The following is a 241,412-nucleotide window of genomic DNA, read 5'->3' on the forward strand; positions in this document are numbered from 1 at the left end:
TATATAGGAAGTAAAAATAATGGAGACAGAATATTGTGAGGCATGGCTGTAAATCTCAATACAAGACGGCACAGTATGGCAGATACTTGATCAGACATCAGGAATCATTACTTGGTTAATTTGTGTGAAATGAAAGAAGTTATGAATGCAATCTCTTAAACAGCACTCAGCTAAACGGGTTATTTTTCCATTGGTAGCAACATTAACGTGTATCTTTAGTGCATTGCGGGAGGAAATGGCAAAAATGATCACAGTCATCTTCATTTTAATGCTGGAGAAACATGATGAGTGGTGAATGATTCTTAATATCATAACTGTCTATATAAAAGGAGATGAAAGTGTAACTGGATAGCATTGTTCATTTTAATTCTTTCTGAGATCCATCATTCTAGCATGCTGTTTTCTCTTGCCTTCCTAATACTTTCACATTTGATCCTCGAAACATGGAGAAGCGCAACTTCAAATATTTCTGGCATGCAAATAGCTATTTCTTCAAACATCTTGAAAATCAAAGAAAACATTGTGGGCAATTTCAATAAAACAACTTGCTTAATTCAAATGGGTCTAAATATATTTTGTGTTTCCTCTCTTGTATGGTGTAAGCAGGTGTGCAATAAACTACATAAGTGCACCATACAAGTGCATAGAGAAAAGTATGTTGTGGGTGGAACGCACAACTTGATCCATGCAATCACCTAGTATTGAAAAACCACCACATTTTCTGAACAGGCAGGCTTCTTCCATCTGCTGCAGCATTCAGCTGAAAAAGCTGCAGCTGTAGCTAAATCACTCAGGAAAATCTCCATTCTCAGCACCAGGAATGACATATACCATATCTCTGCAGATTGACTGTTGTTGCTTCTGATTTGCTCATTTAGCTGTGTTGATAAGGCAGGTGATAAAACAGAAGTTCAACAAAAATATCAAAAAGCTATTCTATTCACTGATTTTTATTTAATGACCTGGTAACAATTGGTCTGGTATCATGACTAATAGGATGGGCATGGCAGGGAGTGAGCTCGCAAACTGGGAATGCTATTGATACCTGATCTTGCTCTGTGTGATTCAATTCATGTGGCTGCCTACCACATCCCAGAGAAGCTGCTATGATGCATGGAGTTCCCCAGGGGTCAGTCTCACAAAATGGAAGAGTTATATTTGGTGGAGTTACTGGGGGTTGGTTCTTGACACCAGGAAAGCATAGGCATGGCTTAATTTCAGTGGATACCATTTCTTCACATAAAAAGAGGTATATAAGAGGTTCAGTCATTAATTTTCAATCAAAAAATGTTCTTAGCATCCTTTGGAAATAAAAGGGGGACTTCCTGCACTCCATTCTCCCTGGGCTGTATCTGAGTTAGTATATCTGAACCATTGCTGACAGCACCCTGGCTCTCAAGGTCTTCCACTAAGAGTACTCAAGCAACTCAGATTCTGTCTGTTCCCCTCTATCCCTTATGGCTAGGACTCTTTTTCTGTTACTGAAATGAAATATTCTTTGATTCAAACAAAGCTTATGGGTAGTACATAAATCACTCTGGCAATCATTTACATGCTGGAAGGCTACTATCATGTTCACTCCTTCAGTTACTCAACCTCAGAAAACCCAGTTCTTTCAATTTTTCTACAGTGGTCATGTTCTGCAGACCACTTCATTTTATTTTTTTTTAAATTGATCTACTCTAGCTACTCTCTACTCCTTCTTACAAATTTCCTGAAGAATAATGCCTTAATTATAACATGTAAATCTAGCTGAGGACCCCCAGATGATGGAAAGAAAGGAATAATTTCCTTTTGCATCTTACACACAACAGCATATTACAAAATAAGCAGTCCTTTTTTTCCCTTAGCAACATCAGACTGCTGACTCAGGTTTATTTTGACATCAGCTGTAACTCACAAATACTTTTCTGCGTTATTATAGCTTGCTAGTTAGTCCTCTTCATTTCTGTGCTTCCTGCTTCTTCATCAAAATATTTTGCACTTGCTTCTGTTGATTTCTGTCTTTAATTTCAGACCATTGCTTTAATCTATTAAGAATTTTGATCTTCAAGTCATGAAAAGATTCTTCAATATAATTCAACCATTCCAGATTAGTGTTATCCATGAATTCCACTTCTTTAGACCAAGTCATTAAAGAAAATGTTGAATGAAGCAAACTGCAGACACCTATATGGCTTTGTTAAAATAAGCTGTCAGTTAGCAATCCATTAAATTTTGCATTATAGACCAACCAGCTGTGTACACTGTAGTGTTTTATTCTATTCTGTATTTCCCTTTGCTAAAGAGCCTACCAGGCCCAATATTGTGGAAAAGCCTTGCTAACGTCAATATATGTCACACCTGCTGCTTTTCTTTATTCATTTGGCTGGTTACCTCCTCAAAGATATGACCAGATTGGCTTGATGTGATACATTCTTCACAAATCAATGTTGGAAGTATTTAATCATGTTTGTTCCCCTCTAGGTGCTTACAGATTGATTACATAATTATCTGTGGGTTTTTGTTTGTTTGTTTTCTTGTTTTTTTTGTGTGTGTGTTTTTTTTTTTTTTTCATCTTCCGGGTATTAAACTTAACCTGATAAGTCTACAGTTTCTCGGGTCATACTGTTTTTATTTTATTAGTGGTAAGTACTGCATTTGACCTTTTCTAGTCTATAGAGATTTTTCTCTGTCCTTCACAAGTTCTTGAATTTAATAACTAATATTACAGAAAATGATTGGTCTACTCTTGAACTTTTTTAGGACGAATTTCAGAGGTGTCTTTACCTTGGATGCTTTTAAATTACTGTTTATTTCTTTCAGCCTAGTCTTTCTTGTGAACTGTATATTTCTCTCTGTGCTAAAGGTATTTGCACTAGTGGTCACGTCAGTTACCCACCAATAAACTGAAAGCAGAATTAATTCCCAAAGGTCTAATTTAATACTGTGCAGCTAACCTGGGTGTTTATCATCCTTTCATATTTATTTTTAATCCAATGACAGCATGTAGTTAACAGAATGATTTTTGGCACCTCTAGTTTTCTCCAGCTGTTTAAATATGTTGTTGTGGTTTCAGTTTCTTTGAACTGCCTCCTGTGCTACAGATTTGTTTTAACTGATTTTTTTTGTAGAATATTTTTGGTTGGAATTTTCTGCAATAGCTCGTGAACTGTAACCCATTAATAGCTACATTCATCATTATTTAATTAATCATTTCTGATGGTATTTTGTTTGGCCTTCTAGTAAAACAGCTGCATATCTCTAATGTTTGGGGGACAAAATTCTTCAGAAAAAAAAGGATCCTGGGACTAAGAATGAAATTAGATCTTTGGCTGTTTATTGCCTTAATCTTTCAATGCGTGCAGGAGTCAATGTGGCCCAGTGAGAAGCTGTGCAGCATATTTTTTCAAAACAATGTAGGTTTTGTGTGTGTGTTTTTGTTTGTTTATTTCTTTCTTAATGGAGACTGAGACAGAAAGCAACATCCAGATGAAGCATTTTCCCTGTGCAGATGTGTGTCCCCTAGCTGTGTCAGTATAGCAGAAGATTAGGAGTAGTTTCTGCTGATGGCAGAGAACTGCCGGGATCCTGGAGCTGTCTATGTGGTTTGTAATATGTGGAGAAATCAACAGTGAAAGTCCCACCACCCTCCTTGGGGGCAGCATGGAGAAACAAGCAAGAAGGAGGGGACAAGTTGACCAGAGGGGTTGTGGAGTCTCCATCCGTAGAGATATTGAAATCTGACTGGGGAATCTGAACAGCCTCCTGTGCCTGACCCTGCTTCAGCAGGTGGCTGGACCAGATTATCAGCAGATGTCCTTTCCTACCTCAGTGCTTTGATGAAGTAGCACATAGTCCTGTCCTTCTACTCATGTTGCAGAAGAAGCAGCACTGCATCCCTGATGAGGAGCCCACAACAGTTTCCATGATCATACCCTATTTCCTATCACATATACTATGCCCAAACTTTTGCCAATTCCAGGTGAAGTCCACTATGCTGGGTTTCTGGGTCAAAGATGATTCTTTAATTATGATTACTATTGTGTTTTGTAACAGCATGAACAAAACAAAAAATATGTATCAAAGCTATTATCATGACGCGTTAGTTACAGGCATACCCTTTGCCCTGAATACAATATTATACACTTCAGTGTGTGCACTGTTGAGCATTTCTTCTTTCTGTTGCCCTGTTGTAAGCTGAGTGGTTGTTTTAATAAACAAGCAATTACTGGAAAATTATGTTTATCCCCAAACAGTTTCCCTTCAAGAATAATAAATCTTTTCTTAACTTTTTGTTGTATGTTATTCCTCACAAAAGCTGACTTCTTTTTCTTTCATTTATTCCTTTGGACTGGGTCCACTTCAAGCCACATGAAGGAAATAATGAATCAATTGATCAATTAGTTGGATCGATAACTCTGTTTTGACATTCTACATTAAGCAGTAACTAATTGCCCAATTCTAAATGCTTTTAAAAACTTATCTAGGAAATCAATATTACAGTAACTACATTTTAAACAGAAGAAGGAACACAGCTATGCAGGAGGAAATGGGTGGACATAACCATGGTATTTGCCACAGCAGTAGGGTTTTATGCTGTTTTCTTTTTCTTCTTTCTCATGTCCATTCTTTTTTTTTTTTTTTTTTTTTTTTGGTCCTGATAGTCACTTCCATTTGTATAAGGGCAATCAATAGCTGCTCACCCAGATCTTCAGCAAATGGTCACCAGGAAATACTGGCTTTTGTGGGAGCTATCAAGGAACAAATAGTGTTACTTCCTTTTTGTACCGTATGGTCTTCCTGATTCACAGTGAAATGAATGGTCAGGGAACAGGGAGGTATATACAACCTTGGTAACACTTACTGACCCAGCTTACTCTAGCTTCCCCTACATTCAAACTTCATATTTGCCTTCATTCTTCATATTTTTCCACCCCCTGAGGGGTAATTATTCCTACTCCAGTGAAGCAGGGTTTCAGTCTGTTCTATGGCAAAGTTAAACACATTTATCTACCTATCTGTTCTCATTAATGTTTTCTTTCTATCATGTTCTTATCTTTTATTTTCTAATTGACATACTTTATTTTTTTTCATTTATTTTCAGGTGTATTACAGCCATTGAATGGTAACATTCAAAAAGTGTATAATGCTGATATTTTGACTTAAAAAAACAATAATCCCACAGTAGCCAGTTTTTGCATTTAGATACCATAGCTTATGAGATCTGGAACTGTTCCAGCAGATGCTCCCCCAGCTCATAATACTCTTGTAGCAATACCTAAGCTTATATGACATTGCTGTGAACATCTTAGGCCACAGCAGACAAAACTGATACACCATGAAGTGATTTAGTAAGTGGTGATGTTGTCTGGTAAATTAAAATTCCTGTGAAATCCTCATGTATATGAGGATGTTGCTACTGATTTGAATGATGCCAGGATTTATTCTGGCAGGTGTGAAATCTGTAGTGGTTTTTTTTGTTTGTTTGTTTGTTTGTTTGTGTGTTTTGGTTTTTTTTTGGCTGAGAGATATGATGGGGAGGGAGACAGGGTTGTGAGGAGGCTGGAGGTAGGGAAAGAAGTTGGTGAGAAAGTTTAACAAGCAGTCTAAGGACAAACCTCTTGACTGAGAGTTCCAGCACACTTGAGTGTTCATGGATGTCTATGATATCAAATTTTAGTAAGCAAGAGATGCAGGAGGCATGCTACCACACATGAGTAACATGCTAGGTCTGCACCCTTCTTGAAGAGCACTTATCCCAAGAGGTAGTTCTCATAGCTCTGTGTGTAGCATGTGTGTTTTCTCATTTGTGACAGATACCCTCAACAAGTGAGCAATTCAAGGCAATTCTATATAATATGTATCGTCTTCATTTAATTAGCACATCAAGATGATTTCATATGTGTGTACTGTAATAGAAGGTAAATGATCCTTGTCATTTTAGCTTTTTCAAAATCCCTCATATTATACAAAATATGAGAGAGATGGAAATTGCCTATGTAATAGATTTGGACTTGCCTTGAGTAATTTAGGAATATTACATGTTGGGTTGGTTATTGAGCTGTCTGCTGCATGCATACGTATTCATATAGTGAGTTAATTTGATAACTGGATTGTCAGGAGATATGCCCAGGAAGAATGAGAATTGAATCCCTAGAAGATACTTCAGACACAGTACGAGAACTGTTCAATTTGATGCTCTTTGCAACTCCCTGCAGAATTCAAGTTTAGTTATGGGTCCAAGTGTGTAAAGGAGCAAGGAATTTCAGTTAGGCTTAAATGAAGTCCAATATGGAGAAAAGGAAAGCTAATAGTGCAGTATGACAACCCCAGACTTTAGAGAGTACATGAAAATTTAGTCCCCATTTAAATACACATCAAACTGATTTCTTAGGTAAGATAGCTCCTTTGCAATTTTAAAAATCTTTACTTATATATTGTTTGGTTTTTTTGTTGTTTTATGCCTGCTGCTAAAATTAAATATTTATTTTAAGACAGCTGTTTGGCCTACCATATTCTTTCCCCTTGGCCACATTCTCCTGAATGGAAGAACTGTTTACCCTGTCATGTCCAACCTGGGCATCAAATGTGGTTGTGTCTTGGAGTCCAGTCTCTAGAGCTATCTAAAAGGGAGTAACTCCAATACCGTGCTATAAAGAGGACAAAGGTAAAAATGTGGATATAAAGCAAAGTCCAGAGTTGCCATCATAGGCATGACTTTTTCAGGACAGTCAGCTAACAAGAGAAATGGTGTATCAAATGATGAAATGATGAGTATTGTACCAGTTAAACAGCTGAATTTGAGACAGGAAATTTGAGAATTTGAGATAGTAGGAAGATAATGGAAATGACAAGAAGTAAATTAGATAAATACGCCAATAATGTTTTTCAAAGAGGCCACCCCAGCTGAACCTCAGAAAAGACTGTATTAATTTCCCAGAGATATATCATATCACCACATCATCAAAATATCTTTCCTGAATACACAAAAATTTTTAGATCTAATTCTCAAGGACTCTTTGAAAACCACATGCCTATTTTACTAGACCTGTAGATTTCAGTTTAGTCAGTTGCAACCTTCAGTTCTATGTATGTGCAGATAAGCTTGTTGGGATATTTTGCTAAGTATTACAATATCTATGAAGTGTCTTTTACAATGTGGTAAGTGTTGTAGAAGGTACGCTACTGTGAACTGTACAGTAACACATACGGCTCTTCATCTGTGGTGTAGGAGGAAGTCTTCCCATTGCCTACAGCGGTAAACCTCAGAGTGACCTCTACTGATGTTTGAATGTTCTCTCTGTCCTCTAGAAGGCTGAACACTGAAAATGGATGAGGATAACTCCCCACAAATCTTTCTTACCCTAGACAAAACAATGTATGTTGCCTATATTATTTATCATTGCTCTTACAAAGAGTGGAAAAGTCTTGACATAGTGCTAGAAACCTGGATATGAGTTCGCAATGGAAAACATTTTGTGAAATCTGTTCACTCTGATCCAATTTCTTCCTGCTGTGTCTGTCGTCCTCTCATTAACCATGAGCAGCTTCCTGTGCCTGCACAAGAATCTTCATTGGTTTACATGATCCATGTGCTTTCAGGGCTCCAACCACATCATTCAACTATTTGGAATTTGCTTCTGCAGAGTAAGATGGACACAATCACAAGTATTTTATTTTTTTCACTTCTAAGGCAGACTTATGATAGGGGAGCCTGCATGGGAGCCAGATAACACATTTATACTCTAAGGTAATGAATTAGTTAAGAAAAAATCAACTTTAGCTTAAGGATGTTAACATAATAATTTTTCTCCCTGACCATCTTTCCTTGTTGTTCATGAATTCCCTTTTACTATTGACCCTATCATCCATTCCTTTCATCTTAAGAATGCTGCTCGCAGACAGAACTTATCCTCAAAAGATATTTTTCCATGAGAAGTACATTAAAAATGACCATCAGTGAGAGTGGCAAAAATAAGTATTTCAAATTGAAATAACCTGCAGTGGAAGGCTTTTGTTTTACCGTAAAATGCTTTTCCTTTAGGGTTCCCTGATGCTCTTCAAGTTTGTATCTTTCCGCATGGCAGATATATAAAATATGTCCTACAGAAATATGAATCTTTCTGAGCAGTCCATCTAGAGTAGAACTAATTGGCCAGACCATGGTCAACTCCCTCTAACACCATTGACACCAGTAAGCAAACATTTTGGATGAAATCAGCCTGATATTTTTTATATGCACTGTTTCCTGCTGACTTTCTTGAAGGCAGAAATATGAAAAGAGATTCAATATGCTACAGTCTATAGCACCAGGCCCTTGAGACCATCAACGTAATTAAGTAGAAGGCAGGTGCTTCTGATAATCTTGGAATTTTTTTTTCTTCAAAATATTACAAGTCTGATTGATAAAGGCAAACTGATACTTTCTGTGTGGCTAGACATTCTTTAATATACTGTCCTATGCAAGCCAAATGTGTCAATGTTGCATCTTTTCAATGAGTTAATAATTCATACTAAACTTGTGGTCTCTGGTTACAAGTTTTTGTAAGGAGTTTTCATCATTTGGCTAGAGTCTGGAAAGGGTCAATTCCTAGATGCCTGGGGAGAATTGAAGTTATTGCAGATAAAGTTCATAATGACTCAAAGGCTTGGGAAATTATAAGTAACATGAGAGAAGGATATAGGGAAGAGTGCAGTCAAACAAGTCAATCAAATAGAGTCAAATGCAAATCCTACATACTATTGAAAATATATGTTCGTACTTACATGACGGAAGCCTATATTCCAGGAAACAGTTATTCTGTGAAGAAACTCAAGGATACTGTATATAACCAGGCAGCAAAATCTCTTTTCATCAAGAATCAGGTATCTGCTTGAAGAGTCTATTCTACCCCTAACCATTAATCACTGGGATTCATGCAGGAACTATTGAGTGAAATTTTGGGACAGGGAGAGGAGGTCTGATCAGGGAATGACTAGTCCCTTCAGTCTCTAAAAATCTATGATTCTGTTAAAGTAAATACTCTGGTATCAAAATCTAGATTGCTTCAAAATAATGTATCTACTTAGGCAAATCTCTTACAGGAGGAACAACATGAATACAATTACTTCTTCTAAGAGTGTCCAGCTGTGAATTGCTCACTGCAGTAGATGAAAAGAGTCTACCAAAAAACTCTAAACAAACAAAAAAAAATTCAAAACAAAATGAATAAACAAACACACCAACAAATTAAAAACAAAACAAAACAACAAAGCAACAACAACAAAAACAACAAAAAAAGAGAGGTAGTGAAGACAGCTATAACAAAGAAGTTCAATAAATATACTTTAAAAAAAAAGACTTGCATCTCATGTCTGTTAAGACCACTTTCACTGCAGGGTTCATTTGATTCTGCAGAGGCGGAACAGCCAAAGATTAAGCCTTATTCTACAAACTTGGATCACTCAATTTGATTTTAAAAGTCATTTAATCTTTTAATAAGTATTAAACATGTTCAAGTTTAACATGGAGAAATCATAATATTTCAGCATTGTTCTCTCCCCTGGATACGCTCAATTGAAAGGCTGTAACCAAATATTAAAGAAAAAGCCATCACTTTCCTGAAGTCAAATCAAATTGTGTTTTGTGGTAGCAGCACATAATCAAATTGCCATTTATTTCACTGCAGAGCCTATTCTGAATTGATTGGCCAATTAAGCTATCAGTTGCTTTTTTGGCACAAATAACTGCCTTTGACTCATCTGGTTTACTGCTAAGTTCACAAGACTGTGCAAGATGCTGCACATCCTACCCTAGCCTAGATTGAAAAGTAAACTGTTGATTGCCTTAATGGCGAAGCAGAAGCCTTTGAAGTAGATGAGTACAGCTGAGAAGATGACATCCATTCCTTGCTACATCCTTTCAGATCGCTAGGAGGCAACATGTTCAAGATGAGGGTGACTCTCTGAGTACACTTTCCCCACACCCTCCCCTTGTCTCTTGTAGCAGGGCCAGCGGCAGCTAGACCATGTCCCTCCAGGCAGCAGCACTGGTCTGCACAGTGCATCCCTGGTCACTCACTGACCAGTCAGTATTCTCCTCTACACACCCTAATTACTTGTTCTGGAGGGTAGGACATTGCCAAAATGTCGCAGACCCTGGGGTGACTTTTGAGCACTAGGGTACTTGACATCATGTGCTTTTAAAGTGGTGGCATTCCATAGACACTGCTAAGCCACAGAGTTGGGACCTTCGTGGTTTTCTAACTTTCTGTATGGATTTTCTGCATTGCTAAAGGCCAGAATAATCCAGGTCAACTTCCACTTAAATATCCCTTCTTGGTGCTTCCCATCAGCTGAGACTCTCTGAAGGCCTAAGAGCAGCCCATGGGTAAAACTAGATGCAGGGTCATAGATGGCTTTCTGGTGTGAATCTGAGTAACCATCAGTACTTCATGCTCACTCTGCCTTGCTATGTAACTTAGCACATCCAAGGCACAGAAATTTTTTTTGGCACGCAGGTAGTATCACCTTTCGTTAGATACAAGTTTTAGCTGAATTTTATCTCTGCTCCTTTTGAAGATGTAGTTTAACTCACAGTAACCAGCAGCTACATTGAACCTCTGTAAGGTCATTCTACAAGAAAAAAAAAAAAAAAAAAGAAAAACCTAATTGCTTAAATCATCTGTGCAAATGTTTCTTTCATGTGTGTTACTCTAATAACCACATTTTTGGAAGGTTGCAGAGTTCTCTGGTTCTCTGGAGTTTTGGCAGACAGCCTTTAACAGACAAAAAGTGACTGAGAGGGTGGTGCAAAAGAAACAGTATTACCTAGAAATGAAAAGTAGTTTTATCACATATTTTTTCTTGGAAAATGCTCTGTCCTCTAGAAAAATAAATAAATAAATAAATAAATAAATAAATAAACTACAAAAACAAACAAACAAAACCAAAAACTACCAAATAGCCAAGTCAGCTGGCTGTAAAACAAGTTGGGGAGAGAAAAGGAGTTTCTTTACAGCTTCTTGCTGCTATACTTACTAGAAAAGCTCTTAATTATCAGAGGAAGATTCTGAATTTTATCCTTCAGCCAAATTATTTTCTTGCAGCAAGCCTGTAGCAAAGGTAGACTTCTTTACTTGCAGTAACCAGAAGTCAGAGAGACCTTATTGTAGCTGGGAGCATAGCAAATGAGCGTCAGTGGTTCACATTGGAATACAGATTTACAGTTCTTATCAGCCAGTGGACTGAACTAAGAGCTTTGGTCCTGATCCATCTTCTAGGCATGTAGTCAAGATAGCTGATTAGGAAACACATCTGCTGTGTTTTCCTAAATCCCTAAAATCAGAGGAGAAATAGACCCTTAAAATATGCCGTTGGCAATTCAGCCAAAGACAGTTATGCACTCTGGGAGTACAGTACTTCCTGAGTGTGGAGATATCTTCTGGCACCCCAAATTTAGGACCTTCAGATTGGTGCCTAACATAAGGTAGGAGTAATCTTGACCTTCTATCCTGAATCATGCACACTCTGTATCTAGCTCTGTTAAGGAACTGCTGTGTATCCTGACATTAGGTAACTTCTGTCTCAGTTTCTAAAACTGAAAAATGTTGTTCTGTGATAGCATAAGGTCAGAAAATACCAAAGAAAAGAGAGTTACAGGTAGATATGCCAGCACAAATGGAGCTAAATTATGATTTAGTTTTAAACTAATGATTGCATTTCTTATTTTACAAAGTCTGTTTCTGTTTAAAAACATAGTGTTGCTTCTTTTCTTAAAACAAGCTCGCTTAAAATAGAAATATTTTGTTGCCATAGCGATGTTTTTCCCTTTGTAATTCTGTTATTTCGGGTTCACTGCAAACTACTCTGCATACCCAGAATTCAGAGATGGAAAAAAAAAAATGCTTCAGATCATCTCCTCCATCCTTTGGACAGCATATGGTTGGTGTCTACAGCATGTATCAGAGCTGATATTTATTTATTCATGGTGTTATCTAGTGTCATTTGAAGTGACGCAAATTGTGGTGAATTTAATAAAGTGCTAAATAATACAATTAAACGTATTTGTCATTATCCAAGCTCATTTTCAAATTTCTAGTGTTCTCTTTCAGGACAGATAAGAAGTCCGTCCAAAAGAACTCTTTCCCACACCATCATATTGATAGATAGTAAATATTCTAAAACCAGGGTGTATTATGCTGTGACTCTCTCCACCAACGTACAAAATTTATGTGACTGCTCTCAGCGAGTGCTTTCTGCTATCTGCCCCATTTACTTGGCTCTTGCCTCCAGAAGACCAGATTGAAGATCTAAGCACAGCTTTTCATATCAGGGAGCGGCCTTACATTGAATATATTAATACATTTTTTATGCTCAGTGGCATGCAACTAGTGTCAAAATAACAGGGCCAAGACAGACATATACTACCATTACACAGAATAAAAAGATGGAACATTCAATGAACTAATATATAAGTAGCAATGGGTAAGAGTAGCACTGACTGTAGGTATACTGCTTGCAATCATGTACCATTTTGCAATGAATAGTAGGAGTTGTTTCTAATCAAATGCGTTTTTTCCACTTGTATATTCCTAGCCAAAGGCACTACTTTAATATAATGTGATTTACAGTGCTGTGAGAAACCTGAAACATGGCATCACTGTCATTGTAGGAGATGAAACGCACTAAGAGCTTGCTCCTCAGGGGAACAGGAGAGTGCAGCATGCCACTGACAGGCTGACTTGTTTTTCAGTCCTCAGGAGCTCCTCTACCTTATTCTTGCTTCCAAGCTCCCCTTAAAAGCCACCCTACAAAATATACTGTCAAATGCACCAGCAGGGCTATTTCTACCAGGACCGGATGTCTGCATTTGAATTGTAAATCACAACCAAAAATATATCTCGGGGGCCTTGCAATGTTTGCCTCAGTCACTGTTTTCCCTCCTTTGGCTTCAGAAGGAGAGAAAGTTCTAATAATAACCTTATAAACAACTCAGGCTTTAAATGTGTCAGGTAGCTGGGCTGGCAGAACACTGAGCAGCAAGTAGCTTTGTCAACAGTGTGGTACTCACTTCACCTCAGGATTAGATTAGGAGGACTGCTTTTATTACTGGACACTTACATCTCTCTGTTCTTTCTGTTACACCATGCTCTGAGCTACTCTATTTAAAATAACAGTTTACTTTAACTGTTAAATATGATAAATTATGATCACTGAAGCAGCACCATTGTCTTGAAACATTAGAAAATCAGTAGGTGGGCAAGGAATTGCAGATGCCTGACAGTCTGGGTTTGGGGCAGCTGAGCTCGAAGATAAGGATATGGTTCCTGGGATTCTCCCAAACTGATCTTCAAAAGAAGTCATGGGAGAAATTGTAGAAGAATTCACCTGGTACAGACAAATCATGAGGCTTCCTTCGTACACTGCTGAATATAAAGCTTCCATGTTAAAATACTGTCTTTTCTCCTTAAATAAAAATCATCTTTGAATAAGTAAAGCCTGTAAAATGAGTGCAGCTGCTTGTTCCTGATTGTAGCTGTGCTCTGGAACAGCATCATTACCAGCAAGCCTAAGTGACAGCCTCCACCTCTGCAGCAACACAGAAATCACACAGCGGACTCCTTGCTGGCAAAAAGCATGACATACTGTGCCTTCTGCTAGGGCTTTGCAGTCAAAGACTGTAACAGCTTCATCTGCCCCATGAATTCAGCACAGAAAAGGAGTCCAGCCCAACATTTCAGCATGGGTGCTTCAAGGCAGCTTCAGACCTCCCACTTATGGATCTATGGCCAACTCAGTGTCCATCTTGACCCACTACTTTCTTTCCATTACCACAAGGTTTTCCTGTTACCTGTCTCATGGAAGTACAACCATTTCCCCCCCAAAATAAGTCTGAAACTTCTGGTTCATATGAGGAAGCTGTTAAAAGATGGTGATTTCTGAGTGTGAGTAAACCAGCTAGTTCTGAAAATCATTCAAATACAAATCACGAGCTTGAACTGCACCTTCCCTTTTTCTGTGCATGGTGCTTGACTACAAGTTACAATTCCTGGCAGAAGCACACTTCCCAAGGAAAACAAAGGCTTTGCAAAGCAAATATTCCCATGGATTTCTCATAAATATTTAAATCTTGCCTAAAGACTGATTTTCAGAAAAAAAAAATGCAATTGTAGAGATCACTACTATCCTCTCAGTGAAAACATCATCACAAAAATAAGTGGTGTATGCATGAAGCACTCCTACACTGTGTTAAATGAGACAAATTTATTTTACAATATAAATTCATTTTCTGACATACGGGCAAATGGAGAAGGATGCAACCAGACTAAACTCTACTGTGAAAAATGTACATGCAACACCTGCAGAAGTCATACACACTCAATGTGAGAATATAGTTTGCCTTACAGGACAGAGACTTTGACTGGTTGCTTAAAGCTCTTCTGAAATGAGAGAGCAGGAGAGGAAAAAAAATAGTTTATCAGAACAAGGAATGAAGGACAATAACTTTGCAGGTACTCAGCCAACCCAAAAAGGTTAGGTATTCAAGAATGGTGCTGCCTTGAAGAAAAGCAGGAACAGATATAAACTTATACTTTATTATACCTAGGACAATGAAAGTGAAAATGCAAATGAAAGATTCCCTAGTGAAACACAGGCTCCAGTACAAACATTTTTGGAAGGTAAAACATAAATTTTGCTTATGCAAAATGAATTCTCTAGACATCCTTTTGTAGTCTCCCTGAAGTCCAGGAAAATGAGGGCAGACTGCTGCCCTTATGCTGTTTGAAACAACCATTGCAAAAAAGCAGCAAAAACTTCACTCCAGTAGGGCTCTAATTTGGTGTGGCACAAAAAAAAAAAAAAAAAAGTCATTTTTGAACTTCACTTTATAAGCACCCTTTACAAAACTGACTTGTAAGTGTGTATTGAATTTCCAAACACCACTAAAAAAAGAGGGGCAGTAAACTTCTGTTGACTGCTGTGGGTTTCTTTGACAGAGCCTGTTGAGCCACATGTGCTTGCAAAGATAATTCAATCTGCTCTAGGATACTTGGGGTACATAGCAGTACTTGTTAGCATCTGACTGCCCACCTGTGCATGGGAAAGAGCTTTTTTTAGTATGGCTCACAGAACCAAGCAAGTGAGAGCACCTGAATGTACCTTGGAGGGACCTCAGAAGATGTGCTCATCTGGGCTACCTGTGTTCGTATATGTGTGACTCTGGGCTGGTGGCTAACTGTCCCTCCCTGCTGATGAGGTCCACAGTCTGAATATTTTGGGGACCTTAGCCAGAGCAAAAAGGCCTACCGCTTCTTTTTCTTCTTAGCTTGTTCCTTCAGCTCTCTGCTATACTGATTGTTATCATTTGTCCGTCTTGCATTACTACCCATGGATACTGTCCAGCCATTACAGAAATTGTACCACCACACAAAGAAATGATTTCCTTCCCTCCGCACACATATATCCAAGGCCTGACTTAAGTCATAAGACACTAGGCAGCAGATGGGTGCAACAAGCAGATAGGAGGAGCAGAAGGTCTTGGCAAGCCAACACTGATGAGTACAATAAGCACTGGTTACCTCATGCCTGCTGTTTGCTTAGTGCTTGTCCTGAGTTTTGCAGGGGTCATGAAGGAGGATAGTTGTAAGGATGGATTTGCCAAAGGGCAGCATGGAAGAGAGAGGTGTCTTCACAGGGAGCTTACTCCATGCATGAAGAGCCTGGGAGAAGGTGCAGGACGGTCCCTGCTGATGGCTGTGCTTGCATTCTGCTCCCTGGTGGCTTAGTGTGTGGCAGTCAAAAGCATTTTTCAATTGTTTTTGAGAAACAATAGAAGATCATATGTAAAAGAATTTTCTTTGGTTCCTTTCCCCTGCAGAAAACACCTGGGTAATTGAATGTACATACACTAGTGTGCACACATGCCTTCCCCCCTCAAACAGAAAAGACAAGATTACATGGAGAGGTAAAGCACACAAGTCAAGAAATGTCTCGGTGAAGTGCACATGGGCTTGTTCCCTTGAAAACACATAGTGTTTCCTTGAGTTAAGCAGTCACGGGTAACGGCAGCCCTCAAAAAACAGATGGGTCTCCAAAAGGTCAGATTATTTTCAGGCATGTTTCACCTTTAACCAAATAACTAAACCTTTTGAGATTCTTCAGTGCTACTAAATACTTGCCCTTGGTATTTCACTGCATAGGGAATGCTCATTTCCCTTCTAGTGGAAGATGACTGAGATTTTAAGTGCTTGCTTATGGGTTGCACAAAAGAAGCCTGAGGTCTAATGACTCAATATTAAGCAGTAGTTTCAAGATGAATGCTGGAAACTGGAGAAATCCCTCTTAGGTATTTATGTGGTTTAAAGACTAAGTGAACTGCACGTTTCCGTTTAGCAAATCTGTGGTCAACTTGATCACTTTAATATGGCAGCTGAGGTGGCAGGAGGAGGAATTAAAGAGATTTATTGGAAAACCATCAGCTTAAATATGTATCAGACCACAGAAAGTTTCCAAAGTCCCCAAAGGCCAGTTTTGCTTTTTTTGTGGCTATGTCTTTTTTTTTTTTTTTTTTTTGTAACATGTCTAGCTTAAATGGTAAATAATAAGTGATAATAACAACCAGCTGGTTCCCGTAGAATAGAAAGTGACTGACAGAGCAGCTGCCATTCTGCTTTCTCTCATTCCCCTTGTCAGAGCTTCATAGTGTCTGTTTAATGTGGTATATTAACAGCCCTATCATGAGTAGAAATATTAAACCCCAAATCCTCATGAGGAGCTCTGGTGAGCTGAGATTTGATTTCTGTGGATGTGGTTTTCCAGCGGAGCTGCCACCAGAACCACAGAAAATGTTCTCCTGTCAGAAATGCAGGGGGGCATGCTACCCTGAGCAGTATGAAACAGGGCCAGGCTTTTCAGGATAATCTTCTGGAAGGTGGAAGAAATGGAAATGCTCCCTATTGCTTTTACTTGCATTGCATTTGGGGATTAATTTCTCAATAACATGCCACCATCTTCTTGGATGTGCAGGATCTAGGCACTCAGTTTCCACCGGCTTTCCTGGTAACTGTTGAAATCCTGTGCATTGCTGAAAATATAGAGGTTCCCGATAATTTTGGTAGAGGCTTGTTCCTGCCCAACTGACTTTGATGGAGCTTTACTACTATCTGAGATTAGGTTTTAAAGTAGTAGCTATAATTTCCTGGGTAACAGATTCATGTGATTCGACCCATGCTCTGTTCTTAAAATGTTGCATGTTTTTTTTCCCCAAGAGTTTTCTGACTGCTTCAAGAAAATTGTCACTAAACTCATCACCCCTGCAGGCCTCCAAGGCTTTGGGTCCTCTGGGAGGAATGTGACCCAAGAAGGCCCAAGCTGTCCGTGATGGTGTGAGAAATGAGCAAGCAGGTGCAGAGCAGTTAAACATCCCTTACGGCATTGCAGGAGCAGAAATGCGGCCTTGTTTCAGGATTGGCTCTGTAATGTAATGGGCCGGAGAACCAAAGACCAGAAAGGGCTGCAGCATGGAGAATTAGGATGCTCCCCAAGGCTTCCACGCAGAAGAGAGCCAAGAGCCTTCTGTACTTAACAGTAATAACTTACTTATACTTACATCCCCAGAGTGTTGTGAGGCTTAATTAGGTAATGTTTGCAAAGTGCTATGCAGATGCAAAGAGCAATATAAGCACTAAGTATTATTAACTGGTAGAAGATTTCCACGTGAGAGGTCTCTACAGTCTGTCGGAGCTAAATGATTCAGCAGGTTCTCCAAAATTACGGGACAAAGCAGAGAACCCTCCCCCAGAAACACGAGTCCACTTTCACAGCCTGCCTTTCACACCCCAGGGCCTAGGATCCCAAATTGCCTTTGTTACCCTGGCCTTCTCAGCACCACATCCCAAGGGAAAGCAGGAGGAGAAGTTCTCTGAGACCCTCGGCAAGACCAGGACAAGGCTGAGGTGGCCTGAACCGAGCATTGCCTGCTCTCTGCCAGGATAAAGACAGGTTTCTGTTCTGTGACATGGTCGCAGATTGAATTATACCCCAGTACCTCTCCCAGGCTTCTTTTTCCCAGTCAGATAAATGGGAGACCTGCCTCCAAGTGGGCCTGGAGCCCAATTTCCCTGGGATCCCAGTGCCGTCCTCCCGTGTATTGTGGGGGTGAAGGTTTGTGCTATTGCAAAAGACAGAGGCTATGTGAAGGGAGGGATCCTGCACAGCTGTGCGTCTGTAGCACGATAACAGCCCCCAGAGGGGGTGTCAGAGGGGAAGCTTTAAGAAAGGAGAATTTTTAAAAATGCTGGTAATTGGAGTGAAGGTTGAATGAGAGTCCAAATAAATCGCAGACTCTTCTGAAATTCACCCATTCCTAAATGACAGCTTTACTGTCAGCCTGCCTTCCCCCTCTGTGAATATAAGTGCCGTAAGTATGGAGAAAAGGAGCTTACTTGCCCCACCGAGTCCCAGCGGGTCTTCTGGCTGCTGTAGCACCCAGCTGAGCTATCTCAGTGGACAGATAGCAGGGGACAGAGCCTGGGAAACTCCACAGGGAACAGAGGTGGTGGGGAAACGCTGAATTTTTTCCAAGCTTGGCTGCTTGGGGTATATCTTGCCAAGTGGAAAAGCTGCTAGGGTTTGCTATCCCATATTTGCTGGACAACTGCAATTGGCAAAACTGAGCAATAAATTCTTGCGTGACTTACAGAGTGATTGCTATACTTTTATACTTGTACATAAGCTGAACACTATGCACACAATCGACAAGCTGGAAATCTTCAGTTGACACACAAAAACAAACAAAACAACAAAAATGTCTCAGATATGGTTCTCCAGACATGATAGAGAGTAGAAGTCATATGATGTATTGATATTTAGTTCTATTGATGTTTAATTTTTCATTCAATTTCCAGCACAATGAGAATTGCTTGAACAGGAGCTGGTTACAAATGTGCTTCATACAATTATTATTATTCCTGCCTTTTTGTCTTTTTCTTTCGTACTACCTTTCCAGATGGATTGTCCAGTTGGCTATGTACAATAGTATCTCACGTGTTTACACCAGAAGGAAAGTAGATTTTTTGGCATCTGAAAAATACAGTGATATAAAAATGCTACATCCAAATACTTGAGATTTCTTTTCCCATCTTGGAGTCATCATGAATGAGGTGTATATCAGTCACTGTTGCAGTCCCGGTGCAGCTCACCGCAGAGGTTATGCTCGGCCATGCACAAAGGCTGCTGGTGCCAGCTTGTGCCACAGACGCCCTGGCAGCCCCGGGAGGACTCTGGACTTTCACCTCCCTCTGCCCCTTGGTGGCTGTGGGCACTGGTTTGCTTCCTGCTCATCGTGAGTGTCCCCTTGAGGCTCCAGACAGGAGAGAGGTTATCCTCAGATACCTGGGAAGAGAACATGCTAGGAAACAGAGCAAGTGTTGAGCTTTGCCTCCACCAAGAGAGCAACACATATATATATATATATATAAACGTATATATATATACACCAGCACTCCTTACCCAGCTTCTCTCTAGGCATGTATGGCACCAGCACACAGCCTGCCTGCTAAGGCAAGCCCCCCAACACTGCACACGGGTAAGCATGTATGAGTGACCTCAGCCTACCACTGCTCTGTTGATGCGACACTGTGCTCAGTATTGAGCCCCCAATCCACTGAGTGCCCACAAATTAAAAATAAAATAAAGGCAGACCTTAAAAGGCTTTCCTAAAACTATGCTTTCTAATCCAAAGTCTCTAATACTCATATGCATATAGAAAATACCATACTTCTAGGAATTTGATATTAAAAATCTGCTTGCAAGTGTTTGAATAATTGGCCTGAAACAGAAGAAACAATGAAATAACACAAAACAGAATCAAAATTTAAAAGGAATTTCAGCCATGAGAGAATTGCAAAGTGGATATGCATTTTTTCAAGCTTTTCTTTGCTATAATACATAGGAAAAAAAAAGGGGGGGGGGGGGGGGGGAGTGAGCTACTGCTTCCAACAGAATATTTTTTCCTGCCAGCACATCTTAACAGAGGGATGTTCTCTCCTTCCCACAGAATCTGCATTAGCAGTGAAGGCAAAGCTGCTTAATACAGACCCTGAAAACGGCATGTGTAAGATATCTTACCAGGTGGATTTTCTTTTTTTCAAATAGCTGTACACAATTCCTTTGAAAACCTATTTGTTTTAATAGGTCGCCACAAGCTAAACAGCTGCCACATTTCCTGTCAAACACAAAGTTGGCTCTTTGTGGTTTTCTCCATTCCATCTCACTATAGATCAAGTGATGAAGGCTCATCTTATAACCAAAATAAACATAACTGACGTGTACACGTTTTCCATGATACTCTAAGATCATCCGTTATTAACAAGGCTTTTGGTAACAAGCCCTTTTATGATGCATTTATTCAAGGTTCGTCCTTCCTAAAGAGTGGTGAATAGTTAATTTGTTTTCTATGCCATACTTTGTGTAGCTAAATAATTAATCACATTGATATTCTATCAATATATCTTTCTTTAATGGTTAAACATGTGTTAATAATTCAAATATCTATGGGTGACCTCTTTGCACTCCTGTGATTTTCAAAAACCCCAGCGCTCTTTGAAGGCAGTCTATCGTTATCATGTACAGCACAAGTTAAAAGCCTTTTGTTCTTTTCTTTTTCTCTCCTCTTCCACTGGTATGCCCCTTTCTAGGAGAGGTCCTGTGGGCCAGCAGGAACCTGGGGTTAGTTTTAAGTGGAAAAGCAAAGTTCAAGGGTTTTGAGCTGCTGATGCAGTTACAATACTTAAACACAGAACAACCAGCTGGGCAGGCAGACACGTGCTGCACTGCATAAACCTCTTTATACTCATCTGGTGAAGCCTTTCAGTTGTGATTAAATTCATCAACTGAGTCTGAAAACCTCAGAACTGGATACTTGCCCAATTCACGGGTTATGCAATTATGAGTTATTAGAGTCCAGCAGACTAATGATGTTGCCAAGCCCCAAAAGAAGCTGACTGCTCTAAAATACTGTGGGTTAAAAATGCAATTATACAGCCTCTTCTATGAGACTTTTGCACATACTTCCTGCGAAAACAGCAACATTTGCAGGCAAAGTGGTGAAACCTGTATAATAGAGCTCAGACAGTGCAAATACGGAGCCCTTCTCTTACATCCTGTGAGGAGCTAATGGGTACACTTTTCCATAGATTCACTGGGGAGTGGGTATTTTACTGTCCAGTTTTCTGCATGTCACAGGTGAAGAACAGGGCTAACTTTGGAAAACCTACAGTAGAGGATTACAGCAGAGGCCATATATTCCAATAGATAATCTCACATTCAAGTCCGATGCTTTAATATGAAAACGCACTTCCTCCTTAAAGTTAAAATGATGTATGATGAGAATTGTTTATCATCCAGTGACTCCTCGTGTGTACTGTTGCAGTGGTTTCTCCCAAAGGATAGGCCACAAATCTTGTTGATTTAATGTTGCTGATTCACACATTTTGGAAAGAGAAGCTGGTTTCTTAGGGAAAGGCTTAGGGATGAATTCTGGGAATTCTGGAAGTGTGATCTTGGCCAGCAGAGCTGGAGAGCAGTGTTGCCATCTTTTTTTCCTTGTCAGCTCCTGTGGAAAGCAACGGCAGTGACTGGCTTAGTGTGGAAACAGGCTGCAGAGTGGCAGCTGGAGCCGACTTAGTTCTGCTGTGTAGGGAATCAAAATAAAGAAACAAATGTATGGAGAGGTAAGTGGAAAGTATGTTTTTAGCTAACACCTCACCATCTCATAATCAGTCCTATTGGACATATCTTAAGAACATAGTTTTCTTTCTCTGGAAATACCTCTTACTAAAAGCAAGAGGAATAGAATAATCTACAAGGTGACATAAGAACCTTTTTAAAATTCCTTAGATCTTTACATCTGTTTGGACAAAGATGATTCCAGCCATTTGTACAGGGCCTATACCATTTTATAACATTTATTGTACTATATTTACTGAACATAGCAACTATATACTGAAACACTCTGCCATATTTCCTATTTCTGTAAAGCACTGAGAACTTAAGGCTGTTATTCAGAGACCAGTTCAAGAAAATAAGCATGTTCAGGAAAGCTATAAAGCCAACAACTCACCCTTGCGCTTCAGTGACCTTGTCTTACTAAGTGCTTTTCTAAAATATGTCTGGAGCTTAAGGTATGTTTGAATACCAAGGCTGATAGGGTAACCCACAGAGAGTATCCAGAAAGATTTGCCACATGGGGTTCCTCTGAAGGGACTTTGGTGAGTACCAGTAGATTTTACTTGTTAGCACAAACTCTGTGCAAACCAAGAAGAGGTTTTGAAACAACAGGTCAGAGTCAGGTTGAGATCTGTTTGACAGAAAGCCAGACTCACCACGACAAAAATTCAGGATGAACAAAGGCACACACAAACTCCATGTGTTTTTCTTCTGTTTTCTTAAGGCAGTCCACACCTGCTAACCCAAGACAATGACCATGCTCTCAGCTGTCAGTCAGCTCATCACTTCTCCGCAACAGAAATCATCCCAGGAATTCCAGGGCTTTGTTTTTTTTAAAATAACCAAAGACTGTGTCAGAGTCAACGGGAGACCTTTACCAACAGTGTATCATGGGCAAAGCTTTCACAGAATCACTGAATCACAGAATTGAAGGGGTTGGAAGAGACCTTGAAAGATCATCGGGTCCAACACCCCTGCCAAAGCAGGTTCCTTAGAGCAGGCTGCCCAGGTAGGCGTCCAGACGGGCCTTGAATATCTCCAGAGAAGGAGACTCCACAACCTCCCTGGGCAGCCTGTTCCAGTGCTCCGTCACCCTCACCGTGAAGAAGATCTTTCGCATGTTGGTGCGGAACTGCCTGTGCTCCATCTTGTGGCCCTTACCCCTTGTCCTGTCCCCACAAACCACTGAAAAGAGGTTGGCCAAATCCCTCTGTCTCCCACACCTCAGGTATTTATACACATTGATGAGATCCCCTCTCAGTCTTCTTTTCTCCAGGCTGAACAGACCCAGGTCTCTCAGCCTTTCCTCATAGGGAAGATGCTCCAGGCCCCGTATCATCTTTGTGGCCCTCCTTTCCGGGAGATCCATGTCTTTTTTGTACCGGGAAGCCCAGAACTGGACACAGTACTCCACGTGAGGCCTGACCAGGGCAGAGTAGAGGGAGAGGATCACCTCCCTTGACCTGCTGGCCACGCTCCTTTTAATGCACGCCAGGATCCCATTGGCCCTCTTGGCCACGAGGGCACACTGCTGGCTCATGGTCAGCCTGCCGTCCACCAGGACCCCCAGGTCCTTCTCCTCAGAGCTCCTCTCCAGCAGGTGAACAACTGTACTGGGTCTGGCTGGGATGTTAACGTTCCCTGCAGCAGCCCATACAGTGCTGTGCTCTGCACTCGTAGCTAAAACAGCAATGGTATCACACCAGTGTTGTGTCTGCTGCTGAGCAGTGCTGGCACAGCATCAGGACTCCCTCTAACCCTCCTAGGGGGTGGGCAAAAAGGTGAGAAAAGAAACATCACCAGGGCAGCTGACCTAAACCAACCAGAGGGATATTCCATACCATATGATGTCACACTCAGCAATAAAAGGTGGAAAAAGGAGGAAGAGGGGAGGGGTGGGCTCTCGTTGTGAAAACGTCTGTCCTCCCGAACACCGGCTACGTGTGTTGAGGCCCTGCTTCAAGGACGTTGTCAAGCATCGCTCATTTGTGGGAAGTAGAGAGTGATTTCTTTTCTCTGCACTCCCACATAGCCTTACTTGTTTTGTTTAGTTTTCCCTTTCCCCCTCCCTTTTCCCCTTTCCCTTTTTTTCCCCTTTAGTTAAATTATTAAGTTAATTGTTTAGTTAAATTGTTTAGTGAAATTGTTTAGTTAAATTGTTTAGTTAAATTGTTTAATTAATAATAATTTTTCCTTAATAATTATTTCTTTTTTCCTTTAATTAAATTCTTATCTCAACCCATGAGTTGTTCTTTACTTCTTCCCCTCCTCATCTAAGTAGGGGGAGTGAGAGAGCGGTTGTGGTGTTCAGCTGCCTAGCACGGTAAAACCACCACAACAACACACACCCTGTCGTGTGGTCAGATGCCTTGTGGAAACTCTCCTGGTTTTCAATATCAAGAAAAACTCCTATATCTCTGAATCTGCACATGCTGGAGGAATCTATTCCAAAACAAAACATAATTCAAAGTTCAATGTTTTGAATATTTTTTTTATCTGTGCCTGCTTTTATATTTACATCAATCTCCATGGGAAAAATAAAAATAAAAACTAAAGCTCAGTTCTAACATCATGAGAAATATTATGAATGGAAACAAAGCCACACACAACAGCATTGGAGGTCAACATGAAAACAAAATTGGCCACATTCATGCAAGGCTCTGGCCCAACAGTTCAAGCCCTCCCAGATTGTAGTTGACATTAAAGAAGATTCATGCCCAGAAGGACAGCAGAGGCCTTTCATTAGGTGTGAGGGAGAGTTCTCTTATCCATTATTGAAATTCACGTAACACTGGCCATAAATGACATCTCTTCAACTGATTCTTTAATTTCTTTTTGGCTTTGTAAAGCTACTCAGAAGAGTTGGCCATAGATCACGTCTCTGTATTTATAACCTAATGGACAGAAGCCTATCTGTTTGTGTTCCACACTACAATCAATCCACCACTGAAATAGCTTTCAAACATAAATATCAAAACAAAGTCATTTTCCATAATATTAAGCTGTATAAATATATACCCTGCTGGCTATCCCTGATAGTGGTCAACATGTAACTAACATAAAATTTGAATTTGCAAAGCCAAAAGGAGCTGTATCCCTTAGCTAGCAGAAATCTCAGATATTTACATTGCCACTATATCATGCAAATAAGCATATTTTTCTCATTTGTATTTTCTCTAGTTTTTACTATTGTACATATTTAGGCACCCAGTTTTATTCCTCTGATCACTTATTCTGTGTAGACATTGGTGTCCTTCTTTTTTTTACAGATGAACCATCTAAGGCCCTGAAAAATGACTTAGTCAGCTGGAATCTCTGTGCAATGTAGTGAAAGAGCCAAAAATTTAACTAAGCATTTCTGGACCTCCACACTTTTATTCCTTTAGCTGCCCCAGGCTCTTTTTGCAGTAAAAATCTCATTATAAGGATCTGTATGGATCAAGAAAAAGACAGAATGAACCATCTGAGTTCAAATATGAACAATCTGAACCTAAATCTAGTACTTTCACTGGGTTTTCTTTTGTTTTCTGCATGACTTGTACAGGAGCAAATGCACCATCATGTCATTCTTCACTCAGAGGTTGGTGAGGCACTGGCACAGGCTGCCCAGAGAAGCTGTGGATGCCCCATCCCTGGAGGTGTTCAAGGTGGAGTTGGATGAAGCCCTGGGCAACCTGACCTAGTGGGAGGTGTCCCTGCCCATGGCAGGGGATTGAAACTAATTGATCTTTAAGGTCTCTTCCAACCCAAGCTATTCTGTGATTCTATGATCATGATGATCACAGAAAACACTCTTCTGATATTTTTCTTCCAGCCAGAAGCCAGACCTGCTTGTAGCTTCTTCTCTCCAAAGATTGCAGAGCCTTTCCTCTTCACCTTAATACAAGATGTTTCAGGTCCTAACACTGTCCCTTCGCTTCCTGTTATACCTGCAGTGACAGAGACCAGCCAAAGCATTTTTGGTACTTGTCCCCAGACCTGACTATGCCTGCACTACATGGCTGATGAGGGTGGCTTTGCCAGCCTGATGTGCCTTCCTCTCTGATCTGTTGTATGCATGGCAGATATCCACACACAGCTTGCCAGCTTTGTTTAGGTGAATGGGGCTTTGAATAAATAAGAAGAAACTCATCCGAGAAGCAACTTTCCTTAAATTGCCTAAGACAACCTCTCATGACCAATAAACAGCACACATTGTTGGGCCCTGCTATGGAAGTTATCAGTTAGCCCTTGTTTTATCCTCTGACAATATGATGAATATTCGATAGTGATAAACCACCTAATGCCAGGCAAGTTTCTAGGGAGCAGGCCTGCTTGAATTGGCAGTGTGCACACCTCACATCCTTGCAATTGCATGAAGCCAGGGCCAGTTCCGGCCTATGCCACTTGGGTGTGTTTGGGAGATGAATTTGGCAGTTTGGTCCAGCTCAGAGCCAGCAGTTGCTCTGGAAAAAAAAAAAAAAATCACACTAGAGTTGGCACTGGGCTGAAATTGCTGTGTGATATATTCATCCCACATGCAAAAGGTCAGCCTTCGTTGTTGATTTCCAGAACTTCAGCAGACTTTGGAAACTTCTCCGTTTTCAATTTTCTCTGTGCACAACTAGGGCAGGAACAGTGGTGGCTCTACTGTGTGATGCAAAAGATATGTACTTCTCTGTTCTGAGAAGTGCTGAGGAGTTAAAGTCAGCAAAAAGAATGTTTTTAATGAGTTCTGGCAATGACTACTACTTTCCACTGAAACAGTTTCACAGTGAGAATGGGGTCACATAGACATTTTGTATTTTAGGGGAAAGTTCTGATATTTTTTGACTCTGCTAGTAGATGAAATGTTTAAGAAAAAAATCAGTTGAACCAACATATGGAAGTGAAAACTTGTGTTTCAGATTGGTATTTCAACATTTCAGTATGATAAAATATAAAAATGCCAGTACTTCAAAGCAAATCTTTTCATGGCAATTTCCACATGGACTTTCCCAAAAAAATATACATTCTGAAACTTCCTGCTCCATGGAAGAAGAAAGAAAATTGTCTAAACAAATACATTTTGGCATATTAAAATAAATGTTACAATACTACAGTCTCTTGTGGCAGGAAAAATCCCTACTCCAAAGAGCTCCAACATGTATTACTTTTGAATAACAATGTCCTTAATAACACTCATCAGGGATTTTAGCTCTTGGCCTGCCTATGTTTCAGGAAATTCTGTCTTTCCACTGGAAAGAAAAAGTAATTCCTTCTATGAAGACCAGCTTTGCTGATCAATACTCAGCTAACCAAAGTGAATTATCAAAGAAAGATCTGCTTACTTTAGAACTGTGTACGACACAACTGGAGTTGTGCTGCCTCTGTGCAAGTCTGATTTGTGTTTTACTTCTTAGCTTTATCTGAAAAGGACTCAGCTGAAGCACAGCGTAAAGTTACTTAAGCAGCTCTTCCAAGCAAGTATATTTGCAAATTGTGTGTGGTCTTGTTTTTAACAATGCAAAGATCGTGAAGCTGTTAACACTTGTTTGAAAATTTGCAGGCATTGGAACCTCCTATCAGGATGGAGTACTTTGTACTCCATAGTACAGAGTCTATCATGCTGCCTTTCGTCTTGTGCAAGAGAAGGGGATACACTACAAGTACTTCTAAGAAAGTTTGGGTAGCTCACAATAAGTCCTTGCCCTCCAGAATCATATTCTTCCTTGGCAGGATTACTCCAGCACCACGAAATAGACTAGACCTTCAGCAAGCATCACACATCACATGTTTCTGTGGGAATTCATCCCTACCGAGGATGTTGTTCTGTTGGAATATCTAAATGTTTGATAGCAGGGCTCCTAGAGGTAGCCGACCACGAGTGATGTCTTGGTTTTATGACTCTCAGATTATCTTTTACAAAATGCACATAAGAGGGGCCACAACTGTACTGCAACCATTTTCAGAGCACACCTAGCCCAAACCTACCTAGCCCCATTACATTTGGAAATATTTCTGTAAGCTCATCATTGGCTCTGCTGTTAATGAGCATTAAGAAGTTTTTGAGGTAGTGAAATGCTGCCATTTATCTTGAGGCCACCATTACATGCTACTACATATCTGAAGAGAAAGCAAGAGCCCTGAAAAGAAACAAGCTGCTTTCTTTTGCAAACAGCACACATACTGCAGTGATAGTTGTGTTTTTTCTTTCTGTTACTTAGCTTTGTCGGTTTTACTGCCAACCTGGGATTTGCTGAGCAACAATTCTCTTGTTTTGGTTTAAGCTCAGGATTCCTGCAGAGCACAATGCAACATAAAATATGGTCCTACGTGCTGGGAAAGAGTGTTTCGTTTCCCAGACATTCAGATGCAGCCTAGTTGTCTAAAGAACAAAGAAATATTAGCAGGTATACTCCCACATGGTACATGCATCTCATAGTAAGATATGATCCATGCTTATTGCCAGGGACCTTTCTGAACAACAACTAACAGTCTTGTAAATTTTTACTAGTAGTTTGGCATTTTTTCACTTATTCTGAATTCTGCTAAAAGGATTTTGAATAGGAAATCCACAGTCAAAAGTTAGCATGTGAGCAAAGTTTTGCTTGTTGACAGAATTATTTAGAATCATAGAATCATTTAGATTGGAAAAGACCTCTAAGATCATCAAGTCCAACCGTTATGTTAGCTCCCATCAGTCCTGAAGTGGGACAGCCCTCCCAACCTTCCTGGTGTATCTTGAGCTCAGTGAGGCACCACTGGCCATTGCTGCTGGTTTGTTCTGCCTTGATCACTTCTGTAGTAACCAACACAGAGTACATCTTGATGGTACTTAGCACAAAGACAGAGATTCATGAAGTGGCTTTTCTGTTATAGTGCTCACCCTCAAGTGCTTGCTAACTTTCACAAAACAGCTTTCATGGGCTGTTTTGGGGTAAAGAACATGTAAGAATGAGAAGTCTCTGTCAGGGAGTCCTTGCACAGGAATCTTGAACTCTCTCCTTGCCCCAGGTGAAATATATTGCCCAGATAATGCTTATGTAAACCGTTAAAAATCATGAAGATATACTGACTTCCACCAGCTGAAGATCCAAGCCTATATCCTTTTGAAACATTTTGGTATCATCACAGCTTCAGTCCATTTTTGTGTGCAAGTGGAGGCACTTCACTAGGTGCCAGACTAGGTGCCTAGGTGGCCAGACTTCTCTGTAGATTCAGAGGGGATTTGCTAGGAAATTTCAGCTTAAGAAGGGGAGACAGAAGAGAGACAGAAAGACAGACAGACAGAAAGACATACAGAAAGACAGAAAGACAGAAAGAGAAGAAAGAGAAGAAAGAAAGAAGAAAGACAGAGAAGAAAAAAAGAAACAGAGAAAGAAAGAAGAGAAAGAGAGAGAGAAAGAGAGAGAGAGAGAAAGAGAGAAAGAGAGAAAGAGAGAGAGAGAGAAAGAGAAAAAGAGAAAGAGAGAGAGAGAGAGAGAAAGAAAGAAAGAAAAAGAAAGAAAGAAAGAAAGAAAGAAAGAAAGAAAGAAAGAAAGAAAGAAAGAAAGAAAGAAAGAAAGAAAGAAAGAAAGAGAGAAAAGGAAAGAAGACAAAATAATTAATGAGTATAATAAAACACTTCTTCAAGAGTACACTGGAAAGATGCATTCTCAAACGTTGTATTTTCAGGCTAGTATAATCAGATGAGAAGGAGATGTACCACCTTCACCTGCCAGGACTGTCAGTGCCCTGAGGCAGGTGAAAATTCCTTGCCCACCTGTGCTGTCCTACAGCTCTCACTTACAGTGTGGCCTGTACTCGCTCTCAACAGCTGATGTTTTTCCATGTTGCATGCATGTAATCTTTCAGCCAGGGAGGAAGAATATATATGGAGGATTTATACAAGGACCGACATATACCCTGTAGATAGGACACTGCACATCACAGCCTCTGTCTGACTTAGATGTGGAGTTAATGTGAACAAGTGCCACAGGGGAGGTCCCACAGTCTGAGCACTTCCATGAACCATCAAGAAGTGGGGTTGTTACATTTGCTTCCTGAACTGGTGGACTGGAAGAGACCTCAAGGGAGCCTTCTCCTTTATCTTCTCCCACATGCCCATGAATGTTATGATCATGCTGAATTGTCTGTGCCAAAGTCATGTGTGACATGAATTGTACTATGATGTTCTTCTAACACCTCAGTGGTGGGTACTCCATAACCAGGGCATCTACCCTTTGGCTATCCTTACCTTTGGAAAGCTTTTCTCTGAATTTCTTCCTTGGTTGGAGGCTTTTTCTCTCTTTACTGTAACCTTTTAACTATCTGAAATATTTCACCCCTTTCTGAACAAATGATTTTCAATTCAGTCTTTATGATGCATAACTGCAACATGTTGATCAAACACTGTCTTTGGAGACATGGTTTTAACAGCTAGGTCACACAACTACCAGGGTGTTATAACCACCTGGTTTTGGGCTGTTTTTGAAAAGAAATTACAGGAGCTTTGTTATGATATGTAGAAGTCCTAGTATCAAATTTATGGTATCATTTCACCTTTGCAGAAAAATCCATTTAGAAAAATTCACATTTAAAATTCAAGTACGTACCACCTGCACCCCATTCCATTTCAACCCCTGCAGAAAAAACTAGCCCTTTGCTTCCTGGAGTGAAAATGAAATACGCTACTTTGGGTCAATCAGATTTTATGTTCAAGCTCAATTGAAAATGTTTGCATTGTTGTTTCAGGATAAAAATTCCTGTAATCTGTCTGATTCATTGCAGGTTTGGGACACTATCATTCAGTAGCTCAATCAAAAAATGTACAATTTCATAGCTTTGCTTATCATATTCAGACACATTAGCACCTCTGTAGATTTCCTGTACAAAGTCCAAGAAGGAGCTAATTTCAGCTGTGAAAGCTGAAATCATTTTAGTCCTTACTTTACCCATTTTAAAATGTTCTTCAGGAGAAAAATGGCCATGCTACAGCTCATGCCAAAGACATACTCAATTTATAAAAATTGTTAATGATTCCTGAGAATTTGTCAGGATCTTTCCCATGAGCCAGATTTTTCTGAAATATTTTTAAGCCATTAAGAGACTTTTGTTACATACCTGACATGCTAAAGTTCAATCTAAACTGAGCTTAGCATTCCAGGGGAAGATTCAAGATGATGGGCTTATTTTAATCTGATACTTGACATACTACCTTTAAATTTAGAAGAGAGCTTTCTTGAATGTGTCCTGAAAGAGGGATTCAGATATTTTAAACAAGACTTTTTATATACAAGAAGCATCTTTCCCTCCATGAAGATTTGGACCCGTTATGCCAAATGCCAAAGACTTGTCTTGTCTCATTCGGCAATTTTACACTCTGAGCTTGTTTCCTAAACAGTGCTTTGGTTTTCTAGTAGTGCAGCTGGCACCAGAGAAAGGTATACAATGTATTTTCCCAGTGTTTATTATTTTGTCTTCCTAAAGGAGTTTTATTTTTCCTCGTTACCCTTTTCCCATTGCAAATTTTGGTCCAAGTCCAGGTGACTGTGGTTGAGTTCTGTGGGGATTTTTATCCTGGTTCTCTCTCTCCATGCATATTTCATGTGCCCATTACTTTAGGTGCCATAAACACAAATTAAAACCAGCATCATTTCTGTCAGAAAGGACCACATTTCTCTACTCATTCATTATTTATGCTGCTTCCTTAAGTGGTGTTGTTCTTGCTTGTTTGTCTCTAATAGAGGATACAAGTTATTTCACAGTCTTTGTTCGTTACCGAGTTTGGGTGGATCAGGAGGTCCACCTAACAGTAAAAAGTGAAGCTGATCTCTGCTGATAGATAAATCCTTGAATGACATCTTCTGCTGGACAGCCAGCCCTAGCTAGCTATAGAAACCACATTAACCTTGCTTTTTATTGTGGGTTATTTGAAGGAAGATGATTTCTGTGCTTTGGGCCCTGCTGAGCACTGAATGTTTAACCTCTGGACCCAGAATGGACTATGAATTCATGTGATGCATAATGAACCTCCAGGTCTGAGTATATAAAGAGCTGTCCTACGTGACTGAGTCCAGCCTTGTAAGCAGCCTCACCTTCTCAGGAAGAAGTCAAACTACATTTAAAAAATTTTATTTTCTCTTGCCTACTGCTTCTGTGGGGAAGTTTCCATATTCTAATTTTTCAAAGACTTCCCATTTCCATCCTGTACTGACATGGTCAGTTTGGACCCTTTTTTTCCCCATTGGCAACATTATTGTCCTTTGATTACATAGTTCTTTCCACCATGGTATAACATACCTTAAGGGAGTGGCTGCACCATCTCCCACATTTTACTTTGTTAAGCCAAGAATGCATCTATGCTGCTGCAGCAGGGACATCTCTAGTAATTTCATCCACCCTCATTAATGCTTTATGGTGGAAACTCACTCAGCATTGACCATCAGGCATCGTCAAAAATCAGAAGTCAAAAGTGCCTTGCATATTCTTGGACAAAAGGAGGGAACTTCTTTACTGCTCTCAGAGTATTTGTTGTTCACATTGTCACGCTCTTCCATACAACCAGGAAAACCATTCGTTCCCTTGTAAAGAAGATGGGAGATGAGCTTCTTGACATGCCATACGAATTCAGACTGAAGGTTTGAGAAAAGCAGTTAATGCTATGGAATCATAACAAAACTGTGAGTTGACAACACCACATTCCCTTTGTTGTTCTCCAGATAAAAATGTCAGATCATACATTAACTTCTTACATCCTACAGAGGGTTCAGTAGGTCTGTGTTACAACATGCTGCAAGGCTATCCTATAGATAGGTGGTGACAGAGGTGACTTCATCCTAGACAGATGACAGACAACTCTTTGTTACCAGCACACACAGTGAAACGCAATCTTGTTGAAGGAGAGGCAACAGCTCTGGGTGTGGTGCACTCAATCCTCGTAATTTTAGCAAGTCCGATAGGAACCAGAGCTTCTCCAGAGCAGCCTTTGGCTTGTGGTGCTCTTACTGAAAGCTACTCTTGCAATAAGCCCCACCTCCACCAACGTTTGCCCTCTCCTCTTGGAGAGCTCTTGGACAGTCAATGAATTCCTGGCCAACAGGTGTTTGCTGGAGGCTGGTGTGTCTCCTTGTGATGGTTTTCATGTGTGTCACAGATGAGGCTGGGGAAGTCATGGCATTTTCCTTACAGGAGTAAAGCCAGCTGGGAGGGAGGGAGGGAGAGAAGAAGAGTGGAAGGAAGGAGGGAAGGAGGGAAAAAGGGAGGGAGGGAGGGAGGGAGGGAGGGAGGGAGGGAGGGAAGGAAGGAAGGAAGGAAGGAAGGAAGGAAGGAAGGAAGGAAGGAAGGAAGGAAGGAAGGAAGGAAGGAAGGAAGGAAGGAAGGAAGGAAGGAAGGAAGGAAGGAAGGAAGGAAGGAAGGAAGGAAGGAAGGAAGGAAGGAAGGAAGGAAGGAAGGAAGGAAGGAAGGAAGGAAGGAAGGAAGGAAGGGATAGATGGTTCATGAGGGGCAGTGCTGTGCTAGCAGGTATGGCTAACACATCCCATCCCTTTCTCCCCACCATCTACCCTTACTCTCAAGGGACTCTGAATAACAGAGGCTCCCTCTAGGCTGAAATAGAAACATCTTCACCCATTTCCACTGCCTCCTTTCCTCTCTTTCCTTTCAAGGGGGTCCTTCATACAGTAATCAAAGCTATAAAACAGCAGAGCTCCATCACAGCAGAGGAGAAGTATTTAAAATGAATTAAGAACACAATATTAGGCAGATAATGAGCTCCAGGTTGTGCAGAGCCATCTCTCCCCCTCCATCTTCTGCACGCAGCAGCAGTCCAGGGCAGCGGGGCTGCCAGCAGCGCGGGAGAGCACTGCCACCAAGTGCAAAGCCAGCTCCTCCACATCCCCCATGCAGGGAGGATGGCTTTTAAAAGCCAATAATCTCGCCCTCTGCTCAGTCCCTCACCTTAATGAAACTGCCACAAGTCCCGTAGGTGGTCTGTATGGCTTTTGGGGGGCTTTTCAGGCTATAATTTCCCAATCACTTCATCATTTTTACTCTGTGAATTACTATTTCAGCCTGTTCTTTCACCTTCTTTTTAATCATCAGCTTTTTAAGTAGTTCCTCGTAGACAAAAACTGTTAATATAACAGTCATTTTAACAGCTGGTTAAATTAACTATGTGATGGCAAGGCATGCAGCAATTTGTGAAGTGCACAATTCAAGAAGTCTTCCAGCAGCACTGAGAAGAGAAGGTGGAGCATAGCTTCAGGACTTGGAGAACAAAATTAGGTCCTGCCTACATGGGGATGCTGAGGAAAGCTAAGCTGAGCTAATTCGAGGTGTGAATTTAAATTAGATCAGGTAAACCACATTACATTCCAAAGTGAATTAAAAGAAACAGAATTAAAGCCTCCTTCAAATCAAAATGAAAATGTCACCACAGTGAGGTAATGCAATTTAAGCAGTGCATTTTAAAATGAATTTGATTAACTTTCCTGAAGGTCCTGTCCCTGCACAGACAAGACCCAGATCATAGCACAGGCACAAAAAGATGTGGTTGGAAGATGGTGATATTCCCTCCTGTGGTGCTCTCTGGCACTGGGGAGCTGAAATTAGTTTTGTTCTGCCCTGCTGCTCTCTCAGAGAAAGCAGTCCTGGCCTCTGCTTCGGTTACCTGAACGCTAGTTAAATAGGTACACTCTCTGTCTTTGGTTTACTCACCCGCAGAATTGGGACACTACTGTTCTCTAAAAGGGGTAAATTATGAGAAAATGCTCATAAACTAGTACTAAGGGATGCAAGATCCAGGTAAACAGAAGAAAAGATGCTCTGGTGTATAAGTAAGGATAAGTAATTTAGTTCTTTTACTTTTATTTCTTCATTATACTACTAATAACAATATAAATGTTTGTGTTTAGCATTTATATATTTGTACTATCAATGGCATCTGGTAATTCAAGCATAAACCAATGGAGGCTCTCCAGCCACTTGTTTTCCGATTCAGGCAAAATTTGGGATCATGGCTTTGCTCTTCTCTACCACAGTCTCCAAAAACAGTCTGTGCCTGTTTCAGTCCTCTGGATGCCAGCAAAACTGTGCAGAATTGCCACTTAGCAAGGCTAATAACCAGTTCCTTCCTGGCTCCATTTCACATCATGGTTAAAGGTAGGGGAAATAAAACAAAGGAAATGTTAAAGGCTGTTAGTAGATGTTGCAGTTTATTCCCAGCTTCATAAGAGCAGAGTAGATTATATGGTAATACACTATCATCTGTTTCTTGGTGATTGGCTGTACAAAGTCATACTGCTACTTACCTTTAATAAATAAGTTCCCACTAGTGTTCTTTGCGATTTACATATTATACAAATTATATGAATGAAAATAAAAGTTCTGCAAATATTTTCTCTGGCTCTTCTTTCAATTCTCCCTCCCCACATTAGCAAAACTTAAATGTAAAGGCAGAAAACCACTTAGAACATAGACATAGAGCAAGTGCTGGTGAATCACTTACCTAATTGAGAAAGAGTGGCCTGGCTAAGTGGTTACACAGCAAAATGGGCAAAGGAGAAAGGTTCTCATAGGCTTGCTCTAACATGGCCACATGAGACTCTGCCACACATGATCTCTCCAGAATATCTGTGCCTGGCTTAGCGCATGTAAACCACGGCATCAGTCAATTGTGTGAAGGTATTATCAGCATTAATCATGGCCAAGATGTGTCTTGTCTGTTTCAAGTGAAGAGCCTGGGTCAGTCAGTGGCAATTCCTCCCATGTGCCTGGTGATAGGACGAGGGGGAATGGGCTAAAGTTGTGCCAGGGGAGGTTTAGGTTGGATATTAGGAAGAACGTCTTTACCAAAAGGGTTGTTAGGTGTTGGAATTGGCTGCCCAGGGAAGTGGTTGAGTCACCATCCCTGGAGGTCTGTAAAAGACGTTTAGATGTAGGGCTTAGCGATATGGTTTAGTGGAGGACTTTTTAGTGTTAGGTCAGAGGTTGGACTTGGTGATCTTGGAGGTCTCTTCCAACCTAGATGATTCTGTGATTCTGTAATGCTGCTGAGTCTGACTGGGCATCCTGGAGAAACAGGGCTTTCATATTTTAGGTACCCTGCCCCAAGGAGAAATTGCAAAAGCCAAATAGTTTGGGTGTTTTTCAGAGAATATAGGATGGGACAAATACGTGAGGCATGTGCTTTCAGCTGAAGTCTTTAAGAGAGTTTTCAGATTCAGGCATGACCTCCGAGGTAGGAGCTACAAAGATAAAGCAGGAAGAGATGGACAGTGCCTTAAACCACTTTCTGAATAAATCTTGTATGTGTTTTATCTCTAAGCCTGTTGGTGACAGAAAGTGAGGGAGCCTGGCCAGGCTGACAAACTGAGGACAAAGCGCTCTTGAGGCAGCAGTGAAGAACATCCCTGCAAGGGGGAGCTAGGGTTCAAGAACTCATGCCCAATGGGCAGTGCTTCGTGGCCTGCTCCAAAGTAACATAGAAGAGGACAATAATTCTAGATGCTGTCTTGGGGGAAGAGAGGAAAATATAGTGAGGCATGTTGTGCAGATGTAGGGAAAGACCAAATGCCCTTTTCTGTTGCAAAATTAATGAAATCAGGAGAAAGATCCAGATTTAAAAAAGACATATTTTGTTTTTAAATATTCCAAGTCCCAAAAACAATTTGATGCTAAAGCAAAGAAAAAGAGAAAGCCAGGTCACACGGGACACTTACATTAGGCAGGATAAGCCCTTTTAAATGTGCAGTAGGGATTAATTGCACTTTGGCAGTGATGTACTATATGACCTACTGTAACAGTTTTGGAGGTAGCTAACAGCAAGAATAAGTCATCTTGAAAACGCAGTAGGGAAGCATACTGTTGCAAAGATTCACAGGAGAAATGGCCGTGTTCTTCTGCATGATAATAAGAAAAAGCACAAAAGGGTGAATTAAGGATACAGGGTTGGTTTTGCATTTTAATTTCCGTATTTTTGTCAGGTTATATTGTAACTCGAACATTCCTAAAAGGTATGGCAATTCTCCTGATTGTGAAATTTGTACCTGTTTTCTTTTTGCTTTTCTTTCTTTCCTAAGTGGGAGGGGGAAATATCTTACAGCAGATTATTAAATCCCGAATGGCTGATACAGCTTGGCAATATGCATTTTTGCAGTGAAGAATGTATGTTATTAAGTATGTTTGGCATGTGTACTACATATTTATGTCACAACTATTTACTCAGGAAACCACATCTTTTAAATAATAATAATAATAAATCAATCTTTATATAGGTATGATTTATTTATCCTAGAGACTGAAAAAGCTCTCCCAAAATGTATATTTAGACATCTCTAAAAAGTGACTTATTTACCCCCTTCAATACATTAAAGCTGGAGATTAGATGATTCACCTGACAGACTTCAAGGCCTCCCCTGGAACTGTTTCATTCTGATAAGCAAACGTGTATTTCATGCCTGTTTACTGGAGAAAATTTACTATATTTGCACAATATCTGGTAATGACTCTAAAGAGGTGTTTAAACATCACCAGTATTTTCAACCCCCTACATAAAAAATAAACAAACACCAAGACAGTCAATATTTTCTTTATACAATACTGTAGTCAGCCGTGCTGTGGCTTTGATTCAGGTGTGCTCAACATTTACATCTCTGAGATGTCTGCTGTATTCAGACAGGCAGTCATTTTGTCTTCAGTTTGGAGCAGGCAGAGGAGAGCCTACAAAGAAAACATGCTTCTTAAAAATGTAATTGACTCTTTTCTTGTTTAGGGTGTTCTGCTGAAAGCTCATGGCTGCAAATCACGTACAGGAAAACAACCTTTCTACTAAAGACAGAGTTGTTTATGTAGGAAGAATGTTATTGCAAGCTGCCTTTTCAAGGTGGGTAGAAAAAATTATTTGAAGTGCGATAACTGAAAGAAGGGAAAATCAATACCTTTATTTAGCATGGGAAGCTAGATTTACCCTCCAGCCAATGCTTATATTTTTCCCAGATGGTTATTCCCTCAGTGACAAATCCCAAATTAATTTTTTTTCCAGTCCCCTAGAATTTATATGAGAGAAAAAGGAAAAGGAAAAGGAACAGGAACAGGAAAAGGAAAAGGAAAAGGAAAAGGGAAAAAAAGAAAAAAAAAAAAAAAAGGAGTGTCAGGAATACAGAAAAACCATCCTAGTTCTCCTTTTTTCTTTGCCACCACTTCATATGCGAGTGTAGGTAGCATGGATGTCCTGTACCTAGTCCAAGTTTCACCCCATAGACCTAATGCCACCCACCAAGCATTGACTTGCTTTCAAAGTTGGGTCTGAACACTGAACATATCTTCTGACGGACTGAACCACAGGGACATGCCCTGGAGCAGGAAGAGGAGCTTGGTAAGGTCAGTTCCTCCCTGGACAACAGCTCCTAGCCTTTATACACTCAATAGCTGCTCTAGCCAGAATCAAGGTGAACAGCAATGGTTTGGGCATCTGCAGAAGAAAGATCAGCAGTCCCAGGGCGTCTGAGTGGAAGGGCTGAGAGCCTGATTTGTGAGCAGCATGAGATACTTTGGTAAGTAGCAACAAGGTGGCTATTTGCGTAAAAGACTGGTGCTGACACTTTCTGGGAATGGTAAACCATTTTTAGAATTTAAAGTGGAAACTATTCAAATTTTTTGAGCACATTGTGTGATATTCAGAGTACAGGCTAGAAACAGAAAGTAGCATGAGAAAAAGAGAGGACCAAAACCAAAAAACAAAGCAAGGATGCAATGAATACATAGATAACATTTTTTTCACTCAACAGGACTTCTCATGTGGGGCTCCTAATGAGGACCAGGGAGGGGACATCTGACACGCTGAGAAAATTGCAGCAGTGGTATGGGAAAACCCAGATTTTCCAACCAAGTTGAGATAACAATGATAATGGGATAGAAGAAAAAAATATAGTTCCTTTGGGTTTATGGCCACGTTAGGTACAAACTATATTCTGCAAGAGAAGCTCTGAATTATTCCTTTGCTCACACAGACTTAAGTGTGTTTCTGTTCCAGTGCACCTCCTCTCCAAAAAAGGTCTTCCTCCTCTCTGCCTCCATCTCAGTCCATACAACTGATTTGCAATGGCTTTCTGCCAAACTCTTCTCTTTCAGACAATCGTTCCTCTTTCAAACTTTTCAGTGCTAAGGGTTGGAGACTTCAGTTCCAGTCTCACCACCATCATTACTGTGAATGTCCAAACACCAGCTGGGGAAGAGAAAGTAAGTCCTGACACTGAATTACGTTTTCCAGAAGCGTAATCATAGTATTTTGCTGTTGTAAAACATAACACTTCATTCAAAGACCTCTGAGCTCTAATTGATTACTTAATTAAGTCACAGAATGTTCCTGTGATCTAGCTAAGTATTGAAATGGGTGAGTAAACTAGTCGAGATGAGTAAAGTCATTAGTCAAGATGACTAACAGAGATGAGAAATGTGCTAATACAGAGTAGTTTGTGGAAGAGGAAAATGAGCTTCAAATGGGTTAGCAGAGTGATTTTTAGAGAATATTTCTAAACACCTACACTCTTCAGTAGCCAGCAGGAGCTGTGACTGCTTAGGAGCACCTAGAAACCAGACTAGGTATGACTTGCCTAGGGACACTGAGGGGGAAACACATTTGAAACAAAGGTGTGTATGGGGCATGGGAACAGAGTGCTGATAAGACCACCTGGGCTACTGACTCCTCTCGTTCACCAGAATGGACAACCACAGAAACTATATTCAGTCTAGGATTTCCTACAGATCACTCTACTCGTCACGCGGGACCCATCTCCAACATTAGCTGTCATTTTAGCCACTACTGGCCCAGAAGTGTCTCCTGGGAGGGTCTCGCTGTCACCTCTCTTCAGTGGATGATACTGATATTGCCTTCCTCTGCTGGCTATGGATATCTTTACCAAGATTGAGTGGACAGTGTGTGGTTTGACCAAGCCAACCATGGTGTTATTTAGTCAACCCGTGCAGAGTCTTCCTGCGCTCTGTGGCCTACCAGCACCATCTCCAGAAGTAACAGGAGAGAAGAACAGTGAGAGACAGCATCATTTTCCCCCCTGCTGAGTAGTGAGGGTACCAAAGGGCTGATGGATGTAGAGTAATGCTTGGTTAAGATTGACAACTATTTCCTCCTGCTACGTACACATAACCAGCACCCACCTGTTTTCCTCCCACCCAGAGATATTTTTGAAAGATTCTTCTAGCAAATTTCTGCACCAAAATTAAACCTATCTAGCAGTCAGCCTTACTGCCGTGTTCCCACGTCAGCTGTGTGTCATGACAACAGATGATAGAAACGCTGCTATTCAGGCTTCACAGTGCGTGTTTCTTTTCTTTTCTTCTCCCTTTTCTTTTTTTTAATAGCTTTAAAAAGAGCTCTGAACAAAAGTGCTTGCTCCATGATGCAGTGCTGAGCTAAGGCACACAGGGCAGGTATACCTGCCCACATGCCAGCGGGCAAAAATAGGTAGAGTGGGTGAGGTTTCCTGTGGAGCTGCGGGGGCTGAGGGAGAAACGCTTCTAGGAGAAGTAGAGATGGCAAGAGAAAGGAAATCGGAGAGAAAGGAGAGGCAGAAGCAGAGGCGCACCCCCATCCCTGCACTCGCCCGCACGGCTCCCAGGGCCCTGCACCCCCCTCTGCTGGATTTCTGCAGCAGGAGGACCCCATAGCCCACATGTGCGTGTTCTTGACCTGCCCTGTGCCCTACAGCAGGACAGACCTTCTGCCAGCTGGGCTGGAGCCCTGCAGTGAGGCTCCCAGTGCCTCCCTGCCTTGGGACACTGCCCAGCAGATGCCAACCTGAGCTGCCGGCAGGATCCTGCCATGTCGTGTCTGCCTCTTCCTGACACAGGTGCTGCCCCAAGATAGCAGGGAGGATGCAATTTTTGGCATCTTGCAGCTGACCGATGGGGAGGGATCTTGTGCTGTAGAGGACAGGGCTCCATCTCCATCATTGCTTGCTTGAGCTGTGCAACACAATTACCACAAGTCACCCAGGGATGGCAAGTGTTAGTTTAGGACCAGTAAGATCTGGTTTTCATTCCACAGTCCTCCATCCCCGTAAATCTTACTGGGGGCCCAGCAGATCAGAATACCAAAGGATAGATTAAGAGTCTGTTTTGCCAGCATTGTGATCCTGTAAGAAAGGGCTGTCACAGGCAGAAGGAAATAAGATAGCTGATGTAGATTACCAGATTCCTTGTGCTAAAAGTTTCATTTGCTCCAGGATAGGTAAGCAAAAGTATTGATTTCCTTTCTTTGGAACAAAACCTGCTGTGAAAGTTCGATGTCAGCAGTGTAAGGAAGCCTGAAACAGGCAATTTTAAATACTGTCTGCCTTAGGGTCCCTCCCCTCCCTTCTGAAGAAGTGGGAGGGTAGGTATATGTGTAACATCCTTAAGACAAAAAAATCATACCAATTTTTGGCACTTAGAGGTTACAATCTAAATAGCCAAGACAGGCAAAACACACCAAGAGTTAAAAAAAAAGCACTGAGAAGCAAAGTGACTTGCCCAAAATACTCACAGAAAAGCAGTGGCAGAGCTTATATGGGGAGCAGATTTGCAACTCAGTTTGACTGTGCGAAATGCTTTCCCACCTAATCGGCTAACGAGAAAGCATTCCTCTTGAAACACTATGTACTCATTTCCAACAGCCAAATTGCTGAAGATGAATTTCATTTGGAATTCATTTTAAAGTGAGTATTTTTAAACCTTCTTGCATACCAAGTTTCTGTGAAATGTAAAATGCAACCACAAAAAATACCCCACAAACCACTTTATAACACAAGGGACAAAAATTAAAGGACACAATAATCACAAAAAAAAAATATCAAAAACAAAATAGCACGAGATCCCAAAAGAAATCCTCAAGGAGTATCACAATAAGTAGAAGTACCTGATCTTACTCACCCGGTAGAAATCCCTTTGCATGCATCCTGAACAAATGGTCTCAGTGAGTTTTGCTATTGGTTTCAAGGAAGGGGAATTTGGATTTCAAGGCAGGGAAATCTGGCTCTGCAGACGTCAGCTGAGTTATCTATGGGAGTATAGCACTACTGAACGAAAGCCTCCTCCCGAGAAACAGCAATATTCCCCAAGATGTAACTTCTCCCAAGACAGACCTGCAAATACTTGCTTTTCCTCAACAGCCAAACCAAAAATGTGTATGCATAACTTCTTTTCTCTTTTATTTTCTTTTTCTTAGTTTTTTTTTTTTTAATGCATCCCTAGTTCTCCAAATAAGAAAATGAAATAAACCTAGTAAAAGCAGGATCCCAGTTCCTTTGGGCTCAGGCTATTCAAGGGTATTCATAAACTAAGGGAGAAGGGCATCTCCAGCTGAAATTGCTGCAGTTCACATCTCACATCTCGTAATAGCCACAGTTGTTTGTCTCACGGCATCAGAAAAGACCGCAAGCAACCCCTGAGCCAAGCAAGAATTTAAATATGTCTTTGAGGCCTCTCCCATTTAGAAAAACGCTTATGTCTAGTTGATACTAAGGGCTGCTTCTGAATACAAATGCTTCCCTGAATCAGGGCTCCACAAGTATCAGAAGCTTAGATCAAGAAGCTGATCTGTCCAAACGAGACATTAGAGGCATGATGAAATGCTGCAGATCTTCCCTTTAATGAAACTTAGTTTATGAAACCCTTTAATAAAGCTGCAGTGAGTATATTTACATTCCCAGCAGAGAAGAGCTCTCTCTTGAAACAGGAAAAAATTACTGCAATTAATAATATCCTGATATTCTTCATAATGCCAGGAGATTGCATGTTTTTGTTGAGCTGTTCATCATTTTGAATATCCATGCATCTCTTTATTCCACATCCACATCCACACCCGCTGGGGCACTTTAAGGACTAAAATTCATTGCTGTATATTAAAAATAGCAAATGAATCTCATGATTTCTGTTGTATCTCCCCTGTTTATTCAGCATACAAAAGACAAAATCAATGGCATCCTGCCTGAGGAATAGAGTTATTTTTATTTTTGCACTTTTTTATACTGCTGCAGATTTTTGGCTTTACTCTTGAAACTGTGATGTGCTGCACCAATATATTTTCTCTCTATAAGTTTTCAGATCATCTGCATTTCGCTGTGCTAATCCCAGATGTTTAAAATCATGCTAAATAGTATTTATATCCCATTCATCTCTTTCTCCAGCATCTCCTGTGTATCTGCGTGTTTCTTTTCCATTGCCAAGAGTCTGCACTGAGATATTCAGAAAGTATTCTCAGGGGCGCAGATCCAAGTAAGCACTTACACCTAAGCTTACATATTGCTGAAGGTAAGCTTGGGTGTGAGAGGCTGAGGTGCTTCCCTGAGCTAAAAAAGACAAAGGGCAAAGGAGGAATGGCCCTGTGGGCTCTACCTTTTGGGGAGGGCTGGGATCCAGATATGTAGTGTGGCTCTTGCTAGAATTGTACTGCTTTCTTTTTTAGAAAAGCAGTGTCGTATTTCCTTTCCTTCCATCTTTCAGCAGTTCCACAGTTGCCCATGGTTTTCCAACAGCTGTCAGAGGGAGAAAATTATTCAGGAAGCTGTATCTTTAACACCTAAGGATGTGTGTCATCCAGGTTACACATATGTGCCCAGATTTCCCAGATCTTTTTTTTTTCTTTTTTCTTTTTTTTCTAGGTTATTCCCTGTTGCATTTACTGCTTTCTCCACCCACTTTGTCTATCATTTTTGTTCAGATGAATGCACAAATATGTTCAGTGTTTCAACCATGCTAAGTGTCTGTTAATTCAATTTCCATTCCAATTTATTAATTATGGACTTTCTACCAAGTACTGCTACTTCCCCAGTATACTGATAAAATCCTGTCCACTTGTCATCAAGTTATTTCATGGAGGCAATTCGCTTTGCTTTAGCTGTCCTTTTTTATTTTCTGAAGTCATTGACTGCCTAATTACTCTGTCTATATGGGTTCCTTCATTCCCTACTTTGTTGTAGGGGAATAGTTCGGGTTATTTGATTTTGTTATTTGTGATCTTGAATCTTAACACTTAAGTGTAATTTCTTGGATGTTTTTATTATTTGATTTAGTTTTCAGGCAGAAGCGAAAATATAAAGAATATACTTTTTCCTCCTTTCATCTCTTTGGTACCATTTCTTCTGGGACTTTTCCCTGAAATGTGAGCAGGTTTTCCAGTAAAGCAAAGCAGATGTTTTGCAACTGTTTTCACAGTAAGAAGTCCCTGACAAGCTATAGTACACATGTCCTGTACTGTAAGTATTGCATGAATACCTTTGTCTGTAACTAGTCTCACTGAAATTGACAGGAATATTTACCCCTTACCTACTTACTGTGTGGAAGAAAATACTCTTCTTTTCGCATTTTCACATTTATTTCTCCCTTCAGCAAACTGCTTACAAGGAAACTATGCACATACTTACAATATATGTCTTGTGATGTAATTTGCAGAGACTTGGGTTGTTTGTTTTTTTTATTTCTACCTCCTAACTTATGGCTTCGGTAGCTAAGAGATGTGTCTAAACTCTAACTTTAGCTAAACACTTACAAATTTGGGAACAGTTGAGGCCTAATATGAATTTATCTTGAGTTTATCTGAAGTGCACTTCAGATGTCGTACCTGATTGGATCCTACTCAGGGTACTTGAAGAGCAGTCATCCTTGAAAGACAAACTCTTGACTTCTTTCTTCCTTCAGAAAGCACAGAAACGTTCAGTTTGCTTCTGCTCCTTTTTGCTGCCAGTGAAGCAACGTTTGTTCCCTCTATAAAATGGAGCCAAACAAAATGATTACATGAGTCATCAGGAAAAAGCAACAGCGGTAGATGGTCACTGATGATACTCAACTTGAATTGCTTACTGGCCCCCTACTGATCCCTTGCAAACTCTGGCATCTGGAGGAGAACTGTGACTTGCCTAGGGAGTAGTCTTGCTGCTCATGGGGCAATATGCATAACCAGTTTTATCTGAAAGTTAAATTTACATTCCCAAAACATTGCAGGTCTAACATCGCAGGCTATAGCCATAGCTGATTGCAAAACACTGAATGCTAGAAACTGAAAATGGAGATATTCCTTCCTCAGAATAACAGAGAATATTTGCGTACTCAGCTACTTCTATAGATGTTAACTGAGGTATCACATGCTGGTACATAAAAATACAATCTGTTATCCTTATGTTGATAGTTCAATCAACCTGTCACCAGGTTGCAAAAGTACTCTTCCTGCTTCCATCTCATAATGAAAGGAGAAAAAAAAAAAAAAAAGAGCAGGTATGTGTGGTGTTAATTCTCATATTCTATTGACACAAAGGAATAAAATATTATCAGAGCTGCAGTAAAGGAGAAGAGGCAAGGCAAATGATATTTGTTTGAGATTTCACTACAGAGAAAAGCTCCTCTTGTTCACCTGCAGCACTTCGTATCATCACCTGGGTTAAAACTTTCGTCACCCTGCAGTTGGGCACCTGGTAATAGTTGGAATGAAGAGACTTCTAGGCACACGTCACCAACATGTATATGAAAATAAGAAAACCTACACAATCCTAAACAATGCAAAGTAAATTATTAAAAAGAGATTGGGAAAAGTGTTTTCTTTCTTTAGTCGGATGGCAATAAGAAATTCGGCAGACCTCGGCGGTTTAGGCTGGAGGAAAGCCTACAGCTCACTGCCACGGGCAAGCCTCCTTCACTCAGAAGCAAAGCCCGGCGAAGGGGGGCCACGGCGCGGCTCTTGGAGCACCTGAGGAGCCCCGAGGGGCGGCCTCACCCGCCCTGCCCGCCGAGGGGAGAAGGGCCCCGGGCCGGGCTGCCCGGGCCCCGGCCCCGCCGAAAGGCGGCCGCGGAGCACCCCCTAACGGGCACCGGGGAAACGCGCCCGGCCGCCGGGGCCTGCAGCAAGGCGCCGGCCTCGGCGGGCGGCCCCGAGCCCGGGTGGCGGCTGGGCCTCGCAGCCGGCTCCGCGGTCATCCCCAGCGGGCTCCGAGGGGCGAGAGCTGGCCCCGGGCTCGCCCTGCCAGCCCCGGTGTCCGCGGGGCACGGGCCCCGTCCCCCCCGCTGCCCCGTCCCGGCTCGTCCTCGCCCCCTCGGGGTCCTCCTGTGGGTGCCGTGGTTGGGAAATGCGGCTTTCGCCCCGTTTTGCGGGTGCAGACAGAAGGGCCGGTAGAACAAAGGCTGTTATTAATTCCCATCTGCTGAAAGGAGGCTGCAGCTGTTTCGAGAGGTTTTCCTGCAAGCTATGCAGATCTGCTCAGAATTTTAATGGTTGTTTACCAGCCGAAGTGTGCCATTGAAAGAGCAAGAAGTTTCCAAGCAAACAAGGTGTGAACGTCATTTCAGACTGGAAATAAACCTCTTCTTTCTTGCGAATGTTGTTATGGGCGAGCAAAGACATTTTTGTGTTTGACTGTTTTCAGCGGTTCTATTTTAACTCATCCTCTCCCATCTAAGGAGCACACAGAGGAGCAGATTCCTTGAAACAGGTAAAGTATTTTTATGCAGGCAAGAAGGCTTTACAGGGAAAAATAAAAATAAAAATCTGTCTGTGTGGTCTGTAAACACTTGAAAGAAAAGGGTAGCTCCACAAAATCCTGGTCCCCAGTTGAAGTGGTCTGTGCATAAAACTGGTATCTGACCAAAGAGCCTAGGAAGCACTGAAGAAACACACAGGCACAAAAGATCAAAGAATGGAAAAACGAAGACACTGTGTTATGTTCTGGGAAATGATAAGACGTAAGGTAGGCTTTTCATCTTGTATTTTCTGCAGTGGCCATAAACTTCAAGTGAATTGTTATTCCTAAGAAATTAACATGACTTTAGCCAAGCTCTCTAATGCATGTTATTTATGTCATGAATTAAGTCTCTGCAACCATGCCTGTGCTTTATGGCTGTGTATAACTATAAGCTCTCCTTCAGTGATAGTAATATATGCGGTTTCTGTGCAGCCTGTATATCATACGTAGCTGAAAGGAGCACTAGAGAAATGCCTCAAATATAAATGCCTCAGATACAAATAAACAAAGGTTTTTCACGTCAGTGCATTTGCAATTCAAGCTCTTTTTTCTTTATCCCAGTGGATGTAGAACTCTCTGACCTGCAGAGGGTATCTCCAGCTGAAATGACAGTCCCTGGATGCAGTCTAGCATTTCTGGCATCATTGCAACAACTGAGGGATAGGAAAGATCCACTAACATCCACCATTTAGCCAAAAAAAAAGTTATGAGCATCCTGCATTTACTCTGCCTGAGGAACAGAAAACAAAACAGAGTTAAGTAACATAGTAAATGGTGGCCAGGAAATGACCAGGAAATGAATATAACATTGAGGCAGGGGTGAGGAAAGGGCTGGACAGTCTGCTACTATTCCATGGGGTCATGCAACTAAAAATATTAGCAGGAAAATTAAACTATTCATCTTTCACTAAGACAGAAAGGAAAAGTGATCTGGACAGTATGACCTTCTAATCGGAGTTAAGTAAACGTATAAACAATAAAAATGGACTAATATTTCAAGGAATTTCTTTTTAACGACTGCAGTGGTTAAAGTTACCATGAGATATTTTCCTGTAATAGAACAGAATCCCACTAAATGCTTATTATTTGACTGCTGCTAATGGAGACAACAAGACTCTGTACCTTGTGTGTTTCTGTTACAGAAGACCAGGAGTTTCACTAAGCTGCTGAAGATAGCTTTCCCCCATTTAGACATGAGTTTATTCTCTCTTAATAAGTGGTAACCTTAGGCTTTGCATAATGGTGGTGCAAAGTGATTTTCTAGTTTGTGCTCGCTGATTCATGGTAGCTAATTTCTAAGACGCATGTTACTTCAAAGAGCTGTGGACTGCTAAATGAGTTCTTCCTAGAAACGTTATCCCACTTTCACGTTCCTTACAAATACTTCTTCTGCTCTGCAATTCAGCCTACAGTATAGCACAATGGAACAAGTTTTAAAAACAAAACTAACAAGCAAAACAAACAAACAAAACAAACAAGAAAACAACAACAAAAGAAGAATGGGAAATTGGGGAGTGATAAACAAGATGAAGTTACTGGTATAGTTTAGAAAGGCTAGAGATGTCAACTGAGTAAGCCAAGGGGAAAAAATCACCTCTCACTGCCCGGTATTTTCCTTATTAAGACAGTCGATTCTCTCATGTTTTGAAGCAGTAAATAGGATTTAGCTATACACCCAACCACCCCCAAATCTTCTGTGTGCATGCTGACATTCCTGGACATGATCTCAAAGAATCTAGACACTTTGATTTACTACGAGGCACTACAGAAGAAAAAATAAAAAATAAAAAATAAATGAAAATAACCTGATTTAATAGCCCAGGTGGATAAAGAAATGAGTAAATGCTTTCGGTTTTGAAATTAAGTCTCTGGCTGGCAGCCAGTGCTGTTAGACTTCCAGTGCTGTGGGAATGGACACGTAGCAGTGAGTTGGCTGTACGTATTAAGCAAGCACTCAGACCACTAGACAGCATCCTTATCTCCCATTTTGGAACAATATCCTTTCCAGACATAAGAGCTCACTGTTTTATTGTTGCAATGCCCAGGGAAATTCCCTCTCTCTCAGTGCCTATGGCCTTGTTTCCTGTACTTCAAAATGCTGAACACTCACTGAGTGTTCACACCCACATCCTTATGGTCTGTCAAAACCACACCATTTAATATGTGCATGTCACCCAAAGCTGTGCTCGTGCACCTCATCGCAGCAGCCACGTGCAACAAAACAGCCTGCCAGTGTTGGCTGCAGCTGCAGAGCTATGTGGGCACACAATGTGGGTCGTTACATGGAGAAACAGGGGCTTCCAGAAAGAGCTATGGCAATTTTTATGCGAGGACCAGGAGAGCATACCCTGAGTGTAGGAGACTAGCACCCTCTGTGACCAAAGAGAAATTCTCATGCACGCTCCAGGGGTGTTGTGCTCAGTGCATTCACGGCCCCGTGCCTCTGCAGCCAACACAGAAGAGCAGCAACACTCTCTATCACACGAGCTAATACCAATGTATTGGGTTTACGTGGAAAGGTGTGTGTTTTGGGGGGAGAGGGGAGCAGGAAGGGCTGCAGAGGTGGCAGGACCAGGGCTTGCCCCCATGCTGGACACAACTAGTTTCAGCAAGTGCGAAAATGAACCCACCACTGACCAAAGCCGAGCCTGTCAGCCCAGCTGGTGACACTGCTGTGGAAAAGTGAGACAAACAGCCCTGCAGACACCAGGGTCAGTGAAGAAGGATGGAAGGAGGTGCCCCAGGTGCCCAAGCAGTTCTCCTGCAGCCTGTGGAACTGACCATGCAGCAGCAGGTTCTCGCCCTGCAGCCCACGGAGGAGCCCCCGGTGGAGCAGGTGGATGTGGCCTGGAGGAGGCTGCGGCCCATGGAGAGCCCCCGCAGGAGCAGGGACCTGCAGGAACTGCAGCCCATGGGAGCCCTTACGGGAGCAACCTGTACCTGAAGGACTGCACACAGTGGTATGGACTCGCACTGGAACAATTTTTGGAGAACTGCAGTCCATGGGAAGGACCAACATTGAAACAGTTTGTGAAGGACTGCATCCTGTGGGGGACCCACTCTGAGCAGGGGAGGAATGTGAGGAGGAAGGAGCAGCAGAGAGCAAATGTTACAAACTGACCACAACCCCCATTTCCCACTCCCCTGCGCTGCTCAGAGCAGGAGGAGGTACAAGAATCAGGAAAGAAGGAGAGAAATTGAGCCTCGGGGTTGGGGTGGAGGACATTTTATTTTTTGTCTTTGTTCCTCTCTCTACTTTTAATTGGTGATAAAATAATTTTCCTCAAATCAAGTCTGTTTGCGTGCGGTAGTAATTGGTGAACAATCCCTGTGCCCTTATCTCAACCCGCAAGTGTTTTTCCATCGTATTCCCCCCAGCTGTGTCCTCTGGTGGGGGTGGCTGAGGTGGGGGCTGAGGTGGGCTGGGTGGGGGCAATCAGCCAAGGTCAACCCACCACGACCAATAATTATTCCTTGCATCAACCACCAGAAAAGTACTGTTGGTGTTTAGATCCAGGGTTGTTAATGCACCTCCTGATGTGTTTTCTGTTGTTCAGAGCAGGCCATGGATGTCTTCCGATTCTGTTCTTCACAAACACTTCCGAAAAGTGACAGCAAGAAGCAAAGATTCCTAACTTGGCTGGCTAAACCTTCAATGTCCTGGACTCGCCTGTAGCTTTGTGCTACTACACAAAGAGCCAACTATAATAATTTCCTTATTCTTTTTCCTACCTCATTTCCTACTTCTTTTGCTACACTAGAAGTCCAAGACCATATTTCATTGAAACAGTGTTGACTGTATATCATACAATGATGAAAACTGAATGCTTCCATATTGCTACTACTCATCTGAACATTAAAATTTACTGCTGTTCAAACTAGAATAAATTTTATTTTACACATAATAATTAATGCTTTAAAAGAATAGAAGATTTCCTTGCTGGAAGCAAGTTATCCCCAACTTTTCTCAAAGGAGAAGGCACTGAAATTACTACAGCAATATTCTCAGCAAGGGTACAGCCCTACCTGTTCAGCACCAGGCAATGAGTTCATATACTACCTTTCTGTTTCTAGTGCATTTTGCAAGCCCATGTCAATTTATATACATCACTGTAAACATCCAGAAGTTGAACGTAGAGAGACCTCCTGTCTTTCACATTCAGACTCTTACTCACACACCCAGTGACACATGCAGATGCTTATAGGAGTAGCCCAGTTGTGTGGCTGACCACATGGGCTGTGGTTTATTAGATGTCCTTATGGGCCATATTACATGCCCCCTGCTGTTCCTGTGGTCAGATGTCAGTGGGCTGTTCAGCCAACGGGAAGATGACTCCACATCATGAGAACTGAACAGGGCAGGATTCCCAGGGAGTGGCTTGTAACAGTAGGGAAATACATTCTAATTTAATTAAAAGGGAATAAATATTTGTAGTTGTTTGAAGAAATTGGAATATTAGAGAGCCACTTGGGCTAAGCCTATGTGAAACATGCCCATGATAAAACTTAGGAAAACCAAAATATTCGTAATGTAACTCTACACTTTCTGTTATAAAACCTGACCAGCTTCTTTGGCCAAGGGAAAAATATCTATACTTTCTTGTTCATGATTCTGTATTTCAAATGCTATAAACAACAACCATGTCTTGGAAGATAATATTACTTTAAAATTCTAATTAGAGCCAACAAGAGCTGCAAGTGCTCAGCATAGACCTTTTAATTTTAGAGTAGCAAAGTCAACAATTTGAAACAGGAAAAGAACAAATAAATAAGACAAAGTGGAGATGAAAAATTGTCTTTTAGAAATGCCATTTATTTAAAACAGACTAAGCAGAACACCTGGCTCCTTAATATAGAACAGTAGTTGGGGCAGCTCCATTAGGGGAAATTGATTTCAGCAGAGATGGTCTTGGGGAAAAAAAAAAAAAGAAAGAAAAGTAATTTCCAAAAAAGTCATATGGAACCACTTGTTATTCCCTCCTCTTCCTTTTCAAATCTGCTTCAGGGAAAAATCTTTCAGAAGCAAGAGCTTAAACATAGCTTCCTTGGGTCTGCTTCCAACAGAATTTTTCATGCTCTACTTCTGATTAAAGGATCTGTTCTCATCAGGTTTACACAAACACCACATTTCATGGTTTCCAGATTCTAGCCCTAATTCCTTTGGTTCCTATTGCTCTTATTTTTCACCTCCTGTAAAATAGATGACTACCTCACACGAATCACTTATTTAATGTCCAAATGCAGTTAAAAGAATGGCACTAGGAGGAATGAAAAATAAAGATCTCAAAGTCATTGAAAACAAATACTGCTAAAGTCTAGAGCTCCGTTGCTCCTCTTTGTACATAGATATTTCTGTCTATGACAAGGTGGTTTTGCTGTTTTTTAACACATTGAGTCTGATTCTGTAAAGAGCTGGTGAGGACCCTTATCTCATTTGTTCACATCTAGAATTGCATGGGCTTCTTGTAGCAACCTTCAGTAAATCATCACATTTCTCTGTAAATACAAAAGAAACGAAGCTACACTTCCTTCGCCCTTTCTCTGCCTTACCCTCTTGTCTGTCTTGCCTCTGTACATTATATACATCTTAGGAGGGGCAAATCTAATTTGTTTTCTCTGTAAGTTTCACACAGTCACAGAGTGGCTGGGGTTGGGAAGGACCTCTGCAGTTCATCTTGTTCAAACTCCTGCTCTAGCAGGGCCACCTAGAGTTGGTTGTCCAGAACCATGTCCAGACTGAAGATGTGCAAGGGCAGAGAGTCCACCACCACTCCAAACAGCCTGTGCCTATGCTTATGGTCTATAAAAACATAAAAATTGACAAACTTTATATATATGTTTATGCAAAATTTATACACTGCCTTGCCCTATCCTGTCTGGTAAGCGGAATCAAGGAACAAAAGACCACAAGGGTTTGTAAACAAGAGAGTGCTGGGGATCCAGAGTAACAAGCCCTGAGAGCAAAACCATGCCATCAAATCATGTTGTCATATGTGAAGAGTTAAGGTTTTCTTCACTGCATAACACAGTTTGAAGCACTTCGGTTGCTCCTGAAAAAGCATGCAAATAACACTCAGAAAGTGAGTTCATTGCCTGTCTGATGAAGGGCTTGATAATCATTATTCCAATACAGTGCAAGGAAACAGATAAATGACCAATATGAGATGGCATATACCATGTTGTACTGCTATACCATACATGATGCATTGCCTAAGAGACATCCATGTTAGCTCTGAGTCTGGCTTAAATTCAGGGTGCTTTGTGGCCAGGCAGACATCAGCAGGAAGACAACTGTTAGAAGACCTGTGTTTTGCTCCTATCTGCCATGGACAAATCATTTTTTCCTTCTGAGCTTCTTTCCTTCACATTTGCCTATTTGGATTGCAGGTAACCTAGGGCTGAGTTTGTGTCACAGTGAATGTGGTAGCATTCAACAATAATTTTGGCCGTGGTCTCTCTTTTCTGATTCTAATAGATTTTTGAAGTGATGCACAAAACACAAAGCTTTTCCAAAAGACTCAGTCTTTTCTTTCACTGAAACAAAAACAAGAAAACAAGCATCAACAAAAACAAGCATCCTTAATTGGCTGATTGGGGATAACTAGTCTGGGATTAACTTGTCACAGACCCCTACAGTTGTCAGTAATATATACGTGTATATGTGTGTCTCTGTGTGTGTTTGCGTGTGTGTATACAGTTAAACAGCTACAACGAACCAAAGAGTGTCATATTAAATGTTGATCATTTTATTAGTTCACATTCTGCTACCATGCTGGTAATTTGGCTCCAATTCCCATAAGCAGTATAATTAGCATTGCTATTGCAAGTAGTGGGTAAGTTTTGCTGGGCAGTGGATTTTTACCTAAGTGTACCAAAACTTCTGAAAATTCACTTTAAAAGAACATTTGGTTTCTTTAAAAATTTCAATTTAACAACTTGATCATAATCTGCTGAATATAAAACACATGCAATAGATCACATAAAATCACACCCTGTGAACACTTGGGAGGTGTGAACCACTTAGCAGAGTTACAGTGTGCTGGCTCAGTGACTCAGAAACAAACCCTGTCCCTGCAGAGGATTCTTGGTGTCATCACCATTTGCCCACCCAGGCGATACGGATGTCTCACACTTTTGCGGTCTCTCTCCAATGCACATCCAAATTAACTCTGCATTAACAAGCAAGTTCATTCCGTCCACCCAGCCCTGTAACTTTCACTCACTTTTCTCTTGCAATGGACTTCCTGCTGACTAATCCACCCTAAAAAGGGGGACTTGAGAACAGTGATCCCCCCTTCTTCATGTGCTCTGCAGGTAAAAATCTGACATGGGTTTGGCTGGGACAGAGCTTATTATTGACCTCTCCTCATCTCAACCCATGAACTCTCACATTTTAACCTTTCTGATTCTCTCTCCTGGGGGGAATGAGTGAGCAGCTGGGTGGTGCTGAGCTGCCTGCTGGGGTCAAACCACAACAAAATCACAAAGCACCAGTGGGTTTGAATGCTCCTGCTTGGCCTAAATTGGGAATTATTCTGAACCTAGTCACTAGTTGCATGCACACAGTCTAAGTGACTGAACTATGCTGTTATACAAAATGCAGTCAGCTTTGCATCATTCAAATAAGCCAAATCTTTTTTGATTTTCACAGAGGGCAAGACTAAAATAATTTTTCTGTTACTACATTTCAGAATAGAAGTGTGCCCACTGCAATTTACTATTATTTCTTTGAGTCAGTGACTCTGAAAATTGAATGCTTTGCACTATCAAATAGCAAAGATGGTTCAGCACATAAAGAAATTTTTTTAATGATGTGAAATCAGCCAGAGGAGCCCTTTGGACAACACAAAGTTTTCAGTTCCAGAACTCCTCCCTTGGAACAAACATTCTGTCCCACGGACTGGCCTTCTGACACCATTTAGTAAAAAACCCTCTTATTCTATCCAAGACCGTGTCATTGCAGCATTCATTGCACCACCTTCAGCACCTCAGCACAAGACAAAGTACTTGGGAAACCTGAAACATTTGTTAGAGCAATATAAATCCAGAGGAGACTGAAATCAGCGCTGCTACCATTTTCTTACATCATCAAAGGTTCAGAATCCATTGGTAGCATATGGGTAGTGTGAGTGTTTTTAGCAGTATTGTTATGTAGTTAAAAGGAAAATTTCAGAAAATGAACCTTCCTCCTGCCAGTATGTATATTGCATTTCAACTCCATTTTCAATACACATCTGCAAAGTAAAATAAAATAGCAGAGGGGACAGAAATCTGATCAGTGCATGTTTTATATGTTTGGAGATGTATTTTCAATCATAGACACTGAAGCTTCAAAAGGAAGAAAAAGTTTAAAGAGAGAAACAATACTATAGTAATTTCATTCTAAATTCAGAAAAAAATGCTGGCAACATACACAGCACCACAGCACAGTTCTCTGAAAGTATTTAACTATTGCCCATCTTTTTCCACTATAAGCACCACAAAGAAAGGCACTTTTTAATATTTTATTTTGGCTAATTTGCTCTTTATGTTAAAAATGCCCTGGCACAAGATGGATGAACATCAATAGAGCTGATGTCAGGTATCAGTCCAGCTATATGGATTTAAGTTAACACGGAGTACACAAAGTTGACACTGCACAGGCCAAGTGCACAGACAGGGCAAAAACACAAATTCGCGATTTATAGAGTTTTTAGACAGGCCCTCTATACCAATATTAATGTGATAACTTTCTCTAACCAGACAAGTATTTCCTATGAAATCTTTTATAATTACTGCAAGAAATACTTTCTTTCCTCTAAGTATGATTTAGTAAGTCAAAGCCCATTACAGCACTCTAAACACGCAGCTTTCTATATATTTATTTTTCCTATAAATTTGGGGTGATTTTTTCAGCCTTTTGAATCAGTGCTGAGAAAGGGGATCATCAATGATGTAATCTATGATAATCCCTTCATCGGTGGCACAGCAGCACTGAACTTTAACCCAAACCAAGCAAGCTCTATTCTATTTTTAGTTATAGACATTGGTCTTTAAATGAACTCCAGAGGTGTGTGTTTGTATCCAAGGACAGATTTTGGCTTTTAGACAAAAAAAAATAATCTTCTTATTTTGAGTCCAAATCAGATAACATTGGCTTTCTGTGACTTAACTTCTGTGGTTTGAAGGGAGAAAGAATGATGTCACTAGTTCTAAAATTAGATATTTTCTTTGTGTTATAGTCAGAGAACACATTCTCTGTCATTAAGCGATCAACAGTTAACAGATGATTGAGCAGGGAATTAAAGATCTGAGCCTTCTTGTAAATACCTTAATTTGGGTGATTGTAATTAAAATGACCTTGTGCTTGTGCTTTGGTAAGGTTGAGGCCAAAATTAAAGAAAGAAGCTTTTTTGGAATGAAGGGCAACTGTTTTAACTTAACATATTTTTAGCAAGGAGACTAATTAGCTATCCAGGCATGCGCAGAGCATCTGAACAGAAAAGTTGGCAAAGCATGACTAAAACATTGCTATGGTTGGAACTACTGAAATAATGCCTTTCAAAGGTTCATTTTTGCTAAATCTCAGGCATCTTTCACTGAGACAATCAGTAGCGCTTATTAAACTCACTAAGTCTTTTCTTAGAATTAGATTATTCAGACTTTGGCCTTATGTGGCTTTGGCACTACCAACACGTTCACATAAAATCCCTAGGACTCATTTGCTCATTTTTGTTTGTTTAGGGATCGTCCTCCTTCCTCTTATATTACATTTCAAAATGGCATGGCTGTATGTTTTTCTTCCAGAATTTTCAAAAACAGTTCAGCCTCACTCAAAGCCCACGCACAAGTTTCAGGCTGGTAGGAGATAGAGCCATGTCAGGGTCACATGGACGACTGACTGGGCTAGGGTTATACATAAAGCTTCCCAAGGGCTTTTCTGTATATCTTACAGAAGTTGAGAGATGTTAAAAACAGTTGGTCATGGTGAATGACTTGACACGCACATATTATGTGCGCATTAAGTGTCCTTCGTAAGACCTCACAGTAAGCTGAAGCTTTACAGAGTTGAAGCCCAACCACATCACTTTCAGGGCCAGGCTTTTTTCTCCAACATGTTGTTGTCCTTCACTACACTGTTGATAATTGTTTTTGAGCAATATAAATATTGTATAGCATGCAAGGAGCATGAAAGACAAGACTCCTGAAGTCAGGCTTTGCTGACTGTTAAGCTTAATGCTATGCTAACAGAAACAGCCACACTCTCCAGCAGGCATATGCTGCTACTGGCCTTCCTACTTCTTTTTTAGGTGAAGCAAAATTCACAAAAAAAGCAGTTTTCTGTAACCAAAATTATTTTCCTTTCTCCAGTCACCTCTTCTCCTTTATTGTATCTGTTTCATCCTTCATACATTTTTCCTCCAGCACCTTTACTAGTAGAGAAGCCCTTGCAGCCTCAGTGGTTGTACTTTGTCCTCCCGTTTCTAAAGAGACCAGTCCAAAATGCCTTGTTCCTAGCTGCAGCCACCTCAGTGCCTTCCCTCTAGCTGCCCCATGCTTTGAGTACTTATCCTCAATGGTGTTTCTCTTAGGCTAAACAAGAGGGCTGTGGCCAATAAGCTCTTGAACCCTCTTTCCTACACTTTTGCCTGCTTTGGAGCAAGAAATAAAGCAATTATTAGTGGTGGGTAAAGATTCTGAGCTGGATGGCTGTTCTCTTCAAACCTGAACTTACTTGTCTTTTCTACTTTTCCTTCCTGCTGGTTTTCATATAGTCAAATTACAAGGAGAGATTTATACTGAGTGCCATTTGTGGGTGACATCTGCAAGGTTTGTGTGTCTACCTTGCTGTAAATAACACTGCAAACCACTGGAAGCAGTTAACTTCCCACAGAGCTGCGGACACGAGGATGTGGGAGAGAAGAGCAGCTCTGAGTCACTTCTGCAGCAGGTACTTACCAGCTGGGTCAGATATCCTCTCACTGGATCTGTTACCCTGCCCCTGAGGATTACATTCAGAAAAGGTCTGTGACAGCACTCTGCCAAAAGTACTCTTTGGTGTATAATAACAGAGACACGGTGAGGCTGAGATAATACAGAGACCCTTACAGATGTTCTTCCTATTGGCAGCTCCTTCCATGCGAGCAGTTTACCCAGCCGTTGCATCCTGCAGATTATCACTTTCACAACCCTGCTCTAAGAAAAAAAAAAAAAAAAAAGGAAAAAAAGAAAAAAAAAAAAGAAAAAAAAGCGTGTTATTTTCTTACTTACTTAGTCCTGGATCCAGACACTCTCCTGTGCTAAAGGAAAGGTTATAATAACAAAGACTCACAGTGCTTTTAGTGTTCATTAAGGCATAGAGGGGTATGTGTCAGCTTCAGGGCAGACATGGAAGATGCAAACAAAAACATGGAACTGTTTTGTGTTTATATCCTACTTATGCAGGCATTCCTAAAGGGCTTGGAAGTCTCTCTCATATACAAACAAAGATAGGTTATTGGTTACAAATATTAACTTCATAAAAACAAGCTTTCTGTATGGCTTTTCAAACTCATCTAAAGCAGACTATTGCTTTCCACAGCAACATCTTCAGAAATGAAAAATAAAGTGAAAAGAGCTCACTTTTTCATATTTTCAATAATATTTGTAATATCTTATGTCCTTTGTAAACATCTTTTATTGAATAGTATGTTATAAAACCAACCAAGCAAACAAACCACACTCACAAAAAAAAGAAAGGAAAATGAATCTTTTTTTTAAAAAGGGTTAACGTCAGCTTTCAGCCACTAAGGTATCAATCTCTAGCATCTTTTCTCCAAAGCAAGATTACCACATTTGTGCATGTATCACTGCTTAAAATTAGATTAATATTTAGACTAATATTCTGTCTGAAGGTCTGGGCATAGAGAGGAGATGCAGACAACATTCTTTTACTACACTAATAACTTCTACAGGTGGAAAAGCTGAAATACAGAGACATCCACTTCGCTCTCCTTGCAGAAGTAAGTGCCCCAAAGAGCTGGACGTCTCCCATTTACCCAACTTCATGAGACTTTGCAAGCTTTATTGTGCCTCTTTCCCAGATGTTTTGATCCATTCTTTTGTGCTCATCTTTGAGGGAAAAAACAAACAAATAACCAAGCAAAAATGGAGGCATATAAGGTAGATGATGAGACGTGGCTTAATTAATCTTCAATGCAAAAGTAGTAGAAGTGTAGGAGAAACTTCTGGCAGAGGACAAACAGGGGAAAATGGAAATAATAACTTTTAAGTTAGAGATCTAATGGATCTTTATCAAATGCAAGAAAATTTTAAAAATACTGTAATATGGCAGTAACTATTCTGTGCTGTGCAAGTGTTATTTTACTTTCAGAAGTGCTCAGTGGAGGTTTTTTTTCCCCTCGGTCAGCTGAAGACACTCATGTTATTAGGAAAGAGTGTCAGGAAACGAATATAAATGTTATTGTGAGACAAAACCTGTTTCAACTCCCATGATTACAGTTTAACACAGCTGCACCCCAAGAGAACAATAGAGAGATTTATTTCTTTTATAAGTCTAAATTTTATAAAAAATAAAAAAGTCCTGTTAAAAAAACTGTGAGCACGAGAACTGCCTGGGAGGATATGAACACAAAAGAGAAAGAGCACAAGAGAGCAGGGATGCACATGTTCTTATGAAAGGGGAAATAAATATGTTTCCATCTAATATTTAACTCATTTCTTTTGGGTACTTACACAAAATGAATCATAAAAACTCCAATATTCTAAGACAAAAGCAGTGAGGAAAAAGTAAAGCCTATTTTATGGGTCTGCCACAGGCACCTACTAGGTGCGGGCAGTGCACTGACACCAGGCGTTGAGGGCCCACATGTGTTTGCTGGCACCACGGGCCTGCTTCTGATTTGCAGCTGCGGGTGCTGCCAGGCTGGCTGCGAAGGGCTGCTCTTCCCTTTCTGCGACCCAGCGCTCAGGCCTCCACCACCGGACACCGTGTTGCCTTTCGGCCAGCCTGGGAAGGCTCCTGTGCCTGGGGAGGAGATTAGCGGGCAGGAAATCACGTCCCGCGCAGTGACCATGTCGAGTCTGCGAGAAACGTCCTACCCCCGTTTTGCTGTTTTGCAGCTGAGACAAACAAGTCTGCTTCTCAGCTGAGAAAACACAGTGAAAATGACCATGCATGTGCATGACGAAAAATAAAAGATGAGGAAACAGGAACAATAAAAAGCATAGCCCGACCATTAGAAACAACCACTGAGGAGGCAATGCAGCATATCGAGAGAGATCCTCACAGTACTTATTTTGCTAACTCATAATTAAATATTGTATATTTAAGCTGATCCTGTTGCTCTGCAAAGTTACTGATTCAGGTGTGTGGGGGAGAAGTAACGTTATTTTATAAGAAGTGCACCCAAAGAACTGCTCAGCTACCTTCTCAGTACAGAATTAGAAGTCAAAATTCATTCTAACTCCATGGTTTTGATAAGTGTTTTTTCCACGGAATATGACATTTTTTCATAACCTGCCTTGAACTCCCAATATTACAGTTTTCTCTGCAATATTGGGAGTTCTGTCGATGGTTTCTGCTTTTCAGTTCAGAAACATCAACATTCAAAAGTGGGAAAAGTTATACATTTTGGTTACACTGGAGTGCTCAGTCAGGAAATTTAAGTTTTATTTCCAGATCTGCTGTGGATATAAATCCCTCTGGCAAATCCTTCCACTTTTCCGTGTTTCATTTTCCCTGTCCGTAAACAAAGATTCATCTATTTTTAAATTGCTGTGAGAAGCCAAGATGTACTTTTCTGTGTACAAAACCAAGATATTATTTGAAATGAGATCAGCTATCACCGTCTGTTATTAAAGACTATATATTATAATTTGAAAGACACAAGTGTCTGTGTGCTACTGCTTTCACTGTAAAATCAGAAGTATTGTAAATCAGTATGTTAATTTTTATGTGAGGCATCTGAAAAGAAATTCATATTTCAAAAAGAAGGTAGAACATTTGAAAACACATGGTAGACATACTGTACCTCCAAACAGTTCCCTCTGGTTCTCCTTTTATTCCTATAAGTGCATCAAAAATAATAAAATAAAAATAATAAAATAAAAATAAATAAAAATAAAAAATAAAAATAAAATAAAAATAAAAATCAAGGGAAGGGGGTCAAAAAGATGACAAATGTTATGAAGGAAATTGCTATTTTCTTAAAAACAACAAAGACTCCCACTGATATCAGGAAATTCAGCTTTTGACTTTCTAGGTTTAATGAGAATCATTTTGCTCTACAAGCTGAAAGAAAAGACAGTTAAAATTTTCAGAACCAGTTTTATTTTCTCAAGCAAAGGTGTGATTATGGACTTATTACAAAGACGTAATATTATTTTGATTCGATTTTGAAAAAAAATAAATCTGACTTACTCTGCATCATTTTAATTGGCATCTCTTCCTTCTAGATAGTCAGGCTGTTTTCCACTCCACACCATTACACACAGACCCAGCAACATCTTAAAGTCAGTACTTACAAATGAAGAGAAATACACCTTAAAAATTAACTTTTTCATCTCCATTTGTCTGCCACAGATTTTCATAGAATGAAAAAAGAGGTGATCACAGTGTTGGCTTTGTTTTTATTAAACATCCATTTTCAGATACTTGGCCCCCTGACGCTTTAGAGTATGCAGTTTCAAGGAACATCTCCCCAAAAGCTGTAAAGTGTTGCAGATCTCTGAGAAAATGTTTAGCCTCCAAATTTGCCACTAACCATAGTGTCATAACAAGACTGTGGAACAAACTTGTCTCTGCTATTATTCAAAGAAATAATAAAAATAAAAATATGTATCATACCAATGAAATTAAACGGGGACTGAGTTTGGCTCCAGAACTTAGACCAGTCTGTTCCTATTGGATCCCGTAACAAACCCAATGTCCAGACTTTCTTGTTTGAAGCAGATGTTTTCTATTCTTTTGCATACAGGGTACACCAATAAGTGTGATGCAATTGTTTAGACAATGTTAACAGCCCTTTCATGAGCTAAGGATGCATCATCAGCCGTGGCTAGTAAATGTTCGCATCTGTTTTCACACGTCAGTGCACGGATCACCCACTACCACAGCAAAAAGGGTGGGCTCTGCTTTCTCTGTAAGAACATCCTCATCCTTTTCCTGGAGCAACAAGATTGTCACGCAGAGTTTAGGCTGAAGGGAGGAGAGAGACGGAGGTTTCCTGTCACGCCACTTGGAGTCGAGCAGAGTCCCCTTTAACGCAGACTTTGTGGCTCTCCATAAACAAAGGACATGAAATTGCTTCATTTTCTCGTCTCGTGAGTGCTGCTAGCAGCTCCAAGGGCAGGACTGATGGTAGTAACAATCACTACTTGGCTGCCAGCAGCCAGCCTTTCGAGGGACTGTTAAGCATAGGAAGGGTTACTCCAGTCCTCTGTGGTCAGTCAGAAACAGACCTGAGACGAGGTGAGCCATCATCCTCCTACCTGCTGGAAGAACTACTGTCACTGTAAGAATTTACAGCAAATGCAACTATTTAATCCCACTAGAAAAAGTAAATATGGAGGAACCAGACGGACCAAGCCCACAAAGCACTCCAGCTCAGCTGCATAAAGTAGGTAGAGCAAGAAGCTGAAGATACACTACCATCACTGGAAGGAAGAAGAGAAAAAGAAAAAAAGAAAAAAAAAAAACAACCACACCGTGATTAAAGTCACTGCCGATAAATAAAGTGCAAAAAGCTCCCCAGACTTTGGAAAGGCAGCCTGGCAATGCCAGAGAGAAAAGTGGGGCTGAGAAGCTGTCCCCTGACTAGATGTGTTTTTGGACTGCATTTGGACCATAGGACACCTGGCGTTTCATGCTGAGGGGTATTGCTCCATTAGAACCAGCTTCGTGGTGACATGCGTCAAAGAGATGATGGAGGACAAAGACTTTGGACAATTTTTTTTAATGTTTCTCAAACTTCATTAGTTAAAGCCAACTCACCTCCTTTCGTATGTCACTTTCCACAGTTATGAACTCCGATAAAAACTTTGCATGAGAAGTTGGCAGGATAAGGGCCTGAGAGGTACCAGCAATAAACTTCTTTCCAACAGAAAGGACGCCTGATATCGTGCATAGTTAGTTGTGTAACTAACAAGTTATTAACAAGTTTGTTGTTAGGCATTCCTTACCCAGAAGACAGAATATCAAAGAAATTAGGATGAAGGCCCTCGGTTTGCGGTGGTGCTCTTTGGGAAGTAAGTCATTGTGGGGTTGGGCATGGTAGAAGAAGCACAACCAGCTCCTAGGATGCAGACTTGCTTCTCATGTCACACAGGTAACACCATGACCAGGCATGTTCAATTCTGATTTCTTCCGGGGAGAGACATGAACTGCTGCCAGCCGGCTCTGAGCTGTGCTGCTCCACACATCACAAGTGACTCAGAGTCATGATCACTTGAACAAACAAGCAAACAGCAGTTGAGGAGAGAAATCAAAGGCATAATGGAGTAATGAAAGCCATGTTTCTTATTATTTTTCATACAAATCATCAGATGCTGAATCCATCAGCCTGAAAAGGGGACAAAATTATTTGCTCTCCAGGGCTTGGATTAACTTCTGTGAGGTTTTTAAATTATGTTTCTTCTAGTGTTTCTTTGCCTTTTTAATGGTTTGTTGTAAGCCAGAAAACAAAGAAAACACATTGGCTTTGGAAGATATTCTCCTTCAATGGCAAAGAAGCTAACAGCTCTTTGCAGTAATTGCTTACATTGTGTTGGTTTTTTTTTTTTTGTTTTCTTTTCCTGGACCTTTCTCTCTAGCTCAGCACTGCTTGTTTTCACAATGATCTTACTTCTGTCCTTGGGTAGCTTTGACATTACAACTGCTGAAAAAAAACTTCCTGCAAACCTTTTCACCAAAAAAATCATTTTGACAAGAAACATGTGTGTATGTTCCTTCTGCATGCTAATTTGAAAACAATCCTCTTGAATTTGAGGTGCAAGAAAACAAGGCAGAGGTCATTTTAAAGAAACATTTGTTCAAATGCTGGTCCAGCCTGTTCAGGTGGCCTTGAAGAAGCTTCAAGTCACTCTGAATGTGGTGTCAACAAAGTACAAAGCAACCACAACTCCCACAGTTTCCTTTTTCCAACATGTACACAAAGATTTTAACTGCAATACCACTAGCAGGAAAACAAAAATTGAGGATGACCCACAGTTATTACCATATTTCTTATAGCAAATTAGTTGCACAATTAGCATTTACACAAAATAGAAAGTTCCCACATGGGTAGCACTGTAGAAAAATGTCTCAGACTATTAGGCTGCACATAACACATAAAATCCAGAGATATACCAGTTGCACTATGGAATTTGGGCCCAATTATCCCCCATTACACAATATGAACTACGGGGTGATACTGGGTATGTTGTTTATAGAGCATACTCACACTGAAGACACAAATCCTATATCTGTGTTGAAATGCTACGCTTTAACCCAATAGTATTATTTCCTGACACATATCTGGTATCAGAATCAGAAAATTAATAATCCCATCAATGCCATATTTTTTATTACCAGTAAAGAGGCAGGATTTGCTTTGAGGGACAATTTTCAGTGAAAGAGGATTTATTTTTATCATTCTCATTCATGTCTGGAATAATTTAAACAATATTTTGGTGACAGAAGGAGTCAAATATTTGGGAAAGAAAAGTCATTTTAATCTGCATTTGGGGAGAGGCAGCCATAGAACCCACTGAAAACTCATCACTCACCCCTAGGCTAATAAAGGGTGGAAAAAATGTTGCAGTAACCAGTTCACCAGAGATAGTACCATTAGGCAGGCCAATAAATGTATTGCCTATTTTGTGATGGATAGTTCATTTGGTATCCTGTTGAAAATAGTGTTATAACTTCATTTTATGCACCATATAGTTTTGCCTGGCAACAAGATCCTTAAGATGTGTTTTTCCTGAACGGCTGCTTTACATTCAAATCCCAGGCTTCCTATTTAAGGCATCTGAAACTGGCCTGCAACTTCTCTTGAACACACCTAGCCTGCAAATGAGAGGGGTCATCTACAGGCTTCTGTTGCAGACACGAGGCTCCCTTCAACCTCCCAGGCTGTGAAAGTAACATATGCACACAGTTCATGGCAAGCGATCACATCTCCCGTGATCAGAAACAGCAGGATAACACATGTGCTTAAGAACATGCAAGTTCCAGCAGAGAGGGAGGCAAGAGCTAATTACCTCATTTAATTCCCAGGCATATTACAAGGGATTCCTTTGTGGTCACTCTAAGATATGCAGGCATCTATAATCTTGTAGCTATTTTCTTCTCTGGGTTCCCTAGGAATGTGATGTAGCACTAAATGAGGACAGCATTATTGCTGAACCTGCAGTGACCCCAAAGAAGAGAATTAAATTTATCGAACTGTATTTCTAGAAACTTTTGCTTTCATTCATACCCAACTTTTTGCAATTTTTACATTTCAGTCTGAAATTTCACAGACTTGTCTTTTGGACTAGTATTACATACTTAGAAAGTAGGTTGGAGGAAGTAAGTAAAACAAAATCCTCCTACATACTCTGGAGCAAGATGGAAGCAGAAAACCATGCACTTCCCTCAATCACATGCAATAGTCACGTATTTATTTTGCACAACTTCTGAAAAGGAAGAGAGAGAGAGAGAGAGAGAGAGAGCAACAACAAACTAAAAGGACAAAAAAACTGAAAGGACAAAAGTCAACATTTAGTCGTCCAAGGAGATGGCCACTGCAGCACCTGCCTGGACGACTCCTGGCCTTGTTAGGTCCCCCATCGCTTTCTTTTCCCACCAAGATCCCTATTTTGCTGGTGCCCTGTGCGCCTCCAAGAGCGGCCCCACTGGTAGCAGCTCCCCAGCAAACAGGTTGCCAGCAAGCTACTTTTTACAGTGGTCTGTCTCCTCATCCAGTGTGAGTCTTTGGCTCACGTGCATCTCTTCAGTTGATGGTGCTGGGATGTTGCAGCCCATCAGGTGGTTTTTGTGACTACAGACCTTCTCACTGGTGTTTGGCTTGAGACTACCAGTTTACTTCCCAGCAAGGGATTATAAAGAAGCCAACATAGCAACTCTTCATAAGTGCTGAAGAGGGCCAGCTGTCCAAACCAACGAACTACATAAAAAGAGCTTTTAGTCCTTTAACAATTCCCTGAACTACCCAGACATCTTTTTTCATTTTGCCCAAGCTAATAGAAAGGAGGCACAGCTCACTTAACAGTGGTGTATCGTTGCTTTGCAATGAAGGGCATTATAATTCTGCCCTGAATAGTCACGCACGCAGTGTTTTCACAGGAGGAAAAAAACAAACAAACAAAAAAAAAAACAGTAGCCAATTGCATCAACAAATAAAACTCTTCTTGGCCTACTCAGTATTATACTGGAGAAGGGGCTAACAGATATGTTAGATAATAATAATAGACATGAATGAACAAGCAATTAAGCAAAATGAGAGCTGGACCAAATCTCATTAAACCAAACCTGAATCAAACTCCTTCCTTCAGCTGAGAAATACTCATGTGTCATCCCACAAGTCACCACTTATCATTTGCAGATTCTGATATTCAGAGATGAATGGAAATTTACCAACAGTATTCTTCCCCAGCAGAAATTACCAATTGCTTGAAAGTGCAGAATTTTACACAAATATTCAGTTCTGACATTACTCCACATGAAAGAAAGAAGAGGAAATAAATTTGATTAATATTCTGTGAGGACAACTCCAGAATGGAGTGTTTTGGTATTTCATTTTGAAAAGAACTTTTTTTTTATTAGTTTCACTTGAAAAATATATTTGCAGAGTGTTGACATCTTGTTTTAATTATCACAAAGGACTTTTTCTTCATGAGAGTTATTTTAAGGGGAAATTCAAAACTTTCTGTTAAACTTGTAAAATTTGCCACCAAACAAAAACTCTGGTTACTGTTTAGTGGCTTTCACAGAGCCTATTTTCTGTTGTGTAAGGAATCTACCTCCTGAAGGACTGAACACTGGGAAACACAAAGATTAAGTAACGTAAATATTCTGCAAACATTGTATTAATTTGTTAGCTTATGACTACTTTCACATTACATGCAAACTCCTGTGATTTTACTACAACCCCCCCCTTTTTTAATAAGCTCTGTAAAGATGTTATTTGTAGCTGTATCTCATTGCATCAAGTTAGTGATGTTAGTTTGTGCCAGTGAATGTTTGTGCTTTGTGTTAGTGTTTGTGCTTTGTGTTAGTTTGTGCTTCTGTGAATGCTCTTGAAGATCAGAATAATACGAGCCTGCAGGGAAAGTTGATGTCCATAAAAACCTCGAAGTCAAAGAAATGTATTGGTGGGCACATATTAAAATACTTCTCAGCAACATTTAAAAACACAGACCTTGTACAGAAGGATGCTTTTTATTCACTGACTTGGTAAAACAGACTAAATCATCTCAGAACAAGATGGTAAAGAAAGTCATACATCTGAAGTACAAAAGGCATCAGCTTCTGTTTGCAGTCATGGCTTCATTTTCTTTCTGCTTTTTCTTGCGTATACAATGGTCAGTCTAAAACTAGCCAGCTTTCTTTTGATAAATACATACTCCACTACTTCCACCTGTTTACTTGAAATAGCCAGTTATGAATGCAAGGTATTGGCTAAAACCAGAATAAAAAGAAGGACATCTGACAGAGAAGAGTTATATGACATGCCATGCGGGGGCTGACTGCCAGCTCACTGAGCTGCACACCCACATTTTCATGTAGCTGAAGGCCCCATCCTCCTGCTGCAGTTTCATAAATACTCACAGTTTGGGAGACCCTCTGATGTCCTGCATCCTCCTCACCTTCCCAGGTTGCTTTCCTCCTCTCCCTTGCTCTTCTGTTTTCGGTGTGGGGAAGGGCAGGCCTGGCACTGGTGGGTGCACTTGGGGACCTCTCCCTGTCAAGGCTGCAGCTCTTGTCCCCCATGGCAGGCATTTTGCCTGGCAACACACCATTTCTTCAAATGCCAGCTCTTCTTTAAGCTCAGGAGGACTACTCACATCTACAGAGCCCGGAGAAAATCCAGACTTTTAGCAAGAGAATTCCATGTAAAATGCCCCCAAATAGCAAACAAGTTGCACCCCACCCTCTGGCCACCCTGGCGTACAGGTCTCATTATGTCCCTCCTGCACCCACAGCATTGTCACCTAACATACACAGATTCCCATGTGTCAAGGGCTGTGCTTTCCATTGGGTCTGCACAGAACCCACAGTAAGTGAGCTTGCCTGAGCATTCGTAAAACAAAACCAGTAACTCAGGGAATAGATAAAATCCTATGAGACTGAACTGTCAGATTCATGTATAGCATCATGGCATTAGCCAAGAGGCAAGCACATTTTTGAAGCTCGGTGTGATCATCTCTATAGTCATGGATCTATCACAGAGGAAGGGTGGTGTGAAAGAGGAATCAGTACATATGCGTAGGCTGCAGTATAATAAATAACTTGTGGTACAAAAGAAATAAATCAGCCGACATTCAGGGAAAATCTATAATGAATAATTAATTCTTCACCAAGGAAACATTCCTCACAGTTCTATTGCTTGCAACACTTCACATTTTGTATTGTTTTTTTTTCCCTGTCCCTTTCTCACCACTTAAAGTCTCATCATTCCTCATCAATGTTGTTTTCGTACTCAGTACATTCGAGAACAACCAAAGATTTAGCATTTTCATAAATTAAGATCTGAAAGCAGTTCAAAGCGTTCTCTGTTCATTAATACTTGCTCCACCTTTTGTAAATGATCCTGTGCAACCTTTCCACAGCTTGTGAGAGGTATTCTGACCCCTGTGTAAGACTGGGACACAAGGCCCCTTACCAGCAATGTACTCAGGAATGGGGCAGTATCAGCCAACCTTGTAGAGAAGCAAAGAGGTCACCTACAGCAGCTCAGCTATTTGTCCACAGTACATTTGAAAAGTGTGGAGGGACTAAATATATCTCCCCTTTTTTGTCTCTTTCTGTGCTTGGAAAAGAAAGCCTGATGCACTTTCACAGCAGTGAAATTTACCCAGCTTTTTGGCCTGAAGTCCTGCAGTTTGCCAAAAAGTATGGTTCCAGAGAACAGGACCAAAAAAATCACTTATGACTGTAGCACTTTTTTTTTTTTTTAAAGGCCATGAAATTATGGTATAATCATGATTAAAGATAAATTAACCCTAACTAAATTCTGTATTTTATTAGATTCTTTCTTATTTATCCAAACACAGGTCATTCCTGAATTTATGTGCTCCACTAAGCAAATTATGCTGATGTTAAGAAGACAGAGGAAGCAAAAAGAAAGAAGAGGATTACAAGATATTAATGCAATTAAATCAGTGAATTGAACATATCATATCTAAAGTTTTATCAAGTAAAAAAAATAATCCAATCTTGTTAATTCTATTTCACAATTCCTATTGCAAAGTGATGATTTTGCCAGGAAGATCTTTAGCTCAAGACAGAATTCACTGCCAACACTACAGAAAAAAAGAATAATTTCATCACTGAACTACCCAATGCAATTACACTTTAAAAAGCTCGGTGAGGTTCAAAGGGTCTGTGAAGCTCTGTTTCCTCTGCTAACACTGCATATGTGTGTGATAAGATTTCTACTATGTCTTCTTCCTAAGGGGATAGGAAAGCATAAGCTGGGGTCTAGACTTTGGGCCCACAATGATTTTAAGATTAAGGCTTTCTTACTTTAAAAACTGTATTAAATATTACCACAAAAATAATTCTTTTCCACACAGACAACCTCAGGTTTTCCCTACAACTTCAATCTAAAAGGGCATATTTAAAAACATCTATAATTTCCCACGGTATGTGTTACGCTAATATATACATAGCATACTGTACATCAGAAATGGCATTAACAGCACACTTCTGTATCAACAACTGGAAAGCTATCAGAAAAGTCTCCAGAAAAAAATGCATCTATCTCTGAGCATCCACTGATTGCACTAAATATAAAGCCCTAAGAAAGCACAAGCTGTCAACGTTTTTCCAGTACACAGTACTACCAAAACACTCTGACAGTAATATTTCTGTAATAGCTTAGATGGAATCGAAGGGTGCAACTCACTCTGTACTGCTAAGGCCAAGTTTGCATCCATGAGAGGAAGAGAGTACATTCATTGTCAGCCATTATGTTTGTTCATCTTTAAATGTTTTTAGGGAAAGAAAAGGACTCTGTGGATTGTCTTGATTTTTTTTTTTTTTTAACAAGTGCACAGCAGAAGTCTTTACAGCATAACCTCTTCAATCCTGAACTGGCTTTCAGTAAAGCTGATGCTTAGGGTTGCAGATCAGGAAGGGAGGGAAAGAAAAACATATACATCATCCTCCAGTGACACATTTTGTACTTCAGATAGAAATATTCTTTGACTGAAAAAGTGACTTATGACTGCTTGTTCTTTGCATTAGAAATACCTAATTAATTCTTGATACCTAATGACTAATGAGTGACTACTTTATATAGTGTCCTTATGAACAGATTTTCTTTCCTAAGATACAACCCAATGAAGTCAAAAACAGGTTGGTCAGCCAGATCAGTTTTAGCCTTATAAAACTGATACTTACCACAAGGAAATCAATGATTCCAATGAAATGCTAAATATCCTTTATGTTTTTCTTTTGTTTGGTTCTCAAAACAGGGAGAAAATTTGCTTATTCCTTTGTGATACACTGACCATGATACTCTTGGTGTAGCCACTGGTCCCTAAAACTGCATTTCCTTCTCCTTTTCCTTCTCCTCTTCCTAACTCTTGACTTCTTTGGTACTCCTTTGTTTTCTCCACTTATATTTTTGACAGAAACTTAAAATATACAGTGAATTCATGAAAATTCTCAGTCCTCATCCACTGCGAAAGGATGACATAAACCTTTTGGTTTAGATATTATGCAGATTTAGCTCTAAAAGAGTTCTGCACTGGTACCTTACTTTCCAGTGGGACTTTCCCTTTGCTCCTAAGTCTGTTTCTCCTACTGAATTACCTACTTCCAAAGTCACAGTACAAAGTATCTCCAAGAGAAATGGCAGCAAGAAGCCAACAGAGACAATTTTCTAAAGCACACTTAGGACAACAATGTCCTGGTGGGTTTCTCATAGCCTGACAGAAGAACGTTTCTTCTTGCAGATACCAGCAGCTGCTGTTCACTCCCCAACATTGTGTTTGGGCAGAAACTGAAGCTGAATTGAGGGATTTGGGGATGGGCTGTACCAGGAAGGCAGGACATGAGCAGTGGGCATAGTGTGACCAAATGGGCTGGTGCTTCTGTTTGCAGCAGCCCATGGCCTGAAATGCTTGACAACATGTCATGCCACACGGCATACTGTCAGGCTCTTTCTGCACCAAAAAGAGTAGCACTCTTGTAGGGCTGTTGCCCAAGCCCAAGCTATTTGCACATCTATCCCTCTTTCACCTCCTACAGACCTCCCCTATACCCACCTTTCCCCTCTTAATGACTGTTCTACAGTTATTATTTTGGCCTTACTATATTGAGTTTCTCATTAAAAATCAATGGAAGCCCTACAGCAAGATATATAAAGACCAGTTCCTGAATCCCAAGACAGTGTGAGGTTTGTTTCAAGATTTCACTCACTGGTATAGAAAACCACAATTTTCTTCTCGGACATGACTGCTGGAAGGAAGCAAATATTTCAGAGCTGATTATTCTCACCCATTCCTCATTCCTCTGGGTCTTCCCCTCTGAGGCAGAGTGCAGGTCAAATCCTCTGTCTCCATGGAGCACCTTCTGGTACAGTGCATGGGATTAAAACCTGACTTCTTGTGGAAAAGAAGGCTGGGGGTGGGCAAGAGGTGGGGACGGAACATCATCAGGGCAGGGACCTAAACCAACCAAAGGGATATTCCATCCCATATGATGTTGCATTCAGCAATAAAATGTGGAAAAAGGAAGAAGAGGGGAGGCGTGGGTTTTCATTGTGAACATCTGCCCTCCCAAACAACGGCTATGTGCTATAAGGCCCTGCTTCAAGGACATGGTCAAGCATCGCTCGCTGGTGGGAGCAGAGAGTAACTTCTTTCCTCTGCACTTCCGCACGGCCTTTGCTTGGTTTTGTTTGTTTTTTGTTTTTTTCCCCTTTCCCTTTTTCCGTTGGTTAAATGATTTTAATAATGATTTTTCCTTTAACTAAACTATCCTTATCTCAACCCATGAGTTGTTTCCTTCCTTTTCTTCTTCCCCTCCCTTTCTGAGGGGGAGTGAGAGAGCGGTTGTGGTGGAGTTCAGCTGCCTGGCAAGGTAAAACCATCACATATATTAGACAGCCTTTTAATTGCTCTGTGCTACATGTGTTTTCCCATTAATGAATGTGTCAGGATGACTACTAACCAGCTGCATCTGGAATCGCAAACATCCAATTTGTTTTAGTGGCCAGACCCTCTTTTCATCCTCTCTCCTCCACTCTGCACCTGTGGCACCTCCAGCCTCACCCATCCAAAAATGAGATTGCAAGCATTTCTGATGCCTTCCCTGATTGCCAAGATCTGCAGTCCTGTGACAGGGCAAGGACTGTACTGCTACCTGAATACAACAATAACCATCTCTAATACTGCTTTGCTTTGGGAGACATTCTCAGCACAAAGTTATAATCAGAGCAAAAGATTCTACATTTGCAGGTATAGCTCATAGACAGACATCCATCCCCTGGCTATCAACAATCCCAAGAAAATGAGAAAATAACCCGTAACTGACATAGCCTGGCCTCAGATGGACCATGGTAATGCTATAGACAGATCAAAGTGTTGTTCTCAAGAAAATCTGAAGACTACAGTCTCTTCAATTATCCTTTGTGAGCACAGGGAGCAGCTGTACATAGCTCCTGTTTTCTGTGCAAAGGTAGCTTATCATCAGATACATGCAAGCAATAGGCAATTATGCCATTTTTCTCAACTATTTAAGTGAACATTTGGCTTCTATTTGTCATAAAACTAACAAAAAAAAATAGGGAAAATTTTTGACTTGCAGTAGACTACATCTATTGCCACACAAATTTTAACACTCCTTGACAAACTAAGGCGTGCATTTTTTTCAATCTATGTAGCTAGGAAGAGCAAATCACTGGGTTCAGTTCATGGGCTGACACAGAAATATCAGACAGGGATAGCAATTTACCTGATGGTGGTAATCAAGACTGTAGTTGCATTTACTGTCAGTTCTAGACTCAGTGGATCACATACTTCTCTGGATTGCACATCTGTACTGAAATCCTGCAAACAGTCAGGTGGAAAAGCCAGCCCCTGCTTCAAAACCTGGTCTTGAGTCCCTCCTTCCTGGCATTAGAGATGGTTTACTCTGGAATCCCCTGTCCCAGGGGCAATATTGAAATAGCTGTTAAATGAGGGACAGAGCCTTTCTCCACCCACTCACGTTATCCATCACCGATAATTACAATGCTGTTTGTAAATAAATAAGGTTTTTCTCTTTTTCAGTGCTCTTCCAAATGCTTACAGCTGCAATGCCATGACCAGCATCTGTGACTATCCTATTTAGTATTAAATTAGATCAGCAATCCTGTGTCAGTCAGTCAGGAGAAGAAACATTATGAAAGAGAATATTAAACACATACACCAGCAAAGATAAGAAAGGAAAGACAGTAAAGTTAATGAGGACATACAAGTCCCAAGTGTTTGAAAGCATATATGCATTGTTTATGGACCTGTGTGAAACAGAGAAAATCATATTCCATAGACATGCAAAAGCTGTGATAACCTTGGTAATCCTTTTCAAAATATAAATACTTTCATCAAGTCCTGAAAAGTATTTTCTTAGTGAGTCTAGAGCAAACTGAAGCAATTCTCATTTTGCAGGACTTTGCAAACAACTGATGCTAATTTGCTTGCTGTAAGCAGTTGTTTTATGAATTACGACTCAGACAGTACAATATCTGCTAACTGATAGTAAAATAAAATCTGCACTCATGGGAGAGCTTAATGTAACACTGTAGGGTTACAGGATATTGCTCAGGCTTACAGCATATTCCATTATGCAATATAATCATCCCCAAACTTCCCAAATTTCTGCTCGTACATCATTATCAAGCATTTGCAATCAGATTTGTTTCCCAGATAGTGGATATGGCAGTATCTATGTCTTTCTGCAATGTCCTTTCTAGTCAGTCACTGACACTGAAGTTCTTATCATCTGCTATTGTCTCAGGTTATCATATTACTCACGCATTAGCTGTGCAGGTTTTACTATGCTATTGTCCCCATCATACTGCTAAATCCAGAAATCAGTAAACAAGAGAGTGTTTCATGAAATGATGAACCAAGCAGTTAACAGGATGTAAACTGGAAAATAATTCAAGGCTCTTATAAGCAGAAAAGAGTCAGGGAAAAAAATGGTGTTGAGAATGCATGGCTCTGAGATGAAAACACAAGAATCTGAGAAACTGTTGGGATTTGTAGTGGGATAATGTAGCACTTGAGCAGAAAACCTGAATCTGTAAAGACATGCTTTACAGTGCAGAATCAGACTGACACTATTCTAGCTGCTTGTTCATGGTCTCTTGCAAGGACAGCTGGCTTTAAAATACCCCATATTTGTGAGGAGAAGAACTTACAGCTGTTTCAGAGACTACTGTAAATGGTGATGATTATTCAGTGGAGTATCCCAAAATAGGCTAGGAGATTTAGTGCTCCTCCTGCTACTATGACATAACTGATCTTTGGCTCTCAGCATTTCCTGCAACATCAGGACACAATTTTTCCACCAATCATGAACAACTTCACAAACTGCAGGGCTGGCTGCAGACCTTGGTTTCCCCTAGGGACGCTGTTTTTAGCTGACAAGGAGCAACTGGGGCCAAAAGCTGGTCTTTAGGCAACTCAGACACCCCTACATAAGAACAGAGAGACCATTGCAGTAGATCTCCAGGAGAGACCCTACCACACCTAAACAAAGGCCTTTCAAAACAGTGACGAACAGCAATGAACACTTGTTCTCTGAGTATACATCATCTGAAAAAATCATCAGTTAACATGTAACTGTCACGGTATAAAACTGCGAACTTCAGACCCTAGTAGACTTCATGCAAGTGAAAAAAAAACAAAACAAACAACAACAACAACAAAACAAAAACAACAACAACAACAAAACAAACAACAACAAAAAAACTCCTACCTTTTCTGCTGGTGTCACTTGAAAGAGATTAGAGATGTGCTGGGAAGGGTCCTGCAGAAAGCACACACAGATGAGGTAGTGGTGGTGGAGGAGGGGAGCACTGAAGTGAGGGTACCAATCTTCCATAAACAGCAGGGAATCATATCTGTATATAGTAAAAGGAGAAATTCTGAAACTCCATTGTCAGGAGCGCTGCTTTAGCAATCACCACCTGGGTGACTGGAGACAGGAAAAACCCCACCATTCACCCTGCAAGATTGACTGAAATACTGGGACAGGCACTGAATAAATAGCAAAGTGTGGCTTTGACCCCAAGGCTACCCCAACGCTAAGTGATGTTTCTGATTTTCCCCAGCTCCATTCACTGAACCATTGCTAGTGCTGCTAAGGACCGACACTAATGGACGGTCCAGAGTTAAATGCCATGTTGAGGATGAGAGCCTCAGCTCGGTCACCACGACGGGAACCTGTAAAGACCTGTGATTTAAAAGGGTCACGGACAAATTCAATGGAGAGAGTTTGCTGGTTGAAAACCAGTGCTAGAGATAAGTGCTACCTCAGGATTTCCAAAACTACATGAGTGCCACCAAACACCTGCTTACCTGGTGTCTGCTGAACCTATCGAAAAGTGAGAAGTACTGTTAAGGGGGAACCAAAACTTGATTATTTTTTTATTATTATTTTATTTTATTTTAATTACAAGAGATGCACTTTGCAAAACAGGGACACCAAAAAGTTGCAATATTCTAGCCAGACTGATGGCTGACCCTCTGGGTGCAGCCACGTCCTCCCCTACCAGGTCAAAGGCAGCCCCTGGCTGCTCCTTGGGCAATTTTTCCTATCTGCAGGGCACGCACTGCCCATGGCTGCCTTCAGCTGCAAACTCTCCCTCTCCGTTTGCTGAAGAGGATTGCACCCAGCTCCCACAATGGAGACACCTCAGGCAACAGCCACTTTTCCAGCTCAATTTCAGTGCTGGGTACCTGCAGGTCACTTGGGGTGAGGTGGACATCGCTCTGAGGTCCCAGCAGAGATGGGGGTGCTCTCCATGGGCCGCAGCCTCCTCCAGGCCACATCCACCTGCTCCACCGGGGGCTCCTGCACGGGCTGCAGCGTGGAGATCTGCTCCGTGTGGGACCCATGGGCTGCAGGGGGACAGCCTGCTCCACCAGGGGACTCTCTACACGCCGCAGGGGAACATGTGCTGCATGCTTGGAGCACCTCCTGCCCTCCTGCTGTACTCACCTTGGGGGCTGCAGGACAGGTTCCCACTCCTCATTCTCCCAGCTGCTGTTGTGCAGCATTACTTTTTATCTTTCTTAAATCTGCTCTCACAGAGGCACCAACAACATCGCTCATTGGCTCAGCTCTGACCAGAGGGAGGTCCCTTTTGGAGCCGACTGAAACTGGCCCTTACCTAACAAGAGGCAGGCAGGTTCAGGATTCTTCTCAGGGACCAACCTCTTGCAGCCCCGTGCTAAGGGGAGAGTGGATCTTGAGAAGCTCAACATGAGCTGGCAATGTATGCTTGCAGCCCAGAAAGCCAACTGCATCCTGGGCTGCATGGCCGTCAGGTGGAGGGAGATGATTGTCCCCCTCTACTCTGCTCCAGTGAGACTCCACCTGGAGCACTGTGTTCAGCTGTGGGGCTGACAGCATGTGAAGGACACAAAAGTATCGGAACAAGTAGAGAGGAAGACCACAAAGATGGCTAGAGCACCTCTTCTACGAGGGCAGGCTGAGAGAGTTGGGGTTGTTCAGCCCGGAGAAGAGAAGGCTCTGGGGAGACCTCATTGCAGCCTACCAGTAGGGAAGTGTAGTGATAGGCCAAACAGTAAAGGCTTGCAACTAAAAAAGGGTAGATTCTTATTAGATGTAAGGAAGAAATTATGTCCTTGTCCTATCACTACTCTCCCTGATGCAGTCACTCTCCAGCTTTCCTGTAACCCCTTGACGTATTGGAAGACTACGTGGTGAGGCACTGGAACAGGTTGCCCAGAGAGGCTGTGGATGACCCATCCGTGGAAGTATTTAAGGCCAGGTGGGATGGGGCTTTGAGCTACCTGGTCTAGTGGGAGGGGTCCGTGACTATGGCAGGGAGATTGGACTTCTACTATCTTTAAGATGCCTTCAACCCAAACCATTCTATGATTCTGTGACCGCAGGGCCTGGCCCGCAGCTCTTGCCACATTTCCCTGTCCTGACTTGAGTGCCTTGCAAGCACTACAGCTAGGCACCATGGTGATAAAAAGAGGGCCTAGAGACCGTGTGAGAGCAGGGGGCCACTACCTGTGGTGCTCAAGTGAGAGGAAGAAAGCCTTCAAAGACCAGAAGGACAAGCCCCGTGGGTCTTGAATCGTTGCTTAGAAATACTGCAGGAGCAGAGCAGGAGGTATGATAATGCTCAGCTCAGGGAACAGAGGACCGGCAAGAGCAGAGGACCAAGTTCCACAGCCATCAAATGTGGGTCGAAGGTCCACCAAGAGCAGTCAACCAGCATCAGCGCTGGTCGCTCCACGGCACGGATGCACTTGGCGAGCAGAGCCTCAGTGCCGTGTCACCCAACCCAGGGGAAAGAGGTCCTGCCAAAGCCATTTCTGTGGCACTCAACGGAGTGCCCAGCACACGGCTGCCGGCTCCCAGGAAAGGGGCCGTGCAAGGCCAAAGGGCCCTGCCCCATCCTGAGGGTGTGGTGGGGAGGACACCAGCTCTCATGTGATAAGCACTGTGGCACGGGCTGGCCTGGGAGACCCCAGGCTGGAGACACCTCCGCTGGGGCCTGCTGCCAGCCCAGAGCTGGGCAGCACATGCTTCCGAGAACAAAGGGGAGCAAAGAAATTGTGGCCGGCACGTGAAGAAGGAGCCAGCAACATTAAGGGCCCCCACTGCCAAGCCAAGGGCGGCACAGTTGGACGCCCGCTCCGTCTAGACTGACCCCCCGGCCTCAGGGCCAAGCAGAAGTGCAAGGAAGTGGTGGGGAGAAGGCAGCAGGGGTGGGGATGACGAAACCGGAGACTCTACAGAGACACGAGAAGACTTTGTCATTTTAATGTCTTTATTTTCTTTCCACATGGTAAGATGGAAAGTCCTCAGCAGAGTACGCTGGTCCCCTACTGCTGATGAAGCCCTGTCTGCTGGCCCAGCCCTGGTTTTGCCAGCTGCTGGGGCACTCTTGTCATCTCAGCAGCGGGGTGGCCTCTCCTTGGTTGGCAGAGAGTCCTGGGAGCTGGTGGCCCTCCTCCTTGGAGGCCGCTGGGGCGTCCTGCGTGAGCGGTCCCTGACCCGGCTGGCAGTGGAGGGCCCTGCTGCAGCCTCCCTTTGCTCCTCGTGAGGCTCTTCCTGGGCGGAGAGGGGGCGGCTGGGACCCCCATGAAGGGCAACTGCTGCTGAGGTGCTGGGGATCTCCTCCATGTTGGCTGCCTCAGGGCTGCGGGAGGGCACTGGGCCGGGGGCAGGATTCCCCTCAGGAGAGGCAGAGGGGCCGGAGGCAGCAGCATGGGGTTCCTCCCGGCCCAGCAGGCGGTGGACCTCCCCGCTGCACTGCTGCGCAGAGGTGTCAATGAGCTGGCGCACAAAGCCAGCCGTGTGCCTTCGCAGGGAGGTGCGCAGCAGCAGGGCCAGGGCGCCCTCGTCTAGGCCAAAGAAGCGCAGGCTGGAGATGACGAGGTGCTGCGCTTCAGACGCTGCCCGGGTGTCAGCCCCCAGCAGCTGCTCCAGCTCACGGCGCAGCCAGGGCAGCAGGGGCTGGAGGACCTGCGGGTACAGGCGGAAGATGAAGGCCCAGGTGGTGGGATGGAGGCCGCCCACAGGAGCCCCAGGCAGCGGGCCCGCAGCCTGTGGTTGGGATCCTGCAGGGTGCTGGGGGCCAGGGGCAGCTGGGCGGCCGACGTCCAATGCCTCTGCAGACGCTGCGATGGTGACTTCTTTAAACCTGTCATCCGCCCGCACTGAGTGCACGATGGAGGTGACAGTCCTCTTGCACAGGGGGCACTCAGGCTTGCTCTCGGCCCACCGCTGGATACACCGAAAACAGAACTGGTGGAGGCATGGCAGCACGTAGCTGGCGTCATCCCAGCTGTCCAGACATATGGGGCAGCGACTGTCCAGCGCTGTGGCCATGTTCTCCACCTCCTGACAGGGGCAGGGGAGAGCAATGGGGTATGGCCTGCTCCTCTCACTGGCACTGGCACAGCAGGTGTCACACTGCAGAAGGCAGAGAGGCCCTGGTCAGGTGCTGACTGAGGGACGGGCATCTGGAAGAGATCTCCAGGTCATCAAGGAGGAAGCTCTTCCAGCTGCCCAGGGGGATCTGTCCCTGCAGTGCTCACCTCTGCTGCCTCGAGCGCTCCTCCTGGGTCTCCTGGCGGCCTGAACCAGGCAGGACCGCAGAAGAAGCTCCAATGGCTCTGGGAATGGCACCGAGAACTGCTGCAGCAACTCCCAGGGCACGACACCAGCACCAAGGCCAAACTTGCTCCTCACTCCAGACCTCACGTAAACGCTCAGCCGGAGTGTGGGAACCAGCCAGCAGGATCGGACTCTGCGCCTGCATATAAGCAGCAGGGAACACAGTCACAGTCCATTGCATGAGGCAGTCACACTCCCTCATTGGGGGACATCACAATGAGTTCTCAGGGCTTGCTCTGGCCCTGGTACACGAATCCAGGGCTACCACGATTACACCATCTGCGCCATCCCCATTGCTTCTGCCTTGTGTTCAGCATCCATCTCTGCCATCAATCACTGAGGCCTTGGCCTTGTCGCCCTGGCCAGGCCCCATGTCTCCAGGCACAGCCAGCAGGAGGCTGTATTCGATGGAACCACCTCGTGCCTGACTTGGAGGCTGCAGGGGACAGTCCCAAACTCTCCAAAGTCCCAAAGCCTACACCGCAGCACTGCAGGCCAGCCTTCTGGGTCCTCCCAATCCAGGTCAAAGGCAGCCCTTGGCTTTCTCTTTGGGATTTTTCTCCTATCAATGGAGAAAGCAGTCTATCCTTTCTGCTTTTCTCTCCTTCCCTTCAAGATCCTGGGCGCTGCCGTAAACAGCAGGGAATGATATCTATATATATGGAAAGAAGAAATACAGAAACACCAGTTCAGTAGAAAATAAGAAATACCAGCCCACCAGCCCCTAATCAGTGCAGCAGGAGGGCAGGAGGTGCTCCAAGCACGCAGCACATGTTCCCCTGCGGCCTGTGGAGAGGCCCCTGGTGGAGCAGGCTGTCCCCCTGCAGCCCATGGGTCCCACACGGAGCAGATCTCCACGCTGCAGCCCGTGGAGGAGCCCCCGGTGGAGCAGGTGGATGTGGCCTGGAGGAGGCTGCGGCCCATGGAGAGCCCCCGCAGGAGCAGGCCCCGAGCCGGAGCTGCAGCCCGTGGAGAGGAGCCCACGCAGGAGCAGGGGGCCTGGGGGGAGCTGCCGCCCGTGGGGGACCCGTGCTGGAGCAGTTTGCTCCTGGGGGATGGATGGACCCCGTGGTACGGAGCCATATGAGAGTAGGTCTTGAAGAGCTGCTGCCTGTGGGCAGCCCCCGCAGGCTCAGTTCGGGAAGGACGGCATCCCGTGGGAGGGAACCCACGTGGAGCAGGGGCAGAGAGTGACCGTGAAGGAGCAGCAGAGACGAAGTGCTATAGAGTGACTGCAACCCCCACTTCCCTGTTCCATTGCAGTGCTTGGGGGGTGGAAGTGGAAGAGGGTGGATGGGTGGAAGGTGTTTTTTGTTTCTTTTCTTTGTTTCTCACTTCTCTAGCTTGTTAGTTATAGGCAATAATGTTTACTAATCTCCCTACACTGAGTCGGTTTAACCCATCATGATAATTTTTTGATCGATCTCCCTGTCCTTATCGCAACCCTTGAGCCCTTTTCATAGTATTTTCTCTCCCTTTCCCTTTGAGGAGGGGGAGTAAGAGAGGGATAATGTGTTTTGTTTTGTTTTGTTTTAATTTTTGCACAATACCATTAGAGGAACTGATATGAATTACATAGGCTTTGAAGTGGGCACCTGAACCGAGTTCTCTCATCTCTGGAGTTCTTCTAGCTTACAAAATCAGCCTCTACCTACGTCTTCCAAAATCTCTGTTTCCCCTCAGAGTGTGAATGGATGCCACTGGAAACATCTGTGCATTGTGAGAATAAGAAATGTTTTCTAGTCATTGCTAGTCATTCTAGTTCATTGCTTTTTCTCCTGTGTATCTGCAGCTGCATCTCTACTTGACAGTGCCCAAAGCATAGCCAAGAGGTAGCATTTGTGGGAACCACCCAGACTGGACACAGTAAGTCCTTGGGGCCTGGGGAATACCTCAGAGCAGCTGGTGAGCCTTAGGTCCAGAAGAGAAGAAGAGCATCCCCTGCTTGAATTTCCCCAAAAATGTTGACCATAGGTGTGATTTGCATGTGTTTAGACTGCTTAAGCAGACCTAGCAACTGTCAAAAGCCCATGAAAGCTGGCTACACTGTGAAGTCAAGGAAGAGAAAAGCATTGCCAGCGTACAGTGCAGGCAATGTTTCTACATATGCAACACCTTATAGAAGATTCCATGCCAGAAATACACTTTCTTTTATAATTTGTTTCAGCAGCTTTCAGGAGAATACTTTGTGAATAGGATCCTTGGATGAGGAAAAGAAAAAGGGGAGAAAATTGCCTTCAAAAAGAAGTCATTGATTTGCGTCAAACTCCTGAAGTTGATTACATGACAGCATATGCATTACTCCTGAGTCTGAGTAGTGGGATACATCTGAAGGTCATGTGGCTCCCCTTAAGGTTTCTGATCTTGTCCAGCTGGGGTTCTCCTCTCAAGGCAGACCTCTGCCCCTGTGTAGCCCCACAGCAGTGGGGCCCAGTCAGCTCACAGCTTTCTTCCTGGCTGCCTGCAGAGCCTCACGCAGCTCAGCTTCTGTAGCGAGTCTTAGACATGCAGGGCCGGACGTGGCTCTGGCCTTGGCACCTGGGTCTTTACGCAGGGCCCAGCAGCAGCTCTTGCTGCCAATGCCATCGGCTGCCTGCTGTCCCTCCACTCACCTTGCATGGCTGGCTTGCCTGGAGAAGTGGTCATGGACCTGTGTGTCAGAAGAGGGGCAAATGCTAAAATTACAGGCTTTTCATATATGGCTCTTGGCTAGTACTGTCTATTCATTTCACTACTGAAAACTTTATGTGAAGGAGTTCTCTTGTAAATGACTGTGTTTCAAGTCATCAGTTATCACAAATGTACATAACTCCGGTGAGAAGCAAGAGATTAACTAAGAAAAAAAAAAAAAAAAGAAAAAAAAAAAAAAAGCCTAGCAATTTGAGTTATAAGGTGCAAAAATTTAGATTTAATGACATTTGAAAAGAGAGGACTGGACAAGAAGAGTATGAATAAAGGAAAGAATGGGCCAATGTGCTGTATTGATTATTCAGCACTCTCTTTTGATATAAATTTTGCAAGACTATTAGCTGGTTTTGGTGTTTTCTAAATAGTCCTGGGTTTTAGCATCTTTACTGCTGTTATTTTGGCCGGATTAATACTTACTTGAGTACTGATCTTGCAAGCATCTGTCCCTGTGAGGTTAGAATGGGTGATCATCCCCTTCTGAAAACAGTGAAATGGAGTGCAGAGAAATTACATTGCTCACATAAAGTTTGAAATAGAGAATTAGAATTCCATGGCCACATGCACCCTAGCCCAGTGTTTAATCCATAAGATCAACCTTTATGTAGTCTGGTGGAAGCTTCACCATAGCAGGTCTAGATATCTCTTCCAGGGGAAAAAAATGTATATCAATCCCCACAAAATATTAGTACAAAATAGGATGAAAATGCTGAAGAACCACATCATTGTTAAAATCCTTTTCAAGGATTTTGGTGCTAGAAAAAAGAAAAAAAATAAATCTATTAGTAAATAAATTAATCCACTATATCTATATAGTAGATAATCTGTAGTGTAATAAAAGCAAAAAGAAGCATGAGCTCTTCCTCAAATTCAGGTCCTCACTCTGGATCATAAACATTCTCAAATTTAGAAGTCTTTATTTAACTAGGAAACTAATTGTCTTAGGTATTAGCCCATTTCCTTTCTTCCTTCTCCTTGACGTGCAAAGTTAGTTTGTATTAATGACAGCCACTGTGCTTGCTGAGCCTCCCAAAATATCCTTGGCATTGTACTAGTTTAACTGATCCCATAACTCTGCACGAGGGGAATGTCTACCCCATGAAAAACAGGCTGAGCACTTAAAAAATGCATTATTGCAATTCTCACCTTCCATGCTGGGTAGTTTATATTATAATCCATTATGTCTCAAAAGATCTCATAAGTAAAGATGTAAGTATTTCTTAAAACAGCACTAAAGAAGTCCAGGACCTAAATTCAGGAGAAACAGCTTATTCTGTTTCCACGTAGAACATCATTAACAAGATGTTGTATCCTCCACAAAGCTGAGAAAAGTAGAAGACAGCAAATTTTAATGTGTGTTTTATAAAGCCACAGATGATCCCCTTCTTGGTTTTTATACACACCAAGTCACCAGAAAGCTGTGTTTCATATTTTAAAATCTTCTGAATTTCTCTGGTACTTTTAGCAAGTTCAGTAGGGAAAAGATAAGTGGAATATAATCATTTCACTGTGCCTGACCTCATTACCAACATCCCACATTTAAATTTATCTCTTGTCCATTTTTAGGCTAGTGAGAACCTGAATTACCTTTGTTCTTATTTGTGACACTCAAAGAGACACCTGATCTTACATAACCTCAACTATTATGTCAAACAGCAAAAAACACACCAAAGGTTTACAGTCCTCTTTCTGCATTCTGGTACTTTTTGTCTTCTAAGGTTTATAGAAAGAAAGACCAAACAGCTGAAAATACACCATTAACCCTTATTATTTGGACATAAAAAGCAAATGAGTAGAAATAACAGCTCATATAAAGGCCTTTAAAATAAAAGCAAGTTATGTACAGAGCAAGTAAGGAATGTAATATGGGAGATAAGTTTGCTTTTGGCAAGTTACTAATTATTATTCTGCTTTAAACATACTTATTTTGCATACTTTCCTTTGAAAATAAGCATGAGATAAAAACGGATGTTTGAATTCTTGAATGTGGATATCTTAGGGAACTTTGAGCCTTTTTATTATGTAAATAAACTAATAATATTTTGCAGTTACCCTGTCAAAATGTCTATGTGCTCTGCACATACTAAAGCAAAGATGAAAAAGTTCTTCTCATATTATTTTGTTCTTTTGTGATGGTTTTACTCGGGTGGGCGGCCGAGCTCCACCACAACCGCTCTCTTACTCCCCCTCCTCAAAGGGAAAGGGGGATAAAAATATGATGCAAAGGGCTCAAGGGTTGAGATAAGGATGGGAAGATCACTTAACAATTATCGTGATGGGCAAAACAGACTCAGCATAGGGAGATAGTAAGATTTATTGCCTATTACTAACAAGCTAGAGAAGTGAGAATCAAAGGAAAGAAACCAAAAACGCCTTCCCCCCCATCTGCCCTCTTCCACCTTCTCCCCCCGAGCGGCACAGGGGAAGGGGGGAATGGGGGTTATGGTCAGTCTATAGCACTTCTTCTCTGCCGCTCCTTCTCAGTCACTCATCCCCTGTGCTGTGGGGTCCCTCCCACGGGATGCAGTCCTTGCTGAACTGATCCGGCATGGGCTGCCCACAGGCAGCAGCTCTTCAAGAACTGCTCCAGATATGGGTCCCTACCACAGGGTCCATCCCCCGGGAGCAAACTGCTCCAACCTGGGTCCCCCACGGGCAGCAGCTCCTGCCAGATCACCTGCTCCTGCGTGGGCTCCTCTCCACGGGCTGCAGCTCCGGCCCAGAATCTGCTCCGGCAGGGGTCCTCCACAGGCTGCAGCCTCCGTCAGTGCAGGTCCACCTGCTCCACCGTGGTCTCCTCCACGGGCTGCAGCGTGGAACCCTGCTCCACCCAGGTACTCCATGGGCTGCAGGGGGACAGCCTGCTTCACCATGGTCCTCACCACAGGCCCCAGGGGACTTCTGCTCCGGCGCCTGGAGCACCTCTCCCCCTCCTTCTTCACTGACCTTGGCGCCTGCAAGGCTGTTCCTCACTCCTCTCACTCTCCCAGCTGCTGTGTGGTACAGCGTTTTTCTTTTCCCTGTCTTAAATATGCTATCACAGAGGTGCAAAACAACATCACTTATTGGCTTGGCTCTGGTCAGCAGCGGGGCCCTTACCTAACATGGGGCAGGTTCTAGATCCTTCTCAGAGAAGCCACCCCTATAGCCCCCTGCTACCAAAACCTTGCCACGTAAACCCACTACATCTTTTTACATATATAATGTGATGGAATAATTTGAGGACAGTGATATTGAAACAGAATTTACTGGTTGCTGGAGTGCACTGAAAGACCTAACAATATGCTTCACAGAAAAATTCATTCAAGAAGTAATAAAACTGCAGTGGAGAACTCCAAAAGTCATCTTTGCAAACTTAATTTAGCCTCCATATGCTTATAAATTGTGATGCAATCTTTAGGTATATGCTTTTTCTTCTGTGCTTCATTCACTGCATGAAAGAGACTCCATACCCTTAATGAGCAACTATTGGATATACTTGTTTCATTCCTCTTGTTCTTTGCAGGATCTCCTGCCTTATTAATGTCACACTATTCAAAGTATTCTGAAGCCAAATTCCTCAAGGTTCTCGCAGGACTCTTAGAGTCATATTTTTAAACATACGATGATGCTCATCAAGTCTAAATCATGTCTCCAAAATTATTTAATTAACAGAGTGGTTTTTTTGTTTGTTTGTTTGTTTGTTTTTTCATCCATTTTATTGCCTGGGACCTGAGGCATTGAGAATTGAAGATAAAAAGTAACTGCACATAGTCAGTGCCATGTCAGAGATGTGAAGCATTACACTGCACTTCATGTATTCAAACCTAGCTCCCACCAGTTTCAGCCAGCGTTTGGGTTGTCTCAACTCAGGCATTCAAAAACTGACACTCACCAGCTAGCACAACCTGGAGCAGGAGACCTGCTTTAACTCAACATAGGGATCTAGATCTTCAGGCTAGCATTACCAGGGGCTTTTTTTTTTTTTTTTTCATTTCTATCTGTGTTTTATTTGCCACACAAGAGGACTCCCATCTACTTAGATCAAGCTCACCGACTACATACTGACTTGTTTTCATACTAGTAAAAGCAAGTAAAAACTTGCTCAATAGTTTTCAAAGGCATTAAATACTGAAATAAGTTTGATTTAACCCTTTTAATTGTTTCTAAAATCTGCTTAAATGTAGATTTTAGTAAGTTTACACTGAATTTTAAGCAGACATGTTTTGAAATGGTAAATTATGCTCAGTGATTTTTTAAGATTCATTTAAGTTAAAAATCTGCACATAAATCTATTTTTCACAAGAAGAATAGGGAGTATATTCTCCAAAGCATGAGTGTTTACCTCCTGAACACAGAGCAAACTACAAGGCTAGCTAAGCTCACACATGTTCCTGCACATAAATTTAAGGTTAGACATCTGAAAAACAAAAAAGAGTTCTGGATAGTGACTATAGTTTTGGAGAGCAACAACATAGACAAAGAGGTGAAAATCAAAGCAGATAAATTATGTCAAATTCCAGTGCAGAGACCATGATGTGCTTTTACGTATGACCAGGAAAAGGCTTAGTAGAAGAAGAAATGCATTATTCCGCTGCCCACAACATCAGGAAATCTGTGAATAAAGTGCATGGCTATTGTATGGTCTCCAGTGACCACGTCTGAAAAGGAGCTGGTGACCCAGGGAAAATTCAGAAAAACCTGTGAGGATGAATCCAGTTTCGCATGATGGTTTACATCAAAGCAGCCTGAAGAAATGCAGTCTACTTGCTTCAGCAACAGAAACAACAAAAGATTGAAGGATGACTTCCTTGTAGTCATCCTTGACTTCCACTCAGCACCATAATTCATGTTGTTAGCTGCCATTTCTTTTCATGGCAGCATTACTGCCAGCCTGGATATGAGACCATTCGAGTGTTTCTGTTGAGGTGTTCCATTATTTTAAGTGCTTAGATTCCCTTCTGTCAACTCTGAATTCATAACAATAGTTTAAAGGTATCATCAGTATCTGTATTAAGTCTTAAAGGGAGTCCTGGATTTTCACTGGCTTGAGACTGTAGCCATTTCCACCTAGAAAAACAAAATGTGGATTGTGAGAATCTATGTTCTTGGACATAAAAAATGGGGAATATTGACTGAAAAAAAAAAAAGGAACACAGGACTTTTACAGGAATGAATCTGAAACAGCACTTAATTTAAGTGAAGACACTAAGCAATATTAAAAATAGTGGTATCTGCATTCACTGGATAAATATAGTTAGTTAATGAAGCAGGAAAAAAAAAAAGACAACAACCTCTTTTGCTACATGGTTTTGAACAATATGTGATTACGAAGGATAATGTTGCTCTGGCTGAATCAGGCTATAAACTGCTCTTCATATCTCTCAACAACTGTCAACACTGGCTGATGGCAAACATGAGATTACAAACCCTTTCCCTGGTCCAGTAGTACAGGTCCTACAATTTTTCCACTCAGTGAGGAAGGAGAATTGTTAACCTGGAAATTGTGTGCCACTGCATAGAAACTTAGAGGATATATGTATAAGATGCTAATGCTGGATACAAAAACAGATTGGCTGGAGAACAGCTCAGCAGGAAGGGATCTGGGGGCGCTCAGCATGAGCCAGCAGTGTGCCCAGGCAGCCAAGAGGGCAAACCCCATTGTGGGTGCATTCAGCACAGCACAGCCAGCTGGTCAAGAGAGGTGATTCTCCTGCTGTCTTTAATGTTGGTGTGGCCTTGCCTTGAGTATTGTGTACAGTTCTGGGCTCCACGGTATAAAAAGGTTATTAAGGCACTTGAAAGTGTGCAGAGGAGGACAACCAAGCCGGTAAGAGGGCTGGAAGGCAGGTCCTGTGAGGAGAGGCTGAGGACACTCGGGTTGTTTATTTGGAGAAAAAGAGGCCAAGAGGAGACCTCATGGCTCTCTGCAACTTCCTGAGGAGGGGAAATGGAGAGGGAGGTGCTGGTCTCTGCTGCTGGTAACTAATAAAAGGATGCGCAGGAGTGGCACAAAGCTATTGCAGAGAAGTTCACACAGGACACGGGAAAATTTATGTACCATGAGGGTTGTCAGACACTGGAACAGGCTTCATAGAGAGCCAGCTGGTCCCCCGTGCCTGTTAGTGTTCAGGAGGCATTTGGGCACTGCCCTCAAGAACATGCTGTAACTTCTGGTTAGCCCTGAAGTGGTCAGGTAGTTGGACTGGAGGATTTTTGAAGGTCCTTTCCAACTGAACTATTCTATTCTGTTCTGTTCTATTCCATTCTGTATTTTTTTCCATAATATACGTACGTCTAGTATCACCTAGTTCATAGGTTAATAACTGACTATTTGATAAATAAAAGACAACAGCAACCCTCACTATAAATTAAAACAAAGTAGAGGAAGAAGGTACAGGAAAACATTAATGATTTTATTTTTTTTAATGATTCCTGGTAGCATTTCAATGGTCAATGCCTATTAAAGGACATCTCCTTCACCACTTCATTAGGCCAAGGCCTGCCCCATAGCTAGAGGCACTCATTGAACCAGACCAGTCATCAAGGAAACACATCATCAGTATGACCTTCAGCTGCCACTCACAGGACTGCCTGGAAAAGCTCCTGGCCACAAACAAGGAGAAACATTTGCTTTCCTCCTCCAGCACTCTCATAGCTATGCTGGGCAATGTTCTACTGTTTGGTCTCCTCTCCCGTAAGGTATTAACAGGCAGACAGATGTGTACGGTGAAAATAAAGAAATCTAGGATGCATTAAGAGGAACTCTAAGTAAAAATCAGATACAGCTTCTCCTCAGAAAAGTCTTGCAGCTTTGAAACGTTACACTCTGCTGAATGCCATATGGACTGCTTTTTCACTTCTTTACAAGCTTTCTCAAGGGATTTTTCTAATAACTGGCATCATGTGGGGATGTGAATCTTTTACATATGTAATACTATCTGGCAATGCATTCTAAGTGTACTACCAGTCATCATAATCTTTTATTATAACAATCAATATTTTATATCCTTACATGATATAATATAGCTGCCCTTCCCAATTTACAAACCTTGGGCTGGAAAATGGTGCATTTCTTTCACAGTATTGACCTACATTATGAATGAAGCTTTAAAGGACATCAAAGAGAAGAAGAAAGAATGGGCTTGGGTTAGTGCTATCCACAGCTGCAGCCTTGAAGTAGCTTTTTGTAGGAAACAGTGGTGCTTCTTCTGTTAATATATCAAGAAAAAAATCTTTCCTATCAAGAGAATAACAAGGTTTAATTAGCTTTAAATTGAACTAATATGAGAACTTGAATTTTGTAAATTCAGAGTGTTAGTGACTTCAGAAATAATAGTGGATTTGTCATAACAAATCTGATACCACCTCCCTCTTCCCTTTTTTTTTTTTTTTTTTAAGGCACTGAAAATAAGTACATTTAAGCTATTTGAAACCTTTTTGCCATCTCCTCAGTTTGCAACAGCACAATGTCTTCTCTTCCTCTTTTGGCGTTGCTCAAATCCTTAGCACTTAGAGACATATACAGCGTTTCAGTTGGGAATGAGAAAATGCCTTTCCAAATTTCCTCACAGTTAGCCTCCAGCAGACACATTTGGCTTGAACATCTCTTCCTGCAAACCCCATAGCTCAATCAACACATAAGCCTTCCTGCATGTAAGGCTGGGGTCTCAGACGCATTCTTTCCAACTTCACGTTTGACAAACACTTTAAACTTTTGTTGAAGTATTCCATTTCTATTATTTCATTTACATTAGCACCTGCTAAAGATGAACATAAATCTTGGTGATGTAAATCACTCAATTTAACAGTGATAATGCTGTAGGTGGATCCTGGATTTAAGGTGATGATTTTAAATTATAAGGAAAGAGTTGTACCATTTTCTAGAATGAAACTGTTTTCTCAGCTTGAGGCATTAAGAATGCAGCTGGCAATAATTAAAGATCTGTATGAATATAGGAGGGAGAATGACAGAAATAGAGCGTGTAAGCCACAACCTAAAGTCCTGTAACCCTTTGGGATCCCTGGCCCTCCTGCTCACAGACCTATATGCCCGCCCAAGGACCCGAATTCTGGCAGCCCTGCTCCTGAGGCACGCCCGCCATTTTGTACTCCAGCAGCACCCCGGCACCGGCCAGCCCTCGCCGTGGCCTGGGGGGAGGCTCGGGGTGGAGGCCGCAGAGAGGCCTCAGGTGGCTGAGGTGTTCCTCAGGCCCTGTTTGTCTCTGCTGTCCACAAGCTAGAAATGAAGGAAATGTTGACCGAGTCCATCTTTTTTTTTTTTTTTTTTTTTTTGGTCACTGCCAGTAGGCGCACTGCAACAGCCACCTTGCCCTGGTGGGCGGGTCTGAGGTGAGGGTGGTTACTCTGCACCACCGGCAAGCCGCAAGTCACCCTCCCCTCTGCCTCCCCCTGCTGCAGAGCACAGCTCAAACGCAGAGGAAGGATCTTTAAGCTCTGCCAGGGAGATGCAGCCAAGGGAGTGATACTGAGCTGAAGGCTTCCCCTGCTGTCAACGAGAGCGTTTTTGCCTCGACACAGGAAGCCATGTGAGGGAGATCGCTGAGTGACTCGGCTTCCTTACTGAAGTAGCTGACGAGGAGCTGCTGTGCTTCAGTAAATTATGTTTGATCTACTCCCTTATTAAAATTTGGGTCCAGGTGGTTAGCATAAAAGGATCTGTGTAGTTAGTATCGTCCTGAATTAATTTATTCTGGTAACATGGAGTTGAAAAATTCTTGTTTTGATATGCAGTCTATTTCTGTTCTGGACACTGAGGCTTTGCACAAAAGGATAAAGTACCTGACATGCTGAGTAATTACCTGCTGTTTTTAAGCAGATGTTTTGGGGCACTTTCTTTCATTCTGGAACACACTCAAGCTTTGCATTTGATAACAGGAGAGTTTTCAAGCAATCCCGAGTAGCATGATTCATAACAGAAGGATTTTGTCAACAGTGAGGTCAAACCAAAAAGAAGAGGGAATTATTACTGGTTTATCACTTGAGCTAAGGGACTGGCATGACCTTACTGGATGAAATTGGACTTGTGTACTTGTGCACAAGTATGAGAAGTGCGTAAATTGAGGTTGTGGATCCATTTTGTGATTATACACAACCGGTAACAGTAGGATGACTGTTGCAGAGAATGTGAAAATTTTGCAACAGTCTTAACTGAACAAACAAAAAATAAAAAACAGGCATATGTTATTTTGGAATACTATCTGACCCAGTTTAGGACTTTTCATTTGGCAGTGTATTGTAGTAAATTAAATTAAGTGGGATGCTGAATCAAAGCCAAATATTAAGGCAGACTGTTGGCTGAGGGTTTGTGCAAGAGACTTCATTCCAGTTTGTTTTCACAAAACTTATGAGTGAGCCATTTTAATTTGGGGGTTAGCTGGACTGCTTGTATCATTCTTAAGATTTATGTAAATACAGTACAGGCAAATTTTATACAAAATATATAATATCACCTGTCTTATTTACTCTGTACTTCCTGTGTTATGCTGAAATACGTTCGTATTCATTTTCTTTGGGGAATAAATTGAGTATGAATGTAATGCTGCCATCTAAGTGTTGTTTATGTTGACTTAATAATTAGCCAGAGAAGACAACAGTTCTGATCCAACCCCAAAACAGAGTCTTGTAAGGAGTGCAGTCTGCAACCAGTCAAGTGATGAACGACCTCTCCCGTGCAAAGCAGTTCAACTGTGTAAGCCAATACCTTCCCAGAGCTGTTTCAGGTGATTGGATCAAACAGAAGACTACAAGCTGTGAGGTAAAACATGGACTCGATGTGCATCACCTTTCCCAGCTCCCTGCTAGGCGAGTGACCCCTGTTTGATTTTCAAGTTTGAGGGAAAGCAAGGCTGTTGTTCTGTTAAAGCTGACTGCCTGTCTAGGCCATTCCTGGCCCACAGGCCTCCATGTTCTGGGGTAAACCTCATTATGACTTTCCTAGCTGTTCTCATAAGCTTAGAACCCCCCTTAAGTTGAGAGACCTTGTGCAGGTTAAGCTGTATGAAGACATCTACAGTAATATTACATGATTTTAAGAAGCCAGTTTTCTCTCTTGGGCTGAAAGAAATGAAATTGAGTAGTGGAGTGAGTTATTCTCTAAATACACAAGCAAATCTGGACATTTTTCTTTTGACCTGAGTAGGACAAAAGATAGGTGAGGGCAGTACAAGATTTGGAAAATAAAAGAAGTTCCTTGTACTACATTGTGGAAACCTTTTGTGCATTTATTGTCTGGTCTTGTTAAGTTTGGAGAGACGGTGCAAAGGCAGCTCCTGTTTCAGGTCATTTTAAATCGGTCTCCCCATACCATGATAACAGCAACATTTCACATATTGAAGTAGTATTGTGGAATTTTGTTAGTCTGGTTCTTGTATTATTTAGTATTCAGTCCTATAAAAATTTACAATAGTGCTATTTGGTACTGCTAGCTTAAGTACACATTCTTCCAATCTACTGTGAAAAATGATGCATGCTAAATAACCCCATTCCAAGAAAGAAGGGCACACACAAAGCACAGACATCTCATGGTAAGAATGCTGCACAGGGCAGCAAAAAGCTGCAGCTGATGGGCATTTGGTAACCACATAATTTGGCTCAACAAATTCTGTGGTGTACTGTTTCCTTTGTTGATAAACCCATAATTTTCAGAGGAGTCTATTCTTCCTGAACTGCTTCAAAAGCTGGACTAAGAATATGTATTTTTCTTTTCTGTTCTTTGTAAAGAAAAAGAATTTCACCTAACTTTTTGTATAGCAGAAGAATTAAGTGGATATGTTTCATATTTATGAACTACTTTACAGCAACTAAACAAATTCTCTATACTATTAAAAATATATACTATTAAAAACAGCCACCTAGCCAAGCCATATATAATTTAAGGTAGTGTACCCTTTACTAGTTGTCAACTGCAGTCTGAGTTGGATTGTAAAGGGATGACTTAGTGAAAAATAAAATTGTGCCTTTCCTAGATTAGATGAAAAGTGTTTGCTGTGTAGGATGGAAAGATCTCATCAAAGGACTCTCTTCCCATGTGCTCTGTGATGTCCTCCACTGTGGTTCATCCAAAATCTTCAGAAGTTTTAGATTCATTCATGGATATTAAGCTTTTTTATAGAGCTATAATTAAATCTATAAATGTGCAAATGGTACACTAAGCCTGCAGTGCACTAACTTTAATTTGGCAGGGAACAAAAATAAGATCCTCTTTTCTGAAATGCTAAGCACGCCCCAACTTTTATAAATAGGTTCAGAGCAGCAAAGACTATCACAATAAATCCTTTAAATTTTCTAACCAATAAAATGTGTAGGGAAGCAAAGTGATCGTAATTCATTCTCTATCATATATATATTATATATATATATATATATATACTAATAACTATTGTTACTTAGGGCATGCATAATAACACTGCAACAAGTGTATTTATCACAGCATTACAATGGCAAGTCTCTCTGAAACGTGGAATTTTTGCATTGTGAAGTGTGTTTACTGCTACTACAGTCTTGTTTGAGATAAAAATCAGTTCTCCTCGATAAATCAGGCTGGTAAAGCAATCCACTTCCAAAAAGAACCCAAGAAGATTTTGGCACAAACTGCATTCTTAGCTGTAAGTTATGTTACACTAAGAGATGTCACTAGTGAAAACACAATACCAAATTTTAGATGCTATCTGAATGATACCTGGAAAAGGAATAAAGAAATTCATCATCCAGCAATTATTTAGAAGCCAGACAGTAACTGTGAGTAACAGAAATGTAATTATTGTTTCTAACCTTATTTGTTATTTTTACGGGAAAAAAAAGATATAATAATAGCTCCTTTTCCTATACAGAATCAGTCATGATTATAATAAAAGGGTTTCATTTAAAACCAGAGGTACACTGGAATGCCAATGCATAAAAGGAAGACAGTCAATTGTCTGGGTCAGGCCGTGCTAGACTGATTTGTGGCAGATCAAGAAGCTGCCAGCCTTTGTTCACCCCCATTCTGCCCATTTAATGGGGGTGAACGCCATAGGAACGGAGAGGAGCATGTGCTCAAGCCTCAGCTGTTCCAGTTTCAGCTAAAACACCAAACTTCTCACCAAAGCAGATAAAAGGGGACGCTGGAGTTTGTCTGCCAACACTGTTGTTAGCAGTGGGATAAAGAGCGTGAAGCAGCTACAGCTGCAGTAGTTCCTCCCGTGAGCTCGTGTTCCCCTGGGCACGAATGGAGATTCTGCCTCTCAGAACGCTGTACCCACAGGAGGTGCAGTAAAGCATGCAAGGGGGATGGCCTTTGTGTTTTCCACAACGTGCTAGGTCATGACAGTTTCACTCTTGCTTTGGAGCTGCACTGAAGGTCAGACCCACAACTGCCAGTTTGACATCTAATCAAATACATAGATCTAATCTAGTGTTTAAGTGCATTCTAATCTGATGTATAAATCTGAGAACATACGTGCATATTCACTTTGGATGAAAAGACAATTTTGTACTGCTAAACCAGAATTATTTCTAACTGGGTGTAGTAAGTTTCTAGTCTCACGAAATGCACAATGGGGTTAACTAGCACTTGGCATCCTGCTCCTTCCAAAATTTAAGTCAAAATTATTTATGGAAGTTACTGAAGTATGAATCCTTAAGGATGAAAATTTATGCAGAGAGCTAGTACAGAAGTGGCACAGTAATACGGGCATTCTGCACTGCTCTGACTGGCCTGACTTAAGGATATTTCAAATTTTCTGGCAAGGTTAATCCTTCTTCTTGGCAGATTCTCAGTTCCTCAGCAGCTTCAGTGCAGGGGACTCCTCTCCAACAGGGACTTTCTTATTTACAGTATGTAGTCAAAGAACACAAGGAACGACCATTTTCACAAGACAGAGATAAATTTATAGAGGGACAAAAATGCATTTCCATTATAGCCTTACATTTCAACAGTGCATGACTATTAACATAAATATAAGTCTTTAAACAAGAAGTACAGTAGCATATCACTGGAGTGTCAAAACCCCTTCCCCAGTTTCAGAACCAGGACTTGAACATCAGAATATGGACAGACATCACCAAACAATGCTGCATTTGAAACAGCAGACTCTGGTGAAAGAACTATCTCCCAGTGCGAATCACTTCATACAGTTAATTCCCTGATTTTTTTAATCCTTCTACCAACAGCACCCTTCCCCTCTAAAATACAGTTTTATTTGCAACAGTAATTGTACACAGAGTTCTCATCAGTTAAAAGCCTTCTGTAACTTAGGAGTGTTATTACTCATGCTCTTAACGCCTTGCACATGCAGCCGAAAATGAATGCCACAATGGGGTCACATCAAGTAAAAATCATTTTGGAAAAGTATTTTTCATTGCAAAACATGTTGGTTCTTGTAAACAACAGAGTGCAACTTCATTTGTGCATTCAATCTCATATTAAGCAGAGACAAGAGTCAATAGAAACTGGCAGATGACAGAAGACAAAAAAGATTAAATCTCATGCCTGACAGCTTGAAAAGTGAAGAATACAGCATCACAGCATAATTATTTGGGCTAGAAAGGACCTCAGGAGGTTACTTAGTCCAATCTTCTTCTCAAAGCAGGGTTAACACTGGGTTCAAACCAGCCAAAAGATGTTTCAGCAAAATTGGACCTTCCTTCGTTAAGCATTTAAACTAGAAATATGCAGTTAATGTGCCCCCAGTAAAGTGAACTCTTAAACTATGTGCATGTTGAACAAGAAAAACTGAGCAACTGGGTAACTAAAATATATATACAATGTACATGTTTAACCATTTCTTGTAGTCATGTACACTTGAGAAGAAACCTTTTCATATTAAACCATAGTTATTTTATGGGAGAGACTTCTAACAAGCATATAGGTCTTGTAAACACAGGCTGCATTGGTTGCAGTGCAAAACTCCTGAACTGTGAACAGACATTATATTTTCAGCTAGTACTGTGGTAAAACCATATAATCCTCAGAAGCAAGAAACAGTGCAACAATTCATACATCACTCTTTAATTTTTAATTTAGTAATTATTGAATGGTTTCAGAGCAGGCACTACATCATTGCAAACACAATCAAATCCTTAACATAATGTTGAAAAATAACCTCTTCACCTCAGTGTACACACACGCATATACACACACACATAATTTAAAAAAATCTGTACATAAGTTATTTTTCAGAAAGCAACTCAAAGAATTGTACCACACAGAATTAGTTTCTGTACTCTGACACACCACAAATTATAATCCATTTTTTGATGATAGGCTTTAAGGACACAAAACACCATGCAATACTATTTAGTAGAAAATGAACTAAACAGTAAATAAATTTATCTAGTTCGTGCTAAGAGAAAACACAATTTTTTAAATAAAGCAAATGCTAATTTATGAGAAATCAAAAATATTTATTGTCCTTGAGCTTGAAAAGGAACCAGCGATCTGTGGTTCCTAAAGCTTATCCCCTTAGTAGATGAGAGTGAGGAAGTGTATGACTATAAAAACCAGGATTCTTCTTATTACTGGCTGCAAAGACGGTTCAGGAAAGGAGTATCCTTGTTGAGTCTGAGTCTGAGAGTCCATCTTCTTGATTCGTGGCCTCATAATCACCTGCATTCTCAGCTAATTCAGTGTCTTGATCATCATTACTCTCTGCACTGTAGTCAACTTCTTCAAGGAAGCGAGGCTCATCTTCATCCAAAACATACGTAGTAGGGCTAAAACAAACCAGAGGTTGTTAAAAGCTTTACCTTGAACACAACATTCAGGCTGTGACCCATCCCTATCCCAACACACAGTAATCTACAAAATGACCTCAGGATAGGGGCGGTTTACCCAAGACTGATTTTTTAATTGCACGTAAAACAACTGAGAGCCAAAAACACATTTTTAGGACCCTGAACTAATTGGTCAATCATACATAACTTGTTATCCAAATGTGCCATGAGAAATCAACTCTATGTTACAGAATTACACTAATTGCCTGTGCAAATGTTATACAATTATAGCATTATCGTAAGTTGTTATAGGACTCAAATACAAAAACAGTATCTGCTATGAACAAATTTAAAAACATACCACAGTCTAAGAATTTGGGTGGGAAACCTGTGTATTTTACTAAATATATTTTACTGAAAAGCATTGTGAGCAAATTATACTGCACATACTACAGATGATAAATCGAGGCAAGTTTTTCTGGCCTACAACTAAAGTTAAGTTCCCATTTGTGTCGTAAGACTTATATCTGGTCCTCACATTGTCACGGTCCACAAAATGATCTATGCTTGTAACTAATAGCCTCCAATAATAATATAAGTAATACTTTGTGTGTGAACAAGAGAAAGTAACTTTCTGATCATCTCACCTTCCTAGGACAGATGAAAACAAAAGTAAAAGCAAATAAACAAAAAAATAAAAAAGTATGTGTGTTTTCCAGACCCAGTTTTACCACTCTCCTTTGGGACATAAAAAGCTTTCTGATTAAAATCACTCAATATAGCTAAATATTTCATAAGTAGTTTTATATTCAGATGAAGTCCTAAGAAAGTTTTGTAATGCATTTTACCTAATAATCAGCGTACACAGAACTCAGCCAAAAGAGCATTCTCATACAAAAAATCATCAGGTACTTGTATAAATGTTTGCATATTAATTTTGATGAATTTTGTCTTAAGGCATTGTGGCTGTGGCTTCAAAATTAAAAGGATTAGTCATTGCTTCTTTCTAGTTCTGTTAAGAGCTTAAGTGGATCTCCTGAATCTGCAATGCAATCCTTATTCATTGTAAATAAACTTCACACTATTTTCTTCTACCTATAATACCAATAACATGCTACACTAACATTTTCTGAAGTTGGCAATTAATTCATATTTTGGGAGAACAACAAATAGACAAACTGCTAGTCCCAGCTTAGAAAAAAAGACATAAGACCTAAAATATTAATAAAATAAACTATCAAAAATTCAATTCAGTCAGAGTCTCTGGATGTACATTTAAAACAATCTGTACCATAGTTCAGTGAACAAGCTGTTTACACACTGATCAGTGCAAAAGGGAATACTCCACAAACCTAAATACTTGCAAAGATTATTTAAATTGTAACTAGGGCAACAACCCGCTATGTTGGTTAAAGAACTGGTACCAGCTCTTTGAACAAAATTATTTCCATTTAGGAGAGAGACCACGTCAGGAAAACAACCTGTATCTTTACTGAGGTGCCTCTTCATTTCACAGGTGGGCAAAGCGCTGTACTGTAAGTAAGGATACACACTTCATTTGAAAGACCTGCTGTAGCCCTGGGAAAGGTATACAATTTTTTTGAGCTTTCATCTTGTGATACTTTATGCCCTAGGCAGTTGCTGCCTGCCAAGACTTTTCTATAAGGGAAAAAAAAGCTGAAATGTTTCATTTATTTCAATGAGATACCACCAAATATATCATATTCAAAAAATGCACAGTTTTTTGTTTTGTTTTGTTTTTTAGGTCCTGCTTCTAACCACTTAACACAGGTATTGATTTGCTGGGTATCACATGCAAGGAATCCACACTGCAATTGCAGGATAGATTGTGTAATTCAATTCACAGGAAATGGACCCATTAAATCTGAATGTTGGTCCTATCTTAACTCATAATTCTGAATACTGAAACAAAAAACTACAATGGGCTGTGTCAATGACAAATACTTTATTAGCCATTGACAGCGAGATATTAATGCATTACAGTAGGCACTCAGAAAAATTCACATTAGTGAGGTATTATATAGGCTAGTAAAGCTCTCTGAAAAACTTCTACCACTTTTTTTTTTTTAATAAATGTCATTGTTTGGAAATTAAGCTTAAATATTTAATCCAGTACAAAAATAAATAAGTAGATAAAGCAACCAACAAGCCTGTTTTAAAAAGTAGCAAACAACGAAGCTTATTTTAACAGGAACACACAGAACTGGACAAGCAAGCAAACCATGAAGTTTACCATGTAGAAATGCCTTCTCAGTTCATAGAATATGTCCTGCTTTACACTGTGTTGCAAAACAATAGATGTCTGTACTGTAAATTTATTATATTTATAAAAATGTATTTCATATAATGACATATATATATGCACACTTCACTTCCGGCTTTTAGAAATTCAGCCAGTGTGCACAGTCTTAACGTTGTTATGTCTGATGTAAGACAGTCTAGATGTTTACTCTGGCATGTATACATGCAAAATTCTTGAGGGATGCTTTTAGTTGCCATTTCCTATTTAATAAAATCAACATTATAAATTTCATTACTCAAGAAAAGTACCAGTAGAATAGATAAACAGATCTCACTCTCAAAACTACATAAACTTTTAATGTAGAAACTGGCTCCAAAATCTGCCTCGTAAGCTTTCTACTGCCCTCCAAAACACAATGTGCCACCACTTCTCAATCATTAATTATTGAAAACAAAAGTTAGGATTAAATACATTAAGATGACTTTTTCCATTTCCCCTTTCTTGAGTCTCTGTTCCTCACAAAATGGTACGCCAGAATGTTTTACATCCAAAGGAAAAACCTGTTGCACACCGCTCACGTCCATTTGCTTTCCCATGGTGTGTCTTCTGACGTAGCAGATGCTAACTTTGGATATTTAACTTTCCATCAGTCTTTATTCTATAGTTTAGCGTGAATCTACAAAGCATAGTTACTACCTCACTGTTTTACTGAGGCTTGGCTACAAGAAATATAGAAATCCAAACACCTGAAAAAATTTCTTGCTGTTTAATCAAATTCTTCGTTTGCCTCCCCACCGCTCCCCACCCTCAGCATATCTTATGACAATATACTTTTAGCTGCCATCATGCTGATTCGGTGGGTTTTAATTTCCTAACTTTTCCCTTGGGCTGTTTCTAATTAACTTGCTCAATAATCCCTCTTCCTCTACCCCTATACCTACTGCATTTGCTTTTAAAAGGAAACCATTATTTTTCTCAAGTTAACAGAGATTGTTTATCATACAGCCACAGTTTGCAGCCTAATGGATGTTATAATCGGTGTATCTTCTCTGAACTTTTGCAGAGATTTTACTTAAATAACATTTTATGGGTAAAAAGAATAATTCCTAAATGTGAAGTAATATACCTGATATAATTTCTTGGTCCTCATATTTATTAAGAACTTCAAAAATATTCCTTTAATTTAAAAAAGTGCATTTTCTACATCACCTGCCACCAAATGCACTGAATTTAGGTATGAACACAGCAGCTTACTAAAACATTTATTTTTAACAACAATGCCTATTTTTTCTCATATTTAAATTAATGCTCCAAACATATTCAAAAATAAATCCATTCACTAACATGATATATTTTTTCAAGCTAAAATTTTATTTGTCCCTCAAAGACATACTTGGATTTTTCATTATCCATATGACTCAATTACAGATAAATTAATCCACAAGCCAGACACAAACACAACCAATTTCAGGCCCATGGAGATAAGCAATTTTCTGAGACTACAGGGGAAGCACACACATTAAAAAACTTCTGAAGAAAAAAAATAAGAAATATTCTCTGCTAAACAATGTAAAGTTGCTGCTGCCTGGGGATTTTGGAAAGGAAGGAGAGAAAAATCTAAGAACTAACAATTTCTTTTAAAATTGCAATGCCAGGGGAGGAAAAATTTTTAAGGAACAAAATAGTCAGGAGGTACCACAAAGAAATCATTTATCCATTCCTGTTCTTTGATTTCCCTTTAGGGTCCACATTCTTTTATAGGAATCAGCAAAGCTGCACCAGGAGGCAGTACCACACATGCAGCTACGTGTGCTGTCCCCTTAAGCAGCTCTTCACCTGTGTGATGTTCCCAAATAGTAAGGATGGTTTCTAAAGAGAATTTCCAATACTAAAGAGAACAATTACATGTCCAACTCCTTTCCCAACCATGAGTAGCTGTGTATCCAAATCCCATTTAAGTTTTATTTTTAAATATCCCCACTTACAGCGTTCCATTATTTCACTCCACAGTTTAACAAAAAGTAATCTCAACACGTTCTTTGTGGTGTCACCCTGAAATACATCTTGTAAAACTCAAAACTGGATTAAATTAGGTGGATTCCACAATTGTTGACTTTAGTAGTTTACACCCTCATATTTGGATCATACTACCAAGAACGGAAGAGAAGCTTGAGAAGTGGATCACAGACGCACAGAATGGGTGAGGTTGGAGAGGACCTCCAGAGCCCACCTGGCCCAACCCCCTGCCCAAGCAGGGCCACCCAGAGCAGGCTGCCCAGGGCCACGTCCAGGGGCTTTTGCAGATCTCCAAGGAGGAGCCTGCACTGCTGATCTGGGCAGCCTGTGCCTGTGCTCCGTCACCTGCACGGTAAGGACGTGCCTCCTGATGATCCAGAGGAACCTCCTGTTCCAGCTGGTGCCCAGTGCTGGTGCCCAGCTGATGGTGTCCTGGTGCTGGGCACAACTGAAGACCCTGGCTCCACCATCCTCTTTGCACCCTCCTCCCTTCAGGTATTTTGTACACATTGATGAGATCCCCCGAGACTTCTGAACGTAACTCTCAGGAGAGGAGAGCACCTCACAGGAGAGGTGCTCCAGTCCCTTCACTGTCTTTGTGAAGGCACTGTCTTTGCCTACGTTGGGCTCTTTCCAATATGTCCATGTCTCTCTTGCACTATCATTCCGTCTGAGCAAAGCTTATGAGTTATTAAGATGAAGGGAAACAAAATAGCTCAAATTCAGTTTCCTCCTGGCAGCCCACAAAGAGACCCCTTGCAAGAGGATCTCTGTCAGATATTCTCTTGCATGTGCCCCCACCACTCTGATGTATTTTCTCAAATATAACACTGTAAGTGCAGGAAATGGATTTCACAGATTTTTTTTCTTTCCCACAGCTCCTGTTGGCAGTCTGCTTTTCTACCATTTCCTAGATAGCCCAAAGCATTCCCAAAAGATGCTTTCTGCTTCTCTGTTATAATTAAATCAAATTAACAAACAAAAATACAACATGTTCTAGAACACACCAATGAGCGTCAAAACAATTAACGGAAGGACTAGAAAAAAGGTCAAGTTATTGAGCAAGGGATAATTCCAGTAAGTCCTAACAGTTATGACTGCAGTCATGTGTTTTTGTTTCATTGCACACAGACCCTATCAAACCTGTCAGCATAACAACTATAATTCTTCCTACAAGATCAGTATTACAGTCTAATCTTTTCCATTTGGAAATGGGGGGAAACATTGGCAAACTGGTCTGAAATAATTAAAGAAAAATAAAGTGTTTAATTCATCACTTAAAATGTTAAAGTGCACTGCCAGAGGGAAATAAATCTTCTGACTGCTTTATTTTTCTTAAGTCAAGTATGTTTCAGACATGGTTCAAAATGAACTCATGGAAACTGAGCCTACTTGTAATGAAATATCAGAGGTATGTTTTAAAATATTAGCATTTATTTGGTCATTGTAAATACGACTAGTAAAACCGAGGAAAGCTTGAGAAACCCTCAAAATCATTTGCAAATAAAACTGATGCTTCTGTGTTTAAATTTTGACGTTTAAAACTTGCCTGTTTTTTCCTTTCAAGCATTAAAATTGTATTGGTTTTTGTTTTTACAGTAACACCAGTAACATTCAAAATATAAAGGAAGTAACTACAATCCTCTTCACTGCTTTACTCTAACGAGGACATTACAGCTGTGTAAAAACTACGTACTTTTATACTACTTATTCATATTTTTTTACCTGGATTTTCTGTAAATAGTTTTCCTCAGTCATCACTAACGGTAAGTAATGAGCTGTGAATCACGTAAGCACAATGAAATCATAAGCAGTACTTTTACTATAATAGAATAATAAGAATGGAAGTCTGGGCATATGAAGCCAGGAACTGTGTATGACTGACTATCTTCTGGTCCACGATTGCTTCTGAGGAGGCATAGAAACTAGCTTTATAAATTTATCTCAGTAGAGACTCAGTGTATTTCCAGTGCTCAAGCGAATAAATAAATAAAGCCCAATAAACCAGCTGATAGAGATTTTTAATATCTTGTCTAGAACAGCTCACAAACGCAAAAACTTCACCACTCTGAATACATCAAAGGGCAAATGGCCCACATTTCACAGATTTGGCAGAAAGATTTCAAGAGATGTTAATAAAAATCACTTGTCTAATACACTTAGAAATAGAACAAAATTACAGGAAAATTTATGTCCCTTGACAAGGGCAGGGACTTCTGACCCAAGGAAAAGTAGTCATCTCCTTACTGCAGAGGGGAAAAAGAAAACCGTACCAAGCAAACCTTTCATCAAAACAGCAGTAAGGTCTCCAAAAGCACGGAACCCCTCTGTGCTTCAGGCCTAAGAGTACCTGGCAAAAATACCACAAGATCATTGATGTTCCGTTATTGTCAGACTGATTAAGTGGGAAAAGGAGAGCTCAAGACTTTGCTGAGTCTCATTATGAGTTGTCACTGGGAGCTGGTATTCGTTGTACCTATGGCAATTAGGTAGAGCCTTCTAGACAGACCTTTTGGAGCACACACCTGCCCACACACGATGACAAAAAAAAAGTTATGATTAAGAAATTTACATGAATAACACCTTGAGGCAATGACCAGTGATCTTTTTCGCTGTACAACAGAAATGCAAAACCGCCTTGAAAACTACTTCACCAATTGCTTAAAAAAAATGCTTGAAGAGAAAAAAAAAGTTATGAAAGACCTGTGGAAAATCTGTTCTGAACCACACTTTTCTTCAGCGCTTAAAAATCTAAGTGTTCCTCACTCAGGAGAAGCTCCCACTTGAGACAATCCAATTTTATTTTTGGAGTTAATATCTGATCACTGCCTATCTACCAAGCCCTCAAGTAACGTCTGAGACAGAAGAAAATGTCTTTCAGTAAGATTCATAATAAAAAAAAAAAAGATTATTTTGTTAAAATTTATTTTAAATTAAATCTAGAATAGAAGAACATGGTATCTCCATGGACTCATGATAAAGCTTTAACTACACCCTGTTTCACAAAGTGTTTCAGTTCTAAACACAAATCAGTACCTGCAAGTATATAACTATAGAGACTTCCTCTGTGAGTATCATCACTGATAAACAGTACAGGTTTTTGAACTTTCTGCGGAGATACACAGTGAGTGCTACAGAAGACTGGAAACTTGGACTTAATGTTAATCCCCTTAACAAAGGATGAGAGAAGATGATGTATTAACATGCATAATAAGGTACTTTTATTGCTAATAGTGGTGGAGGTACTGTGAACAAAATTATACCTTCCTTATACAAAAACCATGTATTTACATGGCTTTTATAGCACAAAGCACAGATATCCCCCCTCCCCCCCCCCCCCCCCCCCCCCCCCCAAAAAAAAGTGAGCCCAGCCACTCAGGTAGTAATTTCCTAATATCATGGGTTTTGCTTATCTCAGAAGGGTACCAGAATTATAGTTTTTAAAATAGTCACTTTTTCTAGATTTACTAAATGAACATTTTTGCCAGTTTAGCTATTACATACTTAAATATTTTTCAATAGTTTTAATTAGAGATAATTGCTTAGGTAACTTTGGTGAAACAAATCTGTTTGATGATGCATCAGCAAGTTCAGGAAAACCAGTGGCTGAATATAGGGCTATTGTAGTTACACAAAGCTTAAGAAAATTCACATTTGAAAGAAACAGCGTGATATTAGGTTGATATTCCAGTAGCAAGACAGACAGCCATACAATTTAAACTTTTCTCTGAAAAAGATTCCCTGTCAAGTGTCCAATTCCACTCCCATTTTTTAAGTAAAAAGCATTTCTGCTGAATTCAGTCAAGTAAGTCTGTAAATGAAAAGTGATTTGATAGTCATAATTGTTAAGATAGTGTCCAAATACAGAGTCAGCTACAAATAAACAACATATTTCATTCTTGACGTTATAGTTTAAAGATACATTGTTGGAAACCACACATTTAATTTTTCCATCACAGATTCTTACACAGACATATGCTATTGGTAAATGACCACTCCGAGCAAGGTACTTTATTTCTCAGTTCACACTACATGGTTTCTTGTTAGTGTTATTAACATGAATCTACATTTGATAGGTTTAAAGAACAAAACCATCACACACTAGAAAAATCTAAAGTGTTGTTAACGGATTTCTCCAATAAAGCTTAACACTTTTTATGTTAATGTTTTTTACCTGATAGAAGTTTTAACTCTAACATGCACAGAATCTGATCTGTTTTCCACTGCCTTCATTTCTTTGCTGCAGTAGCAGCTGGCTATTACCATTCACTGTCTGTAGCTGTGTAACACCTAAAGGTCATGACTGGGGAAAATTTTGTTTTTAAGATGATTTCTAAATAAAAATTCACTTTCAAAACGTTCAAGGAAGTTCTTAAATGATCTCTCTCCAATATAAAATTTTGTCTAACAGCACAATTACTTTTGTTTTTTCATGACTTGGTCCATTGGAATGGAGTCTGAACCTTTCTGGTTTTTGGATGTTTTCGGTTTTGTTGTTTTTTAAGTTCCTTAGTACCAGTTATTTTTCTTACACAATAGGATTATAAACAGTTCTGTGTACAGTCTCATCAACTTTCTTATAAGCATCATGTTATTTTTCATCTCTGCTCACATGTGCCAACCTACACTGCATTTGTGCAGTAGTAAGTCTTATATTAGTGCTTTCAGAAAATCCAGAATAAAGCAGCCCTCATAACCCTTGTTCTCACCAACAAAATATAAATGTCATGTCAGGGGCAGCTTTTTCCCCTGCTCCAGCGTGGTCTTACTTTACATGCAATTAATATTGGTATACAATAGTTTTGTTTGTTTGTTTGTTTTTAAGAGCTAACTCGATTAAAGCAGTATTTTAGCTGAGAAAGAAGTTTGAACTGTGTATCCGTAGCCATATCTTTCTCCTCAGGATTTGCTTTATTTCTTAGCATCAAAACAACCCACCTTCCTGCTCTTTTTTTTCATCTAACATTGCTGAAGTTTTCTATCAAACAGAAAGCAGTAACAATCTTTTACTGACTGGAGGCACTTTCACACCCTGTCATAAACAATGCACTTTAGAAGTCCAAAATGGAAGAACTGTAAATCCAAAGGATTGTACTTATGCTTGTACATACTCTCAAAGAAAGTTATCAACGTATGTGCAGACTAACTTTGGCAAACCTATTGCAGAATTAGGACCATAACAATCAGCTTTACTGTGAAACTTAGCTTCACTGAAACCGGAAAATCTCAACAAATGATTGTGCTGACTGAATTGCATTTCTGAACTTTCAGAAATGCAATTCAAAGAAAACACTAATTCTGCTCTTACCTTATGGTAACATCTAGCATAAGCATTTAATCCAGACAATAGTTCTCTAATTTTTCAACACAATCACACCTAACTTGTTCTACTGTATGAGAATCAATTAAAAGCTATACCAGAACGGTGAAGCATAACGAAATTGTTTTTTCCTATTCTGATGCTTATGTGTTTCGGATGTTTCTTTAGCTCTCTGCTGGAAACTATGGGGAGTGTCTCATGTATGACATTTCTCATTTCAACAGGTGTGAAGGTCAATCTGCCCTGAATAATGTTAATGAATTGGAAAAAACATCACTTTTTTTTTTTTTTTAAACATAGCCACTACCTATCTGTGAACTAACATGCTAACTTTTTATAGAGAGATAAAGTGATGCATCTGAGGCACCAGTTGATATAAAGTTATGTGGAAATCTGGGGCTGTTCTCCAATGCCACCCTGATAATTAGTCACTCACAAATACACCTTTGTTCAAAATACCACAATTTGATGCTTAATATTTCAAAGAGATGCATCTATACTGAAGCTTGGTTCTAATAAAACTGACAATGATACAACACTTCTGGATGAGAAGATATTATATAGTTTCCTTAACATATAATACTAGCTGCAAATAAAATACAAACTATTCTTGAAAGTTTGCACTCAAGGTTGTAATGTAAGAAAGGCTCCAAGTGATAAAGAGCAACATGTCAGTGTTAGGTTTTGAAGTTTAGCATGTTTCTCTAATGGACAAAAGGAACTTTTTATTCTGACTACCTGACTTAGTACTCCAATTTAAAGCTGCACAAAACACCAGCAAGCTTTTAAAATTACACTTTTTAAAATACTTAAATGGAATTTCTTCTGTTTCAGTCTGCATCCATTGCCCGCTGTCCTGTCACTGAATACCACTGAAAATAGCCTGGCTCTGTCTTCTTTACAGGCTCCCTTCAAGTATATGGACACCTTGACAAGATCCACCCCTAAGCACTTTCTTCTCAAGGCTGGACAGTCACAGCTCTTTCAGCCTTTTCTCCTACGGGAGATACTCCAGTCCCTTAATCATCCTAGGGGGCCCCTCATTGGACTCTCTTCAAGTGCATCCATCTCTGTCCTGTAAAGGAGGGCCTAGACCTGGATACATATCCGGGCTGTGGGCTTACCAGTGCTGAGCAGAAGGAAAGGATCACCTCACTCGAGCTGCTGGCAACATTCCTCCTCAAGCAGGAGTAAATAATTGAGAGTGGCCTCACAGTGGTATCAGTGCTGTGACCTTGTTTTTTGCCCTGCTCCTCCTGGGAACCTGAACTCCACCACCTCCTGGCCATTGCAGCCAAGGCTGCCTTCCACTTTCACATCCCAGCCAGCACATCCTTGTCTGCAAGTACCAGGTCCAGCAGAGTACCTCTCCTTGTTGTGTCTGATCGTTCGGTCAGAAACTTGTCGTCAGTGCCCTCCAGGAACCTCCCAGATTGCTTACAATCTTCTGTGTTGTTCCTCAAGCAGATATCAGGCATGGCTGAAGCCCCCCATGAGGACCAGGGCCTGCAAATGTGAGGCTACTTCTACCTGTCTGTAGAAGTCCTCACCTACTTGCTGCCTGGTCAGGTGGGCTACAGCAGATACCCACTACAATGTCACCCACAGCGGTCTGCTCTTTAATCCTCACCTATAAACTCTCAGTTGGCTCCTCATCCTTGCCCAGGCAGAGCTCCATGCATCCAAGTGTTCTCTCACAAAAAGGACTTCCCCAACTCACCTCCAGGTATCTGGCTTTCCTACACAACCTGTACCCCTCAACTGCAGAACTGCAGTTATGGGAGCTATCCCACCACATCTCCGTGATCCCAACAACATGATAGAATTGCAACCACACAGACCTTTAATTCACTATTTTTATTCCCTATGCTGTGTACATTAGTATTCAGGCACTGCAGAGAGGCACCCCCAGCACAATAATTTTCCAGAAAGGCTCTGTGATTTTTTTTTCCCCCCATAATGATGTAAAACAATGCTTGAAAGAAGAGATTCAAAGTTACTCTCAACTATTTCGTATCTATGCATAATTGACATATTTTAAGTATGGTACTTACTGAAGAAGTCTCCCACAGCCTCTTCAGTGTATACCTCTGCATTCAGGCAATTCATCTATGCCCACCCTTATTCTGGACTGAAGTCTGTCCATACTTTTCTTAAACTCCCATGGAGACCGTGCAGCTTTCCCAGTTAATCTATTTGAGAACTTCATTTTTGCTTGCCATATATATATATATCTATATACACACACATACATACACACATGTATATTTTACCTACAGTCTAAGCTAACTTCTTTCAAATTTAAGGCCATTACTTCTGATCCTGTCTTCTCTCGACAGAATAGATTCTTTGCATTTAGCTTTTTACGTTTGAAAACAGCTCTCATATTCTTTCCTCCTCCTCCAGCTCTGAGTTTTCCTTTTCATTTTGATAAAGGCCTTGTGAGGAAAATTATAATCAAAACAATTAATTTTACTTGCTGTAGTAAGACTTCCTGTACATTAAAGTTGGAACTCTATCTGGAATCCCATCCTAAAAGCATTGCAGTGTAGAACATTCCCCTTTGCTGAAAGGGGAGCTGCACTATGGAATCTTTTCAAGCATCAGTACTGGAACTGAACATCATCCCTACCTTCCACAGGGTACCACAGATGCCCTCCCATATTTCTGCTAGTTCTGCACAGTCTACAGACAAATTCCTCTTTAGTGTAGCATCTAAAGTCTTAGGCACCTTATTATTTTAGTTCCACAAAAGCAAAAATATGTTCATTTTTTTACCCCAACCTTCTATAGCCAAGGCCACTGTAAAACCATTTTTGGCTTAAAGTATACTAAGTGATAACATATTATATAGCACACAAATCTTATTCTTTTCCAATTTCATCTAACACTTTTCTTAAATTTGTAATTCTACATTATTTCATCTCTAACCACGTTTTCAGAAAGAGATGTTTACACATTTGAAATCATTATTTTCCTGTGTATCTCCAATTACCACATACACGTGGATACTAAGTGATTACATGCATGGAAACATATAACAATACGTATGGTTTTGCAACCCTATCTAAGGCTTTAACAGTTTCACAACGTAATAAGCTAGCTACTGAACAGGTACAATACACTTTGTGTCACAAACCTTATTTGTTTTAAATTCTTAAACTACTGTTATGTATCTGTACCAGAGGGAAAAAATATTTGGAAGAAAAATTTGCAGTTCTTACAGTAATTTTCAGCTTACATAGTTCAAGTCTGTTCAAACAAATTTTTAATACTGTATTCAGTAATAAAATTAAAGAAAAACCTGCTCTCAAAGAGACAATTGAGACTTAGGGTTTCACTGCATATAACAACTCCCCAATGACATTAAAATTTATACTAGCAACAACAAATGTTAACATACAGTCTAACTTTATTACTGCTTTCTTTAAAAGTTTGAAGCAATTGAATTAACAAGATAGTGTAAGAGTAATCTGAGTATACTGAAAAACTAAATGTCTCAACACATCAACATTCTTTCTGAAGACTGAAATAACATTTTTTGAGAGAATCCACTTCATTTGAGAAATTAACTTTTTTCCGGAAAAAAAAAAAAAAAAAAAAGGAAATATAATAAGTGTGTACTACCTTGTCACTTTACAGCTCGACTCAATCAACTCATTTTCAATATCCAGCAGACTAGAAGGTAGATTGTATTCCAAAGGTGAGGCCATTCTTTTTAAACGCAGTAAGCCAACACAGAACTTGGCTCCCATCTCCTCCAGTTCTCTTGTCCCTATCTGCAATCCCTAATTTAAAAATAAGATTTAAGAAATATAAAATAGGTACATGCAGATGAACCCACACATACTGCAAAATTATTATTTACGACACATTTAAGAACTGCAGAGTAAATGCTTTGCATAAGTATCAGGAACAAAACAAAATAGAGAATAACAACTTGAGTCTTCTAAGGGAAAACAGACATTTCTGGGCACTTCTGCATTTCTTCAGAGCTTCCTATTTAACACTACTAGCACATCAATATTAACAGAACTTTTACCCAGTGACACTGGAAGAGAGAGATTAGATACTACGTCCAAGTTTATAAGTCTAAATTATTTATAAAAGCTGAGACAAAATTTAAAAAATTTCAAATAAGAGTATCTCGAATACAAGATTTTTCAAGCGAAAGTCCCTTCAAAATGAGTAAATTCACACTTCAACCGTGATCAACTTCATTGATGTGTTCTAACACATAAACAAGAATTTAAAATAATGTTACTCTTTAACATAAACAAGTATCTCTTCCCCTCCTATGAGTTAGAGGTTACATGTTAATTCTGAAAGCATTTATTCACACATTTACTAAATAAAAAGACAAACAAAAATTGAAGTATCAAAAGCCATAAGTTGTTTTCTAACTTGAGTAAGATATTTTCTTCTGTGAAGAGGTAGAATTTGTGTTATTCTCCAAGATTACATGTGACGTGTCCCATCAGATTATAGACTTAGTGAGCAATGCTCTATATAAGGACAGAACCTCTGACCTCAACTCTTTTACAAAAAGAGAACAGTATTACAGAGTCATCCTCAAAAATTACAGCATTGGCCAGTACTGAACCATATATACAATAACATATTCAGTGTCACAACCTAACTCAATATGCCCTCTGCAACTTCTTTATCTCAGGAGAATTTAAAGAAGAGTTTAGTGTACTTCTTCTAAGCCTCTTAAAGAAATGGGTAGTTAAAAAGAAGCTTTGACAAAACAAGCAAGAAAGCAGACGAACCAGGAAACAGTGGCAAGCTCTCACCCAGTAGGAAAATGTATGAAGCAAAAAGAACAGAGTATCCCTTTTTTTTTTTCCTAAAAGCTAGAACACAAGCTTTGTATGTTGCCACACTGATGCTGTACTATAAAATGCAAGGCTCAGAAGAATTGTATTGCTGTTTGCACATACTTCACGTACTTCTGTTTTGACTATATGCAAACTTAAATGGAAAGTTTGATTTTATTTTTCTTGCGATTTCTCTTTTTATCAGTAGTCTTCATAAACCAGGTGCTTTTTAGTAACAAGAAAGCTAAAGCAATACCTACTATTCTATAAAAGTGTCATCCTCCTGTCAAATGGCACAGAAACCTGTTATCAGTGAACAAGAATTGGATACTAAGTATTATTGTTAATAGTAATACTACTTACCTCTTTTATAGTGCTTTTGTGCTGTAGGTTTCAAAGCACTTTATTAATAAAGGAAGAATTATCCTCATTTTATTGATGGAGAAATGGAGGCAGAGAGGGCTGAAGCGATTTGCACAGTGTCTCACAGCATGTCACTGACCCCGCTGGGAACAGAAATCAGTTCTCCTCACTCCCAGTGCAGTACCTTATCCACAGAGGCCAATTTTTTGTTTTTGTTTTGTTATTTGTTTGCACATCTGTAACATTCGAAGACCCCAATCATAGCTGGGGCTCCACTACGCTAATCACAGGAAGACACAGTCCCTGCCCCAAAAAGATTAAAATAACATTAAGGACAAGAGGCAACAAGTATGCAGAAGAGGAAGGAGAAGTGTAACAGTAATCTCACTGTTACAAAGATTACTAAGGTGCACAACTGGATGTTCAGAAACTTTTCCGATCATTGTCTACATCTGTTGCTGAAGAAGATATAGTTAGTTGACAGACTCCTTACAGAGTATCAGAGGAGTGGCTGTTTAAGTTGACAAGAGTACAGTATGAAATAAAGTGCAAAGACAATTGTTAGAAAGATAAATAGCGTGTGCATATTCCATGGCTGCTATTTTCAGCACAGCAGAAACAATATATAACTAAAGAGAAATCTAAATGGATCAAATGGGAGATGGGTAACTGTGAAGCACCTAGACAGCAAGAATTTGAACTTGCTATACTGAAGAGTCTATAAGCTTGAAGTAAAAGCCTAAGCTAAAGTCTAGATTTTTATCATTTCTTTGATTAACAGAGAATGCAATGAACACAGACCTGTCAAATATAGAACTTCTTAATCCATTCTTTATGTTGAATCAGACAATTCTCTTACTTTCCATGAAACAAGGGACCCAAAGTCTGCTTCCAGACATTGTAATAAACAGTTGCACTAAGGAACTCAGACAAAGTTCACTTTTGCTGAAGCTTTGATTATACTCTGCTTCTTGGTCTTCCAAATACCTTCAACTATTATTCTAATACCTTCAACTGTGGTCCAATTAAGTTCCTTATATGTTACAAACATTGCTGTTAAGCACAAGGTTAGCCACCTCAAGGTAGCTTAAAAAAAAAAAAAAAAAAGGATGCTTTCAATTTTGGCTTTTTGAAATTCTGAATTTCATTCCTTTTTCCTTTATATTTTACACGATCATCATCCTAGACAGTAGGCAGTAATACTTCATACAGCTGACTGGCGTCTTCCTTACTAAGTATGGCATGTAAATGGCTTCATATTTCTTCTCAGCAATGGACTCTCCTACATGAAAACAAAGATGCATGACAGAAGGTGCAACAGGCTGCCACCTTAAGTTGAGACGAATCTTCCTGTAATATGTATTTAAATTGAAAAGTTTTAGTAAGATTTGGAGAAATCATTTGGACAGTAAATCATCTTTTCCTATTCAGTAGGAGTTACAAAGACGTGATCATTTTTGTGAATTCAAAGTGTAGAGATAGAACGATCATGGTAACTTAGCTTGTGTGTTGACCAAATTCTTGTTTTAGACTCTTAAAGTCTTCTTTTCTGTGCATCATGAAATTTCCAAGTGACAAAGCTTTCTCAATTAACTTAAAAATTAAGTCATACTGCCAAGCTTATAAGTCTCCAAGCAGTAGAGGAACAGATTTCCTAGTTAAATTATTGTTCAACTTTTAGGTTTAGTAACAAAATTTTCCTGTTATCTGGAATCTTAATTATCCTTCACAGATTACTGAACAACTTTTCACCTCATCTTTTTGGTTTTCGTATCTTGAATCACAGATGACTAAACAATATTTGCAGCACTAATTCTCAGTGTGTTACAAAAACAACACACAAGCAGTTCAAGTGAGTTTGTTTCCAGAGATAACTGTCCCAGTGATCCTAAATTCAGGTGAGAACTGCAAACTTCAGTTAAACAACTTTTTTCCTGTCTGTATGCAGTCTAGCATCACCACTGTCTGAGTAAAATTAAAAATAATACGAGTCAAAAGTGATGACCAACTTTGGCAGAGACTCATCATTTCTTTCACAAAGAACAAAATTTTTTAGTAATCTTCTTTGTGCTTTGACAAAATTCAGTGATGACAGTAAGCCAGGTGAGCAGAAAAGTGCTTCAGACCTTTACACAGCACACGGTCCCTCAGATCAGAACTGTCATGTCTTTTGGGGTGGCAAGCAGGAGAGAAGAGAATTTCTACAGCTTAACTCAGTTTTGTGTTTTGAAATAACATATGAAATATGAAAATAAATATATATCACAAGTCCATTCATGGAGTTGCTGGCTTCACTTCCTCCATAGAAAAAAGGCCCAGTCTCTTCTCTCTTTGACAGTCTCTTTGCAGAAATGCTGCTCGTTCCTTGTTATGTCTAGTAACTTTGGCCTTTCAGACAAATTTCATTAATTAACCTGAGCATTATCATAGTGAAGAAAAAACAAAGGTTCTTTATGTATGTTACAAAGAATGACTAAGAGCTCATGAACTGTTTCATTCCAAACAAAATAAGTGACAGAACAGCAATTCAATCTCATCAACTTGTTTACAGCATGTAGGAGATTGCTCTTCCCTTTAGAGTAACTGATTTTTCCACAGAATTCAGCCATTTCTTCCTCCCTTACTGAAGAAGGGCTTTGCAGCTTAAGCATCTTAAAAGTTTGTCCACAAAGTATCTCTATTCACCTTTCAATAAGAACTTTCTGTAGCAGCACTGTGAAGGCCATGAATGTTGATGTTTGTAAGAATATTCTGGAAGTTTCAAACTAGCTGGATAGGTTATTTTTTAAAACTCCATAATGTCATCATCTGAGGAACAATGAAAATTGTAATGGAATATTCTGACAATAACAGGAATGCTTCTGTTGTTAATTGACAAAATTAATACACTCGTTCAGTAGTTACAGACCTACTAAAATTCCTGCCAAAATACCTTCCTGCTGTCTGAAAAGATAAGCATGGGTAAATATACTTTGTTATATCCCTTTTTTTTCTCTCCTCCTTCTTTGTCCCAGAATTCTGGTTCTCATGCACCTTATCTGAGGTCAAGCACCTTATCTGAGCCTTCTGGCCACTTTTTCTTGATTAGCACTTCTAAACTCTGTTTTGAAGCAGAGGAAGGTGTGACTTCTCTGAACATTCACTTTACAAACTTGCTTCAATTTGTAGCTACATTTAACCCACTGACAGAAGCTGAAGCTCTGATGTTAGGGTTGTTTTTTTTTTTTGTTTTTTTTCTCCCTACAAAGGTTTTCCTTATGAAGTAAGTTTTCTACTAGTGAGGGGGGTCACTTTTTGTTTTAAAACATCCATCCCTATTAATGGTTTGAAGGACACAACTTGAAAAAAAGCTCTAAGTCTAGAGGTGAAACAGCTACAATGAGTTTACCTAAAGATACACACTTAATAGTGTTGGTAAGACAATATGAAAGTGGTTCACTTCCTAAGTTTATTTCTCAATCTACAAAAATTCTGTACTAAATACTTTCTGAAGAACCAACAACTGCCATGGTGAAGTCTAAAATTGCAAGATGTGAAGGATTTTATTCTAGTATTGGCATTTATTACCACCCAATCTGAATAATCTACTGGAAAGAATAGTTCTCTGAATTTTTTAATTACATGCATTCATTTGTGCTATAAGCAATAATTAACAGTAAGCTTGTTAAAACAGCCCATAAGCATAGCATACTATGATGTGTTTTAAGTGACAGACAAAGACTGTTATGCAACTTGTAATATTGCAAATAATGTCATTTCACCAATTTTAGAGTACACAGAGATCTTAAAGCAGTTTTAGAAGTCTAAGGTAAGCAAGCAAGCAAGCGGGATTATAAAACAGGCTTCCAGTGCAAATGGTAGAAATTATAAAGCAAGAGCAGTTTAACTGATACACTTTCTTACCTTATATTTGCCCTGGTCACATCCACATAATGTGCTTTCCATTGTGTAGCTCCTCTGTACTCCAATCTCTCTCCAGACAACAACTCGTGCTGTTGACTCCTTGGACTTTTCCACTACAAAGCTGCAGCTGCCCATGCAGAATGCCGGTGCAGTTTGACTCAGGATCTTGGGGAGTGCCTGCAAGACAATAATTCGAAAGAGACAGTGATTCTTTATTTCACCTATGAAAGGAAGACAAGGGAAAACATTAAATCACAAACTGTCATCAGAAAATCTGTCTGTAGTTTAAATTAATATAAGAGTAATAATAAAAACATTTTGCCAGCTGGACTTTTTTAAGCCCAGGAGGCTCAAATGACAACAGGTTTGTAACTTCCTACTTGTTTAAATCCTATTTTTCAGATGCAGTTCCTAAAATGAAGTATTAGTCATGTGTATAGGAATGAGGAATTCTTCAGGTGATCGCTATCTCCTTCTAATTCACCCAGATAACTTTGCTTAAATTAAGTGCCCTACATAACCCACACAGTTAAGAAAGCATAATTCATATATTGAACTGTTCCAACAATCCAACCTGCAGACCTAACAGGCATGATTTTATTAATACAAAATAGTCATCCATAGTCAGCAAAGCACTAAGCACACGCTTAACCTCTAGATTATGAATCAAAATTCAAGCTGTTCACATTACAGCGGTGGAAAATCATAGAATCATCTAGGTGGGAAAAGACCTTCAAGATGGCCAAGTCCAATCATCAGCCTGACCTACCAGGTCCCATCACTAACCCATGTCCTTTGGTGCCACGTCCACATGCCTCTTAAATGCTCCGGGGATGGTGGACTCTACCACTTCCCTGGACAACCTGTTCCAATGTTTGACTACCCTCTCTGCAAAGAAATTCTTCCTAATATCTAATCTAAACCTCCCCTGGAGCAACTTGAGACCATTTCCTTGACAGGATTATCATTTGTCACCTGAGAAAAGAACTGACACCCTGCTTGTTACAACCTTTTACTACCTTTCAGGCAGTTGTAGAGAGAGCTGAGGTCTCCCCTCAGCCTTCTTTTCTGCAAACTAAAAAACTCATGTGCTCTCAGTCACTCCTCATATGTCTTGTTTTCTAGATCCTTCACCAGCTTTGTTGTTCTACTCTATATGCACTCCAGCAACTCAACATCTTTCATATAGTAAGGGGCCCAAAACTGCCCTTCTTGTAGATTAGTCACATTTGCTAATTTCCTGCCAACTGCATCCACCCTGGTTAGCCAAGACTGCTGGTAAATTACTGAAATCTCCATCAAATTACTGAAATCTCCATCAAATAAAGGATGGAGATTCTCCTAATCTTCCTTCGCTGTTCATGTATTTATAAAAGCACTTTTTATTGTCTTTTACTGCACTATACAAATTGAGTTCCAGTTGGCCCTTCCAATTTTCTCCCCGCACAAGTAGACAACAAGCTCTATAGTCCTCATGAGCCGTCCACTCCTTCCAGAGTTCATGAACTCTTTTTCTTGCTGAGTTCCTGAAGAAGCCAGGCTGGTCTTTATTCAAGAAAAAGGCCCAGCCTTCCTGGACTCCTTTGCCTTTCAGAACCACTCCCAAAACAGGTTTCTAAATAGACCAAACCCTGCCTTCTGGAAATCCAAGGCAGCAGTTCTGCTAACCACTTTCCTTACTTTACCAAAGATCAAAAACCCTATCATTTCATAATTGTTGTGCTCAAGACAGCTTCCAACCATCACATCACCCACAAGTCCTTCCCAGTTTGCATCTCTTTAGAAAACACAAGCTGTTTGGACATTATAGGTTGCACATATTTCCAATTACCACATGGCGGCAGTGGAGCTACACAGAAGAAACTATTATCACATAATTCTTTGAATCTTATTTTAGGAATTTTTAAAAGGCTATATAATACAGTGGATGTTGCTTGTGTAAATTAATTGTGTATTAGGGGCACATGCCTCTTAACTACATGTTTTTAAACAGGAACTTTGCTTCTTTCCATATATATGAGTATTTCTCAGGGTAATTTTGTTATTTTTGCTGATTTTCTTGATGCTATTCTATTGTTTGCCATGCTCAAATGATTTTTTTTTCCCATTGACTAATTATAAATGCACAGAAGCATATTTTCCATATAGTTGCTACATGGTGTTGAACAGAAAAAGCACACAATGCTACTTGAAAAAAATTAAGCACACCGCTAAGAGTAAATTCTTAAGCTGTATTAGCATACAAATGATGTTTAAAGCTATCAAAATATTTTGACGTACACAGATGAACTAAAAGCCATCATTCCAAATAAGTCTGGTTATGCTATAAAGTCACTGTGTGCGCAGAATAAGACTAGGAAGTTATTTGAAAGGCATATTCCAAATTCATGCCAAATGAAAAAGGTATGAATGTCAAACTTACCCTGTAACCAGGGTCTTCCATTATGTCACAAGAGGCAGCATTAACATTTGTGTGCCACATTGTCTCTTTGATGCTGCAGCCATACATAAATACATTCTTTTTACGTGAGTGGCCATGATAATCGCAGTAAACCTACAAATAACCATATACCAAAATAAAGCCACGGCACATAAATTTTAAAAATCTTCATTTATCCTTCTATTGCATTTATATTTTCACTGTTGAAAGTTCCAAAAAATTATCAAACAAAACTCTTTATATGATAAACTTTTGCATTATGAAGAAAAGGTAGGATTCTTCTATGGAAGATTTAACCCTCTACCCTAACTACAAAAACAGATTCAGACTTAGAAATCTGCAAAAGCTCACTTCACCAAGTCACATTTTTAAGTGTGATACATGGTAAGACCTTATGAAAATGTTTGTTTTATAGAACAGCTAAGTTTAAAAGCTTCAGAATTGTTTATACAGACATACTCACCAGAGGTAAATGTTTAATAGCAGCCAGATATTGCAGTAAGCCTTTAGCATGGTAAATGGTGGGATGCAGATCTGGATTTGGATTTTGCCACTGTCTGTTTAAGTCTTCTCCACTTAAAGAGCAACGGTGGCTATTGCAGGGGAAGAAGGAAAAACACATGATAATACATTTGTATTATCTGAATACTTTTAAATAAGCTTCCCCCATAACCTCAAGTTTTAGTTGTTACCATTGCTTCTTTGGAAGAGCCTGGTAAGAAAGAAACTTCAATTTTATAACACTGATTAATGGAAATGTATAGAAATATTTGAGTTTTTATTTTTAAGCCATGTTACAGAAAACATAAAAATAAATCAGAAGTGGCTTCTCAGATGAATTCAATTGTAATCTTGCCTATGTCCTCTTGAAACTGAAAGCTTGTGATTTTATTTAAATGCTAGTTCAAAATCAGTAACTTCAAACATATGGTATCTTTACAGTTTTGGTGTGTTCACTTCTGTAACAAATACTAATGTCAACCAGAAATCTAAGGTTTCAACATGAAGTCAACAGGAGATAGCCAGCTATTAGGAAAATAAGGAAACAATACCAAAAAACAGCAAACAAAGAAAGATCATCTCTGTATTCAGCAAACTTTCAGCAAGAACTGTTTAGGTTGCAGAAATCTACATTTGTACAGTCATTTTCAGTACATTAGTCTTTTGATTGTGTCTGATTGGACAGATTTGTTAATTGTCCCTGCATTAAACTTTCACTTACAGTCTGAATGATTTAATTCCAGGTTTTCAGCTACATGCATATTTTTATGTATATAAAGAGAGGGTTCTACTCAAATCTATCATTGCTTTGAATGTGTTTGTTTTGTTGTTGGTTTTTAGGAAAAACTTCTAAAATACTACTCATAACTAGGTAAGAAAGAAGTGTGGATTCACCATACTGGAATTACCATTTTATAAGAACTCCCTGTAATCAATATAGACTGCTGAATATTTACTGATTGCAGTATCAGAGTGTTCTGAAATATTCCTTGGATTTAGTAAGAAAAGTAGTAGTAAATGAAAGTATTGCCATTAGGCTATCATAAATTCAGGATACTCTCTTACTGACCTAATACAGTTCTCCCCTTTAATAACACCTGATAAAATAGCCACTTCCATAACATCCTTCTAAAAACTACAGGAAAAAAAGGGAGAACTACATAAAAAGCTGAATCAGATACAAGAACTTACTTTTCATGATAAATATGAACTTCTCATACTTTTTCTAGAAGCAGCTGTGCTATCATATACCACTCTACACCTATCCAAGACTGTGGACAGTAGTATTTTCTAGTAGTTCAAAGAGACAATTAAAATTACATCAAATCACCCATGAAAAAATGAATATATATTTATAAACTTTGAATTCATGGAACAACTGCACCTACCTTGGAAAGCCAAAAAATGGAAAACTAAGGTCTAGTAATTTCCTAAGTAATTTTCTTCATATTAAATACTGCTTTGTGTTAAATATATTTATGTTTTGGGATTAGTTTAGATTTATTAATTTTTTTAATAACAGATTCAAAGACTTTGTATTACAGGTCAAATATCTGTAAGTAAACTTATGCTTACTTTCCATTGATGACACCATCCGGATTGAGCATAGGAATAATTTTGAAAATATAAGATTCACGTAAACTTTGGGCATTTGGGTTATTGCTCATAAGATATTCCAGTGTTCCCTTCATAACCCAGCTTGCATTAGTCTCTCCAGGATGTACACGAGCGGATAGGAAAATATAAGGACGATTCCCTAAAAAGAAGCATGCACAGAAGTTGCAAAATAAGACTCAAGCTAATTAAGCAGTCTGTTAATTGAAGAGAGGAAAAGACAGCCTCATTTATTACAAACCACAATAGATTATTTGGGAGTTATTTTTCAGTATATTCAGATAAATGGGGAATTCTTGATACAGCTTGCCAGAATATTGTTATAAGGACTGCTAATTACAGAATTCTCACAACTGAACTTTAAATTCAATCCAAGACACATGAGCATAACCAGCTTGAGCTGGTGATTATGACATGATGAGTTTGATGCCTTTTTTTTTTTCGCAATAGACAAAAAAAAATCTGGTGGCAGGGGAGAATAAAACAGAATGCTGTTATGACCAAAGTGTAGTTCAAATCACAGTAGCTTAGACATGACTCTAGCTTTAGCTCTAGGAACAATTTTTTTGGCAAGCAAATATGCTGAACTTTTGGAGACAAAAAAGGAACTCAGAACTCAGGTATCCCTTTCCAAGGTGTGTTGCCTGCAAAATGCTACATGCAAAAATATCTAGCAACTTATTTAATACTTGAAAGAAAAAGTCACTTGTAAATATCCTTGACTACCACATGTATTTTTAAATACAAAACAAATCCTGAATATGAACACCCTTCTAATCTAATGAGATTCATTAATCTTACTTTACATTGCTACTTTTACAATGCACAGTGTTTAATACTAATTATTTTTTTTCATAAAGAGATGTTTTTCCATTCTTTTCAGTTGATGAGAAAGAAAAATCATACTTACTAAACTGACAGATATGTTCATAGTAATTTGACTCTGGCATGGCTGTAATAGTGACTAAGGGACAACTGTTGCCAGCCAGGGTCTCACAGAGAACATCTTGTCGAAAATATATCTGTTGAGGGTTGTGCATAGATTCCAACTTCTGAAGATGCATCTTCATCCCCAAAATAATGGAAAAAAAAATAGATCAAATGTTTTGCAATCATTTATGACAGCTTATTCCATGTGTCCTGTTTAATCCTCCTTTCTTTTTGTCATTCTAAACAGTGTTAAAGCTTCCATGGTAATTTTGACCATTAAATACCATTCTCTGTATCTCTAACAAATTGAATGCTTTTCTTTATATAGCCTGTTGTTACAACTGCTTTGAGGCAGATGAAGGCACGGAGAGCAGATTTCTTGGTTTTCTACCAAATGAAACTGTAAGGGTATGTGGAAGGTGAGCGCCTGTGATTCATTAAGGTTACCCAATCAGGGACCTTTTTAGTGCAGAAGATAACAAGTAAAGGGGGAAGTAATAAACAGGAACAAGAGAGAGACAAACCTGGTAAGCAAGATATAATAGAAACAATGGCCAAGATCAAATGTCTCCAGGCATTAAACTGATGGGCCTGGAAAACTACGGACAAAGCTTTGGAGAAAGCTATTTGGACTAGCCAGTGAGTTTGAGGACCCAGGTCCAGGCAGGGTTACCAAGCAGGCAGAGTCATGCTGGTATCTGGGAGGGACCACGAGGCAGAGTGCCTGCCAGATGAGCATGTGCACCCATGTGCCAGTAAGCATCCATCTGGACTAGCCTGCAAGCAGAAGGCCTGTACAGCAGGTAAGAGGAATGAGGATCAGGCAGGTGATTGCATGGACAGATGGGCCATAGCAGCACCCCACAACGTGTGTGTGCTTGTGAATCTAGGGGAGGGGGGTGCTTTCACTAGGAACAGCAATCTTTACCAGCTGGAGAGAAGGAAAGAGACTTGAAACTAAGTTTAAAGTGAGTCTTGGAAATGTTAAATGAGTGCTGTTGAAGGCAGCACCTTGTCTGTGCCAGTCTGTGTAGCTGTGACACTGGGGAGTGGGTGGGTGGGTGTCAGTCTGTCTCTGTCTAGGTTACTGCTACTACTGACTGAACCTGCAAACAGGGAAGCAGCAGCCACATCCATCAACGTGGGACAGAGACCCCTGGGTCCCTCAGCTGGGCTCCAGCAGCGGGTTAGGCAGAAACCCCAGGCCTCAAAGCTGTTGGAGGCAGCAGCTGCTTATATATTGCCATCAGGGATGCTTCTTCAGGGAGAAAATACTCCTTTGTAAAAAGCTTTGCTCAACACAGTTTCATATTAGCCATTGAATCCCCAAGCACATTTTTAATACTATGACAAAAACAACTACCTGAAATTCCAACCAAGTTTTGCTTGGTACTAAAAGCTTTACAATACCCCTTTTAGGTAATTCATTATTCTGAAAATGTCCCTAATTATCTTAAATAATTGTAACTTGGATAAATCTGTTATGAAAAGGTATGCATACATAGCAGGATATGAGTCATTTGACTCAAAATAAATAAATAAATAAAATTCAATTAATAGTTTTCCAGACAATTATGAATTGTGATTCTCAGAAAAACCTTTTAGCCTGAAAGGAAGCATTTATTTTTCCAGTTACTGTTTTTTTTATAACAACCTACACATCACCATTCTAAGTACTAATATTTTATAATCCTCAATTTCAAGCAGCATTTTGAACTCCATAGAAAGAAGTGAAAAGAAAGCAATCATGAATGCTTATGTATCACATTCTCTAAATGTGTAAATATTTATCTTTGTAATGGATCGTAATCTTCTCACCTTTAAAGTTGAGTATGTATATGGATAATGGTAAGCAAAGTAGCAGACATCATCTTTATGTTGAAAAGTCACTGTGAACGTAATCGTGTAATAAGATTTTCCTTTCTGACCCCCAGCAGCAATCGAACTTCTTGAAAAATGATTCCTAAGAGTAAAGTGAAGTTAATAGACATACTAGAACACTTCTCGTTATCGTTGATTATTTCTGAACCACATTGTAAGAGCAAGAAAATTTTTAGGGATTTTATTTCTCTTTCCTGTTTATCCAGGTTAAATCCACTCTTTCCCATCATCTGTAAGATACTTTATCACAGTAGGGATGCACATGCATTCACATCAGGAAGATGCGAATACACAAACAAACAAAAAAGGAAGTAAACAACTGTTGACCAAAAAGGGTAACACAAGGATATGCTGTTACCTTCTCATCCTGTGTTTTAGGATTGCTCTACAATGACTGCATGATTAAATAGAAAAAAAAAAAAAAAACTAAACACGAACACCACTTCATAAATCTTACTGGAAATCACCATTAACATTTCAGTAAACAGGTATACGCACATTCCATAGAAAGGTTCTCTAGAATAGTATGCAATATATGATGAAAGATGAACTACTTAGCTGTTTGCTAAAAAAGAAAAAAAGCACCCTATATGTTGGTCACTTGTGTTATTCTCTATAGCTGAGGAAGAAAACGGTGTTCAAAACCAAACTATTAAAATGTAATTATTAAAAGTCAGAACCAAACATTTTTCCTTAAAAATTCTACTTACACTAATCTTCAGTAAAAGCTTTGGCGTATGTTTGATGGGTGTACTTACTTATAGTAACAAATATCTGTCCCAACACGAGTCCAAGATGGTCGAGAATTTAATGCTTCCTGAACAGAATACATAAGGGGCTGCATGCCTTAAAGGAAAAATGCATCTCATTTTAATGCTTAACCTTAAACATCAAGCTCTTATAAGTAATGGACCACATCAACATTTTTATGTGAGTCTCCAAACTAGCTATGCTCATTTACTACCAAAGAGTACACTTTTATGAATATCTAAATATTATACATTCTTTCAATCAGGTCACAAAAGACTGTCCTTCCTCCTAGTTTTCAGAAAACAGCAAATTAAAACAAACAGATCTACACAAGGTGAAAACGAAATGTGTAACTGAAAGCTGTGGTTAGCACAAATGATAATCCATGAAAATCTAGGGTTCTACTCTATCCAATTCACCTATACAAAAAAGGCTTCAAAAAGAGTTCAAAAAAAAAAAAAAAGACTATAATCCATTCACATGGATAGCTGTAAAAGTAACTGATGTTTCAGAACGATAATACTCTTTTTTTTTTTTTTACAGTAACAGTTTATATTTTTGGAAGAATATAGTTAAGTTGAATACTTCATATCAAGTTGGAATAGAAAATTATATATCTTAATTGAACAGTATTTGCTACTTAGGTAATTAGTCAAATATATTGACTGATTCAGTCAATATACTTAAAAAACAAAAGTAACTATTAAGTGTTTGAAACATACGAACGAAGATCTAAGGTAACTGGTGAATACAGAATTTAAAAAACATTTTACTACTGGTCAAACTACTTGGGTATTCCTGGATTCTACCAATGTGAATTATAAATTATGACAAAGACTGATGTGATGTTACTCTATCCCAGGTGTTTGAGGATGAGTGGGAGAAGGGATTTTCTCTTTCTCCTCCTCAAATGACTAAAAGAAAGAATTCTAGAATATCCATCAGAAAAAAAAAAAGTTTTTACACTGAATGTCTGAATTCCAGACAAATAGAATAAAGGCATATCAGGTAAGCCAGTATTTTTGGATGAGGCACAACCATGAAACAATAATAGCTAGAGACTACAGGGGTCATTTACAAAGCATGGCAGTTCAGAGACTTAGGATTCCTTCTCAAACACGATGTACCTCTCCTCCTATCAGTAAAACAAAGCTGTCTGAGAACGTGTCCACCTACTTTCACTTCTGAAAATACACCTTTGTTCAGAAAGGGATTAAAGACATTAGCTGTCATTCTCCTCCACCTGTGCAGGTCAACAGACTTTGGTGGTGTCATCCCCACAAGAGTCTTAACATAAATTTTAGCTGCAGCCACCAGTAACATTCTTCAACCAGAAACGTGGTTTCACTCACAACACAAAATTTTAAAAACTGACAGTCAGTGTTTTAAGATGTTTTTTTCTTTTTACCGAAGCTTGTCAAAACATTCTCTAATAAAGCTATTTAAAAAATCTGATCTGTAAGAAAACACAATTGTACCAGTCCCCAGGAGGCTTAAGGGGGGAGGGGAAAGGAAGCAGCTTAGCTGTCTAGTACAGAGCTTTTTCTACATATTTCTTCTCAAAGTATGGGAAATATATCTTACCGTAGTTAAACTGACTGTTTGACTTTTCACAGTTGATGATGTTAAACCGGTAACCAATGCCTGTTTTCATTCCACTGACTTCAAAGTAAAACCATTGATGATAATGATTGCTATTTATATCTGAGTTCAGAATTAGATCATATTCGTTTCTAAAGATTAACAAAAACAAATTAATCTTTTTTAAAAAAAAATCAGAAATGAAAAGCCTTGCATGTAAAAAGAAAAGCGGAAATATCTTACTTTCTGATTTGAATAACTTTGCGCAAGTTTCCAGATTCAAACTTGGAATTAAACTTCAAAACATCTGCTTCCTCTGGCACTGACCAACTAAGGGTACAAAAAGAAAAGAGGTCAAAATAACTAAAGCAGATTTGACTAAAACAAACTCATTAGGTTAATTTTAACCCACACTCGGTAATTCAGAAATTATTTTGAACATTTCCACAAATATATCTTGAATAGCAGAAACAATGTTACATTAGAAGAAACTTCTAGTGAAGTCTATCATAACGCTGCTGTTTTTAAAATTCCAAATCACATCATCGAGAAAGAGAATAGGCTTAGACTATTATTTTAGTATTGTTTTCAGTGGGGTAAAAACTTACCTGGAATTATCAAGGTCATATACAACTCTGTCTATAATGTCATTTTGATGAATTAGCCTTTCAATATCTTGAGCGATTTTTGTCCTAAAATAAAAGAAGAATGACTATTTAAATTGTTGCATACTGTTTCCAATTACAAAAGAGAAATTACCTCATACAACAAGGAAAACTAACGTTAAGATGAAGACAGTGGGACAGATTTTCAAAGAGACCTCAGCCTCATCCCCACTTATGTGCACGAATTATAGGTGTACTTCAGTTTAAACACCTGCATTCACAGCTGACTGATTTCAATATCTGTATGTGAGGGAACTGAGTTTTCATGCACACAACCCACCGGGTTTTATCTTATGAGAAAAAAACGTACCATTTCATAATGTATAGTAGAAGCAGGAATTACTCAAACATTACTTATGTTAATGCTTTAATCTAGGACAGCACTTCATAGTATTAGTAACTCACTTGAGTCCTATCATAACTAAAATTAAAGAGTTTTAGAGAGTAGGTCGTGCAGTGAGTGTGTTAGTGCACTAGCTTTTCACCTCTGGAGATCTACGTTCATTTATCGACTAGGTAACAAATAAGAATGAATTTGGTGATGTCAGCCAAATGCCATGTGTATGTTTATCCAGATCATAAAACCATTGCACAACTGGCAGTATCTAGGTCCTGGTTTGGAAAAGTAAGTATGTTTTGCAGTTCAAGAATGAAATATAGTGGCAGAGCTGTGTGGAAAAGCTTGCACAGCACCTGCAATAAGAAGAAAAGGAGGCAGATTAACAATGAAGAATACAGGAACAGAGTTGTAAAGAACGTTCAGGCTGGAAACTGTCCATTTAATTAAGATAAATATTGTTGACAAATGAGAAAAAGAAGGTAAGCACAGAACTCTAGGACCTCATTAAATTAAGAGTAACTGAAAAGTAAGCAAGTCACAAGTCCACCATACTGACAGAACTGTAAAAATGCTGACTCACCGCCACCTATTTCACCAAGTTCAGCTCAGGGCAGAACAACACATTTTTGATCTTACACAAATCATTAGCTCTCAGCGTGCTTCAGTTTCAAAGGGTCATAATACTTTCTACTATCACAGCAGTTGTGCCAGAATAAAATCCATTACTGAATAGCAGACATTTAAAATACCAGAAAGAACAAACAAATGGTATTCAAGATGCACACTAAAAGGCAAAGTTGTAGTGGGTATTTTCAGGTATCAAAAAAATCAAGAGATAGGAGAATCTATTTCAAGATAATTAAAGGAAAAAATACAAAAAACAATACTGTTGACACACAGCTCTGTGTTTATAGGCCATTTTTTGTGGATCCTGATTTACCTAATGATCACTTCTAAGAGCCAGAGGATTAGAAAATATTAAAGTGTACAGAAAAAAAATAAAAAAAATAAGGAATAGAAAAAAGGTGGAATTTAATCCCTAATTCACAGGTAATTTCATTAAATAATATTTTTCTTTTCTGAATAGTAGAAAAATAAAGAAGACTGCTGTTATTATCAGATGGTATTTTTCAAAACAATAATCCTTTGGTGAAAAATTGGGTAAGAAGTGTAAATGAAAATCTAAAAGCACTCCAAAGTACAAATCCAAAAATGTTGCATCTCCTAGCACATCACAAGAATGAAACAGGACCCAAACCCCACATATGTCTAATGAAAAAAAAGAACACCCACTATCTCCCCCTCTCCAACCCTTGTGATAAGTTCTTTAATTAAGAGGATGGATTAAGGCAACACATTGTTTTCCAGAAAAGACGTAGCTGACAAGCAGTAACTAACTGCTTACAGTGAAGAGAACATAAATCCCACTGAATGCCAAAAGAATTTGGACACTAATTTGCAAAAGACTTAAAAGCTTCTCCATGTCCTCTACCAAACTCATTATTAACACCTTTCTGCAAATTTAAAATTCCTAAAAAGATTAAGCCCTCTTCAAACAGATTCCTTTCTCAGAAATTTGTTACATTGCAATAACAAGACCAAGTCCTTTCTAGAAAACCAAATTCTTAGAACAGTGTACCTTAAAAAGATTACATGGGAGTTTTGATTCAAGCTTAGCACTGTAAGATGAAATTTCATACTCGTTTCACAGATGAGCTAAAGTGTATTTCCATCATACATAGTATACCCCAACAAAAATAAAGCATTTTAAAGCTAAAACAAATATCATATAGAATTACTCTCACAGTTTAGAAATCTGGTTTATGTACAACCTCACAAGTAGGTTTGTTTGTCAAAAGGCAGAGTTTAATACAGTGCTTTATTTCTAAGAAGAACGAGCAATGGAATGACAAATTTTATTTGTTTTTAGAGACTTCACTTGATATAATGTTACTTAGGAAAATTCAGAATGATTAAGTACTGCAAAACCCTACATGAAGATTTGCAATATTTTCTTAAAATGCATCAGAAATCAACTCATCTGTAGATCAGCTGAATCTACCTTAAAAATAAGCACATGGGGAAGGTCCTTCTCTAACACTAGCTAGCTTTCTAGTAATAGTACATATATTATGCCATTAATGTTTCAATATTTGTTCATCAGAAAGATCACCTTTTTATGACAGGTCTGAGAATCAGCTGAAATATTTCAATTCTACTGCCTAGTTTTAAAGACACTTAATCTCTTTATCATTGTAATCAATAACTAAATGTAAATATGAAGAATCTCATGAAAGTGGTTAAATTTATGGGTATGTGCTGACAGCATTCAAAATAATAATTAAGCAAGTGACAAGATCTACTACCATTACTTCTTGCAAAAATGTTCTTATGTCTTTACAGTAACTTAATTTTACACATGAGCCAGCTCTTCATACTATCTCTGCAAATTATTACCAGTGACATTCAATATTTTTTAATAATGAAAAGCTCAGCAAACAAATAATTGGTTGTGTTGACATGCTTATTCTGTGCCATTTTGCAGATCTAACACAGATTACTTCCTTAGCAGTTGTTCTGTTACACTGCAAACATTAAAACCAAATACTTAAAAAGTATTATTTTAAATTTTTTCCCACTGCATTTCACTGAAAGATAGCTTTGTTAGCACAGGAATGTGGAAAAGTGAAGTACCTTTCAACTATCAACTATTAATATTTGATAAGATCTAAGGGGAACGTTCAGGTATCTTAACTGAAAAATACTAATGCTGAACACATGAGCAGTCTAGCACATAGTCCCTTCAGTGCTTCTACAGTTCCTCTAATACAAACAGAAGGAATTCCATTCACGCACACCAGAATTTGTACTTATTTTTACAAATTTTTACTTATTTACAGGCAACACAGAGAAGCACCCAATAAAATGCATCAAGAGGAAATACTGTTGATATACCCTTACGTCCACAAGCTCTCAGTTCTTAGTTTTTTTGACTGATAAAATACACTGCAACTCATTGTTTAAGTCAGATATTCTGTAGTTAAACAGTTAAGTTAGAAAGCATCACATCTCTAGCTTTTTTCTTCTGATTTAGAAAGTGTTAAAGCATTGTGGAGTTTTTTGTTTATGTTGTTGGGTTTGGGTTTAGTTTGTTTTTAAATAAAAACCAGAAGATATATATGGGGGGATGACAGGGACAGAAAGGAAGACTACAAAGTAAACTTAGTATTTAGAAATTGGAATTACTGAATGAGAATTTGCAAAGATTCCAATTCTCTTCTTATTTAGGGCTTTGCATTGATTAATGCCTACTCACTTACCTTCAAATTGCTTTTTCAATTAAAGCAGTTTTAGATACCAAAGTAAAAATTGTATAGGCTAAGATTAACAGGCATGTAAAGATTATTTTTCAAGGGAGACAATAAGAACAAAAGGCATACAGTAACTCACCTCTGCACTCCATAAGGTCTTTCCAGAATAGGCTCTTTAAATGGGGGTGGAATATGGCCAAAATAATCTGGATAGGCCACTTCTGAATATTCAGGAATAGATTTTGTGTTTTTCACCATTTCAATATAGAGATCACAGTCGTGAACTGGCGATACATCAGAAACTTCAAGCACTACTTGTTCCCCTGATGAACTAGATCTGGAATCCTCCTCCTCCGAATCCACTCCAGTGCAACAGAGTTTTCCCAGGTGGACAGATGATCCTTCAAAAAGACTACCTCCACAGGGTGAAACATGTTCACAAGTTTTACTACATGCAAGTGGGGTAAGGCTAGCTTTGTTTTCCTTCTTTATTACACACCCTGCATAATACTGATCACTTTTTGTACTGTTCTGCAAACTGATTCTGTCCAAGCCTTTGACAATTTCTTGGCTTAGACACTGGCATGATGGAAGCAGCTTCCTTTGATCATTTTGCTGAAGCAAACTACTGTCTTTGATACTATCTTTCTTTGGTAGTTCCAGAAAGGCTGGCCTCCTATTGCATTCCTCAGTCAATAAAGGATTGCTCTCCTTCAAAGAAATTCCTTTTACTGAGAGGCTTGCTTCAGCGGAAACCTCCTCTCCTGCTGTAGGAACAACAATAGGTCCACCCAGATTTGCATCAGGTACAAAAGGCTTTGGTTCCTTAGAGACTAAGTCACATTCCTTAAAATATTAAAGAGAAAAAAAAAAGCATAAAAACAATAAACAAGTAGTTTATCAACAAGAAATGATCAAGTCATACCATTCTACTCTCAATAGCTGCACTGCACTTAAGGAAACACCTGTCATAATAAATGTTTGTCAGAATGATCTCATATCCTTTCTTACTATTTTACTTTCTGCTGTGCGCAGCAATCAGACACCAGAAAATAGATTCCCCTCATATCTGCCCACAACCCCTTTCTCAGCCATTTTAAAGCAACACATAATATTAAACTAAACAACTCACTAAACAGCAACCCTATGTGTAGCTCTAGAACTGCAAACTGTGTCCCCCTTTTTTTTTTGCTGGAGTAGCTATCCACTCAAAACAAAACCATCAAACTGTGCTTCAGAGTCAACTCTTCATGATGAGGACTGCATTGGAAATCATATACTTTACCTGAAAGTTTTCTGAAAGTTCTGGGAAAAATTTCTCATACGTTTTCAATTCTTCTAAGGGTCGTCCCAATTCCTGTCTAGGCTTCAGTTTATTAATATCAGTCTCAATATCATCATTCTGAAACAATACCAAAACAAATTAATCTTCAATCCAGGATTAATGAACTTCTAAAATAATGATAATCAGCATTTATATCTGACACAGACATGCTTTAAAAGTCAAATATCACTGTTTTAAAATGAGCTGAACCACACATTTCACCATTATTAAAAGCAGTTTGATTTCATCGGTATCTCAAAACTTCCATTTCAACAGAAACATCAGAAACATAAAACAATTTTCTTGCTTTCATCAAAATGTATTATGCACAGACATCAGACTACCCTTTACATAAGATCTATGCATAACCCAACCATCTCAACCTGACATGTAGAGATTTCATCTGACTGCAGTGACAAAGGAATAATTGCTTCTATGAAAGAAGATATTCCCTTCATCGGGTCTCATGAGTGCCTTGAATAAGTTGTCATTACAGTCTGTAGACAGATGTTTCAATCAACTCCTGAATGTATGTAACATAAAAATACAGAATAATGCTGTTCTGACTAAGTTTCCTTTCACGTCCTGACTAGAAGACGGAGAGCGGAAGAAAACCTTCCAAAAGCCATAAAACAATGGGGGATCCAATCTCTTCAATTGGCTAAACTTCAAGGTTACCTTGCTGAAAATACTGACCTAGTCAATGCCGTTCCAGAACAAGGGAGAAACTTAGAACATCTCTTACAAATTGAGTAGTGTAGTAATTAGGAAGAGAGAGCTAAGAGAGACACAAGTCAGTAACAGAAAGCTGCAAAGAGTTGTAGTGTTCTGCTCTACTGTACTCCAGCCATGTGAAGTGTGGAGGATATGTGGCTTTAAAAAAAAATTTGAGACAATCTGAACAACAAAGGTTGACATTTTAAATCAGTAGTCAACATTTTTAAGCTTCAGCAGGTATTTTGATTTTAGAAATTGTCCTGAAAACCTTCTCCACACCCTTTTCATATTTAAACCCATGGCTGTATATACAATTCAAGCAATTTAAAAAATAAATAAATAAATAATTGCTGTATCTGATTTTTGCCCTTTAGTTTTATCTCATACCAACCTTAAAATGTTGGTCCTTGTCATCCTCAATTTCAGTTTCAATTTCTGATTCTGCTTCAGCATCATCGTTGTCATCACTTTCATCTACTACATCATCCACTATGGTATGAAAAAAGTTTTGTAAGGCAGATCATTCATTTAAGGTAAAATATATGCTCAAAAAAGTGTATGTACTTGGTTTATTTTCTTTCTACTTAGCACTTGAAAAAAATGTAAAAACCAACTTGTTTTAAGTCCTGTAAAACCCCATAAATTTTAATTACTACCAGATTTAAAAACCAAAATGTTTGTTTCACAATACTGCTGACTCAATTTATTACATTTCCATACAGTTTAAGACAGAACAAAGATCTTTGGCTTAAACAAAGCAAAACAAAAACAAAAAAGCACCAAAAAAAACCAAAAACACAAACAATGCAAAACAGCACACAGCCTTTAGAAATACTTTACAGTATAGAGGTGCCAAGAACATCTCAGCATGACTTAAGCTCAGCACAAAACCAGAGCTCAGCACAAAACCCCGCAGGAAATTTACCGACTGTCAGTAAAAGGCTCACTTAGAAGTTTACAGAATCACAGTTTAGAAATTATACTGATTTAATAAGGTATTCTTAGGTATTGCTTTTACAATACTGACTATACAAAATTATAGTTTTAATAAACTCAGAGTTTTACCACCCTCCACACTCCATATCTCCTTTAATACTGAAGTTTTTCTTAAAAAATAAAAATCCTCTGTATCTTATTTCTCCGGGTTTTTCAATTATTTGTTTACAGATTTCAAACAAAGAAAAAATATCAATAGCCTACTTCAACAGAACAGGGAGTTTCAAGAGAAGTATTACGTGTATGTAACACTATATTAAGTAGAGATGTTACTTCTGTGGATTTTAGAACAGAGTTGTAAATCGCTTTTCTACTCTGAAAGTAAAACGATCTCTAAACACCTGCAGTCTGAGTCTGTCCTAAATAAACTCTGAAGAGATATGTGTCTTTTTTCATAGTTATCACATTTTGTTTCAGAAAATGCTTTGAATAAGGTATTAAAATGTCAGGCTTCATCTCTTTACTTTGGAGTAACTTTCTCGCAGCAATTCCATTATTTGTTTACCCAGATACTAAACTGTTTCCCCATATCTGAAAATGCACTAAGCATTAATTATGCAAAAATAATGAGAGGCATTCACAATAGGAATCTATTTCCTACAAGGCATCATACAAGTAGTCTGCAGATAGGTGATGCCCAAGAGATTGCAAGAGTCAGCAATGTAGAAGAATCTACTCATCATGCAAATGAAGGAAGAATCACAAAGGATTAAAATCAACACTTCAAATGGTACATGTTACTCTGATAAACTGGATGTATAGAATTTAGGTTAACAGAAAAAAAATAAGGAAAGTGTATTTCTGTAAAACAGGATGTAGATAATATGTATAATAAGCTTAAAAGAGAGCCCATATAAGTTTGCAGATAAATATGTACAGCCTATGCTTTACAATTCAGAGTTCGACGACCATTTTAGAGGATGATCATATTTAGTTCCTCTTTTTATATTATAACACCTGTAACATAACCACATATGTACAGACAAAATTGTCATCAGTTAAAACTTAATATTAGAAACTGGTGCTCCACACTAACAGCTACAGACCCTTTGCTAGCTGATAAGAATCTCACTGGGGTCTAGGTCTTAGTGGACAAGATAAACACCTGCAGCTGATTCCACCTTATATATACTGTGTTTTAGACATACTCAAAGAAAAAACATTATGAAATTACCATACCATCAGGAGGCAAATTGTACAGTTGAGCCACAGGACCGCTGGCAGGAATAACTGGGAGTTGGAAATGAAAAGCACTTTTAATAGTTGGTAAAGGAAGACGATTCTTAGGAAAACATTTTCTCATTATTAGGCTGGACGTGTTGACGAGGGGATCAAGAGTTCTTACTGCAAGGCACTCCTATTAACAGAAAAATAATGAAGACAAGAGAAAGCATCTCTCAAACTAGTAGCCAAACTGCATTTGTTTTTATAGATCTCTAAAATTCACTAATGGCTAAAATATTTGATATGAAAAAAATTTTGAAATTTGAAAACAGAAGCCTCCTTTGAAGGCTAGAACTTCTGCCGTCTGCCCTTAAATTCACCTTTTTAAAACCTAGACTTCAAAGAGAAGGCCTTAAAAAAAAAAATCAAACCACCCTCCCATAAATAATCATAGCTGAGTAAGAGTAAACAGGAATCTCCTCCTGCACCCTTTCCTTCTGCTTTAAGTAAAGAAAATAACCCTTACCCCACAATCAGGAATGATCATAAGTATCGTTAAAAACTATGACAAATTTGAGGTGATAAAGTGTTTTTAAAGAGACAAACTGAACAACAAGAAAAAGAGAGAAACTTACTTGTGAAGTGTTGTAAAGAATTTTCATCCCATTTGCATCAATGAATGCTTTTCTTCCCAATTTGATGTTCGTAACACTTTTAATACATTGTAAAACTCCTTTACGTATCAGCATATATCTGTGTCGACTATCATGACGATGCCAATCAACATAAATTGTTAAAAGCACATGCACATATCCTCTGTCTACTGCTCTCCTGGCATTTGTTTCTTTATTTAAAAAAAAAAATAATTAAGAAAGTAAATTAAAAATTGCCCAATTATTTCAGTATTACTTTCATATCTATTTTAAAATTATTCTTTTTACACCAATTATTGAACTATTGCATTTAAGGTATTATTTCAGACACGCTTGGCAGTGTTTTAAATCAACCTAATCATAAAAAATGATAGCAAGTATGTTCCCATATTTCCTGGACATTTCTTAGAAGCCCTATTTTCCTCTATGTTTGTCAGTATTGCCAAAATTTTAAGTCATTCAAAGCCACACATATATACATCAGCTGTACAAGGAGACTGCTGCACATTTAACTTAACTCCTTATTGCAATTGGGAAGTATAATTACAAAGAGGATGAACTTATATCAAACATATCAATAACACGATGTGTAATAGGCAAAATATTTCGAATCAATATGGAAATCATTAGCAGAATTTCCTCAGGTATTTCTACCTTGTTAAAATGAACCTATATGTTCAGTCATTATTGCTCCAAGACAATAAGTCTTATTACATACGACTAATAAATAATAAAATTTTCAGATTTTTTTGTCAATTAAAATCCCAATTTAAACATAAATTAGTTTGGAAAAATGAGTACTAGAAAAATTTCTCGCCTCCTCTTCTTTTTTTTTTAAACTAAACACATGCAATAAAAATAATGTATATAATAGACACCAGTAAATGCCAAGTATACATATGCTACACAATTTTAAAACACATCATTTGGTGTTTGTTTTTTTTTGCAATAACTTATTAAATAGCAACATTATTTGCTTATCTAATTTATTTTGCATTGTGTTCACATAATTGTATTCTGCCAAACAAAACTTGTATACAAAATTGTATGAATAAATCTCATCTTAAAGATAATACACACAAGAAATATTACTCCCATTAAAATTGACCAAATGACCGAGTTCAGTACTCTACATTTTGTGCTTCAGAATAACATTGCACATCATTTTCATGGTTTAACAGAAGAACAGTGTGTATTACACTTAAAGGTAATTGTAAGATAATGTAGGCTAGCAAATTAAAAAAAATAGCTTATATAAAGCCTATCTATCAATATCGAAACACTGTGTAAATACAGGACTTGAAACAAATTTCATACTATTTGTAATCCTTATGGCATTATAGCAACTATCACTCACATTTATCAACTGAAAATACTTGATCCCTAAATGTAACCCACTTCCTGGGTAATGAGTATGCCAAAACTACACACCAGAAATTAATGTTTTTATGAAAAGATTTACTTACATGAAGTGTAGGAAGTTACAGTGTCAAGACCCCTCAGGACTGAATAAGAATTATCTCAAAATAAATGCACAAGACCTCCTGTTTCAAATACACACCTTTTCAACATTTAATTTCTCTTCCCAACACTAAAATTTGACTGCAAATTCACAGAACAAAATACCAGCGACATTTCATAAATATTTCTTTCCCTGGATTTCCCAAGGAGAAACCCCCAAATTAGGAAATACAAAAACCCACAAGACCAAGTGTCAACTCTGATCAAACCTGAGAAAACAGCACTCTAAGAAGCATCTCAAAACTTTCCTGTCAAAACTGAAATAGTTGTCTGCAAATCTAATCATGCCTCCGTTCTTAGCCAACTCCACTAGAACTACTAGGAATGCTGTAGTTTTTAGAGAGAATTAGTTTTTAATCCCTTGCCAGTTATAATCCTGGTGCAAAATCAGCAGAGAAGATGTTTGCCAGGGTCTGCTGCCATGAGCCAACATCTGGGAACAGACCATTGTTTTCTTACCCCTGGTTCCACTTCACGGTCATCACAGACAGACTTGTCTTTAGGACCCAAGACCTAATTCATCAGAAAGGTATCTGAAAAACCCTGTATTTTCCCCTGTCATCCAACAGATATTTTCAGATATGTGTATGAAGAAGATGCATTGGAACATAAGCTACAGGTATCCATGACTGCAGGGCTGAGGTGAGTGACTGTAAAACCGCCTTGGTTCCAGACCAGTTCTGCAGAAGCTGTGCAGCCTTTCTGCAGCAGAACTGAAGAGACAGTAACTGATTATTAAATATATATGTACCATTCAAAAACTGAAGTACCAGAGACTGATAAAACTGTAACCTTATCTTAGCCCTGGTTTTGTTTTGGCCACAGACTTAGTACTAGATCTACTCTTTTTCTCTATCTATATACACAAACATCTATATGTTTATACACACACATACATATCTCAGCTAAACAAACAGTTTCTTGTAGTTAAACACTTACTTGATTTTAGCAATGCAGCAAGTGTGTCTAAAGCAACCCTGTCAATATAACAAGAAAAGTCAAACAACAAACAACTAGTGAACTTCATCTACAACATTGTAAAAAAAAAATACAGCTAACAGATTTCTTTAGCATCTACCTAAATGTTTTCCTGTTTGTGCTGTATCACAGCTTTGGCGTTAAAAAAATGTTTTATTAAAATATCATGCATCTCTTCTATATCTGAAATCTGATGGTGAAATTTAACATCAACATAACGGCTATACAAACTTACAGTCTTTGCAAAAAAAACAGTTAAGTGACAATGCAATGTTTATGAACTATATTCAATGGATGAGGTATTTCTGACACCCATGTTTTTATGTTTGCAGCTGAGCAAGTACTTCTGTAAAATAAAGGACACTGTTTTAGAAAACTGTAGGTGAAAACTTCCAGTGTATATAGATGTAACGCTCATCTATCTGCACTGCAATACAAGATCACACAAGTTATTTTGCACACAAGGTTTTGTCTGAACTAACTCAAGATGTACAACTAGAAAACATATATATTTATTTTTACCCGCTTTGTAAGGATAGACTTCACACATCTGATCTCAGACCATAAACAAGGATATCAAGATTACTCACATCATGGAATAGTAAGTTCATGTGTTTAATTTTAGCTGGGGCTTGAAGGGGCAGGGCTTTTTTTTTTTTTTTTTAATAGAGACACTCCAACAACCACGAGTACCAGATTTAGATAACATTATTTTGTTTGTAGTAAAGTTCAAATATGAAAAACTTGGTATTATTATTTTGTTAAGCAGATTTAAAAAATCAGTTTCCCCACAAGTATGAACTCCAAAAAGTTGGTAGTTACGTAAAGAAATTGCTATCTCCAGGAAGATCCACTTACTCATTGTAACCCTAAGCTCTCTAAAAAACAAACCAAAAAAAAAAAACCACCCTTGGAAAGAAAAAAAAAATCTAAAGATACCACTTTTAAGGTTCTCAGTGAAATGTTATTTATTTTACACAATAGTGCACTAGATAGCTGGAGCTTCCTACTCTATTGTCTCTGAGAGTTGATAATTGCTTTCAAGTGGAACACAAAGAAAATTCTATTAAAAAAAAAAAAACAGATAATGTCACTCTTCATCTGTGAGCCAATGGAACAGACAGAAAAATGATGGGATTGTCCTGATCAGTTTGTCCTGATTTGGACATAGCCACTGTACAGTTTCCATGCAAAAATATTAGAGGCAAAAAATAACATTTATATTCTTTTACCTGGACTATAACTGCATATTCTGATATTTTGTGTTACTCTGAAAAAGTCATATCTGTAGTTCTTCTTCCCACCTCCCTTCACTTTAACTTTCAAATACTAGTTACATTTGATTTCTCTAATATTCTTTTTCATAAAAAGTTTTGAAACATATCTTAAGTTTTTTCCATACACTGTATTAAAAAGACATTACTTACTTCATAAGACTAGTGTTCTTTTTACTAAAAGGGCCAATGATCTTAAACATCAGTTCTACTACTCCATTCTTTCCCAAGGACACTGCATTTACAGCTGGAAGAGTTAAAAAAAAAAAAAAATAAGATAATATAACAAGAAAGGCAAAAGAAAATCAATACACAAACTAAAATCCAGGCAAGTAAATTCTCAAGTACCAGACGCATATGCTCTAAGACAAACAATGACAAGCAGACACTACTCTTCATATAATCAGTGTAATAATCAACTCCTGATAAAACTTGCAAAAGAAAAAAAAAACATTACTTACTACTTTTCAGATAAAATTAACACACTAGTTCTTGTGCATGCTTCTGCTTCCTTTGTTACTGATATGTATCATAAAAAGGATTTGTATTTTTGTAAAGCTCATGGTTTAATCAAGACAACATCGTTTCTAAATTTTTGGGTCTATCATGTTCTATGACTTGCTGTTACCCTTCATTATCTGGATAGACAGGTCTATCAACCAGTATTTGCAAGCTAAGCATTTGCTGTAGAATCAAGAAATGCCAAACAGTATTACTCCATCTAACCCTTCTTGAGTTACGTTTTCTCAGAAAAAAATAGTAATCCAGTGAGAAGGGTACAAATTAAGAGAAATGGTGCTGATTTTGTGTTGTTCACAAAATGCATGCTGCATGGTTTACACAGGCAGAATGCATGCTGCATGGTTTACAAAGGAATTCAATTCCAAACTGAGCTTACAAATACACAGTCCTAGAAAAGTAAGAAGAGGACGACTAAGCAACAAGACGAGTTCAACACTGTAAGTGCCACATGAGTACAATTCAACACTTGTACCCAAGTTGCAATTTCATCATCAGCGGAACTATTATAACACTAAAAGCTAATGAAAATGAGGACTCTATTCTGGTAGCAAATGTAAACAAATTTTAAGTAATACCACCCATCAACATGAAATAAGCTACTACTTTTTATGTTTGTAAGGAGTGGGAAATATAGAAAGACAGAAGTGATCTAAGCATAATCCAAATTAGAGATTCAGTTCAATCTTCCATTTTCAGGCTCAAGAAAGTTTACCTGTATGAAAGCTAACCTGTATGAACATCTGTATTATCTTCTCCCGTTTAAAAGCATTTTACCTCATTATCAGACAGCTCAACAGAAATAAAGCTTCCACATAAAGTACTGGAACTCTACAAATTCTCACACGAATAATCTGAAAACAATCTTAAAGGTCATCAAATCAATTCTCCCAGAAAAATGCGGTTACACTTCCATCTTCATACATTTATTTAAAAGGTTGAATGGCCATTTTGAGTTCAGTGGAAAAAAAATCAGCGCAATTAACAAATGGGAGGTTCAGTGAGAATGATGTTGTTTTCAGCAACTTCCTACTACCTGCACAAACAATGAACCAGGCTTTTATGGAAGAGTTTTCATCCAACAGTAGGGCACTTCAATAAGGGGAAGGTTAAACAAAAAGTAAATATTTCCTGTGAGAACTAAGTTTTAAATTTGCCATCATGAATTAAAATAAAAATACAGTAAAAAGAAAAAAAACACGAGCATGTGTAATAAAGAGTAATTATTTCATTTGAAGTGCTTTTGCAAGCACAATGTTAGCATTAATGGCTTAGGTCATACAGCACTAGCATTTATACAAATGATGTGCACCCAAATTCAACATATTCAAATGCATTAAAGAATGCCAACCATATGTGCACTGAACAAAAACCAAAAGATACACAAGACGTACACAAACTTAACAGCTTTTATTAGACTCAAGCAATTTGACAATATAAAAATCAAATTCTCTGGTAACCATAGTAACTTTAAGCATTTAACATTAAACAAGTATGTAGATGCTGTATTTTTTAACCATATTTATGTCAAAAATATATAAATTATAAGCAAAATAAAAGTATTCAACCAATACTTACAGTTGGTTGAATAAACTCGTAATACTTGAAGGCATGGTAAAATTAGCCTGTGGTTCTGCAAATTCTGCTTCACTAAATTCAATGATATGTTCAGGGCACCATTAATTCTTGCCTTCATGCCAATCTTTTTGTCTGACATCAAAGAAATGCAAGATCAATCAAATCAGTTTTGAAATTATCATTAAAAAATGGCAGTTAAATAAACTGTGAATTCCTACAAGTGATATGTTAACTTTGCATATTTATTTATATTAAATATAATTTATATTGCATATTAAATATATATTTACCATGTTTTCCTCACCTCTACTCCTCCTTTTCTTCTCCTCTACTAATTCTGAGCACATGGATGTTTATTCAGCAATAAAGTTTTCTTAAACTTTAATTACAAAACTGCAAAGTATTAAGCCATATTACATAAGTCCATCATCATCACCTTTTGGGCCAATTTTTGCAAGAAGTGTATGAAGAAGCACCATTAATTCTTCATTTGGAGGAGACTCTCTGTTGGCATTCAAAAGCAGCTGCAACAAGATCTGTGTCCCTCCTTTAGTGACCAAGACACTTGCTCTCCGACCACCACCTAGAAATTTAATACACAATTTGTATCTTCAAAACCAAAGAGCAGTTAAATATCTAAGCTATAGTTAACATAAAGGAAGACTTTAAATAGCAATATTGATAGAAATATTTTCTTCAAATGTGAAGAAAAACATGCTGGACTTAGACTTACAGCAACATAAATTATATGTGCATAATTATTTAAAAAATCACTTCAGTCTTTATGTTCTTTTGATTCTCTCGAAGCGTAAAATGCATATAAAGACAGCTTTAGCAACCTTCAGGGAAAAATAAATAAATAAAACACGTCTACAGAAGAATACAAGAATATAATGACAAACTACTATCTTAATGAACACTTACCAATTGAGACTAATTCAATGAGAATATTTAGTATATTTAGAATAGTTTGAGGATCTCTTGTATTCTGCAATAAAAAAGATATTTGATTAATTTAGAAGTCCAATATTGTGTTTTAGATATTTAAATGTCACTAAAGTCAAACAAAACTTAAGATGTTACTTTCCAGCTAACCATCACACCATGCAGCCTGAATTAACCACAGAACCAATTAAAATCTAGTTCTTAGTATGACATATTAAATGGAATATTTGAAAAAATAAGGGAGAGAAATAATTAAATCCTTTATGATACTTAAAGACCCTATTTAATCATTAGACAGTCCTTTGACAAATTCAAGTTTTAGAGAAGAGCTAGAATAACAACATATTTAAAAATACAAAGCCCAGTGAGGATAGGAAAACTTGCAGTGTACACACAAGCAGAAAGATTAAAAGATTTTACCTCTAGGGTTGACAGGATAACTTCTATTCCAGTGGAACCCTTAGATGTCATCTCTTTCCTGGTTTTTTCTGACAGTAAGAAAAAGAAGGACATTTTTCTTTTAATGAAATAATTATTTTTTTTTAATCTTCCGTATTGGTTAGTATTACACCACTAGACACTTTTGTCTCTAGATTGAAAGTGACTTTTGAGAAGTGACAAGTGAAGATAGCCTGAAAGGGGCTAGGAATAAGGAACATTTGGAAGATAGGGGAAGAAGCAGAGCAAAAGCAGCTGTAACTCCATATACTTATGAGGCTAATTCATGGAATCAGATATATAAATCTTCAGTGGGTCAGTCTACCATGGAAACAGGTCATCTGTGAGCAGCAGTGAAAATAAACATGAGCCTTTTTAACAGTAAATAGATTATTCTTCATATGAATACTGTTCAAAGTACCTTTTATCAAACGAAGTAAACCTCCCTCTGTATTAACTGAATATCAATATAACTGCAGCAGTTAAATATTTTACAATGTACCAAATATGACAGTATCACATTAGCTGTTCTTACACTGTGAATTATTACTTAAATTGACTATAATATAATGCATGCTATAATTTATGATATAAATTCTGGAAAAATATATTGTATTGACAATACAAAATGTATTCGGTGTAACCAATATTATACCAAGTAATTTTAAACATGGCCTTAAACATGTGCCTTCAACAACCCACAACAGAAACAGATGGATAAAAAAGTTTAACAAGCAGGAAAAAAAAAATGAAGTTTTGCAAACAGGAAAAAAAAAAAAGTCCAGCAAAGAATAAACAGAAGGAGGAAGGCTCAAAAGGAAAACTACTACAAACAAAAAACAGTTATTTACCCTGACTCTGAACCAGATGAAGGATCTTTGAGGTAACATATCTGGCATTATCTGCTTCTCCTAATACAGAGTCCAAATTGATCTTCTCCAGCTGTGACAGCAGAGACATAGTCCGAGAATTGGTAGAAACACTAAAAAGAAAGAATTTTTACCTTCATTTGTATATCCACACAAAGCATGAAATCAAACATTAAATCAGAAAAAAAAAGGAAAAAACACTAAAAACAGGAAGTCCCATGAGGGAGTAAGAGGAGCGGCTACTTCTGTCATTTTTAAAACCACTTTAGTTCTCCTTAATTCTGGCAACTATTATTAACTGTTCTGGCAACAATTTTGCAAAGCCTACATTTCAGCAAACTAATTATATTTGAATATCATCTCCAAGAGCAAGTGTGAAGAGGTAAACTGGTTGCAGAAAGTTAAATACAGATATATGTTTATGTCAATTTGAGTAACTTCTATTGAATATAGTCAAGTGCCGGGTTAATGTATCAAACCAACTATTCAAGAAAAATAGGCTACTTCGTAGTCCCAAAGACTACTGTCATACAGACCGGTCTTTAAGAAGTGAAGGAAAAGATAATCATTCACAAAGTAAGAAAGCCAACACTCATCAGATAAAGAAAAAGATCACAATTTTGAGTACAAAACTTCAAAAAATCTCCAAATGTATCAACAGAGTTTGGATTCATCTTGAACACAAACAGTATCTTGGCCTGACATCACATACTTGCCTTGAAAATGTACTTTAATATAAGAAACTATTTCAAAGCAAGTATTTATATTTATAGGTAGAGAAAGAATTCATGTAAATATTTAGAGTGCTCGCAATAAAGTCAGTCTAGAATTGTTTTATTTACTCTTCAGTTTTAGGCCATAACAATTATTCAGAATAGTTTTCAAATTCACGTTCTTACATGAAAGTCATTTTTAGACAAATGTTTAACATGTGAATTATGGTCATATAATTAAATAGACGAAATGATTTCCAAGGTTAAACTACATTGACTTTTCACTTCTGCATCATTAGAATCCTGCAATAATCAACAATAATTCAATTTAGACACGTACTCTTCTGACTACCTGCAATAAAACTGACATATATAACATTAACCTTATAAATACTGTAAGTTTTGTTTATAACAATGCAAAATTATTACATCTTCATTTGTATTTTATGTCTTGGAAAACACCTCCCACAGCTAACTGTTAAAGGAATTAGTTTACACATAGGCATAAATGTTAAAGTCAAGGAAAAAAAGTAGCTGATGGCAAAGGTCACACCACTGTGAAAGCAAACTGATACAGCAGTTGCAGAGGAAACTGCTTCCACAACTATTATTTAGATGTCAGTGTAGAAAAGTAAAGTGCATAACCAAAAAACAACTTCAGATTATACATGGTACTTATAAATTGTATAAGAACTTGTATATAAACTGTATAAATATAAAATTGTATATAAACTGTATAAATACACCAGTAGTAAGCAACGGCAATACTAATTACAGAGCTTCAATCAAAGTAATTTTATATTGAGAAGTGTATCATTTTTTCAGTCATTTGCTAGACTTTGGTTTAAAAGTATTTTTGATCTCAAATAAATCTGATTTGCTCAAATGCTATGTTTTAATCTATAACTAAAGTAATTACCTCCAGTTCCTTCTCACCATTCAATACCAGGCTGAATAGTAATAATAAAGCTACAATTATTTATTTGCCTAAACTTTGTTCTGTTTGCTTCTACTTCTCCATTTTTCACTGAACTTGAAATACTCCAAAGTAAGCCCCAAATTGTAATGAAATACACAAGCTCTGTCGATGTGGTCACAGACTTCCAAAGGCCATTAACTTCACCTGCCCCATAGCAAAAATAATAGTCCAGGCAACCCACAAAGAAGTCACTGTGTAGCAGAGCTGCTGTTTTATACATGCATGTGAGAGCATGCATATATGGTGGGGCGTAGGGAGGGAGTATTTCCATTTAGGTGTACCATTGGTCTCGGAATGACATAAATGTAGTTTAAAAGTAGGAAACAAACAAGGACAACAACAAAGATGTTCCTTAATAACAAACAAAGGAATAGGGAATACAGGTTTTTCTAAACACAAAACTAAAGAAATTAATGCTTCAAAGCACATCCAATTTTGACTCCTCTGGCCAGATAACTACAAAAAGGAACACCGGCACGTGGAAGTTATATACCATGTAGAGACAGTTAACATCTAGCGTAATCTCTTCACACTTACTAAAAGATTTAAGGGGTTTAGGAAGGGTAAATAATCCTCACCACAGTCTGGTATAACAATTTAAGCCCAGCAGTTCAGGGGTGTAATCTCCTCCTGGGGCCAGAATTTCTACTAAGAGCAAGAAGCACTCACCACAGCAGTTAAACTGTTATCTTTAGAATGATTTTTGGCTATTGATCTTGCAAGAATTCTTCCAACAGAAATATAGCCAAATCAACCTCAAATCCTCAGATCACACAGTAAAATGTTCTTGAAATGACACCTGCCCAGTGGCTATGCTCAAATATAAATCAAAGTCACGATTTCTTCTTAGCTATTTCCCTAACTGAAATTTCTTAGCTTATTTTTCTTAGTTCAATTTTCTCCTTAAAACAAGAATTACACTTTTATTATATTCTACAATGATATACATACTGGTATACAACACTGTGACAGATTTCAGTACCTGCACTGTAAATTAAAAAGTCTGTAGGACACAAATTATGTCAGCTAGGCTGACTGATTCTGCTCCTGCTCATAACATCACCGTGACAACCTATTTGACCTATGAATCAAGTGCAACTCCAGTTTGGGGTGGAACTCTTTTCTCATATCTGTAATGCAAATACATATGTCTTGTCAAATAAATAACCCAGGATCCATATCTAGAAGACAGCTCTCAAAAACAAAGAGGTACAACATAATTCAGTGCTTTTAACTCATCAGCCAGGTAAAACACAGAAATAATCAGAACAGCACACTAAAAGCAGCGTCCTGTCAAGCTAAATTTCCTCTTAAGTTGCTGACATTGCAGAACCTCACATGAAGACCCCGAACACTGCGGCCTGCCTTTCATGTAAGACTTCTTTTCCCACAGTGTGCAGAACCCTTCTTTTTAACAAGGAAAGCATTTTTCACCTCACCCATTGTAAAGCCTTCTCGTAAGAGGACTCTGTAGTCACTGAGGTTTACATGGTGTTTCCACTGTCTCTAATTACAATAAGCATAACTGAGGAGCCTTAACTCCTTAACTCTAACTTCACAAGGTCATCAAAAGTGTTCTCCTCAGAGATGAATCAAGGCCACATTTGCACTTCCTGACAGACAAATGTCCAACCTGTCCTTACAGCCTGCTAAAAACAGAAACTAAATAACCAAAGACGGCTTCATTGTAATGCTTTGCATACTTTGATTTACAAGTTTCAATAAGAATTGGTATTTCAGAGAAATAAGATTGAAGCCAAAATACCCTATTATGCTGCACTGAGGATTTTTTTTAAATATCAGATAGTTTGATGAAACTAGGTGGTTCAAACTGTGCTAGCTCAAAAGAATAAAACTGTTTTTTTAAATATACACTTTTTTTTTTTACAGATTTATACATTTTATACACAGAAAAATTTATAAAAATAAAAAAGTATTTCAAGCTTCCTGATGTTTAAAAGGGTTATTGCCTTCTGTAGTTAATTGCATAGCTTTTTCAAATATTTGTTAAAATAAGCTATCATGAAACTAACAAACAACTCTTGAAATCTTCTGTAATTTCACTGTTGTTTGCCCTAATTGTATGCTGAGTTGTAGGGCTGTTGGAGAATTAAATACATCTTGTGACAAATTCCATGACTTCCTGGGCAGTAAAAGTAAACTTGTCCTTTAATTCATTCAGTAGTAATCATTTGTATGTTTTGCCTGTATATGCATGAAATGATGAAATTAATTGATATTTCTTTCAATGAAATTGAATGTATATAAAGTTATATATGGACATGTCTGAGATTAAATGCAGACAAATTTAAAGTGTAAAAAGTTATTTCTTAAAAATCAGGCTACTTTATGCTAACCAATATCAACTCCCTCAGTTTTTCAGGACATAAATTCCCACTCTCTCATCAGGGACACATGATGAATATTTTACTTATATTACTAATAACATAGGCACCGTGTCTTCACAAATCTCAAATAGCTTGATGTTGAGAAGTCAGTATAGTTTTAAATTTACCTTTTTTCAGATGATAATTTTACTTTGTTCATATCGGAAACCTGATTCTTCAAATCACCATCTCTGATAACCTGGAAGATATTAAACAGTTACATATTATCAGTATCTATTGCTCTTCAATGATGAAGCGTTACCACCATATTGAGCATCTCTACACTAGAAATGTTAAATAAGTTAACCCTCATTGATCACACTTCTCTGCACTGGCAGAAGCTTTTCCTCTCTTCACCCTGTGACACAGCTTTTAAAATAAAGCATTGCAGTGTAAGCATGGAGTGTGGTTCCACATTGTAATTCAGTCCTACCAAGCTCAGAGTCTGATTACAATAAAGCAGGAATTGGTATCAGAGATTTAACAGCCAACATTTTCATGTCCACAACTAAGTCACCAAACAAAGCTCCTCCTGAAGTCAGTACATGCCCATTTTTAAACTTCCTTGATATTGCTGTGAGATACCACAACATGCTTACTTCTGACTGCCATTTCATGCATCTATGGGATAACTAGGAACGGAGGCACTACAAGAAACACGGAGTGTTTGGTGTTCTTATTTAAGCAAGACCTGAATACATTTCTTGGACAGAACCCATATCGTGCTAAGGACACAATTTTCCTACCCTTTTAAGGACATAGTGTCCTCAGGCTACACTGTTTCCTCAAATGGTGTCTCCAAGCAATTAAGGTTGCAGTCTACAGGACCATTAACTGAACCTCAGTACTTCCATTTGAGATCTAACATGAATAGCAAATACTCTACTAAAAAAAAAACAACAAACAAACAAAAAAAAAGAAATACAACCAACCAAACAAACAAGAACAACAACAACAAAAAAAAAACACAGTGTTTTCGAAGGGCACAGTGGTTAGTTTTAAGACAGAAGTTGTCCAAAGATATAGGAAGTGAGAATGAAGGCAATAATGCAGTTGTGAAATGCAGACAAGAAACAGACCCCACAGAGAAATTTGCAAGACTTATCAAAAATATTTGTTCAATATATATAATAAGCAGTTTTTGATTACTGGTAAATTCCATTTGGCAGCTGCTAAAAGCCTAAAGCAGATGAAGAATGCAACAAGCTTATTTCCAGACTTACCTGAAGACAGAATCTTCTTCCAACAGCCAGGAAGCAATTGCTCAGATTTTTAAAAGAATTGCAGCCTGACTCAAGCTAACAGGTGTTCCAGATTTGACCAAGTACCCTTCAAGTGTAAACTACCTTGACTTCATTTAAAGAAAATGAATAGTTACAGGACAATAACTGTGTCCACCACAAAGCAGACAATCTGACAAATTAAAAAGTCTGGATTATTTGAATCAGGCTGCTGGTCTTACTGGGGGGAAAATATTAGATTCCTGAGTTCAAGTAGCCAAGTGCTGTTCAGCTAGCAGCGTTGACCTGCTGTCAGACAGATGATGAACAGTCTGCCAGTGCCAATGGTTTCTACATAGTATAGTGTACTGAACTGCTTTACACGTACAGCCAGATACACAGATGAACTATCTTGAACTACAAGGTCTTAATTTGTTCGACTCTAAATTTGACACAAAGTATTTCAGTAAACACAATGCACAAATACTCCAGGACAAGGGGAAAAAGACAAGCAGGTAAGAAAGTATGAGAAGCCCTTAAAAAAAAAACAAGCAGGGAGAACATGAAAAGAACACATACACCAGCAATCCAGAGGATTGTGGTGGAACATATATACATAGTAAGGTAACAAACTCTCTCTTTGACTTTCTACTAATGTAGAATATATGAAATGACGCAAAAAAAAAAATATATCATGTTGAATTTGAATACAATATTGCTAGGAAGGTAAAGACAGAAGGTGTATGGGGCTCGATTTAAACATTTTTTAAACACAGCTAGTGACACGAGTCTGCCAGGACAGAGCAGAGCAGAGGATAAATTAGCAACGATTATTAAGCATTTAGAAGAGCACCTGAAGAAAACAAAACAAGAAAAACAACAATCAAGCCTTAAATTGAAGGGAAACAGAGGGGAGTAGAAGGTGTTGACTAGTTAAATTTCAAGTTGATATATGCTGGATTCTGTGGAATCTCCCTCAGTCATTTCATACTGTCTGTGGAACATTATATCCTCTGGTCTCCCACCTGGACAGCGCAAACAGGCAAATTCCTTGGAGGAAATTTCTTGAGACAAGTAAATTTCCAAATCAGAAGCTGCAACAACGCTACCAACACTAACAAATGAAACAGACTGCAGGAGGTTGCACATAATTTTCACCTTATCCTTTCTCCCCCAAAAGTAAAGACATGCCTTATGTGGCATGCATTTGCCTGCTTCCCAGGTAAATTCTGTCACTGAGCCTCCAACTCACCTTTGCTGGGGATCCATCTCTTCAGCCCTGTAAGACTCATGGGCAAAGCCTAAGCAAAAGGGCAGAGGACAGACCCAGTATTTACCTTTCTCATAAGCTTCAGAATGTGCTGAAACGTAACAGAGTAACGTGGAGCCTGCATTCCTACTTCTAAACCACCCCCCCCCCCCCCCCCGACACATGCATCAAGTAGTTGTGGTGTTTGTTGCCCAAACCCTTCTTTAGGGACACCAGCTCTTTCCTTGGTCTCACCTATCCATATCTGATGTACAGTTAAACCTGGCTCTTTCCCATCTTAGGTAATCATGTGCTTTCATGATCCTAAATCCACTATTTTGGGGGAAGAAGTACCTAGAATGCCATCTGTTTAAAATAATAATAATAATAATAATAATAATAACAATAACAATAAAAAAATTCCGTCACTAAAATCAGGTGTATGCCTGTCCCACTCCCCTTGTTTGTCTTTTCTCAGAGGATACTTTTTCATTTTCACACAAATACCAACAATGCCATACCGCATCAGAAAGCCACCTAAATCATCAGCTTTACTTTCCATCATCTACCCAATAATGCAAAGAGGGAATCAAAAAAGTAAAAGCTACTAACCTAATACTTCATATGCACTGTCACAGAGCTTTTCCTGCATCTTTGAGATTCTGATACTTAAACTGACATGCATATTTCAGGAGAAAGTAAATACATGCCTTATTTAATTGTACGCCACCCAGGCAGAATTTCTACATAGTGTGAACAGCCATTTTTAAATAAAATTGAAGAAATCAGATTATACTCAATGCAGTAATGTGTACGCCTCAGCTGCACCAGAACTTGCAGTTAAGTACATTCACTGTATATTGTTTTCTCTTTTATCTCCCATTAATCACTAATGGGCATTAAACAAATAAATAAAATCAAACTCCAATCTTTACACTAAATTGTAATCATATTAAGAAAAAAAGCATAGTCACATTAGTATAACCATTAGAGCATGTCAGTGCTAAGCAGGTTTATTGGCATTTTTCTCGCATCAAATCTGAAAAATTCTCATATATTAAACAGGGTAACCTCACATCTGAGGCTCAAAATGTTTATTTTAAGTAACAGCAACTCTGGTTTCATGAGCTGGATCCCCCCCCCCACTCCCCTTTGTCACTGAAACTTGAAGTTTTTTGATACATACATTTTAAATATATATTTTGGGGTATTATACCAGACTGTCTTGCCATCATGTCCATTTTCCTGAAATGGAAAATTCTTCCCCAAAAGAATGCTTTCAAACAACTGCCACGGAAGACAAATCTAGCAGAATTCAGCAAGCTAACGGTAAGCAAAGTGAGCAGCAGTTGTAGTCAGACGAGGAAAAACAACTCTGCCACAAACACAGATGTGCTTACAAGCAGCACGTACGGGCCGTGCCAGATGAAGCTGATGCCTGGAACCCCATGGAGACTGAAAAAGCCCCAAAGCTTTTGTGCTGAAGTCCTGCTATTAGGACTCTCTCTGAAAGAAAATAAGTTAATCTGTCTGCTACTGAAGCTGGAAGACATTTTGATTTTACATAAGCTGAATTCATATGCTTTAACTGACCAAAAGATTTTAATATGGAAAATGCTGGTCATGGAAGAATAAATGTGATTAAAAACATTAAAATATCTTTTTTTTTTCATAAAACAAAACAAAACAAAAAAAACAGAAAATAAAAACACCTTAAGAAAGCCAAAGACCTCTGAAATCAACCCTAGTTAATAGTAGGACTTTGCTGCACAAAATCTCAAAAAAAAAAAAATTTTTTTTGCATGATACATGAGTTTTAACAAATCATATCCACCAGGAGACAAAACAAAGATTCAGTTTCTCCATGTAAATTTGGCACATTAAGTCTGCAAAACCTGCTGGACTGTTCATCTCTATTTCCTTATTTTGCTTTGTATTCAAAGCTAGGTGCATCCCAAGTATTTTCAAAGCCAGAGCTCAGTCTTCATTTATGCTCATCATGGAATTACTGATTTGAAAGGTTTAGAAAAAAAAAAAAAAGGAACTGTAACAAGTGCATAGCAAACAAATTCTTTCTCAGACAGTGAAAGCAAGTAGCTGAGCAAAATCTTTCTAAATGTTGCAGTATTAAGAATACATATATATATGTGAAAGAGATGGGAAACAATTCAGAGGACAGAATTGTGTCAAGTAACAATAAATTAAAAAATTAAATACAGTAGATATGAAGAAATTATGTAATGATTTAAAATGTTGTAAATGCCAGGCAGCAAAAAGTTGGGAAGTTACAACTCAGCTAAAACCTGCCACAAGATCAGAAGGCTGCAAACAAGGGTAGGCTCTGAAAAAGACAGCTTTACCTCTCACATAAGCATACATGAGCCACCCTCCACCGTCCCAGTGCAGACTAAACCAGAAGCAAACAGGCTTTTGATAGTACAGCACTTCACATACCCCAGAGCCTCAGAAACTGTTTATGGACTTAAAAAAAATCTTTAGGAGACACTGAAAAAGTCTGTTTAAACACAACTTAGAATAAAAAAGTGCTCTTAAAAATCAGCTACTGCCTTTTCCTTGTACCCTTTCCTATAAATATTTAGAGTAGAAAATAAAGTCAGCTGATTAGTTCACTCACTGCTGTATTATTGCACAATGATTACTTTTTGACATGACTACATAAACTGCAGTACACACTCAGATATTCAAAACAACACATATAAAGCTTCACAGAAGACTGCGGCACCAAAGCCCTGCACAGCAACCTGTCAGCTATGTCATGCAGCCTATTACCACCACCACATTTAACTGTAAAAACAAGTCTGATATGAGCTGCCTGAAAAGCTGTAAATACCTAAGTCATTCCCTTAAAAACAAACAACAACAACAACAAAAACCCCACAGCAACAACAACATCAACACACAAAGCCTTTCACCAGAAAAAATAAAAATAAAAAATAAGAAAATTGCACTTCATTTCTTGCCTGGAAAGAAGCTCCTAGAAAGTTACCAATGCACCATAATTGTACTCCTCAAGACATGACAAACTTGCCAACGTCACACTCAAGAGTATCACATTCAGAACTTGCGTGATTTGAGTTGACAGAAATATTGCCAAAGTCAGCTGCTTCTTGCACAGATAATATAACCCTTTCATCAGGCAGAAGGTGAATGGTATGGGGACGGGGGGAGATGGGGGCAGTAAAAATAGCCGTGAGGGGAAGGACTGCCATAGCAGAAACTAAGCATTTCCCTTTGCCACATACTGAACATGAACTGGAAACCCCAGTAATATTCCTGATTTCTTGGCAATGCTTCAATGACAGAGTGTTAAACCTCAGAGGTGCTTGCCAGCACCTAACCCAGTGACTGGTCCCTTGGGCTTACGCTGTCAGGATAGCTAACATAGGTCTGTAAAGACATAATCCAAAAATCTATGCTTGTTATAGTTCACCTGCTGAGTTAGAGCAAACCATCAAGCCTTTTAATCCAGATGAAGAGAATAACAAACAACAAAACAACAACAATCAACCGATGCCTCCATGTTGCAGATTTATATACTGAAATGCATTTCCAGCTCTTTAAGATAATTCTGCTCATCACTAAGCACAAATACAATCACATCACAATCCATAAGATCTCTCAGCAACCACTCTCATTTTCAAAACCTTGATTTCTACTATTTAGGTTGTGAATTATACATGAGACAATTAAAACGGTATTGCCTCCCTCGAGTATACACAACACTGGACACCCTGTTTCTCATAAATTGCTTTTTTTTTTTTTTAAAGGGGGTAGCAAAATACTTATATGCATCTTTTAGTGTATTAAGCTTTTAGGATGACAGTTTCGTGACTTTCATCTCTGTAGCTATTGCAAAAAAAAAATTTAAAAGAGGAAGTATAACTGGGTGCTCCCCCCCTCCCTCCCAACTTTCAGTCTTTCTACATGTAAATGTTACAAAACTCTATTTCCAAATGTAAACCACGCTGAACTCTGTGTATCCAGGGCACGCATCGAACTGCTCATAATCTTCTTGATGCTTAGCACAGGATATTGGGCAGTTAAGCTGTGGATAGTGGCAGGGCTTGAAAGCATACTCAGAGATACACTGCCATTACAAATCCCTCCTAAGCACTCCCACAGGCAGCTGCCTTGTACAGCACTCATGCTCATTCCAAGAAACCTGACTTCCTCTGTAAGTTCTTTAAGGAGTTTAAATACTTCAGTTACCGCAGTCGTCACTCCAGTGCCAGAGCGACTTGAGCCGCACTCAGTTCTCTCAAACATTAGCAATTCATACCACAGAAGCAATCTCTTCAGAGCAATGAGCTCACAGATACTGGAAATCAAAGAAAAGTTTCAATTAACGTATGCCAAGACCCAAAAAACGGGCAGTTCCCAGATATGTTCAGCTGAGCATCACCATGTTTAAAGGCCGCAAAGTCTCTTATCATGAGATAGGTTGCTGCCGACTCCCTGGGTGCGTGCAAGTCTTCTCTAGGCTGACACCTAAACATGAGATGAAACAGCAAGTTGCCTCAATCAGCCAAGAGGACTTCAAAAAGCCTTCTCTCAGGTTTCCCCTCTCTAGTTGTAGCTTCTCGTGCACAATTTTGGAAAAGATGCTTCCAAGAAGGATAACCTTACCTGTAATAAGCATCAGCTGATTGCTTGTTACCGTCTACAACTGTTGCAGAATTAGATTTACTCAACTCTAACGAAGCAGCAATTAAGGATTTATAATACAGCTTTATAACAGATAGCACAGATTATATGAATTTTAACCGTATTTAATCAGTATCTAAGTATTAGTCAATTAACATAATGATCTACAGGAATTTGCTACAATAGAAACAGTGACTTACTTAAAGATAGGTGAATGGCAAGGTTCACACAGGTCTTACTGCAGAGTCCTGAGGGTGTCTGAAACCAGTCCCATGTGCTTCCAAAATACCCCCTGGAGTGAATTACTCACCCTACTCCCTATTTGCCCACGGACGAGCTTGTTCCTCACAGCCCCAGCCCTAGGATGCACACCCCCTTGGGGTGCCTGAGCTTGGGGGGCAGGAGGGTGCAGCTTGCTGCATTCTCTGGAGAGCTGAGCTCTCGTTTGGGATCAGTATTTATAGGATTGCAAGACCATCATCTTTTGATCAGTAATTCTCCAGGACTCAAGCCTTTTGCCCATTTGTTTATGATCCAGGTTGTGCAACCCCCCTCCCCTCAGCACTTATTCACGACGTTGCCACACCACAGGGCGTGGATGTGATCGGAGGGGAGGCCTGACCATCGGGGCCTGCATCGCACACGCAGCAGGTGCACAACACGTACACAACAGGGGAGCAAGGCAGCGCCAGGCTTCGCCCACACTCCGCAGATAACAGAGGTAGGGTGTCAAGATGACTCCTCCTTTGATTACAGAGAAGAAGGAGATGAGGCAACGTATTTATTAGTTAAAGTGGTTGACTAGTAGTCGAGTCCAGATCCCTTATCAGGTTGTTTGCTAGACCCTGATGCGCTTCCTTACCTCCCATGAGAGATTTCATGGGAACGAGCTCTGCCCTGCTGCTAATGAGCTCTCTGGCCCAAGGAGCGATCACAGGGAGGCCTGCTGTGGCTCACAAGCCTCAGCTAGACTTAGGGCACGTACAGGAGCAAAGCAAACCCACCGCAGCTACCAAAGCACACCAGTATTTTTCGATCCAAAAGCTTTCATTTAGAGGACAATTTGTGATGGAAATCTAAGCATGAGCACTGCCCCTCTGTGATTAGGTACCTCTTCACAGTCTACCCTTCAAATATCCACACTCTAAGACTATTCCTTGGTTTGGCATCCCCCCCTTCGCTTTTTGAAGGAAATAAAAGCAGAGACTTTATATTTATTAAGCTCTTGAAGTCCACAGTTTAGGCTAGCATAAAAAAAAAATCACAGTGATGAGTTAAGACATCAGAAGCTAACAATAACAATCCATTCTGCTGAAATGGGGGTACGTGATAAAATTATCCTGATGTTACATACAAAGGTTTCCAGAAAAGGCTATTGCCTTGCCACTCTCCCCCAGCCAAAAAAAAAAAAAAAAAAAAGGAAGGAAAAAAATCCAATACAGACTCGCACTCGCACTCACAATGTGCGTCGTCTGGTATTTCCAGAAAAACTCTTAGGTCAACAAGTATGATTTCACTGACGGATTAACCAGAAGGTGGGGCTGTCCTATTAGCATCGCCCTGTCATTATATGCGGCAGCGAGATATACAATGACTACTTGCAAAACAGGGAAGCCTTTCCATGAAACATAACCCATAAAGGTAGTCCTTCTGGTGGTTTAAGCATACCTGCTCGGCTAGAAGAACACCGTTTGCAGGGGGGAAAAAATAAAATAAAATTGCTAGGGAGGCGGTTCCTTCTTCAGGGAAACATAGAGACGAAAACGAGCATTTGTGCCACGACCCCGCATAAAAGTTTCACGGTGTTCCTGCATCCTGCGGGCACGCCGAGGAGCCGCACCTCTGCCCCCACGCGTGCAAGCACCGCGCCCCCACCCAGGCCACAGCCCCCGCACCCCACCCGCCGCTGCCCGGCCCAAAGGCTCCCGGCTCCCGGTCCCCGGCCGCTCCCGGCGCCCCGCTCGCCCCCCGTTCCTCCCCGCCCCACGCCGAAGCGCCGCCGCCAGACGGGCGCTGCCCCTTACATCTCCGCAGGCACCCGCGGAGCTTCACCGCGCGCGGGCGGCTCCCCGCGGGACGTGCCGGGGGCTGCGGGATGCGCCCCCGCCGTCCTCATCCGCTCGCCGGCGGCGGCAGGACCGGGACCGGGACCGGGACCGTGCCCACCCCGCTCCGCTCCGCACCGCAGCGCCCGCCCCGCCCCGCGCAGGCGCCCCGCGGCCCCGCCGGGGATCGGCACCGGGCGCCGCGGGGAGGGCTTCACCTGGCCGCGGGTGCGGGCCTCAGCCTCCTCCTGCCTCCTCCTCCTCGTCCTCCTGCTGCCGCCGCGAGGGAAGGAGGGAGGCAGGGCTCGGGCTGCCTCAGGGGGCGGCGTGTGGGAGTCGTATGGCCGCGGGGCCGGCGCGACGAGCCGCGTGGGGTAGCGCGGCCGCTGGCGTCACCCCCCTGACGGGAGCGGCGCTGCCCGTGCCCCCGCGCAGAGCGGCGCCCGGCCTGTCGCTGCAGGTGCCCGCCCGCAGCTGCGGGGGAAGCCGTGGGCCCCAAGATATCAAATCAGTGTTTCTACCAAAAAACACAGCCAGTGATTCTCATAAGGCCGTAATCCCTAACAGAAATTTGCGGTGTCTGTTACCCAGTAACACTGCGCAACCACAGAGCTACCTATCCTGATTCTCATCCAGCAAAAAGCAGATTTTAAAGCATACACACTTTTACTCATCGTGCCTTTCAAAATACATAGATGTTACCCAACTGGCTACGCTACCTGCAACTACTGCCTTATATACCATGATTTATTCCACCCCCACGGAGTGGAACAAAGATTTCCAAGACTTTACTGTCTACCAAACAGCTTTGCGTTTTGGGTGATGGTTGGCAACTCTTCCTCAGGGGCAATTCACCTGAATAGTTTACCATTACTGCTTGTTACTGCCTTAGCTCCAGTGGTGTCATGGTATTAGATTAAGTTGCACTTATCATCCATGCAGTCCAGATGATCTGTGCAGAGAACATACACATCTATACCTTCTGGACACAGAACAAAGCTGCTTTAGTCAGCAGAAACCTGCAAGTCAGGACCAGGGTACTACTTCTGTGTACCTGTGATTGAGAGGAGATACCAGTCCTCCTATCTGGCTCTGCTTAAATACAATGTTTGCCCAGCTAGTTAGTGGCAGCCAATTTCTGCCCATTAGGTCATGGAAGCCAACTGCTGTTTTGCTGGAGTTAATTCAAGTTTAAAGTGGTGTAACAGATTCTTAAGTCCATTATCACATCATTTTTGTATAAATGCTGATTATGTCCTCCGAATTCCCCTCTCCAACATATTAAAATGAACAGATAGGAGTGGTTAAGGCACATAAGCAGTTGTCCCTGATCTTATTTAGTAACAAATACTTCAACATTAATTATGCTTCCTAGAACTTGTGAACCTATGGATTATGATCAGAAAATACACACAGATTTGGATGGGGATTCCTCCCTCACCTACCTTACAGGTTCTTCAGTCGTGTACCTTGCGTAAGAGGAATGCAGAGAATCAGAATGCAGGAATTTACCAGCATATTGGCACTGGGCAGGAACAGTCTCACTTGTTCCGTAACAGCAGTCACGTTGGACAGCTATTAACAGAGAATACTTTAAAGCAGCAAACAGTACAGCTACAAGTTTTCTGTGAAGTTCTATTCATGGAATAATTTTAAATGCATAACTCTGTCTACAGCAATATCAGGGCATTAGCAGAAGACGTAGAATAAACTCAAGTATGACTCAGTCAAAGACAAAAATAGTATCAGGCAGGCACTGGCAAGTAAAAAGCAAAGAAGGGGAATATAAATAAAAATCCCTCTTTTTTTTAAGCTGAAGAAAGAATCGGTTTACTTAAGTTAGCTCAGAAAAGAATATTTTTAAACAGCTCTCTGTGTATCCTGGCACATGACAAAAATAAATTAGCTAAAAACATGAAAATTCTCTACTGTAGAAGGAGGACACAGCATTGGATTAACTGGGTTAAGACTGGCGACAAGTGCCATTCCACTTGAGAAAAAAATGAGTGATAGTAACATGGCTAAACAAATACTTGGATCCTTTCCTGAAGTCCGCTAAATTCTCACATTATGAATGTACTCAGAAGAACAAAAACATAAACGCGACCCAAACACAAAATGAAAACTATCTTAGTTATTTCACCAAACAGTTTTTCTGTGCATTTCTATTTTTACTAGTAGAACATCTGCGTATGGATGTTGAAGGTCATTCATTTATCAAACTTTTTTGTTTTGTTTTTTTCAGATACAGTGATTCCACATTTAGAATTTATTTCTACAGAACACAAGTTTGCCTTTAGAACAAATGTATAAATGTAGTAGCAGGCCAATATTGTTCTAATTTGCAAAAGAATTTTCACTGATTCTGGTGGAATTTAATAACATGAGATTGCAAGAACTTCCCCTATTTTGTTTTCAAATACATTCCTGTGTGCAAAAGTGAATAGTTTGAATCCTTTGTAAATATATACTTAAAAGATCACTCTTAAAACACAATTCTGAACATTTATCATATGCTATGAAATTAATATAAAGGTTCATTATTCTTTTTCATTTCACACAGTTTTACAACATTCCAAGTGAAATCTTTGACAGGTACACAAAACTACTGGAAACAATTAAGTTTTTATTTAGCCAGAGAAAACCATAAATCTGTGGTGTTTTGAAAATGAGGTGATGACAAATTATATTACTGCCATTACGTAAAAGCTTGATGGGTCCCAGACACACTTTTCTGAAAATAACAGCAACAGCAACACTGCCTTGCAGAACAGAACTGGTTCCATACAAGACTAGGCCTCTGATTTTGCTAATTGTAGAGAATTTTGACACAAGTATACTCTTGCAAATGGGACAATCCATGCACTTACAAAAAAAGTAGCAAAAAGATGTCAATCTACACTCAGTGTGGAAAGGCAAGGACCTGAGATGTATCCAGCAAGGTAAGGTTAAAAAAAAAAAAAAAAAGTAGCTTCTATGTTTACACAAATCATATTGTACTCATTTATTATTTTTGGAAAGGTAGTAGAAACAATGAATCCAGCAACACTTTCCAGAAGCTTATGCAAAGGTGAAAGTTTGCAAACAAAGAATGACTCCCCTCCCCCAACTGCATGCTTACAGTCCGTTATTTAAACATTTATTAATACATATGCAGCACATTGGGTGTTCCACAGTCAGCCTATATAATTAAAATAATCAGAAACAATTTTTAAAGTTAATGGCTATTCCCTCTGGGAGCATGAAGAACAAAGAGATTGAGAAAGCTCTTCAAGATACTTTAATGGTAACGATATGTAAGCATCATTAGATCCTATCCTCTCCCTTTCTCAGTTTCCCTTGTAATTATCACCAGATTACTCATTGTTTACTATTAAATCTTAACCTGCACTAGTTAAATCCGCCTTGCCTGTTTCTATACCCCCTGTATAAATCCAGTCAGTCTGAGATAATAAACATAGCTACCAGCTCTCCTTAACTGTGAAAAATAATCACTCCCTCATTTGAGAGCCAACACTTGTTTCCACATACACACTGGAGAATTTGGCTTTGGCTCTTTATCTCTAGATATGTCATTCCTCTCTAACAATTAGAATACTTGGTACTTTTCCAGCATAGCCTCTGTTCTTTTTCACCTTTGAGAAGATCTTTTGTGCTCTGCTATGTATGTATTTCAACAAATACAAAAGCATTTCAGTTCAACCTCACATCTGTCATTCATTCAGCTATTCTTGCTTTTATAATACTACAAAAGAAATAACCCATCAATATTCTTTGCACAGACTAATTCAGAGTATATAGATTTGTACCCTACTGGGTACTTTCATCCTAGTCTTCTGGGATTGGCGGGGGTCAGGGGGAGGGTTGTTTTGAGGTGGTAAGGAGAGGGATTTCCGAAGTGATGCATCACGCCTCATAGGCTTGTGCCAATTCAGACACTTTTTTCATATACCTAAAGACAACCAAATTTTATTCATACATACAGGGTATAAACTCAAAAAAGAGAGTGAACTGCTCGCATTCCAGTCAAAAACTTCCATTCTCACAGTTTAAAAATAAAAAATGAAAAGGGAAGAATTTATGTACCTCAATTAATGTGTACACTGAGGACAATATTTTGCTATGTCTGCATATCCTGCCATGTAAGGTTGATCCTGAAAAATATCTAAATATTTTTAGTTACATCAGTGCACCAGAGATTAACAACTTACATTAGTACAAAACCGTCAGCAAAGTTCTATGAAGCTGTGAACTGGGGGCAGTTTTTCAGTTGATTTCGTTGTTGTGTTTCATTTTGTTTTTAAACAGACCATTAATCTGGAATACCCTGTGGTAAATTCCTCCACATACAGACACGTTAAGGAATGGCAAGAATTAAAATAAACTTTGGCCCAGCTGAAGGTCACCTTCTTTCTATTTATGAAAATATTTACATACTTCAACACATCTCCATTTTCATTCTCTCGCTGCACCAATTATTTCTGTTGACAAGCACATATAAATAAATAAGCTCTTGAAAATTACCACTGTTCTTAGAGCAAGAAAAAGGTAAAAAATAACCTTCAAAAACAATGAGATACCTACTTCATGGGGGAACGCCAACTGAAAACAACTTGCAGCAGGTGACCTCTCTTGCCATGATGGATTTATAACACTGCAGGTGCTTTTTCTCTTTCCCTCTCTCTCTATGCAGATCAAAATTTCTTTTGCAGGATTTTTTTTTTCCTTAAGCTGAACAGTATATGACACATCTACTCCTATCTCCTCATAAGTAATGTTAAAAAATTCATAATCCTTTAATACAAGTTCCTACAGTGTAAAAATAGACTCTGTATTACACACTCATACAAAATACATCAGTACCATCAAAATTAATATAAAATTATTCTGGAAAGACAAAAAGAGCAGGCAGTCAACTGACTATACCCTAAATCGGTACAAGGTTAGCTGAATTTTTCTTGAACAAAGCAGCCTATTTAAATCAAGTATATGGTGACATGTTCTTACTATATTACAGGAACAAAGGTACTTCTTAATTAAAACTGAACCGAGTTCCTCATAATCTTTACATTTAAGCTACTCCCACTCCACCAAGAAGGAAACACATGACATGTTCCGGACACAGCCTCTGATAACTACAAGCAGGTTGCTTTCCACCCCACCCCTCTATTAGCACATCCAAAGAGATGTGCTTGTCTAAGAGAAAAAAGGCTATTTTTCCATTAAGCACCAAGGCATTTTAAATACTATTAACTTTTGTAATACGCTTTCCCCCCAAAGCAAAAGTGCATGTGTGGAACCTAAAAATAAGTAAAAAGACATTTTATTTTTTTTTGTTTGCCCCTGTGTGAGTATCATACATTATCAGAAGTTAGATCATCGGTCCTTCACTCTGCTCTATCAATGCACTTTATTGTATCATATAAAGTGCTTTGATGTTCTTGAAACAAAACACCTCAGCTTACCGATTACTGCAGGGAACACATGTTCACTTTTTAAACTGCTATGGTCATTTCACACAAACGCAACCAACCTGCTCATCTTTGACTCCTGGTATTTTTGCCATGAGAAGTGCTTACAGCCAGTCATGACGCATCCACTGGTCTACTGAGAACTGGAATGAGATCGCCACAGTCACCTCACAAAAGCCAGGTCATAGTTCTTAGAGTTCAGCCTGCACACAAACATAAACAGGTATTTGGTAACAGAAGCATCGGCAACAAGCTTCCAACATGTGATATTTTCAGAAATGAATCAAGTACTGCAGGTTTTTATTTAATTTCATATCTATGAAACAATCTGTAACAATAATCTGAGTTATTTCTCCTGAAATTAAACACAGAATTTCCCCAGAAATTCAGCCCTCTTTCTACAGAGCAGAGTGCTAGTGCTGGTGGCATTTTCTCTGTTACAGAGAGGTAGATATAACCAGTTTGCATTCACAGATGTTTAGCCACCGTCATGTTCAGCAGCAATGACCTGCTCTTCGCAATCATAACCTTTATATCATTACAAGATAAGTATTACATAGATTTGTGTATTTTTCCAGGAAGTAAGTATGACTACAGCGCAGCCATGAAGCACCCGGACATTTCCGCAGCCGTTGAACTAAAAGCAATTATTTCGGAGAAGAAGTCAGCGCTGTCATGGGCTTAACAGCTCACTCAGATTTCTCTCCCTTTGCCTCGCTGCAGGTGCAAGCACTCTGTGCTTGGAGGAGGCTGAACAGCAGGGCCAACGCGCAAAGACAGCTTTGGCATTCAAATCCCTGTATTTCTTCCTAGCATTGGAGGGAGGGGCAGCTTTGGTTAATCTTTTTGGTGAGCAAAGTGTATTAGCAGCTGGTGGTGCTTCCCACAAACACGGGGTTGTGCACTTTTTAAATTAATACCCCCCTTCCCTTCCCTTCCCTTCCCTTCCCTTCCCTTCCCTTCCCTTCCCTTCCCTTCCCTTCCCTTCCCTCCCCACCCGGGCCCCCCCCAGGCCGCCGCCGACCCCCCCCCCCGCCCATCAGCCGGTAGCGGCGGTGCGCGCACGCGCAGACGAGGGTGCGCGGAGGAGCAACGGCGCATGCGCACCGAGGCCGACTCCGATCTCCGTGTGTGGCGGCGGCGGCCGAGGGGCGCTCGTTGTGCGCGGCGGGTGAGGGCCGGGGGCCGCGGGGGGCGCCTCACGCTCCGCGGGGGGGCCCGGGGCGGGTGTCTGGGGGCAGGGGGGCGGTACCGGGCGAGGCGCGGCACCGGCGGTCCTGTGCGGGCGTCCCCCGGGCCCAGCGCGGCCGTTGCGGCGCCCGGCAGCGGGCGAGGCGCTGCCCCCAACGGCCGCCCCCAGCGGCTGCCCCGGCGCCCCCGGCCCCGCCGCCCCTTCGGTGCCGGCGCCGCGGGTGCCTCCTGCCGCCGCGGAGGCCTCCGGCGGGGGGGCCGAGGCGGCACGTAGCGGGCCGCCGGCGAGGCTGCGGAAGGGGTTTTCCGTCATAGCCTATAAGCTAGTGGTAGGGAAGCTGTGGGTAACAACGCATCCTTTAGAAAAGAACTCTACGAGTATTTTTTTCAGTCTTTTACGTAGTAGTAGCTGTTCAAATGAAACCAGATTAGTCTGTTTTCCCGTTTCCCCTGATATTGCAGGGAAAAAAAAAAAAACACGTTCCGTTGAAGCGTTTTCTGTAATTTGTGCGTAACGTGTCGTGTGTCCGATGTGGGTTTAAAGGTGCAGCACCATGGTTATGAAGGCTTCAGTCGAAGATGACGATTCGGGATGGGAGCTCGGTATGCCTGACAAGATGGAAAAGAGTAATACAAGCTGGATAGATATAACCCAGGATTTTGAAGAAGCCTGTAGAGGTGAGTTTTAAACTTAAACCCTTGGAGAACTGAGAATAATTTTTTGGTTTAGTAGTTTGACCCGCGTTCAAGATCCAGATGAGTGGACCACACTGATGCTATGGTTCCCTGTGTTTGATTTACTGCAAGGCTAGAAATATCAGAAGAACCTTGCCTAGCTTCTTTCAGATTACATAAATATCTTCTCTAGTCATGTTTTTTCTGTTGTTATCGTATGCATTTTTGCATCTGATTTTTTTTTCTTTGCAAAGAGTTTTTCCTGTCTCATGCTAAGTGGAAAGCCCTCTCATCCATGCAGAATCAACGTTTTTTTCTGTACATTTTTGAATCTGCAGCATCTGATGATTTTTTTTTCATTTAATTGGTCAGTGCTTCATTTTTCATCTTTGAAATAAGGGTGACTTTCAGAGGAGATGCAATACGTCCCACTCGCAGGGAAACAATTGGTTTCATTTAAATGACCACCTTTATGGTTATTAGCTATTAGTTTACTATGACAGCAAGTTTTTTTAATTGATTTTATGATGACATTAAGGAAAAAATGTAAAACTTCAGCTTACCGCACAACGAAGTTACACAACGATAGACACAATTTCCTTATACTTTGAAATAATTCCCTTTTATTGGTGATCTGTACTTCGTTTGCTTATCGAACACATCTAAAGGCTTTGTTAAAAATAATGAGAAAAAGTAAGCATTTCCGTAAATACCTTCTCTGGAAAAATTAGACATCTTCATAAAGGAGCACGGAAAAGTGATGTCCCGTGTTTCAGGCTATTCAAATGCTACTGTTGGGTAATTTTAAACCCCTTCAAGTGCTAGGATAGCAGCGAAGAATTAGGGAATATGAAGGGCTGTTTTTCTAGCCTTTCAGTTTTAGAAGTGCTTTCTAAGTAAAAGCAAATAAAGGTAGGGTAGAAATGCCTGCTTCCCACAAGTTTCTCTTTTAGCGTAATACCATTTTTAAGTAATACAACTCTCCTGGACAAGTTCTGTTGGAAGGATGATTTTAATTATTTATCATGTTCTGTTTCTTTGTAGAACTGAAGTTAGGAGAACTGCTTCATGACAAGCTGTAAGTATGCCTTTAGGATAGTTTTGGTTTTTTTCATAGAATTAGTGCAAATGCTTTAATACTTACTAATGAGGAAGTCATGCAGTATGAGCTAAGTTTCTTTTGATTTTTATTTAACTAAAGTAGTTGAAATATTCAGAATACCCATTCATCCTCATTGGTATGTATGTGATGCATCTATATGAAGGCTGAACGTTTCCCATAGTGCCAGTATAGCATTACTTTTTCTGTTAATAGATTCAGTGCGAACATTAGAGGTTTATGGAACTTGTTATTATCAGTGATGCTGAAAGTGGTGAACCTACTGACCTATTTTATATGGACATGCTTTTACACAAAAAGACCAGAAAGGTTTAGAGTTTTTAAATTCAGTTACCTCAATTGTCACTAGCAAGTTTTAGATAGAAGTGCTTTAGAGTAATTCTAAAACGTAATGCCAAATTGGAAACTGAGAACTCTACAGACTAAGAAAAAATACACTTAAACAAAAAGCATGTGCTAAGATCTTAATGTTTTTATTTTTTTAAGAATTAATTGAGATTAAAACACTTTGAAGAAAATGTAAATTATTTAACTGTGTAAGTCTGTTCACTTGCAGAAGGAAAGAACTGCCCACTTAAGACTAATAGCTTAGAAGACAGAAACACGCTATATAATTTCTTAAAATTGTGTTCAAGGATGTCACAAAGTTACTCAGTAGAATCAAAGTACATTTTCATGGTATAATTCTATACACAAGTGCCTCTCAGAATTAGGACATCCACCATGCAGTAACCTTTTTTTATTTAAGAAAGGCTTCTTCAGCAAATCCACTGGATATCAGTGTACAAAAAGTGAGGCACTATATCCTGTTGTTGTAGGCCAGTCTTTCATTGCGTGTATCTCTTAAGCAAGCTTTTATGAACTTGCTGACTACAAGAGATACATTGTCATGTGCTGGAGTTCTTCTGCTTGGTTCATTTTTGGTGTCAGTTTTCTTATAATGCCCATTTGAAACAAAGCTAGTATATTCAAAGTATATTACTGTTTATATCATGTGTAATGCCATTAATTCGTGGGGGATATATATATTCAAGCTTGAGAAGTGGGCCCACATGAACCTAATGAGGTTCCACAAGTCCAAGTGCAAGGTGCTGCACCTGGGTTGGGGCAATCATGACATGAGCACAGACTGGGAGAAGAACAGCCCTGTGAGAGCAGCCCTGTGGAGAAGGATTTGGGGGTTCTGGTGGACAAAATGTTCAACATGAGCCAGCAGTGTGAGCTTGCAGCCCAGAAAGCCAGCTGCCTCCTGAGCTGCATCAAAAAAGGTGTGGCCAGCAGGTTGAGGGAGCTGATTGTCCCTCTCTGCTCTCACTTGTAAGGTCTCACTTGGAGTGCTGCATCCAAATCTGGGGCCCCCAGCACAAGAAAGACGTGGACCTGTTCGAGCTGGTCCAGAGGAGGGCTACAAAGATAATCAGAGGGCTGGAGCACCTCAACTATGAAGAAAGGCTGAGAGCTGGGGATGTTCAGCCCGGAGAAAAGAAGGGTCTGGGGAGACCTCATTGTAGCCTTTCAATGCTTAAAGGGGGGTTTATAAAAAATGGAGAGCAACTTTTTACATGGGCAGTCTAGGAGGAAGGGTACTAAACTAGAATAGGGTAGATTTAGATTAGATAGTAGGAAGAAGTTCTTTACAATGAGGAAGGTGAGGCACTGGAATGGAGAAGCTGTGAGTGCCCCATCCCTGGAAGTGTTCAAAGCCACGTTGGATGGGGCTTCGAGCAATCACATCTAGTGGAAGGTGTCCCTGCCCATGGCAGAGGGATTGGAATTAGATGATCTTTAAGGCCCCTTCCAACCCAAGCCATTCTATGATATGCCTTACTTAGGGTTTTGGATGTAACATAATAAAGAACATCTGTTTAACTTAACATCATTTTATCATTTTATGTATTTTTTAAAAAGGTGATATGTCTGTATGGGGTGTATAGAAACGTGTGCATGGATTTAGTGTGATATTTGGCTAAGTAGTGTTCTTTGGCTTAAAATAAAAACTAAGTGTTTTTTGCTAAGCATCTCTTTTCTTACATACTTCTTGAACAATCCTTAAATTTCTGAAAACCATGCCCTCTCAAGATTGATAATAGAATCAAGTATCCTGAGTTGGAAGGGACCCACAAGGATCATTGAGTCCAACTCCTGGCTCCACCCAAAAATCAGACCATGTGTCTGAGAGTGGTGTCCAAACACTTCTTGAACTCTGACAGGCTTGGAGCCATTACCACGGCCCTTGGGAGCCTCTTTCAGTGCCCAACCACCCTCTCAGTGAAAATTAATTTACTGCCAATTAAAATGTATTTACTCATTCAGGTAGTGTGAAATAAAAAGTTAAATATTAAACCAACAACTTTCCTCCCCCTCTTTACCAGGCTCAACTTCACTCCTTCATTGCCAACTACTCTACCTCTCCTTCCCTACCCTGAAGTGGTACAGAGGGATGAGGAATGGGTGCTGCAGTCAGTCCGTACCAGTTCCTCTCCGCTGCTCCTCCTTCTTCGCACTTTTCCCCTGATACAGTGCAAATCTCTCCCATGGCTACAGTTCCTCTTACAGGTTCTTGTCATCAGTCAGAACGCAATGTATTTAAGAGGGTTGTCATTATATGTTCTTTTACGCTGGTTTGTGAAGACCATTTTGTATAAGGTAATTAAACTTGGATCATTTTTGTCTCTTTAGTTTTGGTCTTTTTGAAGCCATGTCTGCCATTGAAATGATGGATCCCAAGATGGATGCTGGTATGATTGGAAACCAAGTTAACAGAAAGGTTCTTAACTTTGAGCAAGCTATTAAGGTTTGTGGGAATTTTCTGTTTATGCCTTTTCGCTGGCTGTAGAAGTATGGTATAGCTTAACCAAATTGCAGTTAAACATAATTCAACTTCATGTATGTTTTCACTCTTTACATAAATTGACTTTTCTCTTTATTTTGGATAAGTAGCTTGTGGTGCTTGCCTTTTTTGCTATTTACATTACCACAATGATAGTAACTCTTTAAGTTGAAAAGTACTGTAAAACTGTTAAGTATTAATACCTCAAATAAATACATTTCAGAAACAGTTTGGCAAGTCATCCCGTGCTTCCCTAAAACATGTCTTTTATATGAAGATAAATTGGTTAGTCCATCTTCCAGATGAAAGGAAACCAGCTTCTCTACAAAAGCTGTAAATTAACGCTTTGTGACTATCAGTTCATTAGCACCGAAAAGAAGCTGGCAAATTTAACGACATTCACAGTGGTAATTAACTTCTGAATAGTCAAAACTGATTGAAGCTAGGCTGAAAGACTGTCTATTACTTTGGAAAAACTAATGGACTCAGAGAGGAAAAAAAAATTTGCCATAATACTTTGAACAGACTGAAAGAGAAGCCCCAGTAAAATAACAGCCATCTAATTCTTGATTCAGATGTGCACACACTGAACAAATAAAATCAAAGAAATAGGGTTGCTGCTTCCGTTCCTGACCCTCAAAGCAGTAAAACTACGTACAAGTATCTGCAGTGTAAAAAGCAGCCTTCATAGGTCGTACATATTATTCCTTGTTCAATTGTTACTGTGGCTACACATACTATTTTGTGATTTTGAGTGTTGCCAGTTACTTGGTTTTAAACTGTTATTGGCAACTCATAAATCAGAATTTTTATTTTATACTGTTCTTTGAAAAGCTCTCTGTTGGTCGATGTTCAACACGATGATAGAAAGTAAACTTTTCCAGAATTTTTGAGGCATTGTAAAGCTTATCATATGCTAGTGTTCTGAAATCTTAACCAAATTGTAATCTCTTTTTTGGCTGTACCAATAATAAGTCGCATTTTGTCTGTGGTCTTCCAAATTCCTAAAATTTGTTTGTTTCTTTGTTTTTTAAGGATGGCACCATTAAAATAAAGGATCTCACTTCACCTGAGCTGATAGGAATAATGGATACATGCTTTTGTTGTTTGGTGAGGATTTCTCCGCTCTTAGTGTTAAATGTTCTTGCTTTCCAAATGTAATCCCCCAATCCAGCTTTAAAAAAGAAAAAAAAAAAAAAAGAACTTGAGGAAAAGGATCCACTAAGCAGAAAATATGTACTTTGTGTTTTGATTTCAATTGATACATTTGCACTGGCGTATACCAGGCCATAACTTTGATTTTATGTTTCTGTTTGTTTGCTTGTTTTTTAATTCCTAGAAATCATTATGGAAGAGAACTGGTAATATTTTAAATAATGTGAAAAGGTTCTATAATGATAGTTTTTTCATGTGTATATCTGTCTGCTGTCTGTCAGGGTTTGTCTGTGTGACAAGTGATACTCAGTAGTGTACAGCAGCCTGTTGCTCATCTTTGTACAGTCAGCATTGACTTTGAGCTTTCATTGGCGTTTTGAGGAATGGAAAGAAAATATCTAATTCCATTTAGAAAGGAATTATGTGAATTATCACACATTTCTACATATTTTCACATATGATAATTGTGACTATTCTTCCTATATGTATCTTTTCATTTGCTCAGTAGATGATACAAAATACTTTAAGATACTCTTTAAAATTATGTCAGTAAAACTACTTCATTTTTTTTAAAGCAACAGTTCAATTTTGTTTAGTTTATTCACAACAAACCATAGAAAGGTCACTGTATATTTGATGTGGTGTAACATTATTCCTTTTTTCCAGCCCCTTGAAATACTGGTGAACTGCTGAACTTTTAAGGAACTATGGTCATGTTAGAAATCTGATCCTACTGTATTGCATGATAGAAATAATATTTTAAATTACCAAAGCTTTTTCCCTTTAGTTTAAACCATGAAAGTAGAGAAATTGGTTTGTGAAAAGAAGCTGTGAGTTGTAGAGGACATGCAGAATATTGCTGAATTGTTTCATAGCTACTTTAATTTTTTGTTCTGTATTTGAATAGAGGAAACTTTTTTTTGTTCTGTATTTGTATAGAGTAAATTTATAAGTCTGATGGTCTCTTAACTTTGTCATGTGTAAGCTACAGTTAGAGAGCAGAGTTGAACTCTGTAGAAGAGGTTTACCCCACACTGCAATTTGATAGTGCTTATGGTTAATTAACTTACTGCCTTTCACAGACAGCAGATGGGCAGGTTAAGAGTCCTTCTCCAACCCTTTTTGCTAGATGGAAAGTTAAGAGGATATGGACTTTCTTACTTGCTGAAGCACAGTGAGATGCAAAAAGAATGGGGATATAAAAATGAGGACTTGGCTGTCATGAATAAAACACTTAATTTTCTTTTCCCTAGATAACATGGTTAGAGGGACATTCCTTGGCACAGACAGTATTCACTTGCCTTTACATTCATAATCCGGACTTCATAGAAGATCCTGCTATGAAGGCTTTTGCTCTGGGGATCCTAAAAATCTGTGATATTGCCAGAGAAAAAGTTAACAAAGCAGCTGTTTTTGAGGAGGTACGTTTCAGTATATCTTATGGGTAAGTGTGCTACGCTGTATGTAGACTCCTTAACACAAATGAAAGAGCATTTTAGAGAAATTTATTCCTGTTTGATTGGTGGCTACCATAGGAGCAGCACTTCATCCTCCTGAAGGTGTTAGACCTGATCTTTTTAAAATGCATTTTTCTTCAATGGAGATGTTTCCTATATTTTGCTTGAATATTGAGGCACATAAATATTTTATTCAGGAAATAATGCAAATTTTGTGGCTAACCATTTGAAATCACATTTACTTGTGGTTTTCATTCTGTTTAGTTTTTGATTTTTCTACTTCAGATAACCACGTCTGTCTATTTGAAATGTATATATATCAGTGGAACGAGAACCTGGTTTTCTGTGCCCTTGTACCGGAGAAAACCTTGATGTTTTCTGAACTTGGACAAGTACTTCTTACTGACTAGATATAAAATTGGTTGAATAGTACTGTGCATCCATCGTTCTTGAAATGTTTTGAGAGGATGACAATTGGTAAGAATTATGAAGGCATACTGGTATTAAGGGTTTATGAAGAAAATGTTTTTCCCAAGCTGGATTTGAGCAGGAAAAGCACCCTAACCAAGGTTGTATTCCATTGCTTAGAATAAAACCGAACTTCTATTTTATGTTTTTTTTATTTATTTATTTATTTTATGCTGCTAACAGTTTTAAGTTTTTTGTAGTTTTTATTTATATTTCACTACTTCATGCTTCTGCAATTTTTTTTAGGAAGATTTTCAATCAATGACTTATGGATTTAAAATGGCCAACAGTGTGACAGATCTTAGAGTTACAGGTACAGCTTCTGCTTTCTGTTTATCTTTCCATTAGTCTGTCTCGTCTGAGCAAGCTGGTTACTTTCAACTGAATTTAATGAATCAGCAGGAATCTCACTTGTTATTTTTTTCTAGTTCTGTGAAAACCAGTGGCTTGGTAAAAACCAAGCAAATATGGCCAACCATATTTTTTTTTCTTGAAGAAAAGTTTCAGCTATTTATTTGTTAAATGCCTGAAAAACAGGAGAGGTGCTTTAATACATGCCAGCCAAGTGGCTAAGCATGGGATCATCCAGGACTGAGATAGATACAAATCACACCTAAGTGTTCTTCTTGAATTCTGCTTCTCTACTTTGCTATTTATTGTGATCTACATGGAGTGCTTTTGAGGAAAAAGTAGTTCTAAAGCTATAATAACATATGTTATTAGTGTATACACAGATATTTACGTTAGTCTTTTCTATGCAGTGTTATTCATAGAGACTTGAACTAGTTTAATATTAGAAGATTTGTGGAACACTTTAACTTTGGGTATACTCTGATTTGTCTGTTGTTGCAAGACGACACCAAATTAGGTGCGTGTGTCGATCTGCTCGAGGGTAGGAAGGCTCTGCAGGAGGATCCGGATAGGCTGGACCGATGGGCTGAGGTCAACTGTATGAAGTTCAACAAGGTCAAGTGCCGGGTCCTGCATCTGGGGCGCAACAACCCCAAGCAGAGCTACAGGCTGGGAGATGAGTGGCTGGAAAGCTGCCTGGTGGAGAAGGACCTGGGAGTATTGGTTGATAGTCGGCTGAATATGAGCCAGCAGTGTGCTCAGGTGGCCAAGAAGGCCAACAGCATCCTGGCTTGCATAAGAAACAGTGTGGCCAGCAGGTCTAGGGAAGTGATTGTCCCCCTGTACTCGGCTCTGGTGAGGCTGCTCCTTGAGTACTGTGTTCAGTTTTGGGCCCCTCACTACAAGAAGGACAGTGAGGTGCTCGAGAGAGTCCAGAGAAGGGCAAGGAAGCTGGTGAGGGGTCTGGAGAACAAGTCTTACGAGGAGCGACTGAGGGAGCTGGGATAGTTCAGCCTGGAGAAGAGGAGGCTCAGGGGCGACCTTATCGCTCTCTACAGGTACCTTAAAGGAGGCTGTAGCGAGGTGGGGGTTGGTCTGTTCTCCCACGTGCCTGGTGACAGGACAAGGGGGAATGGGCTAAAGTTGTGCCAGGGGAGGTTTAGGTTGGATATTAGGAAGAACTTCTTTACTGAAAGGGTTGTTAGGCATTGGAATAGGCTGCCCAGGGAAGTGATTGAGTCACCATCCCTGGAGGTCTTTAAGAGACGTTTGGATGTTGAGCTTAGTGACATGGTTTAGTGGAGGACTTGTTAGTGTTAGGTCAGAGGTTGGACTGGGTGATCTTGGAGGTCTCTTCCAACCTAGATGATTCTGTGATTCTGTGACATCCTGTCATCCCGCATGATTTTTTTTTCCTAGTATTTGGCTAATACGTGTTTAAAGCACTTCAAAACTTGCCTTCTCCATACAGTTTTCTTGCTTTAAGTGGTGTAGGTGTACCTAGGAATGCTTCTCAGCTTTTAGCTGTATTGTCACTTTTACAGGTATGCTAAAAGATGTAGAAGATGACATGCAAAGACGAGTGAAGGTATTTCTCTTATGCTTGCCTTGCTGATTATACTTAAGGGGTGCTTAATGTAGGTTTGGGAGAGGGAGAAGTCTGTCTATAAATGTTGATTGTGGGTGTTGATATTCTTCTGGCTCTTATGTAGGTATACTGTGTGACATTGAAGAATTCAGTCTTCCTTTGTCAAAGTCTACTATATAAAATGTTCTTAAAATTTCCATAAAAAGTGGAAATTGACTATTTGCAAAGTAGACCGTGGTCGGTATAATTACTGTACGAGTGTTCTGGATGACTTAAGAACGTAGATTATATATTACGAAATTTTGAACTTGAGAATTGTTTTTTAGGGCTGTTTAACAGATGGATGTTCTAGAGAGTATAAAGGTGTTTTTTTCAGCAGCTTCCCTTTGCAATTTTCAATAAATTATTTCAAATTCCTTTACCTTTTAGAGCACTCGAAGTCGACAAGGAGAAGAGAGAGATCCTGAAGTTGAACTTGAAGTAATGAATTAGTTACTTTTTCTTCCTGATTTCCCAAATTAGTATGTTGTTAACTTAAATCAGTATTTCAACTTGTGAGAAGTGTGTGTCACCAGTGTTGCTACTGCTCGCATATCTGAGCTTCTCTAAACGTGGCCCTGAGCATAGCCCATCCTAGTAGGTTGGATTTTAAGCTCTGAAAAGCTTCTTGATTGATACTGCTGGGAGAATAGTGATGCTGCTGCAATGCTGCCATTTATTTATCCATCTCTCAAGAAAAGATAATTAGCAAAGTAGATTATCAGTCCTCTACCTTCTTCCCTCAGTTCCTTCCAACAGCGTTTACTGCTGCTGTCAGCTTCCCTGTCAAGGGAGAAACTAGGAAGAGAAGATGGAAGCAGTGTAACTCCTTCCAAAACGAGTGATGATTAGTGTATTTGATGTAGTTCATATGGAAGGGTATGGTTTTTCTTTCCCAGTAACCTAATTTATTCAGAAATAACCTGTAATGTGGATTTTCAGGAAAAAAAAAAAAGAGAAAAAGTCAGTTTCTTTTAATAGCTTGTGACTGTTCACCTAAGCTGAAATTTGAATGGCATTTGCATAGGAGTTAGCTAGTGGTTATACTTTACTGAAAGCATCTTTGTATTTTTTGTTAGTGCTTTTTTTTTTTTTGTTAGTGCTTTTCTGGCAGCAGCACAGATTTCTTGTATAAATTCTGTAACACTTCTTCAGGAAAGTAGATAACCTGTTTTTAAGACTTGGGAGCATAATGTTATAGGTTTATGGAAGATATTTTAATAAGTTTCAGGATTTAATGTTAATTGAGTGTATTGCTTAGTAATTTGAAGCATTTTTTTAATTACAGCATCAACAATGTTTAGCTGTGTTCAGCAGAGTAAAGTTTACCCGGGTACTACTGACTGTTCTAATAGCATTTACCAAAAAAGAGGTACGTTTGTTTTTTTATGTGTTTTTATTATAATTCTTTCTCTAAAGCAGAAAAAATACTCTGTGAACCTGAGTTGATGTTGCTGCATGTGCAGGGTTGGGGAAGGCCTTATAGTAGCTATTGTCAGTTTCTGTTCAGTTCTTACGAAAACGTGTGAATGGGCAGTAACTGATGTTAGTATGACCTTGTACAGAGAGACAATGTCACTTCTAGAACACATAAAGAAAACATTTACAGGTTTGGGATCGCTCTTTTCACACTCACAAGAAAAACTTTTCTTTCTCAAGTCCTGTCTCTTTGTCAGTTACCTGACACTGGGCTGTATTGTGTCCATCTCTAGAGAATCATTAGCTTTTCCATCCATGTGGGTATTGAGTTTATATCTAGCTGCCTACAGGACAGTTTAAAAGACCTTTATTAAATTGTCAGGTCCAAATGTAATCGATAGACATCAATGTTCAAGAAAAAGGGATTGAGTAGTTCAGAAGAATTACACTCTAACCATTTGTAGAATGGAAATAAAACTGTGATGTGGAACTGATCTACTCTGATCTACAAGCAAATTCTCTGTATTAATTGCTATGAGTTAATGATATGTGCAAAACCAGGTCATCTTAGAGTCTGATTACCGTATAAGTTAACTTCACAGTCTACTTTGAATTGATTTAGGTCTGTGTAGCAGCTTATTATTGTAGTAGAATTGTGGATATAATAGGTGAATATTATGCGGAGTTATGGATCTTGTTCAGCTTCTGTTAGCTCTTATGGAGGTCTTAAACTTTTTATACGTTCACTGGAAGTGCTAATAACTGTTTTCTGCCTTTCAGACAAGTGCAGTTGCAGAAGCTCAGAAACTGATGACTCAGGCAGCTGACTTGCTTTCTGCCATCCACAATTCATTACATCATGGTATCCAGGCACAGAACGATACCACTAAAGGAGGTAAGTATCAAATTTTATAATTTCATTCATTTCTTAAATATGTTGCCTTAATAAACTCAAATATTGAAGTATATTTAAAAAAAAATCACTGCTTATCTTGGACTAATAATACTTGTTATACAAGCTGTTATAGATCTGCATTTTTATCTCAATTTTATTTCTCTAAAAGTTGGTTCTTTTGAAAGTAATATTATCATGTCAAAGCCAGAGACCATGTGAGCTTTTGGTAAAGTGTATTGCACTCCAAATTAGTGCATATGCTATTTCAAGATAAGAAACACCACCTCGCTTTCTTTGTGGGTAATTGCTAAGGCGTTGAGTTTTTTTTTTTCTTTAATAGTAATCATTATCTCAGCTGGGGAGTTTGTGTCACCAGAAATTAGCCATCAGTTAAAAAAGTTAATTTTTGCTAGTGGAAACATTTGTATTATACTTCAAAGTGAGTTCTGAAAACACGGTTTATGTGCAGCTTTTCTCTTTCTCTCTTCCCCTTTCTTAGATCATCCTATTATGATGGGCTTTGAACCCCTTGTTAATCAGAGATTGCTGCCTCCAACTTTCCCTCGATATGCAAAAATAATTAAAAGGGAAGAAATGGTCAATTATTTTTCCAAACTAATAGACCGAATAAAAACTGTATGTGAAGTGGTCAACTTAACTAATTTGCACTGTATACTGGTAAGCATTAATATTTTGTATTTATAGCCAAACATAAGATCTTACAGTATGACTTTTGAAAAAAATCATTCCATATATACAGTGCTGTTGCTCACCGCAGAAAAAACTGTGCTGTATCAATAAATCTTTCGGTATTTTGTATTGCTGTGTACCATTTTAGAACCTACTCTCTTTCATGATACTTCATCGTCATCTTTTTTTTCAAAGACCTTTTCACTCAAACTTCCCGTTTTCCCATTACCTGTTAAGTAATAATGCATGGCAAAGACAGAACATAAGCACATTAATTTCTATCTGGTTCTTATTTCTTTGGCTGAAGAGCTGTATCTGCAATAGCAGGACACCATTCCTTACTGTATTCCTTATTCTACATATGTGCCTGTAACACAAGAGAGCACTTCATACATTTGCATTTAAGCATGTAATTCCTTGGATAGACATAAAGCTAAGCATCTGCCTGTGTTTTTCCCTGAATAGAGATGCTGCCCTCAGTTACTGCCTGCATTTATTATAAGTGATTTAAATACTTCAGATACTTTCTAACACAATTTGCTGACTGACAAAAGAGCAACAGTTATGTCAGGTGTAGTTCAAAGACCAAGCAAAAATCTTTTGTCTTCCTGTAATCTGTTACAGGATATACTAAAACAGTATTTGCGTGAAATACCTGCTGCCAATTAAACTTTGCAGTTTTGTTACATACCTGGTTCAATGTTGCTGAGACCTGAGCTGTTTCACAGTATCTCTTTTTCTGTAATATTAACCATTTAATTGTTGCATCTGAAAAAGAAAAGTCAAAACCTTTTGTTCTGTTCAATAATGGATAATTACAGAAGAAATAGATTTTAGCTTATATCTTCTGTTTTGTTCAAATTATTCATGCTTATTTTCTTACAATTTGTATAAGCTATGTTATGTGCATGTCTGTGTTTGTGTGTGTATATATATATAGGTGTATTTACACAATTGTGTTTATGTGTGCGTGTGCAATGTGTACATAAAATGCAACTCTACATATCTGTATATAGATAGATAAAAAAGTTGGATATTAAACTGACTTGTCTTTTTTTTTCCTAAATATAACTAGGATTTTTTCTGTGAATTTAGTGAGCAGTCACCATGTGTTCTTTCAAGATCTCTGTTACAGGCAAGTCCTAATCTATGTTGTTGAGTAAAGTACTTAAAATTTCATGACAAATACAGATTCATCTTCTTATTTTAAATATTTAAATTATTTACATATCACTTAATAATATACAAGTTGTAAACATTTTCTCTAGGTACTTAAGTATCAGATAAATGGAGTTTATGTTCTGATGTCATTTTTTTAAACACATTAAAATAATGTTTAGACCATGTTAGTACATGCTAATTAGAGCACACTGTTGAACTTTTTTTCTCTACCTTAAAACTGTACAAGCATTTTTATACTGTTCTGTACAGACTGCCTTAATCTGGGACTGGTGTTTGTATTCAGTCTCCCTGTTGTGACCGAATTTCATATATAGACTGCTTATATTCCTACAAGAGTAACTGATGGTTAGGGCACAGCAGGCTTCTATTTTTTTTTTCTCACTGTTTCACTTGCCTTGAGAGTATATTATATATTCCTTAACTCAGAGTAAAATATACTTCCTTATGAGAGATTTTGATTCAAATAGGGTGTCCCTGAACATCACATCCCCTTTGATCCTGATTAAGCCATGAATACATCTGATGGAAAATAACTATTGGCAAGTAAAACGTTTTCATAGTGTGTGTGTGTTCTGACTTTCTACTACACGTCTTTGTGCAGTCCCTGTGGGTACCTGGCAGCAGAGCTTTTTCTTCAGCTGCTGGTAAACCATGTAAGAAAGGGACAGTGCACACTCATGGAGAAAAGTGGAATGAGCAGCAAACATAACCAATGAAAGCAGTAGTATCTATAGGATAGAGAAAAATCTGCATTAGGCCTATTTCTTTTCAGATTTGCCTTTTCTGCCTCCAGGGAAACTGCATAGCCTAGTTTCTGTTAATCTTCAGAAAGAAACATCTGTCTGATCAATTGTCTTTGAAGTCCAAGAAAAAATCAGTTTTCTTATGCACCTTACAGAGCTATATTTGTATTAAGGGATTAACCACATAAGTGACTGATCTCAGTATACCTTTATTTCTGAGACCGTCACCTTGTACCTAGACAAATTATTTTAATTTTTAAAGCAATCTTGCAAGTTTTTGATACAATTTAGGTACCATAACAGCTTCCTATTAGTAATTTCTGAAGCATTACTTTTAACTTAAAGAATGTTTCTAAAAACACATTTTTACTTTCAGACAACATTTCTGGTAGATAACAAGAAGGTGTTTGGTACTCACCTCATGCAAGACATGGTAAAAGATGCTTTAAGGTCTTTTGTCAGTCCTCCAGTACTTTCTCCAAAGTAAGTGGATCTTGAATTGACTTGCATGTGTTTACATATATGATAAAAAAAAATATTTCTGCGGACATATGAAGAACGTGCACACTTTGTACTTACTTGTGCTTATTCATGAAGAAGTTAATTACTGTTGCTGCCTTCATGTTTCTTCTTGAATTTTGTGCTATGTAGATGGGTAACATTTATATTAATATGTATGCATATTGGTATTTCCCTTCTAGGTGTTGTCTTTATAATAATCACCAGGCTAAGGACTACATTGATTCGTTTGTGACACATTGTGTCCGGGTAAGCGTTCATTCCAATTACAGTAAATAAATGCATATACGAGTACTTCTTACCAAGATTTCCTACTGTTGAAAGTGAAACCGTTTCTTACAGATTCCTGATGTGAAGGCAAAATTGCAAAACTTTGCCATCTTGAAAATGAATACGCTTTTAGAAAGCTGGTATAATAACTATGGCTGTTTTTTGCCTGTATTGTTCTTCCAGGTTTTTCACTAACATTTTGACTAACACTTCACATTATTAGAAATCCACACCCACTACCACAAAACAAATGCATAGCACTAGAGTAAAAAATACTTTTTACCTTCTCTTCTATTTGAAAAATAAAAAAAAAATGTTTGAAAAGGTTCTGTATTTATTGCTACAACGCAGCACGATGAAAAGATCAGAAAATAGATTTAAGTAATTTCTCTCTTCCCACGAGCGGTCTGTTCTGATCAGACTCCTCAGGGATGTTCCTTCAATCTCATGTTGACTTATGTACAGAGAAATAGACACTTGCATTGCTCCACAGAGCTTGCATTCCCCAGGGAACCTAAAGGAACCCACCTCCTAATACACGTTTAAAACATGCCCAAGCAGACATCACAGTATTCCTCCCCATAGCAGTCTCAAAGTTGTGCTGAAAAATTAAAACTACTCTTTGTTTCTTTCAGCCATTCTGTAGTCTGATTCAAATCCATGGACACAATAGAGCTCGTCAGAGAGATAAACTGGGTCATATTCTCGAGGAATTTGCCACCCTCCAGGATGAGGTAATATCCCAGACAGCAGGCCAGCAAACCTATTGTTCTAAGTATATTTGTACCCTCGTGGAGCATATGGTATTAGATTCTATGCAAAAGAAGCAACTCATACTGTTTGTTAGATCTGTTGAACAAAAAGATATTGTTTTTTTTTAATTATTATTTTAGATTAATTTTATCCTATAAGTAGTCTTTGGGGAAATCTGCTCTTGTGTCTGCAATCCAGTGGCAACTCCACTGCTTGTGGTCTTGTGTCCTTTTTGAAACTGTTGGTCTGCAAGATGTAAGCAGGGAGAGATGGGCGAGATGGATGTCCATCAGGTTCCTGGAATGCATTGAGGACTGCTTCCTGCTACAGGTCCTCAGTATGCCACCTAGGAACACTGAATTGCTAAATTTACTGCTTGCAAACTGAGAAGACTTAGTTAAGTTCTTAACTAATGGTGGCCTTGGATACAGCAATTGTAACAGTGTGGGGTTTGGGTTCTGGCTGAGCACACTGAAGACCAGTAATAGGACAAACACCTAGATTTTAGAAGAGCCAACTTCAGCTTGCTTAGCACCCATCTGTGAGGGATTTCCTAGGAAGCGCACATAGAAGGGCAAAGAAGCTTGTAAGTGCTGGGAGTTATTCAAGAACAAACTCCTGGAATTGCAAGAATGGACCACTCACTACAAAGGGAAAGGAACAAGGCAGAGCAAGAGACCACCCTGGCTAAATAATGAGCTTTTGTCTGTGCTTAAAAGCAAAAAAGAAGAGTACTGTGTATGGGATTGTGGCCAGCTATGCATTGAGGACTACAAAAACCTTGCTAGAGTAGACCCGTTGTTGAACAGGACTGAGAGGCTGGTTACTAAGAATCCTGACAAGGTGTAGGTTCTCAGTACCTTCATTACGTCCATCTTACCAGCATAGCTGGAGCCCAAATCCACACGATCAAGTAGTTACAACAATACATGTGTTACCGCACCAGCAAAGGAGGAAGACAAGTGGCAAAAGGTACAAGCTGCACTGCGAGAGGTTTTATCCTGATATAAGAAAACATTTTTTTTTACAATGATATCAACCAGTTACTGGAACAACCTCCCTAGGGATGTGATGGAATCTTTATCATTGAAGGTTTTCAAGATGAGGTTGGATAGGGAGCTGGGTAATCTCATAGAAGTGCCCTGTTCCGTGAAAGGTTGGACCTGATGGTCGTTGGAGGTCCATTCCAACCTGGGCTGTTCCGTGATTCTGGGAGACATATTTGCAAGACACTTCTGAAAATTAAGATTTATAGCTCTGTAGGATGCAAATTGCTAAATTTTTCTAAGTTTTAAGAAGTTTATGTGAAGGAAATAATAACTCTTAAAAAATATGTGCTTCAGCTTGTTTTGAACATTTCTCCAGAATGGGCGGTAAAAAAAAAAAACAAAAAAAAAAACAACACAGGAAAAGGTATATTTCCTCTTGATGGGAATGTTTTATTTGGCAGTCAGAGGTAATGAAATAAGCAAATATTTTCCAGGATCTTCATGGTAAGGAGGACAGCCCAGAAAGTTGGGGGGGAGGGGAGAATTTGTGTGTTCCGGCTTCTCTGAAAATGGTTTGCTTGAGAGTTTGCTGCAGTACTGCAGCTCAGAGGCACTGGTTTTTTCACTTTGTAATAGGTAACATGGGGTGATTTGTTCAGGACTACTGATAATATTCCTACGGTGGAATATTTCATATCTTTTGTACAATTACTTTTTAAGACTGCATAGGTCTTACTAATGTTTTACTTTCAGTGTTAGGCCACAGTGCGTTTCTTGCATACTAAGCTTAGAAATATACTTTTTCATTGCAGCTACATAAAAAAGTAAAAAAAAAACCCAAACAGATAATTGCCAATATAGCAAAACAGATACCCACTTGTGTTTTTTGAGGTCCAGTGTTCACATGACTGTTAACAACTTTAAAATTTTAAGTTTTAATAGGAGTAATGTTATTAGTGGTTGATAAACTTATTTCCCTGTATGACTGTATTGAGCATTTTTTTGTCTGTTGAGCTGAATTTTCTTACAGGCATGTGAGTAACCTTTCTGATTTCTGACAGTTCTAGAGCATAGAGGTGACAGTATTTGGAAAAACATTTCTGTTTTTAATCTGGAGCGTAGCTTTGCTGACCCAATTTGTATTCAGATTTTGTTAAGATTTTATTTCTGGCAGAACTCAAATGCTCTTCCAGTCATATGTTCTTCCTTCCCTGTCTGTTATTGAGTAGTTTGTTTTGCTTTCTTTTTCGGTAGGCAGAAAAAGTAGATGCAGCACTTCATAGTATGTTACTGAAGCAGGAACCACAAAGGCAACATTTGGCATGCTTGGGCACCTGGGTCCTATATCATAACCTTCGTATTATGATACAGTATCTTCTGAGTGGCTTTGAGTTGGAACTTTACAGTATGCATGAATATTACTACATATATTGGTAAGAGGATGCCTTATTGACAGTTCTTGGGGGAGGGCTGCTCCCACTGAGTTCTAGTTGCAAATAGTTAAAATAGGGACTTCAGTTATTACTTTTAATCTCAGGCTTGCTCAACACACTGTTTAGTTACCTATTCATAAAATTACAAGTGGAGAAGGAAAATCTATTGCTGTCTTTCCTAGACTTAATAATTAGTGTACTTAACATTTTCTTGAAATAGTAATTGGTTCTCTGTTTAGCTTTTGAAAACAGTATCTTCGAATGAAAATAGATGAAAAATACACTGGTTTTGGCAGAAGAGAATGCAGAAGGAAAACAATTTCCTTTATTCTTTTCTGTCTTTGTCCTATCAAGATCAGTAATCTCATTGATCCCTTTAGCATTTTTAAAAAGAACTTCAGAGTTTTAAAGTTGTGACTGTCATTTAAAAGGTGACTATGTAAAAACATCTTATTCTTTGAGCATATTTGATGAGGTACCTGCATTGAGTCAAAACGATCACACTATATGGAGTCAAAATACTTTTTTTTTCTTTACCTCATTATCATTCATCTTCATTCACATTAAATTATTTTTCATAGTAGATGTCTTGGTCCAAATCAGAAGATTTTAAATAGTTCATTTTTTTTGGTTCAGCATTAAAAAATTGATGTTGAACCTTAAAGTACTTCTGTACTTTTGAGTTTGTTTGTTTTTTATGAAGCTACCAATAAAAAAAGCTCTTACCATGTAAGCTGTCAGCCTTCTTTCTGAGTGATGAGACAGGTTTAAATGACTTGAACTTCAGTGCATCTCATTATGTTTTGCATTGTTTCATTAGTGCATTAAACATTAAGTGGGAGAAGTAACACTATAGATATTTACCAGAAGATTGCAATATGCTCTAAGTATTACCTTAATAAGTAATACGAGGTTTTCTGCAACTTACTATTTTACCTGTCTGTATTTCCCCCTCAACCCCATTTTAATAAAATCATTCTTAACCAGAGCTATCACATCAGCTGTTTTGTCTCCTCACTTTAAGTGAAGAAAAGAAAAAAAATAGAGGAAGTGTCTGAGAGGAGATCGGCAAATTTCTCAGTAATTTTTCTTCTGAGTTACAACTTCTTATGAAACTTTTTTTTTTTCACATGCTCCAGATTTGTAATTTCTGCTCTTTTTTTCCCCATTCCTTTTGGTTTGAAATCAGGTTACGAACTTTTTGGATCCACTGCCGCTCACTAAGAAATGTCTCTTAAAGAATTGTTAAAGATTTCTCTTAAATATTAAGAGAAATTGCATGTGGATCTAGTGTTCCTGAGGGATTGGCTTTTTTTGGTGATTATTTATGGGTTTTTAATGCTTGAAACAGTTACTAGTAGTAACTCATAATAAAACTAGAGACATAGCATTTAGACAGCAAACCAAGCATTTTTAAAATGATGGTGGGGGAAGGAAGAATTCTAGAAAAAATAATCTTATATGGATTTTGAAACAGTAAGAAACTTTCACTTCACTTAGTAAATGTATGCATACCTTGAGACTCTGTGTGGAGTCTTTTTTAATAAAACAAAACAGAATAAGTGGTTGATTTCAGCAGTGCACCTTCTTCAAAACAGGTGGATTTAAATGTCCTAGTAGTCTCATGATTAGTTCTTTGGCTGACTTAGCACTCAGTTAGGATGTGTGCATTAAGATTTACACTGTGGTATGTAACAGCTACATACTGTTTCTTCCATAGGTATCTATCAGAGTTCCTGTATGCTTGGTTGATGTCAACACTGAGCCGTGCTGACAGCTCTCAAATGGCAGAAGAGAGAATAATGGAGGAACAACAGAAAGGCCGTAGTAGCAAGAAAACAAAGAAAAAGAAAAAAGGTATCTGAGGTGTAAAGTGTAACTCAGACTTTTTCTTTTCTTCTTGTGGCTATGTAGAACTAAAATTTAAAATTAATCAAGTGAACGTTTATGTGAGTGGGAAAAGATTCCTGAAGTTAATGAAGACTGAAAGTAAAGCATTTTAACTAAGAACATTCTCTGCATAAGAATTTTCCACGGTTGTTTATTTCAGAATTGCTTTTTTAAAAAAATCCCAAACTCATTTATATTCATAGCTTCACCAGTAGTGTTATGTCTTAGATGCTCTAAGGTGTAATTAACAGCACCAGAGCAATTGTCTTTGAAAAACACTACATTTTTACAGTCTATAATTCCTGTGAAGGTATGGTTTTTTTAACAAGCTTCTGTAGCTGGATTCAAAAACCAAACTTCCAGTGTCTTTCTGTAATTTCTTTTTGGCTTCAGAATGTGTTCAAGCATGTTTCTTAATTTTACAATGGTGAATTGCCCTATTTCAGTTCAGTGGTAGTAATATTATGCAGAAACCTCATTCAAAAGTCAGACTTTCTCTGATGTATGTCAGAAAACAGGCGATGAGAATTTCTTTTCCTAAATCATAGCCAACTGCTACTGTAGTCAGAGTGATAAGCGTGCTACTAAAGAGGCAGCTCAAACCAGTCTTTAAATAGCATTTAATACGGATTTTCCATGCCTAAGTGGTTACTAAGATTGTGATGTATTGGAGTTACCTTAGCATTAACTTTGGAACTGAACAGCATGCAGAAGTTCTACTTCTTTGCTGTTCCTTCTTTTTTGTGTTTATATATCCTTCTCTTCCACTTAAGGAGAACAAACAATTAGATATGAACAGCTCAAGATCATTTCAACTAAATTCCCTTTGCTCTAGAAATTTGGAAAATTACTACCAAATTTTATGCTTTCTAAAAAGGTACCAAATTTGGGGCCAGTTAAACAATGGAAGCTAAAGGGGAGCATCAAGGAATATTATTAGGGTAAGGATCTTTCTAGTTAAAAAGTTTTAACCTTCTAGTCTTAAATGTTTAAAAAATACATGGATTAAGCAAACAACAAACTGTAAATTTTAGATCATTTAATGTAATATAGTGACATGCTAATACCATTGACAGTCTGAACAGAGTTATTCCATTGAAGGCAATATCCTGTTCATGTGATGGTTGTTACTAAGTATGTCTCGTGATGTTTCGTATATTCAGGGGTCAGACGAGCAAAAATTTGTTCCTGATATTTAAGCTTCAGTTTTCTTTCTTTATTTTTAATGATATTTGAGGATTACATCAGTTTCAGAAAACGTGAAGGAAATATTTTGATGTGATATACGTATGTGTGCTTATGTTGAATAAAAAAAAAATCTTTGTGAAATTTGCAGTTCGCCCTCTGAGTAGAGAGATCACCATGAGTCAAGCATACCAAAATATGTGTGCTGGAATGTACAAGGTAATTTATATGTGCTTGCTGAACAATGGCTTAATTTTTTTAAAATAAGAAGTATACCTGCATACCCTCTGTTTTTAGTGGGACTGGAAATTAATTTCAAGTTAATAATGTGATACAGTAAATTATTTACTACTATTACCTGCTTCCAATTATAGCTAAATCATAACTTCCACCTTGCTCACAGCAAAATACAACATAAAGCTAACCCTTTTCACTGTACTCTGTCCTGTCCTTTTTAGACAATGATCGCATTTGACATGGATGGCAAAGTAAGAAAGCCTAAGTTTGAGCTGGATAGTGAACAAGTGCGTTATGAGCACAGGTTTGCTCCGTTCAACAGTGTTATCACACCACCCCCAGTGCACTACCTGCAGTTTAAAGTGAGTAATCTTAAAACGTGGCACCACTCATTCTTTTATAAAAATCATTTGTTTACCTGCTATAGACAATTTTGTCATTGTAAAAATTGCTCTTAACATCTCGAAGTTCACATTAAGGCTTACCTGGGCAACCTCACCTAGTGGAAGGTGTCCCTGCCCATGGCAGGGGGGTTTGAACTAGATCTTTAAGGTCCCTTCCAACACAAACCATTCTGTTTCTATAAGTCAAAATTGCAAGGATTTCTAGCTTTAGTTGCATGCAAGGAAAAACATAGTTTTGAATTCTTAGTAAACTCAGACTCTTAGATGCTTAAAAATTGGTCATCTTCGGCAGTTTGAGATGCTTGTGTTGGTTTGCATGAAAATAAAGTTTATTGAAAGTCCATTGACACACTTTTTGGTTGTGTTTTACCTAGCAGAATGTTTTTATTACTGCAGCAAGCAAATAGGAAAATGAAACAAAGATAAAATTAAATTTCAGTTTTAAATCACAGAAGTGCTGGTTGGAAGCAATCTGTGGAGGCTTGTTCTGTCCAGTCTCCTCCCTGAAGTAGTATTATAGATCAAACCAGCTGTGTCTTTGTCTAACAAGTCTGAAAAAAATCCAGGGATATCTCCAACCTGTCTGGATAACCTGATCCCATACATTTTCAGATCCTCTTAGTCTTTGGATAACCTGATTCAGGGCTGTGCTATTAGCCTTTCCTCCTCATGTCCTGTTTGAATCTCTCAAGCTGCAATTTGTGGTCTTTCTCCCTGTGTTATATTCTGTGCCATTAACAGGGAGCTTAAGATCACCCTGTTGGCTTGTATTCACCTTGGTGTTCACTGTACCTAGTAACCAACTACATTCTACTGATTTGTGGGGCTATTCTGCCTCAGATACAGAAATTTGGACATTTCATGTTGAACTTAGATTTCTGGTGGCCAGTCTTTTAAGTTTCTAAAGGTCTGTCTCATACTGAAACTGTACTATTTTGTATGCCAGCCACAATTCCTGAATTAGTGTCATGAACAGTTGTGAAAATGAAGACTATCATGGCTTCCTCCCTTGTCATAGAAGGTTTTATCTCTGAGTAAAAAAAGAGTTAAGGGATCAAAATTATGTAAAATGAAGCGTGAGTCTATCACTTGCCATAAACATGCCTCGAGTAATTAACATTACATCCATTTGTTCTCTTTTTTCCTCCTGTTTTTTCCTGTACTTTCACTTGCTGCTGCATGGGACTAAAAAAGCAAGTGAATGTCAAGTTGCTCAGAACGGGGATAATTTTATCCAGAGTAGTAGTTCATTGCATTTTGTGGCACTACAAAATGATATTTAAATAATTTATTGCTGCTTGATATTTGCCTTTTAAAATTAATGTTTTCAACTTTACTGCTTATTCTTAAAGTATTTAGTTGACATAAATTTTTCTTCTTCAATACAGTAATTTGTTTTCAATTAAGGTGATAAAAATAAAATTCCTTGGCAACTGATCTTACTATGTCTTTATATTTTTCTTTAACATGCTAGGAAATGTCTGATTTAAATAAGTACAGTCCCCCTCCTCAGTCAGCAGATCTCTACATGGCAGCTAGCAAACACTTCCAGCAAGCAAAAATGATTCTTGAGAATATTCCTAACCCAGACCATGAGGTAAGGCTGAAATACTGGAAAAAGGAGTGGTTGCTAATAACAGAATGAGTGTGTTTGTTTTTTAGCAGTATTTGTTTGAGATCGAGGGTGCCTCACGTGTACTCTGCTGATGAGCAAAGCTGAACGTTTTGGTTACGGAGCAGACAGGAGGCTGGTGTCGCAGTGGTTCATTTCAGTACATTCGATAATGAAATCTGGGTTGTGCTCCCTGTTCCAAAGCCTCTCCCTGCCGAGTATCTTAAACAATAGGAAGCAATTTATCTATGCTTGTTTGCTGCCTTCTGGCCACATTCAAAGAGCATATCTCTTTTACCAAGAAGGTGACACGTACATGTGCCTCACGTACCTGGAAACTGGTCATTTTCCCTGAGAGATGGGAAAAATGGCTTCAGCGTCATCAGGCTGGAAAGAGGATTTGAATCTGGCATTTGTTTCGTGGAGCAGTTTTCTCAGCAGTAATTGTAAACCCTTGTAGGAGTTCTTCCCTGTTTGTTCATAGCCTAAAAACTACGTGTCTGTGAACTGTATTTTGAAGTAAGGACACTTACTCTGTCGCATCCGAGCAGGTTAAGAACAGTTACGGGATTAGGTTCTTCTGAGGATTTAGGAATCCCTGCCTCTTCTCTGGTTCCTGGTGGTGCTTACACAAGAGCTGGCTAGTTGAGGCTAACAGTAGTTCGAGGTAGTTCAAGTGTGCCCAGAGCACTTCCATTAAAAAGCAGCCTGCTTGGTGCTTAAGTTGATCTTCCTCGTCAGGTTTGGATCAGTGTATGGGATAAGATACCAAGAGTCTGTCTAAACCTTTATTTGGACAAGTGCCTTAGAACTTGCCATAGTTTTAACAATCCTTGAACTTAACCATGGAAAGCAGTGGTCTCTATGGTCTGTTGAATAAAAAAGTCAATATTAAAATAAATTAAGTATATCAATTGGATTAATGAAATTCAGAGGACATCTAGAATGCCTTGATCTCATCTGAAATAAACTGGTGCTGGAAGAGGACTGCAAAATTGTTAGAGTATGTAAACATTTGAGTGTTATCCTTGAATTATTTTTGAGGTCATATGCTTCCACTTGAAAACTTCTTGTTGTTTTTTGTTTAGGTCAATCGAATCCTAAAAGTTGCTAAACCCAATATTGTGGTCATGAAGCTACTGGCAGGAGGCCACAAAAAAGACTCTAAGGTAAGAAAATGCCAGTTGAAATGAATGTGAAGTACAGTAATAAATGCAACGCTACCACAGATTTCTTACAGCTGATTTAGCGGATTGAGGCCATAGTTAGAAGTATTTTGTTGTAGTTATTTAAATAAAGAAAACTCTCTATTTAAATGTCTTTGAAACAAAATTGGATAAAGCGTGTGTGGGATGACCTGTGCAAGTATGGGTAGTCTTCAAAAGCAGAGAGTAATTGGTAGCTACGTATCATCAGCTTGTGTAGCAGGCTTCAGGAGAGGGCCTTCAGGCTTCCTGCTGCGTGGTGGGCACGGAAGAGGGAAGGATCACACTGAAGTAAGGCACACCAGCGCTCTACAACTTGGCGCCCGTGACCACTGGAGAGTGACTGGAATATCCAGAACTGGGTTGGGATATTTTCCAGATAGGAAAGAGCTGTGATTATTTTTTAAACCGCCTGCTATTTGAAAGTTTTCATCTATCTGCAGGGTGTACCTCATTTTGAATACAAATTCAGTAGTGCTTCAATGTAAAATTTTAAACCTTTTCCTTCTAGGTTCCTCCAGAATTTGACTTCTCCCCTCATAAATACTTTCCAGTTGTGAAGCTTGTTTGAAGGATGGGATTATTGTTAGGATACCTGAAGCATAATCAGATACCGGCTGTCAGATGGAGTATCTTGTGCTGTACCAACTGAGCAGGATCTCTGGGATAAAAGTATTATTTTATGAAATATCTCTAGTCTGCCTTCTTTGTATGACCTGAATGACAACTGCTGTTTTAAAGTGGTTTGTATAATGTTCTTACAGGTGAAGCTGATTTTAATCAACTGCATTGTTGAAGAATGTTGTACCTTACTTGATTTTATTAGATTTAATCATAAATCATTTTTATGAATGAACTCCGACAGAAAAATGGCATTTTAAAGATTTAGTAACACTCATGGCTGAATAAAAATACTGCAGTGTAGTCTTATTGTCTGTGAGGCACAGCTGAGCTACTATAAGTCTACTTTGAACAAAGCCACTTGGAGAAATGGTCAATTTCCATACTTTTGCCCAAACTGAATCAGATGTGCTCATTTTGCAAGTAGAAAGGCTGATTTCCTTTCTTGCCACGTCCAGCAAGCTATAACAATCTTTATACAAATCAGAATCAGATAAAAACTAGATTACTTCATTTAGCACCTGCATTCACTGACTTGACTTTACTGAAGTCAGTTGTGGAGGAGGTATTTTGTTTCAAATGGAGGAGATGTCCTTAAAGACAGCAAGAAATGGAGTAAGTTATTTTTTATTTCTTTATGGCACTTGAGAATCTGCATAGCTAATACTAGAATAGGCACTAGCAACACTGGAACACAAGACACCAGGAGCGTATTTTAATTAATTTGCTATGTGATTTCAATCCTGTTACAACTTTGCCAATGCAAAGGAAGGACTGCTAATTTGTTCTGTTGCTTCATCAGCTCTCGATGCACGACCTTCATTGTGTTGCTTTGACTCCAGTGTTGCTGCTGAATACTGCTGCCTTCTGTAAGGGTTAGTAGGGATAGAAATCCCAAACAGGGGAAGCCGCAGTCCTACCCTTCCCTTCCTGGAGGAGTTCTTCCTCCTGTGCTTCCAGGCGTGAAGCAACAACAACAGGCTAGCTCCTGTGTTAAGCAGCCTTCTACTATAAGAGAACAGGAATGTTAAAAAGCTGACTTGCTTTCTGATGAACCATACTGCTGCGAAATGAGGCAGTGATGAGCTTTTACCTCCCTCTTGACTATGTTTCTTATAACATACCTTTGTATCATGGGGTAATACCACTTCAATGGCATCACATAAGCAACAGCACTGGTAAGCTATAACAGGAAAACAGGAACGAACCTCTGAAGTAGAACAACTCTTTTGTCTGGCAGCAATTTGCAGCTTCCTGGAATGAGGAACTCTCAAGAAGTAGTTTCTCATTTCTCTGGTAAGGAGGTTGCATACTGTTGTACATGTTTGCTTATGTGGATTCATATACTTGAATGTTTCTATATCACTGCCAGAGGAATGAAAATCCTGGAAAATACAGTTGTAAAGATCGTAAACTGGTAGTAGTGCAGGACATGAAGAATTCATCTACCTTTTGCTGCTGCCTTGTAAGCAATCATAAAAATATTTCTTGTCTTCAAAATCTTTAACTCCATGACGGCAGCTCAAGGGACGGCCTTTTATATTTTTCCAAAGGAAGCAGGAGGTATGAGAGTACAAGTTCTACATCGTAGCACATTCACAGAACTCTAAAAAAATGCTCACCTATCCCATTTTCATTAACATTAGAATTGAATCAACAGTACAGAACAAAATAGCGCACAGTAGAGAAGATTATTTTTATTTTAAAATGATTATCTAAAATGGATCAGGCTTTGCTTTTAAAAAACATCAAGGACAAGTGTTAATTTAACCCCAAGAAGACTAGTCAAGAAACTTTCCCTCCCTCATGCAAGTAAAAGTTTTAGTGATTAAACACTATGTAAACCACAGTTTGCAGTGAATCTCGTTTGTTCAAATAAAAGTCAGTCCTTGGACTTTAAAGTTCGGTACAGTAGACATAAAGGTCCCTTGTCCATTAGAAACCTACCACCCTATTTACATTCGTGTAGCACTTAAAGTTATTAAGACTATATTCCATTACGGTTCTGAATATTGCTTTTACACAGGCTTTCAGACCCCTACTGTCAGAGTTACACCAGTTGTGATTTGCACAGAGGAGGTTGTGTTTAAGGGGAGGACACCATTTAGCTGGCTAGCAAGGAGCCTTGTCAGATTTTAGGTACTGTACAGAAGTACAGTGAGCAGTTTCCTTATACGAGGGTAGCCAAACACTGGAACAGGCCCTGGCTGATGCCCTGCGCCTGTCGGTGTTCAAGAGGCATTTAGACAATTTTCTTATTGATAGGCTATAACATTTTATTAGCCCCCAAGAGGTCAGGCAGTTGGACTTGATATTTGTAGTTCTGTTTTAAGTGAACTATTCTAATTCTAAAAGAATTATCTGGCAATATATTAATAACATAAAGGATTTTTTGTTTGGCATTTTACCAGTTTCAAGTTAAAGCCATTCATTCAACTTGAATACAGCATTTCATTGCACATTTCATACAGTTAAATGTACGCTCTTTAATAATCACTATTATATTCCTGATTAACTTCATCTCAGCTATATAAGTTTACAGATCCAAGTCCTAAAATAATGCCCATTTTACTCTGAACACATGTAAACATTTTGATGTCAAAACATAACATGGTTTGCAAAAAAAAAAAAATAAAGCAAAAGAACCAGCATAACAGAAACATCCCAAGTTTCCCAGCATTTGTCATTCAAAGATGCTCATTACCTCCTTTTCTCACTGCTTACAAACATTTCTCTGTTATTACTTACTATAGTAGCCCAGCCCAGTAAAATCTGACTTAAATGGTGAAAAAGTAACAAAGAACTCAGTAATGGACAATTAGTGATTCTCTTAAAAGAATTCATTACATTTGGCAAGTCTGCAAGTGATCTGTTTGCGGATTTGGGTGTAATAGGCGCTGTCTGACTTGAGCTCTGCCTTCTTTTGACAACCCCTACTCTTTTCATTCACAAAAGAACCAACCCTCTACTTGCACATTTAGACGCCTTAACGTACAGGAGCTGTAGCACAGTACACTTAAGAATGACACACCGTGGAGGCTGTAATATGAAGCACATTGAGAGAAAGCCACAACAAGTCTTTATATTTTTCAATGAAGTTGCTGTTTGGGAAGTTGGTCGTGTCTGTCGTCTGGTCACACTGGTTGGTTCGCATTCACAAACTTCCAAACGTGGGTGTCGGTCTTAAGGACAGACACAATCTTCAAAACCGCTGACTGCATACAATGCAGGTAAGACTGAAGTTAAAGGTTGTTTCAGTGGCAGCAACGGGTAGTTGTAGGCTATCCGAAGTGAACTAGTTTTTGGTTTACGTTCAGAAAGATGCAGAAAAGACAAAGACTACAGAACATTAACAACATGATACATTGTGTGTAACGCACGACTTCACACCGACTACAGCTTCATCTGTGAGAGAAGGTGAAATGTCTGGAAAATGCATAGTCTGTTTTGTTGCCTTCACAAGTCCAGCAGAGATTATTCACTTTTTTGAACAGCTGAATCTGCTGTTTTATAAGGCAAGCATTTGCCTTTCTACTCTTCAGAAGAAGATGGTGGCTAGATAAAGGGTAGATGTGGCACAACATTTCAGGAGGGCTCTCTCATCAAAAGGTCAGGAGTCTGTTTGACTGAACTCTGTGGAAGTTAGTGGTAATTGAACCATACCGTACTTCTGATTCTGTGAACAGGTGTTCAGCAAGGCTTTCAGGAAACTTTCCTGCTAATCTCTTAAGAAGATACTATTATCAGAATCTACTTTAAACTTAAAGCTAAGAACACAACCAAGACAGTGATTGCTTTCTAGTACAGATCATGTAAGCTAGGAGTTTCATTTATGAGACCAAGAAAACTATATCATACTGCACAATATCTAGGAACTACAATTATGCTGAGTCTACCTACACTGCAATAAAATGGTGTCAGAACTGGCAGAAGGGCAGACTGCAGCATGCATGGGCCATTTTTCATCTTTTCACGTTTTGTCAAGGCAAGTTAGCTTACCCTCCCCTTTTAAACCTAGGTTGGAGATTTCTCTGCTGCATTGATTAGGGGAAAAAAATCTGTCCTTGCCCAAGGACTCTTTCCCATCTACCACCCAATCCATGCACGCTGTGATTGTAGTATGACTGTACAAGTGATCTGACTTCAAAGTTACTACAGTTATTGCTTGCTGGTCTCAATTTTATAATCAGTAGGAAGGAAAGAGTCATTGCAGAGGTCAAGCTGCTTTAAAAAAAAGCCTTGAAAGATTTAATGATTTTTTTTTCACCACTGGAACAGTACTAACATTTCGCAACAAAATATTACTTCATTTGGGCCCTTATCGAAGTCTTGAGAAGATAATCAGACATTCTTAAATCACTTTGCTCTCATCCTTGCTGCATTTATAGGAAGAGGTGACCAAGTTGCATCATCAACTTCCTTTGTTCACAACCTCTCTCGTTTTTCAATTTGGTCATATAAGTGGTTCTTCATATTTTCTTCAGCGTTTTGAACTAATTAGGAAAAAAAAAAGACACAGAAATCTCTTTAAGGCTCAGAAGCAATAGGTCTTCGTCTAGAAAATTCTGAAAGGACTGTTAGTACTCCATGGCAGAGTAAAGTTACAGATACTTCCCCTCCCCAACACACATTAAAAAATAGTTTCAGTAATGCTACATAGAAAATAGGTCACACTCAAAATTAGGGAAAGCTCAGAGAACAGAGAAAAAAATAGCTGTATCTGCTACAGGGTAACATGCAAAACATCATGGTAACATTTTCAGCTTGAATTAAAACATTCTTTTTTTTTCCTATTTACCATTTGCAATGCCTGCAAGTGCTGCTTGCTTGTCCCTTTCTGATTCAGCTTCATTCTCATCTACATTGTAGTCAACGTTCTTGTCCTTCAATGCTTCCTGTGCCTGGTTGTCTGGAAAAATGTTACATTGAATGAATTCTATGCTGCACAAGATACAGTTACTGTAAATATCTAGCACAAAATTTATTTTGCTGTTGAATTAATTGCTGTTTAAAGAGTATGTTTTAATATTACTTTTCCTTTTGAATGGAAAACCTTTGCTGTAAATCTTGTATAACGAGCAAGGTAACAATCTTTTGGGATTTGGAATAAAATTCAGTAATGCATTCAGATGGACAAAGAAAAAGCATTACGCAATTTCAGAACACATTACATGACATCCAAAGAAACAGTGAAACCTGAAGATGATACTGAAAACCTGATGGAGTTGCTTTTAAATGTATTAGCACCACTGCTAAAACATACCTCAGATTCCCCCCTTCTTGTTTTGGCTTGTCCACCAATTAGAAAGCTCTGAATTCAGCATAAAAAGAGTACTTTACTATGTGCTAACTTGACACAAAAGTGGTTTTCTGTAAAAGATTTTCTTCACTCTGTCATGAATCATCCTGCTCGATACAACTTGTATGTAGTAAAATTTGCTCAAGATGAAGATTTCTTACTACAGATTGCTCAGAAGTAAATTACTTCTGACTGCTGAAGTCCTACCTTTATTTTTTGGTTTGCCAGCCATAAAAGACATAGTGGCATAGAGGTATAACCATACCCCAGTTAAGAAAAGAAGAAGAGTCTCTAGTTCTCAAGGAGAAAGAAAAGCCAAAATATCTAAACAGCAACTGATTTAGAAACAGGCTTGAAAGCTTTTAGCTTTATACTGTCCATGTTCAGACCAAAACACCTACAGTAATAGGCCTAAAGGTCTCCAGGTTTTAAAAGAAGCTTTAAATGACAGACAGGATGCTTGGGGAACGTAAAAGAAATCCATTTCTACTTGATGATCCTTTGGCTGCAAGGAACCTACACCATAAGGTATGGTATTTTTGCTTGGCAATCAAGCCTGAAGAATACTGTGCTGGTCTTTCTCTCACAGAAACTCTGACCTTTCACAGGCCGCACCACAGAGTTTTTCTTGCACTAATTTCTGGATGATTTTTGCACCTGATTGTTCTGTTACTTCAGTTAAAATGCAAAGAGCTAACATGTATAGTCACATCTCTTTGGAGAACTGCCTGCTCTGGCCAGCATCTTTTTGATGCAGTTGGAAAAACACTACTTCTGCAATGCAGATGAGATTATTTATCCCTGCCAAGTCCGCTGTGGTAACATCATAACATAATGCTTTATATGAATGCATTCACTGGGTTGAAAAGCATAGACAGCATTTCCCGTGGTCCATCAGGCTGCTTGTTTACTCTCTGAGCTACGGATTCAATACTGCATCGTACAAGGAAGGGTGAAGGATTTCCACATTCAGAAGAGGTCACAGTGAGGTCCTTAGGATAGATACTCCAGGTAGAAAGACAGATACACAAGACAGGCTGGGATGAGCTCAGGAGAAGCAAGGAACTGAGCCTGCATGAATGCTGTAAGCTTCAACTGCATCAGAAAATACTGCTTTGTTCTGTGAAAAAGTGCTGATAACCATAAAAAGTGCTGATCATCCTAGGAGCACCATGCTGCGTGCACGAATTGAAGTCTACCTAAGACTGAGTTCCTCAAGACAGGGGGATGTCTAGATCCTGGCCAGGTTTTGACAAGACATCAGTATCTCAGCACTGTGGAGACACTGGTTCACAGTCACACGTGGTGGATGCCAAAAAATGTCACCTCTGCTGACAACCTTTTGCAGACGCATGATAATAAACTTCAGATACCTGAAGTCTCAGGTGAACTTTCACTCATGCTAACATATTTTCAAACAGGGGTCGCTAGCGTTTACACATCAACATTATAAGATGACTATGTGCGAAACATTAATATGCAGTATCTCTACTCATCAATGCTTTGGATGGGCAATATGTCTCATCCTTTTCAAAAGCATTGTATTTTTACACAGCCTCAATACCAAGAGGTTTCCGGGACTAACGTCCCCAAATGCTGTGTACAGACAATGGAGAGACAGAGGGAAAGGCTGGGACGGCGGTGCGAAAGAAACCAGCCTGGTAGCTCCTGTTGCACGAACAGAAGCCTGCATCTTCACCCACTGACATTAGAAGCATGCTGGGGATTAACTAACCTTTTACCTCTCACGCTAACCTTTATGAAACCTTATACTACGTCCAGCCAGCTGCCATCACTGTTTCAGAAATCACGCTCTATTACACACTTATATTCCTTTACTTGCAACACACAACATGCTACCAACCAGCCTTTCCAGGGGGTGATGCACCCTGCTTAGCATCATAATTTAGGAGCTGCTCCCTCTCCACCTCCTCATTGGCAACCTGCTCTGTGGCCGGCTGTAATGCATCTTGCCCAGCTACGTGTTTTTCATCTTCAGCCGGGTTCAGTTCTTTCTCTGACTCAGGGGGCATCTCCTTATGACCTGCGACAGCCTTGACTGAACCCTGTGGGTGTTTCAGTTCACCAGAAAGTTTCTCCTCTTCTGCTTTAGGGTCCTGTTTTCTGATGGCAGCTAGGCCACTTATTCTTTCTGTAAACAATAAAAATGATTGAGTAAAAAAATATCATCTTTCAGTGGCAGCACAAGTTAAAAACCTTTAATAAATGCTGCTTTGTTTTTTACATTCAATTCTTGTTTTTCTCTCAGTCATACCAGATCCAAAGAGAAAGACAGAAGACAACCCATGTTTTTCAGACTGGGGACAGCTAAAAGGTGAGACTTGTAAAGTCTAGTGGCATTGTCTACTGTCAACATATTCACATTGCTACCTACTTAGAATGCTCACATGTGGAGTTAAAAAAAGTTTGGCAGGTGAAATAGAGCAGTTTAAATAAAAATTGCAATTTGCTATGCAACATCAGGTTTCTGTGTGTTGCATTTTCATTATTGGCAATAAAACAGATCAGGTGTGCAAAAGCATCTCAGGACAAAGCAGTTACATGGGCAGGTTTTCAGCTAAACGAAGGCTGTTCTTAAAGCCTTCACAGAGGAAGTGAAGGTAGGCTACTGCTTTCAGCAGACATTACCACATCACTTTTCCTGTGTATTTGTATTTTTAACTAAAAAACACCAGGACAAAATTTACCCAAATAAGTTATATGGAGATGTTGTCTTGAATTGCTCTAAAATTACTCCCAGGATTGTAATTTAAGATAGCATGAAAGAATAATTAAATAGGAAATTGGATTTCTCACACACAGTTCTCTGTGAGACTGATGCACAAGGCACATCCATTCGAATTAATAGTTTTTGAGAGTTTAATGCCATAAGCAACCACTAGGTTATCTAATCTGATCTCCTGCATATCATTTCCATTACTTGCATTTTGCTCATTGACAACACATGGAAAGCACAGGCATGCATTTGTTTAAAGCCTAACTTTCAGCCATTCTGTACAGAAGAGCAGCAGCCTAGATATATCAAACTTACTAAAACTCGCAAATTTAAAACATGCTTAAAAATCTTTGCATCCAAAAGCAAGGTATTTTCTCACCAGTACGTGACCATGATAGAATGGTAACTGTTTTTATTTTCCTTTACATGCAACACGTCAATTTCAATATAACTGAACTAGTAGAAATGATAGTAATAAAAATACTTGAACAGATACTAATTATACCCTCCTACAGCGAAAGGAAAATTGATTATAATTCAGCCTACCAGTGTCACTTTTCCATCTTAATCATGTATACAAAAATATTTTCAAGTGTTCCATTAAACTACAAACTTTCTCACTCAAATTCCTAAGATACCAGTGATTTCTATCTCACCTTGAGCCTGCAGAGGGTCTGTCTTCTTTACCGTAAGTTCTTCTTTTGGTACATCGTTATCTTTCGGCTGTTCTGAGTCAGTCTGCTTGAACTCAGATTGCTTCAAGGCTTGCAGCTGACTATCAGCCTATAAAGTGAATATACACAGACAGACATTGGTCTTAACATCTGTTCCTGGACTTGGAAGCTAAAATTAGGTCAGAATCCATTCAATTTTCAGTAGAGATAAAAAAAAAATGTAAACACTCAATTTTTTCTACTGTTGATGGAATTACGATCTTGATTATGCAGTGATGTTTCTATATAAAGAGCATATAACACATCACAAGAACTTAAGATACCATTAATTTAATTAAACCTGAGATTACTGTTTTTGGCTAATGTTTCACCAGAAACACTACCTGTTACGCCGTGAGGGCCACAGACCTGTAGTGCTGCACCTTTCTCCGCTGTTGCCCTGCTACCACATCAGGGCCAGCAGAGCAGTAAGAACAGACAGCATTAGCTACTGCTAGTACAGGGACAGGTAAACCGAGTTCGTGCATAATCAGAGTTCAGTTAATCAAGGCTGTACAGAACGGGACTAAAATTATGTTGAATGCAGGCTTCAGAGAAGAAAAAAACAAAACAAAACATACAAATCAACCAAGTAGACAACAGTATCTATTTAACTGGATGAAACTCACTTAAGGAAGAGTTTTGAATTAAGGATTATCGACTGCTGGTACTAGACTGGTCTCAGAGCCTGACCCATATGATCTGCTTTAAGATTAATGGCTAAGTTGTACACTGTCTTGAAGATATTCCAACTCAAGAGTCAAAATTTTCTGTGCTGCTTTTACTCATATTAGCATTTAACTGGCCAAGAGCTATGTCAATTCAGTTCACACAAACATGGGCGTGAAATATGTCCGGAGGCCATGTTGCACTATTCCAGCATAAAAAAAAAAAAAAGTCCGTAATGAAACTGTTTGTCTTACATATTTATCTTTTTAAAGATCCAGAAAGCGCAAGTGTACAGACATTTAGGGACAAACATTTTTATACCTGACTACGCAAATGAGTAAGAAACCCCATGGTGTGGAAAGTCATACAGCAGACAAAAAGCTTCCTGTTACAACTGTTGATGAACTGCAGCTACCTATTGTTCTAAGCATGCCAATAAAATACCAGGTAGACAAGTCTTCCTATGGTCATTTGGAAAACATCTGCAGAAAGAAGTGTTTAAATAATCAAGATACTGAAGTTGCAGAGGATTTGTAGGACATGATTACTTGGCTATTTTGAAAATGTTTAAGCTCAGTCGAGGCCAGGCAGAACTAAAGACCTTGTTGGGTCAACACCATAAAGTCCAACATCAACAACAAATAATCTAACACTAACTCTTATGAAAGCTCGAGAAGCAATTATTACCACAGAAGATTTGGTAAGTTTACTGCAATAGAACCCTATCTTCCTCCTAGTCATTAAAACCTAAAAATGCTGTATTTAAACAAGCTTCTTTTTTATACATAACTAAGCGTCTCCACCAGACACTGAACAAAAATCTATTTTCCACTTTAGGCTGGGGCACAAATAATTCCATAAAAATATGAAGCCTGAACTTAACAGCTGCAATTCAGCTCTTAATTAGACACAGAGCCCATAATTTACATTACCTTAAATATCTAACTCTGTAATTTTTAATGATAGTGTTGAATAAAAGAAGTGTGTATGCTGAAAAAATTTAAGTTGAAGCAGTTGGCCTTCTTGCTAAAAAAAATAATAATTTAAACACGTAAGAGAGAAATTAATACAGACACTATATATATATATCCCTCAACCAAGGAGTATACATCAGTCCTCAAAAGACAGAGCTGTAAAGAGTAGCTCTGTATTTATTAACAAACCAATAGAGAAAATTCCATCATCTTTCTCTGATTTATTTTAACCCTGACCTTTCCATTACATAAGCATGTACATCTTGCAAACTCTGCATGAAAAAAAGGAAACCACAGTAGCTCAGCCAATGTGATCTGTAAAAAAACGGAATTATTCCAGCTAAAAGCTCCAGTTAAAAACATTCATGGCAATACATAACTCATCCTCTGTACAAGAAAAAGTTGCAATCCTTGAGCAAACAAACTACTGCGAAAGTTACAGCTTGACATAAAAGGCACTATCACAGACACTAGGGAACACAAGGAAACAGAATTTATTTTGGCTGCGGCTGTATCAGTGGTTATCTCAGCTGGGACCAACCCATCTGTAGATTGGAAGGAGGACTGGTAAACTGCTGCCTGCTTTGAGCAATGACTGCCTTCAGCTATGGGACTTGCTGAAGGAGGCTGTAAGTGTGTTGCAGAGGGGCTTCAGCCGAGCTTCCCAGGTACCAGGCTGGAACTTTTAAACAAACCACATCCAGCACAAGCAATGTTAATGAAACTCTGCTGCAAGGCAACACTGGAAATTGAGTTGATCACCTCTTTGGTATGCTCTTCCCCACATCAACTTCCCAAACGGTTTGTATTTTCCATCTTTCAATCAAATAAGATGTATTTGCTGTACAAGGTTTCCCTAGCCGTGTCCGAATGATGGGTTTGTTATTTACTCACTTACCTGGCACTGTTCATAAAAATTACCGGTTAGACAAACAAGAAATTTCACTTTCTTCTAAAGGGATAAATGGCTAGCATTTACTATCTCTAATGCTTCGTTCTTTTTGCAGTTCTCTCAAATAACACAGGTTCCCAGGATAAAAGGTCACAGCTTCAGCAGTTCTCTATTCTCCCTTTTTACATAAAGAGTTTGTGGAGAATAGAACAGAGACTGGAACCATTATCTGAACGCCGGGGGTCAATGGGAAGATGTTTCAGCCATTCTCCCAATCATTTCTAGCTATTTGCAAAACCCAAATTCAGCTCTCAATGCTTTACCCTTTCCACTTACTAAATCACCAAATTGTTTCTCCAAGTGGCCTTTTCCTAGGCAAGGACTAAAAGGCAGAAACTACCTAAACTCCCTTGCCTTTGCAATGAGTTGGCCACTCATATATGGTAAAAAGGCCCAATTGCAGCCACATGTAACATCTGCCACAGGTGCTTGCAGTCTTGATGAAAGGGTACATCCAAATAAATTGTTGTACATCCAAACAAATTAGCTGCCTTTTCACCCAGAAGTTTCACTACCTGTTTCCAGGGTTGTTCGTAGCAAGCTGTCCCTGATCTAACCCCACTTCACTGAAGAAGCAGCAGTAATTCACATGCTAAGACAACATGACCATCTCAGATTTCTATTTTCTCGGCATTTTTCCCACCCTCCACACCTCAGGAGGAAAGACTGGGTGGGCACACAGCCACCCCCTTTGGCAACCCTGCACTGTTCCACTGATACTGCTCAAAGTACATACAGCAACGCTTTTCGTGCCTTTTTTGATTCAGAATAACCAAAAGCAAACAGCTAAAACATTTCATCTCCCCCTCATTCCCATTGCAAAAGTCTGAAATCTGCGTTCACGTGGAAAATCATGGCACTTTATACCTACTGATGAACCTCAAAGTCTCTAGTGAAGACCTATGGACTACAGTATCATATTCGAGGCTTGCTGGTACTCTGAAGTGATTCACAGTACATTTATCCTCATCATGTATCCTCATCCAACTTCAACACACAAAGCTTTGTAAAGTCCTTTAACAAAGTCAAAAGGACCAAAGCTCAGCAGCACAAGTATTCTTGAAAGGGCTCCTCACCACTCTCATTAGTGGCTCTCGAGCTCTGCGCATCTCAGAGACAGTAATTTGGAGAATGGCAAGGTCTCCTGCAGCCTCTGCCTTGTTCTGTATCCAGATTCTCTCAATTTCACATAAATCAGAAACATTCAACAGATATGAATCAGAGCAGTACAAAACTTAATGAGATGAGCTAATGTTAGCTGAAGATGGCAGAAAGGAGGAGAACCACTTAACAATTACATAGAAAAAGATTTGTAAGAAACTACCTCCACCATACCTGGCCACTTTTTTTGGAATCTTCTGGGAAGTCTTTATTTTCTCTGACTTGTGATACATCACTGCCTTTTTTTGCGATTTCATTTATTCTTTCTTCACATTGTTCTTTTAATTCTTTCATCTGGTTGATGCACTGTGACCTGGAGAAAACATGAACAAGTGAGCAGTCATGAACTTCCATCCATATCCATAAAATAACTCTTATAAAATGTTGTTTTGTAACATTATTTATTCCATTCCTTTTGTTTATTTACTTTTTAAATCTTCTTAGTTCTATTACCTGTGCTTACATTTGAGAAGTCCATAGAAAAAAAAAAGATGTTAACCTATGTCCTAAAGACAAACTCAAGGTGCAGGTGGTCCAAGTTCCACTTTAAGAAATTAAATTGTTTTTGCTATACCAGCTTAACAAGCTGTACAGATTTTCTTGTCTTTGACTAATCAGTCCATTTCAGTTAAGTCAAAATCAGTTTTGATCCTTGAAAATCTTCTGTTATGATAACAGAAACACATATTTGGGTTTTAGTTACAAAGAGGAAACAGCAAAGTACTAGGTCAAATCAAAAGCAGATGCAAGCTGCTGCTAGCAAACTAAACACACCCTTTCTCAATATTCCACCAATGTGCAGTGCTGTAAGACAACAAAATGCTACAGAAAGGAGTTCTTCGGTAGCTATGGTGAGTTCCAAAAGGGATATTTCTTAAAGAAGACAGCGTTTAGTATTTTATATGTAATTTTAACAGTTAGACAGTGCTACCAGTGCCTCCTCTGTCATAACACTAAGGGACTGCTGCTTTCAGTTGTGTAGCCGACCACTCTCTCATGGTCATAGAAAATGAACATCTAAATATTATTCAGCAAAGCTAGTGAAGAAAGTGTAGCTTCTTGACTGAGAAAACAACTGCTTTTGTGGATTACCAAAGGGAGATTGCAGGAGACAGTGCACCCGCTTCAGGACTGAGAGAAGGCAGACAAGTTAGCGGCTTAGTTCCTGTTCATCTAATGGTGGGCCGAATTATCATTCCTGTCTCTGCACCTTCCCTGACCTATGCAAACCCATCTAAGTAGTACGGTTTCATCTCTCTAACTTGTTTATCCCTTCACCTTGAGCCTGCTGTGATCCTGGAGATGCTTCCTCCAGATCTGACCTTCTACTAAACAAGATGTACTTGAAAATATTTCACAAGAGAGGGGCAATAAGCGTGCGTTTTCAGACACCAGGCTTTCTACATTTACTCTGTATCACATTCCTGCACGTGCTTATCAATCCAGTGGTTCAAGGATTTACCACTTATGTGGAGCACGACTATACAGCACGTACACTTACAGATACGTTTATTCTTGATGACCACAGCCTTCGAAGGAGGACATTAGAAAACAGATACTCTTCTCCAGCTAGCAAAAAACATCAACAAAGGTCCAGCAGTCCCAGCTATGTCACAGCTGTGGCGCACAATAAACTTCAAGGGGAAAAAATACCTTGATTGACATGTAAGTGCAACACAGCTTAATAAAAGGCTGGTACAAACTTAAATCTCCAACTTCCTTTTACTTTTATGTTAAAGTCCCAAATTATTAGAAATCCACCAATATATTCCATCTGGGTCATCACTACTAAATGAGTAACAACGTCTTAAAAAAAAAAAAAAGAAACATACTACATAACCAACTGACAATCAGTAAACATCCCAAATGTGGTAATACAAATCCTTAACTCTTAATTCAGGGAAATGAAGAACAAACAAAAAAATAATAATAAAAAAAAGGTATTTCAAGTTTTCAAGTTTGGCCTGCGAAATTCAGGTTTTTTGATTAACACGTTGAGCTTCTAGTCAGAATTCCTAAAAAATCTGGCTAAAATGTGACTGTTGGAAAAATACATATCACTAGAACAATATATGCCTGATGTAAATCCTTATGAGAACATACAAACACCAAATTTTGTTGGTTTTCTATATCAGCACACCAGAGGGGAGAATAGTAGTGAGGAGACAAGATTATTGAACAGAAAGAAACCATGAAAAATTCTTAGAAATAGCAAAAATACATGTTAGTATTACCAGAGATACTGGTATGTAGTCGTGTTCAGTTATCCATGCTTCACTATTCAATGAGAAATCTCAACTAAAAAACCATGACTATGTACAAAGTGCACTGCAGAACTGTAGCTCTATCAGAAATTTACTGTGACCTCCACAACTCAGGGAGGTACAGCTTCTCAAAGGGTATTCCCGTGTCTTAGTCCTCAAACTTCAGCATTTAGCCTCTTTGTGTTGCCATTTCCCCCAGCTCTTAAATGAGAGTATTGCTATCCTTCTCTTCCTGCACTGGAAGGAATGTGAAGTGTGTGAGAAGTCTGTGCATACTGAGATGCTGGGCATTGCAAGGACTATATTCTTCTCCAAGATCAACCATAAGCAATTTTAGATGTGTCAGGTGCTGCTTTCATCTTAAAACTGCACATCTACTGACAGCGATACAGCTATCACAAGAATACTTAGGGTTATAACTGAATCACTTACAACTCCAGAAGCCATTATTTAGAAAGAGCATACTTACAGGTCATATGAGAACTTTCTCTGAAGGTTAGTCTGGTTCTTCTGAAACTGGTAAACATCCAGCTGTAGTTTTCCATATTCTGTCTGTAACTCTTTAAAGTGTTCTGATCGTAACAGGTTTAAAATGTGTATTAAAATACACACACATATATACCCAGATATATTACAACATAAATATCACACAACAGATCTGTCAGTAAGTACACTAGTAAGTACACTAGCTCTATCCTCCTCTTACATTCATTACATTTTGTATACAGATGCACTGACAATCGCTAAACTGATTCATCAAAGATGCACTGGACTGGGCATGATTAGTCTTTCAGCTGCACATATGTGTCACACAGCTTGTGTTAATATTTTGACCTCCTTTTCTTCATTAGAAACACTCTTACATTAGGAAACTTGTTTGCACACCCTTGTTCTGCTAGATTTCAGCCCAAAAAGCATGCAGGTCTATGGAAGACTAATCAGAACATAGTATGAAATAGCTTTCATATTAATTAGCTACCAGAAGACCAAGTTTCCAACTCTTCCCTGAATAACATACATTTTACTATTAGATTCCTCTGGTTTTGAGGAATGTAAGATTCATCTTTTTTTTTTTTTTAATGTTAGAAGAATCATCATCACGCTCTAGCATTATAAATACATTCTGATAGAAAGCTTTGTGAGAGGACATCAGAAGAACTGGCAATACATTTATTTGCCTGTTTATAGAACTTATGATGAGACATCTGAGGCATAAATTGCTAATAACGTTTTGGAGCACAAACATGAACTGAAAGGAATTAGACTACATTTTCTCGTTTATTATATGAATTTGAAAATTCTCTTGGTGCTAAAACCTATGACCCAAACACCTCAGAGAGGAATGCAAACATATGCTACAAAAAGTGGAATGAAAAATATATAAACAATACGTACAGAAGCTAGTTGTACTTCATATCATTTTTACATCATTAGCAGTTAGGGGTCAGGAGTCCCACATTAAGCACTACATGGATAAATACAGATTGAGAGCGGCCCTGAGGAGAAGGACCTGGGGGTGTTGGTTGGTGAGAAGCTCAACGTGAGCCAGCAATGTGTGCTTGCAGCCCAGAAAGCCAACCGCATCCTGGGCTGCATCAAAAGCAGCATGGCCAGCAGGGTGAGGGAAGGGGATTGTCCCCCTCCGCTCTGCTCTCATGAGACCCCTCCTGGAGTACAGCATTCAGCTCTGGGGTCCCCCGCACAAGAACGACGTGGACATGCTCGAGAAGATCCAGAGGAGGGCCATGAGGATGATCAGAGGGCTGGAGCACCTCTCCTATGAAAACAGGCTGAGGGAGTTGGGGTTGTTCAGCCTGGAGAAGAGAAGGCTCCGGGGAGACCTTGTAGTGGCCTTCCAGTACCTAAAGGAGGCCTACAGAAAAGCTGGGGAGGGACTCTTCGTCAGGGTGTGGACTGATAGGACAAGGATTAATGGCTTTATACTTAAAGAGGGTTGATTTAGATTAGATATTCAAAATAAATTCTTTACTGAGAGGGTGGTGAAGCACTGGAACAGGTTTCCCAACAAAGTCGTGGATGCCCCATCCCTGGAGGTGTTCAAGGCCAGGTTGGACGGGGCTTTGAGGAAGCTGGTCTGGTGGGAGGTGTCCCTGCCCACTATTGGAATTGGTTGGAATTAGATGATCTTTAAGGTCCCTTCCAATCCAAACCATCCTATGCTTCTGTGAAATCCCTCTGGTGTTGAGGCGTATGCAGACTGACAGATCACTGAACAGGAAGTGTGTGGATGCAGGAGCGAAGTCACAGCAGCTCCTGCACCCTCCCCACAACTTGAAGGAAGGCAGCATTCCTAGAAGACACTGTAATAACACAAGCCTTAAAGACCAATATGAGAGTGATACAGGGAGGTATTATATCATACCTTTTAGACTCTGGATTAATCGTTCATTTGTTGTGATGTTGTTCATCAGCACTGCCTGGAAAGCACAAAACAGAAAACGATGTTTTAATTGCAAAGGGCCTGTGTTACCATTAAGGTTATAAACAACAACAACCAAAGCACTTAAAACAGGATTTTTAATTTGTGAGTGCTGAGTTACAGCCAAACACAAAAACTTTATTAGCTGCTCTAGAGATTTACTATTACAAACAACAAGCACTTATTTTAACCCAGATTTCCCAGTATACATACAGAAAAAACAGCTATCACTGCACAGATATCACAAACAAAAGTAGGAGGAATTTACAGAGACCACTGCTAAAATTGCTTGCTGCTTCATTCTGGTTTAATCTTATTCCATGAAAGAGAATACCTTGTAGTATAGCTTGCTGTTAACTCCTGCTCACCTGCACTCAGGAACACAAGCATGAGACAGAAAGCATAAGCGAACTCTGCAAATGCAACATGAAGCCTTTGCCTTGTATCACATTTCTAATTATCCACTCCTGCTTTGATAAGAAAGCACTGCATAATGTTGCTCCATTCCCTCACTTTGCACTTGCTCTCTCACTCTGAAGCAGTCAACATATGAACATGACTCGTCCCTTTTTCCCCTCACTCACCCTCTCCCAACACAAATACGAATGCCCCAAAACACCAGAATATTCACTGAACTAACATGAGCCTAAATGAAAATAATTCCTCTGAGCCAAATATCAACATAACTCATGCTCATATTTAACATTCAGAAAGCCTGGTCCAGGAGTCTTAAAGATGAGATCCACTGATCCTTCAGCAATGATCCAGTCTCAAGAGCGTATTTCTTATGTTTCATTGCAATTTTCTAGATCTGCAGTTTTCCCAGGACACCCCTATATTCTGCAGGGGTCTGAGGTCAGGATACATCAAGCCCACAGTTTCCCAAAGCTGCTGCTCAAGTACTGATGCATACCCATACCCACATCACTTCAAAGGAAAAAAGAAGTGCCTACATTCATTCTGTCTGCCCGTGTCATGCCAGTCAATGCTGCCAGTCAGTGCCTATTTTCTTGAAGACTACAGTAACAAGTACTAACTGATGAGGAGAAGGAAAGTGTTCAATCAATCCAAATGAGACTACACAGCAGAGGCGTGGATTTGTCTTTTGTCTACCCTTTAAGAAGTCCCAAATCAAAGAAGTGGCCATTCATGTCCTGATGAAGAGGCAGATATTTTCAACCCAATAAAAGAAATATTCCTACACCATTCTATACATACAGTCAGACCATGAGCTTATTGTTCATGGTGTTATGAACAAACATGAACATTTGTGAAAGCTCAAAAGCAAAGGTTTTACTCCTTTGTTAAAAAGAAAAGAAATAGCAATGACATGAAAAACAGCACATACCTAGGATTACCTCCTACCTATCTGTCGTCTCCTTTCTTATAGGACAAGATAAAATAGGCTCTGGATTTGTTTTCACTGGTTTACTGGAGAAACTGTTAGTTTGACATGGCCATTTTATGTTCAGACAGATTTTTGTTTGTTTGTTCTTTAATGAAACCCCCAAATACCAGAACCGTTTCTTTCATTTTGACAGTGAAGAAGACAAGAGTTAAATGTTTTGTACCTTAGAACAGCAATAACTGTGATTAGCTGATGTGCAGAAAAGCCAAAAAGTCTCCTTGAAACATTAAGAAATAAACACGTATCTTACTTGTTTGGACTGCATAAATCCAAATCAAATAAAACTTCCTTTTGACAATGCCACACCTACCTTCCTGAATTTGAGGGTAAGAGTACAGTAAGAAATCATGGAAATCTATTCACCTGTTTAACTTGAGCAGAAATGCTGTTTAATAATTTACAGGGCAGTGTTTCAACTGCCAGTTTTCTATCTGACTGTATCAATAGCTTCAGGCTTTCCATTCTTCCTCCTGGCATGCAAACACCAGCTAATCTTTGCTTCATATCTGTGAATTAGGCAGATACTATTTTATTTTTCAAAATGCAGAGTAACAGTCAGCAAACACAAGCCTAAACTCAGAGCTAGGAAAAAAAAAATACATTTTAAATCTCGTTGAGCCCACAGAACAATACCTATAATCCCTAGCAGTGATTATTCAGCTCAGGATACTCGGTATTTTGCCATATCAGAGTATGATCTCTGACTGTGGGAGTAACTCTGTTAGACAGAACCAGCTTGTTGTACTTGCACGCATGCCTTCCACAGAAGACCTTGCGACTATCAGACAGGAAAGGTCAGTCTCCGGCTTGGGGGTCCCGATGGTGGACAGCAGGCCCTCAGAAACCAAATGGAAAGCCATGCTGCCATCAGCAAATAACGGAAAAATCTTGCTACAGCTGGACAGCAAATGTTTTAACGACAGCTGAGAGAGATATTTTTTATTTACCAAAGAACATGTCTGCATAAGTCATATTCTACTAAAGAAGCACAAACGTTAAAGGTATTGTTAGTTAAAAAAAATAGAAACGTACAGAAACGCATGCGTGGAAGCACTGAGATAAACTATCTCAAAGCGTATGTTTTGAGCACATGCTCTGAACTACACATAAGCATTTCATCAGATTAATGCCTTACACAGCAGTTGCAATAAACACACTCCTGGGAGGCATACTACACTAGCTCCTTCAGCAGTGGCTGTATATGGCTTTTTATACCATCATAAACAAGCTAGCCCCAGCACCCTGAACCAATGTATGTGTTTTCCAACAGTAACCGAACTTAGCATATCCAGGCACATAATGAGATTCCTGATGGAAAAAAGAATAAAACAGCAAAGTAGCTGAGAAGAGTAAATATTTGTTTCAGAACTAAAACCAGTGAAAAGGGGCTTTGCACTCACAAGGAGAAAAAGGTCAGACACAGCGTCAGTGATCTTAAGCTGCACATACTCTACATTTCCACTTTCGGGGTGCCTATGGTTCAGCCAGTCCCAGCCCACCCATTTTTTCTTCACCATATTGAAACACAATTTAAAATGAGATACTCTCTAGATATATGCTGTACGAGTTACGAGTAAGCAGACTGATTTCTCTCGCTAATTCAGAAACGCCACACAGCAGCAAGTAAAGCGGGGGGCAAGACAGTGCCTGCTTTCCTTAAAACTTTCCAGAACTAGAAGATATGACACTGCTTCTTTCAAAAACAGAAACAAAACATACATTGGTGCCTCTTCACAGCAGGCTTTTCTTCCCTCTTCCCCCTGTCCACCGTCACTCTGTTTCAGTAGAGTCCACTCTCAGCACACCACCAGGTACTCTGCCTCAGAATGCTGCACTGGGAATTGAGATTTTCCCAAAGGGAAGGATGAGAACAGCTGTGGCCAGTGTTAAATGAGTAACAGTGACGTGTTTCTCACCCACAGCACACAAAGCTTGCTGCTCTTCCTCAGTAAAACAAGATATGGGATGGGGAAGCATCACAGAAATCCACAGAAAAAGAAAATTGCAAAAGTATGTTCTAAGGGTTAAAACTAAAAACAGGTTACGTGTGTTGTTCTGTTGCTACACTCTCCAAAAAGACTACTGTGGGTGTGTACCTCTCAGAAACTACAAGTCCTGAAAAGCAACCATACTGGATTGGATATCGTTCTGCTTTAGAAAATTGTTTATGGATTACAAACAGCCCTTTTGCACTCCCGATTTCTTATTTGTTGTTACTGAGAGCTCACGTAAGCTCTCTTGATCTCTTCACTCTATTTTTGTATGGATTTCCAGAATCCATTGGGTAAATCTACATGAATCCTCAAAAGTTCAAACAGATTTTTTTGAAAGCAGACTGGTTACAGAAATGTTTTAGACATACTCAGACGTAGGAAAAGAATTATGACAGCAATTACCCAGGATTACATTGCCTCAACGAATGGTGAGCCCATGGGGTATTTCAGGCTCCAACAATCTCCCACCTTCTGTGCCTTTGCTCTTGAAGTAGCACAGGGGCAATGTAACCAGAAAAGCAGGCAGATGTAATTCTCAGTGGCTGTCACGTTGCCTCTAACAATGACTTTAACTTGCAGAGTATCTTACTGGTGTAGAAGTCTGGAACAAAACTAACTCAGTGGCTTAATTATCCTTGTCATATTATCAGCATATTACTACATCCTTATCCATATAATCAGCAGAGTAATAAGATGCAGTGACCAGAGACGAACTGCAATTAATCTGGGTCTCAAATCTTATCTGAGAGTTGCTTTTGTGAGAAGTCCAGATTGCGAAGGTTTGCCCCTGTACAGATTTTTTTCTACATCCAGATGCCCTATAAATTCTCCCTGAAAAATAGCAGGTTTTTTTTTTTGAGATAGACCATTCACTTCTACACATCTGCACTTTCACTGTTCTTATTTAAGAACAACTATGAAAATTAAAACAAAATCCTGTTTATCATTCAAACATCTGTCTAGTTACATTTAGACAGTTTGTATTACTTGGAAAGAGAGCTGAGTGACTCGGGGTTTGGACTTGCATTCATCCCTCCTGGAAAAGGTAAATACCTACTGTTAATCCCCAGGGAGGGGAATAAAGTTCAGTTCAAGGACTGAGGTTTGTATAACCAGAAAGGGTGAATTTATTACTTGTCCCTCAGGAATCCATGGAGACAAAAACAAGGATATGCATTTGTGTGTGTATACAAATATATATGTATGCACATGTGCATATACAACACATGTTTATACATACGTATATACAGATAAACACACAAAAAAGCTCAGAAATAGTCTTTTTATATATTCTGCATCCTGTTGTTAAATAAACACTGATGCTGAAGAGCTTCTTCAGATTAAGGTCCTTAGCAAGGAGAAGGACGCTTTCCTTCTCTTCCACCACCATTGCCACATCAGGGGTGCTTCTAATTTATGGTGGATGAATCCTTGCCAACTTGGTTGATGACATCTTTTGACAAATATAGTTTTCCAGTAAAGCACTTCTCCCTACTCTTGAGTTGCAGAATTGGAAAACAAACAATATCTGTGTGGGATGTTTGCTCATGTGTCACAACAAGAGCAAATTCTAAACTTGCCCTGAAGTGGTGCACGGACACATACATGCTCGTTCTAGCACTTCACCTCCTGAGACTTTCCAGTCATGAAAAGAAAAAGAGAGGAAATAAGTCCATTGCATCACTTTTATCTAATGTTTTCTACAGTGACATCTCCTCAGTTTTCAACAGCAAACTTTACAGATTATTCCAAGCAGGTTGATAGAAATACGGTTGAGAATTAGAGGCCAAGCCAACAAAGGAAACCTCATGATAGGTGTTTACTACCGCCTGATCAAGAGGAGAACACTGATGAATTGCTCTTTCCTGAACTACAGGAAGCATTATGCTTACAGGTCCTGGTCCTGCTGGGGAACATCAACCAACCTGACACCCGCTGAAAAAGCAGGACAGCAGAGGTCTCCCAGAGGACAGTTTCTTAATCCAGGTTACAGAGGAACCAGAGGAATAGCTTTACTGGACCTGCTGCTCACTAACACAGATAATATAATTGGGAGGGGGAGTCAGGGAGAGGTCAGGATAGGTGGCAGCCTGGGTTGCAGCGCTTATGCCCTGACAGACTTCATGATCTCAAAGAACATGGGCTGGGCAAAGAGCAAAGTTAAGACCTTTAACTTTAGGAAAAAAAACTTCACCTGTTTAAGGAAATGGTGAATGCAATCCCGTGGGAAACTGCCGTTAGGGTCACTGAAGCAGAAAAGTGTTGGCAGCTCTTCAAGGATATTTTTCTTCAAGCACAAGAGTTCTTGATCCCCAGGTGCAAGAAATTAGGCAAGGAAGGCATGAGACCAGCATGGCTGCATAAACACCTCCTGGCTGAACTGAAGAGCAAGAAGGAAATGCATAGGCACTGGAAACAGGAACACACACCTTGGGAACAATATAGGAAAGCTGCCCGAGCATGCAGAGATGTGATTAGGAAAGCCAAGGCACAGATGGAACTGAACCTGGTGAGCAATGTGAAAAATAACCAGAAGGGCTTCTACAGGTACATTGGTCAGAAAAGGAGGAACAAAGAAAAAGAACCCTCTCTGACAAGCCAGAAGATCTAGCGATGACAGACATGGAAAAAGCTGAAGTACTCAACAATTTTTTGCCTCTGTTTTCACTAGTGATCAATCTTCTCAAATCTCCCAGGTCCCCGGATCTCAAGACAGCACTTGGGTGAAGTTCCTCCCCTCATAGGAGAAGACCGAGTTGGAGACCATCTGAGGGATCTGAATGTGCCCAAGTCCATGGAACTTGACGAGGTGCTTTCCAAGGTACAGAAGAACTGGAGGACCTAATTGCCAAGCCACTGCCTATCATACCTGAGAAGTTGTGGCAGTCGGGTAAAGTTCCCAGTGACTGGGAAAAAAAAAAAAAAAAAGAAGAAATATCACCCCTATTTTTAAGAAGGGTAAAAAGACCCTGCAAACTACCGACCAGTTAGCCACACTTCAATTCCCAGCAAGATCATGGAGCAGGTCCTGCTAGAAGCCATGTGGAACTGTGTTGAGGCCCAACTGGTTGACTAAAAAGAGCCAAAACAGTTGCACCAAGAGCAAATCATACCTAACTAACCTGGTGTGCTTCTACAGCGGAAGAATTGCATCAGTGGAAAAGGGACAAGTAACTAATGTCACCTACCTAGATTCTGCAAAGCCTTTGACACAGTGTCCCATAATATTCTTATCTCTGAACTAGAAAGGTACGGATTTGGCAGATGATCTACAGTGCGGATAAGGAATTTGCTGACAGCTGCATCCAAAGTGCAGTAAATGCCTCGAAGTCCATATGGAAACCAGTAACAAGTGGTGTTACTCAAGGTGCTGATATTAACATCTTCATTAATAATATAGATGATGATGGGTTGGAGTGCATCCTCAGCAAGTATGTGGATGACACCAAGCTGCGTGGTGTAATCGATACACCAGAGGGAAAGGATACCACCCAGAGGGATCGTGACAGGCTGGAAAAATGTGCTCAGGTGGTCCTCATGAAGTAAACCATGGACACGTGCAAGGTCCTCCACCTGTGTCAGAGCAATCCCCAGTATTGATACAGATTTGGTGCTGATTCGATTCAGAGCAGCACTGCAGAGAAGGACTTGGGGATACTGGTGGATGAAAAAATGTGCATGAGCTGACTGTGCATTTGCAGCCCAGGAAGGCAATCGTATCCTGAGCTGCATAAACAGAAGTGCTACCAGCACGTCAAGGGAGGTGATTCTCTCCCTCTACTCCAACCCTGTGAGATCCCAGCTGCAGTACCACATTCAGCTCTGTTCAAAGACAGGGTGGATGGGCCTTTGGGTAACCAGATCTATTATAAGCTCTGCTCCTGGCTGCACTAGATGATCTTTAGGGGTCCCTTCCAACCCAGACCACACTATGACTCTATTCACTCGAATGCTGTCTGAATATCCTGGAATACCTTTTTAATATGCACATACATTAAAAAATAAACCAAAAACATACCTCACTTTTTTAAAAACGTACCAAAAGATTGAACTCAAATGGAAGACAGAAATTATCAAAGAAAACTGTTCGTCTCAAAAGTGGTAAAAATAATTGGTTTATTAATTCTTTGAAGACCTTGGATAAAAATGATTTCAAAATAATTTAAAAATATATGCCATTGATTTGCATATTAATGGCACGCTTCCACCCTCATTTTCATTCAGTTTTTCTTTTTCTACAACTTTCAGAGATTCTTCTAGTCAATTTTTGTTTGCTTGTCACATGTTTTGAAAAGCAAATTGCCATCTAACAGTGAACCATTCACCTGAACAGTACCTATTACCATCACCAGTTATATCTGTTTAGTCTGCTGAAAACTACAGTCCTGGAAAGTTGATCTATAAACTCTGGCCATGAGACTCTACAGGAGAAGTAATAAACACGGAATGACTACTCTCAGATAAATACTCCTGGCAACAGTGAGAAAGTTATATTAATGGTTTACTGACACATCTGAGGCAGTGTCTGTAACACAAAGAAAATACAAAATAAAATGGTTAGTGGTAATCATACATACTGTTATTTAAGTATGTATGTTTACATTCTTCACAAAGGACTTTCATGCCTCTTGCAACACTGCACTGTCAAGAGCATCAACACTAAAGGCTGTTCTAACCCTTCTGGTGTCTCTCACTTTTATTATATTTTGTAGGCTGAAGATGCCACAAAATTTGCAATGCATTTAGAAATAAACATCAACCATTATGCCTACTGAGGAAGTAAATACGAATGTATCTGTTGGTACAGTTTCTTGTTTTCCTCGAGTTTTAAAACATTAGTGTACAGGAAATGGCCAGAGGCCAACCCAATGTAGCTCTATTGATGGCTTAAGGAGACAGTAGAGGTATTATTCTGAAGTGCTATCACTTGCAGTTTTAATACTTCATATTCAAAAAGCTGATGAAGTGCAGCAGTAAAAAAAAAATATACAGAGATAGATTTTGTCTTATTCTGTATGTTTCTTTCTTTTTCTTCCCCACAATGTATTTCTGTTTTCTCCATTACAGTCTGCTGAAGAAGTCTACCACTCTGAGGGCTATAAATCACAATCGTAGAACGTTTGGGTTGGAGGGGACATTAAAGACCATCCAATTCCAACCCCCTACCATGGGCAGGGACACTTCCCACCAGACCAGGCTGCCCAAAGCCCTACTCAGCCTGGCCTTGAACACCTCCAGGGATGGGGCATCCACAGCTTCTCTGGGCAGCCTGTGCCAGTGCCTCACCACCCTCTGAGTGAAGAATTTCCTCCTAACTCTTTTTTAGGCTAGGCACCGGGGAGAGGTTCTTCACTGAGAGGGTGAACTGCTTCACTAACAGGCTCCCCAGGGAAGCAGTCACTGCACCAAGCCTGTTGGAGTTTAAGAAGCATTTGTACTGTGCTCTTAGTCATATGGTCTGAATTTTCGGATAGACCTGCGTGCTGCCAGGAGTTGGACTCGATGATCCTTATGGGTCCCTTCCAACTTGGGATATTCTATAGTTCTACGATTAGTTTAAAACCATTCATAATATGGATTCAACGTCCATTTTCTAAACATTATGATAATTTATGTTAAACATTTTGCCACACAAATGTTGACCATACCCCCATTAGCTTGCACATTTGAGCAACCTTACACTGTTGCAGAGAGCATGATGGTAAATCACAGTCTCATTGTAAAGTGTAGCTAGAACAGGGCCTACCTTCTCTTCCTGATGTGCTCTGTTGGCATTTTCCATCTGGAAGCTATGCAAGGACTGGATTTGATCAATCTGCTCTCGCTGCTTCTCCAGCTCTCCCTGGAATTCATTCTTTTTGAGCTCCACAGCGCCTCTCTCCGCTGCTGCTCTGCGGACTTTGCTTTCCAAACCTATGATCCGACTCTGGGGAAGAGCATATTAGCAAAAGACAAAGAGAAATGTTTCCCCTCTGAGACTGTTTTAAGAGGGTCATGCTTTCAAACTTCACATAGGCAGAACTGGAATATGTAACAAGTAAACCCAATTTCCTTTTTACTGGGCTTTTCTTCTATTCTTTCATAGAATACCTAACTTCAGAGAATACAACAGACAAACAATACTAATCTCATCAAAATATTTCCTCAGTTGGTGATATCTGTCAGCCACCTGTAAGCATACACACACACACACACACACACACCAGACTTACATAAATTATTGGTAACTCATATTCTGTAGCAGCCATCAAAATTTCAGTTAAAGATCATCAAATAAATACAAAGCTGTCTAAATACTTACAGTAAAAAAAAAAAACACACAGAAAAAAAAAAAAAAAAAAAAAAAACACACCAGAACAAAAACAAAACAAACGAAATACATTAAAAAATATGTCTACAATCTTTCTGAAGTACAAGGTCAAAACATTTCTCAAAATGCCCATTCTGACATCACTGCAGTTTCTGGTGTTGATCCTAAACTTACTCAGAGGGAAAAAAATCATCTCTCAAATCATCAAAAATTTCTACTTAAGACCATGGACAAAATGGACGGAGGACAGCACCGTTTCATTACTCCACTTCATTGCCACTGCAAGAGAATGGAGAGGAGGAGGGAAAAATAAAAAAATAAAAAAAACAACTTGTAGCTGGGCTGGAAAAGCAAAAAAAAGCACTTATTCCACGTTAGTCATAATAGCAGCAAAGTCTTGCCAACAAACGAATGGGTTATATGAGTGTTTTAGGAGTGTTTTAAAAGCTCCATTCATAGCTTTGGATGTGCTTTTATTCTAGTCAGAGTGCATGACTACACAGAAGTGAAAGTACATTCATTGGTGTTCTTTGGGGAAAGTGTACAAGATGATACAGTAAATCAGTAACAGTAAACGGGATTTTATGTCTGTACGTTATTGAGACCAAGATAAGCTGGTATGCTGGCTTATTTTCATATCAGCTGCCCCATGACTGTGCAGCAAAGCCTCAGTATTACTGCCACAGCTACAAACAGCTGGTAGCCACCACCCTGAGGCCCCTCACTAAAGGAAAGAGGAGAGATGACCAAGTTTCCAGAAGAAATGACATCATACCCTGTCACCACAGGAAAACTAAGACGTTCCCTCAACTGCATGGCCCAAGACGTGCCCTGCTTGAAGAGTGTCAGCTCCGGGGTGGAACAGGAATGCAGTTCCAACAGCCATCAACGCAGTGTTAAAATTCAGTTCAATTAAAAAGAAAATAATAATTAAATAGAAAAACTTGGGAAGAGCTCTCATAAGCCATGTTTAATCACCTGACTAAATTTTCAGGTTTTTGTTGTTGCTGATTGTTAAAGAAAAAGAAAGGAAAAAAAAAAAGGAGAAAGGGGAGGGAGGAAAGGGAGGGGAGGGCGGGGAGAGCTGAATTCTCAACTTCAGGATGTGCAGTCCAGTAAGGATAACAAACCCAAGCTCAACAGACACAGAAAATACAGTCACCACTACAAAATAGCAGAGTTATTATTTCCATGTGAGCTGTGTGCCTTCTTTAGGAACGATTTCTAAGAAATACAAATTCAGATTTCTCAATACCATTTCTGAACAAGCTAGATTTCTCTGTCCTTGGTGGTAAAGTGTGTGTGCATCCTTATTCGTCTAACATTTATCAAAAGAGGTCAATCTTACTTTATACTAAAAAACAGAAGTCACCAGAATGGCGAAAATATAGGAAAATAATTTATGGAGATGAGCAAATTATGGAGGCCCATTCAGACTAAAAAACGGGGGGCAAGTTGCAATGTGCTCTGAGGGAAAAAAAAATAAGAAAAACAACAGGATGCCACATCTGCAAACTGAAACAGAACAAACCAGCTGAATGCCACATGTGTGCGGAAGTTACAGGCACCATATGTAGGTCTTCAGGTTTTGGGTCCCCCTTACCTACAAACAGGCATTCCTCCCATTTCCCCATCTCCCTCGGCTGATGAGCATCAACTGTAATATTTGTGTAAACCCCTACAGCAAGCCAAAGTTCCTAGCTCACCACATGCAGAGGAAGCATTCCTCTTGCTGTGGACTACCCTTATTAACCATACACGTGCAAGACCACGTGCAGACCAATAGGAACATTACCTGCAGATCCGCATTGCGAGAGCTTGCAATCCAGTAATTGAAACCCAAAACGATGATGCAAGCCAGGAGGGCAGCCACGAGAAGAGGTGGAGACTTCATCCCTCAGCAGCTGTTTCCTAGCCCTGCAATTTCAAAAAATAAAACATAAAAATTAACGAAAACACACAACCACAACAGTGTAGAAATCTGCAAATCAAAATACATGTCATACAAATCAAAATACGTATCGCGTCCTCCACTTAGATTACTTTACACACACAATCAAGCTTTTACTGTAGTAATGCAACAGCTCTCAGCTGAATGGACTACACCTAGCAAGGAAGGCATTCTGCCTAGGTATTTCTATCTGGGGGTGTTCAAGGAAAGGTTGGACGTGGTGCTTAGGGACATGGTTTAGTGGGTGACATTGGTGGTAGGGTGATTGTTGGGCCAGATGATCTTGACGGTCTTTTCCTTTTCCAACCTTAATGATTCTATGGTTCTATGATCTGAGGGACTGAAAAAAAGAAAAAGCCGTATCATATTATTAGTTTCTACATAAAGCTTCACATCAAGTGCAGGGTTAAGTCTTGAATATTCTTGACGATATAATGAAAATCTGCAATCAACAGAACAAACCAGCCATCCTTCTATCATATATTCCATCCAGCAAGTTAATTAGACAATGCTGGACTCGAGATAAGAGGATACATTCCTTGTAATCTCATTTAGTCAGTAACGAAATTCAAGTCTCATGGTTTCAGGAGTAATTTACACTTTGCTTTCAAAACTTGGGTAGTTCAACTTTTTGCCCTGGTAATATGATTCTAACATTTTGGTTCCACACTAGTTAGTCAGTCAGTAAACAAATCAGATTGTACCAAATTATTTTATGGATAATCTAAAAAATATATAAATAAATAAAAGTTAAGCAAACACTCTGTTGATTTCAATGGGAAATTGTACCAAGTGATGTTTCTCTTGATACTCAGCTTTCTTCTGCTCCTAACAACAACAACAAAAAAAAAAACTTGCTTTATTTAATAAGCGAGGTTTAACAAACGAAGAGTAGCAATTGCTGTTGAGCCTTGGTTTATTCTGTGGAGCTGCCTATTCCAACATAGAATGAGGGCAAAGGGCAGCTGCAATTCTGCTTGCAACAGGCCATAATCTTCCCATGATGCGATAAAATCTGGGCTTAATGAATGCAATAACACCTAGCTCAACGAATCCTCAAACTGGACTGGGAACCTTGGGCACAGTTTGTAATACCGACTGCTCTCTTGCAAACTAATATTAACCTTTTTTCTCTCCTTTGTGTACTACTGCAGACAAAAGCCAGCAAAAATAAACACAGAAGATCAAACAGCAAACACTGATGTACTGCAAGACACTATCTCAACATGAAATGGGTGCATTTGCTGCTAAAACACTGTACAGTCTCCCAAGTGAATGCTCTTAAAATGACTTCTTTTTCCCTATGGATGCAATTTACAGGCTGTCATGTATTTATAAATTAATAAATGGTAGCAACTCTCAAAGGGTTTATGTGGGGACATACATTGTAATCTCAGGGGAAGAAGAAAATGTCAGCAGCTGGCAGGGAACAGAGATGTTGGTATTACTCTATTCCCAGTGCTTAGGTCCCACAACAGCTCACCTACATTTAATGTGTGCATGCATCCAGAGCAAAACCAACTCTGGAACACTCCTCTTTGGATTCAGCGTAAGACACAACCTTTCTTCACCTTTCCCCAGCAGGAATTGCACAAGACTGCCAGTCCGATAAGTGCTTCAAGTCTATTTGCTCATTTGAAAACACTGTGTGAGTTTATCTATTTATTCGGGGACGGGCGCCGAACGGCAGGAGGCAGCTTCCTGAAAGTGCCACCTCTTCACTCGTGCCGCACCTTGACCGGCAGCTGGCCTCAAGTTGTGCCAGGGGAGGTCTGGGTTGGAAATGAAAAGTTTCTTTTCAGAAAGAGCAGTCAGGCATTGGAATGGGTTTCCCAGGGAGGTGGTGGCGTCACCATCCCTGGGGGTGTTCAAGGAAAGGTTGGGTGTGGTGCTCAAGGACATGGTTCAGTGGGTGACATTGGTGGTAGGGGGATGGTTGGACCAGATGATTTGGGGTCTTTTCCAACCTTAATAATTCTATGATTCTATGAGTTGTAAACCCGTCCTGCTGAGGAGCAGGTGAAGCACACAAAGCACACAGTTGCATGGGTCCAACACCCCAAGTCCAGGTTTCTGCTAAGGATCCAGCGGTCGCACACAGCACAGCCCCGACAGCAGCCACAGGGACACGTGCAAGGCAACGGCAGGGTGGGGAAGAGGCACAAATTTTAGTCATAAAGCACAAAATCAAGATGCAGCGGACTAAATCACACACATATAGATACGTACACATTTCCAACACAAGGCTAAGGATTATGGAAGTGTGTACAGCATTGTACAGACTGTTCTTCCTGCTGTGCCATGTTAAGAGGAGCGCCTGAGATTTACACGGCATCCTTGTCTCCACAGGCTCCCTGAAAACCTAGAACTGCAGATGTCCGGAGTGGCAAAAACAACATGCAGCAAATGGGCATGACCACATCAGCTAAGAACAAAGTAATTTGTTTATTTTTGCTTACCAGAAAACCACAAATCTAAAATACTTGTACAAATAAAATACCACACTTCAAAAAATGTATATCAAAATCCATCAAGAAGTCACCAGCATCCTGTTATTCATCGTAAACTTATTAGTTGGCACACTTAAAAACATGGAAAAAATTACCAAATATAAACTGCAATATATAGTGCGTCATTCCAAGCATTACTTGAATAAAACAATTGGTATTTTCCTCCTGCCAGTCAGAAGTAGGGGAAGCAATACATCTTATCAGCTATAGAAGCTTACACTGGAAATTAACTACTATTTAGACTAGCTGCTTAGCTCCAGAAGACTCAGCAGGTAAAGCAATTATACAAAGGACAAACGATTAGTTCAGGGCACACCTTAAAGCACAGGTGCAAAACGTTACACCTACCCAGCGTGCAAACTGAGTAGCCTGAATTCCTTTCCTGCTTCTTTCAGCTGCTAAAAGCTGGGAAGCAAGCACTGATTTCAGTAAAGCATGCTCAACTTCCATATGTTTTTCCCCTCTAGAAAACTCGGTGTTGCTTGCCTTTATGTTAATGGAGAATATATTTTATAGCCACGAGAAGGAAAGGCAAAAGGAAGAGTAAAGGGGAGAAACACACAGAAGGACCTTCTGTCTAACCAGTGCAGACACAACACATAACCTCAGTTGCAGTATCGGTATTTCCTCTCTCATCAGCCTAAAAATAAAATCTCCGTAACTTTCTACCAGGGATATACACACGTGTTCTGGTGGAAAGATAAGCAAATCAGTTCAGTAAATACATTTATATGGAAATGTATTTGTCGTGCTGTTTTCCAGGAAATATCTGGTTTGGCACAGTGATTTGAGTTGAAAAGAAAATATGTTTCTGATTTTATGGGTAAGAAAGTGATTTTACTGAACATGAAGGAATCCATCTCTCATGAATGTTTACTACAGATGTGAAAATCAGACGCTGTATCACAGATATAGTGCTCTACATTTGGTAGAGCACAAAATTCCTGACTTCAGCACAGCCGATTTCAGTCTTCTACTTTGCCAGCCTAGCAGAGCTCCATGGAGAAGGAGGTGTGTTAGACTTTAGGATATTCAGGCAAACTAACATCTATCCTTCCTTGTTTGAAAATACCATCAGTCTAAGCAAATCTTTCTTTTACAGCTGTCATGTAGGTAGTTGCTATCAAGCAGCTTCCAGTACAGGCAGCCAACGAACGCACCAACTCCGGACAAGGACTTTATAAGCAAAGACAAAGCAAGATGATTTGTGCGTGCCAAAATCCCAAGAGGAAAGCCAAGTCTCCCTGCTTACAGGGCCCAGCTTGGCATATTTGTGCGAGACCCGCCGAGCGAGGGCCAGCAGACCAAACAAAGCACTCACTAAAAACCTGGGGGACTTCTGGGCAACGCCTCTGCCTCCCCTCAGACATAGTAACCCGAAGACAAAACCCACTGGAGACTTGGGGGTTGATATCCTAATTCCTTATTGGGTGAGCCCTACTTTCCAAAAAAATTAAAAAATATAATGGATCAGCTTCATCAACAGACTAAGCTACACCAGACCAACATCATAATGACATCCTGATCAAGTGTTCTCATTCGTTAACCAACACTTACAAGCTAACAAAGCGGACGGCACGTAGCCTGCCGGCACTTATTGCCTGCCCCTTGCCCGCTGACTGCTCAGCCACTGCAAGGCACAAAACCAGCACAAGCAACAGCACGAAGACAAACCCAGCAGGGAAACACAGCAGCCTCCACGGAAGCGCCGCGACCCTTTCCCAGAGTAGGCTCGATTCCTCGTCCCACCTTACAGCACAGATGTATCTGGGAAGGGCAACCTGGAGCTGCAGGCACGAGGATGCTGCGGGCTGAGAGAGCCACACCTCTTCTTCCCAAGCGTCTTTCACAGGAACCCACAAACTGCAGGCTGAAAGCAATAAATAAATAAATAATCCTGAAGTGTTCAGCAACAGCCACTTTACAAAATTCCATGCTCCGGACAACTGGTTCACTTCAGGGTGGCAACTAGCCAGAAAAATTCACACACAGATGCTGCAGGATGTTACTGAGTCACTATTTGTCCAAATCATCAAGTTACACTTTCCCCAGGAAGAGGAGGGGAGGCACTTGGTGTAACAGGTTTGGCGACTGCATTTTCACCATTCTCAGGAAAAATCATCACTGGATACTCAGATTGGGTCTGTAGGTCTTCCCTTCCTCAAGCATTTTAAACCATGTTTTAAACAGATCAGGAGAGTATGAAAACGCTGAAGAGGTGTCTGCTCAGGGAGAGGCTGGTCGCTACCGCTGCCCCACCAGCTATTTTACAAATTTTACAGAAGAATTTCGTCCTGCAGCTGACCAGAAGAGGCCATCAACCAGAACTGACTCCGTCACCCACAACGTGCTGCTCTTTACGCTCTTTTGATTTTGAAGAGAAGACCCAAGCAGGCTTGTAGCTAATAAGTCGCTAGTGGTTTGCGTTAGGTATCTCTTCTGATTAAGGCAGCTCTATAACCAAAAGTAACAGGACAAAATCTTGTAAAACACCCTCACGAAGTTTTCAGGCACGCATTTTCCGGAGGCGTTTGTAGACATCACTACCAGCAACCATAAAAATTTGTGTACGAAAAGAGAATTAAATGAGAAAGTTACGAGAGCAACCTCAACGCTTGGACTGCTCATTTCTTTTCAAGAAAACAGATTGCTCTCGGTGCTTTTTCCATGCGGAATGAACTACCCTGTTAGGATCTAAATCAAAAGGACCACCAACTTGATCCTGAAACACAGTAAGGGGAAAAGGGTCACGGCGGGTTTAGGCAGGCACTGAGAGAGCCACACCACCACCGCGCTGCTCCCAGCCCTGCCCGGCTACGCGCGTGGTCTCGCTGGGAAGCGCACAGACCGCCCGCTACGAAGTAAGAAACGCAGAAAACCAGCGGTGCGAGCGGCTCTTCGGGAGCACGGTGCTGTGCAGATGCAAGACTGGCACGGGCTCAACCAGAGACACGGGCATCCCCTGCGGGCTGCCACAGGACCGAGGCAGGGCAGGGCAGCCCCCCGGGGCACCCCTCGGCTCAGCGGGGCCGCAGGACGAGAGGCCCGGCCGCCCCCCCGCCCCCCGTTGGCACGGAGCCGCGAGCAGCGGCTGCAAAGCGGCTGAGGGAGGCCCGGAGGGAGCCAGCCCGGCCCGCCCGTGCCCGGCCCGGCCGCCAGGGCCGGGTCCCCCGGCACAGCGGGGCGAGAGGCACCGCGCTGCCCGCCCCGCGGCTCCCCGCTCCCTCACGCCGCCCCCACACGCCGGGCCGCGGCCCCACAGCGCGGCGGAGGCCGCGGCGCCGCTCTCCCCGCTCACCTCGCCGCCGTTACCGCTGCCGGGCTGGCCCCGCCGGAGCAGGAAGGCGGCCGCCGCCTCTCTCGCCCCAGCCCCCGGCACCTCCTGCCGGAGAGGGCGGCGCTGGCGGGCGGGCAGGGCCGGGCAGGGCAGGGCAGAGGCGCGTCGAGGCTTTCCACCCCCCGCGGTCCTGAATATTGCTCCTGCCCCTCAGCTTGCGGCGGCGTTACGGGAGCGGTGCGGGCGGCAGGCGGGCACGAGGCTGCCCCAACGCAGCTCTGGGCTGTGAGCCGTGCGAGGGCTTTGGGAAGAGGTTGTTCTTCTGAGATAAGCGTCCTTAACAGATCTGGGGCAGTAGGCATCATTAAAAAATATAAAACAATTCAAAAGTAATTTATGACTGAACAGGTAGCTCAAATTTTAAAAAAATATCTTTCACCATCAGAAGGTAGTACTGAACATGATCATAGAATCACAGAATATCCCGAGTTGGAAGGGACCCACAAGGATCGAGTCCAACTCCTGGCACCACACAGGTCTACCCAAAAATTCAGACCGTATGACTAAGAGCACAGCCCAAACACTTCTTAAACTCCGACAGGCTTGGTGCAGTGACCACGTCCCTGGGGAGCCTGTTCCTGTGTGCGACAGCCCTCTCAGTGAAGAACCTCTTCCTGATGTCCAGCCTAAACCTCCCCTGTTGCAGCTTGACTCCATTCCCGCAGGTCCTATCACTGGTCACTAAAGAGAACAGACCGGTGCCTGCCCCTCCGCTCCCCCTCGCGAGGAAGTTGTAGGCTGTGATGAGGTCTCCCCTCAGCCTCCTCTTCTCCAGGCTGAACAGGCCCAGTGACCTCAGGCGCTCCTCATATGTCTTCCCCTCTAGGCCCTTCACCATCTTCGTAGCCCTCCTCTGTACACTCTCCAACAGTTTCATGTCCTTTTTATACTGTGGTGCCCAGAACTGCACACAGTACTCGAGGTGAGGCCGCACCAGCGCAGAGTAGAGCAGGACAATCATTTCCCTCAACCAACTAGCAATGCCGTGCTTGATCCTTTCTTCTGTTCCTTAAAGACTATCTTAAAATGATCAGAGTAAGACATGCATTTTAGCATTTTCACCTGAGAGAGCTTTTTTTTTTTTTTTTTAACAGTATGTACAAAACGTTTGTCTAGGTCAGAAACAAATCTTTGTTGCAAGTTCAAAGCCGTGTTGGAGCACATCCCTCTTCTCATCTAGTTAGGGAGATAAGTAATTTCCTGACTGGGAGCAATTTGCTCTTTCATATTTTTTTAAGGAAAAGTGAATCCTTCTTTGCAGCACATGCAAAGCCTAGAGTTATAATTTGACTAAAAACAGGGCTTCGATGTTTAGGGAACTGAACTGTTTGCCAAGATTCATAGAAACACAATGGCAGTCAGAAAACAGCTCATTTGTCTTTGTAAGTAAGACAAGAAAGATGTTAAAAATAAACACCGATAAAAATATTAATTAGGAATCATTGTGCAAGCAGAAAATGTGAGGACTGTCTGCAGCTGGGACCACTCATTGACTAATTTTGCCCTGCTTCGTTACAGGCAGCCAATACTTCTGGAGACATAACCCCATTATTTTCCCTTTCTCGGTAGATTGTCTTGATGAGTAGCTGTTCTGTACAGAAAGATCAGGAATAAAAAGTCTCTTAGATACATAAATAGCTGACAGGTCTCAAAAGCTAATTGACTATAAAGCCCATTTTCAATAGCAAGAGTGAAGGTTTCAAGTCCAGCACTGTCTGCAGTATGCATCCAATGAGAATAAATTAAGTTAATTGAGTTCAGAAACTACACTATGCAGTTTGCAAAAAATGATTTTATGAACATTTAAGGACATTGACAGTTACAGAACTAGTTAACAGCATTTGTCAGTAGCCATCACCTACCAATGTTTTAGAAAATATTAGTAACTGATACTGACAGAGAGGTAGTTGCGAAAACATCAGATGCTGCAGAGCAATGGCTCTTATGTAAAAACATAAAAATAAAAACCTTCTGTATTTAAGTTTCATAGCCATCATTACTGTCCCTATTAACAAATGCTCTAGGCTACAACTGTAACCAGTCTTGCATAAAAATTAGTAGAAAATGCAAAACAGCTCAGCATTATTTCCTGATTCCTGTATGCGCACAATACCACCATGGTCTTTCAGAACTATGTCCTAAAACTTCTTTGGAGCCAACAGAAATGCACTTATACATATGCTAAACTGCAGAGAAGTTAAGTAACTCAGCAAGGTCTCTTGGGACCAGTACTAGAAGTAGTAAACTTGATAAAGGTCTGTTTATATGAGCTTCACGAGACAGTGCAGCCCTCAGCCCAGGGCAGAGCTGGTGCTGAGAGTGAAGCCAGATTTGTAATTGAAAACACTACACACTGGAAATGAGTTTTAGTGACTTACTACTGCTGAAATATTGTGCATGAGAAACGTCATCTAGAAGTAAAGTGATTTGCAGAAAAGTGCTGGAGGTGGATTGCCTGTGTAATTTTTGTTTGTTTGTTTGCAAACATTTGTGAAAATCAAGACTAAAGTGAAGAACATTAGATGTGCTTTGAGGAAGAGGAATTAAAAAGACTCAAACTTGTATAATAATAGTTATTTATCATGAAATTAACCTGAAACACAACAGTAGATGTGTGAACATTGGCACACACATGTATATAGCTGGCATACTAATGAAACCAGGATGCATTCACACAGAAAAAGTCAGCAAATCAGTCAATGGTAGGGAAAAAAATGTTTTATTCATGTCATAAATATTAAAACTGACTGAAGTGCAGTTTTTTCTTTTAACGTTAAGAGTTGTCCTGTGAGAGAGAACGGGATTCAGCACAAGCCTTTATCATAGGAGTTCTGTTGTGTTGCTAGGACTCTGCATCAGAACTTCACTGTAAACATCAGGTTTTGACAGATGTTAAAATTTCCTTGGAAAGAAAAACACCTGAGGTACAACGTACTTTGCAGTTGATGCCATGGAGATAGTACATCCACTCTTTCTTGAATATTTGGACAAATAACTCAGGAGAATTAATCCATGCGAGAGGATTGTTCTGAAGCACAGAAGTACTAAGTTTTCAGGGAGTGGCTGATGTATAGCCTTCCTGACATGTACAATCCACAGCTGTTAGATACTACCAGCCCAGTGTTAACGTGTCTGTGCTTAATGTAATGTTTCTGATATCTCCAGTAATGAGCAAAAGTAATGCTAAAAATAACAACAACAACAACACTTTCTCTTTGATATCTTAGAAAATGCCTTCTAATTTTGCATTGTACCTTCCTCATTATCTGAAGCACAAGGATTCAAATTGTTTACCTTTCTAATATATGGGAAAAGAGAGACATCATTTTTAAGTGCCACATTTTGACTGTTCAGGATGGGTTGGTCAGGCCCTTCTGAATAAGCTCTTCTTGAATAGTTCAGGCTTCTCTAAAAGTTTATTAGTTATTTAAGGTGTAATACCTCAGTGGCATGAACTTACAGTACATCTCAAACACAAAAAGTGTTTTATTTTCCATTGTACGCACGCAATCATATATGTTATCTGAATTCATGAATGCCTGTAAAATGAACTGTAAGTGTGACCTGCTGATCACGCAGGTAGCTGATCTTTTTTGTGATTTGCATTGTTTAAACACGTGTGAGAGATGGGATTGTAGCCTTTGTTTCAAATTCCATAGGTTTCTGCCTACTTGTGAGGAAAAACATATTTATAAGTTGCACTGTTTTGCAGATATTCATTCCTTGCAAAACTAGTAGTTTAATACACTTGATCCTGAGGATACCACTCACAAATGTATTTACCTTTTCTCCTGACCTTTGTTATGGTCGTTTGTACATACATACAAGTACACGGGTAATACTTGACTGCTGTAAACAAATTTCCCCATGAACACTTGAGCATCCCTATTCGAATACATATCTCCTACAGATTGTTAGATGTGAGCTGCACTTCTCTGGTCATCTCTCCAATACTTCCAGAAGCTCTGCCTCTTCATCTTTAAAAAAAATTGTAAAAGTTTTGTTCCAGCAGCATTAGTCAGGCAAGAAAACATTGGTCTAGCAGAGAGTGAACAGATTTTAAGAAATCTGATTCTAATCCTATCCCTGACATTGATTTCTGTGCAGCCCTGAGTATGTCATTTAAAATGTTAGGTTGGAAAATAAATATCTATCTCACAGACAGGGAAAAGACATACAGCTGGTGCAGAGTAAGTTTCAGTATTTTCTTTTCACTTTTAAATATATACACATATATAAATATATATAGTGCCCTTGGATAAAACAAAATTAAAAATCAAAAGTAATTTAAAATATTTCCCTTAGTACTGTGTAGTGACTGTGTATCCCACCTTTTAAAAGTCTTTGAACTGGTGGTACTTCAGAAGATATCTCGTGTCCTTACTGCAACACAAGGATTTAAAAGTATTTTCTTGTGGATGTTTTTTATAGAAAGCTTTTTATGGAATTTTTCATAGGTTAGTAATTGCAACTTGGTAGTGTTTCTTCTCATTATGAAAACACAATAAATGCATATAAAAAGTAAGTCACAAAAACTAGTGAAAAAATACAGTGTCTTACAATTCTAGATGCTGAAGAACTGTAAGCGTAACTCTAACTTCAGGCCTAGATGAAGCAAAGCAAGATTTAGGGCATTATTTAATTTTGAGTCACCTTTTTTGTCACAGAGAAGAACATCATAATGATAGACTTGTTCTAACTATCCAGGTTGAATGCATTTCAAGCACAAGCCTGCTGCTCCTCTCTGCATCCTGCCTCCCAAAACAAAACAAAACAAAACAAAACAAAACAAAACAAAACAACAACAGAGAACAACACCAGCAACAGCAATAAAGAGAAAGGATTAAGGTAGAGAGGAGTCAAGTGCAAGGAAAATCTGTCGAAGTAGATCCTACACTTACTCTGGGATACTGGAATTTAACAAACTATTGAACTATGATGTCAAACAGCCTCACTTTTCCTGCAGGAGAATCCTGTCCCTCTGAAAGCCAAAGAAGTTTAGTCACTCACATGTTAAAGGCCAAGATTTTATCTTGTGTCTTTTCCAGTCAGAACTTCTTTTCAAGGATCGATGGGAAAAAAGATCCTAAAACACCAAATGTAAACAAAAAAAAAAAAAAAAAAAAAAGCTTCACTTCATTAGAGGTGTTGATTGCACTTTTGACATCAGCAGATTTGTTGCTATGCTCTTCACTTCTTCCACTCCAAAGCAAACTGAGAAAGAGGATTTAAAATCAAGAAGTTTTCGTGTATACATCTTACCTAACAAGTTTACTACTGTCTAATAGCAACTGAAATTGCTAACTTCTTCCTTATCAGTCCTACTTCCCAGTCTCTTTTCTGCTTCATCCTCAAAGACCTTTTCTTTTTTTTTCCTTTTTAATACTACTTTACCTCTCCTGTTACCTGACAGAGAAGGAGTAACTCTCAAGACTTTGTAGAGAAATAGATAGAAATAGATTACCTTGAACCATTTGTTTCTTTCCTAATATGCCTTTTTTTTTTCCCTGCCAAATGGTAAGCTAAAACAGTCCAACTGTCAATATCCTTTCATTAAAAAATAAAACTAAAAACTAAAAAATAATAATAATAATAAAAAAAGAAAACATCATTCCACCTTGCCAAAGCTACTGAAAGTTTTCTGGTAGAACAAGATGGTCAAATCCAGTCATGAGATCATTCTCTGGAGATCCATAATCAAAGTATTGTCAGATTGCTATCACCCAGCACAGGTGGAAAATTTCAGACTACTAGAGAAAGACACTAGACATGTTTTAGTATGAGTATAGTCAACAGTTTTACTGTTATTCCCAAAGGTCCCAAACAACAGGCATGTAACTCCCCAGAGCATCCAGTGAAGTTAAGTTTTAATGCATTCCCTTTTCTCCATATGTTATTAACTTAATTTGCCAGACATCTCTGTTTCTTCCTGTCAGTCTCATCTCTTTGAGGATCCTGTCTTTCAAGGTCTGGTTCTTTGAAGAGAGAGTTCAAGGTCCCTGGAGGTGTTTAAGGAAAGGGTTAGGGACATGGTTTAGTGGGTAATATTGGTGGTAGGTGGACGGTTGGACCAGATGATCTTGGAGGTCTTTTCCAACCTTAATGGCTGTATGATTCCCATGAACATCTAGTCTAGCGTGAGGAACTTAAGATTTATACTTTAAGCATCCAAAATATTCATAAAATTATCAAAAACAATTAACATGAAACAAAATATGGTCTTCTCTTTTGTTGTTGTTGTTGTTTTTGGGTTCTGTTGTTGTTGTTGTTTGTTATTAATGTTTCATTAAGTCAGGGCTATGTACCAAAATCAGAAAGGACTGAAACGCTGAAGGCAGCTGCTGGGAGATGAATGATCTCCCTTACCTCCTGTCTCCTTTTCTCAAGGGAGAGCATCTAGAGTCCATGTTGTGTTCTTCAGAGGTGCAGAGCATATTATAGGATATAAAAACCACACATTTGCAACATGTTTCTTTATAGCAGACAAAAAGTAATATGATCTTTTCTTCTGCACAATACATATGCATGTATTTGTTCTAAGTGCATACTGACTTATGTGTACATTCACAGGGTCTGTTCTTACATCAGAATAATTACAGGCTTCCCCATCACTGGATGTCGTTCTGTAGCCTGCATTTTACAGCATGTACACTTAATGACCTCCTTTGGCCTTGAAAATATACCTCCAACAAATCTTCCACTAAAATGGGTGCAGTCTGAAGCACTGAGTGAAAACTAACACTTACACAAACCAATTAATTTACATAATGAAAGCAAAGAAGTGAGAATTTTCTAGTTAGAGTTTTCTAGTGAGAATTTACTAGAAAAGATTGACATGCACTATTAAGATCAAGCAGCACACATAATGTTCTGCATGTTTTAATTCTTTTACTCCTTAGAACTGGATTTACTTACAGTGCTTTGTATTGAGCTGGAGTTCAGTTGCTAACTGGAAATAGGAGTAATTATGTGCTCACATAGGAATTAGTATTAGGTAGTATTTTCTACTTCCATTTTAAAAGAAATGCACTCAGAATGAGTGTTTCATCTGGATTCCAACACATCTCTTTGTTTGCAGACATAGAAACTCTCTATTTAGGTAATTGCTTTGTCATGCTAAAAAAAAAAAATAAAAGGCATGCACAAACAAAACAACAACAAATAGGAATCAGGGAGCGGTTTATTTCCCACTGCGGCAGTCCCCAGAGGAACTGTCAGCTGAAATCTGACTGCAGTCCTGCATTACTGAAGCACAGGCATACTATCACAGGCAGATGATAAAAAGGTTTTCTCTGCCCTTCCCAGCTTTTGTATACTCTCTGAGTTACTCTGAATAACCCTGGATGCTGGCCCTGGGCGTAGCTTCTCCAAATGGCATCGCCACTGTGGCTTCTGCAGCTCTGGAGCATTTGCCTCAAAGTATCAGCTCTCCTGCTTAATTGTGCAGCCTCATTTAGAGAAAATGCCCGATATGCTCTGATATGAAAACGTACTGCTTCATGGGAAATCTGGGCTAGCTGCAAGAGTTACAATTAGACAATGATGTCTCTGTAGAAAGACATAAAATAAATACGCACTCAGTATGCAGTAAAAAAACACCTTAGCAAAGAACATTTTGGCTTTGGGAGCTGGTTGAATCTCTCCAGGATCCTCATCGTGTAACTTCTTTCTGTTCAGCTTGCTTCTGTCCCTATGGTATGTTGACAGCTTCCCTGTCCTGCTTTGCAAAACGGGTTTTTCATTCATAGGATATATCTCTGAAAGTTGCTTCAGAGAGTTCACTGACTAACGTTACTCTTCAACACTGGTTATGCAGTTTTCTTGGGAAGAATATTACCTGAAGTCAGTATCTATATTCACTCTTGATAGTTCACTTGGGCTATCTGTGTAGCCAGAATTTAGTCTTTTCTCTTTCAAAACAATATAGAAAAGAGTAAAGGAAGAGAAAGCGCCCTGATATTAAAATATTATGAAATTAGTCCCTTATTTTCTACACTTTTAGCTTTCGGAGGTATAAGACAGTAAAAGGAATGCAACGCACTTTTCTATGTATGTTATACAGATGGATAAATTTCCATTACACTGACTGCATATGCAATAAAGGACGCCAGATTTGCTGGCATTTGCTGCAACTTTGTGTGCAGGTTTGTGGCCACATGCACAAGTTGCAGGAAAAACACAGCCTGTTTTTCCTAGAACATAGTCTGTCATTTGCAAAACTTTGTCCTATTTGAGTGAAATCAAGCAAGTATGCCTTAAGTGAGTTTAGGAGAATGACGATGCTTTGTCCTCCTAATAAGAGCACTGAGAAGCTTAGTTTATTAGGGATAGCACATGGCTAGTCCGATATTCATAAAACAGGGTAAAGGTTACAAAAATTCTCCCCAGATCTTGAATGTCCACCCAGCCAACAACGGCCTCACTCCATATTTTTTAGAAAAAACATCAGTGACACAAAGCTGCAATTCTGCGAGGAGGGGAAGTGGTAGCTAACATGGTAACTACGTACAGTTTTGGCTAACGTATTACTCACTTCAACTTACAGGAAGGTAGACCATATATAGATCATTTTATCATTTCCTTGTGCCAGGGTCCACACTGTGCAGCAGGCTATGGTAATGTACGATAGGGTATCTCTCTAATCACCTGCCAGCCACAGCATTTTGCTCTGACAGTGCACTTTGGTACAGTGGTCTGAGCTCTAGATAAAGTGCAGGGTGACTTACACCTCGTTACACAAATTCTGCACTGCCTTGTTCGTAGCACATGTACTGCACAGGGAGGAGAGAGAAGCAATGGTAGCAATCATGAGGGAACAGCTATGTGTACTTTGGAAATGCAGGTGGAAAACAGGATCATCTAGCAAGGGAGTCTATAAATGCCAGAGTACTAGCAAGCCAAAAAAAAAAAAAAGTCTATTAAATATACAGAGGTTCAAATCACAAGTTTCACATGCTGTTATTTGTTTATGTGAAGGTAATACGTTGTTTTCTGGGATTAGTGCCTGTGAGACACAAGCGCCTGTGTGTGAACCTGATTTGTCATCTCACGGTTAAAACAGGGGACTTACTAGTGATTCAGTTTGGAGACAAGGCAAAACAATTCCACTAGGGTTGCTAGATAGCTGTCCACACTTGTGGTGAGGCTGCTGCCACCATCATCTCACTGGCTACATGCGTCAAATCTCCTTTTGCCATCAGCAGTTCAAAGATGGTGCGTACAGGACGCCACTGAAACTGAGTGAATGGTGTTGCTACGCTCCCAGCACAGCAGCAGGAACAGGGACTTGTCACCCTTGGAATGTGTCACATCAACAGCTTTCCCAGCTTCTGTTCTGTAAAAACGTGGGTGCCGCCGTGGAGACTGAAGGTCCAGCTTAAACACAACCTTTGCAATAATCTGTTACTTCTGCAAGCTTGCAAAAATTGGTGCTGCACAACAGGCACATTTTCAAAAAATCAAAATCAAAAATAAATCCGTTGGTTTTGCATGCATCCCTGCTGTTTGAAAGGATAAAAATAATTAGCAAATAAAAACGCAGTGTATGGTGATCACTGCCAGATGGTACCAACCACAGAGTACGGGTATCTGTTGAATTTTCCCAGTTACACTGGATTTCTTGTGATCACTAACACATTTTTACTGTGTGCTTATATATGTGAAAGGGCTGAACTCTAAAAATATTACAAAAATTGTCAACAAATGCTCAAACTCTCCTACACCAAAAACACCAATGAGAAACACTCTCCAAGGTCACTGCTCCTGTTGGCAGAACACACCCTTTATGTTCCTTCTGGCAAACAGGTGATATGAAATTAGGATGTCTGCAAAAAACAGCAGTATGGTTGACAGTACTATTTGATTAACGAGCTGCTTCATTGTCAGATTTGATTCTCAGTCTGAAGTCCAACAGCCTGTGGTGTTTTCTAAACTCTTTGCCTGATAGTTTCTGCGTAAAGATTGGAAAAGTGGATAGTGCACATTCCAGGAACATTTTTGAGCAACATACTCTATCTTAATATCAGCTGCTCACTCAAACAATAGTGAGCGGCTGTTATTAAGCCAATATTAACAATGCCTAGGCTGTTCTAGGCACTGATGGAAATCTGTCCTGTCCCACTGAAAAATGCATACACAGATCCTAATCAAATATTGTCGTTTCTTCTACTTTCGAAGGTTTCCAAAAGTGAGTGAGAGTATAAAGGATAGCGCATCAGGCCTTCTGGGAGCTTCCACCGTAAAAATTGTTGTTATTTTGTTTCCAGAGCTTCACCGCTTATGAGCTGAGATGTTGACAGGAAAGAATAGATTTTGAAGAGTTCACAATATATCTGCCAGCTCTGCACAAGGATGGACATGCTGCTTGGCTTGCCAAGTGACCTGTGCTTGCAAAACACTGATACATACACTGATACAACATCAGAACCATAGGACACTGTTTTGGATGGCTTTGCTTTCAAAATATGTATAAACAACAGTTCTGGTTTCTGTACCCGGAGGTAAATTGTTGTAAGTTGCCTGTCTCTAACTTCTTCTTGGTCCCTAATGCATTCCTGGGTCTCGTCTCTACCTCTTCCCTTGATACTGTAGTGGCAGCTGGTAGATCTGTGGTGGAAATATGTATGACAAGATCCCATCAGAATGCCCACATTCTCTGTCTGCATTGCTCTGTTGTTTCCTGGACAGTGATCATAGTAGCGGAAGTAGGGGAGACCAAGACTTTATAATAAATGACACCTTGCTCCTGCTTCTACCATCTCCTTTGTCATTACAGAAATTAAGGCACCTGTGTTCTTCTCTTTAACTGTTGCTACGGTTTCCCTTGAGAAGAAATATTTTTTTTTGATATTATATTCCGCCTTTCCTCTAAAACATTAAATTATTTTAATAGGGCCATGGATAAACAGAGAGGCAGTGGTAGAAAAATTAATGCTTGCAGTGCTAATCCTATCATTGAATTCGTATAGGAAACAGGAGGCAAAAGACTGTTCGTAGCAGCAGCAATGAGGATATGATGCATGGCACAGAGATGTGATCCTGTCGCCGTATCTTAGAAAAGGAAGCAGACATGCAGTTGAAACACAGCGATAGGTAGGGGCTCTGCTTTCTTTTGCCTGCCGATGGCATGCTAAGGCTAACTCCTGAAATCAATTCATACTCCTCTGCACAGCTGTGGACTGCCTTAGGTCTGATGATAAACTGCATGCAAGTACCTTTCATGAGCTGGTTCCCCAACAGCACAGAAAAGCACACGTGGCCCAGAATAGTCTTGGAGCTCAGCAGATCTGTATGTCGTCCGCTGCAACACCCTGAACAGCAATTTGTGGCCACCCCTTGTAGAAATGCAGTCAAAGCTGGCCCCAATCCAACATTCATAGGCTTTTATAGACGCAAAGGCTCTAAAAATAATGCATTTGAAATAATACACTCAAGACCAGAATGTGACAGCGCTCTGGAGCACAGCTCAGCACAGACTGTCTCGCTCAGTGCCTGAGGATCGGTAAGTGGGGACTAACTGCATTGATCATTTCTCTTCCCTGATCATATGAACATAATATCTAAGAGTCTGAGATCAGCTGCCAGCACAAACAATTACAGACCTGAGGACCATTTCCCAAGTGACTGCTGCCAGCAGACTTGTACCCGCCCCACAATACTCCAGGACATGGGAGAATGCAAACCTGTTCTCGCTTTTCTTACAATGTTTGCTCAGCAGCGTTCCAAGTCTGCAGACCTACTGTTGGCCATGATCTGTGTGCCACCCACCCCACTAATATTACTCTCCCACCACACACAGTAGGAACTTTCAAAATCTTTTAACAACCTGAGCAGACAAACAAAAAACTTTAAAGAAAACAAGGGTTTCCTTCCTAGACCTGTAACACTTTCCTATGTTTCCTTTTCGGGAAAGAAGGAGGATCCAGGGACATCTTTAATTGTCTCCATTCAGATTTGACCCCATCCCAACCCCAATACAGAAGGCAATCATGTGAAGCAATTGCAAGAAGAGCCGAGCAGCTTTTCTTTTGGGACTCTGTTTGTATCTGCTATGATTTGTGCTACATCCCCAACTCTTGCCATGCCTCAGGCCCCAGCACTTTTTTCAAAATCTGGCAGCCTCTTAATCTACAGTTCTCCCAGAAAGCACAGACAGGACCTTACATCTGCACTGCACAAGATTTACAGCTGTGAAGTGTGACAATTGGTTACACGTACCCCCATTCATGCTGCTCTGGCTGTGCACAGGGCCCTTTACAATCAAGGGAAGCAAAATATACATAACTGCTTTGGGACAATGCATGTTTTACAGGGCATAATAAAAGAGACTAAAGGCAAGAGCTCTCGAGTACTATTTCTAGCTGTGACACTTTGTCTGTGTGCCCTTGGGAGAGCAAACTCTGTATTTAAGCTCCCGGCATGTTTATTCCTTACAGAGACTACATGCTTTTTAGCTGGTGAGGTCAGCAGTTGTCCAGTGTGTTTATGTGAACCATGCATATAACACGGAAGAAATGTGAAGCTCTAATATCATACAAAACAAAAGGAATACATTATCAAGGTAAAATGAAAAAGATAAGAGTATTGCTTATACTCTGGGGGGGGGGGGGGGGGCAGGGGGGGAGGGGTGTAAGTATCATAAATAAATAACAGCCTAAGTAGACTTCCTTGACATTATGAAATTTTTGTTTTGTAGTAGGCAAGCTGTTTTTCCTGCAACTTACAGACAGGGATCCATTATGACAGTGCTATAACTGAAGCACAAACATTACAAGTACTATTTCCTTTTGTTTTATAGGCACATATGATAAGATCTACACAGGCTTTGTGTTACAAGTTGAAATCCATAAGCAGCAGTCTCACAACCAGTAGCCCTTGTTCTTGTTGGGGCGGGGGGGGGGGGGGGGTGGTTCAACTTACCAGATGCCTGCTGGAAATACAACACAGCAGAGAGGAAACAGTCTAGGATGTTTTGGGGGCGTGTGGAAGATAACTTCCTGACACAGCTGCTGAGTGAGCCAGCTAGGGAAGGCATCCTGCTGGACCTTTTTCTTGTGAACTGTGAAAGGCTCATGGGAGATGTGAAGGCTGGAGGCTGTCTTGGCCACAGTGATCATGAATTAATAGTTTTCAATTCCTGGAAGAGTAAGGAGGGGGTGTTAGCAGAACTGTCACCCTGTACTTCCAGAGGGCAGGCTTCGGCCTGTTCAGGAGACTGGTTGGTGGAATCCCTTGGGATGCAGTCCTGAAGGGCAAAGGAGTCCGGAAAAGCTGGACACTCTTCAAGAAGGAAATCATAAAAGAGCAGGAGCAGGCTGTCCCCATGGGCTGAAAGATGAGCTGGTGCGGAGCTAGAGCTCAGGAAGAAAAAGGGTTTGTGACCTTTGTAATATGGGTGGGGTGGGGTAGGGGACAGACAGACTCAGAAGGGCTACAAAGATCTCATGAGGCTATGCATGGAGAAAATTAGAAGGGTCAAAGCCCTACTGGAGCTCAGCCTGGCTGCCACTATTAAAGACAATAAAAAATGCTTTTTTAAGTACATAAACAAGAAAAGGAGGACTAAAAAGAATCTCCATCCTTTACTGTATGGAGGGGGGAAACATAGTGACAAGAGATGAGGAAAATGCTGAGGTACTTAATGCCTTACTTGCTTCAGTCTTTATTCAGACCTTATTGCTCTACACAACTACCTCAAAGGAGGTTGTGGTGGGGGGAAGGATGTCTCTTATCCCAAACAACAAGTGAAAGAACATGAGGAAATGACCTCAAGATACGCTAGTGAGGTTTAGGTTGGGTATTAGGAAAGGTTTCTTCACGGCAAGGGTTGTGAAGCATTGGAACAGGCTGTCCACGAAAGTAGTTGAGTCACCATCCCCGGAGATACTCAAAAGAAGTGTAGATGTGCTCAGACATTGTTTTGTGGTAGACTTGGCAGCACTAGGTTAACAGTTGGACTAGATGATTCCACTCCGGTAATATGAAGTGGTCTAAATAGAAATAAACTTCAGATTTTGAGTGTATTACTCAGGAATCAGAGGTATAGCATCCATTTTATCATTCTGTTGATCATTTTGGGAGGGAACAACATGTCTGCAGTGTGACACCACCATCAGGCTTGTGATGCAAGAGCTAAGACACGGTCTTAGTTTTGGCCAGGGTTAAAACATAGCCTTCTTCTTAAAGGAATAATTTCTTTAGCAAATTTCTATTCTCCTCCTTCAGCTAGCACCCTTTTGCACACCGTTTTTTAGAAGCAGTGCTTTGTCCCAGCAGTACATGTCTGGGGAGTAAAGCTGTGCATCCTTCTAAACTAAAATTCAGAAGCAGGGACAGCCTTTACCAGAAAATAGCCGGGAAACTCGTTGAATAGTTATCTTTCATATGTCAGAAGAAATCCATTTCACGGTTTGTAGTCCTAATCCAAAGTTCACCGAAGCCTGTGGGTTTTCATTAACTTTGACAGGTTTCAGATCAGATCTTCAGAAAAAGAGACACAAAGTAGTGCACCACCACCTAGATACCAGCCTCTGGGTGGGGGTACAATAAAAGCTGTGCAAAGTAGAACCCAGTTGAGGTTTTCACTCAGCTCTTTCCCACAACCCTTAAGCATCTGAGGAAAATAATTTACAGCTTTAGAATAAATCCTTAGCCAGCTTTCACCCAGTGGGCTTTTCATGAGAATGACTAGAGGTGGGTAGCTAAGGCAACTTCAGCCCTCTTTCTTTAAGTATCTTCATAAACACCATCTGGTGTATGAGGACTGCACATGCTTAGTATCTCACCAATGAAGAAATATCTGCCTTAATCTTCTGTGTTTCATAGTCACATGCATCTCCAGGGAATAACTTGCTCGCATGATGAAGACAAAAAAAGAGTGCAGTTCGGCAGCTCCCATCGGTGGAGGCCTCTAAGCAGCACGAAGACAACAACTGTGGCTGCTCTGGACACCAGGAAAGAGAGGAGTCCTCCTGGAGAGGCAACACAACTGGACTAACTGATTAGCAGTGCCAACCAGGCAAGCAAAAGGTCTTGCAGACACTTGGACACTGGATTGTGGGTCTGGCAGAGTGATCCCCTTTGTAATTAGGATGGAGAGAATCTTATCATAAAACAGGAGAGCCTGATGTGTCAAAGGAAAATGGGAGAAGGGGGAGGAATACATATGGGAAATTCTCTCCTGAAGCAAAGCAAACTGAAAGAGAGGCTGTCCCCTGGGCATCTGCATGCAAAGATCGATTCATGACTAACAAGAAGAGAGAGAAAAAGGGTGATTAAAAAAGAACTAAGGCATTGTTTGAAGAGAAGGTAGAAAAAAATGGAGAAATAGAGAAGTGACAAATAAGAAGAAAAAAAAAGGGGGGGGGGGATGTATAAAAGGCAGAAAGATGAGGAAAGGAAGGACAGACTTGTCCTAGAACATGCCTACTTCCAAAACAACATCTGATTTGGGGGTATCTTGGGTAGCAGTTAACTGAGCCAGACTCCCTAGACTGAGAACTACATTTAACAGAAAAAGAGATAACATTTGTTATACAAACAGCAACTTATATTCCTGGAGAGATGGAGAAATATGTGAACTTTGTCTGAAGGCTTATGTTTCCCTTCAGCTGCTCCACACTGAGAAGCCAAAAAATCTCCGGGAGTCATTTTATTATGCTGTGTTTGGATACTGTGAGGAAGTCATGCTCCAGGCTCAAATTCAAGCCACTACTATAGTCAGAAGAATAATTAAAATAACGATAGCTTTTTAATTGCCTAAGGTACTTGCAGCTTTATTTCCTTTTCTGGTGAACTACAGTCATTTCCACTTAAATTCAAGGCGTAGAACAGGATACGCAGGATAAACTGAGAAAATTATTGAATCCTTAAAAATCAAAGGGAGGATGTAGTCTGTCTTCTCAGGTTTTTCCTCTAATATTGTGAAAGTTCTGTAATTTGCTTCTCTCCAAAATATTTGGAAAGGCTCCTTCCTCTTCGCCATGCCTTTATACAATTTCCACTGCAGTCCCCTCAGATTATGGAAGATCACATATGGTATTTCTGACACTGGCAATAAGGTATGTATTATGTTACTATATATGTAACACAACCTTTCCTCTCAAATAATTAGAAATACACCGTAACAAGGCAGAACACTGACCTCTGTATGCTATAATCTAAACTAAAGTTCAGGACCCAGATCTGCAGTGAGGTATACACACCGATAAATGCCTATATTGTTTGTTATTGTTGTTGTTTTGAAATCAAAACAAAATGAAACACATAAAGCTAGTACTGCTTCCATTTGGATGTGTGGAGAGATTCTTCCTGATTACCACGTCAGGAGGAAAAATACTTCACATATCCTCACTGCTTGGCACTCATGTCACCCCAGTCACATTCACTAGGCCAAAAAATGACTAGATGTCAACACTTAGCAGCTGCACGCTCTCACAGATGTGAGTTGCTGACAAATCAGGGAAGACATATGGGTACTGATGCCACCTATGTTGCACCTGTTATTTGAAGTAAAAAAACAGATCTCAATTCACCTAGTTTTATCCTGTTTCCATATTAAAATGTCCTTGGCCATCTAGGCATATTTTTTTCACTGTTGGCCTATGAGGGACCTTGGCTGATAAGCATGAGAACCAGTTTAAACTAGCAGCTTGAACACTTGTCTGCTTCTTGAGGTCTGCAAAGAAAAAGTGGATGCTATGGCAGTCCTCAGGTCCAGTGTGTGTGGGGGTAGGAATATGGACAATGTTGCTTTGGCACAGATTTTGCACTCTGCTGCTTGAGTGGTAGCAAAAAGATACTCTGGTGTGGTGGACTCTCCAGGCAGAATGGTCACAGGGTCTGCAAGTTGTTAGGTGTAGCAGATCCATAAAAAAGCCTGGTAATATGCTTCAGAGCAGATGTACAGTTAAAATAATAGTAATAATGATAATAATAATAAATCGTTCAAGAGCTATTGAAGCTGTTGATTAGGAGAATCTACTGCTTTGTTTAAATGTGAAAATTGTTTACATGAACCCAACTCTCACAAAAATCCAAGCCAAGATTCCCACTGAATTCAATGTCAGGAGCAACTAAAAAGCTTGTAAGGATTAACTGCCTCTGTGTACAACACTGACAGAATTCTCAAAAGTGCACAAGGGCCTCAACTGGAGAGAATTCCCAAAAGCCTGTCATGATTTTGTAGAACTTTTTAATATTTGTTATAGACTCGTCTGGAAAAATAAAAGTTTGGTGTAAATAAATACTGCAGACTGCTTGCCTGCTTTTGCTTTGACAAACATTCTTTCCATGTCCCATATATTCACGCTTCCATTATTTGGAAATCAGTTCAGAATTTAATACCTGAGTTCGAATATTCAGGAGGTCTATCTCAGAATTCAGTCTCAGTTATTTTCCTTTTTATTTTTACTTTTTTTTTTTTTTTTCCCCTGTTGTTTCTAGCTAATCCCATTTGTGCTATTTGGAGCCACACATAAATAAATATCAGTAGAGACTACTCACCTTCAGAACTGTGTAATTTTGAAATGGCAGAAGTCTCAAATGCTGGCTGGAGCTTTTTCTCTTTCCTGAAATATTGTATCTTGCATAATATCCCCCCGCTGAAACATTTGTCTTGGATCAAAGAAACTGGCATTGGAAGGCAACTTTTGATCAGAAACACGTAAGGTAAAATAAGTTTTTGCAGTGGGCCACAAACATCATATTTTTTGTGTCCTCCAGCAACAGATATTTTTGGCTTTGATTTAAGCAGCTGTTTGACATCTTCAGATATAAAACTGCCTGGGATTGTCATTTCTGTTCTTGGTGAGTCAGCATTTTTCTTTACAAAATCTATTTGTGAATAAATGCTACTAACAAAATCACGACAAAGAAAACTGCATTTGTTATGTGCTGCAGCATCCCAGTTATTAGATCTTACAGCTGACTGTATGGTATGAAAGAGAGAGATGTGCATTTGTTCCAAAAGCCATCGGTACTTTTCCTGCTCATTTTTAATATTTCTGAGGGATAACAACAATTCTGACACCTGAAAAAAAAAAAAAAGGATTTTTTTCTCATTAATGGCTATGAAGATAAATTCTGTGGATGACTAAGAAGTTTTATTTTGTTAATATTTTGTTATTACTTTCATTCTTTAAAAGAATATACGTTTTGATAAAAATCATGGTTTGGTAGACATTAATCTTCATACCATGCAAACAGATCATGCTTGCCACAAAAATCTTGCATAACAAACATAAGATAAAACAGTATTCAAGGGCTAGAGATGAAGATAAAAGCAAAATGATGATGTAAGATATAATGAGCTGTGTTCCCAATACTCCACAATGATGACAGTTCCCTTTGGATTGATTTATATCAATATGTATAGATGTTTCTTTTATAATGTTTATAACAGACTGTAGATGACAACAGCTCCATGAAAACTCATCTCTAATTTTTCTACTTCATGCCTTGATTAACAAAATTGTCCAAAACTACTTTTAAAATGTCGTTTGACCTGAAAAATGCATTCCACTACACAGGCTATGTGTATAAAACAGATCACTAAAAGTGAGAAAATGAATGTAGAGAAGCTGTAACATTTTGTATCCCTCTACTTAGCCTATGTCCCACACTCAGTGCCAGCGAATCTCTTACCAGGAAGCTACTAAGATGATGCACCAAATCAGGAAAAGAATGTGCTGTTTATTTGCTGTCATATACTATTATGTACTGGATCCAAATATTATGCATTAAAAGTTATTTTATTTTACTGAAAACTCATAGAAACTGACAATTTCTGTGCAGATGTAGTTAGCATTGCTTAGAATAAAAACTACTTCAGACAGAATGCCTGCTGTTGAGATTACAATGTCCTTCCGTTTTATTCAAATAGCACTCAACGTTTACAGAAGAAATCAAGTGAGCTGCTTCCATTAAGATAACTGAGTATTAAGGGACACATAATCTAAAAGACAAAGTGGAATCTGATATCTGGCACTTACTGATGTTCTGATCAAGCATTCTGATATATATAGAACAACGAGAAACAAACAAAATGATCTTGTTGATTTACTGCATGAACATAAGACAAATATATATTTTCAGAATAGGAGCAAATGATAGTAATTGAAATACTATGCTTATAAATACTGAACTTGAAATGATAAACTGCTACAAATTCTGGTACCAATTCTTTTTTCTGCTACAAAAATTAAATGCAAATATATTTGTGACTCTTAAAAAAGTTCCTCTGTATTTTCTTGCTAGGCATCTTTCCATTAAAGCCTGGCATATCTCCTCACTC

General features: G+C 39.6%; 4 protein-coding genes and 1 long non-coding RNA gene across 27 annotated transcripts; 1 reads left to right on the forward strand and 4 right to left on the reverse strand.

The window, feature by feature from the left end:
* Positions 1 to 34,827: 34,827 nt before the first annotated feature.
* LOC308185585 lies at positions 34,828 to 45,383 on the reverse strand. 2 transcript variants are annotated; one of them, XR_013943484.1, is made up of 6 exons: positions 45,255 to 45,383; positions 44,246 to 44,388; positions 43,021 to 43,160; positions 41,557 to 41,683; positions 40,445 to 40,611; positions 34,828 to 37,350 (listed from the first exon to the last, which is right to left on the reverse strand). It is a non-coding gene; the product is annotated as an uncharacterized lncRNA (long non-coding RNA). The 2 variants fall into 2 exon arrangements; XR_013943485.1 differs by having other exon boundaries at positions 45,054 to 45,292.
* Positions 45,384 to 77,189: 31,806 nt separating this feature from the next.
* On the reverse strand, positions 77,190 to 84,463 carry LOC308185878 (E3 ubiquitin-protein ligase Topors-like). 5 transcript variants are annotated; one of them, XM_080574532.1, is made up of 3 exons: positions 84,331 to 84,463; positions 78,621 to 79,351; positions 77,190 to 78,495 (listed from the first exon to the last, which is right to left on the reverse strand). In XM_080574532.1, exon 3 carries the CDS (start codon positions 78,409 to 78,411, stop codon positions 77,473 to 77,475), a length of 939 nt encoding a protein of 312 aa, XP_080430658.1. In that variant the 5' UTR covers positions 78,412 to 78,495; positions 78,621 to 79,351; positions 84,331 to 84,463; the 3' UTR covers positions 77,190 to 77,472. The 5 variants fall into 5 exon arrangements, with proteins under 5 accessions (XP_080430658.1, XP_080430654.1, XP_080430655.1 ...); XM_080574528.1 differs by having other exon boundaries at positions 77,190 to 79,351; XM_080574529.1 differs by having other exon boundaries at positions 77,190 to 79,351; positions 84,267 to 84,390.
* Positions 84,464 to 94,231: 9,768 nt separating this feature from the next.
* AGTPBP1 (ATP/GTP binding carboxypeptidase 1) lies at positions 94,232 to 161,408 on the reverse strand. Of its 11 annotated transcripts, none has more exons than XM_080572616.1 (27): positions 155,229 to 155,451; positions 148,304 to 148,352; positions 145,960 to 146,030; positions 141,735 to 141,865; positions 140,866 to 140,933; positions 140,425 to 140,488; positions 139,937 to 140,083; positions 139,501 to 139,632; positions 137,557 to 137,650; positions 136,091 to 136,128; positions 133,613 to 133,821; positions 132,993 to 133,170; positions 131,209 to 131,306; positions 130,062 to 130,178; positions 128,916 to 129,622; positions 125,069 to 125,152; positions 124,704 to 124,790; positions 124,464 to 124,612; positions 122,888 to 122,975; positions 122,067 to 122,211; positions 120,229 to 120,382; positions 119,280 to 119,460; positions 117,667 to 117,796; positions 117,186 to 117,317; positions 114,764 to 114,940; positions 109,305 to 109,465; positions 94,232 to 96,078 (listed from the first exon to the last, which is right to left on the reverse strand). In XM_080572616.1, the coding sequence occupies exons 3-27, from the start codon at positions 145,989 to 145,991 to the stop codon at positions 95,901 to 95,903; spliced, it is 3,681 nt and encodes a 1,226-aa protein (XP_080428742.1). In that variant the 5' UTR covers positions 145,992 to 146,030; positions 148,304 to 148,352; positions 155,229 to 155,451; the 3' UTR covers positions 94,232 to 95,900. The 11 variants fall into 11 exon arrangements, 9 of the variants coding, with proteins under 9 accessions (XP_080428742.1, XP_080428741.1, XP_080428737.1 ...); XM_080572615.1 differs by lacking the exon at positions 155,229 to 155,451 and adding an exon at positions 154,990 to 155,177; XR_013943077.1 differs by lacking the exons at positions 148,304 to 148,352; positions 155,229 to 155,451 and adding an exon at positions 110,861 to 111,003.
* An 89-nt stretch (positions 161,409 to 161,497) lies between these two features.
* NAA35 (N-alpha-acetyltransferase 35, NatC auxiliary subunit) lies at positions 161,498 to 187,705 on the forward strand. Its single transcript, XM_080572617.1, has 23 exons — positions 161,498 to 161,652; positions 162,217 to 162,350; positions 163,392 to 163,425; positions 166,147 to 166,261; positions 167,333 to 167,407; positions 168,706 to 168,873; positions 169,624 to 169,690; positions 171,273 to 171,316; positions 171,746 to 171,796; positions 172,644 to 172,727; positions 173,555 to 173,669; positions 174,169 to 174,347; positions 175,435 to 175,494; positions 176,661 to 176,767; positions 176,986 to 177,052; positions 177,709 to 177,807; positions 180,070 to 180,248; positions 181,969 to 182,105; positions 183,475 to 183,542; positions 183,782 to 183,922; positions 185,439 to 185,561; positions 186,665 to 186,745; positions 187,293 to 187,705. Exons 2-23 carry the CDS (start codon positions 162,227 to 162,229, stop codon positions 187,350 to 187,352), a joined length of 2,178 nt encoding a protein of 725 aa, XP_080428743.1. The 5' UTR covers positions 161,498 to 161,652; positions 162,217 to 162,226; the 3' UTR covers positions 187,353 to 187,705.
* Positions 187,706 to 191,624: 3,919 nt separating this feature from the next.
* GOLM1 (golgi membrane protein 1) lies at positions 191,625 to 222,239 on the reverse strand. Of its 8 annotated transcripts, none has more exons than XM_080572621.1 (11): positions 222,083 to 222,239; positions 220,566 to 220,654; positions 216,119 to 216,240; positions 213,760 to 213,939; positions 204,555 to 204,609; positions 202,641 to 202,743; positions 200,082 to 200,220; positions 196,095 to 196,221; positions 194,566 to 194,853; positions 192,201 to 192,311; positions 191,625 to 191,895 (listed from the first exon to the last, which is right to left on the reverse strand). In XM_080572621.1, the coding sequence occupies exons 3-11, from the start codon at positions 216,215 to 216,217 to the stop codon at positions 191,828 to 191,830; spliced, it is 1,170 nt and encodes a 389-aa protein (XP_080428747.1). In that variant the 5' UTR covers positions 216,218 to 216,240; positions 220,566 to 220,654; positions 222,083 to 222,239; the 3' UTR covers positions 191,625 to 191,827. The 8 variants fall into 8 exon arrangements, with proteins under 8 accessions (XP_080428747.1, XP_080428746.1, XP_080428744.1 ...); XM_080572620.1 differs by having other exon boundaries at positions 220,539 to 220,654; XM_080572618.1 differs by having other exon boundaries at positions 220,534 to 220,654; positions 222,083 to 222,238.
* Between the last annotated feature and the right edge of the window lie 19,173 nt (positions 222,240 to 241,412).

Source organism: Anser brachyrhynchus, assembly GCF_964034855.1.
Source record: "Anser brachyrhynchus genome assembly, chromosome: Z".
Lineage (NCBI taxonomy): Eukaryota > Metazoa > Chordata > Aves > Anseriformes > Anatidae > Anser > Anser brachyrhynchus.

Bases quoted from the DNA above. Each gene is read 5' to 3' on its own strand.
- LOC308185878 (XM_080574532.1), bottom strand. From the start codon at position 78,411: ATGGCCACAGCGCTGGACAGTCGCTGCCCCATATGTCTGGACAGCTGG.
- AGTPBP1 (XM_080572610.1), bottom strand. From the start codon at position 152,587: ATGTTTGAGAGAACTGAGTGCGGCTCAAGTCGCTCTGGCACTGGAGTG. The intron at 136,129-137,556 runs GTAAGTAATGTC...TTATATTGACAG, and splicing joins AAGAACACTAGTCTTATGAA to GGTTGCTTTAGACACACTTG. The intron at 122,212-122,887 runs GTAAGTACACCC...CTTTACTCTTAG, and splicing joins ACAGATATTTGTTACTATAA to GAATCATTTTTCAAGAAGTT.
- GOLM1 (XM_080572621.1), bottom strand. From the start codon at position 216,217: ATGAAGTCTCCACCTCTTCTCGTGGCTGCCCTCCTGGCTTGCATCATC. The intron at 213,940-216,118 runs GTAATGTTCCTA...GCTCTTCCCCAG, and splicing joins CTCGCAATGCGGATCTGCAG to AGTCGGATCATAGGTTTGGA. The intron at 196,222-200,081 runs GTATGGTGGAGG...TTCACTTTATAG, and splicing joins ATTCCAAAAAAAGTGGCCAG to GCTGATAGTCAGCTGCAAGC.
- NAA35 (XM_080572617.1), top strand. From the start codon at position 162,227: ATGGTTATGAAGGCTTCAGTCGAAGATGACGATTCGGGATGGGAGCTC. The intron at 173,670-174,168 runs GTAAGTATCAAA...CCCCTTTCTTAG, and splicing joins GAACGATACCACTAAAGGAG to ATCATCCTATTATGATGGGC. The intron at 186,746-187,292 runs GTAAGAAAATGC...TTTTCCTTCTAG, and splicing joins GCCACAAAAAAGACTCTAAG to GTTCCTCCAGAATTTGACTT.